This window comes from Rhinolophus sinicus, linkage group LG12 (assembly GCF_036562045.2).
Source record: "Rhinolophus sinicus isolate RSC01 linkage group LG12, ASM3656204v1, whole genome shotgun sequence".
Classification (NCBI taxonomy): domain Eukaryota; kingdom Metazoa; phylum Chordata; class Mammalia; order Chiroptera; family Rhinolophidae; genus Rhinolophus; species Rhinolophus sinicus.
In genome coordinates this window covers 37,298,812-37,587,169 of record NC_133761.1, presented here as the reverse complement: position 1 = coordinate 37,587,169, position 288,358 = coordinate 37,298,812, and the positions used below count along the sequence as shown (strand labels likewise).

At 39.2% G+C, this 288,358-nt stretch overlaps 1 protein-coding gene and 1 long non-coding RNA gene across 5 annotated transcripts; one reads left to right on the top strand and one right to left on the bottom strand.

The window, feature by feature from the left end:
* The first annotated feature begins 54,278 nt into the window (after window positions 1-54,278).
* On the top strand, window positions 54,279-60,287 carry LOC141567839 (uncharacterized). Its single transcript, XR_012490707.1, has 3 exons — window positions 54,279-54,387; window positions 55,388-55,519; window positions 58,685-60,287. It is a non-coding gene; the product is annotated as an uncharacterized LOC141567839 (long non-coding RNA).
* An 86,120-nt stretch (window positions 60,288-146,407) lies between these two features.
* On the bottom strand, window positions 146,408-270,787 carry CDH17 (cadherin 17). Of its 4 annotated transcripts, none has more exons than XM_019719225.2 (18): window positions 270,658-270,787; window positions 249,401-249,471; window positions 242,417-242,515; window positions 218,362-218,493; window positions 217,336-217,474; window positions 215,234-215,392; window positions 214,930-215,129; window positions 212,497-212,628; window positions 212,045-212,195; window positions 207,483-207,698; window positions 202,028-202,104; window positions 199,946-200,137; window positions 183,821-184,065; window positions 180,502-180,632; window positions 177,126-177,365; window positions 167,046-167,162; window positions 166,796-166,909; window positions 146,687-146,933 (listed from the first exon to the last, which is right to left on the bottom strand). In XM_019719225.2, exons 2-18 carry the CDS (start codon window positions 249,449-249,451, stop codon window positions 146,836-146,838), a joined length of 2,493 nt encoding a protein of 830 aa, XP_019574784.2. In that variant the 5' UTR covers window positions 249,452-249,471; window positions 270,658-270,787; the 3' UTR covers window positions 146,687-146,835. The 4 variants fall into 4 exon arrangements, with proteins under 4 accessions (XP_074172530.1, XP_019574784.2, XP_074172531.1 ...); XM_074316428.1 differs by lacking the exon at window positions 146,687-146,933 and adding an exon at window positions 161,360-161,621; XM_074316429.1 differs by lacking the exon at window positions 270,658-270,787 and having other exon boundaries at window positions 146,408-146,933.
* Window positions 270,788-288,358: the final 17,571 nt, after the last annotated feature.

Here is a 288,358-nt window from a genome sequence, read left to right as displayed (position 1 = left end):
TTCAGTAGAAATAAAACATGTAAAGCCTTATTGGAGTGTTGTTCTTATGAAACAGTGAGCTACACTTTTTTTTTTTTTTTTTTTGGTTTTTCTTGACATCTCTTATTACCAAAATAAATGGCTAAGAAGTCTACACTTAAACCAAATGGAAGCAACAGCTTAAACATGAAGAGATTAAATTGTTTATGACAACTTAATGGCTGGTTTAATTGACTGTGCAAAATGAGATGCCAGTTTTAACTTGACTACATTGGCATTTTTCATCTCTGTCTTTTCCAAGATAACTTATAAAAGGCTGGTTTAACCAGATTGGGTAGGTTTTGACCAGATAGGTATCAATAACATTTTGACTTTTATGTATATCTGCGTCAGTCCACAAATCAAGATTGAGGCATATAAGACGCCGTTAAGAATTTGCAGTTGGAGTTACCCTTTATTATTCTTAATAGTTTTTGATTCAGTTTAGTGTGTGGTAGATATTTGCATCATCCTCAGATCACTTGTCCTCAAGTCATTTTTAGACCGTTTCATTTTTTCCAGCTCTTTTGGCTCCTGATTCTCCTTTATGATAGTTTGTCTTTTCATGTGGATTGTGATTTTTGATCATGAGCTCATTCCTGGAAAAGGTTTTTTTCCTCCTAAGGAAGTTCTATGAACCTGGGGCTGTAATATAGAGCAGTTTGACATTTATATCTACTGAAGCCCTAAAGTTTTCAATGTTCCTTTACTACTTCTTATATTAATTTCTTAGCGCAGGGTTCTGGTACCACATACTTATGGATTCTGATGAACATGGTCACAGACCTGGATTTTCAATTTTCCTTAACCAAATTTTGCCTACTTGAAACACGAGACAGACAACAAGCCAAAACATTTTTTGGGCAACCCTGTGAATTTTCACGTTATTTTTATATGTCCTTTTGTCACCATTGAGCTACCATTGATTGAGTGCTTTTTATGTGTCAGATCTTTTGCAGACACCATTCTATAAAGGCCTACTCTATACACTGAGTCAATATCAGTGGGCTCTACCCATTTCTTGTACCTCTTCTTATCAAAACATGGAGGGCATTTTTACTTTAGGGCATTATAAGCATAAAAAAAGGATTTGAACTTATATTTTGGATTTAATATATGTAGCATAACAGCATATTTATTTACAAATGGTACATAGTATGGCCCTAATGTTAACATCCATTCATTCCCTACCAGGATGTAGGGGAAACCCATAGTCTAGAGTAACTGGAATCAAATCATGTATCATACTATTAGTGTTCAGATCATCTTTTTATTTTTTTGTCCTAGTCTATCTCTGGCCCTATTCCCATGATCAGTGCTGCTCCACCTAGATCTACTTCAGACTAATTTTAGCATCTGGGTGTAAGTATGTGATTTGCAGAGCTTTTAAAAGTTTTTCTCAAGGTAATTGCTCAAAATTTAGGTACTAAAATATGTTAAATGACATCAATTTCCAAACTTACCATTCTTCTTCATAGTCCTTGCCTTTGTATGTGGAATTCCTCTGCCTGGAATGCCACCTTAACCTTCCTGTCTGACAAATTCCTATATGTTTTTCCAGATCCAGTTCAAATTCAGAGACTCCTTTGTTATGCCCACCTTTAGCCTCCCAGTGAATCCATTCTTTCTCCATGCTTCCAAAGTACCTTCTGCATAATTGTAACTGGATCACATTTATTTGCACATATGTGTATTTTTCCCATTAAATATAAGCCACCTTGAAAGAAGGGAGTGTACTTATCATTTCTGTATCTTTAGTAAGCAAGAGTTCCTGACACATAACAGGTAATCAAGAAATGATTGGGGAGTGAATGAATGAAGCTTAAAGGCTTTTTACTTGATCAACTATATTTCTATTCTTAAGTAATTTCTCTCCTTTCTGCTATTATACAAATATGTTTGATGCAGGAAATAGTACAGAAGTATTTATTCTACCACGTCAATGCTAATGACTTTTACAAAATGTCAATGAATGCCTTCCACAAAATTATCTTCTGAAACTGTAGTGGAGAGGGTTTTATAGAATTTGTCAATCTGGATGAAGATCTCAATTTGGCTGTTTAACAGTCTAATGCTCATGACTCATAGGTAAACTCATAAAAACTCATGTGATCCCAGCCAAAGGCAGGAGCAACAGAAATCCATGACATACCTTATTAAAAGCCTCTGGGTTATACATGTTATTCCTGGAAGCACTGGACCCTAACTGCACTTCCAGCTTATAAATACCTCATCACTTTGAAAGTGTTTACAGTTCTAAGACCAAGCCATTGCACACAGCTCTCCAGCTTTCCAGGACATGTGGCACAGCTGGAAAGCTGTCAAAATAGCAGAATGATGGCCTGGAACTCTGCCACCCAAACATTCGGGTCATGCAGACGTACTCATAGAAATAGATGGCTAGACATGAAAGAAAATATTGCTTTTGACTTTTGCTTTATAAATTCAGCAAGTTGGGCAAAGCAGCAAAAGTTAGGTTCTGTCTGGATCACTCTCAGCAAACCCGGGGTTTTGCAGTTCTGCACTGCTTCCCATGGCTCTATTGCTTTTCCAAAATGATGCCATCTTTCATCCTGATCAAATAAAGGGAATAAATGCTGATTTGGCAGCAATTCTTGCCTGTAAGAATATGAATCAGGGCTCCATGTTTTTCTTACATTTATCTTTGTTTGGGATTATTGAATGCTGAATCCATGCCTTGGCCACTCATCCCTCCACTGTCCTATCTTTTCTTAATAAGAAGACAGTGAAAAGTAGATGGGTTATGAGTAATGTTGTTAATAATATGGGCCTTGCTACGTTGTTTTCTCTCTTTTTTTACAGTTTGATCTTATATACCCAGTCATTAGGTACAATTATAAACTGGTTGCTCGAAGGGGCATATGCAATTTTGCTCTCAGATTGTTCTCTCACCTCTGATGGAGTGCTTCCTGGATAGGGAACTAACTCTTGAGAAAAGTAACACAACCTATGTGATATTGTTGGTTTTGGAGGCAAGATATCTAGATATAAGTCTTGATGCTGTTATTTACTGTTTTATGTTCTCGTCCTCTCTAAAACTAAGTTATCTAATTTGTGAAAATGGGGATAATAAAGTGTTTGGTTCAGGCTGAAGATCAGCTAGGATAGCATTGATACCATGTCAGCAACAAGCAAGGTAGAGCTGGGATGCTGCCCAAACCAATCACCCCCTGAAGTGACTCAAGTAAGAAGCCAAGGGCAAACTAATATGCATGTGAGGAGCAGAGAGGTGATGGGGCTGAAATGTCCCATCAGGCTGGGAGGTGGGGCAGGGAACAAGGAGATCCCTTTCTCAGTGGCTGCTTAGGAAGCAGGAGGCAATAATGAACAGGTGTTGAGATGATGGCTCACATTTTGGACCTGCCATTTACTATTTGTGTGACTGCTGGCAAGTTATTTAATGTTTTTAAATCCCATTTTTTTCACCTGTGAATTGGAAGAATAAAACCTATTTGTGGAGTTGCTGGAAAGCTTAAAATAATGGAGTTAATGCCTGGCAAGCATTTAGCAATAGACTTGATTTTAAGCATGTAGCAAATGCTTAAAAATGGTAGCTTAAAGCAAACAAGTAGCTGGAAGGCAGCATAGCCCAGGAAAATCTGTTCATACCTGGTAGAATCCCTGTCCATAACAGGACAGATGAGAAGGGGACAGGCTCTCCCTTTGCGACAGGTATTGGTAAGAGCCAAAAAGTACAACTGTGGCACTGGAGTGCAGGATCAGGCTCTGCTCTGAAGGCAGCCATGCTATTGGATAGAATTAAGGATTGGGTATTAGGCTTCATCTGGGAATCCTGGGAGACCTGTGGCTCTCATCCTACATGAGAGGGTACCCAGGACTTTGCAAAGGACAGTATCAAGTGGGGTGGACCTATTGGAGGCTCTATTATGCATCCCCCAGCTCTCATGATGAACTTTAGGTTTAAGCCTATAGGTGGGACTACTGCTGAACGCAGCTTTCAAGAGCTGACTTAGATCTTGGGGGAAAAAGAAGATAGCTGACACTTGCCTAGTTGCTCACAGGTGCATTGACTGAAAAATACTGCCTGAGCTCCTTCACGTGGCATATAAAGCTCTTTATGACCTGGCCCCTCCTTATCTCTTTGGCTGCCCGTACTTTAAGCTTTAACAATATTCTCATTAATACAATGCTGATTTATGCCTCTGCATCATTGTTCTTCCCAAACCTTCACCCTGAAATGCTCTTCCTTCATTTCTTCATTTGGCCAACTTTCAACATTCTCCAAGGGTTAGCAAGAGGAATTGCCTCCTCCAGGATGCCTTCCCTGAGTCCCACGGGGTAAAAACAGCAATCATTTATTGAACACTTTACTGAATACCAGGCAAATGTCATATGCATTCTTATTTTATGTCATGTAATACTTCAACAACTCTGAGGAAACAGCCTCAAAAATGTTGAGTGGCTTTCTCATGGTCTACCCTAATATCTAGGATATGCTGAAGCCTTGATTTTAAAATAGATTTTCATAAACCTAGTTAATGGTCTCTAGTCAATACAATATTCTGTCTCCCTACCATGGGCCTTCTTTTAATTCTTCCACAAACCCCTTTGCAATTTCTCTCTAACCATGTGAAATGGAAATTATTTGCTTCTATGTTAGTCTCCACTAATAGATAGAAAATCTTCCAGGACAAGAGTTCTCTGTACCCAGTTCTAAGTGTCATGTCTGACACAGAGTGATCATTCAGTAAAGGCTAAAGCTATATAAAATGATTCGAAATGAGTGAAACTTATATTTAAATGGTGATGGAAAAAACAACAACATGGATTTGGAGAAGCTTCTTATTCAGCATGGAACAAGTAATCATTAATAAGCAAGGTAATTCAATGGGACAAAAGAAAATATTTAAGGTAAATGGTGCTGGAATAACTGGATAAATGTATGGAAAAAAAAAAAAAAAAGCCTTAACTCTGACCTCATACCATTCACAAAAGTTAATTCAGCATGGATCATAGATAGTCCTGAACATAAAAGCTGAAAATATAAAACATCTAGAAGGAAACCTAAGAGAATATTTTTGTTTCTATGTGTTAAGCAAAAATTTCTTAGGATAAAAACAAGCACTAAGTATAAAAGAAAAAAGTTGTATTGGACTTCATAAAAATTAGCCATTTCTGCTCATCAAAAGATACCTTTCAAAAAATGAAAAGATTAACTCCACACTGAGGGAAATATTCACAATATGCATTTACTGATAAAGGACTTGTATCCAGATAATATAAATAATTCCTATAATTCAATAATAAAAAAGACTAACAACCCCACCAAAAATGGACAAAAGACCAGAAACTTCATAAAATAATATATGTGAAAGGCTAATAAGCACAGGAAAGATGATCAAGTTCATTGAACAAATTCAAATTAAAAACATAATGACCACTTCACATCCAGGAGAATGGCTAAAATGGAAAAAAAAACACAAAACTGCTAATACAAAATGTTAGCAAGAATATGGAGCAAGGAACTGGAACTCTCATACATTGCTGACACAGCCATTTTGGAAAATTATTTGTCATTTCTTATAAATTTAAATATTTACCTACATTACGATTTAGAAATTGCACTCCTAGGTATTTCCCCAAGATAAATAAAAACAAAAGTCCATAAAACTACTTGTTTATTGAATCTTTATTTGTTATAGCCCCAACTGAAAACAACCCAAACGACCATCAACAGGAGAATGGATAAACATCCATTTAGTGGAATACTACCCAATAGCAGAAAAAAACAAGGTACCAATACATGCAACAACATGGAGAAATCTCAAAAACATTATGCTGACAGAAAGAAGCCAGTCATTAAAGAGTACATTCTATATGATTGTATATGTATGCAATTCTGGTAGAGGCAAAACTAATCATGGTTGTAGAAATTAAAATAGTGGTTGCTATTGTTGACTGGTTTGGGCTGAGAAAAGGCATGAAGAAACTTCCTGCAGTGATAGAAATGTTCTCTATCTTGATTCGGCAGAGGATACACAGGTATATGTATTTGTCAAAACTCAGAACCACATGCTTAAAATCTATTTTTAAAAAGAGTATTAGTTCAAAAGAAGAAATGGAACCACTGTGCTCTGTTCAGACCACACTTGAAATATTATGTTCAGTTTTGAATACATCTTAAAAACAGTAACTCAAACTATGTTTAGTCAGGGTTACCAGAATGAAGAAGAAGCTGGAAGCCACAATGCAGTGAGAAAGGAAAGGAATGGGGGAGATACAGGCTGCAGAGAAGACAAGGAGGGAGTATTGTCCTATTTAATCACTGGGAGGGCAGGTGTGTGGTAGAATGCCTACATTTATTTATTGAATCTAGAGGGCATAACCAGGACCAGCGGATAAAGATTACAAAAGAGGAAGATTTTTCTAGACACCAGGAAATGAAACTGCAGAGAAAAGCAAACCTTGGATAGTCATCGGGAAACTAAGGATAGAGCCTAGACAAGAAGTAGTAAAGGCCTGGACCTCACACTGCTATGAGGACTTGAAGGGAGAGTGGATTTGAGAAATGGCAGGAAGTAGAGTTGAGAAGTGCCGTGTGCGTGTTTGGGACATACAACGGACAGCAGTGAACTAAGAATGACACTCATATTTTGCCTAAGAAGACTCCATTGATTTTAGTTTGTGTCATAGGATCTTATGAATCATGAAATTGTTTTTATTTTTTTAATTTTATCTTTTTTATAAATTTTATTGGGGAACAGTGTGTTTCTCCAGTTCTTATCCAAGTCGTTGTCCTTCAATCTAGTTGTGGAGGGCGTATCTCAGCTCCACGTCCAGTCGCCTTTTTCAATCTTTAGTTGCAGGGGGCGCAGCCCATCATCCCATGCAGCAATTGAACCGGCAACCTTGTTGTTGAGAGCTCACGCTCTAACCAACTGAGCCATTAGGCCACCCCATGAAATTGTTTTTAAAATGTTAGGCCTTAAAATTGTGCAACTGTGTCTGACTAAGCAATTAAAATGGATTTTAAAGAAAATGTGACTGAGTCACAGCTATTGAAGACAAGAACCAGGAGCCACACCACTCACCTGTTTAAACTTTCAAGGTAACAAAATAAGTTGTGGCCAGTCAATCCTCCTCGTACCACTCTATTTCAGTGTCCTGAACTTATCCCCACCTGATATTTTTATCATTTCTTTTGTATTTTATAATGTCTGTTTCTGTCCACTAGAACATAATCTTGAGAGCAAGGAGTTTGTGCTCTTATTCACTGCTACGTGCCCAGCTCCTAGACTATTCTAGTCACAAGAAGGTGCTCAGTCAATAACTAAGGGAAGAATGGAGGTTTAAGGCAGAGCTTATTTGGTGATGGCTTACCAGTTGGTAGGTATGAAAAGGAATTGCAGAAACACATAATAGAATATGCCAGCCATTCACAGAACCTGTGCAAGCATTTCTGATGTTTCCTTAAGTCTGACACTTTCCTAATACCCTTGTGATAACATACACCTTGTGCAGGGCAGGTCCCCTTAGCCTAACTTCCTGCTCAAGCTGCTACTGCTCAGGCAGGTTCCAGACAGCGTTGTATGCAGATTGCCACTGCAAGAGTATTTCTCTCCTTTCCTGCCTGGGGCTTCTCTGATGCCAGTTGGTGAGACGCCCCAGGACCCTGCTGGGCTTTCACAAGTGTGCAATTCAGAAATATGATCATTACAGGACCACCTTTGATCACAGGGAGATGGGAGTTAATGGACAAATGCTTCCCCCTCAGGTAACAGGTCCAGCGGTTCTGAAATGATGAATTGCTGGAGGCTCCTCAGAAAGTACAGACAAAATCGAGCAGCAGTCACCCCATAGAAAGGGCCAAATCGATAAAGCATCCATATTATGTTGGCTTTCCTCTTCCTGGGTTTCTACGAGGTGTGATTAAACAATATGGTGAATGTTTAAATTAAAAAAAAAAAATTATTATAGTAAAAGACACATTGCCATTAATCCCCGTCAAGATACTCCCCCTTGCTTCAAATACACTTATCCCATTGTTCTTGCCACTTTCTGAGCTGTTCTAGAAGTCCTCTGTCAGGAGTGTCTTTAGTTGCACTGTCGTGGCTGCCTCAATGTCCTGAATCGATTCAAAACATTTACCTTTCATGGTCATTTTGACTTTGGGGAAGAACCAGAAGTTCCACGGTGCCGGATGCAGTGAATAAGGTGGATGAGGACACACTGTAATGTTATTATTTGACAAAAATTGCTGTACTAGAAGTGATGTGTGACATGGAGCCTTTCTGTTGTGATTACAAAATATGGTGAATGCTACTGCTGAGTGCCATCCAACAGAAAGGCAGGGATCTTCAATTTGGGAAACAGCACATCGAATCTTAGTAACATTGTGTGACAAGTTTCAGCTGTTCAGTGTAGTCAGTTGGGTGTGAGCTATGGTTGAGGGAAGGTGTGTTTTATTTATTTATTTATTTATTTATATTTTTTTATTAGTTTCAGGTATACAAAACAATGTAATAGTCAGACATTTATCACTTATATCCCATTTACAGTTATAACCACCCTCCCACCAACCACTACCCCTCTGACATCGCATATAGCCATTACATTTCCATTGTCTCTATTCCTAATACTGTACTCCATACACACACACACACACACACACACACACACACACACACACACACATATAAAATTGTAAAATTGTAGTTGACATTATTGTTCAGCGTCAGCTTCAGGTGTATGGTAAAGTGATCAGGCATCTACATCATCCCTGAGGTGGTCTCCATAATGAGACAAGTGTCCATCGGATACCCTACAAAATCTTCACAACATCATCGATTACATTCCCCAAATTGACTTTTGTATCCCCGTGGCCATATTGTGGTTACCAATTGTGCTTTATAATCAATCCCCTCACCTTCCCCCTATCCCCACCCCCCCATCTAGCAACCCGCAGTTTTTCCTCTATGTCTAGGAGACTGTTTCTGATTAGTTCATTCATTTATTCTTTTCTTTAGATTCCACATATAAGTGAGATCATATGATATTTGTCTTTCTCTGACATATTTCACTTAGCATAATGTTCTATGGGTCCATCCATATTGTTGAAGATGGTAAGATTCCATTCTTCTTTACAGCTGCGTAATATTCCATTGTATAAATGTACTACAGTTTTTTAATCTAGTCATCTACTGATGGGCATTTCAGTTGTTCCCATGTCTTGGCTATTGTGTATAGTGCTGCAATAAACGTCGAGGTGCATAAATGTTTTTGAATTAGAGTTTTGGATTTCTCTGGATAGATACCCAGGAGTGGAATTGCTGGGTCATAAGGTAGTTCCATTTTCAGTTTTTTGAGATATCTCCATACTGATTTCCATAGTGGCTGCACTAATCTGCAATCCCACCAACAGTGCACAAGGGTTCCCTTTTCTCCACATCCTCGCCAGCACTTGTTGTTTGTTGCTTTATTGATGATAGCCATTTTGACTGGGGTGAGGTGGTATCTCATGGTAGTTTTTATTTGCACTTCTCTAATGATTAGTGAAGTTGAGCATTTTTTCATATGTCTGTTTGCCATCTGTATGTCCTCTTTACAAAAATGTCTCTTCATGTCCTCTGCCCAATTTTTAATTGGATTGTCTGTTTTTTTTGGTGTTGAGTTGAGTATTTTTTATAAATTTTGGATATTAACCACTTATTGGATATATGATTGGCAAATATCTTTTCCCATTCAGCAGGATCCCTTTTTGTTTTATTGATGGTTTCCTTTGCTGTGAAAAGCTTTTTAGTTTGATGTAATCCCACATGTTTATTTTTTCTCTTACTTCCCTTGCGCGAAGGGATATATCATGTAAAAATCTTACTCTGGGTAATGTCTGTGAAGTTTCTTCCTATATTTTCTTCTAGGAATTTTATGGTTTCAGATCTTATATTTAAGTCTTTAAGCCATTTTGAATTTATTTTTGTATATGGTGTAAGGAGGTGGTCCAGCTTCATTTTTTTGCATGTGTCTGGCCAGATTTCCCAGCACCATTTATTGAATAGACTGTCTTTATCCCACTGTAAATTCTTGCTTCCATTGTTGTAGATTAAATGACCATATAGGCATGGATTTATTTCTAAGCTCTCTATTCTGTTCCATTGATCTATGTGTCTGTTTTTATGCCAGTACAAGCTGTTTTGATTACTGTAGCCTTGTAGTATAATATAATGTCAGGTATCGTTATACCTCCCACTTTGTTCTTATTTCTCAAGATTGCCGAGGCTATCTGGGGTCTTTCATGGTTCCATATAAATTTTAGGATTATATGGTCTATGTCTGAGAAAAATGTCCTTGGTAGTTTGGTAGGAATTGCATTGAAACTGTATATTGCCTTAGACATTTTAACAATATTAATATTTCCTATCCATGAACATGGTATGTGTTGCCATATATTTGCCTCTTCTTTAATTTCACTCAGCACTGTCTTATAATTTCTGAGTCAGATCTTTTACTTCTTTGGTTAAATTTATTCCTAGGTATTTTATAGACTTTGAAGCAATTGCAAATGGTATTGTTTTCTTAATTTCTCTTTCTGATATATTATTATTGATATATACAAATGCAACTGATTTCTAAATATTAATTTTGTATCCTGCTACTTTATTAAATTCATTTATCAGTTCTAATAGTTTTTTTGTGGAGTTTTTAGGGTTCTCTATATATAATATCATGTCACCTGCATATAATGACAATTTTACTTCCTCCTTGACAATTTGGATGCCTTCTGCTTCTTTTTCTTGTCTGATTGCTGTGGCTAGAACTTCCAGCACTATGTTGAATAGAAGTGGTGAAAGTGGGCAAACTTCCCTTGTTCCTGATATTAAGGGGAATGGTTTTAGCTTTTCCCCATTGAGTATGATGTTAGGTGTGGGTTTATCATATATGGCCTTTATTACGATGAGATATAGTCCCTCTATTCCCACTTTCTTAAGAGTTTTATCATAAATGGCTGCTGGATTTGTCAAATGCTTTTTCTGCATCTATTGATATGATCAATGATTTTTATTTTTCATTTTGTTAATGTGATGTATCACATTAATTGATTTGCAGATGTTGAACCACCCTTGCATACCAGGAATGAATCCTACTTGATCATGGTGTATGATCTTTTTAATGTATTGCTGAATTTCGTTTGCTAATATTTTGTTGAGGATTTTTTGCATCTGTGTTCATTAGAGATATCAGCCTGTAGTTTTCTTTTTTTGTAATGTCTTTGTCTGATTTGGGGATCAGGGTGACAGTGGCCATGTAAAAGTGTTTGGGAGCCTTCCTTCCTTCTGGATTTTTTGGAAGAGCTTGAGGAGAATAGGTGATAATTGTTTTTTGAATGTTTTGTAAAATTCCCCTGTTAAGCCATTTAGACCAGGGCATTTGTTTTTGGGAGCTTGTTGATTACTGATTCAATTTCACTGGTGGTAATGTCCATTCAGGTTTTCCGTTTCTTCTTGAGTTAGCCTTGGAAGGTTGTATGGTTCTAGAAAATTGTCCATTTCTTCCAGATTGTCTGATTTGTTGGCATATAGTTGCTCATAGTAATTTCTTAATTTTTTTTGGTATTTCTGTGGTGTCTGTTGTCACTTCTCCTCTTTGATTTCTGATTTTATTAATTTGGGTCCTCTCTTTTTCTTGATGATTCTGGCTAAAGGTTTGTCAATTTTGTTCATCTTCTCTAAAAACCAGCTCTTGGATTCATTTGTCTTTTTGTTTGTTTGTTTTTTGTCTCTATTTCATTTATTTCTGCTCTGATCTTTATTATCTCTTCCTTGTACTCCCTTGGGGCTTATTTTGCTGATCTTTCCTAGATCCCTTAAGTGTAATCATAAACGGTTGATTTGTGATTTTTCTTGTTTCTTTAGGTAGGCCTGCATTGCTATGAATTTCCATCTTAGGACTCCTTTCACTGCATCCCATAGATTTTGTGTCATCGTGTTTTCATTTTTGTTTGTTTCAAGATATCTCTTGATTTCTTCCTTGATTTCATTGTTGACCCATTCATTATTTAGTAACATGTTATTCAGCCTCCATGAATTGGTGTGTCTTCCAGTTTTTTCCCTGTAATTGATTTCTAATTTCAGAGCACTGTGGTCAGAGAAGACAATTGGTATGATTTCAATTTTCTTAAATATTTCAAGACTTGTTTTGTGGTCTAACATGTGGTCTTTCTTGGAAAATGTTCCATGTGCTCTTGAGAAGAACATATATTCTGCAGCCTTGGGGTGAAATGCTCTGAAAATATCGATTAAATCCAGCTTGTCCAATGTGTGATTAACACCGCTCTTTCCATATTTATTTTCCATCTAGAAGTCCTGCCGCTTGTTTTTGAGGTATGTTGAAGTCCCCTACTATGATAGTGTTACTGTTGATCTCTGTCTTTATGTCAGTCAATATCTGTTTTATATATTTAGGTGCTCCTATGTTGGGTGCATAGATGTTTACTAGGGTTATGTCCTCTTGTTGGATTGATCCCTTTATTATTATGTAGAGCCCACCTTTGTTTTATATATTCTTCATTTGAAAGTCTATTTTTTCAGATATGAGTATTGCTACTCCAGGATTTTTCTCATTTCCATTTGCATGAAATATCTTACTCCAACCCTTCACTTTCAGCCTGTGTGTGTCTTTTGATCTGAAGTGAGTATCTTGTATACAGAATACACAAGGGACTTGCTTTCTTACCCACTCAGCCATCCTATGTCTTTTTATTGGAGCATTTAATCCATTTACATTTAAAATGATTATTGATAGGTACATAGTTAGTGCCATTTTTTTATTTGTAGTTAGATTGTTTTCATCTTTCTTCTGCTTACAGAAGCCCTTTTAATATTTCCTGCAATGCTGGCTTCTTGGTAATAAGTTCTTTTAGCTTATTCTTTTCTGGGAAGCTCTTTATATCTCCTTCAATTTTAAACAATAACCTTGCTGGATAAAACAATCTAGGTTGTAGTCCTTTGCTTTTCATCACTTTGAGTATCTCCTGCCACTCCTTCCTGGCCTGCAACATTTCTGTAGAAAAGTCATTTGATAGTCTTATAGGAATTCCCTTGCATGTAACCCTCTGTTTTTCTCTTGCTGCTTTTAGGATTCTCTCTTTGTCTTTAACCTTTGCCATTTTAACTATAATGTGTCTTGGTGTGGACCTGTTTGGGTTTACCCTGGTTGGAACTCTCTGGACCTCTGGGCTTGTATGTCAGTTTTCCTTCAGGTTAGGGAAGTTTTCGGTATTACTACTTCAAATATGTTTATGGTTCCTTGCTGTCTCTCTTCACCTTCTGGTATTCCTATGATGCGCAAGTTGTTGCGCTTGATGTTATCCCAGAGGTCTCTTAAACCATTTTCACTGTTTTTTATTCTTTTTTCTTTTTGTTGTTCCGTTTGGGTCATCTCTACTAACTTGTCTTCTAAGTCGCTGATCCGATCCTCTGCCTCATCTAACCTGCTGGTAATTCCTTCAAGAGTGTTCTTTATTTCAGTTATTGTATTGTTTAGTTCTATCTGGTTGTTCATTATGATTTCTCTATCCTTCTTTATGTCATCACTAAGATCCTTAAACATTCTTATCATTGGTGTTCTAAACTCTGTCTCCAATACCTTGGTTACCTCTATCTCATTTTGTTCCAATTCTGGAGGTTTCTTCTCTTCTTTTATTTGGGACGTTTCTTTGTTTCCCTACTCTCGCTGACTCTCTGTGTTTGCTTCGATGTATTAGATAGATCCCTTAGGGTTCTTGTTTTTTGTTGGGTGATCTTATGTAATACGTGTCCTTTATATTTGACTTGCACCACTTCCCTGTTCTCCTGTGCGTGTGCTCCAAAGGTGACCCTTGTGTTGTGTATATTGTCCTGTTAAAGTTGAGCTTTAATTGCTTTTGGCTTGTCAGTAGGTGGGATTGACTCCTAGGCTGACTAGTTGTGAGACTTGGCTCTGCCCACAGTGGATGATCTGCTGCATGAGGGTTGACTGCTCAAATGAGGCTTGGCCCCTATGGGCTCTTGTGCCTGTAGAGAATCTCCTCTGGGTGTGTCACTTGTAGGTCAAACCCAGTAATACTCTGGTTTGGTCTGGAGCTGGCCTCTGGGTGTGTTGAATCTTGTGCCTCTTGAGCTGGGCCCTGGTGTAGGGCAATTTCAGAACAAAGCAAATCAGTAAGCACAACAACAAAGAAAAAAACAAATACACTCACATGTAAAAACAGCCGATAACCCACACTCAAGACAGGCAAAAAATACCAAAAATACAAAAACAAAACAAAACAACACAGAAAAAGCAGAACCAGTCTTGGCTTAAGCCCACCAAGTCATCTCTAGGTTGTCCTCTGGTGTACCTAAGACTCCTCTGTGTGTTGTGCAGGCAGAGCTGGCCACCTGGTGCCCAGAGTGACCGTGGGACTGCAGTTCTAGATAAGTGGGGCTATGGGGTCTGGATGGTAGTTTTTACAAAGTCAGTGCAGTTTCTGCTATTGCCTGCACACTGAGAATAACACAGTCAGCCCTGTGCCCAGGTCTCCTGAGTCTTAGGGCACTTCTTCTGTGTGTGTCTATGTGTGTGTATGGGTATGTGGATAGTGTGAGATTTCTGAGCTGCTGAAAGCCCAGAGCTGCCTCTGCCACCTGCTGCTGACTCCTGGGAGTGACTCTGCAGTTGTTATTGCCCTGCTCTAGGCAGGCCAGAAAAGGTGGGTGCTGGGGATAGAGGAGTCTTCTCTCTCCTAGTCCAGCAGTGTCATACTCTTCCCAGCCTCTTCCCTGGGTCACAGCAGCTGCAAACCAGGTCCTCCCAGATCCTGAGCACTACTGCTCCTCTGTAATCTGGCGCTACTCAGTTCAGGGGCCAGCTTGAGTCTCTGGAAGGGTGGGGGTAGGATTAGGAGAGTGGTGGGAGGGCCCAGGTATGGTGTTTGTGTCCTTTGTCCAACCTAGGGCCTAGCTGGAGGTCTCAGCTGAGGATACTGCCTCAAACGCTGGATATGCTGCTCTCTCGGCATGAGAGTTCAGCTGTGGGATGCAGGGAAAGAGCCCACCTCCTGGCTTTTGTGGTCTCTGTTCTGTCCTGGGTCCCCCTATGTCTCCGCAGCCACGGATGTGGGCCACGTGTCCACTCCATTCCCTTCCCTCTTGCCTTGCTCACCCAGTTTGCCCACCTTCAAGTAACCCTCTTATGAGTCTCTTAGCTGTTCTGTGTGATGAGCAGAGGGTCCTTGGATGGGCTACAGATGTTCAATTTGTGGTAAGTTCCAGAGGATAACTCAAGATCACCTCTCTGCCACCATTCCTATGACGTCACTGGGAAGGTGTGTTTTAAAGTGTGCCATAAATTATCCCTCATCATGACAATGTTCCGCATCACACATCACTTCAGGTATACAGCTATCTCTGTCAAATAAAAACATTACAGTGTGTCCTCTTCCACCTTATTCACCAGATCTGGCACTGCTTGACTTCTGGCTCTTCCCCAAATCAAAATGCCTCAGGATATGGAGGCAGCCACGACAGCACAACTAAAGACACTTACGAAAGGACTTCCAGAACTGCTTCAGAAAGTGGCAAGAACGATGAGATAAGTGTGTTCGAAGTGAGGGAAGGTATTTTGAGGAGGATTAATGGCAATGTGTCTTTCACTGTAATATATTTTCAATTTAAACATTCACTATATTGTTTGATCATTGTCGTGCAGGGTGTCACGCGGGGCGGCCTGCGGGGTCTCAGCTCTCACTCCCCACATAAGAATGCAGGATATGGTGAGGCCAAAACGGAACACCCATGGAGCCATAGGTAGGGAAGTTATACCACTATATTCTTGCTGGCAGCTGGGTTGGATACACAGGAAGCAGGAGCCACACTGTCCGCAACCCGCCGTCCTAACTGCAATCCGCACTTTCCAGCCACCATCTTCTTGCTAGCCCCCATTTTTCTGCTACCGTAGCCACGGCAGTTATATTAGTGGCCAATGGCTCACTGGTTACAGCTGATGGCCAACTAGCCACAGCTGATGGCCATCCAATCACAGTTGAGCACCTTTCCACGTGAGGCCGAGAGCCTGGAAATTGTACTCCTGGCTCTGTCCCCACACTCCACCCTTACAGGGTCTCGCCTCACAATCTACACGACAAGTGTCTTCTGCGAGGGGCCCTGTGCGAGGAGCCTGGAGGTGAATGCAATATCCTGGACACAGCTAGGCTCTCTGGGCACAGCCAGGGTTTCTCAGGGCACCACCAGTCCTTCTGGGCATAGCCAGACTTCCTGGGCTTCTTAGGGTACCACCAGTCTCCCCAAGCACAGCCAGGGCCTCTCAGGGCACTGCCACTCTCTCTGGGCACAGCCAGACTTCCTGGGCTCAGCCAGGGCTCTCAGGACACTGCCACTCTCTCTGGGCACAGCCAGACTTCCTGGGCTCAGCCAGGGCTCTCAGGGCACTGCCACTCTCTCTGGGCACAGCCAGACTTCCTGAACTCAGCCAGGGCTCTCAGGACACTGCCACTCTCTCTGGGCACAGTCAGACTTCCTGGACACAGCCAGGGCCTCTCAGGGCACTGCCACTCTCTCTGGGCACAGCCAGACTTCCTGGACTCAGCCAGGGCTCTCAGGGCACTGCCACTCTCTCTGGGTCTCTCAGGGTACTGTGCTGGAAGAACAGCGACTCACAGTCAACGTGCTTACATATTCTCGATGGTGGCCGGTCAAGACACAAAAGCAAACACCCGCCAGTTCCACTACATGGTGGTAATTTCCCAAACAGTCAAGCGGTCCATTAAATTAGGGATAGGAGGCAATTCCCCACAGTCCATAGTCATTCGCCAGGGCTGTCCTGGGGGTGAGGGACGACCTTGACCTCACCCTCATCTCCCACGGAGGACTCAGCAAGTGTTTCCTCCTGGGACAAGTCCCGCATCCAGGCTGCCTCAGCAAGCACTTCCCAGCCCACAGGGCCGCAACGACCTTTGCTTTCTCTGGCCTATGCTGGTTGGGGAACCGTCCACGTCTTCCCACCCCTCCACGGGGGTCCAGCTCTCCGGCAGCTGCTCCTCCTGGCCTTCTTCAGACTCACGCACAAACTGCTCCACCGCACTTCAGAGAGCTTTGGCCGGCACCGTACCCTGCTCGCTGCACCATTTGTCATGTGTGGCGGCCTGCGGGGTTTCAGCTCCCGCTCCCTGCACAAGAACGCAGGACATGGTGAGGCCAAAAAGGAACACCCATAGAGGTAATTTTCATTACCTTGAATCTGGAAGTGCTTTCTCATTCTTGAAAAATCACCTGTATACAATTTAGAAGATTCTGCCAACAAGTAGGACTCATTAAAATCCTCTCACACCCTTTAACTCTCTGGTCCCTTGAAGTTGCTGAGGCAAGCTGGATGAGCATGTGGCCCTCATAGAAAGCCAGAGTCCCAGGGACCTCACCAACTACTGACTAATGGGTAATAGCTAACCCTCCCTGAGAAGAACAGTTGAGGGCAGGAGCCATCATCAAATGTGAAGGATGAGTGCAAATCTGGTGTGGCAGCTGACTGGAAGCTAATTGATAGCTAGACAAGTCGGTGGCATGGAGATTTCTCAACTTCCAGCTCCACACACCTGTAGCAACTCAAGGAGATCTTTGGTGAGGGAGGCAGAGAGGCCCTGGGGCTAGAGATGGACAGACAGTCACCAGCAAAATTTCTTCCTCTCTGATGGGATCTGTATCTCATCCCCTGGCTATTTTTTTGTTCTTTTTATTGAGGTAAAATTCACATAACATAAAAGTAACTATTTTAAAGTTTATAATTCAGTGGCATTTAGTACATTCACATATTGTGCAACCATCACCTTTATTTAGTTCCAAAACATTTTCATGTCCGTAAAAGGAACTCTTGTACCCATTAAGCAGTCAACCCCCATTATCCCACCCTTTTCTCAGCCCCTAACTACCACTCATCTGCTTTCTGTCTCTATGGAGTTACCCATTCTGGATGTTTCATATAAAATGGAATCATATAATATGTGACCTTTTTTTCTGGCTTCTTTCACATAGCATAATGTTTTCAAGGTTCATCCATATGGTGGCATGTATAGTGCTTTATTCCTTTTTAAAGCTACATAATATCCCATTGTGTGTCTGTGTGTGTAATTTTGTTTATGTTTCAGTTGATAGACATTTGGGTTGTTTCCACCTTTTGGCTATTGTGAATGGTACTGCTATGATCGCTCATATACAAGTACGTGTTTGAGTCCCTGTGTTCAATTCTATGGGTATGTAACTAGGAGTGGAATTGTTGCCTATCCATTGTTATGTGTGCTCTTTTTACCAACATGCCTGTTTGAGCCCCAGTGACTCTATCTGCCAACTGGCTTCCAGAGAAAATCAATAACCACTTTAAGTTAAAGATCTGTAAAAGGATTTAAGATGATCACTTAAATATATCCCATTTGGCCAAAGTTAAGGAAGTTGGCTGCTGGGAATGCGAGAGGGAGCTGGCTTAAGTGCTTCCCGCCTCCCTTTTCTTTACAACAAAGATCTTGGCCATATTGTGAACTTACTCATATGGGCTAGATGAATTTGCCCGTGGGTGAGCCATGTATGTGTACAAGTATGAGCATGAATGCTGGCTTTAGGTAAATCTATGAAATGATTTCAAAAGAGCAAGCCAGCAATGTCTTTGTACCCTTATTTTTGTATTCCCTTGTGGGAAGTCTTTCAGCTGGATGACTGGTTATTTATATTGGTTGCCATGTAAGCATTATCTAGGACAAATTTTGAAAAGTACAAAAACAGGAAAAAGTAGAAATGATTTGATACTAACCAAGTTTAAGGTCAAGTCTCTGAATTAAAACACACTACCTGTACTGTAATAATCTGGTAGAAAGCTTTCTGTTTTGCTCTGTGTGCATGCCCTGTAGACTGAATTTGGAAACATCTCACTGTGGCAGTTTTAAGACATTAAGTCACCCTTGGCTTTGATTAGTACTAATTCTAAGAAATGGATACTGTTTTAAACAACAAATGTCCTAGAGTTCTCTTTTGGCAAACTGTTCTATTTTGGAAAGTTAAGCATGTGCCTGAGTATGTATGTTAGTGGAAAAAGAATCTGTGGTCAAGATCAAGACAAGAAATACTAAATCAAAGCAATATGTATAATGACATACAATATGCTGATAATGTTTGCTGGCAGTCAGGAGTCTTTGCTCACTCTTTAACCTTTTAATTCAATTTAAGAACTGTTACTTGTGATGTGTGCAAAGGTGTCCAAGTGCCTATGCAAGAGTGGTGTCTCACTTTCTTGGCTGCAGTGTGCCAGATGCTATGAACCCTCAAAACTCCCTCCCCTCCTGTCTCAGACTCAGATTCCACTGTGGAGGTCACCGACAGTGGAACAATTAAACAGAGGTGGAATCTCTGAGGTATTACGTTTCTCTCCCTAAATCTTGATGGGAACCTTGCACAGGCCCTGCTTTAGTGTTTTTTTCTTTTTTTCAGACTCGCAAGGTCAACAGGAAAAACCCTTTGGGCGCCGGCTTGCTATTTTGATTTTTAACTCCCATTTTCATCAATCTGATGAAGTGTTTTAACTGTGATGACTTTCATAAGAAAGTTGAATTTGCATCATGGGATTTCATGCATATTTTTGAAATTTATACAGAAGTAAAACTGCAAGGAGACATCTAGAATTTCAGTATTTTAGAAAAAATATTAGCAAGTGTTCCTAGAAAAACTCCAAGCTTTAAATTCCATGCTTCCAAACATAGCAACTCAACCTGAAGTGCAACCATGTTCTGTAGGGCCCAAGGAAAGGGAGCTTCAAAAGTCACTGACAAACAGCAGATGTCTAATGGTAACCAAAGCTTTTGTAGCCCTCCTGGCTTCACCCATCACCTCTGGTAAGATGAAGTGTAGGTTGAGGCCATTTCAGCAGAACAATTGACCCTGTCATATCTAGGAAAAAGTCCTCCCTTCATGCCGTTTTTCCCCCTGTCTCATTTTAAAGGAGAGAATTGGATTCAGTCTTTGTGACTCTCATCTTTTTCCCTTATAATGTCTGTTCTAGAGATATTACCCATTATCAACTTAAGAGTTTAGGAGACTGTGCTGAGACTTTTTTGGATGGGGAGAATAAATCTTAGCAAGAAGTGATATGATGGTAACACAGTAACAATGTCCAATTAATCAAATTGCCCACAGAAATCTCCCACTGGCATCAGAAAGGGATTTGTACCAAATTCTGGGAGGATGTGAGTCAATATGAGACATGGACCACATAACCTCATAGAATTCCTCAATTTGAGATCACATCACCTTATTAACAGGAAAGGTGCTTGCCTTAGGGGCTGTATTTCTCTCTTATCAGAGATTATATCCAGTTCCCAATCATCCCAGATGAAGAAATCCAGACATGGTGTAGATAATCTAAAGTGGCAAATAATTTTAAAATGTATGTGGCCTTTGCTTTCAAATGAGTCCTTTTTTGGAGGAGGAGTTGGGGCTTCTTGCTCTGTCAGAGCAAAGAGTGTTCTATACAGAGGAGATTTCTAGAGCAAATGATCTAAATAAAGAGAAGATAAATTGAACAAGTACAAGAAATAGTAACAAGGTCAGTATAGCTGCAGCAGGATGAATGAAGGAGAAAATGGATGAGGTGAGGTTATAGATGTAGGAAGGGCAAGATCCTACAGGGTAAGGAGAATGATTATAGAGGGGCAAAAAGAAAAGCAGGGAGATCAGTAGAAAGATGATGTCAGTAGTCCAAAACAAGATAAAGGGGCTTGTATTAGGGTGATGGGAGTGGAGATGGAGAGCAGGGTGAGATTTGAGGTAGGTTTTGAGATACAGTTGACAGGACAGGCTATTGATTAGATGATGGTGGCCAGGGAGGAAGGTGGGGAAGTGAAGGGGGTTGTAAAGAAAGAACAATCAGAGACAACTTCTAAAGACCAAGTCTGGGAAGCAGGCCTTTTGGGGGAGAGGAGTGGGAGAATACAAATTAAAAATCTTGTTTTGGCCATATTAAGTTTGGAATGACCATTCGACTCCTAAATGGTGATGTCCTATGGGATGCTTGGTAACTAAGTGTGGAGTTCCTGGAGGTCAAGGTTGGCAATGATGCCCAATGATTTGGGCATTATTTTCCAGAAGTCCTGAGACTAGGTGAAATCACGTTGGAGGATGATGTAGGAGCAGGGAAAGTAGGGCCTAGCACTGAGGAGTGGAGGGGTGTAGGGAAGGAGCAGGAGGAGCCAACAGAAGCAGCTGATAAGGAGAGGCCAAGGAGTAAGCAGAAGGAGGGGAGGAATGTCATGGAGGTCAAGAGACGAAAGTGTTTCAAGGAGGAGAGAGTAGCAGCTGTGTTGAGCATGGCAGACAGATCAAGGAAGATAGTTGCAGACAAGTGTCCAGTGGATTATGCCTCATGCAGATCATTGGTGATTTAGACAAAAGCAAAGGCAGCCTGTGGAGGGCTTGGCTACAGAAAACCAGCTGAAGAGGGTTGATGGGGGACAAAGAAGGTGAAAGAGACTACAGACAACTCTTTCCAAAAATATTATTATCTTGTTTAATTCCCATATCATGATAAAAAGGAGGTGCTATTCTTACCCCATTTAAAGATCAGAAAATGGAGACCTAAATTCACATAGTCACTAAGGGTTGGAGTTGGTTTGGGTGTTTGTTTGTTTTTCAGTGTTTTTATTTATTTAAGATTTGTTATTAAAATACAGCTAACATACAATATTATATTAGTTTCAAGTGTACATCATAGTTATTCAATAGAACCCACCTAGCACTATACAGTGTTATTACCACATTATGGATTTTATTCCCTATGCTAAAGAAGGGATCACCATGATAAGTCCAACAACAATCTGACACTGTACCACGCTATCACAATATTATTGGTCGTTGCCCCCCTTTTTAAAATTTTCAATTAGAGTTGACATTCAACATTATTTTGTATTAGCTTCAAGTGTATAGCATAGTGGTTAGACATTTATGTAATTTAGGGAGTGATCCCCTGACTAGTACCACCTGACACTTGTAGGGTAGATGTTGAGGAAAATTTGCCTTCATTGGTTGATGTGAGCTTTTGTCTATTAGCTTTTATCTGTTCCTGTATGTGTGATGATTTCTGTGCTGTGATCAGGGGTTGAGTAAATTCCCCCTTTGGTCTCATTCTCTCAAGCAGGGGAGACATGAGATGAGGTTGCTGTTCTGTCTGCTGTGAGGTGATGGTTAGCTTAAGGGTTAAAGAAATTCTTGACCAGGGGTTGAGAGAATTCCCTCTTTGTTCTGTCTGTTTTGCCCAGATCAGCAGATGAAGTGAAGAAGTAGCTAAGTTATATCAGGATGACGTGACAGTCACATTGCCAGGCTTTGGAAGACCTTGGGCTGATGGTCCCAAGCAAGAACAGTAGATATTGCTTGTCTGGATGACCTAGCCCATCAGCCGGATAAGTAATATATTTTCCTTTTTTATCATTGACTGCTGGACCCTCCCGGAACTGGCTATTCCTTGAGAAGGGAGGCAGGAACACAAAACTTGGCTCTGGGGTGCATCTAAAGCAATATATAAGACAGACCTCAGGTGGATTGATATTGATTGATTGCTGTTTCAAGAGATTGCTATTCAGAAGTCTTGCTATTCAGAAGATTTGCTGTTTCAGGACTGCTTTTCAGGATTGGATTGTTTCAGAGTAAGAGATCGGAACTTGCTTCAATGGACAGTAGCGACTTCTTTTGTTGGTGAATTGTCATCATTCTAGCATCTTTAGGAACTTGCTTGCAGCTTGCAGTATCAGAATACTTCCTAACTTCCAACAACAACAACAACGCCAACAGCAGCATCATTCTTGGGTACTAACAAGCAATGGTGTGGGAGATGCCTGAGTTTCTCTCAACTACAGACTTGGCAAGGTTTTGATTTATGACTTTTTGTTTTGTTTTCCCCCAGTTTGATGAGTTTTTGACATCTACTGTAATAGTTACTATCCTATAGAGTTTACTACTGCTTTTGGATACTCTTTACTGATGTTATTTTTGTATTTAGCCAAGTGATTTTTGATCAATAGTAAACATATGTTGGGATCTCTTAAACTTATACATATATGTGTACTCCTTTGACATGACATTGTTATCAATGTATATAGTTTAGTCTTAACCACCTTTACTTTCTGACATTAGCATATTCTATTAATTGCCTTTGTCTTTTGCTATTGCATATTGCTAAATAAATTGATTAGATATTAAATTAATTAATTAATTAACCCCATTCTAGCGTGTGTCCCTCCTCCCTCTTTTCTTCGCTTGTCATTTCAGCACTACAAATAATTATTACCATATTATTGATCATATTCCCTATATGTTACATCCCCATGCCTATTTGTAACAACCAATTTGTATTTCTTAATACCTTCACCTTTTTCACCCTGCCCCCAACCCCATTCCCATCTATCACCCTGATAAATCTAGTACCTATCTGGCACCATACCTAGTTATTAAAATATTGACTATATTCCTTATGCTATACCCTACATCCCCATGACTACTGTGTAGCTACCAATTTGTACTTCTTTGCCTTTTCACCATCCCTAACCCCCCTCCCATCTTAAAGAAGTCCCTCTAAGATTCCTTGTTATACTGGTTTGGTGATGATGAACTCCTTACACTTTTTTTTTGTCTGGGAAGCTCTTTATCTGTCCTTCAATTCTAAATGATAGCTTTGCTGGGTAGAGTAATCTTGGTTGTAGGCCCTTGCTTTTCATGACTTTGAATATTTCCTGCCAATCCCTTCTGGACTGCAAAGTTTCTGTTGAGAAACCAGCTGACAGACTTATGGGGGCTCACTTTTAGGCAACTAACTGATTGCTTTTCTTTTACTGCTTTTAAGATTCTCTCTTTGTCTCTAACCTTTGGCGTTTTAATTATGATGTGTCTTCGTGTTGGCCTATTTGGGTTCATCTTGTTTGGGACTCTGTGCTTCCTGAGCTTGTGTATATATTTCCTTCACCAGATTAGGGAAGTTTTCTGTCATTATTTCTTCAAATAGGTTTTCAATTCCTTGCTCTCTCTCTTCTCTTTCGGGTATCCCTTTCATGTGAATGTTTGTATGCTTGATGTTGTTCCAGAGGCCCCTTAAACACTCCTCTATTTTGGGGGTTCTTTTTTTTTTTTTGCTGTTCTGGTTGGGTGTTTTCTGCTACCTTATCTTTTACATCCCTGGTTCTATACTCTGCTTCATCTAATCTACTGTTTATTCCCTGTAATATATTCTTCATTTCTGTTATTGTATTCTTTATTTCTGACTGGTTCTTTTTCATGTTTTTGTCTCCATTTTTATCTTTCCTATCTCTTTGTTAAAGTTCACTCTTGTTGTCATGCAGCAGCCTAACCATCTGTCCCCTCATGCCTATCCCTAAAGAAAGAAGAGTCTGTGAGACTGTTCCTTTCAGGGACTTTGCTTCACCTTTGTGCTTATACTACATGTGTCTCTGCTTGGCCCCCAAAAGATGGTTGGTCAGCCAATGATGGGTAAGATTCCTCACGGGAGGAAAAACCCAAGCCAGGCAGAACTGCATGGGGACCACCAGGAGAACTCACTGGGTTGAGAGAGGTGGGCACAGCCCCCCAAGTTTTCCCAGCTATGGAGAGCTTCTGCCTATGTGGCTATATTCCTTCCCACAACTTGCTTGGGAAGTGAGTCAATGATATGGTAACATCAGTTCTCCTTCCATCCTTATCAATAAGTTTCAGCATAAAGGATTTGTCCCTGGGGAGGCACATACCGTAATTGTTAAGACATTTGGCTGTTTGCAGGCAAGGGTGATTGATTTGAGTCAGTTTTCTGGTATGATGTATGAGACTCACAGACCATGGAGAAAACAATACTACTTCCTTGTGTGTATATCAATAAAAGCCAGAAGGCGGCCCGATTCAGGGCTCTCAGTCCTTTGAGGCTGGGAGACCCTTGGCCCCCTGTTTCATAACTTTCTTGATTTCTGTTTCTTTCTTAACCCTTCGCCACCCCTTCTCGTTCTCTCACTGCCTGTGTTGCGCTGGATGCGATACACTCTGAGATCAGTAAGCATCTTTATAACCAGTGCTTGGAACTCTGCATCTGGTAGATTGCTTGTCTCCATTTTGTTTAATTCTTTTTCTGGAGCTTGGTACTACTCTTTTACTTGCTTTGTCTTCCCATTTTGGCTGCCTCCCTGTGTTTGTTTCTATGTATTAGGTAGGGCTGCTATGCCTTCTGGTCTTAATAGTAGGCCTTAGTAGTAGAGTGGCCTTATGTAGTAGGTATGCTGTGGGACTTAGTGGCACAGTTTTTCTGGTCATCTGAGCCATGCACTCCAGTTGTGTCCCTTGTGTGGGTTGTGTGTGCCCTCCTCTTGTAGTTGATAATTTCACATCAATGTGAGGGACTGACCCCCAGGCTCACTGTTTTTGAGGCCTTGACTTGACTACAGTGGAAGAGTTGTTATGCAGGGCAAGATCTGCCTCATCAGGATTCTGGTGCCTGCCCAATCCGCCACATGAATGTGTTGTTATTGGAGGTGGCTGGGTGATGTTCCAGCTTGTTATGAACCTGGCCACGGTGGGTGCCAGCTCCAGGACCACTTTGGAGGGGATCCACTGTAGGTCAAGTTCAGCCACAGCCCGTGTCCCACTCAGGGCCACCCAGCAGAAGCCACAAAGAAATCCACTGATGGTTGCCACTCGTGCCATGCTTGGAAATGCCTTGAGAAGCCAAGCCATGAATCAAGGGTGGCTGCTGCTAGTGCCAAACTTAGGGCCGCTCATCCAGAGGTATAGAACATGCTCAACCCAGATGCTGCGTACTTGAACTCCTCAAACCTTTGAGAGACCCTAGGAAAGTCTGCAGCATGAGCTAAGGCAGGCAGTTTGTATGAAAAAGCTACTGAAAATGGCTTAGGTGTGTCTGAAAGTTAGGCAGCATGGTATGTTGAATCACCAGGGTGTGGTGAACAAATGGCAGAGACTCAGATATGGTGGCCACCTGCATCCACATGCCAGGAAGTGGGAGGGCTCAACAAAGAAACAATAGCCTCTGCCAGCTCCTCCATCCAGGAGAAAGCTGCCTCTCTAGCCCCCATCCCAAGCCAGACAACTCAATTCCCCCACCATATGTCCCTGCCACCTCTCCAGCTGCTGCCCCAGTGCTGAAGCTCAGAGTGAGTGATTCTGTTGGTGGGTAAGTCTGTGCATAGTCACTTTAAGAGGAACACCTGGGAGTGCAGCCACCCTTTGTCTTACACAGTCACAATCCCTGCTGGTTTTCACAATCAGAAATTATGGGGACTTCTCTTCCCAGCACTGGAACCCTGTGCTTGGGTGGGGCTGGGACCTCTTAGTCCTCTGGGGGGTGGTTGAGAACTCCACAGCTGAAATATCCCTCCCAATCTTTATTGGTCACATGCGTGTGTGGGACCAGCCTGTTCCAAGTCTCTGCCCCTCCTACCAGTCTTGAGGTGGTTTCTTCTTTATGTCCTTATTTGTAGGACTTTGGTTCAGCAAGATTTTAGGTGATTCTCAGTGATGGTTGTTTTGTAGTTTAGTTGTAATTTTGATGTGGTTTTGAGAGAAGGTAAGCACAGCATTTGCCTACTGCACCATCTTGGTATTCTCTCTGGAGTTTTTTGACTCAGTTTGAGCTCTTAACCACTACTCTCTTCTCACTCCACTCCACTCTAATTCCACAGCTGCTTGAAGTAAGGATTAGCCATATAGGGACATTTTAGAGGTAGAAAGAAAAAAAAGAAGGGTGATTTCTCTGGAATGGCAGTGACCAGGGGCCCTTTGGAGGGACAGTTCCCTCCCCCACCCTGGCTACTCCTCACCAGGGATGACATGATCTGTACCAGTACAGGTGCAGTTGCTCCTTCAATCTTTCTTTCAGCAACTCCAAATTCAGCCTATTTGTCATCTGTTTATCTTAAACAAAATGTCCAAGAGACTGAAAAGAACAGCCACATTCCAGAGGATCAAATTCTGCCTGTGGAATACAGACCCGAGACACAGGCCTTGAAACAACCCAGCAGGGAGAAGGATTAAAACCTGCAGGCTTTCTATAAAGCCTTGAAACAAGAACATTAAATCTAAAAAAAAAAAAAAAGAACAAAAAAAAAGAACATTAAATCTTAATGTCACATTTTCCATCTAAGTTATCCCAGAAGAAAGGAAAGAGAGCCAGTCAGAGGGAGGTTCTCAAAGGGGACAAGGAGTAGGCCACAGACCAGCACTTTACACATTATTCTAATAAGAAGTGCAGCCACATTCTTTCTCTCTATAAGCAGTTTCACAGGAAATGTGAGGCTTACTCTTTGGTAAAAGTTGAGTTCAATAACCACATCAGAGAAGCTCATCTCCTTGGGCTGAGTTTTCTCCAATATAAAATGAGGAACAAAGAGTCAATACTTGGCTTAATATTGAGTTTCTCCCAGCCTCCACCTGCAAAGCTCAGAAAAGAACCTCAGAACGCCCAGAACAATTTGAGGGCAAGTTACCAGAATCCAATATCAGAACCTTGTACTCACCATTTACAGAAGAGTGACTGGGACAGTCTACAGCCACACAGTCTATAGTGAATAGCCGCAGAGTAAGGACTTGAAGAGGGTAAAAGGAGGGTCTTTTCTGGAGAGAAAGTGAGGTTGAGAGGGTGGTCACACCCAAGCATCCTCTCTTTGCAGAAAGAAGGAGTTGGAAGGGCTTTCTTTGGCAAAGTACAGAAGAACACATGAGCTAGAGCGAGGGCAGATTTGTCCTGCCTGTGCTGCCCTGAGACCTCCCTGGCCTTTTAGTGAAGAATCCCTCCACTGTGGCTCTGGCTGTTTGGCCTGGAGGAGGCATGTGAGGCAGGCTTCCCAGGGAAGGTACAGACTTTGCACCAGTTGTTCTTGGGAAGGACGCTGAAGGAACTGGTATGGCCTGGGCATCAATCCCTCTTCCCAACCCACCATATGAAATCACAAGTGATAAGATGGGGGAATGATAAGACAGGGGAGGTCACGACGGTGGCACTGAATCTTCTATTTTGACATTTGGACCTCTGGTATAATTTGATTTAACAAGTGTAATTTAGCTTGGGACTTCAAAAAAATAAAAGCTTTCAAAAAATCCCAAGCTAAATAGAAGATTTAGTGTCACAATTACAATCCTCCCCTGTCTTATCATTTCCCCTATCTTATCAAAAGGAACACCTTGCACTAATTTGTAGCAGCAAAGAAGGAGACCCACACCTGGAGAACAAGAGGAGTGGCCTGGCTGTTCCAGAATGAATTTGGGGGAACTCTGGTTGAATCACAGGTGGAGAAGCCTTGAGCTTCCCTCCTGTGGCCAAGCAGACTCTAGAACGTATACCAGCAGCAAGCAGAGGGGCAGCGTAGGAACAGTAAGGGACGTCGCTTAGTGACAGAGCATGGGCTTTGGCATCATGCTTCGAATATAAGTCTCAGCTCAGCCAATTAACTCTGTGACCTTGGACAACTTCCTTGGCTTCTCTGGGCTTCTTTCCTCACTCGTAGGAGGGGGAGAGAACTACTCCACAGGGTTGGTGAGAATTGAATCAGTTCAAACATGTACAGTGCTTAGAGTTCCTGCAGGAGTGAGTAGCCATTATGTGTTGTCTTTTACTCTCTTGCTGCATAAAAAGTGCATTGATAACTAGATTTTATGTGTGTGTTTGTGGAGTGGGGATGGGGAGCAACCTCCCCTTGAGCTGCTACTTGGCTTTACTACAGTTCCTGCCTCCCATCTTGTCTCCTCTTGGGCCTCTCAAAGAACATTTGGGAATCCCCAGAGCTCTGAAAAATGTAGTTTGGAAAAAAATACCCTGGATGATCTTTAGTGTCCCTTCCATGCTTAAGAGCCCATGTTTGGTCAAGAATTCTTCCATAATGTTGACATAAGAAATCTCCAAACCTGTAGAGAATTTCTAATTGTTTATGTGAGCCAAACTGACAATTGCCACGAAGCAAGACCTCAAATACTTCCCAGAATAGTAAATTACAGCTTCTTTTTTTTGCATTTAGAATTAAGAAGAGAAGTAAAGAAGATTACATGGAGATGGGAGAAAGCAAGGTGGGGGTGGATTACAGGATAGGTAACAAGATTACAGGATAGCTATTCTTCTGAAAAGAGGCATTTCAAAGATGTGTTAACCTAGATGCTCAGAAACAGCGGCAAGGGCTTGCTTAAGGCAAAGATAAAGTTATATGCCTGGGGTGTGACTACCTATCATAACCTGCTCAGTTAGGAATTTATGATCAGAGCATCCTGTGAGGTTACTTTCCGTAGAACCCCCTTTTCATCCACAGTAAAGTGGCTTAGTCTAAACCACCCACAAAGTCTCACAATTAAGATCGTGAACTTATCCTAGAAAAAGTGCTACATATCTCATTACTGAATATCACTAGTCACCTTTGAAGTACTCCTCTTGGGAACCTAAGCACTGATGCCAGTGCCTGGTCCACCCTTCAAAGCAATTTTGGAACTCTTTTTCTGGAATGGCCAGCAGAGCTGTCATCATATTACCCATGATGCCTGAATGTCATAAAAATGTCTTCCTTTCAATATTTTCTTTATCTTCGGGTAAAGAAAGAAGTCATTGGGGGCAGATCAGGTGAGTAGGGAGAGTGTTCCAATATAGTTGTTTGTTTATTGGCTACAAATTCCCTCACAGACAATGCCGTGTATTGTCGTGAGTTGTTGGCAAAAAGTTCAGGTCATCTTAACTTTTTCATACAGTCTTTGCAGCACTTCCAAATAATAAATTTGGTTAACTGTTTGTCCAGTTGGTACAAATTCATAATAAATAATCCCTCTGATATCAAAAAAGATTAGCAACATCGTTGCAACCAAGTTTGCGAACTTAATTATCCAACCTCATATGTTGAAGGGAAAGTGGGCCCCTCATCAAAAAATCCACATTCAACACAACGCCTAAGCCAACTGGTGTTTTCCAAATTTCCTTGGCTCCTAATTTAGTCCCCTTCTGACTTGTCCTGAGGCCCCCGTAGGTGCTACCAGCCCCCCAACCCCATGCTCCAGTCGGCCTGAGCACCCTGTTCCTCCTTTCCCAGCCTGCAGGCACACTGGGTGGGGCCAGTTCAAACTGCTACTGAACAAAATGAGGGTCCAGCCACTTGGTACATGTAATCCAAAAGAACATTCCAAGTTGATTTTGCTAGTAGGAACTTTATTGCAAGCCAGCAAGCAAGGAGCTTGTGGGGACAGCCCCAGAGAGTAGTTTACAGGCTCTTGGCCTCATGTGAAGGGGTACTGGCTCGGGTGGTGAATGGCCGTCGGCTGTGGCTGATTGGCCGTCGGCTGTGGCCAGTTAGCCAATTGGCCGCTGGTATAACTGCTGCGACTACGGAGGACTGCCGAGGATTGCTGAGGAGCCAAGCAGAGCCGAGCAGAGCTGAAGAGAGCGGAAGAGGAGAGCCGAGAGAGAGGAACAGAGGAGAGAGTGGAGAAGAGTCGTCGGTGGGTCGGTTGGCGGAAAAGCGGACGGCAGGTCGGCGTCCTGTGGGCCCAGCCTCCAGTGAGACCATGGTGGTATGGCTCCCCTACCTATGGCTCCGTGGGTGTTCCTTGTTGGCCTCACCGTATCCTGCGTTCTTATGTGGGGAGCGGGACCAGAGACCCCGCAGGCCGCCCCGCACGACAAATGGCGCAGCGAGCAGGCTCTCCCGCACGACAGAGCTCACTGGGAATTGTTCCCAAAGCAGTGCCTCCCTGAGAACAAAAGACCACATGGTATTATAGAGCTAGTTACTTACATCATAGTGTATTGAGGTATGTTTGGGGTGAAATGCACAGTAAGTGGACATGGCTATATATACATTGCATGTACAGAAAATGGTGGATAAGCCCCATCTTGGGCAGAGATTTTACTTTTATAATGAGAGTATAATGAGAAAAGTTCACACTAAGGCCACTGGAGGATTCTTGGTTAGTTCCAATGGGTTTGGAGCAGTTTCTAGCAGCTTCCTTATCTTTACCTTCTGGTCCTGAAGGAAAACATCTCAGGCAAGCACTGTTAGAATTCCATCAATCAAATAATCATAGTTAACATGTAAGTAATTATGTAGGCTTTCTCCAAATTCTTAACCCTTCTATACCAGCTAGGTAGGCTACAAGATTTTGTATCCTTTTTTGCTCAGTGTACCTCAAATGAAGCTTTCACCTTCCCAATGAAGTTATGCAGTCTACCCTATTTAAAGTGTCCACCTCTGCTCCCACTTCCAAAAGGAGGTAATAAGAAGGTCGAGGTCACAAGGGGGTTTCACTTCAAAGTGGTGAGCCAAACTGACCTTGAAAGAGGATGGTGATCCTCTTCACTTCTCTGAATATTAAATTGCCACCAAACCCCTCTAGCATTAACATAAGTGTATTTAGGGCTTCTATTTCAAAACCCACTTATTGGCGAAAAGACAAAGTAACTGCTCCTGAGGTTGTTAGCGTTTACTCTGAAGCCCACACACATTCACCTCCTTCCCCAAGAGCTATGACATCTGCTTAGTGATAAAGGTCCTGTTTTCCAGCAGCTTTCAAGCTGCAGGTTGCATGTATGATTCACCTGAGAGTTTTGAAAAGCACTGATGCCTAGGAACAGGTCTGAGGTAGGGGGAAGCCTGGGCACAAGGGTTTTTAAAACTCATAGCTAATGAAATGTGCAGCCAAGAATGAGAACCACAGATGTACAGTGACTAAAAAATGCTAATGTGACTCTGTAATGATTTATTCTGAGGTGGGCCCAGGCTGTACGTTTTTTCAAGCACTTCAGGTGCTTCTAATGTGCAGCCAAGGTTGAGAGACCATTGCTTTGACCAGTGGTTCTCAAAATGGGGTCTCCAGACCAGCATCACCTGGGAACTTGTTAAAATGCAAATTCTCAGGCTCCCCACAGGTGGACTGGATCCAACTTTGATCTGTGCATCATACAGATTTAGCAGAGAAGACACAAATTGAAATGCTTGCTTGTCTATGCTTTTCTATAAATAGAAAAAGTAGAGGACTCCATCAAGATGCTCCCTTCCCCCTTTTCTAGAACAGGGGCCACAGGGTGTTTTTTTTTTTTTTTTCATTTTCATGGAAATGTGAAACTGCCACCGGGAAAAGACATGGTTAATCACTAGTGATAGACAAAGGAATGTTTGGGAGAACACAGATTTGTTGCCCACTGTCGTGCTGGAGACCCTGCTCGCTGCGCCATTTGTCGTGCTGGGCGTCCAGTGGGGTCTCTGCTCCCGCTCCCCATACAAGAATGCAGGATATGGTGAGGCCAAAAAGGAACACACAAGGAGCCATAGATAGGGGAGTCATACTAGTATATTCTCGCTGGCGGCACTATACTCTCACTGGAGGCTGGATCCACACTGTCCGCAACCAGCCATCCTAACTGCAATCCACGCTTGCCAGCCCAGCCGCCATCTTCTTGCTAGCACCATTCTTCTCTCTCTCTTCTCTCTGCTAGCGTAGCCACAGCAGTTATATTAGTGGCCAATGGCTCACTGGTTACAGCTGACGGCCAAGTAGCCACAGCTGATGGCCATGCAATCACAATTGATGGCCATTTACTACCTGAGCCAGCACCTGTCTATGTGAGGCTGAGAGCCTGGAAACTACTTTCTGGGGCTCTGCCCCCACACTCCACCCCTACAGGCTCTCGCCTCACAATCTACGCGACAAGCGTCTTCTGTGAGGGGCCCTGTGCGAGGAGCCTGGAGGTGAATGCAATATCAAGACATAGCCAGGCTCTCTGGGCACAGCCAGGGTTTCTCAGGGCACCACCAGTGCTTCTGGGCATGGCCAGACTTCCTGGACTTCTTAGGGTACCTAGTCACTGCCACTCTCTCTGGGAACAGCCCGACTTCCTGGGCACAGCCAGGGTATCTCAGGGCTCAGCCAGACTTCCTGGACTCAACCAGGTCTCTCAGGGCACTGCCACGCTCTCTGGGAACAGCCCGACTTCCTGGGCACAGCCAGGGCATCTCAGGGCTCAGCCAGACTTCCTGGACTCAGCCAGGGCTCTCAGGGCACTGCCACTCTCTGTGGGCACAGCCACACTTCCTGGACACAGCCAGGGCTCTCAGGGCACTGCCACTCTCTCTGGGAACAGCCCGACTTCCTGGGCACAGCCAGGGCATCTCAGGGCTCAGCCAGACTTCCTGGACTCAGCCAGGGCTCTCAGGGCACTGCCACTTTCTGTGGGCACAGCCACACTTCCTGGACACAGCCAGGGCTCTCAAGGCACTGCCACTCTCTCTGGGCCTCTCAGGGTACCCTGCTGGAACAACAGCGACTCACAATCAAGGTGCTTACATATTCTCAATGGCGGCCAGTCAAGACACAAAAGCAAATATCCCCCAGTTCCACTACATGGTGGTATGTTCCCAAACAAACAGTCAAGCTGTCCATTAAATTAGGGATGGAAGGCAATTCCCCATAGTCCACAGTCATTCGCCAGGGCTGTCCTGGGGGCGAGGGACGACCTTGACCTCACCCTCATCTTCCATGGAGGACTCAGCAAGCCTTTCCTCCTGGGACAAGTCCCACATCCGGGCTGCCTGAGCAAGAACTTCCTGGCCCACAGGGCCGCAACGACCTTTGCTTTCTCCGGCCTGTGCTGGTTGGGGAACCGTCCACATCTTTCCACCTCTCCACGGGGCTCCATCTCTCCAGCAGCTGCATGGCTTTTCCTGTGCTGGTGGGAGAACCGTCCAGGTCCTCCCACCCCTCCACGGGGGTCCAGCTCTCCGGCAGCTGCTCCTCCTGGTCTTCTTCAGACTGGGTGTTCATACGCACAAACTGCTCCACCATCCTTCGGAGAGCTTTGGCCGGCACCGTACCCTGCTCGCTGCGCCATTTGTCGTGCTGGAGACCCTGCTCGCTGCGCCATTTGTCGTGCTGGGTGTCCGGTGGGGTCTCTGCTCCCGCTCCCCATACAAGAACATAGGATATGGTGAGGCCAAAAAGGAACACACAAGGAGCCATAGATAGGGGAGTCATACTAGTATATTCTCGCTGGCGGCACTATACTCTCACTGGAGGCTGGATCCACACTGTCCGCAACCAGCCATCCTAACTGCAATCCACGCTTGCCAGCCCAGCTGCCATCTTCTTGCTAGCACCATTCTTCTCTCTCTCTTCTCTCTGCTAGCGTAGCCACAGCAGTTATATTAGTGGCCAATGGCTCACTGGTTACAGCTGACGGCCAAGTAGCCACAGCTGATGGCCATGCAATCACAATTGATGGCCATTTACTACTTGAGCCAGCACCTGTCTATGTGAGGCTGAGAGCCTGGAAACTACTTTCTGGGGCTCTGCCCCCACACCCACCCACAAGTCATTAAAGGTCTTGGGGAAGAAAAAAGGAGAGAGGGAAACCATAAATACAGAGGTCTGTGGATTTTGAGTGGGTTTCATGCTTGTATCATTTTCCAATTCTGGAATGTTTCATCTGCAAACCCTGCCTAAACATTGGAGTACATCTGGCGTTTTTAAGTTTTTAGTGTCAAGCTAACTTTCTTGGAGTTCAAGCCAGACTCTAGGGGTTACTAGGTAACAATTCCAAACCACAATAACAATAGATTCAAGCCAATATATAAATCCTGTTGGGGTTTCTCTTTTGCATTATTATCTTTTGAGTAAGAGCTGGGGAGAAAAATGAGGGAAGAAAAACATATAGAAACTTCTTGGAAAAAATTCAGGTAGCTCTATAAACTAAAAGCTGGATTGACCTGGAGTCCACCTTCAAGATTGTCACAAGTAAGGGGGAGGACAGCTGGTTGCCGTGCAGGAGACCCTGCTTGCTGCGCCATTTTTCAGGTGGGGTGGCCTGTGGGGTCTCAGCTCCCGCTGTGCACATAAGAACGCAGGATGTGGCTAGGCCAAAAAGGAACACCCAGGGAGCCATAGGTAGGGGAGTCATAGCATTATAGTCTCACTGGAGACTGGAGTCACCTGACATGCGACCTGCTGTCCACTTTCTGCCAACCGACCGACTCTCCTCGACTCGACTCCCCAGCGCAGCCGCGGCAGTTATATTAGTGATCAATGGCTCAATGTTTACAGCTGACGGCCAAGTAGCCACAGCTGATGGCCATCTACTACCCGAGCCAGCACCTTTCCACATGAGGCCGAGAGCCTGGAAACTGCACTCCTGGCTCTGTCCCCACACTGGTGAAGGAGCCTGAAGCTCTGCTGATGGCCCTCTGACTTTCCCTCCTTTATATGATAACATACGTTAAGGGAACAAAACACAAGAGTAGCTTCCAGGATATTATGGAGTAAATTGTGTTAAAATGCATCCCAAATCTCATGTTTCACAAAATCATAATTAAAGCAAAAGATGGTGTTGACACCCCTTTAAGGATATGAACGTCCTCCTTGAAAGACTTTTCAAAGACATCTACAAAGCTAAGCCTCTGAAAAGGAATTGTGGTGCAAGGAGCTTGTGTTTTGATGATGGAATGCACCTGGAAAGGAATTCTGGAAGTCCTTTGGTATGTTGAGCTCCCTGACCATCAGTGAGAAGGCTGAGCCAAGAGGAGGAGGCTGAGCCCAAACCACGTAGCCCTCCTCATCAGAGGCACAGCTGTCTTCACAGGAAGCTCCTGCATCCAGATTGTGGGGAAACATGAGTCACCAAAGGAATTCATTAAAATTCAGGCTCCTGGGTCCCTGCCTCAGAGATACTGATTCAGGAGGCCTAGGGTGGACTTGATGATCCGTTTAAAGACATTTCCAGCTGATACTGATGCGAAGCCAATGGTTTGAAGGGCTCCCTTTGAGAACTGCTTCATGTGAATTCTACAGAACTAGTCCTGAATAGAGGGTTGCCTGATTTATTGGCATCTTCTTGGTGTTTCCCCAGGCCATGCCAGTGGGGTGTAAATTTGGAGAATCAACATGTACCATCATTATCTTCATCACTGTCAGTGTCTCTGGATATGGCATTTATTTCCCTCCACAGTAGGGCCTTTCCCTGAGTTTCCCAGAGCCTCAGGGTGGATGTGCTCACCTACTTGAGATGTCTGCATGTCCCCCTTGCCGTTCTGCTCCTTGCAGGGACACAGCCACCTGAAATCCTGGTGTCAGGGCCTGGGTTACCCACTGTCTCCCACACTGACGTTGATGTCGCTTTGATGTTGTACCACTGCTAAATCTTCCAGTTTTCATTGGTAACCCTGCTGTCAAGTGTTGTGGTTGCTTGCTTGTGAAAGAATTCAGAAGGCACAAAGAAATAGAAGTTAGAAAGTTTATCCAAGAAGAAAAGTACTGGCAGAGAAGCTGCCAGGGGCAGAGTCTAGATGGAGCAGACAACTGCACCGATCTGCAGGTTTGCTTTCCTTATATGAGGTCTGCTAATTAAGTTCACGAACTCATCCTAGAAAAAGTGCCACATACCTCATTGCTGAATATCTCACTACGGTCACCTTCGAAGTACTCCCTTTGGGAAGCTATGCACTGACACCAGTGCCTAACCCACCCTTCAAAGCAATTTTGGAACTCTTTTTCTGGAATGGCCATCAGAGTTGTCATCGTATTACCTTGATGTTCTGAGTGTCATCAAAATGTCTTTTTTCTTTTTGTTTTCAATATTTCCTTTATCTTTGGATAAAGAAAGAAGTCATTGTGGACCAGATCAGGTGAAATAGGGAGGGTGTTCCAATACAGTTATTTGTTTACTAGCTAAAAACTCCCTCACAGACAGTGCCGTGTGCAGCCTTTTCAGCACTTCCAAATAGTAAACTTGGTTAACTGTTTGTCCACTTGGTACAAATTCATAATGAATCAGCCCTCTGATATCAAAAAAAGTTAGCAACATTGTTTTGACTCTTGATTTGGACTGACAGAACTTTTTTTGTCCTGAAGAATTGGCTGGCTTCCATTGTGCACTTTGACGCTTTGTTTCAGGGTCATGTTGGTACAACCATGTTTCATCACCAGTGATAACATGGCCCAAACCATCATCTTCTTGCCTCTCCAAAATGTCTTGGCAAACTGCAACTCTCCTTTGCTTTTGTTCATCAGTTAGCTCCTTCAGGACCCTTTTTGCACATATATTTCTCATGCCAAGATTTTGAGTTAAGATTTTCCTAACCGTTTCTCTATCGATGTTTACTTCACCTGCTACTTCTCACAGTCAGCCAACAATTTTAACGCACAATTTGGTGAATTTTTGCAATGTTTTTGTCAGTTCTGCTTGTTACTGCCTGCCCTGACCTCTCTTCATCAGTGACACATTCTCTTCCCTGTGAAAAACATTTAATCCATTTCTACACTGCCGTTTTCTTCATAAACTTGGACTAACATGCCCCTGATTTCACTTCCCCTCTTGTCAAGTTTAACAATAAATTTAATGTTTGTTTGTTGCTCTAATTCAAGCTCAGACATTCTGGCTAAAGCACACAAAAACACGCAACAACAATAATGAACGCCACTCAGCAAGACACCACCACACATTGATGTGAACACAGCTGTGAGATACCATTATACCAAGGTTATGAAATGTTACTGAGCTGTTTGTACAGTGCTGCTAATGTAAGCACATGGTGGCAAGTTTGTGAACTTAATTGTCATACCCCATATAGGAAAGTGTAGGTAATTTTCTTACAGCAGAGGATGTGATGTATAGATTAAGGTTATTTAATTGGCATGCGCAGGTTATGTAACTGGTTTCTTTCTGCGCATGCTCTTACCCAGAATGCAAACAGAAAAACCCATGGTGGGGGGCAAGCTATAATGTTCATTTTATTCTAATTGTATTGCGATGAGGCCAGAGGGCAGGCTCCAGCAGTCTGTGCAGGCGTCAAAAACCAGATAATCGGCTGGGGTCTTATCTCCTTTTTCTAGGGGTGTTTTGACAGAAAAATTTATCTATAGGGCCTGAAACTGAGCATTCCCTGGGGAGTGGACGTGGGTAGTGCAAAGTACTGATCAAATTACCTTCTGCTAATCCCCCTCAAGCTTACTTTTTGTTGACTTTTTTTCTGCCTTATCATCAGGGTCACCATCACATGCCTGGTGTTAGGGCCTGGATTACCCCGTCTCCCACACTGATGCTGATATCCCTTTGATGTTGACCACTGCTAAATCTTCCAGTTTTCACTGGTGAGACTGCTGTGCCCAGGGCAAAATGTGGTGCTGCTTCAGAATTACCCCAGGTCTGAAGAGTGACAGCTTGGAGCTGGTAAGGCCCAGTTCTGGCTCCAGGGTGCCTTGAGGCAGGAAGAGCCCCATACTTGCCTCTTCTTTCAGCTGCCCAAGGAGTTGAGAGCAGACACATTCTAAGGAGACTTTGCTTCAGCAAAGAGAGTATATAAAGGTGAGGCCAGACCTTGATCTGGAATGTTCCAGTTGATGCAAAGAGGAGCTAACCTGCTAGAGGGATATGAGACCAGCAACACTAGAGGGATATGAGGCCAGCAACACTGAGTATTTGCTTTGTGTTGGGCACAAGGCAAAACACCCCCATTATTGTGTTTAGTTCTTGCAATGAGCTTGTGACAGAGCACTGTTATTCCACATCCTTCCCAGCACCTGAAATTAAGAGACTTTCTCAATTTTGCAGTCTGGTGAGTGTAAAATGGAGGTTGTGTTTGGTATTTCTTTGATTGCTAATGAGGTGTTTGTGCTTTTTTTGGAGGGTTTGTTTTGTTTTTTAAATATTTCCTTTTCTGAAATAATGTCATGTTTTTACTACTAGTGTGTCCTGGCTTTGATGATCACTGACTTTTGGTTTTCTCCAGACAGTCCAGGGGGAAATGGAAAGGAAGAGTAGGACTGTTTCTAGACTTCAAGGAGAGAGAAAATTGGAAATAGTCCTCTGTTCTGGGGGAACAGGCAGTATGGTGATGGGCGAGGGCCAGCAGAAGGCCTCTGCTGGGGGACTGGGTTTGGTCCTTGGGAGATAGGACTTTAGGAAAAGTGATGCCTGAGGCCCAACCTGTTCCTTATTCAATGATGGAATTCCATTATTACCAAACCTTCAGCAAATGTTACGAATATATACTGGGAAGTAGAGTGGCACAGAGAAGTAGTGGGATGGCTGGAGGTAGTATAAGAGAAAACCAGAGCAGAATTTTGGTGTAAGTGGTGAGAGGCCCCACCAAGATATGTTAGCCACCTTACTCCTTGGAATTACCAGCACTATTTAGTAGCATATGGGATTACTTACTGTTAAGGCCAAGTTGGGGTTTGATGCTCAAGGAAAGGGCGACCCAGTAAGCAAAGAAGACAAGGGGACACATGGTTACACCAGGGAAGGGTGGAGGTCAGAAACAGATTTATTCTTGAATCACCCTCCCCCATGACTTAGCTAGGCAAAAATTGCCTTCTTTCTTTTCTTAGGAGCAGGTACTTCCCCAGGCAGTGCCTCAGTCCCTCGGGCAGGCCAGGTCACAGTTTCCAGGCAGCCCTGGACATGTCTGAGTCCCAGCAATGAAACAGCTTAGACAGAATTGGATGCTAATATAGGTTTTATTTCGTTTTTAGTATATGCCCCCCTCCCCTGTTTTTTAAGTTGAGTCAGAATTCAGATAATATCAAATTAACCATTTTTGGTGGGTTTTTGTTTGTTTGTTTCTTTCTTCTTTCCTAAAATTTAGCCATTTAAAAACATGCAATTCACATATAAGTGAGATCATATGGTATTGTCTTTCTCTGTTGACTTATTTCACTTAGCATAATGTTCTCTAGATCCACCCATATTGTTGCAAATGGTAAGATTCCATTCTTCTTTTTGACCGAGTAATACTCCATTGTATAAATGTACCACCGTTTCTTAATCCAGTCATCTACCAATGGGCATTTCAGTTGTTTCCGTGTCTTGGCTACTGTGAATAGCACTGCAATAAACATAGGGCTGCATAATTTTTTTCAAATTCACGTTTTTTTATTTCTCTGGTTAGATACCTAAGAATGGAATTGCTGGGTCATTAGGTAGTTCCATTTTCAACTTTTTGAGGTACCTCCATACTGATTTCCATAGTGGCTGCACCAATCTGAAATTCCACCAACAGTGTATGAGGGTTCCCTTTTCTTCACATACTTGCAACACTTGTTTGATGATTTATTGATGATAGCATTCTGACCTGAAACTAAGAAAAAATAAATAAAATAAAATAAATTTAAAATATGCAATTCAGTAGCATTTAGTACATTCACAATATTGTGCAACCATTACCACTGTCTAGTTCTAAAAGTTTGTTTCCTTTTTAAATAGACTTTATTTTTAGGGCAGCAAAATTGAGCACAAAGTGCAGAATTCCCCATGTACCCACTGACTACACACGTGTACAGCCTCCCCCATTATTTATATCCCCTCCAGAATGGTATATTTGTTTCAATCTATGAACCTACATTAATACATACGTTACAGTTAATTCTTCATTTTGTACATTCTGTGCGTTTTAACAAATCTATAACAACATGTATCCATCATTACAGTATCGTACAGAATATTTTCACTGCCCTGTAAATCCTCTGTGCTCCAGTTATTCATTCCTTTCCCACTCCTAACCCCATTTAAAGATAAACTGAGGGACATTAACAATTTTAAGAGTTTATCTGAGCAAAAATTGATTAAATTCAGGCATTGCCAAATCTCAGGTGTTTGGTTAGGAGCACTCCTGGGATAACATCTGGGGAAACATAGAGAAGGTGCAAAGCAAAGAAAGGAAATTATTTGATTAGCTATACTTAAAGCTACATTGGTTGTTTATGTGTCCTTAGGTTTTGATTTCATAACCTTAAGACATTTGCAGGCTTGGATTTTAGTTTGCTTAGGTAGGCACACAGGGCGTTAGAGCCCCATCAGTCTAATGACTTCCTTGTTTAATTAATTTAACACCATTAGCTCCTGACAATGACTGATTATTTTTAAATTACAGTTGACATTCAATATTATTTTATATTGGTTTCAGGTGTACAGGTGGTTAGACATTTATATAATTTACAAAGTGATCCCCCCCATAAGTCTAGTACTGACCTGGCACCATACAGAGTTATTACAATATTATTGATTATATTCCTATGCTGTACTTTACAGCCTCATGTCTATTTTGTAACTACTAATTTGTACTTCTTATTGCCTTCACCTTTTTCACCTAGCTCCCCAACCCCCCTCCCATCTGGCAACCATCAGTTTGTTCTCTCTATATATGAGTCTGTTTCTGTTTTGTTTTTTCATTTATTTTGTTCTTTAGATTCTACATGTAAGTTAAAGCATATGGAATTTGTCTTTCTCAATTTGATTTATTTCACTTCACATAATACCATCTAAGTCCATCCATGTTGTCACAAACGGTAAGATTTCATTCTTTTTTATGGCTGACTAATATTCTATTGTACATATGTACCATTTCTTCTTTATTCAATTGTCTGCTGATGGGCACTTAGGTTGCTTCCATATCTTGCCTATTGTAAATAACGTAGCAATGAACATAAGAGTGCATATATCCTTTCAAATTAGTGTTTTGGATTTCTTTGGATAAATACCCAGAAATGGAATTGCTGGGTCATATGATAGTTCTATTTTTAATTTTTTGAGGAACCTCCATACTGTTTTCCATAGTGGCTGCATAAATTTACAATCCCACCAACAGTGTACAAGTGTTCCCTTTCCTCCGCATCCTTGACAACACTTGATGATAGCCATGCTGACAAATGTGAGGTGATATCTCACTGAAGTTTTAATTTGCACTTTTTTGATGATTAGTGACATAGATCATCTTTTCATGTCCCTTGGCCATATGTATGTCCTCTTTGGAGAAATGTCTATTCAGATCCTTTGCCCATTTTTTTAATTGGATTGTTTGGGTTTTTTTGTATTGAGTTTTATGAGTTCTTTATAATTTGGATATTAACCCCTTATCTGATGTATCATTGGCGAATATCTTCTCCCACTCAGTAGGTTGTCTTTTTGTTTTGTTGATGGTTTCTTTGCTGTGTGAAACCGTTATAATCTGATGTAGTCCCATTTGTTTATTTTTTCTTTTGTTTCCCTTGCCTAGAGATATATCAAGTATATATATATATATATATATATATATATATATATATATATATACACACACACACACACACATACATATACTGCCTATGTTTTCTTTTTATGGTTTTGGATGTTACATTTAAGTCTTGAATCCATTTTGAGTTTACTCTTGTATATGGTGTAAGAAGGTTGTCTAGTTTCATTTTTTTGTATGTACCTGTTCCATTTTCCCAACAACATTTAGTGAATAAACTACCTCTATCCCATTGTATATTCTTGCCTCCTTTGTCATAGATTAAATAACTATATGGGCATTGGTTTATTTCTGGGCTCTCTAATCTGTTCCATTGTTCTATATTTCTGTTTTTATGCCAGTGCCATGCTATTTTGTCTATTATAGCCTTGTAGTATAGTTTGATATCAGATAGTGCGAAGCCTCCAGTTTTGTTCTTCTTTCTCTAGATTTCTGTGGGTATTTGTGTGGGTTTTTTTTGTGTGTGTGGCTTTATATTAATTTTAGGATTATTTGTGGAAAATGCCATTGGTATTTTCATAGGGATTGCTTGAATCTATAGATTGCTTTGGGTAGTATGGCCGTTTTAGTAGAGTTAATTCTTTCTATCCATTAACACAATATATCCTTCCATTTACTCATATTCTCTTCAATTTCTTTCTTCAATGTCATAATTTTCTGAGTTCAGGTTGTTTACCTCCTTGGTTAAATTTATTCCTAATTTTTTTCATGCAATTGTAAATGGGATTGTTTTCTTCATTTCTTTTTTTGATAGGTCATTATTGGTATATAAAAATGCAACCAACTTCTGAATATTAATTTTGTATTCTGGTACTTTTCTGAATTCATTTATCAGTTCTAATAGTTTTAGGATGAGTCTTTAGTGTTCTCTATACATAGTATCATGTCATCTGCACATAATGACAGTTTTACTTCTTCCTTTTAAATTTATATGCCTTTTCTTTCTTTTTCTTGTCTGATTACTGTGGGTAAGACTTCCAGTACTGTGTTGAATAAAAATAGTAAAAACTGACATCCTTGTCTTGTTCCTGACCTTAAGGAAAATGCTTTTACCTTTTCCCTGTTGAGTATGATGTTAGCTGTGAGTTTGTCATTTATGTCCTTCATTATGTTGAGATATGTTCCCTATAGTCCCACTTTGCTGAGAGTTTTTATCACAGATGGATGCTGGATTTTCTCAAATGCTTTTCCTGCATCTACTGATACAGTCATATGATTTTTATCCTTCATGTTGTTTATGTGGTTTATCACGTTAATTAATTTGTGGATATTGAACTAACTTTGCATCCCAGGAGTAAATCCCTCTTGATCATGGTGTAGAATCTCTTTAATGTATTGCTGAATTTGGTTTGCTAATATTTTGTTGAGGAATTTCGCATATATCATCATCAAGGATATTGGCCTATCATTTTCTCTTTTTGTAATGTCTTTGTTTGGTTTTGGAATCAGGGTAATGCTGGCCTTGTGAAATGAGCTTGGGAGCCTCTCCTCCTCTTGAAATTTTCTGGAATAACTTGAGAACGACAGGTATTACTTCTTCTTTGAATGTTTGGTAAAATTCATTGGTGAAGCCATGTGGTCCAGGACGTTTTTTCATTGGGAGTTTTATTTTATTACTGATTCAATTTCGTTAGTAGTAATATGTCTGTTCATATTTTCTGTTTCTTCTTGATTCAGTCTTACTTAGAAGATTGTATGTTTCTAGGAATTTATCCATTTCTTCTAGACTGTCAAATTTATTGGCATATAATTGTTCCTAGGAATTTCTTCTAACCCTTTGTGTTTCTGTGGTGTTGGTTGTCACTTCTCTTCTTTCATTTTTTATTTTATTTATTTGGGTTTCTCTTTTTTTTTTTTTTTCTTGATGAGTCTGGTTAAAAGTTTATCAACATTGTTTATTTTTTCAAAGAACCAGCTCTTGGTTTTATTGATCTTCTGTATTGTATTTTAGAATCTAGTTTATTTCTGTTCTGATCTTTATTATCTTCCTCCTTTTACTCATTTTGGGCTTTGTTTGTAGTTCTTTTTCTAGTTCCCTTAAGTGTAAGATTAGAGTGTTTACCTGAGATTTTTCTTGTTTATTTAGGCACACCCGTATTGTTATGAATTTTCCTCTTAAGACTGCTTTCGCTGTGTCATAGATTTGGGGGTCATTGTATTTTCATTTTCATTTGTCCTGAGGTATCTTTTAATTTCTGCCTTGATCTCATTGTTAACCCATTCACTGTTCAGTAGCATGTTTATTGGCCTCTATTTTTTTTGTTTGTTTTTCTGTTTTTTTCTTGTAATTGATTTGTAGTTTCATACAATTGTTGTCAGAGAAGATGCTTGATATGATTTCAATCTTCTTAAATTTACTGAGACTTGTTTTGTGGCCTAACATCAATCACTGATTTCTTACTGTTTCCATAGATTTGCTTTTACCAGAATGTCATATTGTTGGGATCTTACAAGATGAAGCCTTTTCAGATTGGCTGCTTTCACTTAGTAATACGCTTTTAAGGTTCCTGCATGTTTTTTCATGGCTTGATAGCTCATTTCTTTTTAGTGCTGAATAATATTTAATTGTCTGGTTGTACCATAGTTTATCCATTGAGAGACTGAATGTACAAATGGACAATAGCAAGCCCATATATAAAAACAGAACTTTGACCCACAGCTTACAGTAAGTCACTCAGGAATCCTTTTTATCTACAATAAACAACCCAGGCAGCAAGCCTGCAGTGAGCCTCCTTGAGTAAGCCACACTTCCTTTCAGTGATAACCCAGGAGGCAAAACAATAACTTCTATAAAAATCTGCCCCAAATGGTCAAACTCAATTAATAACTGACAGCTTCTCTGTTTTTTGTCCCTGCTTCCAATTTAGGACACAGGCAGAAAAAGTCTAATGTGGTCCCTAACCAATCACATAGGATGCCCCAGTTCTAGTTAGCCTACCTATAACTTCTCCAGGCCAACATCCTCCAAGCATAGCACGCTGAAGCCTCCTCTTTTTTCTACTATGAAGCTTCCGCATTCCTCTGCCAGCCTTTGCGTTTCTGCAAAAATGCAAATGATGGTGGCCAACTCCCTTGCTATAGCAAGCTCAGAATAAATTGCCTTTGTTTTTCTCTTTTTGTTGGTCTTCTATTTCTACACCATTTGTTTAATGAAGGACATGTGTCCAAGTTCTAGCAATTATCCATGTGCACATTTTTGTGTGAACAGAAATGTTCAACTCTTTTAGGTAAATACAAAGAGCAAGATTGCTGGATTGTTTGGTTAAGAGTATGTTTAGTTTTGTAAGAAACCATAAAACTGTCTTCTAAAGTGGCTGTACCACTTTGCATTCCCCCAAGTATTGAACGAGAGTTCCTGTTACTCCAAATCCTCACCATTATTTGGTGTTGTCAGTATCTTAGATTTTGGATATTCTAACATGTATGTAGTAGTATCTCACAATTATTTTAATTTACATTTCCTTGATAACAAATGATGTTCAGTATCTGTTCACATGGTTATTTATCATCTGTATATCTTCTTTAGTGAGGTGTCTGTTTAGTATCAGGCTGTTTGTTTTCTTATTGATGAGTTTTAAGTGTACTTAGTATATTTTAGATAAAAGTCTTTAATCAGGTATGTCTTTTGCAAATATTTTCTCCAAGTCTATGCCTTATCCTCTTATTCTCTTGGTAGTGTCCCTCACAGAGCAGAAGTTTTCATTTTAATGATGTTCAGATTATCAAGTGTTTCTTTCATAAATTGTCCATTTGCTGTTTTAGCTAAAAAATTATCACCATACCCAAAGTCATCCAGATTTTCTCCTATCTAAGACATTTTCATGATCCCCAAAGGGCTATCTGTTCTTTATGTTTTTATATAAAAATTTAATTTGCCCACATTTGAGCAGCAACATGCAGATTTATTTTCCCTATTTGGCCAAATGTTAGTTTGAAGAGGTAATGAGCTTCCACGCTTTGTTTCATATGTTTGTTTTTTTTCTGAAGGGGAGGTTGTTTGTTTTTACAGATGTAAAAGACAGTACTAATTGCTTCCCAATTTCTGCCTAGAAAAATCTCAAAAAAGAATAGAGAGTGTTTACTAATTTTGAGTAGAACAACTATATTCCAGGGATAATTTTTTTTGCATTTTTTTCTCTGACATTTGGACCTTTACCCATCGGATCAAAAATGTGAGAGTAGAGCATTATGAAAGTGTTCTTCCTCTTTATGGGTTGAAATCTTTAAAATCTTAAGGATAGATGAGCAAAGTGAAGTGAGCAGGAGAAGCCCATCTTAGTGTCATATCATGCTGGGGGTGTTTGTTCTTTAATCAGTGGTAGAGAATCTGCCAGAAGTATTTTGTTTCTTTATGCTTCTCTTCTTGTTTTATCTATTTCTATTAGAATCTAGATTTTGGTATTCCTGTAATATGTGGCATCCATTAGAGGAAAATAAATTAAAATTGAGCAAGTAGGGCTTTATGGCAGAGGTTCCTATTGGGGATTAGGGTGACATGGAGGTTGAGGCAGGAGGTTCAGTAAAATATCTTAACATTTCTATAGAGGAGAGGGAACATATATTCTCTTGCCCAGAGGAAAGAGTTCTGTAATAACATTTCTGGTCCCTCTCTAACCTCTCAATCCTCCTCCTATGGGGAGTGTGATTTATCTGGTTGCTGAAATGACTAGTCTGACATTCATTGGTCCCTGGATGTTCGCCTTGTCTGTTGGGTGAGGTTAATGACTTAAAGGCCCTTGCACAGATGAGGTCCTCTCTTTCTACCCCATCTGTCTCTCACTCTCTTAGACTCACAAGCTGTGAGGCCAGGCCTGATATCCATACTACTTTCCCATACCAAGCCTCCCTGATTTAAGTTGGGGAATGGGGTAGGACCATTAATTTGTCTAATTCATGCTCTGCAATCAACTTTCATCAATAAAGTGGATGTTTTGTTTTTCTATATAACTCCTATCTACTTCTCAAAGGATTCAGAATCTGGAAGGCTGGAAAGAGAATGATTAATTCACACCTCAGAAATTTCGTTCAACAGACCTGGAGTGATTCTCTACTCAATCACCACCATCTCAAGCCCTCTCCCTGGTCAATGGCATATTTGTGGGCAATTCTAATTTTCAGCAAGTTATCCTTACCCTATATCTCCTTACTTCACTTCGTATCCACTCAACTCATCCCTACTGTGGGCAATCATAAGACTTCAGTTTGTTTTTTTATCAGGAAAAGGTTGGAGATTCTTGAATATATATATATATATATATATATATATATATATATATATATCACTAAGGTTGAAAAAGAGCCTCTTGGTACCTCATTTTGCTCATATGTCAGCCCCACCTTATAGGATTTTTATTAGGATTTAAATCAGATAATGCATGTAGCAGTTGCTCAGTAAATAACAGCTGCTATTAATTCTGCTACTGTTGTTGCTGCCATTATGATGATGATGATGATGATGATGATGATGATGACGATGATGATGATTCAGTGTCTTATCCACACTTCTCCCTATATGTAGCAACACTAAAAACAAAGGTCTGATAACTGTCTATGGAGACTTGGACTCCTATACTTAGATTTGGTTAGTAAGAGTAAACTCATTCTTCATGACCTATCTATTTGATTCATTAAACCCAGATGGAAGAATCTGCAGCATTTTGTTTTATCAATGATGCAGGAAGAAGTTTTCCTGTAACGTTTGAAAACTAGGCATCAGAAACTGACAAATTCCAGAACAATATGTCCTCCAGAATTCTATAAACCTTTAATGAAATTGGGGCATCTAACTTCAAAAGATTGAGATGATATCCCCCACATTTCCCCCCACAAAGGATATCAGGTATTCAAATAACTTGGAAAGATTTTTCATTTTCACCATTTTTTCCTGGGTATGCATTTGAGAACTGGAACCTATTTTGGAGTAAAAATTTCCACTTCTTAACCCATGGATTGTGAACAGTCCAAATATTGATTAAAATATTTGAAGCTTTAAAGGCAATTAATCAAGCTGACATCTTTCACTGAACAGGAAATAGAGAAATTGAAGTACAGAAGAAATGGTTTAATATAATGTAACACCACATGTGAGGTGCTATTTCTATTTGTGAGGGATGTTTTAGGGTGTTTAGAAGTAGAGCACTGTGTTATTCCACATTGTTTTTCTGGAACTCAGAGTCATTGAGCTCCCTGAAATTATCTGTGAAGTTTTCTTGGGTCTCCGTGTGTACATTTTCCTGAGAAGAAAGGCTATCTTAGGTTGAATACCCTTAAAGCAGAGCCTAAAGCAGGGATTTGGTTGCATAAGGGAATTACGTCGGAGAAAAGGGATTAAGGAAAGCAGGATACAGCAAGGTAAAGAACCAAGAGAGGATATAGTCTCAGCTGAAGTCCAGCTTTAACCTGATTCCATGGACACTCTGGAGGGCTATTTGCACCATAGAGTTGCTTGTAGTTTTGTACCTTGTGTCTGTCAGGGCTGCTGGGGGGTGGGGAGATTTGCCAAATCTTCTGGGTAGGGTGGCACCCCGAAGAAAAGTGCAACCATGAGCCATTAGAAGCCCACACTCACCACAGCTGGGGGTTTGGTGCACTGGCCTGGCAAAATACATACGGCATGGGCATCACTACAGGGACATCACTTCCACAAGATTCTCAGAGTATCTGTGACTCTTGCCCCTAAAAGGTAAAGAAACACTGATATACTTTTTAAAGTACTATGTCTACAGGTGAGAAATACTATGGGTATAAAGTTATTTATTGTACCACTATTTGTAACAGCAAAACACTGGAAACAACCTAAATGCCTATCAGTAGGGGATTCATTAAGTGAATTATGGTATATGCATAGGATAGAATACTGTGCAATGACAAAAAGAATGAGGAAGCTCTCCTGTATTGATTTTACAGTGATTATCAAGATACATTGTTAAATGGAATAATAGGGTGAAGAACAATGCATTTGGTTTGTCACCATTTGAATACAAAAGAGGTAAAATCTTTTTGCTCAATATTGTACAGAATGTCTTCCAAAAGATTCATAAGAAATTGGTAACTGGCTGCTTCTAAGGAGAACTGAGTGGCTGGGGGATGGGGTCCAAGTGAGACAGGTTAGTTAGTATGATTGTTAGGTAGCTATGTAGGTCCCTGGTAAGATAAAGAAAAGACAGCCATATCCTAAAACTTCAGGTTTTGAAATCACTCCTTTGCTCCAGGATATAATGTAACAAGACCTTGAGGTTAATTATAAAATTCATTTTGGCCTGACAAATGGAGCAGATCTGATAGATAAGAGTGGGTTACTTTGCTAATTCCTTTAGGATGGGCAAGCAGAACAAACCTGGTAGACAAATTTCATTAGAAGGCGCCAGTTCCCTTCTTCAAACAGTTCCTTTCTCCAAAATCGCTCCCCTTCCCCAAAAAGACGAAGGAAAGGTATAAAGGTAGGAGCTTTTGCCTCAGTCACGGGCACCCCCCATTCGGGACCCCCTCCCACTCAGGAGCTGCAACGTCTTTTCCTGCCTCTAATAAACTATCCTGTTTTTAAAACTTTTTGCTTCTCCCTGGTCTATGTTTCCATTCTTCGGCTTCATGAGACAGGATCCCGACCCACACCCAGAAACTGCCGGCAGATCCAACATCACCTACATCACAAGGAGAAAAATGGCTCTTTTTTCTCTCCTTTAGGATAGTGTTTTATTTTTTTAATGCCTCACTCAGAGATTCTAGAACAATATTTTATTGCTTCAGTCTCAGTAATGATATCTATTTTGCTGAGAGTAATGAAGATAAGTTTTTTGCTTACCTAAGAATTTGAGCTACTATTTTCCTTGTCTCCTTTTCTCCTTACCACCAAGATCACTATGAAGCAACTTCATAATAATAAACAATTCTGCCTATTTTTGCAGCATCCTTTGTTTTTCTCTCAAGAGCTCCTTATCTAATCTCTTGTCAGCCTATTTCAATTGATTCATTCCCTAAACCCATGTGAAGTATCTGGTGTTTAATTCTGACTTAATGTTTATTGTTTTTGTTGCTCGTGGGCAGTAATTAGGACAGGAAGTTGAAAGAACTTGTCAGGGATAGCTGCATGTGCTTAGTGTACTGAGAGCAAGAATATGTCCATCTGCAGAGTAGGACTTGCTTAATAACACATTGGTAGTATACGGCCAGATGCTACTGAAAGAAAATCGTTGCAATATACTCAATGATGATGTTACAGGAAAAGAGAGTCCTTCACTTCACACAGGAAACAATTCAAGTGTGAGCTGATACAGAGTTTAAAGTAAAAGTAAGTTTATTTAGCAGAGAGTTGTTAGGTCAGCTGCGGGGCATGGTCATAGCGGCCAGAAGCCAAAAATACCCCTCTGCCAAGTCAGACCCCTCCTCGCATGATAGAAACTGGGGCCCCTGGCGTTTCCCAGAAAAGGCAGCAGACCCTGGTGCGATAAACAACTCCGGATGCAGCCACTTGCGCCTGATCTGCGCTGCTGCGGGTGCCTTCTCATCTGCCACCTTACTCAGCCAACCCCCACCCCAAAAATCGCATATATGCCTCCCTCCCTCTACCCTGGGCGTGACTTCACCGGCCCCCTATCTGCGGACCGGTGAACCTCGCTGGGAGCGCAGAATAAAGCACTCACTTTGCTCAACCCGCTTGACTCTCTCCGTCAAGCCCCAAGCCTTACAAGAGTAAGCAAGAAAACAAAAGCCACCCCCATAGACAGAGTGGCAGTCTCTAATCGCTAGTGGAAGAGAGACCCCCTGCATCCCCCACACTAGGGTTTATAAGTGTTTTCTGCTTCCATGGAAAATTCATTGGTATGGGGTCAAAGGAGGATAGTAAAACAATGGTAAGTTTATCTTTAACTTCAATAAGATGCAAGAATAGGGGCAGGTTGTTTAACTCTTGTAAAGCACAACCTGTGTTTAATTTGCCATGGGTTTAACTACAGGGATGGTCCTAAAGGAGTCTCTAGCCTTCCAGGGAGAGATTTTTCTGTGCCATTGATTGTCTGCCTGATTTCTGTGTCTTGTAGCACGTAGGCAGCAGGCTTGGAATCCAACCTCTTAGTTCCTTCTTCTGTAAAAATAGTCCTCATGCCCCTTCCCTATATTAATAATAGCTCACATCTTTGGAGTACTTGGTGCTACACAGTGTGCCAAGAATTTTCCATGTTTATCTTATTTAATCCTCTAAACAACTTTATGGGGGAAGGGAGAGCGGCTATTATTATCCCCATATTGAACCAAAGAAATGAAAAACAAAACAGGTTAATAATATACCTGTCAGGTAGAAGTTAGAAAATGTAGGAGGAAGAGGAGGGGTGGGAGGGGGTCCATAGTGCCTACAGAAAAAGCTCATAAACAGCTTTGATTAACTGCCATGTATCTGTTTTTACAACAGATGACAAGAGGTGGTCTGGAGCAAGATAAGGATCTGAGTAAACAAACCTCCATCCATATTAGGTCACACCTTCCCATGGAAGAGCATGCACCACCTTTTCCAGCCAAATCAATGTGTAACTCCCTCACCCCACCCAGCAAACTATAAGTCCTAGAAACAAGAGCTCTCACTTTTTTTTTACACCAGCTCGCTCATCCATGCGTTCTCTCTCCCTCTTCCCCTTCCTCCCCCAAACTTGGTTAGGCCCGTTCTCTTCCCTACGAATGTATCACTAGTAAACCCTGCTTGCATATTAATCAGCTTGCTGACCTTTGATTCTTCACTGCATTGGCAAGAAGAACTGAAACTCCCATAACACCCAAAGTTACATAGCTAGTAAATGGAGGAGCTGAAATTCATACCTGGTCTGCCTGCCCTCCAAACCTGAGCCCTTTACCACTCTGCTATCACTGTCTACCTGCTTAGCTAAGAAGAAGCCATTTTTCTGTACCTTTTTTGAAGCTGGCTTCAGAGCCTTGATCTAGGCTGATCTGCTGGGTGCTGAGAAACCCAGAGACCACTCATGAGCTTGGTCCCAGTGTTTGCACTTATAAACTGCTTTCATTCTCCAGTTGTTAGGAGATACCCAAATGGCAACTTTTCTGCCTGGTAGCTCCTAAGAATGCATCAATGTATGGATTCTGTCTATGACAACAAGCTGCTGAGGAGCCAGGGTGTAGGAGGAAATCAGAAGTGGAAGTGATAATGATAATACTAATAATGAAGCAAGTTGTTGCTCAGTTAAGATCTATCTGTCATTAGGAAGAGCAAAGATAATTGTTCCTCGTTTCTAATCTACCCTAGCTGCAGAATTCTCTCTCCCTGCCCCTGTCCCCTGCTCTATTTGTCATTTTCTAAACTCCTGCTTAAAAATACAGTGCCCTAAAAACAGGAAGCATGACACACACCGGGGGATGGTAGCTACACACGGAAGCACCAGGGTTGGTCAGGAGGCAGAGGGAGTGGGGAAAATCCAAGCAAGATGCTCCATTGTGGTTTCCACAGGAAAAAATGGGTACGGCAATTTAAGCAGGTTTAGGGTTGGCTTGATTAAATAATCTCAGCAGCGGTAGAGTGTAGGGGCTGTCACTAGTTGTCTGGTACCTGGTGTTTGGAGCAGGGGGATAGTGGCCTAGCCCAGGAGAGCTGATAAAGAAGGCAGTTGGGAGTTTGGACTCTGTTTGTTTAGTTTGCATATGAAAGGCTCCAGATGTCAAAGCATCAGGATACAAAAATATTAGGTTGGTGCAAAAGCAATTGCAGTTTTTGCAATTATTTTAAACCTCAATTACTTTTGTACCAACCTAATAGAAAGACACTGTTAACAGAACCCCTCTCCCTAACCTCCTGCCAGCACTACCCATTGGCTGGACCCTCCCTGAAGCCAGAGAATAAAGGAGCCCACTGAGGTAGCTGCTACAGGTCCACCTCACAGGATGTGGCATCAGTGGAATGTAGGGAGCAGGTCTGAAGGACAGGTGGAAGCTCTGTCTTGTCTCCCTCTTGGGAGACAGGGGCTATGACTTGTATCTGGTACATAGCAGATATCCAATCAATGTTCACTCATTTATTCAATACCAAGTGCCTATGCATGCCAGGCACTGCTCTAGGCATAGAGATAATGTAGTCAACAAGACACATGTCGTCTTTGCTCTCTAAAGCTTATATTGGTTAAGAAAGACAGACAATAAACAAGTAAATTACAAACAGGATTTTGTAAATAGCACTAAGTGTTAAAAAGAACAGACAACACAGTGATGAAGAGTGAATGTGCACTCTCCTCCTCTGTTTTGAAAACCAAAATTTCCAGAGGAGCATGTGTGAAAAATGAGAGATTTTATTCAGGTGAAACAGTTTACAAAATGGGAAAATGCAGCATCTGGTGAAAACTAAAAGTGTGCTCCACCAAGACAGAGGCGAGACCACCTCTTATGGAGAAACCTCCTGCCCAGGTTCCCAATTGGTTCAACTTTATGCAGATGACATTTTCAAATTCGAACAGTTCTGATTGGTCCAACTCATGTAATTTTGGTTGGTCGGTATCATGTGTTCTGACTGGGGATGGTAAAGCAGTTCTGATTGGTTGGTGTATAGGCTAATGAGGATATAATTGTGCAGTTCTGATTGGATGGGTCAGGTCTCAGTCTATTGGTTGAAAGAGGAAACCAGGGCTTTCTTGCATGGTTGACTCAGATGTCTAAAGGAGTCGGGGAAGCCAAGAATTTGGTCTGAGGTTCTTCCCAGAATACAGAATATGAGAGAAGACTCTGTCAGCAAATGGTGTTTAGGCTCTTATTTATTATTTATAAAGTATGGGCCTTTGGTTGACCATGGGGAGTCCTTCTCAGCAGGTAAATTCCTTCTCAGGGTTCACATCAAATGAATCTTTCTTCTTGGGAGTCCACAATTCAAACCTTGCAGTGGCTTCTGGCTGCCTTCAGCATTGGGCCAGGGTCTCCACTGATTGCTCCAGCCCTGGTCTGCAACCTCATCTCTACCACTCTACCTAGACTTGCACCTTTTTCAATGAACCATTTCCCCTCAGCCTCTATTCCTTAAACTTTATTGCTCACACAGATGCTTCTGTTCATCCTTCACCTTGTCCCCATTTCTTCTCCTGGCTAAGCTGCCTCAATGTTCAGAGTTCCGGACATCACAAGGAAACACTCCCTGATACCCCTGCGATGTGCTTCCTAAGCAGTCATGCCCCCTGGTTGTATCACGGACTCTTCACCAAATATTGCATTCCTGTCCTTTCTTCTCAGGCTCACTCTAGGAACTGGGGCTGTCATCTTTGAATATACTGGGCCTGCCACTAGTGGCCATTGTTGGCTCTCAGCACCTGCAAGTGTCTTCCTTCACCTATGATTTGGAGGTAACAATGTCTTCCTTATGGACTGTTCTGAAAAGTGAATGAGATAATGCACATCAAGTGACTGGCAGGGTGTTCAACAATAGTGAATTTCAAACCCTCTTTATGTTACATTTTTTTAACTCAAAAGGAAAATTTATTTTAAAGACTTTTTAAAAAAATTCAGACATTAATGAAATCTATATAATGAAGGGTAAGGCTTCTTCCTCTTACCTTAATTTCTCCAGTTACCCTTCCCAGGGCATCAATAGTAAGCCTTTAAGTATTTAAGACCACATATGTTCATATGTGTGTGTAGATAGATTGATCCTTGTTTTATACTAATCAAAGTTATGCACACTGTTCTGTACCTTCTTTTTTTCTCATAACAACATATCTTAGAGATCACTTTATATTAGCACTTACTTTTTAATGGCTGCCTGACATTCCATGGTATGAGGAAACCATAATTTACCTAAGTGGCCTATTAGCAGTGGATAATCTTTCATTAAATAAACTGTGCTACAATATACCTCCTTAAATATGTGTCATGCCCTGTCTGGTGAAAGCATGACACAACAGATCGTTGTCCGTGTAGTGCCTAACATGGAACCTGGCTAGAAGGAAGTGCTCAGAGACTGCTGTACAAACCAGTGAGCAATGTCCCAGCCTTTGTCCCCTTTTGAGAGATGTTTCTCTCTCCAGAGCTTTTCCCTATCCAAGGATAGGCCACTAGGTCACCGAATGCCTAGTCCTTGGATTATGAAAATACCAGCAAACCAATAATGTGAACTTTTCTTTGAATCCAGATGTGTTGGAATACAGATCTCCTGTCAGAATAGAGATGTCTTTTCACTCTGCGCCTGAAAAATACAAAGGGGCAAAAAAAAAAAAAAAAAAAAAAATGTCCACTTCTATTGTCATCAGACTGTATCTAAAAGCCTCAGGACATTTTTTTTTTTTTACTTCCAGATAGCTGCATGAAGCTTTGCTTTGCTTTCTTTAATTACCTTTTCTTTTTAAGGGAGTGAATAAAAGGCCCTGAGATGCCTTAAAGGCGCTGAGCCAGAAGGCAGAATGCAACTACTCATCTCAGGAGGCAAGGCTGAAAATCTGAAATAGTGTGAAAAGTACAGAGACCAGCGTGTTCTTTGAGGTCAGTTCTCTAGCCCACCTTTTCCCCTCTACATGGACCTAGGAGGGAGTTGGGATGGCATACAGGTATTAATTAGGTTTGCACAAACTCCACCTCCAGGCTCTGGGAAGAAGAATTATTCGCTACAGGATAGGAGAAGGTGCTCAGAGCATATCTGTCCAGTGAGAATTCTTAGCTGTGTGCATGGCTTGTCCTCCCCATGAGACTAGGAGCTCCTTGTTGGAAAAGGTCATGCCATACTTAAATCTTTTTTCCAGTCATAAAACAGGTGTTCAATAAATGTTTCTAGAAGGAATTTTTCCTTGTCTTGATTATACTCTGTTCATTCCTTATTTGTGAGGTGCATGATACAGAAGTGTTGAGTAAAATTTGATTTTTGAAGTTTTTAAGTGGAATCAACATAGTAAGCTACATATCAGGTGTGGTGTTATGATCTGGGGATAGAGACAATCAGCATAGTCTCTGGTCTCAAAAAAATAGGAAAAATGATGAGTGATGAGTGCTAATGATGTAGGAATATTTCTGGTGAGTGCCGGGATCATGTCTCGTGAAACCGAAGAATGGAAGCATAGACCAAGGAGAGGGGAGGAGTTGTAAAAGAGGATAGTTTATTAAAAGTAAAGGGTTAGAGCGCCCAAGCGAGAAGGGGTTCCCGAATGGGGTGCCCAGTGACTGAGGCACAAGCTCTTTTATACCATCTCTTGCCTGTTTGGGGACGGGGAGCTGGCGCCTCCTGATGGAATTCGTCTACCAGGTCTGTCCTGTTTGCCCACCCTGAAGGGATTAAGAACCCGTTCCTATCTATCAGATCTATTCCTTTTGTCCAGCAAAAGGAATTTTACGAGACAATTTATTAACCTCAAGGTGCTGTTACATTTTGTCCTGGAGTAAAGGAGTTATTTCAGAACCTGAAGTTTCAGAATATGGCTGTCTTTGTTTATTTTACCAGGGACCTTCCTGTCTTCCTAACAACATGCTAACTAACCTGTCTCACTATTAATATGGATTGCTGGGGCAGATAGAGGAACATAGAAGAGGGGCCTAGAGGTTTAGAACTAGACTAGGATCTGTCAAAACCTGACATAAGTGGAGCTATTTTAAAATAGAACCAGAACAGCCATAACAAAAAAAAGGCTTATTTGAATTGCAAAGGCTTGTTGAAAGGCAAAATTAGCTTTGGACTGAGGCAAAGCAATACTTCTTACAAACAACCATTTGTAAAACTAACAGAAAACAGACATTGTTGTGGCTGCTCACTAGTGGGTTGTTAAAGAATTCATGAGGCAGGTAGACATATGGAAGATTTATTAAAGTTAGAGAAGGGTCAGCTGGGCAAAGCCTGCTGGAAACTACTGCCCTTAGTCTTTGTTTCACCTGAAGTTTTATATTTTCTAACCAGGATGTAAATTGCTTCAGCCTGTAATGGAATCTTCACTTGAGTTCAGCTTTGTTGGGGTGGGGGAAGGTGCGGTTAAACTGGTTATCATAACCTTTGCATATGTTATGTAGATTGAAGTTGGAGGCTGGTGTTGATCCCATACAGATACAAAACCTCTCCCAAGTCACAGGGCCAGCACTGAGCCAAAGTAAACAGAACCACTGAAACTGGTATGCATAGTGTCAGTGTAAAACATCCAGCCTAAGAGAAAGCTTATAAGAGTTTATTTGAGCCAAACTGATGACAATTGCTGGAAAGCAAAATCTCAATGGATTGAGAAAATGCTCCACAAAATGGCGGTTTGCAGTTTATTTCATACATAGAATCAAAGGAGGAGGGTTACATGAAATCCATTGGTTATAGATCAAGGGGGTGGGAGAAAGCAAAGCAGGGAAATCTCTGGGATTGGAAAAAAGTACATTGGAGAGACAGATGGAGTGCAGGATGGTTAATAGTTCACTTTCTACAGCACATACAGATGGTAACCAGGAGACAAGCATAATCATGAGGGATTTTGCAGTTTCCAGCTCTGGTCTGGAAAAAAGATTACTGACATTCCAAAGATGTCATCTTAGGTGCAAAAAGACAATAGACAGGCCCACTTAAAGGCACAGATTAACTTTATGAAGGAAGGTTTGGGCTAAAGATAGGACTTCCTGCCATGTCCCACTTAGTTATGAAATTTTTTATGCTCACGCCATTTTATGTGGTTATTTTCAGTCTCCTGAGCTTATCAAGTTTCATCTGTGGCCCCTTTTCCATCCTCGATAATAAATGCATAGTAAACAGAATCATTAAGGTTTGGCTGGAGGGGTGGGAGGCAAAGAAAGAAAAGAAAGCTTTCAAAAAGTCCCAAACTAAATTACACTTGTTAAATCAAATTATACCAGAGGTCCAAATCTCAAAATAGAAGATATAGTGCCACCATAAAATCCCCCTGTCTTATGAGACATCTGACTACAAGGACTGTTGATTATGGACACTCTTTCTGAAGATAAAATCAGTAATCAGTCATGTATAGCTAGAGAGTATCTCAGCTTGTTAGCATCAATAGAAATTTCTTTCTTCTCTTCATGTAATCATTTTGAGACAGGTTAGTTAACATGTTTTTAGATAGACAGGAAAGTCCCTGATGGAATAAACAAAAGACAGCCATATCCTGAAACTCCAAATTCTGAAGTAACTTATTTACTCCAGGACAAAATGTAATGGTGCCTTGAGGTTAATAAATTATCTCATAAATCCCTTTTAGCCAGACAAACAGAGCAGATCTGATAGATAGGAATGGGTTGTTTCGTTAATCCCTTTAGGATGGGCAAACAGAGCAAACCTGATAGACAAATTCCATTAAAAAGTGCCAGCTCCCTTCTGCTAACAGGCAAGAGAAGATATAAAAATAAGAGCTTTGGCTAAGTCACTGGGCAGCCCAGTCAAGGACCCCCTCTCATTCCGAGAGCTGCAACTCTTTACCTTTAATAAGCTATCCTCTTATAACTCCTCCCCTCTTCTTGGTCCGTGCTTCCTCCATTCTTTTGTTTCACAAGACACGATCCTGGCACTCACCGAAATTTCCTACATCAATTTCCCTTCTCTTTCTCATAATAAACCCCTGCCTTCACCCTGTACTTGAGACACAATTTGGGTTTCTGCCTGAAATTGTGCCCCTGAATTACAATTCTGTGATCTCAAATAAATTCATGTGTCTCACTTTGGTTTTCTATTTTTAGGTTAACAGATCCAAGAACCTTCCTGAAGGTGACATCTAAGCTGAGTCCTGAAGAATGTGATAGTTTGTTGAAGAATGGGTTTGGGTAAGGTTGTCACATGCATTTCAGGCCACAATAACAGTGCTCCACACCACGTGTTGGGCTGTGAACGTTGCAAAAAATTGCTTGTGGCAAAATGCGTGAAACAAAAGACTACTGAGAGGGAGAAAGGTAACATTGGACAGGTCACAAAGGATCTGTGTGCTGCCAAAGCACTTTATTTTGAGAACCATAGGGTTCTGACAGGGTTTAACAGAGAGTGACACCCCCCAACACCTTGCTGGGCACTGGGAATACAACAATACAACACAGATAGTCTTTACCTTCATGGGACCCATTTTCTATTGGAGAATTGGCAGGAAGAAGGTGGCAAAGTGACTCCCAGGTTTTGTAGTCAGGTGACAGGGTAGATAGTGGTGACTTTTATTGTTGGAGCGGAATAAAGGAGAAAGAGCAGGTTTTGAAGTGTATTTTGTAAGTATGGTCTTTTATCAAAGGGAACACATCCTAAGCTACTTTCAAAGGTGCTATGGAGGCACTGACTGCTAAGTTTCTCTTAATATCCATTTTCCCTTTCTCTCATAATAATAGAACCCTTTATTTTTAGCTGGACACATGGCTACCCCCAAAAAACTACCAAACTACATTTCCTAGCTTCCCTTAAAGCTATCTGTGGCCATAATTGAGAGGATCATGTTACTTCTGGATCTGGTCTAAATGGCTGGAATATGGCAGTGGAACCGAAGCGTTCATCTGTAAAACAAGAGGACATCACATGTTGTGGATGGCAGAGCAATGAGATGGAAGCAGCCTGGGGCCCTGACATCTTTACAAAGAAAAATTGCCCTACCAGTTTGGACTTGCACATCAAAGAGATATAAACTTCCATTTTTAAAGTTACTTTTAGGTGTACAAGACAACATTAGATATTTACATCCCTCACAAAGTGATAACCCCAAGTCTACTACCCATCTGACACCATACGTGGCTATTCCAATACCATTGACTATAATCCCTATGCTTCACTTTACATCCCGTGGAGGCGGGGGGAATGTGTGTGTGTGTGTGTGTGTGTGTGTGTGTGTGTGTGTGTGTATGTTGAGATGCAATATTATTTTATATTAGTTTCAGGTTTATAGCACAGTGGTTAGACATTTATATAATCTATGAAGTGATCCTCCTGATAAGTCTAGTACCATCTGACACCCTACGTAGTTTTTACATTATTGACTATATTCTCCATACTGTATTTCACATCCCCAGGACTATTTTGTGACTATGAATTTGTATTTTGTAATCCTTTTATCTTTCTGACCCATCCTCCCAACACCCCTCTCATCTAGCAACCATCAGTTTTTTCTCTGTATCTATGAGTCTATTTCTGTTTTGTTTGTTCATTTATTCTATTCTTTAGATTCCACATATAAATGAGATCATACGATATTTGTCTTTCTCAGTCTGACTTATTTCACTTAGCATAATATCCTCTAGGTCCATCCATGTTGCTGCAAATAGTAAGATTTCATTCTATTCTATGGCAGAGTAATACTCTATTGTATAAGTGTACCACAATTATTTTTTTAATCTAATCATCTATTGATGGGCATTTGGTTGTTTCCATATCTTGGCTATTGTGAATAGTGCTGCATTAAACATAAGGGTGCCTATTTTTTTTTAATTGGTGTTCTGGATTTCTTTGGATAAATACCCATTAATGGAATTGCTGGGTCATAAGGTAGTTCTAGTGTTTTTTTTTTTTGGTTTTTTTGGAGGAACCTTCATATTGTTTCCATAGTGGCTGCACTAAGTTGCAATCCCACGAACGGTGTTTGAAGATTCTCTTTTCTCTACATCCTTGCCAATACTTGCTGTTTGTGGGGACAGAGCCAGGAGTGCAGTTTCCAGGCTCTCGGCCTCACGTGGAAAGATGCTGGCTCAGGTAGTAAATGGCCATCAACTGTGATTGGATGGCCATCAGCTGTGGCCAGTTGGCCATCAGCTGTAACCAGTGAGCCATTGGCAAGAAATATAACTGCTGTGGCTACACTAGCAGCATATGGGGGCTAGCAAGAAGATGGTGGCTGAGCTAGCAAGTGGTACAGTGAGGGTTGCAAACAGTGTGGCTCCTGCTTCCTGTGTCTCCAACCCAGCCACCAGTGAGAATATAGTGGTGTGACTTCCCTATCTATGGCTCTGTGGGTGTTCTTTTTTGGCCTCACCATATCCTGCATTCTTATGTGGGGAGCGAGACCAGAGACACCACCTAACACCCTACATGACTCTGTTTATTGATTTATTGATGATAGCCATTCTGATAGGAGTGAGGTGAGATCTCATAGGGGTTTTTATTTGCATTTCTCTGATAATTAGTGACATTGAGCATCTTTTCATATCTTCAATACAAATGGCTCATATGGCCATCTGCATGTCCTCTTTGAAGAAGTGTTTATTCAGGTCCTCCAACCATTTTTTAAATGGATTATTTGCTTTTATGGTGTTCCCTTCCCCATGGCAGATTTAGCCCAGATAGAAGCTAAATTGTCAGCTACTCTGAGGACCCCTCCCATTTCATCAAAGAATTCCAGGGCCTTACCATAGCCTTTGATCTTACCTTACTTTAATTTTGTATTCTGCTACTTTACTAAATTCATGTATCAGCTCTAATAGTTTTTTGGTGCACTGTTTGGGTTCTCTATATATAGTATTATGTCATCTGCAAGTAATGACACTTTTACTTCTTCCCATTTAAATGCCTTTTATTTCTTTTTCTTGTCTGATTCCCGTGACTAGGACTTCCAGTACTATGTTGAATGATAGTGGTGACAGTGGGCATCCTTGTCTTGTTCCTAATCTTAAGAGGAATGCTTTTAGCTTTTCCCCATTGAGTATATCAGCTGTAGGTTTGTCATATATGGCCTTTATTATGTTGAGATATGTGCCCTCTATTCCCAGTTTGCTGAGGTATTTTATCATAAATGGATGCTGGATTTTGTCAAGTGCTTTTTCTGAATCTATTGATATAATTATGTGGTTTTTATTTTTCATTTTGTTTATGTGGTGTATCATGTTAATTGATTTGCAGATATTGAACCATCCTTGCATACCTGGAATGACTCCCACTTGACCATAGTGTATCTTTTTAATGTATTGATGAATTCAGTTTGCTAATATTTTGTTGAGGATTTTTGTGTCTATGTTTATTAGGGTTATCAATCTATAGTTTTCTTTCTTTCTTTCTTTTTCTTTTTCGTTTTTTTTTTTTTTTTTTTTTTATGTCTTTGTCTGGTTTTGGAATCAGGGTAATGTTGGCCTCATAAATGAGCTTGGGAGCCTTCCCTCCTCTTGGAATTTTTTGGACTTATTTGAGGAGAATAGGTGCTAATTCTTTGAATATTTGGTCAATGTCACGTGTGAAGCCACACGATCCAGGACTTTTGTTTGTCGGGAGCTTGTTGATTACTGATTCTATTTTATTGCTAGTAATTGGTCCTTTCAGATTTTCTGTTTCTTCTTTATTCAGCCTTGAAAGATTGTATGTTTTTTAGGAATTTATCCATCTCTTCCAGATTGTCCAATTTGTTGGTGCATAGTTGCTGATGGTATTTTCTTAATATTTTTTGTATTTCTATGGTGTCAGTTGTCACTTTTCTTCTTTCATTTTTATTTATTTGGGTCGGTCCTCTCTTTTTTTTCTTTTTTTTTAATTTTTATTTTATTAAATTTATTGGGGTGACAATTGTTAGTAAAATTACATAGATTTCAGGTGTACAATTCTGTATTACATCATCTATAAATCCCATTGTGTGTTCATCACCCAGAGTCAGTTCTCCTTCCATCACCATATATTCGATCCCCCTTACCCTCATCTCCCACCCCCCACCCCCCGCCCCCCTTACCCTCTGGCAACCACTAAACTATTGTCTGTGTCTATGAGTTTCTGTTTCTCATTTGTTTGTCTTGTTCTTTTGTTGTTTTTGGTTTATATACCACATATCAGTGAAATCACATGGTTCTCTGCTTTTTCTGTCTGACTTGTTTCACTCAGCCTTGCTGGAAAGCCTCACCGACCGTTGGCTAACGCCAAATGATTGGTTCACTTTAGCTTACGCCGCCCTGTCTGGCGGTGATTTTGTTTTATGGCGCACAGAGTATGCGGAAAACGCACGAAAAATGGCTGAACGAAATACTCAGAGCCAGTCCTCCCGCTCCTGGACTAGAGATCGCCTTCTCGGCCGACCGCCCTATAACACCAATGAGACTCAGGCCGCCTTCCCCCCAGGCTTGTTAGCTCAGGTCCAAAATGCCGGCCTCAAGGCCTGGCGTAAACTCCCACCCAAAGGGCCCGCCAGCACCTCCTTGGCCAAAATCCATCAAGGGCCTGACGAATCCTATTGCGATTTCATCAGCCGCCTAACTGAGGCTGCCGAGCGCTTAATTGGAAAAGAAGAGTCAGATAGCGCCTTTATTAAACATCTTGCATTTGAAAATACCAATGCCCATGGGCCTCTACCACCCAATACCTTCGGGCTAGTCCTTGGGTGCGGTAGTTCAGCTCTAGCGGGGATTAATATTATCCCGGGAGTAATTGACCAAGATTACACGAGGATCATTCAGGATTAGGCATAACCACAGCCATGGCCACGGGCGCTGCCGGGGTAGGAGTGTCCGTAAATACTTATCAACGGCTCTCTCTCCAACTTATTGATGATGTTACCACACTATCAGATACTATTAATGACCTTCAAGACCAGGTCGATTCCTTAGCAGAAGTAGTACTCCAAAACAGACGAGGGCTTGATCTTCTAACAGCGGAACAAGGGGGGATCTGTTTAGCTTTACAGGAACGATGCTGCTTCTATGCCAACAAATCTGGCATAGTGCGAGACAAGGTCAAGAGATTCCAAGAAGATCTTCTTCAACGCAAAAAACAACTTCTTGACAACCCCTTTCTAACCAGTTTTAATGGTCTCTTGCCTGTCCTCCTCCCCATCCTTGGCCCCATTCTAGGATTACTCCTACTTGTCTCCCTCGGACCTTGGGCATTTAATAAACTGACAGAATTCATCAAACAACAAATAGATAACATTCTGGCCAAACCTATCCATATTCATTATCAACGCCTGGCCACGATGGACCATCCGGAAGGTAATTACAACCAGTTACAAACAGGCTCCAGCTATATAAACATATAGCAGACACGGTGGCTGAAAACGTGTCGGCCCGATCTAAAGGGCTTGAGCACCAGACGGCTGCAGCGACTGGGTACTGCAAGGGAGGGTCCCGATTGACCCAATTTCAGCTCTCCTGAACTCATGTCCAGACTACATAGGGGTTGGTGCCTAAGTCAAAACAATTGCCTCACCCCTGGTCCAAAAAGACACCAGAGGCTACACCTTGCGTTATTCGGGCCGTCTGAGACCCCTGAGTTCCGTCTTGGTTAAGGCTCACTCTCTTAAAAAGATAAAGAGAGAGGAGATGTAGGAGCCTGACTCAGAGAAACTATGCTATCCGGCAGCACATGACCTAATTCCTGGAACCGTCAGTTTGCCCTTAGAAGGTCACGTCTCTGATAAGTAAAGCCCCTTCCTCATTCCGCTCTCTCCTTCCTCATTCACTCCCCGCCCAGTTTACCCTAACCCATATAATCTTGTAGCTGCAATAAAAAATTCGAGGCTTGATCAGAACTTTGTCTTGCCTCCATTTCTTCGTGCCTCCTATTTTCTCTTTTCAGGGTGTCTCCCTTCGGTCCCTGTTGAATGCCCCGCTGGTCGGGGCACACATCCCCAGGACTATTTTGTGACTATGAATTTGTATTTTGTAATCCTTTTATCTTTCTGACCCATCCTCCCAACACCCCTCTCATCTAGCAACCATCAGTTTTTTCTCTGTATCTATGAGTCTATTTCTGTTTTGTTTGTTCATTTATTCTATTCTTTAGATTCCACATATAAATGAGATCATACGATATTTGTCTTTCTCAGTCTGACTTATTTCACTTAGCATAATATCCTCTAGGTCCATCCATGTTGCTGCAAATAGTAAGATTTCATTCTATTCTATGGCAGAGTAATACTCTATTGTATAAGTGTACCACAATTATTTTTTTAATCTAATCATCTATTGATGGGCATTTGGTTGTTTCCATATCTTGGCTATTGTGAATAGTGCTGCATTAAACATAAGGGTGCCTATTTTTTTTTAATTGGTGTTCTGGATTTCTTTGGATAAATACCCATTAATGGAATTGCTGGGTCATAAGGTAGTTCTAGTGTTTTTTTTTTTTTTTTGGTTTTTTTTGGAGGAACCTTCATATTGTTTCCATAGTGGCTGCACTAAGTTGCAATCCCACGAACGGTGTTTGAAGATTCTCTTTTCTCTACATCCTTGCCAATACTTGCTGTTTGTGGGGACAGAGCCAGGAGTGCAGTTTCCAGGCTCTCGGCCTCACGTGGAAAGATGCTGGCTCAGGTAGTAAATGGCCATCAACTGTGATTGGATGGCCATCAGCTGTGGCCAGTTGGCCATCAGCTGTAACCAGTGAGCCATTGGCAAGAAATATAACTGCTGTGGCTACACTAGCAGCATATGGGGGCTAGCAAGAAGATGGTGGCTGAGCTAGCAAGTGGTACAGTGAGGGTTGCAAACAGTGTGGCTCCTGCTTCCTGTGTCTCCAACCCAGCCACCAGTGAGAATATAGTGGTGTGACTTCCCTATCTATGGCTCTGTGGGTGTTCTTTTTTGGCCTCACCATATCCTGCATTCTTATGTGGGGAGCGAGACCAGAGACACCACCTAACACCCTACATGACTCTGTTTATTGATTTATTGATGATAGCCATTCTGATAGGAGTGAGGTGAGATCTCATAGGGGTTTTTATTTGCATTTCTCTGATAATTAGTGACATTGAGCATCTTTTCATATCTTCAATACAAATGGCTCATATGGCCATCTGCATGTCCTCTTTGAAGAAGTGTTTATTCAGGTCCTCCAACCATTTTTTAAATGGATTATTTGCTTTTATGGTGTTCCCTTCCCCATGGCAGATTTAGCCCAGATAGAAGCTAAATTGTCAGCTACTCTGAGGACCCCTCCCATTTCATCAAAGAATTCCAGGGCCTTACCATAGCCTTTGATCTTACCTTACTTTAATTTTGTATTCTGCTACTTTACTAAATTCATGTATCAGCTCTAATAGTTTTTTGGTGCACTGTTTGGGTTCTCTATATATAGTATTATGTCATCTGCAAGTAATGACACTTTTACTTCTTCCCATTTAAATGCCTTTTATTTCTTTTTCTTGTCTGATTCCCGTGACTAGGACTTCCAGTACTATGTTGAATGATAGTGGTGACAGTGGGCATCCTTGTCTTGTTCCTAATCTTAAGAGGAATGCTTTTAGCTTTTCCCCATTGAGTATATCAGCTGTAGGTTTGTCATATATGGCCTTTATTATGTTGAGATATGTGCCCTCTATTCCCAGTTTGCTGAGGTATTTTATCATAAATGGATGCTGGATTTTGTCAAGTGCTTTTTCTGAATCTATTGATATAATTATGTGGTTTTTATTTTTCATTTTGTTTATGTGGTGTATCATGTTAATTGATTTGCAGATATTGAACCATCCTTGCATACCTGGAATGACTCCCACTTGACCATAGTGTATCTTTTTAATGTATTGATGAATTCAGTTTGCTAATATTTTGTTGAGGATTTTGTGTCTATGTTTATTAGGGTTATCAATCTATAGTTTTCTTTCTTTCTTTCTTTTCTTTTCGTTTTTTTTTTTTTTTTATGTCTTTGTCTGGTTTTGGAATCAGGGTAATGTTGGCCTCATAAATGAGCTTGGGAGCCTTCCTCCTCTTGGAATTTTTGGACTTATTTGAGGAGAATAGGTGCTAATTCTTTGAATATTTGGTCAATGTCACGTGTGAAGCCACACGATCCAGGACTTTTGTTTGTCGGGAGCTTGTTGATTACTGATTCTATTTTATTGCTAGTAATTGGTCCTTTCAGATTTTCTGTTTCTTCTTTATTCAGCCTTGAAAGATTGTATGTTTTTAGAATTTATCCATCTCTTCCAGATTGTCCAATTTGTTGGTGCATAGTTGCTGATGGTATTTTCTTAATATTTTTTGTATTTCTATGGTGTCAGTTGTCACTTTTCTTCTTTCATTTTTATTTATTTGGGTCGGTCCTCTCTTTTTTTTCTTTTTTTTTAATTTTTATTTTATTAAATTTATTGGGGTGACAATTGTTAGTAAAATTACATAGATTTCAGGTGTACAATTCTGTATTACATCATCTATAAATCCCATTGTGTGTTCATCACCCAGAGTCAGTTCTCCTTCCATCACCATATATTCGATCCCCCTTACCCTCATCTCCCACCCCCACCCCCCGCCCCCTTACCCTCTGGCAACCACTAAACTATTGTCTGTGTCTATGAGTTTCTGTTTCTCATTTGTTTGTCTTGTTCTTTTGTTGTTTTTGGTTTATATACCACATATCAGTGAAATCACATAGTTCTCCGCTTTTTCTGTCTGACTTGTTTCACTCAGCATTACTCTCTCAAGATCCATCCATGTTGTCACAAATGTTCCTATATCATCTTTTCTTACTGCCGAATAGTATTCCATTGTGTATATATACCACAACTTCTTTATCCATTCATCTATCGAAGGACATTTTGGTTGTTTCCATGTCTTGGCCACTGTAAACAAAGCTGCAATGAACATTGGAGCACACGTGTCTTTATCTCTAAATGTTTTCAGATTTTTTGGGTAGATACCCAGGAGAGGGATTGCTGGGTCATATGGCAATTCTATTCATAATTCTTTGAGAAACCTCCACACTGCCTTCCATAACGGCTGCACCAGTCTGCATTCCCACCAACAGTGTATGAGGGTTCCTTTTTCTCCACAGCCTCTCCAACATTTGTTACTATTTGTCTTGTTGATGATAGCCATTCTGACTGGGGTGAGGTGATATCTCATTGTGGTTTTGATTTGCATTTCTCTGATGATTAGTGATGTTGAGCATTTTTTCATATGTCTATTTGCCATTTGTATGTCCTCTTTGGAGAAATGTCTCTTCAAATCCTCTGCCCATTTTTCAATTGGGTTGTTTGTTTTTTTGTTGTTGAGTTGCATGAGTTCCTTGTATATTCTGGATACTAGCCCCTTATCGGAGGCACTGTTTGCAAAAATCTTCTCCCATTCAGTTGGTGGCCTCTTTATTTTGTCAATGGTTTCTTTTGCTGTGCAGAAGCTTTTAAGTTTGATATAGTCCCATTCGTTTATTTTAGCTTTTACTTCTATTGCCTTTGGAGTCAAGTTCATAAAATGCTCTTTGAACCCCAGGTCCATAAGTTTAGTACCTATGTTTTCTTCTATGCAGTTTATTGTGTCAGGTCTTATGCTTAAGTCTTTGATCCATTTTGAATTAACTTTGGTACATGGTGACAAATAGCAGTCCAGTTTCATTCTTTTGCACGTGGCTATCCAATTCTCCCAGCACCATTTATTGAAGAGGCTGTCTTTGCTCCATTGTATGTTTTTAGCTTCTTTGTCAAAAATTATCTGTCCATATTTATGTGGTTTTATTTCTGGGTTCTCAATTCTATTCCATTGGTCTATGTGTCTGTTTTTCTGCCAATACCATGCTGTTTTGATTATTGTAGCCCTGTAGTACAAGCCAAAGTCAGGAAGTGTGATACCTCCATTATTCTTCTTTTTCCTTAAGATTGCTTTGGCTATTCGGGGTCTTTTGTGGTTCCAAACAAATCTGATGATTTTTTGTTCTATTTCTTTAAAATATGCCATTGGGATTTTGATGGGGATTGCATTGAATCTGTATATTGCTTTGGGTACTATGGCCATTTTAACTATGTTGATTCTTCCAATCCATGAGCACGGAATGTCTTTCCATTTCTTTGTGTCTTCTTCAATTTCTTTCAAAAATGTCTTATAGTTTTCAGCATATAGGTCTTTCACATCCTTGGTTAAGTTTATTCCTAGGTATTTTATTCTTTTTGCTGCAATTGCAAAAGGAATTGTTTTTTGTATTTCTTTTTCTGAGATTTCATTGTTAGTATATAGGAAGGCAATGGACTTTTGTGTGTTGATTTTGTAGCCAGCAACTTTACTGTATTCGTTGATTGTTTCTAATAGCGTTTTGGTGGAGTCTTTAGGGTTTTCTATATATAGCATCATGTCATCTGCAAAGAGTGATAATTTAACTTCTTCATTCCCAATTTGGATGCCTTTTATTTCTTTCTCTTGCCTGATTGCTCTGGCAAGGACTTCCAACACTATGTTGAAAAGCAGAGGTGATAGGGGACATCCCTGTCGTGTTCCTGAACGTAGAGCAAAGGGCTTCAGTTTTTCTCCATTAATTATGAGATTAGCAGAGGGCTTGTCATATATGGCCTTTATTATGTTAAGGTATTTTCCTTCTATACCCATTTTATTAAGTGTTTTAATCATAAATGGATGTTGTATCTTGTCAAATGCTTTTTCTGCATCAATTGATATAATCATATGATTTTTGTCCTTTATTTTGTTTATGTGATGTATCATATTGATGGATTTGCGTATGTTGAACCATCCTTGTGCCCCGGGGATGAACCCCACTTGGTCGTGATGAATAATCTTTTTAATGCATTGTTGTATTTGATTTGCTAGAATTTTATTTAGGATTTTTGCATCGGTATTCATTAGAGATATTGGTCTGTAGTTTTCTTTTTTTGTGCTGTCCTTACCAGGTTTTGGTATCAGGGTAATGTTGGCCTCATAAAATGAGTTAGGGAGTACTGTCTCTTCTTCAATTTTTTGGAAGAGTTTGTGCAGGATTGGTATTAGATCCTCTTTGAAGGTTTGGTAGAATTCACTAGTGAAGCCATCTGGTCCCGGACTTTTGCTTTTGGGAAGGTTTTGGATGACTGATTCAATTTCATTACTGGTGATCGGTCTGTTTAGATTTTCCAGTTCTTCATGGTTCAGCCTTGGAAGGCTATATGTTTCTAAGAACTTGTCCATTTCTTCTAGGTTGTTGAATTTGGTGGCATATAGTCCTTCATAGTATTCTTGGATGATCCTTTGTATTTCTGTGGTGTCCGTGATAACTTCCCCTTTTACGTTTCTGATTTTGTTAATCAGTGTCTTCTCTCTTTTTATCTTAGTAAGTCTAGCCAAGGGTTTGTCAATTTTGTTAATCTTTTCAAAGAACCAGCTCTTTGTCACATTAATTTTTTCTATTGTCTTTTTGTTGTCTCTTTCATTTAATTCTGCTCTAATTTTTGTTATTTCCTTTCTTCTGCTGACCTTGAGTTTTACTTGTTCTTCTTTTTCTAGTTCTTTAATGTGTAACATGAGGTTATTTATTTGGGAGTTTTCTTGTTTCTTGAGATAGGCCTGTAATGAGATAAATTTTCTTTTTTTTCTTAATAGGTTTAAAGGTTTGTCAATTTTGTTTATTTTTTCAAAAAATCAACTCTTTGTTTCATTGATTCTTTGCATTGCTTTCTTTTCATTTTTTAGTCTCTATTTCAATTATTTCTATTCTGCTCTTTATTATTTCCTTCCTTGTACTCACTCTGGGCTTTGTGTGCTGTCCTTTTTCCAATTCCCTTAGGTGTAAAGTTAGACTGTTTATTTCAAAATTTTCTTGTCTCTATAGGTAGGCCTTCATTGCTATGAATTTGCATCTTAGGACTGCCTTCACTGTGTCCCATAGATTTTGGGTCCTTGTGTTTTCATTTTCTTTTGTCTCAAAGTATCTTTTGATTTTTGCCCTTGATCTTATTTTTGACCTATTCATTATTTAGTAGCAAGTTATTTAGCCTCCATGTGTTTATGTGTTTTTCAGGGTTTTTTTTTTGTAATTGATTTCTAGTTTCAGCAACCAGTTCATACCATTGTGGTCAGAGAAGACACTTGTTATGATTTTAATCTTCTTGAATTTATTGAGACTTGTTTTGTGGCCTAACATGTGGTCTACCTTGGAAAATGTTTTATGTGCACTTGAAAAGAATGTACATCCTGCTGCTTTGGGGTGAAATTGTCTAAAAATACCAATTAAATCCATCTGGTCTAGTGTGTCATTTAAGGCCACTGTTTTGTGTTGGTTTTCTGTCTGGAAGATTTGTCCATTGGTGTCAGTGGGGTGTCAAATTCCCCTACTATGATTGTGTTACTGTTAATCTCTGCCTTTATGTCAATCAATACTTGCTTTATATATTTAGGTGCTCCTATGTTGCATGCATAAATGTTTACTAGGGTGATGTCCTCTTGTTAGATTTGATCCCTTTATTATTATGTAATGTTCTTCTTTGTCTCTTATTATACTCTTTATTTTAAAGTCCATTTTTTCTAAGTTTTGCTACCCCAGCTTTTTTCTCATTTCCACTTGTCTGAAATATCTTTTTTCATCCCTTTACTTTCAGTCTATGTGTGTCTTTCCATCAAATATGGGTCTCTTGTAGACAGCATACACATGTGTCCTGTTTTCTCATCCACTCAGCTGCCCTATGTTTTTTGATTGGAGCATTTAATCCATTTACATTTAAAGTGATTATTGATAGGATAAACTTTTATCTTGATTACGCCATTGTTGAATTTGGGTTTATTTTATATTGGCTACGCTCAGGATCTTAATAACAGCAAATTCGACCCAAGCAAAATTGTGAAATAGGCAAATTATGATCTGTGTTCCCTTTTTCTCTACCGTTTTCAGTGTGATCTGCTCCACAGGTGTCCAGAATCTTCATAGCATCCCCCAGTTCCCCACCAGTTAGCCAGCTTCTTCATGCTTCCAACATCCCTTGCCCCATCTCTCTCACCCACAACCTTTTCACTTACCTATCATGTGTCTTTTATTCAGAACTTTCCTCTTTCAAACCTTCTGGGACAGGAATGACTCGTTAATCTGAAAATACAAAATACCAATACAGTAGTACCTCGGTTTTCGAATGTCTCCATTGACAAACATTTCGGTTTACGAATGCCATAAACCCGGAAATAAATGCTTCGGTTTTTGAACACACCTTGAAAGTCAAACATATCATGCGGCTTCCGCTGAGAGCAAGATCCTGAGGCCTAGCTGTCAGCTGTTTTCGAATGTTTCAGAACTCGAACAGTCTTCTGCGACGGATTACGTTCGAAAACTGAGTACCATTGTCACTAATTATAGTTTCATGTGTTACCTAAAATTGGGAAGGGAATTGTGTTCTGCTACTTTCCAGGTAGACGAGCAAGTAACCTTTGTGATCTCAGTCTCCTCATTTGTAAAATGGTCATAATATCAGCACCGACTTTATAGAATAGTTATAACAATAAAATAGGATATAATATAGTATTTGGCATCGTTTCTGAAACAGAGTAAGGGTCAAATTAATCATGACTCTTCCAGAAATGTATATTTTCATCCAAGTTCAAACCGTACAAGTTAGATGGTCATTGCTCCTGTTCTTAGAGATGATTGGGGATAGGATTCCACTGCCTCCCTTAAGTGTGCTTGCTTAATCTTCATTGCAGATTGGAAATCTTTCCTTATGTCTGCCAAGCTTCCTCTCACTGCCACTTAAGCCTCATTAACCACATAATCCTCATTGCTACTTAAGCCTCCTTGAGATTCTTTGACTTCTTTCTCTCCGGGTTAAAAATCTTTGAGTTCCTTATTGTCACATAATAAAACCCATCATCTATTTCTGGGATAGTTTAATAATTTTATTACTCTTTTTAGGAGTCACAGTGAGGTTTTGATGGGATTCATCTAGGGACCCAGGAACACCCAATTTGTAAAATAAAATAAAATACTACTTTATCATAAGCTGGGCTTGTGTCTGAAACTCCAGACCAATAATTTTCCAAATGTGCTCCGTGGACCAGCTGCATCAGCATCACCTGGGACATGTTAGAAATGCAGATTCTTAGGTCCCTCTCCAGACCTACTGAATCAGATACTCTGGCTGGGGCCCAGCAGTCTGTGCTTTAACAAGCCCTTCTGGTGATTTTAATGCTTGTTGCTTGTCATTTAATGCTTGTCGTTTAATGCAAACAATAGTGAAAAGGATTGGGACCTGAGGCATGAAGGGGAGTCCTCAGGTTCCTCCCACATACCGTGTTTCCCCGAAAATAAGACCTAGCCAAACAATCAGTTTTAATGCATCTTTTGGAGCAAAAATTAATATAAGACCCGGTCTTATTTTGCTATAATATAAGACCGGAACTTAATATAATAATAATATAACATAACATAACATAACATAACATAACATAACATAACATAACATAACATAATATAATATAATATAATATAATATAATATAATATAATACCGAGTCTTACATTAATTTTTGCTCTACAAGATGCATTAGAACTGATTGTCCAGCTAGGTCTTATTTTCTGGGAAACATGGTAAGTCCAAATCCAAATCTTGGTCTTTCATCACCCTCTAATTGGTAGTAAAGGAGAGAATCACCCCTACATGGCCCCCAGAGGAGAAAAGGGGAGAGATTGCTAGGCTCCTTCCTCAACTGGCCAAGACCTGAACTCTCGTACCAGGGTGGGTCTGTCCTGAATCAGCTTTGGCAACATGCAGAAGAGAGCCACTGACTTCTAGCACGCTTGTCCTGGTGAATGTGACCCAGTCAGTGTCCTAGAATCTGAACAACCAGTTTAGCAACTCCCAGGGAGTGAGGAAGGAAGGGAGTGAGTAGAAAAGCTTCTCCTATAGGGCAAGATGAGTAACAACTGTCCCACCCCAAGGTACAGGTCTAATGGTTTCTCCCCCTCTCAACTTCCTGTGGGAAATAAATTCCTTCTGTTGTTTTTAACTAATTAATTTATTTTTGGTACAGTGAACTGAACTGCGTTAAGTTGTGGGGGTTTTATGATGTGTGTTGGGAATTATTAAGCAATAGATGAATTATTAAAATTCATAGATGTGATATTTAAAAATTTCCTGTATCAAAAGCTTTGGCAAATTTCCAAAAGCAGAACTTTCCATACGTAGCAAAACATCATCTGTTTTCAAATTGCTGTAGAGGTCAAAGGAAATCAGTACAGAAGACAATTTGCAGGCACCAACTAGGGACCTAAATCGATTCCACAGGTCAGAGCTGGCCAGTCACCCAAGCTTTCACCAGATTGTGTTGGTCAGTGTGTGTCAGTGAGCAGTCAGGCAAGCAGCTTTTAATAAAAGTAATGAAATGACATCTCCATAGTAGAGGCCTCTCCAAGTCCCTGGCGTCACCTTTACTTGACCTACCTATAGCTTAACAATAGACCAACCCGCTGTGGCTTGACCTCAGAATGTCCCCTGTCCCACCCAGTTCCCTGTTTTAGAAAATTACCCTGAAATTTATGATTAGGCTTATTGATCACAATCTCTATAGTCTACCAGGCTAATCCCATCATTGTTCCTGGGTTCCTGACTCCACCAGAGAATCAAATGGCCAGAGTGAAGGCTCCATGCAGACCCCTGAAACTATCATGTAGCCTCTGGAGGAACGCCCAGATTTTCCTTTAAATACCCTTAGCTGGACTGAGAATGTTAAGGCAGTTTTGGGAGGTGCTAACCTGATGCTTTCTCAGACCACCAGTGCTCTGATAATAAATGCTTATTCTATGACCCAACTCCTGTGTCAGTCTTGGCTGAGCAGTGCAGGCAGTATGAGCCCTGGACTTGTTTGGCCTCCAGTTTCAGTTTGAACTCTGTATTATGAGTTTTTTCTTTTTATTACAATATGAAGATAGAAGTTCTACTTTTGCCCAGCTCTGTGTTTTTACAAATCAGTAATATTCAAAGTTTAAAGTATTTAATACGGAAAAGTCTCTGTGCCCTGGATTTCAGCAAAGAAAAAATTGAGCACATGAGAAAATTCATAGATGTCATATTTAAAAGTTTATGAATTTTATTGTCCTGCTTTATTGGGGAGAGGGCAAAATTAAGCCTTTTAAAATTCAATTCACATTAGTTACAGGCCATCTGTGACAGGTCACTGATTTCCACAATGGTAATGGGGGAAGAGGACTGCAGGGTAATTTTTTCTCCTATTTTTGTCACAGGAAATGCTCATTCCAACATGACATCCTCTCAAACTCTGTAGCAGCCTCAGTGTTTCAAAATGGATAAATTATGAGGAAGCTTTACACAAATCTGCTCTTTTCTAAATGGTACCCCATCATCCTGCCAGATTTTACACCTGCTCATTTGTGATGATTCTGTGAAGGGGGGCTAAGACACAATATATGCGAGGGTTTGAATTGGATGTCTAGTTTCTGTTTTTGAAAATGATTCAGAAGCATCAGTTCCCAAACCGGCCTGCCACTGAAGTGAAGCAATCCCCTTGACTGAGAAGCTTGGCCAGTTAGGCCAGCCCTGGGGCAAAGGCCAGAGAGCAGGAGGTCACAGCAAACAGAGGTCCTGTGTGTGCAGTTGAGACAGGTTAGTTAGTACTATGTTGCTAGGTAGACAGGGAGGTCTCTGGTGAAATAAACAAAAGACAGACATATTCTGAGACTTCAGGTTTTGAAATCACTCCTTTGCTCCAGGAAAAAATGCAACAGTGACTTGAGGTTAATCACAAAATTCCTTTTGGCCTTGATGGGGAAACTGACCTTAAAATGGTTCCCTGCCACGTGGAATTGACCTAAGATGGTGGCCCGAGCAAACAGAGAAGTCCCCAGCCTAACCCCATCCCACTTCCGCATAACCCACCTTCAAGCCACACCCTGAGCCAAACACCAGATGACACCTACCCCTTCCCCAACTCAAGGAAGTCCCCAACCCATAAAATCCTGTTCAAAACCTTGCTAGGGACGCAGTCTTTTTGGAAGGATCCCGCTGAGCCCACCAGCATAATAAAGCTGACTCTCCTAACTCTCTAAGTGCTGCTTGGGTTCTTTCCAGTCTTGGATTCTGCAACATTTGGCTCCCTGACCAGGAACCCAACCGTGCTGGCCCTTTGAGCCATGGATTTGGGCAAGGGCGGGCCGCAGGGTGGTGAGAGAGCTGAGACAGGGCTAGGCGCCCCCTGCTGGTTTCGGCAGGCCCGGGACCAGCGACCTCCCGCCGGCTCTGGCCCATGGCTCCCTGCTGGACCCCAGTAGGGAGAAAGGACAGACAGCCAACCAGGACGTCGGACATGGTAAAACCCCAGGGCCCGGACCCAGTTAGGCCTGCCTAAGGGCAGAAGGGGAGCCTGATTACCTCCCACGGAGTCTCACTTTGGACTCCAGTTAGGGCCTTTCCGGGGGTAGGGCGTCTTTCCTCCCTGAATGAATGTGTGTGTGCTTGGTCCCGAATGGGATTCTGTGTGGTTCCACAGCCTGTCGGCTACAGAACCCAAGTGAGCCCCAACCTGCGTTTCCATGGTAGCGTCATACAGCATAACGTGATTCGCACTCTCGGGATGTGACCTGCCCGGGGTTTATATGGGCACACCTTAGCCAAGACATACCCTAAGTTCCCACGAGGTAAACGGCCAGGCGGGCGCCTGATTGAAACCTTTCCCTTGTCCACGCGACACCGAACATCATGGGAGGGAGTCACGGGAAGCCCACAGTTCTAGATTGCATGTTAAAGAATTTCAAGAAAGGTTTCGGAGGTGACTACAGGGTCAAAATCACCCCCGGACATCTCTGCGCTTTATGTGAGCTGGAGTGGCCAGGTTTTGACCTGGGATGGACCGCAGAAGGCACTCTTGACCTCCCCACGATTCGCAGAGTCTATGTAGTTGTCACCGGGACCCCAGAACATCCAGACCAATTCCCTTACGTTGACTCGTGGTTGGAAATATCCTGAACCCTTCCTCCTTGGGTACAGTTCAGCTCCAATAGTAAGGGACAATCCAAGATCTACGTTGCACGGAACCCATGAGGCTGCACTGAGAAAGACATGGCTAAGGCCATTTACCAGGGGGACCCCGACAAAGAGCCTCCACCACCTCCCTGTGCACCACAGCCAACTGCTGGCACAGCCCCACCACTTCCAGACACTCCGCCTCCATCTGACCCCCCGGGCCGACACCCAATCTCCCAAGCCCTCCTCAGGGAAGTCTCAACCTCCCCATGGTCCCAACCCAACTAGCCAGGAGCCCGACTTCATAGGGTTAGCAGGAATCGAGTGGACTGAAGGGGACCGGGCTTGTTTGAACTCAGCCCCCATGTGCCATGGTCGACTTAGATGTAGGGGGCCAAATAGTGACTTTCATGGTAGATAACAGAGCAGAACATTTGGTAGTCACCAAGCCGGTGGCACCGCTTGGGGACCAAAGAGTCACCATAATTGAGGCCACTGGGGATCAAGCTAAGAGCTGGCCATTCTGCCAGGCCAGGACTTGTAAATTAGGGGGACACACCGTGTCACATGGGTTTCTCTACTTACCCGACTGTCCAATTCCGCTCCTGGGGCACGACCTCCTTACCAAATAAGGGGCCCAAATATTCGAAACATCAGGCCAAGCCACCATGCCACTGCAGTCCCCGTCAGAGGGACTTATTCTGTCTATCACCACCCCAAGGGAAGAAGAATGGAGGCTTTATGGGACCTGTAGTGTAGAACAGAACACGGAAGCATACAGGGTTGATTTCCCGGAGATTTGGGCTGAAGATAACCTGCCTGGGCTAGCAAAACATAAGGCCCCAGTTTTGGTGGAACTGAGACCTGGAGCTCAACCCCAATGGCTATGCCAATACCCCATCTCCAGGGAAGCTTGGGCAGGGATTCAAAAACACGTCACCTGTCTTGGAGCAGCAGGGATACTCGTAGAGTGCCAGTTGCCATGGAATACGCCCCTCCTGCCAGTAAGGAAGCCTAATGGAGAATACCGGCCAGTACAAGATTTAAGAGTGGTAAACCAAGCCACAGTTTCCCTACACCCCATAGTCCCAAATCCGTATACTCTCCTCAGTCAGCTGCCCCCGGAAGCTGGATGGTTCACCTGCCTGGACCTGAAAGATGCATTCTTCTGCGTTCAGTTGGCGCCCCAGAGCCAATCACTGTTCGCCTTTGAATGGACTGGACCTGATACCGGCCGGCAGCTCCAGCTGACATGGACTCTGCTCCCACAAGGCTTCAAAAACTCCCCAACCCTCTTTGGGTAAGCGCTAGCCTCACATTTAGCCACCTTCCCTCGAGAAGAATACCGCTGCACTCTATTGCAATCTGTGGATGATCTGCTCCTAGCCTGTGCCACTGAGACCAAGTGACAAACCACGACATAGGCACTCCTGTCCCACTTAGCCGAGATGGGGTATAGAGTCTCCTGGAAGAAAGCCCAGCTCTGCAGAAAACAAGTACAATACTTGGGCTTTGTCATCTCCAAAGGACAGCAGGTCCTCAGCACCGAGCGGAAAAAAGTCATCACTTCCCTCCCTCGGCCCACCAACCGGAGGGCACTCCATGAGTTCCTCGGGGCCGCCGGCTTCTGCCAGATCTGGATCCCTGGCTTTTTGGCAATAGCCCGGCCCTTATATGAGGCTCTAACTGGTCAAGAAAAAGCCCCATGCTATGGACAGAAGATCAAGAACACGCCTTCCAGCAGCTCAAGAGCTCACTCAGAGAGGCCCCAGCCTTCGGGTTACCTGTCGCTGAGAGGCCATCTACTTATTCGTTCATGAAACAGACAAAATAGCCTTAGGACTGCTGGCCCAAACAGTTAGACCATGGCTCCGTCCCACTGCCTACCTCTCAAAGAAATTAGACCCTGTAGCAGCGGGTTGGCTACCATGCCTGTGGGCTCTAGCAGCCACTGAGATTCTCATCAAAGAAGCAGACAACCTCACTTTAGGCCAAAGATTCATAGTTAAAGTACCCCACTCGGTCACCACCTTAATGAACAGTCAAGGACCCTGATGGCTGTCGAATGCACGGCTGATTCAATATCAAGGGCTACTCCTGGAAAACCCTCGGATCTCGTTAGAAACTATGCGCCTTGAACCCAGCCACTTTCCTGCCAACCGAGGACGGGAATCCAGAACATGACTGTATAGAAGTTTCAACAAGGTCTACGCCACCACACCCAACCTCCAGTACAGCCCACATCCTAACCTGGACCTTACTCTGTATACTGACTGCAGCAACTTCCTGAGGGATGGAAAACATCACTCAGGGTATGCAGTAACCACCACAGATGAGGTACTCAAGGCAGGGCACTCCCGTCGGGGTGGTCAGCCCAACGGTCAGAATTGTGGACACTAATAAGAGACCTCACTCTATCTGAGGGCCGGAAAGTCAACATCTACGCTGACTCTCAGTATGCCTTTGCAACCGTCCATATCCATGGGGCTATATACAAAGAAAGATGCCTTCTGACTGTGGAGGGAAAAACTATTAAAAATAAACAAGAAATCCTTAAACTCCTACAAGCCATTTGGCCTTCCCAGCAGGTTGCAGTTATCCATTGTCGGGGCCACCAGAGGGGCATTGAGCCCTCAGCAGTTGGGAACAGGCTCGCCGACACCACTGGCAAATCAGCGGTGATGGGACGCCCTAGTGAACTACTCTTGGTCACTAACACTACCACCACATCCCTCCCGTAGTACACAGAAGAAGAACTCAGATAAGCAAGGTCAGAAGGGGCCATCAGATTGCCACAAGGGTGGTGGCAACTGCCCAACAGAAGACTCTTCATCCCAGCCCTGCTGGGTCCTCAAGTAACCGCTGAATACCACAAGTTAACCCACTTAAAAAGAACTGCTCTCGAAGGCCTCCTAGCCCAAAACTTCTACATAAGCCAGCTGTCAGCTCTTTGCAAGTCCATCAGAGAACGCTGCCTCACTTGTGCAAAGAACAATCCAAAGACTGGTCCCAGCCCTATTCCCGGGATCCAAAGGAACGGAGCTGAGCCTTTTAAAGACCTCAAAGTTGACTTCACTGACATGACAAGATGCCGCGGCATTAAGTATTTACTGGTCCTGGTCTGTACCTACTCCGTGTGGGTTTAAGCTTTCCCCACTCAGACTGAAAAAAGCCGCGAAGTAGCTAAGGTCCTCCTCAGGGAAATTATCCCCCGTTATAGGATTCCACTTTCCATACACAATGACAATGGGCCAGCCTTCATAGCAGAGCTTCTCCAGACAGTAGCCAGAGCGATGGGCATCAACTGGAGGCTCCATACAGCTTACAGACCACAAAGCTCAGGGAAAGTTGAACGCATGAACCGTACCCTCAAGGAGACATTGGCTAAACTCCACCAGGAGACCTCCCTAGGGTGGGTGGACCTCCTACTACTAGCCGTCCTTTGGGCGTGCTGCACCCCTGGCAAATCTGGATTCTCTCCCTTCAAAATTATGTTTGGGAGGCCCCCTTCCCTGCTAACCAGTCTCCCTGGCAACATTCGCCAGCTGGGGTTCTCCAGCCTCCAAAACCAGATGGCCGCGCTAGGCAAGGTCCTCACAGATGTATGTGCTTACATTCTGGAAAGGGCCCCCATTTCCCTCGGTACCCCGGTACACCCCTTTGACATGGAGATATTTTCCTGTGACTCCCAAAATAATGTTGGATCTGCTGACAGTTTCTTAGTGCTGGCCGGGATCGTGTCTCATGAAGCCAAAGAATGGAAACACGGGCCAGGGAGAGGCAAAAGTTTTAGAAAGAGGATAGTTTATTAGAGACAGGAGAAGAGGTTGCAGCTCTTGAGCGGGAGGGGGTCCCGAATGGGGGTGCCCAGTAACTGAGGCAAAAGCTCTTACTTTTATACCTTCCCTTGCCTATTTGGGGATGGGAGCTGGAGACTTCTAATTGGATTCATCTATCAGGTTTGTCCTGTTTGTTCATCCTGAAGGGATTAATGAACCAAAGCATTTCTATCAGATCTGCTCCTTTGTCCAGCCAGAGGGGATTTGAGATTATCTATTAATCTTAAGGTGTATTCTCATATCTCTGTCCTGGAGTGAAGGAGACATTCCAGGACCTGGAGTTTCAGGATATGGCTGCTTTTTGTTTATTCTACCAGGGACCTCCCTGTCTACCTAGGGAGGTTACCATGCTAGCTAACCTGTATCACCTTTACCTCAGGAGATCAGGTCTGGGTCAAAGATTGGAAATGCAAACCCCTCTGGCCCAGGTGGACAGGCCCTCATACTGTAATACTCATTACTCACATTGCTCTTAAAGTTTCAGGCATTGTCCCGTGGATCCATCACACCCAGGTTAAAGGAGCCCAACTAGAGACCAACACCTGGACCACCCGTCCTGACCCAGCCCTTCCACTCTGCCTAACCCTCGAAAAACAGTCCGGATGAGCCTCACCATCGTCTGCCCGGCCTCCATCCTTGCTGTTATTGGACTCCTAGTATTTCTAGCCCTCACCCTGCTCATTACATCCACCCCACTGAGCTAGTCACCACTAGAGAAAGGACTATTGGGGATCTGTTTCCTGTTCAGGGTTGCTTGCCTCCTCTCCATAACCTGTCTTAGACAGCGACCATGATTTGGCTTTTTTTATACTATCTCTTCCCCAGGAAGGAGACACCACCTCCCCTTCCTGTCCCTCAGGCTTCCGGGGAAAATTCACTGGCCACCCAACCTTCTCGTACTTACATTTCATAGAAACCACCGTCACCTGTCAGGCCACCTGGATCCTTGTCCTGCGGGGTGATCGTCCTCTTAGCTAATATGATGATCTCTAAGTTGTTACTACTTACGATCATCAACAGGGGGGACATGATGGAGAAACTGACCTAAAATGGTGGCCCGAGCGAAGAGAGAAGTCCCTAGCCTAAGCCACAGCCCACTTCCGCATAACCCCCCTCCAAGCCACACCTTGAGCCAATCACCAGACGACACCTACCCTTTCCCCAACTCAAGGAAGTCCCCAACCCATAAAAACCTGCTCAAAACCTTGCTAGAGGCTTGGTCTTTTGGGAAGGATCCCGCTGAGCCCACCAGCATAATAAAGCTGACTCTCCTAACTCTCTGAGTGCCGCTTGGGTTCTTTCCAATCTTGGATTCTGCAAAAGCCTGAAAAATGGAGCAGATCTGGTAGATAAGAGTGGGCTATTTTGCTAATTCCTTCAGGGTGGGCAATCAGAACAAACCTGGTAGATGAATTTCATTAAAAGGTGCCAGCTCCCCTTCCCCAAACAGGCAAGGGAAGGTATAAAAGTAAGAGCTTTTGCCTCAGTCACTGGGCACCCCCACTCGGGATGCCCTCCCACTCAGGAGCTCTGACCCTTTGCTTTCGATAAACTATCCTCTTTTTAAAACTTTGTCTCTCCTTGGTCCATGTTTCCATTCTTCTGTCTCATAAGACACGATCCCAGCACTCAAAATTCCCCTACATCATTTGGGTACTCACAGAGAAATATTCCTACAAAACAGTTAGGCAGTCGTGTGTGCAGAACTTTGTCTCAGGCTCTTCAGGAAACACCCAAATAAAGCTGTGCCATCCCTGCAATCGGCAACTTGCACTAGATTAACAAGTCAAGATAAGCTTGTGCACATGAATCCCCCAGGCAGGCAAACGCCATAAAACAATGGGAGACTGAGTCTGAGGGGGAGTCACACATTATGAAAGGGGAGTTTTCCCCCCACATGGCGAAGAGGCCTGACCAGTGTGGGCATATGCTCTGAATGTCCTCTCTCTTGATCTTCTTTGGAGTTCCCTAGGTATTTGGGCTGATGGTATCTCTACCATACCCAGGACTCAGGTGAGTGTTGCTGCCTCTGACTCACCTTGAACAGACCTGAGAAGTCATCAAGTCCAGACTTATAGATGAGGAAACAAGCCCAGAAAGGAGGTGAATCTGCTGATTGAGCTAACTTTATTGTCAATTTTCTGGTGCTGCTAATCTTTGGCCCTTATCTTTTGGTCTCAGTATCAGATTTGTATCATCTGGGACACAGAAGTTTCATCTGTAGATAGCCAGCCATCTACCATGACTCAAACTCCTCCCTCCTGAGGATAACAAGCCATGCCAGCAGCTGCTCGACCAAGTGGCTCAGAGTTTTTTTGCCTCTTGAAGTTCCTCCATAGCCCCCTCTCCACTGTAACCGACTAGCAAAGAACTCTGGTGTCCATAGGCAGGAACTATGCCCACTTTCAGCAGGAAGTAGCAAGAGTGGTTATTGCTCCTTATTCTTATTATTGCCCCCAAATCAGCGATTAATCCTCACATACTACTTTGATTTTATAGAAATAAAATGAACATATGACAGGGGACTGTAAGGATGAAATTCAGTAGATCAATAACGTAATTAAACTTAGCTAGTTTGCAGTTTGATCCATCCTGATACTCAGCTGTTTCCTCTGCTTCTCCTCCCACTGATTAACTGAGAACTCTGTTCCCTTTTTCAAAGCTACCCATACCTCATTAATTAACAAACATTTAATCTTCAGGCAACCGGAAAATTGGGACCCAAGATCACAACACCCTAGTAGTTTTTCACAACTCCCTAGGAGTTTTTCCACAGATGGCTACAGACAGTAAGATTTAAGATAACATTGGGGCAGACCTGAGGCCTCAGAAGATCACAGGAGACAACTTCTCAACTATTAGCCTTGAGGCCTGCTTTCCTTTGTTCTTTCCCATTTACCTGTCTATAAAACCTTCTGACTGGTCTAGTAACTGAGGAGGTGGTTTTTGGGTAGGAATCTGCGATCCTCCCGGGATGCCAGCATTCTGAGTAAACCAGCTTTTCTTTCCACCAAAAACAAAAACAAAAAACAAAAACAAACAAAAAAACTCTGCTGATAGAATGGATCCACTCTGCTGATAAAGTGGATTAAGCTCACTATTAGCTCAAAAGGAGCTTAAACTAGAGCCATTGAGTCAAAAGATATGAATATCTTTTAGGAGTTTCAAATTGTCCTCTTGGATGGTTGCACCAACAATGTGTGAAACAGTTCATCTCATTCTATTAATGCCATCATTGAATTATATGAATTTTTGTTAAGATTTGCTATTTTGATAGGAAAAACAGTTCATCAATGAATTTTTTTTTTGGTTATAAATAAATTTGAACACCTTTTTCTTATTTTCATTAGTTCTTTGTATTTCTTTCCTTTTTTCCCCCCCAGTTCCAGCCATCCAGTATCCTTGACGCAAAGTGGACAGGAGCCCTAGCCCCATAACATGGTAAAGATAAATCTGTGCATTTAGTAACTGCAGCTTAGATGTTAAGCAGGAAAAATGGGAAGGGGATAATTTGGTAAGTTAACAAAGTCATGTCTGTGATGTTGTGGGCTGTACTGGATTGGGCAAACAGAAAGGCAGCACCCTGCTCATCTGCCCAGCTTTGAGGAGAGAAAGGAAATCAGCCAGCATTGATTCATTCATAAACAAATATTTACTAGCCATCTATTATGTGCCAAGCATTGTGCTAAGAATTAAAGACACAATGGTGATGAAACACAGAATAGTAACTTTGCAGTAAAAAACCTAGCAGACCACCTTAACCAAGTGATCCAAGTCAACACCACCAGTAATTAGATATATGGATATTGTACACTCCTGATGGGATGTACTAATGAGCTATGACATCACTTCTGTAGGATTCTTGCCAACAAGGTAACTATGATCATGAGAAAACACCATACAAATTCAAATGGAGGGAATATTGAAGATGGGTACCCTTAAAAAGTGTCAAGTTCATGAAAGACAAAGGATGACTGAGGAACTGTCACAAATTGAAAAAGACTAAGGAGACATGTCAACTGAAAGAAATGTTGGATCCTGGAATGGATCCTGAACTATAAAAAAGGCATAAGAGGGGGTGGCTGGTTAGAGCATGGTGCTGGTAACACCAAGGTTGCCAGTTGAATCCCCGCATGAGCCATTGGGAGCTCTGCCCTCTTTAAAAAAAAAAAAAAAAAAAAAAAAGGCGTAAGTGGGGAAACTGTCAACATTCAAGTAAGGTTAGATGGTCATCAAAATGGCGGCATGAGGTGAGCCTTTGGAAATTACCTGGAATTTACAACAAACTGAACAACAATAACTCCACAAAGGACTCCCTACACAGCAGACAGGCAAGACGAAGAGTATCACTACTGAATTCACCTAAAGGTGGGCAAATTGCACGAGCAGGGGAAGAGGGAAGGGAGAAGTTCGGAGATGGAGCCACATGGATGCAGGATGCAGACCTAGCTCAGTGCTCCGAGCTCGCTGCATTCCGAAACTTCTGCAGCTACAGAAGAGAGAAGAACTCGGACTCCTAGGGCTCCATTTATGGCCCACAGGGCTGAGTGGACAACATATAATACGACTGAACCCAATGTTCATGGCAGAGACCTCGGAGCAAGGACTGAGGGAAGAAGGCTGAAAATGGTGGTTTAAGCCCTCACTGCTGCAGAGAACGGAAGCCTTAGGCACTGAGACTAGCCACCCTCTCCAGACCCTCCCAGAGCTCGCCCTGCCCCCATCTGCCCAGTGCTAGAAGCAGAACAGTAGCAGTGTCAGATCAAAAGAACAGAATATTTGAAGTTCTGAGAACTGTGGTCCGCAGACACAGATTCGCAGCCCTACTAGTTCCGGCAAAGGTGAGGTAACTGTGGAAGCAGGACTGGCTGTGGTTGTGGTCGCCGCCATTGCTTGGGGCCACCTCTCACAGATAAACATGCCCTTGTCCCCACCCATCTGGGCGGGATCCCTGCAGGAGTAAAGAGAACTGCTAAAATACTCAGGCTCTGAATCTGGTGCAGGAAGAGCTTTGGAACTTCAAAAGCTCTCCACATACCCGCAGTGACACAGCGCCCTATGACCCAGGTGAACTGTTAACAGAGGAGAAGCCCGCCTTCCAGGGAATCCCCCCATTGTGTGAGAAGCCAGAATAGTGCAGAGAAAATATAACCCTACAGTGTGAGAGAGAAAAAAAGGCTGCAGACGGAGAGAAAATAAAACATTCTACCAACATGTACTGGAAAACAAAAGAAAGACTTCTTCCTATCAAACCATTGCAGAAATCACTCCTGTAGGTGTCTAGGAAGAGAAATAATAAATCATTAATTGCCATGAATAACCAAGGAAACAAGACAGCTCAGAAAAAAGTGAAAAGACTCCAGAAAATGAACTCAAAGATATGGAAATATGTGACTTAAATGACAGAGAATTCAAGATTGCGGTTCTGAAAAAACTCAATGAGATGCAAGAAAACACAAAAAGGCAGTGTAATGAACTCAGAAACGCAATCAAAGAACAACATGAACATTTTACCAAAGAGATTGAAATTTTAATAAAGAACCAAATAGAATTTCTGGAGATTACGAACTAATAGAAGAAATTAAGAATGAAATAACCAGCTTAGGTAGTAGAGTTGACCAGATGGAGGAAAGAATCACTGACATCAAAGATAGAAAACTGGAAATGACATGGATGAAAGAAGATAGAGACTTCAGACTTAAAAGAAATGAAAGAACTCTACAAGAACTTTCTGACTCCATCAGAAAGAGCAATATAAGAATAATGGGCATACTAGAAGGAGAAGAAAGATAGAAGGAAACACAGAGTATATTTAAAGAAATAGTCGATGAGGACTTCCCAATCATGTGGGAAGAACTGGATCCTCGAATCCAAGAAGCAAATAGAACACCTAATTACCTCAATCTCAACAGGCCTTCTCTAAGGCACATTATATTGAAGCTGTCAAAAATCAACAACAAAGAAAGAATCCTCAAGGCAGCCAGGGAAAAGAAGACGGTAACCTACAAAGGAAAGCCCATTACATTATCAACAGATTTCTCAGCAGAAACTCTACAAGCCAGGAGGGAGTGGAATCAAATATTCAAACTATTTAAAGAGAGAAATTCTGAGCCAAGAATAATATACCCAGCAAAGATATCCTTTAGATATGAAGGAAGACTGAAGCTGAGGTACAGAAGCTGAGGTAATTTTCTAACACATGACCTGCACTACAAGAAATACTAAAGGAGGCTATTCGACCACCATCAACAGGGACAATTTGTGGCAACCAAAACTCAAAAAGGGGGAGAGTAAGGCCTGAACCGGAATACGGGAATGGAGAAAGTAAGCGTGCTGAAGAAAATGGAATACTCTAAATAACAAACTTCTTTTTACATAAACTTAAGGGTAATCACTCAAAAAAATCCAGAACTGAAATATATACTGTAATAAAAGAAGAAACAGAGGGAAATATCATAGAATACCACCACACAGAAATAATAGACAACAACAAAAAGGCAAAGAAACAATGGAGACACAGCCTTACCAGAAAACTAAAGATAGAATGACAGGAAATCCTCACATATCAATAATCACCCTAAATGCAAATGGACTGAACTCACCAATAAAAAGGCACAGAGTAGCAGATTGGATCAAAAAACTAAACCCAACCAAATACTGTCTCCAAGAGACACATCTCAGCTACAAGGACAAGCATAGACTCAAAGTGAAAGGGTGGAAATTGACACTCCAAGCAAATGGTTAACAGAGAAAATCAGGTGTAGCCATAATGATATCAGATGAAACAGACTTCAGGGTGAAAAAGGGAACAAGAGACAAAGATGGACATTTCATAATGGTAAAGGGGAATATACAACAAGAAGACATAACAGTGATCAATATTTATGCCCCCAATCAGGGAGCACCAAAATATACCAAGCAACTACTAACAGAACTAAAGGAAGAAATGGACCAAAACTCAATTATACCAGGGGATCTAAATACATCATTGACAGCTATGGATAGATCATCCAAAGAGAAAATAAATAATGAAATAGCAGCCCTAAATGACACATTAGATGAAATGGACCTAATTGACATTTATAGAGCACTTCATCCTAAAACATTACACTATCATTTTTTTCTAGTGTATGTGGAACATTCTTAAGGCTAGACTATATATTGGGACATAAAACTAACCTCATCAAATTTAAGAAGATTGAAATCATACCATGCATATTCTCTGATTACAAGTCTTTGAAATTGGATATCAACTGCAAAAGGAAAGCAAGAAAAACCAGAAATACATGGCATTAAACAACATACTTTTAAAGAACAACCAGGTCAAAGAAGAAATTAGAGGAGAGATAAAAAGATACATAGAAACAAATGACAATGAAAATGCATCCTACCAAAATTTTTGGTATGTAGCGAAGCAGTTTTAAGAGGGAAATTTATATCATTACAGGCCTATCTCAAGAAACAAGAAAAATCCCAAATAAATAACCTCATGTTACACCTTAAAGAACTAGAAAAAGAAAACAAGTGAAACCCAGGGTCAGCAGAAGAAAGAAAATAATAAAAATCAGAGCAGAACTAAATGAAATAGAGAACAAAACAACATAGAAAAAATTAATGTGACAAAGAGCTGGTTTTTTGACAAGATTAACAAAATTGACAAATCCTTGGCTAGGCTCACCAAGCTAAAAGAGAGAAGACACTGATAAACAAAACCAGAAATGAAAAAGGGGAAGTTATCACGGATGCCACAGAAACACAAAGGATCATCCAAGAATAATATGAAGGACTATATGTCACCAAAATCAATAACCTAGAAGAAATGGACAAGTTCTTAGAAACATATAGCCTTCCTAGGCTGAACCATGAAGAACTGGAAAATCTAAACTGACTGATCACCAGTAACAAAATTGAGTCAGTCATCCAAAACCTTCCCAAAAGCAAAAGTCCTGGACCAGATGGCTTCACTAGTGAATTAGAGCAAACCTTCAAAGAGGATCTAATACCAATCCTGCTCAAACTCTTCCAAAAAACTGAAGAAGAGACAGTACTCCCTAACTCATCTTATGAGGCCAACGTTACCCTGTTACCAAAACCTGGTAAGGACAACACAAAAAAAGAGAACTACAGACCCAAATCTCTGATGAATACAGATTCAAAATCCTAAACAAAATTCTAGCAAATGGAATATAACAAAGCATTAAAAAGATTATCTATCACGACCAAGTGGGTTCATCCCAGGGGTACAAGGATGGTTCAACATATGCAAATCGATCAATGTGATACATCACATAAACAAAATAAAGGACAAAAATCATATGATTATATCAATTGATGCAGACAAAGCATTTGACAAGATACAACATTCATTTATGATTGAAACACTTAATAAAATAGGTACAGAAGGAAAATACCTTAACATAATAAAGGCCATATATGACAAACCCTCAGCTAATCTCATAATTTACCGTGAAAAACTGAAGCCCTTTACTCTTCGTTCAGGAACACTACAGGGCTGTCCCCTGTCACCTATGCTTTTCAACATAGTGTTGGAAGGCCTCGCTAGAGCAATCAGGCAAGAAAAAGAAATAAATGGTAGCCAAATTGGGAATGAAGAAGTTAAATTGTCACTCTTCGCAGATGACATGATGCTATAAAAGAAAACCCTAAAGACTCCACTAAAAAGCTATTAGAAACAATCAACAAATACAGTAAAGTTGCTGGCTACAAAATCAACGTACAAAAGTCCATTGCTATATACTAACAATGAAATAGTAACAATGTACAAAAGTCCATTCCTATATACTAACAATTAAATCTCAGAAAAAGAAATTAAAAAAAAAAAACAATTCCCTTTGCAATTGCAGCAAAAAGAATAAAATACCTAAGAATAAACTTAACCAAGGATGGGAAAGACCTATATGCAGAAAGTTATAAGACATTCTTGAACGAAATTGAAGAAGACACAAAGAAATGGAAAGACATTCTGTGCTCATGAATTGAAAGAATCAACATAGTTATCATGGACATATTACCCAAAGCTATATACAGATTTAATGCAATCCCCGTCAAAATCCCAAAGGCAGTTTTTAAAGAAATAGAACAAAAAATCATCAGATTTGTTTGGAACCACAAAAGACCCCGAATAGCCTAAGCAATCTTAAGATAAAAGAGCAATGCTGGAGATGTCACACTCCCTGACTTTAGCTTGTGCTACAGGGCTACAATAATCAAAACAGCATGGTATTGGCAGAAAAACAGACATGTAGACCAATGGAATAGAATTGAGAACTCAGAAATAAAACCACATAAATATGGACAGATAATTTTTGAGAAAGAAGCAAAAAACATACAATGGAGAAAAGGTAGCCTCTTCAATAAATGGTGCTGGCAGAATTGGAAAGCCACGTGCAAAATAATGAAATTTGACTTCTATCTGTCACCATGTACCGAAATTAATTCAAAATGCATCAAAGCCTTAAGCATAAGACCTGAAACAATAAACTGCGTAGAAGGAAACATAGGTACTAAACTTATGGACCTGGGTTCAAAGGGCATTTTATGAATTTGACTCCAAAGGCAAGGGAAGTAAAGCTGAAATAAATGAATGGGACTATATGCAATTTAAAAGCTTCTGCACAACAGAAGAAACCATCGACAAAATAAAGAGGCAACCAATTGAATGGGAGAAGATTTTTGGAAACAGTGCCTCCGATAAGGGGCTAATATCGAAAATATACAAGGAACTCATGCAACTCAACAATGAAAAAACAAACTACCCAATTGAAAAATGGGCAGAGGACCTGAAGAGACATTTCTCCAAAGAGGACATACAAATGGCAAATAGACATATGAAAAAATGCTCAACATCACTAATCATCAGAGAAATGCAAATCAAAACCACAATGAGATATCACCTCACCCCAGGTAGAATGGCTATCATCAACAAGACAAATAGTAACAAGTGTTGGAGAGGCTGTGGAGAAAAAGGAACCCTCATACACTGTTGGTGGGAATACAGACTGGTGCAGCTGCTATGGAAGGCAGTGTGGAGGTTCCTCAAAAAATTACAAATAGAATTACCATGTGACCCAGCAATTCCCTCTCCTGGGTATCTATCCCAAAAATCTGAAAACATTTATCCATAAAGACATGTGTGCTCCAATGTTCATTGCAGCTTTATTTACAGTGGCCAAGACATGGAATCAACCAAAATGTCCCTTGATAGATGAATGGATAAAGAAGTTGTGGTATATATACACAATGGAATACTATTTGGCAGTAAGAAAAGATGAAATAGGACCATTTGTGACAACATGGATGGATCTTGAGAATATAATGCTAAGTGAAATAAGTCAGACCAAAAAAGCAGAGAACCATATGATTTCACTGATATATGGTATATAAACCAAAAACAACAAAAGAACAAGACAAACAAATGACAATGAAAAACTCATAGACACGGACAATTGTTTAGTCGTTACCAGAGAGTAAGGGGGAAGGGGGGTGGGAGATGAGGGTAAGGGGGATCAAATATATGGTGATGGAAGGGGAACCGACTCTGGGTGGTGAACACACAATGGGATTTATAGATGATGTAATACAGAATTGTACACCTGAAATCTGCGTAACTTTACTAACAATTGTCACCCCAATAAACTTTAATTTAAAAAAATAAAAATAGAAATAAAAATAAAATAAATTTAACATAAAAAAATTCAAGTAAGGTTTATGGTTCAGTTAAAAGTATTGTTTATTGGTGTTAAGTTTTTGGTTTTGATTATTGCACTATGCTTCTATAAGATGTTAACATTAGAGGAAACTGGGAGAAGACTATATAAGAATTTCTGTGCAATTTTTGCAACATTTCTGGAACTCTAAAATTATTTCAAAAAAATCTTTAAAAACCGCTAAAGTAAAATAGGTGTAGCCCCTGCCTTTATGGGAGTTTGCACTCTAATGGGGAAGATATTCAATCAATTCATCACACAAGAATATATGATCACAAAGATATATAAGTGCTTTCAAGGAGAGACACTCTATGAGAGTATAATGACAGTAATTTAAGAGAAAACGTTTATTTAGTGCATACTATATGTATGAAACTCTTTTACATATTGTACATATAGTAGTCAGTTAATTCTCACCTTCATGTGTACCACTATCATCTCAGTGCTGATGAAGTCAATATTTCAAAGGTTTTCCTGGAATTCATTCACTTGTACAATCAACCATCGCTGTTTAGCAAATATTCCAAGGATACTTCAAACTCCCCAGATCTAAGGTGAACCATTATTCTCCTCTAAAACCTGCTCCTCTCCTGCCTGTGACCTCAAATGACATCTCTGCTCACCATCACTCCAGTTAGAAATATTTCTAACATATTTTCCTTCCTCTCATTAAGTCCCTGAGAAAGTTACCTTGCTCTGCAGAACTCTTCCTAATGGGTAAGTCTGATACAGTTTTGTGTTTGTTTTTCTTCTGCCAAGTATTTCTATTACCTATGAAATGCATTTTAAGCAAATAATGTCCTCCATTGTCTGACCTTTGCATACACACCACAGCCTCTCTTCTTCGCTCTTCCTCAAGGACCTAAATAATGTAATTGCTTTATTTACTGGTAGGCAATTTTCTATTTCTATCTGTGGTATGACTTTTTCCAAGTGTGTGGCTACCACTCACGGTCTGGAAACTCCTAAAGAATTTTCTTTTTTTAACACGTGTGCATGCCTTTGCCTTACCAGATTCTGGTTTCTAAGTAGGTATGCACCATAAATAGCTTCATAGAAAAAAGCAACCACCACTGTGGAGTTTTCCCAACCTAGTCAGGTTAATAGAACCATGTCTCATTTTTGAGATTTCCACCTGCTTGTGTCTGAACTGAAATCTGACCTTAAAATATTCAGACCAGAGATGAGACAATGGTGCTTCTTTGAGCCACATCCCTGAAAATCCAGACCCATTTAATCATTAATAGCTGATAGGTTGGCCAGTAAAGGAAAGCGCAGGGTCAGGCAAGTTAGGAAAGTTTTTACTGTAAGAGAGAAAAGTATATCGGACTGTGCAAAGACCTCTACTGTCTGGGCTGCATGCCTAAAGGAGACTTGCAGCCCTGAAGGAGGGGATGAGGAGGGTTTTATAGAGACTGTGCGGACAAGGTAGCATTGTTTGAACAGAAAATGCTGACTGCCTGCAAGCCAGTAGCTGTTTAGTGGTGTTTTCTGTTGTCGCAAGTTTGGCCCTGTCTCCAGGTGCAGGCCAGAAGACATTTTGTTGTTTTCTTGCAGACGTGGCTCTGTCTGTAAGTCAAGGTCTCTGAGATCTAACATTCAGAGACCTAACATGAAGTCAAGGTCTCTAACATTCAGAGACCTAACCATAGCCAAGCAGCATTTAGTAAGAATTTCACACCTTTCATCTTGGTAGGAAACTTTTGCAGCTGTCTGCTTCCCTACACTGCCTGCTTTCTCTAAATAAAGCACTGGCAGTGGAGGGGGTAACTCTGAGTCAGAAACACTCCATTATTATAACATGCCAAATTTGTCCAAAAGAAACATTTTTATGTCTCTGATTCTTTTGTCATTAGTTTAAGAAGGTTTGTAAAGCTCCCAGGAAAGCCAAGAGAAAGGGTGATGTATATACACATTCGATGAGACATTTGAACATGCTGAGAAAAATAAGGGATACCTTTTTGTATTTCTTTCTTGAATCAAAACCTTGAACCATTTTTCCATTAAAATCTTAGTGTTTACTGATGTCCTTGAATGAATTTGTTTAATTTAATGTTTCCTTTTTCTGGGTAATATAGAAACATAATTTAACATTTAATTATAATATGCACTAGTAGTCCCTGCCCCATTCCTCCCCATCACCAGTGATTACCTCTTTAAAGAGGTGTTTCTTCTAGTATTTTCTCTAAGCAGCATGTTTGTTTGCCCTTACAAATTAAGGTATAATTTACATGCAATAAAATGTACATGTTTTAACTGTACAGTTCAACGAGTTTTTTTTTTTAAAACTGGGTAAAAAACATAACAAAAAATTTACCCCTTAAGAATTTTTAAATGTGCAGTTTTGTGGTGTTAACTATATTTATATTGTTGTGCAACAGATCTCCAGAACTTTTTCATCTTTTAAAACTAAAACACTGGAGTACTTGAGGCTGCAGTCCCTTGGCCCCGCTTGCACGCTACTCTCATCTACTGTCTTTTCTTAAGCCCGCGCTGCCCTCCTCGCTCCCCACAACCCACGTGGCTCGGGACTGGACACTAAGTATCTCTCCAACATGAGGAAAGAAGCATAACATTTCGAGGCAAAGCAACCAGTTGCAGTACCACAGAGAACAGATGCCAATGACGTAAAATCAAGAATAACCCATGTGTGGTGACGTCATAGGAATGGTGGCAGCGGGGCGCACTTTTTGAGTTCTCCTCCAGATCTTATCAGAAATGGGACATTTATAACCCATCAAAGGACTCTCTGCTCATTACGCAGAACAGCTAAGAGACTCGTGCAAGGATTACTCGTGCAGGTGGGAAAATTGGGCTAGCAGGGGAAGAGGGAAGGGAGTGGAGTGGAGACGCGATCCGTATCTGCAGCTGTGGAGGTGCTGCCCACATCTGTGGCTGTGGAGGTACTGCCGGCATCTGTGGCAGCAGAGATGCAGGGGATCCCAGGATGGAACAGAGAACACAAAAGCCAGGAGGTGGGCTCTTTCCCTGCGTCCCACAGCTGATCCCTCCCACCAAGGAGGCAGCATTTCCAGCATTTGAGGCAATAACCTCAGCTGATACCTCCAGTTAAGGCCTAGGCCAGACAAAGGACACAGACTCCATATCTGGGCCCCTCCCTCCCTCCCCCCCCCCACCCCGCTCTTCCAATCCTACCCCCGCCCTTCCAGAGACTTGAACTGGCCCATGAACTGAGGAGTGGTGTCAGATTGCAGAGGAGCCTTGGTGCTCGGGCTCTGGGAAGACTGGAAGATGGCTCTGGCCCAGGGAGGAGGCTGGGAGGAGTGGGGTTTTTGCTGGACTAGGAGAGAGGGGTCTCCTCCGCCTCCAGCCACCACCTTTTCTGGCCTGCGGGAAGACTGTGACACGGCTGGGCTGGGAGAGAAAAGATACCTCAATCCCCAGCCACCACCCTTTCTGGCCTACCTAGGGCAGGGCAAATACATCTTCGGAGGAACTCCCAGGCATCAGCAGTAAGCAGCAGACGCAGCTCCCAGCTTTCAGCAGCTCAGAAATCTCCCGCCCGCCACACACACACACACACACACACACACACACACACACACACATGGAAGAAGTGCCCTAAGACTCAGGAGAACTGGACACAGGGCTAGTGGTGCTACTCTCAGTGTGCATATGTGCAGGCAAAGGCAGAAACTGCACTGGCTTTGTAAAAACTACCATCCAGACCCCTCAGCCCCACGCATCTAAATCTGCAGTCCCAACGTCATTCTGGGCACCAGGTGACCAGCTCTGCCTGTTTGGTACAGCAGAGGACAACCTGCAGATTACTTGGCGGGCTTAAGCAAAGACTGGTGCTGCTTTTTGTTTTGTTTTGTTTTGTTTTGTCTTTATATCTGTGATATCTTTCCCTGTGTTGAGTGGGGGTTGTTGGTTGTTTTTACAGGTGAGGGTATTTGTTTTTTTTGTTGTTGTTGTTTTTGTTGTTGCGCTTGAAGATTTGCTTTGTTCTAAAATTGCCCTACCAGGGCCCAGCTTAAGAGGCACAAGATTCAACATACCCAGAGGCCAACTGCAGACCAAAGCAGAGTACTACCGGGTTTGACCTACAAGAGACACACCGAGAGGGAATTCTCTACAGGCACAAGAGCCATAGAGGCCAAACCACATTTAAGTGGTCAACCCTCACGCTGCAGAACACCCTGCAGTGGGCAAAGCCAAGTCTCATAACTAGTCAGCGTAGGAGTTAACCCCACCTACTCACAAGTGAAAAGCAATTAAAGATCTCCTTTAACAGGACAATATACACAACACAAGAGTCACCTTTGGAGCACATGCAGAGGAGAAGGAGGAAGTAGTGCAAGTCAAATATAAAGGACACACACTACATAAGATAACCCAGCAAGAACTAAGAACTTTAGGGGATCTACCTAATACATCGAAGCAAACACAGAGAGTCAGCCAGAATGGGGAAAGAAAGAAACATGTCCCAAATTAAAGAACAGAAGAAACCTTCAGAAATGGAACAAAATGAAACAGAGGTAACCACCTATCAGAGATAGAGTTCAGAACACTGATGATAAGAATGTTTAAGGAGCTTAGAGACAACATCAAGAAGGATGTAGAAATCATAACAAATAACCAGTTAGAATTAAAGAACACAATTACCGAAATAAAGAAGGAATTAACAGCAGGTTAGATGAAGCAGAGGATCGACTCAGCGACTTAGAAGACAAGTTAGCAGAGATAACCCAAACAGAACAACAGAAAGAAAAAAGAATAAAAAACAATGAAGATGGTTTAAGAGACCTATGGGATAACATCAAGTGCAAAAACATGCGCATCATAGGAATACCAGAAGGTGAAGAGAGAAAGCAAGGGATTGAGAACATATTTGAAGCAATAATGTCAGAAAACTTCTCTAACCTGACGAAGGAAACCAACATATAAGCCCAGGAATTGAAGAGAGTTCCAACCAGGATAAACCCAAACAGGTCCACACCAAGACACATTATAGTTAAAATGGCAAAGGTTAAAGACAAAGAGAGAATCCTAAAAGCAGCAAGAGAAAGACAGAGGGTTACATACAAGGGAACTCCCATAAGACTATCAAATGACTTTTCTACAGAAACATTGAAGGCCAGGAGGGAGTGGCAGGAGATACTGAAAGTGATGGAAAATAAAGGTCTACAACCTAGATTGCTTTATCCAGCAAGGCTATCATTTAAAGTTGATGGGAGATAAAGAGCTTCCCAGAAAAGAAAAACTAAAGGAATTTATTACCACCAAGCCAGCATTGCAAGAAATACTAAAAGGACTTCTGTAAATAGAAGAAAGATGAAAACAATCTAACTACAAATTTAAAAATGGCAATAACTATGTACCTATCAATAATCACTTTAAATGTAAATGGATTAAATGCTCCAATCAAGAGACATAGGGTGGCTGAGTGGATAAGAAAGCAAGACCCTTGTATATGCTGTATACCAGAGACTCCCCTCAGATCAAAAGACACACACAGGCTGAAAGAGAAGGGTTGCAGTAAGATATTTCATGCAAATGGAAATGAGGAAAAAGCTGGAGTTGCAATACTTATATCTGACAAAATAGACTTTAAAATGAAGAAAATATTAAAAGACAAAGATAGGCACTATATAATAATAAAGGAATCGATCCGACAAGAGGACATAACCCTAGTAAACATCTATGCACCCAACATAGGAGCACCTAAATATATAAAACAGATATTGACTGACATAAAGACAGAGATCAACAGTAACACTATCATAGTAGGGGACTTCAACACACCTCTGACAACAAGGGACAGGTCTTCCAGACAGAAAATCAATATGGAAACGACAGCCTTAAATGATACATTAGACCACTTGGATTTAATCAATATTTTTGGAGCATTTCACCCCAATGCTTTAGAATACATGTTCTTCTCAATCACACATGGAACGTTTTCCAAGATAGACCATATGTTAGGCCACAAAACAAGTCTTGATAAATTTAATAAAATTGAAATCATACCAATTGTCTTCTCTGACCACAGTGCTATGACATTAGAAATGAACTACAGGAAAAAAAAAACTGGAAGACACACAATTTCATGGAGGCTGAATAACATGTTACTAAATAATGAATGGATCAAGGAGGAGATCAAGAAATCAAAAGGTATCTGGAGAAAAATGAAAATGAAAACACAACAACCCAAAATCTATGGGATGCCACGAAAGCAGTACTAAGAGGGAAATTCATAGCATTGCAGGCCTACCTAAAGAAACAACAAAAATCACTAATCAACAGTTTATCTACACACTTAAGGGATCTGGAGAAAAACAGCAAACTAAGCCGAAAGGGAGTACAAGGAAGGAGAAAATAAAGATCAGAGCGGAAGTAAATGAAATAGAAACCAGAAAGACAATACAAAAGATCAATGAATCCAAGAGATGGTTCTTAGAGAAGATAAACAAAATTGACAAACCTTTAGCCAGACTCATTGAAAAAAGAGAGAGAGAACCCAAATTAATAAAATGAGAAAAGAAAGAGGAGAAGTGACAACAGACACCGCAGAGATACAAAAAATTTTAAGAAATTACTATGAGCAACTATATGCCAACAAATTTGACAATATGGAAGAAATTTTCTAGAGGTGTACAACCTTCCAAGGCAAACTCAAGAAGAAACAGAAAGCCTGAATAGACTGATTACCACCAGGGAAATTGAATCAGTAATCAACAATCTCCCAACAAACAAAAGCCCTGGGTCAGATGGCTTTACAGGTGAATTTTACAAAACATTAAAAAATGAATTATCACCTATTCTCCTCAAGCTCTTCCAGAAAATCCAGAAGGAGGGAAGACTCCCAAACACTTTTTACGAAGCCACTATCACCCTGATCCCAAAAATCAGACAAAGATACCACAAAAAACAAAACAAAAAACTACCGGCCGATACAGATGCAAAAATCCTCAACAAAATATAACCGTACAGAATTCAGCAATACACTAAAAAGATCATACACCATGATCAAGTGGGATTCATCCCTGGTATGCAAGGGTGGTTCAACATCTGCAAATCAATTAATGTGATACACCACATTAACAAAATGAAAAATAAAAATCACATGATCATATCAATAGATGCAGAAAAAGCATTTGATAAAATCCAGCAGCCATTTATGATAAAAACCCTTAAGAAAGTGGGAATAGAGGGATCATATCTCAACATAATAAAGGCCATATATGATAAACCCACAGCTAACATCATACTCAATGGGGAAAAGCTAAAACCATTCCCCTTAAGATCAGGAACAAGGCAAGGTTGCCCACTTTCTCCACTTCTATTCAACATAGTGCTGGAAGTTCTAGCCACAGCAATCAGACAAGAAAAAGAAATAAAAGGCATCCAAATTGGTAAGGAGGAAGTAAAATTGTCATTATATGTAGATGATATGATACCATATATAGAGAACCCTAAAGACTCCACCAAGAAACTATTAGAGCTGATAGGTGAATTTAGTAAAGTAGCAGGATACAAAATTAATATTCAGAAATCAGTTGCATTTGTATATACCAATAATATAACATCAGAAGGAGAAATTAAAAAAAACAATCCCATTTACAATTGTTCCAAAGGCTACAAAATACCTGGGAATAAATTTAACCAAAGAAGCAAAAGATCTGTACTCAGAAAATTATAAGACACTGAAGAAAGAAATGAAAGAAGATACAAATAGATGGAAACACATACCATGTTCATGGATAGGAAGAATTAATATAGTTAAAATGTCCATACTGCCTAAGGCAATATACAGATTCAACACAATTCCTATCAAACTACCAACGACGTTTTTCACAGAAATAGAACTTATAATCCTAAAATTTATATGCGACCATAAAAGACCCCGGATAGTCTCAGCGATCTTGAGAAATAAGAACAAAGTGGGAGGTATAACAATACCTGACATCAAATTATACTACAAGACTACAGTAATCAAAACAGCAATGTACTGGCATAAAAACAGACACATAGATCAATGGAACAGAATAGAGAGCCCAGAAATAAATCCATGCCTATATGGCCATTTAATCTATGACAATGGAAGCAAGAATGTACGGTGCAGTAAAGACAGGTTATTCAATAAATGGTGCTGGGAAACCTGGATAGACACATGCAAAAAAATGAAGCTGGATCACCTCCTTACACCATATACAAAAATAAATTCAAAATGGCTTAAAGGCTTAAATGTAAGATCTGAAACCATAAAATTCCTAGAAGAAAATCTAGGAAGAAACTTCACAGACATTACCCGGAGTAAGATTTTTACTGATATATCCCCTCGCGCAAGGGAAGTAAGAGAAAAAATAAACATGTGGTATTACATCAAACTAAAAAGTTTTTTCACAGCAAAGGAAACCACCAATAAAAGAAAAAGGGATCCTACTGAATGGGAAAAGATATTTGCCAATGACATATCTGATAAGGGGTTAATATCACAAATTTATAAAAAACTCACTCAACTCAACTCCCAAAAAACAAACAACCCAATTGAAAAATGGGCAGAGGACATGAAGAGACATTTTTCTAAAAAGGACATACAGATGGCAAACAGACATATGAAGAAATGCTCAACCTCACTAACCATCAGAGAAATGCAAATAAAAACCACAATGAGATACCACCTCACTCCAGTCAAGATGGCTATCATCAATAAATCAACAAACAAGTGCTGGCACGGATGTGGAGAAAAGGGAACGCTTTTGCACTGTTGGTAGGAATGCAGATTGGTGCAGCCACTATGGAAAACAGTATGGAGACATCTCAAAAATCTGAAAATGGAACTACCTTATGATCCCGCAATCCCACTCCTAGGTATCTATCCGGAGAAATTCAAAACTCCAATTCAAATATCCTTATGCACTCCTATGTTTACTGCAGCACTATACACAATAGCCAAGACATGGAAACAACCGAAATGCCCATCGGTAGACGACTGGATTAAGAAACTGTGGTACATTTATACAATGGAGTATTACGTAGCCATAGAGAAGAAAGAAATCTTACCATTTGCAACAACATGGATGGACCTAGAGAACATTATGTTAAGTGAAATAAGTCAGACAGAGAAAGACAAATACCATATGATCTCACTTATATGCGGAATCTAAAACAAAGAATAAGTGAATGAACTAATCAGAAACAGTTTGGAGACATAGAGGAAAAACTGAGTGTTGCTAGTTGGGTGGGTGGGTGGGGATAAGGGGGAAGGTAGGGGTAACCTACTGACTATTTAGAAAATAGTCGGTAACCACAAGATGGCCACAGGGTTTTGAAAATTAATTTGGGGAACGTAATCAATAATGTAAAGATTTTGTAGGGTATCCGATGGACACGTGTCCCATTTGGGAGACCACCTCAGGGATGATGTAGATGCCTGATCTCTGCACTGTACACCTGAAGCTGAACAATAATGAATGCCAACTATAATTATATATATATATATATATGTGTATGTATGTATGTATGTATGTATATGTATGTATATGGTTACAGGAAGCAGAGTACAGCATTAGGAATAGAGACAGTGGAAATGTAATGGCTCTGTGCGATGTCAGAGGGATTGTGGATGGGAGGAGGGGGGCTCACACAGTGTGAGGGATATAAATGATAAACGTCTAAGTATTGCTTTGTCTTGTGCACCTGAAACTAATTTAAAATAATAAAAATAAAAATAAAACACTGTACCCACTGAACAACTGTCCATTTCCCCCTCTATCTTCCTGCCTCTGGCAACCAAAATTCGACTTTTTCTCTGTCTGCCTGTCAGTCTTTCTTTCCCTTTCTCTCTCTCTCTTTCTTTCTTAATAAACCTTTGTTGTTGTAAGCCACTGAGTTTGTTTTAGTTCTTTGTTACTGCAGTGTAACCTAGCTAGCTTAAACTGACTAATACAGCCCTGATATTAGCTAACTGTGGAAGTAAACCAAGAGCTGGTCTACAAAGATGATTAAAAAACAAACCAAATTCTGATCCATGTTGTAGGGGAAGAATCTCAAGAAGGCAGATGTGATTGTAATTTAATAAAAAGAAGCTTAATCAATCTTGTCATCCAATAGTTCTGTATCCTGTTTGGAGAGAAATTCCATGGACCAAAGGACTTAATTAGCTGATAGCCCCCAAAAAGGCAGACACAGAGGCAAGCATTATCTAGCATTGCCCCTCTAAGAAAACCCTGTGTCAGTCAATCTGACCTGAGCATTAGGATTTCCTTGTTCATGTCATCCCCATAATAAGTGAGACTATTTCAAGCTGCTTCAGCTAAGAAATGCTTTAATGTGCTTTCCTTGTGTGATTCTACTCTCACTTGACAAATGTCTTGCCTCTAGGGGCAGAATTTAATGATGTGCCACCTAGAGAATCCAGTTTTATTTTTTTCCAAAACTTAAAAAAAAAAAAATCTGAGTAAACAAAACAAAGCAAAATAAATGCCATTCACTCACCCCCCCCCCAAATACATTAGATCTCAAAAGCGTTACATAGAAAAGTAATTCTTTGCTCTCTCTCTCTCTCTCTCTCTCTCTCTCTCTCTCTCTCTCTTTCTCTGATAAGTGATGTTGAGCAAATTTCCATATGTCTACTGGCCATCTGTATGTCTTCTTTGGAGAAATGTCTATTCAGGTCCTGTGCCCATTTTCTAACTAGTTTGTTTTTTTAGTGTTGAGTTGTATGAATTCTTTATAAGTTTTGGATATTAACCCCTTAACAGATGTATTATGGGTGAATATCTTCTCCCATTCAGCAGGGTGTCTTTTCAGTTGGTTGGTGGTTTCCTTTGCTGTGCAAAAACTTTTTAGTTTGATGTAATCCCATTTCCTTTTTTTTCTTTTATTTCTCCTGCCCAAAGAGACATATCCAAAAAGATATTCCTAAGAGTGATGTCAGAGTTTATTTGCCTATATTTTCTTCTAGGAGTTTTATGGTTTAAGATCTTACATTTAAATCTTTAATCCATTTTAAATTTATTTTTATATATGGTGTTATAAAGTGGTCCAATTTCATTTTTTGCATGTAGCTGTCCAGCTTTCCAAACACCACTTATTGAAGAGACTTTTTCCCCATTGTATATTCTCACCTGCCTCCATTGTCATAGATTAATTGATTGTATAAGTGAGGATTTATTTCTGGGCTTTCTATTCTATTCCATTGATCTATATATCTGTTTTTATGCCAGTACCATATTGCTTTGATTATTGTAGCTTTGTAGTATAGTTTGAAATCAGGGCGTGTGATACCTCCCACTTCCTCCTTTGTCAAGGTTTCTTTGGCTATCCAGAGTCTTTTGCAGTTCTCCATAAATTTTAGAATTAGTTGTTCTAATTCTGAGAAGAATGCCATTGGTATTTTAATGGGGATTGCATTGCGTCAGCATATTGCTTTAGTTAGTAAGGACATTTTAACGATAGTAATCATTCTAACCCATGACTATGGTATATCCTTTCATTTATTTGTATCCTCTCCAGTTTTTTTCTCCAGTGTCTTATGGTTTTTAAAGTACGGGTTTTTTACCTCCTTAGTTAAACTTATTCCTAAGTATTTTATATTTTTCTATGCAATTGTAAATGGGATTGTTTTCTTAATTTCTGCTTCTGATCATTATTGGTGTATATAAATACAACAGATTTCTGTATATTGATTTTACATCCTGCAACTTTACTGAATTCATTTATTAGGTCTAATAGCTTTTTGGTGAATTCTTTAGCGTTTTCTATATAAAGTATCATGTCATCTGCAAATAGTGACAGTTTTACTTCTTCGTTTCCAATTTGATGCCTTTTATTTCTTTTTCTTGTCTGATTGCTATGGCTACTTCCAGTACAATTAATATGTTGAATAGAAGTGAAGATAGTTGACATTCTTATCTTGTTTCTGACCTTAGAGGAAAAGATTTCAGCCTTCAACACTGAGTATGTTATTAGTTGTGGGTTTTTGTAGTTCTCCACTGTTCCTTTCTTCTTCTCTTGATCGCTTCCCTTGTGGTTGCTGATTTTCTTTAGTCTTTTGTTTAGGTTCCTTTCTCTTAATTCATTGCATATTTTTTGTAGGTTTTTGGTTTGTGATTACTATGTGGTTTATGTATATCATTCTATACCTATAGCAAGTTATTTTAAGCTGATAGGCATTTAAGTTCAAATGTATTCTAAAAGGACTACATTTTTACTTCCCCCTCCACACTTTATGTTTTTGATATCACACTTTAGATATTTTTGCTTTGTGTATCTCCTGACTACTTATTGTAGCTTGAGTTGAGTTTGGTACTTTTGTCTTTTGACTTTTGTAGTAGCTTTTTAAATGTCTGATTCACTGTTTATTAAATATTTGGCTTTACCTGTAATGTATTTTTCCTTTTTAATATTTCCTTATTTCTGATTATGGCCTTTCGTTTTTCTACTTAAAAGAACACCCTTTAACATTTCTTGTAATGCTGGCTTAATGGTGGTGAACTCCTTTAGTTTTTGCTTGTCTTGGAAACTCTCTGTCTATCCTTCAATTCTGAATGATAACCTTGCCCAGTAAATTATTCTAGGTTGTAGGTTCCTTTCTTTCAGCACTTTAAAGATGTCCTGCCATTCACTGCTGGCCTGTAAATTTGCTGCTGAAAAATCAATTGATAGGCTTATGGAGTTCCCTTTGTATGTAACTTGCTGCCCTGAAAACTGTCTCTTTATTTTTTACTTTTACCATTTTAATTACAATATGTCTTGGTGTGGGTCTCTTTGGGTTCATCTCGTTTGGAACTCTCTGTGCTCCCTGTACCTAGATGTCTATTTCCTCTCACAGGTTAGGAAACTTTTCAGCCATTATTTCTTCAAATAAACTTACTACTCCTTTTTCTTCTCCTTCTGAGATCCTTATTATGCAAATGTTTGTGTGTTTGATGTTGTCCTAGAGATGTCTTACACTATCCTCATTTTTTAACATTCTTTTTTCTTTTTGCTTTTCTGATTGGTTGATTTCCACAGTCTGTCTTGCAAGTCACAGATCCACTCTCCTGTATTAGCTAATCTGCTGTTGATTCCTTCTAGTGTATTTTTCATTTCAATTATTGTATTCTTCAGCTCTGCTTGGTTCTTTATTATACTTTTAAAACTATTTTTTGGTGTTTTTCCTAAGTTCCTCTATTCCACTTTCAAGTTTGGTGAGCATCTTTATGAGAGTTTCTTTACCAGGCAAATTGTCGCCATTTCATTAGCATTTTTATCCCCTGGGGATTTTTCTTGTTCCTTCATTTGAGAGATATTCTTCTGTCTTTTCATTTTGTGTGACTTTCTATATTTGTTTTTATGAATTAGACAAAATAGCAATCTCTCCCTGTCTTGAAAAAGTGGCTTTGTATAGAAGCAATCTCAATGTAGGCCATGTGTATCAGGTGGTTTGGGCAAGCTGGTTGGAGCTGAGCAGGTGCTGACACTGTCCCAGGCACTGGCCTACCAACCTGTAGTGGCTGTGGGTGGGGAGGCCAGGTGTATGTAGGAATTCTCTGTTGGTCTTCCTTGTTCCCTTTGTCAAAGCCAAAATGGGCTCAGGCCATGTGTTTGGGAACATGCTGTGGTGAACTTGCAGGTCGAACAACGCACCTGGATAGAGCTCCTGCTCATTCGATAGAAGTGGAGAGGGACCTCCAATGCAATGGTGCTCACTGGCATCTCTGTACCCAGACAATTCCCACAGTTCCTGGAGAGCTCCCACAGTTTTCCAAGTCTTCTCTATATGGTCTCTCTCATTTGCTGTGCAGAAAGCGATCTTGTCTATACAAGAGGTAACCTCTGTGTGCTAGGTAGTTTTGGCAGGCCAGCGAGAGTCAGGCAGGCTCTTACAGTGCCTGAGCCACCAGTTTTCCAGACTGGAACAGCTCTGGGCAGGGTGGGTAAGTGCATTTATTGATCCTGCTTTCTCCCTTTTTACAGAACTGAAATGGGCTCCAGGCAGTGTGGCTGGAAACATGTGGTGGTGATCTTGCAGGTAGGCCAGAGCACCTGAATAGAGCTCCTGCTCACCCTACTAGGGTGGAAGGAGATATAAACAATGGCATTTTCCAGCACTTCCTATACCGGAGAGATCCCACAGATGATGGAAGACTCCAGTGGTTTCCCAGTCTTCTGTGTTTGGTCTCTTTTGATAATTTGTTGTTTAGAAGTGGTTCAATCAGTCCTAGTTGTCTCTCAGGAGTAATTGCTCTATATACAGGTGATTATTTCAGTGTGTTTGTGGGAGAGGGTGAGTTTAGCATCCTCCTACACTGCCGTCATCTTGGATCCACCCCCTACTTTCTGTTTCTATGAATTTGACTAGTTAGCTCATACAAGTGGAATCATACAGTATTTGTCTTTTTGTAGTTAACATTCAACTGATTTATTTCACTTCGCAGAATGTCCTCCAGGTCCTCCCATGTTGACACAAATGGCAGAATTTCCTTTTCTTAAAAAATGCTGCATAATATTCCATTGTATGTACATACCACATTTTCTTTATCCATTCATTTGTTGATTAACATTTGGGTTGCTTCCACCTCTTGGCTATTGTGACTAATGCTGCAGTGAACATAGATGTGCAAATATCTCTTTAAGATTCTGCTTTCAATTCTTTGCATATACAGAGGGTGCTAAAAAAATGTGTACATGTTTTAAGAAAGGAAAAATCTGTATTAAAATTGTAATAATCAATATATACTGATAACAGAAGATGCATACAAGTTACGTTTGACTTCTGCAATTACAAAAGGTACTCAAAGTGGTTACCATCATTGTAATTTTAATAGTTTTTTCCTTTCTTAAAATGTGTATACATTTTTTGACACTCTCTGTATGCCCAGAAGTGGGATTACTGGATTGTATGGTAATTCTTTTTTCAATTTTTTGAGGAATCCCCATACTGTCTAATTAATATTCTTTTACAGTTGTTTCTTCATTTTCCTTTTCTTTCAATTGTATAGACATTATCTATTGGCTTTATACTCTGGAAGATAAGCTTCTCTCTCATCTTAATTTCTCTTCACTATGTCTTTCAAGTATATTTATATCCCAAGTTTGGGTTAAATTACTATTTTGTGTTTACATTTTATGACTATACAAATCATTGTTTATTTAATTTGCTTTCCTGTAGAACTTCTTGTTTTTCCTGTATTTAAGAATTGTGCTATATTCAGTCACTTATTTTTTGTATATTTATCATTAATTTATAGCCAGATTTACTTACAAAGCTATAAAGTTCCCCTCAATATGGTCAAATACATCAGGTAACCTATTAATTACACTTTTTCCTTGGAGACATTCTGTGTTCTTTTGGTCCATCTCCTCTGGTTTCTTTCTAGACCTGTGTCAGAACTTACTTCCACCATCATCCTGGTTTTCTCTTCATTTCTTTCCTGTGTTGGGTTCCCTATTTTTTGGATTCTATGACTTAGCTTTTCTCAAGTCTGGTGATTCTTGGCTACCTGTTTATATTTAAGAGTGAATGCTATATGTTTATAAAGACATTCACAGTGAAAAGACTGATCACATATTATATCCCAGAAACTACTGAGTCCATGGACTTGAAAGAGAAATAAAACTCAAAAGAAAATACATATAAACACACAATTATGATCTACAACTATAAATGTGGCTACAGTGTACAAACAAGGGGTAACAGTGGCACAAATGAAGGAGTAATCAATTCCTCAGGCATCCTTCCCTTCTATAATATAATAATATGATAATAATAGTGGCAGTAACGCTATTTAACATTTGGTAAATGCCTACTCTGTTCAAGTACAATTAAATATCTATTTAAGACCAAAGTTTTCCTTTGGTTTTAAAATGACCTTTCTGAATTTTCTGAACAGAATTGTATTACTTTGGGAAGAATGAGTCATACATCAATAATGTTGAAGAATGATCACAGGTTGACAAGTGTTATTTTGAATGTCTTTGTTTCTCCTTCAGTCTATTCATCTTTTAAAATTAAACAAAGTTACAGCTCCATGGAAAGAAGTGCCCTTGTGCAGGGAAATATGTATATCATTTGTGTAGAAAGAGATGTGTAATACATATTGTTGCATAAATTGCATATGTGGCAAATATTTTTCTTGAAGTACACACAATAGTGTGCACACCCCCAGAAGGGGATGGGATATGCAAGCATATGTAAGTTGGAGGAGAGCTTTGGAATAACTTTCCTATGCATCTGATCAGTTTGAACTTTTAAATCATGTATTTCTATTGCTTTTATAATTAAAAACTAATTTAAAATAAAAAAATCTAATCATGTAAAAATGTAATCATAACATGATATTAGAAGAATGATTAGAATGGGAAACACTCCAGTGCTCTTCAGTGCTGTTTTCAGGACGGAAGGGCTCAAGTCAAGAGTGAGGTGAATGCTGCCCAGATAAGGGAGGGGAATGAGAAAAAATGTGATGAAATGCCACAAGGGCAGATTTTTGAAGAATCTGACAGTATTGATCTGCCTGTCAGCTCACTGACTTCCAACCTGTAGATGGCGGTGTCTCCATGTCAGAGTTAGGTCTGTCCAATTCTACCTTGTTGTCACCTCTTTCTCCCTTTCCTCTGGAGCAGTGGTCACAACCTGGACTAGAGCCAAGGCTAGCGATGTCCACATTAGCTTTAGGGCTGGATCAAGGGTTGAAGAGGAGAAATCATGGACTTACCAGGCAAAAATCAAGAAATCAGACAGCAAAACCAGTGGGTCAAAACGAGAAGTCAGGAGCAGTTAAAGTTGAGGTCCCAGCTGCATCTGTGAAATCAGAAATCCAAGCAAGTGTCAACATCAAGGAGAAGCAGCAGCATGAGCACCTAAGGAGATATTCGCTCACTTAATTGCCCCAATAATTCTATGACATTGACACCATTCTAATCCTCATTTTATAGACATAGAAACTCAGGCTTAGGGAGATGTAGTAATTTTCCCATGTCATAAAACTGGTAGGTGTTGGAGATAGGATTTTAGTCCTAGCAGTTCAGCTCTTGAGCTAGGAACTGTGCTAATAGAGATAAAACACTCAGTACATTAACTACTTAATTAACCACTAATAAACATGTGATTACAAACTGAGGTAAGAGGTTTGAAGAGAAGAAAAGTAACTCATAACTAAGATACTTGACATACACTGGAGGATTAGGTTAGGATTTCCCAATAAAGGGAAGCTTAAATTGAAACCTACATATTGAATTATCAAGATGAAAAGATGGAGGGAGGGGAGTCACAAGAAGAAGAGAGTTCCCAATAAAGCAAACAGCATGTGCAAAAGTCCTATGGGAAACAAAAGACAGAATGCTGAGTTTGAGGAAAGCCAACAATAAGCACTGACTGGTCTTGGGGACAACATGAAGCAGTGACAGAACCTCTGGGAGTTTTGTGGAGATCAACTAAGACCTGGTAATTGCCTTTACACCTAAGATTTGGGGTAGAGAAGTGCTCTGGCATGAAGGACCCAGGCTTTTTGTGGGAATTTAATGTGATCGTGTATATCAGCATCTAGCACTATGCTTGCCCATGCACTTATGTGTGTTGGTTTTGTTCTTCATCTCCCCAGCCCCCATTTTGTTTTCCTTCCACTACACTCCTTATTCTGTGGCTTAGACATAAGTGAGAAACAATGCCCAGTTTGCACAAAGAACTAGGATGTGGTGGCCCCAGTTTCTCTGCACTCTTTGTAAAGAGGTCTCCTTCCCTTAGCCCTCCTCCCCCATCTAGAATGACTCACCACAATGGAGCAGCAGACAGCAGAAGTGCATTTGGCCAAAGCCAATAGCACATTGTGTTGCAGTTTGCTGGCTTTCCCTATCCTGGTTTTCCAAAAGCAATTCAAATAAAAGATGGACTATGTGCCAGGGTCCGTTGATCAACGTCTGTTAGAATTGAGGTGGATGTCAGCTGTGTCCCCATTTGGCACTTCCCTTCCAGGCTGTGCCAGGAAAGCACTGGAGAATGCCTACCAAATGTGTGATGGAAAGCTGGTTGCCTAGCTTTCACTCACTTTGTCTATCTGAGTCTCTGAACAGTGACATGGCCTCCATCTACTGTAGAGCTGCCAAGCTCAGATTGTTCGACTTTGGCATTTTAACTTGTTTTTCATTTCTATTAGTAAAAGAAGATTTTCACTTAATAATCAGAAGGCAATTGGTTATTCAAGAACATCCTGTAAGGTAGGTAGAGGCCATCATAGAAATGGCGGCAGCGAGGTGGTCTTCTTGAGTTCTCCTTCGGAACTTACCACAAGTTGAACATCTATAACCCATCAAAGGACTCTCAGCTCATCACACAGAACAGCTAAGAGACTTGAAGGAGGGCAAACTGGGGGAGCAGGGGTCAGGGAAAGGACAGAAGTGGAGACGTGGCCCACATCCATGAGTGCAGAGATGCAGGAGGCCCCAGGACAGAACAGAGACCACAAGAGCCAGGAGGTGGGCTATTGCCCTGTTTCCCACACTGATCTCTCCTGCCGAGAGAGCCGCATATCCAGGCACTGAGGCAGTAACCTCAGCTGAGACCTCCAGCTGGGCCCTAGGTTGGACAAAGGAAGTAAACACCATACCTGGACCCCTCCCCCCACTCTCCTAATCACACCCCCGCCCTTCCAAAGACTTAACCTGGTCCCTGAACTGAGGCATAATGTCGGATTACAAAGGAGCAGTAGGGCTTAGGATCTGGGAGGACCAAGTTTGCAGCTGTGACCCAGGGAAGAGTCTGGGAAGAGTGTGACACTGCTGGGCTGGGGGAGAGAGGACTACTCCATCCCCAGTCCCCACCTTTTCTGGCCTGCCTAGGGCAGGGCAATTACAACTGTGGAGACACTCCCAGGGCTCAGCAGCAAGTGGCTGAGGAAGCTCTGGGCATTCAGCAGCTCAGAAATCTCACACCCTACACACACACACACACACACACACACACACACACACACGCAGGAAGTGCCCTAAGACTCAGGAAACCTGGGCACAGGGCTGGCTGTGGTACTCTCAGTGTGCATATGTGCAGGCAGGAGCAGAAACTGCACTGACTTTGAAAAAATCTACCATCCAGACTCCATAGCCTCACTCATCTAGAACTGAAGTGCCAGGGTCACTCTGGGCACCAGGTGGCTGGCTCTGCCTGCACAAGACACAGAGGACTCTTTGGTACAGCAGAGGACAACCTGGGGATTACTTGGTGGGCTTAAGCCAAGACTACTGCTGCCTCCCCCTTTTTTTTCTTATTTTGGACTTTTCATATTTTTGCCTGTGTTGAGTGTGGGTTATTGGTTGTTTTTACATGTGAGTATATTTGGTTTTTTCTTTGTTTTTGTTTTTGTTGTTCTGCTTGGTAATTTTCTTTGTTCAGAAATTGCCCTACACCAGGACCCAGCTCAAGAGGCACAAGATTCAACACATCAGAGGCCAACTCCAGACCAAACTAGAGTATTATTGGGTTTGACCTACAAGTGACACAACCAGAGGGAATTCTCTATTGGCACAAGATCCCATAGGGCCCAAGCCTCATTTGAGCAGTCAACCCTCACGCAGCATATCATCCACTGTGGGCAGAGCCAAGTCTCACAACTAGTCAGCCTGAGAGTCAATCCCACCTACTGACAAGCCAAAAGCAATTAAACCTCAACTTTAACGGAACAATACACACAACACAAGGGTCACGTTTGGAGCACACACACAGGAGAATAAGGAAGTAGTACAAGTCAAATATAAAGGACACATACTACATAAGACCACCCAGCAAAAACCAAGAACCCTAGGGGATCTACCTAATACATCGAAGCAAACACAGAGAGTCAGCCAGAATGGGGAAACAAAGGAACATGTTCCAAATGAAAAAAGAGAAGAAACCTCCAGAATTGGAAGAAAATGAAATAGAGATAACCAACTTATCAGAGACAGAGTTCAGAACAGTGATGATAAGAATGTTCAAGGAGCTCAGTAATGATAAAGAAGGAGAGAGAAATTGTAATGAACAACCAGTTAGAACTAAAGAATACAATAATTGAAATAAAGAACAATACTTGAAGGAATTACCAGCAGGTTAGATGATGCAGAGGATCGAATCAGCGACTTAGAAGACAAGTTAGCAGAGATCACCTAAGCAGAACAACAAAAAGAAAAAAGAATTGAAAAAAGGAAATGGTTTAAGAGACCTCTGGGATAACATCAAACGCAAAAACATGTGCATCATAGGAATACCAGAAGGTGAAGACACAGAGCAAGGGATCGAAAACATATTTGAAGTAATATGAGCAAACACTTCCAAAACCTGGTAAAGGAAACTGACATACAAGCCCAGAGGTCCAGAGAGTTCCAACCAAAATGCACCAGTTCCAAACAGGTCCACACCAAGGCACATTATAGTTAAAATGGCAAACATTAAAGACAAAGAGAGAATCCTAAAAGCAGCAAGAGAAAGACAGCAAGTTATATACAAGGGAACTCCTATAAGACTATCAAATGACTTTTCTACAGAAACTTTGAAGGCCAGAAGGGAGTGGAAGGAGGTAATCAAAGTGATGAAAAACAAAGGACTACAACCTAGATTACTTTATCCAGCAAGGCTATCATTTAAAATTGAAGGAGAGATAAAGAGCTTCCCAGAAAAGAATAAGCTAAAGGAATTAATTACCACCAAGCCAGCATTGCAGGAAATAGTAAAAGGGCTTCTGTAAGCAGAAGAAAGATGAAAACAATCTAACTACAAATTTAAAAATGGCAATAACTATGTACCTATCAATAATCACTTGAAATGTAAATTAATTAAATGCTCCAATCAAAAGACATGGGGTGGCTGAGTGGATAAGAAAGCAAGACCCTTGCATACGCTATATACAAGAGACTCACCTCAGATCAAAAGGCACACACAGGCTGAAAGTGAAGGGTTGGAGTAAGATATTTCATGAAAATGGAAATGAGAAAAATGCTGGAGTAACAATACTTATAGCTAAAAAAATAGACTTTCAGATGAAGAATATATTAAACAACAAAGATGGGCTCTACATAATAATAAAGGGATCAATCCAACAAGAGGACATAACCCTAGTAAACATCTATGCACCCAACATAGGAGCACCTAAATATATAAAACAGATATTGACTGACATAAAGACAGAGATCAACAGTAACACTATCATAGCAGGGGACTTCAACACACCTCTGACAACAAGGGGCAGGACTTCTGGATGGAAAATAAATATGGAAAGAGTGGTCTTACGTGACACATTGGACAAGTTGGATTTAATCGATATTTTCAGAGCATTTCACCCCAAAGTTGCAGTACACGTTCTTCTCAAGCTTACATGGAACATTTTTCAGATAGACCACAAAATAAGCCTTGATAAATTTAAGAAAATTGAAATCATATCAATTGTCTTCTCTGACCACAGTGTTCTGAAATTAGAAATGAACTACAGGAAATAAAATGAAAGACACACAAATACATGGAGGCTGAATAAAATGTTTCTAAATAATGAATGGGTCAACAATGAAATCAAGGAAGAAATCAAAAGATATCTCCAGACAAATGAAAATGAAAACACAACAACCCAAAATCATGGTATGCAGTGAAAGCAGTCCTACAAGGGAAATTCATAGCAATGCAGGCCTACCTAAAGAAAGAAGAAAAATCACGAATCAACAGTTTATGCTTACACCTAAGGTATCTGGAAAAAGAACAGCAAAATAAGCCCAAATGGAGTACAAGGAAGAGATAATAAAGATCAGAGCGGAAATAAATGAAAGAGAGACCAAATAAATAAATAAATAAATGCATCCAAGAGCTGGTATTTAGAGAAGATGAACAAAATCGACAAACCTTTAGCCAGACTCATCAAGAAAAAGAGAGAGGGGACCCACATTAATAAAATCAGAAATGAAAGAGGAGAAGTGACAACAGACACCACAGAAATACACCAAAAAATTTTTTAAGAAATTACTATGAGCAACTATATGCCAACAAATTTGACAATATGGAAGAAATGGACAATTTTCTAGAACCATACAACCTTCCAAGGCTAATTCAAGAAGAAGCGGAAAACCTAAATAGACTGATTACTATCAGGGAAATTGAATCAGTAATAAACAAGCTCCCAACAAACAAAAGCCCTGGGCCAGATGGCTTTACAGCGGAATTTTACAAAACATTCAAAAAAGAATTATCACCTATTCTTCTCAAACTATTCCAAAAAATCCAGAAGGAGGGAAGGCTCCCAAACACTTTTACGTGGCCAATATCACCCTGATCCACAAATCAGACAAAGACATTACAAGCAAAGAAAACTACAGGCTGATATCCCTAATGAACACAGATGCAAAAATCCTCAACAAAATATTAGCAAACAGAATTCAGCAATACATTAAAAAGATTATACACCATGATCAAGTGGGATTCATTCCTGGTATGCTGGGTAGGTTCAATGTCTGCAAATCAATTAATGTGATGGACCACAATAACAAAATGAAAAATAAAAATCACATGACCATATAAATAGATGCAGAAGAAGCATTTGACAAAATCCAGCAGCTATCTATGATAAAAACTCTCAAAAAATGGGCATACAGGGACCTATCTCAACATAGTAAATACCATATATGATAAACCCACAGCTAACATCATTCTCAATGGGGAAAAGCTAAAAGCATTCCCCTTAAGATCAGGAACAAAGCAAGGTTGCCCACTTTCTCCACTTCTGTTCAGCGTAGTGCTGGAAGGTCTAGCCATAGCAATTAGACAAGAGAAAGAAATAAAAGGCATCCAAATTTGTAAAGAGGAAGTAAACTTGTCATTATATGCAGATGACATGATACTATATATACAAAACCCTAAAGACTCCACCAAATAATTATTAGAACTGATAAATGAATTTAGTAAAGTAGCAGGATACAAAATTAATATTCAGAAATCAGTTGCATTTGTATATACCAATAGTAAAATATCAGGAGAAATTAAGAAAAAAATCCCATTTACAATTGCTTCAAAGACTTAAAATACTAGGAATAAATTTAATCAAGAAGTAAAAGATCTGTACTCAGAAAATTATAAGACACTGAAGAGAGAAATTAAAGACGATACAGATAGACGGAATCACATACCATGCTCATGAATAGAAAGAATCAATATAGTTAAAATGTCCATACTGCCTAAGGCAATATACATATTCAACGCAATTCCTATCAAACAACCAAGGACATTTTTCATAGAAATAGAACATATAATCCTAAAATTTATATGGAACCATAAAAGACCCCGGATAGCCTCGGCAATCTTGAGAAATAAGAACAAAGTGGGAGGTGTTACAATACCTGATATCAAATTATACTATAAGGCTACGGTAATCAAAACACATGGTACTGGCATAAAAACAGACACATAGATTAATGGAACAGAATAGAGTCCAGAAATAAATCCATGCCTATGTGGTCATTTAATCTATGACAATGGAAGCAAGAATTTACAGTGGGGTAAAGACAGGTAATTCAATAAATGGTGCTGGGAAACCTGGACAGACACATGCAAAAAAATGAAGCTGGACCACCTCCTTACATATACAAGAATAAATTCAAAATGGCTTAAAGACTTAAATGTAAGATCTGAAACCATAAAACTCCTAGAAGAAAATATAGGAAGAACCTTTACAGACATTACCCGGAGTAAGATTTTTACTGATATATCCCCTCAGGCAAGGGAAGTAAGAGATAAAGTAAACATGTGGTATTACGTCAAACTAAAAAGCTTTTTCACAGGAAAGGAAACCATCAATAAAATAAAAAGGGATCCTACTGAATGGGAGAAGATATTTGCCAATAATATATCCAATAGGGGGTTAATATCCAAAATTTATAAAAAAACTCACTGAACTCAACTCCAAAAAAACAAACAACCCAATTAAAAAATGGGCAGAGGACATGAAGAGACATTTTTCTAAAAAGGACATATAGATGGCTAACAGACATATGAAAAAATGCTCAACTGCACTAATCATTAGAGAAATGCAAATAAAAACCACAATGAGATACCACCTCACCCCAATCAAAATGGCTATCATCAATAAATCTACAAACAACAAGTGCTGGCGAGGATGTGGTGAAAAGGGAACTCTTGTGCACTGTTTGTGGGATTGCAGATTTGTGCAGCCACTATGAAAAATAGTAGGAGGTATCTCAAAAAACTGAAAATGGAACTACATTATGACCCAGCAATTCCACTCCTAAGTATCTATCTGGAGAAATCTGAAACTCTAATTCGTAAAAATTTATTCACACTTTTGTTTATTGAGGCACTATACACAATAGCCAAGACATGGAAACAACCAAACATAAACAATTGGATTAAGAAAATGTGGTACATTTATACAATGGAGTATAATGCAGTCATAAAGAGGAATGAAATCTTACCATTTGCAACAATATGGATGGACCTAGAGAACATTATGCTAAGTGAAATAAGTCAGACAGAGAAAGACAAATACCATATGATCTCACTTATAGGTGGAATCTAAAGAAAAGAATAAATGAACGCACTAATCAGAAACAGCCTCAGAGATATAGAGGAAAACCTGAGGGTTTTGAGATAAGAAAGGGGATGGGAATGAGGGAGAAGGTGAGGGGATTAGAAAGCACAATCGGTTACCACAAGATTGTCATAGGGATATGAAAGTCAGTTTGGGGTATATAATCAATAATGTTGTAAAGATTTTGTTGGGTATCACATGGAAACTTGTGTTATTAGGGAGACCCCTTCAGGGATGGTGTAGATGCCTGATCACTACACTGTACACCTGAAGCTGAAGCTGAACAAGAATGAATGTCAACTATAATTTTATATATGTATATATAGTTACAAGAAGCTGAGTACAGCATTAGGAATAGATAGTGGAAATGTAATAGCTGTATGTGATGTCAGAGGGGTAGTAGATTGGGGGAGGGGGGTTATCACTCTGTGAGGGATATAAATGATAAAGGTCTATTACATTGTTTTGTACACTAAAAAAAAAAAAAAAGAACATCTTCTAAGAATTAGAAGGATCAGTCAGTCTTTGACCCTTAGAAAGAAAGGAAACAGACATTCAGAGAATGGTGAAAATCCAGCTTAGAAACTGCAGTGAAAAGGAAACGAATGTTAATAGCATTTTTGAAGGGTCCTTCTAAAATACCCTCAAAACTGGATTGGCTTTATAATGCTCAGGTCTGTTACAGGAGGGCTATTGCTTTACCTATATGGAATCCTAAATACTGAACAACATACAAAAGCACTTACTAATTATCTAATATGAGCCCAGCCCGATTTGGGGTCCTGGAATCCCATGAGGAGGGGCTCCCAATGGAGTGGAGACAGAAGTTGATCATCACTTAATTGCTTCAGGGGGACCTCCAAAGACCCGAACAGAGGTTTGCACAAGGCATGAGAGCAGAGCAAAAGCCAGACATGTTTGCCTGGGGAGGGCAGAGAAAGCCTCAGAAGGCTCTCTGATTCTTACAACCCTCTTCACAATTGCCTTGTGTAAGTCTCCCACTTGAAAGAGAATTTGTTTACAACATATGGTTTAAGATGCTCTTTCTTTACTTCTATAGCTGTCACACTGCTATGTGTCCTCAACAGAGAGAGGCTTCTGATTGGTCTCCTGGCTTAATGGAAACAGTTAACATTTACTGAGTCTTTAACCGGAGCCAGCCACTGCTCTAAGTAAGCCCTGTCTCATTTAATCTTAGAACAATCCTGTAACACAACTTTTATTCCCAGCCTGATTTATACATACGAAATCTAAGAATGTGAGTGATTCAATTGATTGCCCAAATTCCCACAGTGAGAGGCAAAAGACTGTAAAATGGGCAGTCTAATGGCAGAGAGCTTGCACTAAACCAAGAGTCAGCAAACTATGGCTGGTGGCCCATTTATGACCCCCTGATTGTTTTTGTAAATAAAGTTTTATTGGAACATAGCCTTACCCATTTGTTTACTATTTTCTATGGTTGTTGTCATGCTGCAAAAGCAGAGTTGAGTATGTGTGACAGAGACCCTATGGCCCACAAAGCCTAAATATCTGAGTCTTTTCAGAAAAAGTTTGTCAAGCCCTGCTCTCAATTACTACACTAAACAACCTCCCTTCTAATTAAATCAAAGTTTCCCAGCCGGCACAGCTTGCCTCAGTCATCCCTCCTAGCCCCTCAGCCTCCATTATTGATTGTTATACTTCAGTGGACCTTAAAACGTTTGCTCAACTAAATTAATATGTATTTAAACAATCCTAAACTTCTTTCTAAAATTGCAAAAATTTAGGCAAAAATCATATTTGCTGCAAGCTTTATTAGATGAGACAAATCTTGGAGTTTAAGACTAGTGGCTTTTACAGTGTAACAAGGACAACCTTAAATTAAAGTGCATGCTACATCTGTTGCAATCTCTTTTTAAGATGTGTTATTCTGTGAATAGCTCTGCAGTGAGAGAGAGAGAGAGAGAGAGAGAGAGAGAGAGAGAGAGAGAATATCATTCAGCACTTTGGAAACTGGAATACATAAATAAAACCTCAAGGAGACAAGAATAAATAAAAGCCTACATTAAATCCCTGGTGTCTTGCAGGCAGCCAAGGAAGGAGAAGCAAAGGATGAGGGATGAAGTGGGTGTCCCTTTCCAGCACTGGGGAAAGGATGTGGCCAGTTAGCACTCAGTCAGGAAAGGGTTGCCCAATTTTGGGTGGTGCCTCAGAACCAGGTGAGACCACACACCCCAATCCCACTAGGTCTTTCCCATGGGGTTTGCCCAATTTGGAGTCACAAGAGTTCCAGTGGTATGGGTGGAAGAACATTGGGGTAGTATGGGAAATCTGGGGTCAAGTTTCAGCTGTTTTGTCCCCTGGTGACTTCCTAGCTGTGCTACTTGGCCCATAACCTGACACTAAGTAAGTCAATGAAGGTGTGTTGGGCATGTTGAGATGAACACAAATACTGAAGCCAGATTATTCTGTATTTAAATCCCAGCTCAACCTTTACTTTGAATGTCTTGTCCAAGTGACTTTGCTCTGAAGGCAGGATTACATTTTACTCATCCTTGTATTCCCAGTACCTAGAAAATAATAGGTGCTCAGTGTTGAATGAATGAATCTCTCTAAACCTCAGAATTAATGTGAACATTAAATGAGTAAATAAAGTTAAGCCTAAGCACTTAGCAAGTCCTCAATGAGCGAAGATGACAATGGGAATAATGACAATGATGTAAAAAAATCAGCTTTCTTATGCTTCAATTTCCTTGACTATAAAAATAATAATTGCTTGACAGGGTTATGTTCGTAAGAAATTAAGACAGGATGAATGCAAAAGCATTTTTTCCTCTCACAGAACTTTTTACCTATGTCTCTTATAGCACTACATGACAATTACCTGTTTGCAATTGCTTTCTCACCCAGCACAGTAGATGGAAAAATAGTAGGTGCTTAATAAATGTAGCTAAGTTAACAGCTCTTGTAATACATAGAGAGTAGCATAATAATAGAAAATGACATTATACAAATAACTTTCAATTTTAAATGTAGTAAACATCCCATTAGTGCTTTAAAGAATCTTTAGAAACAGGAAGCAAATGGCTTACAAATTAAATATTTTATGATAGTGCATAAATTTATGAATAATATTCTGTAATTGCCTATTTCTGGGGGTTTTCCATCTACATCAGCATTTCAGATCGATGTGCCTTCCAGGTATTGATTCATATCTTTCCTGAAGTAGAAAATAATTTTTGTTTTTTGTCTAGGATTCTTTCATTTTCAATCATTTGAATCATTTCATCTATGTCACTAATATATTCCAAATTTGGTTAATGTCATAAATTATATCACTGCACTGGTCTTCTAGGTCATAAATAAAGAAGCCTACTAAGCATCTCAAGGCAGTTAAGACATTACCTACCCTCTTTCACCATCACCTTCTCCCCCTTCCAGCTAGTCATCGGGTTGCACTATGTATTTTTAGCAGAACCAATTTTATGAGCAAGCATTTCAAGAATTTGTATGGAACTCAAGATACTGCTAACTTACTTTACTGCATTTATAAATTCTGCTAAAAAACAAAACAGCTAAGGTCCTCCCACCTATAGTATAAGTGGACATTTTGAAAGAATAAGACTAGTAGAAAATGATGAACTAGTAGAAAAGGGCAAACATGCTCAGGAGCACCAATGCAAAGCTTCTTGCCTCATTGTTGGTTGACCAATCTCATTGATTGGTAGATGGCAGTTAGATCAGACCAAAGTTCTTTTTTTTTCTTTTTTAATTTATTGGGGTGACAATTGTTAGTAAAATTACATAGATTTCAGGTGTACAATTCTGTATTACATCATCTATAAATCCCATTGTGTGTTCACCACCCAGAGTCAGTTCTCCTTCCATCACCATATATTCGATCCCCCTTACCCTCATCTCCCACCCCCCACCCAGTTACCCTCTGGTAACCACTAAACTATTGTCTGTGTCTATGAGTTTCTGTTTCTCATTTGTTTGTCTTGTTCTTTTGTTGTTTTTGGTTTATATACCACATATCAGTGAAATCACATGGTTCTCTGCTTTTTCTGTCTGACTTATTTCGCTCAGCATTACACTCTCAAGATCCATCCATGTTGTCACAAATGTTCCTATATCATCTTTTCTTATCACCGAATAGTATTCCATTGTGTATATATACCACAACTTCTTTTTTTTTAAAATTAGTTTCAGGTGCACAAGACAAAGCAAAACTTAGACGTTTATCATTTATATCCCTCACACTGTGTGAACCCCCTTCCCCCCATCCACTATCCCTCTGTACGTTCCCCAAATTAATTTTCAAAACCCAGTGGTCATCTTGTGGTTACCGACTATTTTCTAAACCTCTCACCTTCCCCTTATCCCCACCCCCCCGCCCCTCTAGCAACCCTCAGTTATTCCTCCATGTTTCCAAAACTGTCTCTGATTAGTTCATTCACTTATTCTTTTCTTTAGATTCCGCATATACGTGAGATCATATGGTATTTGTCTTTCTCTTTCTGATTTATTTCACTTAACATAATGTTCTCTAGGTCCATCCATGTTGTTGCAAATGGTAAGATTTCTTTCTTCTTTATGGCTGCGTAATACTCCATTGTATAAATGTACCACAGTTTCTTAATCCAGTCATTTACCGATGGGCATTTCGGTTGTTTCCAGGTCTTGGCTATTGTGTATAGTGCTGCAATAAACATAGGAGTGCATGAAGATTTTTGAATTGGAGTTTTGGATTTCTCCGGATAGATACCTAGGAGTGGGATTGCTGGATCATAAGGTAGTTCCATTTTCAGATTTTTGAGATACCTCCAAACTGTTTTCCATAGTGGCTGCACCAATCTGCATTCCCACCAACAGTGCACCAGTGTTCCCTTTTCTCCACATCCATGCCAGCACTTGTTGTTTGTTGATTTATTGATGATAGCCATCTTGACTGGAGTGAGGTGGTATCTCATTGTGGTTTTTATTTCCATTTCTCTGATGGTTAGTGAGGTTGAACACTTCTTCATATGTCTGTTTGCCATCTGTATGTCCTTTTTAGAAAAATGTCTCTTCATGTCCTCTGCCCATTTTTTAATTGGGTTGTTTGTTTTTTTGGAGTTGAGTTGAGTGAGTTTTTTATGAATTTGTGAAATTAACCCCTTATCAGATATATCATTAGCAAAGATCTTTTCCCATTCAGTAGGATCCCCTTTTGGTTTCTTGATGGTTTCCTTTGCTGTGAAAAAGATTTTTAGTTTGATATAATCCCACATGTTTATTTTTTCTCTTACTTCCCTCGCGCGAGGGGATATATCAGTAAAAATCTTACTCCGGGTAATATCTGTGAAGTTTCTTCCTATATTTTCTTCTAGGAATTTTATGGTTTCAGAGCTTACATTTAAATATTTAAGCCATTTTGAATTTATTTTTCTATGTTATAGCACAACTTCTTTATCCATTCATCTATCAAAGGTCATTTTGGTTTTTTCCATGTCTTGGCCACTGTAAACAAAGCTGCAATGAACATTGGAGCACATGTGTCTTTATGTACAAATGTTTTCAGATTTTTTGGGTAGATACCCAGGAGAGGGATTGCTGGGTCATATGGCAATTCTATTCGTAATTTTTTGAGGAACCTCCACACTGCCTTCCATAACGGCTGCACCAGTCTGCATTCCCACCAACAGTGTATGAGGGTTCCTTTTTCTCCACAGCCTCTCCAACACTTGTTACTATTTGTCTTGTTGATGATAGCCATTCTGACTGGGGTGAGGTGATATCTCATTGTGGTTTTGATTTGCATTTCTCTGATGATTAGTGATGTTGAGCATTTTTTCATATGTCTATTTGCCATTTGTATGTCCTCTTTGGAGAAATGTCTCTTCAAGTCCTTTGTCCATTTTTCAATTGGGTTGTTTGTTTTTGTGTTGTTGAGTTGCATGAGTTCCTTGTATATTCTGGATATTAGCCCCTTATCGGAGGCACTGTTTCCAAAAATCTTCTCCCATTCAATTGGTTGCCTCTTTATTTTGTCGATGGTTTCTTTTGCTGTGCAGAAGATTTTAAGTTCCATATAGTCCCATTCGTTTATTTTAGCTTTTACTTCCCTTGCCTTTGGAGTCAAATTCATAAAATGCTCTTTGAACCCAAAGCCCATAAGTTTAGTACCTATGTTTTCTTCTATGCAGTTTATTGTGTCAGGTCTTATGCTTAAGTCTTTGATCCATTTTGAATTAACTTTGATACATGATGACAAATAGCAGTCCATTTTCATTCTTTTGCACGTGGCTGTCCAATTCTCCCAGAACCATTTATTGAAGAGGCTGCCTTTCCTCCATTGTATGTTTTTAGCTTCTTTGTCAAAAATTATCTGTCCATATTTATGTGGTTTTATTTCTGGTTCTCAATTCTATTCCATTGGTCTATGTGTCTGTTTTTCTGCCAATACCATGCTGTTTTGATTATTGTAGCCCTGTAGTACAAGCCAAAGTCAGGAAGTGTGATACCTCCATTATTGTTCTTTTTTCTTAAGGTTGTTTTGGTTATTCAGGGTCTTTTGTGGTTCCAAACAAATCTGATGATTTTTTGTTCTATTTCTTTAAAAACTGCCTTTGGGATTTTGATGGAGAGTGCATTGAATCTGTATATTGCTTTGGGTAATATGGCCATTTTAACTATGTTGATTCTTCCAATCCATGAGCACAGAATGTGTTTCCATTTCTTTGTGTCTTCTTCAATTTCTACAAAAATGTCTTATAGTTTTCAGCTTATAGGTCTTTCACATCCTTAGTTAAGTTTATTCCTAGGTATTTTATTCTTTTTGCTGCAATTGCAAAAGGAATTGTTTTTTGTATTTCTTTTTCTGAGATTTCATTGTTAGTATATAGGAAAGCAATGGACTTTTGTACGTTGATTTTGTAGCCAGCAACATTACTGTATTCGTTGATTGTTTCTAATAGCTTTTTGGTGGAGTCTTTAGGGTTTTCTATATATAGCATCATGTCATCTGCAAAGAGTGATAATTTAACTTCTTCATTCCCAATTTGGAGGCCTTTTATTTCTTTCTCTTGCCTGATTGCTCTGGCAAGGACTTCCAACACTATGTTGAAAAGCAGAGGTGATAGGGGACAGCCCTGTCGTGTTCTTGAACGTAGAGCAAAGGGCTTCAGTTTTTCTCCATTAATTATGAGATTAGCAGAGGGCTTGTCATATATGGCCTTTATTATGTTAAGTGTATTTTCTTTGTATACCTATTTTATTAAGTGTTTTAATCATAAATGAATGTTGTATCTTGTCAAATGCTTTTTCTGCATCAATTGATATAATCATATGGTTTTTGTCAATTTCCACCCTTTCACTTTGAGTTTATGCTTGTCCTTGTAGCTGAGATGTGTCTCTTGGAGACAGCATATGATTGGGTTTAGTTTTTTGATCCAATCTGCTACTCTGTGCCTTTTTTATTGGTGAGTTCAGTCCATTTTCATTTAGGGTGATTATTGATATGTGAGGCTATCCTGTCATTCTATCTTTAGTTTTCTTGTAAGGCTGTGTCTCCATTGTTTCTTTGCCTTTTTGTTGTTGTCTATTATTTCTGTGTGGTGGTATTCTATGATGTTTCCCTCTGTTTCTTCTTTTATTATAGTATATATTTCAGTTCTGGATTCTTTTTGAGTGGTTACCCTTAAGTTTATGTTAAAGAAAGTTTGATATTTAGAGTATTCCATTTTCTTTAGCACGCTTACTTTCTCCATTCCCGTATTCCAGTTCAGGCCTTTACTCTTCCCCTTTTTGAGTTTTGGTTGCCACAAATTGTCCCCGTTGATGGTGGTCGAATAGCCTCCTTTAGTATTTCTTGTAGTGCAGGTCATGTATTAGACAATTCCCTCAGCTTCTGTATGTCTGGAAAGGTCTTTATTCCTCCTTCATATCTAAAGGATATCTTTGCTGGATATATTATTCTTGGCTCATGGTTTCTCTCTTTCAATAGTTTGAATATTTGGTTCCACTCGCTCCTGGCTTGTATAGTTTCTGCTGAAAAATCTGGTGATAATCTAATGGGCTTTCCTTTGTAAGTTACCGTCTTCTTTTCCCTGGCTGCCTTGAGGATACTTTCTTTTTCGTTGATTTTAGACAGCTTCAATACAATGTGCCTTGGAGAAAGCCTCTTGGGATTGAGGAAATTATGTGTTCTATTTGCTTCTTGGATTCAAGATTCCAGTTCTGTCCACAAGTTTGGGAAGTTCTCATCGACAATTTGTTTGAATATATTCTCTGTTCCCTTCTCTCTTTCTTCTCCTTCTGGTATGCCCATTATTCTTATATTGCTCTTTCTGATGGAGTCAGAAAGTTCTTGTAGAGTTCTTTCATTTCTTTTAAGTCTCAAGTTTCTTTCTTCTTCCATATGTGTAATTTCCAGGTTTCTATCTTTGATGTCACTGATTCTTTCCTCCATCTGGTCAACTCTATTACCTAAGCTGCTTATTTCATTCTTAATTTCTTCTATTGAGTTCTTAATCTCCAGAAATTCTATTTGGTTCTTTTTTAAAAGTTCAATCTCTTTCGTAAAATGCTCATGCTGTTCTTTGATTGTGTTTCTGAGTTCATTTAACTGCCTATCTGTGTTTTCTTGCATCTCATTGAGTTTTTTCAGAACTGCAATCTTGAATTCTCTGTCATTTAAGTCACATATTTCTGTATCTTTATGTGCCTTTTTTGGAGACTTTTCACTTTCTTTTGAGCTATCTTGTTGCCTTGGTTATTCATGGCGATTACTGATTTACTATTTCTCTTCCTAGACATCTACAGGAGTGGCTTCTGCAACAGGTTGATAGGAAGAGGTGTTTCTTTTGTTTTCCAGTATTGTTGGTAGAATGTTTTATTTTTTCTCCAACTGCAGCTTATTTTTCTTCTCCCACACGGTAGTGCTATGTTTTCTCTGCACTATTCCAGCTTCTCACACAATGGGGGGATTCCCTGGGCGACGGGCTTCTCCTCTGTTAATAGTTCGTCTAGGTCACAGGTCGCAGTGTCCATGTGGGTATGCGGAGAGCTTTTGATGTTCCAAAGCTCTTCCAGCTCCAGATTCAGAGCCCGTATGTTTCAGCAGTTCTGTTTACTCCTGCAGGGATCTGCCCAGATAGGTAGGGCCAGGAGCGGGGTGAGTTGTGAGAGGTGGCCCAAAGCAATGGCGGCGACCACCACCACAGCCAGTCCTGCTTCCACAGCTCCCTCCCCTTTACCAGAACTATTTGGGCTGTGAATCTGTGTCTGCGGTCCACAGTTCTCAGAACAGCAAATAATCTGTTATTTTGCTCTGACACTGCTACTGTTCCGCTTCTAGCACCGGGCAGGTGGGGGTAGGGCGAGCTCTGGGAGGGCAGGGAGGGGGCGGCTAGTCTCAGTGCCTAAGGCTCCATTCTCTGCTCGGCAGTGAGGGCTTAAACCACTGTTTTCAGCCTTTTTCCCTGTCTTTTCTCCGAGGTCTCTGCCATGAGAGTTGGGTTCAGCCATGTTATATGCTGTCCCCTCAGCCCTGTGGGCCATAAGCGGAGCCCTAGCAGTCGAGTTCTTCCATCTCCCACAGCTGCGGTAGTTCCGTGAAGCAGCGAGCTCGGAGCACTGAGCTAGGTCTGCGTCCTGCACCAGCGCGGCTCTGTCTCCGCACTTCTCCCTTCCCTCCTCCTCCCCGCTCGCGCGATTCGCCCACCTGTAGGTGATTTCGGTAGTGGGCCTCTTCGTCTTGCCTGTCTGCTGTGCAGGGAGTCCTTTGTGGAGTTTTTGTTGTTCGATTCATTGTAAATTCCAGGAGAGCTTTACAGAGGCTCACTTCACGCCACCATTTTTCCGGAAACTTTCTTTTTTTTTTTTTAAGGTAAAAGTTTAGATCATTGATTTTAGGCCCTCCTCTTTTCTAATATAAGATTGAAGAGTTATAAAATTCCCTCTAGAAACTGTTTTAACTGCATCCAAGACATTTTAATATATTTTCATTTTTGTTTAATTCAAAACATTTTCTAAATTTTTTTTGTAGTGGTGTCTCATTGTTGTAATTTGAAGTTCCCTAATGACATAGGATGTTGAACATCTTTTCATATGCTTATTTGTCTTTTGTATATCTTTTGTGGTGGGTGTCTATTTAGGTCTTTTGCCCATTTTATAATCAGGTTGTTCATTTTCTTATTTGACTTTTAAGAGCTCTTTGTGCATTTTGTATAACAATTCCTTATCAGATATGTCATTTACAAATATTTGCCTGTCTATCATTTGTCTTTTCATTCTCTTGAACTGCTCATTTTTCTCTGTGCTTCAGTTTGGGTAGATTCTATTGTTATGTGCTAAAGTTTACTAATCTTTTCTTCTGTAGTGACTAAGTGGCTACTAATACCATTTATTGAACTTCTAAAAATTTCATATGTCTGGTTTTTCATCTCCAGAATTTCTGTTTGGGTTCTTACTTATATCTTCTGTTGATCTCCTCACTGTATATTTTTCCATCTAAATACTCTGATATAGTTATGATAGCTGTCTTAACATCCTTGTTTACTAATTCCTTTATCAATGTCATTTCCAGATCTATTTTTATTGACTCCTACTGATGCATCATGTTTTTCTCCTTAGCATGCCTAGCAATCTTTCAGCAGGTGTTGGACATTATGAATGTTTCCTTGTTGAGTATCTAGATTTTCTTGTATTTCTTTACAGAGTTTTGGGCTTTATGTTGCAACCAGTTATTTGCTAATCCCTTTGAAGCTAGTTTTTAAGCTTTGCTAAGGTGGGTCTAGAGTATTCTTTATTCTGAAAATGGTAAAGCCCTATTTTTATGGTGTGACTCTTTTGTGTTCTCCACTGTATGTTGTGGGTGATCAAAAATGATTCATCAGTTTGATTGGTCAAAGCTAAAATCTCTCCCCTCCCTGTGTGAGCTCTGAGAATTATTCAGCTTATAACTCCTTGGTCATTCTGTTGTCAGCCTCCTGAAATTTCACACTTTATGTACACACAGCATAGTACTCAGAAAAGACTCAAGGCAAGCCCTACATAAATTTTTGTAGTTCTTTTTCTTTATTACTCCCCAGTTTTTGAAAGTCTGTCCAACAATTACAGCCACCTCTGCCTCCCCAAATTCTTATCTCCATCTTTTCAGTTCAGCAAATCTGCCAGCCTCTTGCTGTCAGTGGTCCATAACTGACTTTGGGCAGAAGACTGGGACATTCACAGGATTCACAGGTTCACCTTTCTCTTTCCCTTTTCTCAAGAATAACAGTCATATGCTGCCTATTGTCCAATGTATGAAAACAATTGTTTCATCTATTTTATCAAATTTTCTAGTTGTTTGTAGCCTGAAGTTAAGTCCAGACCACCTTACTCCATCTTCACAGGAAGGTAAAGTTTCTCCAGATGATTTTTCTTTCTTTCTTTTTTCTTTTTTAAGGAGAGTGCAGCTCACAGTGGCCCATACAGGGATCAAACCAGCAACCTTGGTATTATCAGACCACGCTCTAAGCAACTGAGATAACCGGCCACCCCTGTCCAAATGATTTTTAATATGCAGCCTTGTTTGGGAACTACTGGTATTAACAACTTTGCCATAATTCTCGCTTACATTTTATCAACATTATGTTATTAATGGAATCACCTTTCCAGGTCCAATTTAAATATCTGTTTCTGATAACAGGGCTAATAATGTATAATATATTGTACCAGGTAGTCTGGTAAGGGTGTCATTTATATCATTTCATTTAATCTACACAAATATTATTATTAAACCTATTCTCCAAAAGAAAAACCTAAGGTTCAAGACATTAAATGATTTTTCCCTGTTTCATATTGCTAGTAGATGGCATTTTAACAGCATATCCTGTACTCCTTTTAATTAAATTTATTAGGGTGACAATGTTAGTAAAACCACATAGGTTTCAAGTGTTCAATTCCATAATATATCATCTATATATCATATTGTGTGTTCACCACCTAGAGTCAGTTCTCCTTCCATCACCATATATTTGACCCTCTTTACCTTATTCTACCATCCTCCCTCCTCCCTTACCCTCTGATAACCACTAAACTGTTGTCTGTGTTTGTGAATTTTTGTTTCTTTGTTTGTCTTGTTCCTTTGTTGCTTTCAGTTTTATATCCTACATATGAGTGAAGTCATATGGTTCTTGACTTTTTCTTTCTGATATCCCTCCAAATACTTGACATTTCAAAATTGCCATGTTGATAATCAGCTTAATTTAATGTCGCGAAAAATTATCCCACTAAAATTTTACATTTTGGGACTTCTGGAAAAATGGCGGCGTGAGGTGAGCCTCTGTAAAGCTCCCCTGGAATTTACAAAGAATCAAACAACCAAAACTCCACAAAGGACTCCCTGCACAGCAGACAGGCAAGACGAAGAGGCCCACTACCGACTGAAATCACCTACAGGTGGGAGATCCGCGCGAGTGGAGGGAGGAGGAAAGGGAGAAGTGTGCGGAGACGGAGCCTCGCGGGCGCAGGACGCAGACCTAGCTCAGTGCGCCGAGCTCGCTGCTTCCCGGAACTACCGCAGCAGCTGGAGAGGGAAGAACTCGGATTGCTAGGGCTCCGCCAGGGCTCCACAGGGCTGAGGGGGAAGCATATAACACGGCTGAACCCAACGCTCACGGCAGAGACCTCGGAGAAAAGACTGAGGGAAAAAGGCTGAAAACGGTGGTTTAAGCCCGCACTGCCGAGCAGAGAACGGAGCCTTAGGCACTGAGACTAGCCGCCCCCTCCCTCCCCTCCCAGAGCTCGCCCCACCCTCACCTGCCTGGTGCTAGAAGCGAAACAGTAGCAGTGTCAGATCAACACAACAGAAAATTTGCTGTTTTGAGAACTGTGGACCGCAAAAACAAATTCACAGCCCAACTAGTTCCAGCAAAGGGGAGAGATCTGTGGAAGCAGGACCGGCTGTGGTGGTGGTCGCCGCCATTGCTCTGGGCCACCTCTCACAACTCACCCCACCCCTGACCCCACCTATCTGGGCGGATCCCTGCAGGAGTAAACAGAACTGCTGAAATATACGGTCTCTGAATCAGGAGCTGGAAGAGCTTTGGAACATCAAAAGCTCTCCGCATACTCACCGGGACACTGCGCCCTGTGACCTAGATGAACTATTAACAGAGGAGAAGCCCGTCTCCCAGGGAATCCCCCCATTTTGTGAGAAGTTGGAATAGTGCAGAGAAAACATAGCACTACCGTGTGGGAGAAGAAAAATAAGTTGCAGTTGGAGAAATAATAAAACATTCTACCAACAAGTACTGGCAAACAAAAGAAAGATGCTTTCTATCAACCTGTTGCAGAAGTCACTCCTGTAGATGTCTAGGAAGAGAAATAGTAAACCAGTAATCGCCATGAATAACGAAGGCAACAAGATAGCTCAGAAAGAAAGTGAAAAATCTCCAGAGAAGGCACTTAAAAATACAGAAATATGTGACTTAAATGACAGAGAATTCAAGATTGCAGTTCTGAAAAAACTCAACGAGATACAAGAAAACACAGATAGGCAGTTAAATGAACTCAGAAACTCAATCAAAGAACAGCATGAGCATTTTACGAAAGAGATTGAAATCTTAAAAAAGAACCAAAGAGAATTTCTGGAGATTAAGAACTCAATAGAAGAAATTAAGAATGAAATAACCAGCTTAGGTAGTAGAGTTGACCAGATGGAGCAAAGAATCAGTAACATCGAAGATAGAAACCTGGAAATGACACAAATAGAAGAAGAAAGAGACTTGAGACTTAAAAGAAATGGAAGAACTTTCTGACTCCATCAGAAAGAGCAATATAAGAATAATGGGCATACCAGAAGGAGAAGAAAGAGAGAAGGGAACAGAGAATATATTCAAACAAATTATCGATGAGAACTTCCCAAATTTGTGGACAGAACTGGACCCTCGAATCCAAAAAGCAAATAGAACACCTAGTTACCTCAATCCCAACAGACCTTCTCCAAGGCACATTGTATTGAAGCTGTCTAAAATCAACGACAAAGAAAGAATCCTCAAGGCAGCCAGGGAAAAGAAGACGGTAACTTACAAAGGAAAGCCCATTAGATTATCATCAGATTTTTCAGCAGAAACCCTACAAGCCAGGAGGGAATGGAACCAAATATTCAAACTACTGAAAGAGAGAAACCATGAGCCAAGAATAATATATCCAGCAAAGATATCCTTTAGATATGAAGGAGGAATAAAGACCTTTCCAGACATACAGAAGCTGAGGGAATTTTCTAATACACGACCTGCACTACAAGAAATACTAAAGGAGGCTATTCGACCACCATCAACAGGGACAATTTGTGGCAACCACAACTCAAAAAGGGGAGAGTAAAGGCCTGAACCGGAATATGGGAATGGAGAAAGTAAGCGTGCTGAAGAAAATGGAATACTCTAAATATCAAACTTTCTTTTACATAAACTTAAGGGTAACCACTCAAAATAAATCCAGAATTGAAATATATACTGAAATAAAAGAAGAAACAGAGGGAAACATCATAGAATACCACCACACAGAAATAATAGACAACAACAAAAGGCAAAGAAACAATGGAGACACAGCCTTACCAGAAAACTAAAGATAGAATGACAGGAAATCCTCACATATCAATAATCACCCTAAATGTAAATGGACTGAACTCACCAATAAAAAGGCACAGAGTAGCAGATTGGATCAAAAACTAAACCCAACCATATGCTGTCTCCAAGAGACACATCTCAGCTACAAGGACAAGCATAGACTCAAAGTGAAAGGGTGGAAATTGACACTCCAAGCAAATGGTACCCAGAGAAAATCAGGTGTAGCCATAATGATATCAGATGAAACAGACTTCAAGGTGAAAAAGATAACAAGAGACAAAGATGGACATTTCATAATGGTGAAGGGACTGTACAACAAGAAGACATAACAGTCATCAATATTTATGCCCCAATCAGGGAGCACCGAAATACACCAAGCAACTACTAACAGAACTAAAGGGAGAAATTGACCAAAACACAATTATACTAGGGGACTTAAATACATCATTGACAGCTATGGATAGATCATCCAAACAGAAAATAAATAACGAAATAGTAGCCCTAAATGACACATTAGATGAAATGGACATAATTGACATTTATAGAGCACTTCATCCTAAAACATCAGACTATACATTCTTTTCTAGTGTACATGGAACATTCTCAAGGATAGACCATATATTGGGACATAAAATCAGTCTCAACAAATTTAAGAAGATTGAAATCATACCATGCATATTCTCTGATCACAAGGCTTTGAAATTGGATATCAACTGTAAAAAGAAAGCGGAAAAACACAAATACATGGAGATTAAACAACATACTTTTAAAGAAGGACTGGGTCAAAGAAGAAATCAGAGGAGAGATCAAAAGATACATAGAAACAAATGACAATGAAAATACATCCTACCAAAATTTTTGGGATGCAGCGAAAGCAGTTTTAAGAGGGAAATTTATCTCATTACAGGCCTATCTCAAGAAACAAGAAAACTCCCAAATAAATAACCTCATGTTACACCTTAAAGAACTAGAAAAAGAAGAACAAGTAAAACCCAAGGTCAGCAGAAGAAAGGAAATAACAAAAATTAGAGCAGAACTAAATGAAATAGAGAACAAAAGGACAATAGAAAAAATTAATGTGACAAAGAGCTGGTTCTTTGAAAAGATTAACAAAATTGACAAACCCTTGGCTAGACTTACTAAGATAAAAAGAGAAGACACTGATTAACAAAATCAGAAACGTAAAAGGGAAGTTATCACGGACACCACAGAAATACAAAGGATCATCCAAGAATACTATGAAGGACTATATGCCACCAAATTCAACAACCTAGAAGAAATGGACAAGTTCTTAGAAACATATAGCCTTCCAAGGCTGAACCATGAAGAACTGGAAAATCTAAACAGACCGATCACCAGTAACGAAATTGAATCAGTCATCCAAAACCTTCCCAAAAGCAAAAGTCCGGGACCAGATGGCTTCACTAGTGAATTCTACCAAACCTTCAAAGAGGATCTAATACCAATTCTGCACAAACTCTTCCAAAAATTGAAGAAGAGACAGTACTCCCTAACTCATTTTATGAGGCCAACATTACCCTGATACCAAAACCTGGTAAGGACAGCACAAAAAAGAAAACTACAGACCAATATCTCTGATGAATACCGATGCAAAAATCCTAAATAAAATTCTAGCAAATCGAATACAACAATGCATTAAAAGATTATTCATCACGACCAAGTGGGGTTCATCCCGGGGCACAAGGATGGTTCAACATCCATAAATCCATCAATGTGATACATCACATAAACAAAATAAAGGACAAAAATCATATGATTATATCAATTGATGCAGAAAAGCATTTGACAAGATACAACATCCATTTATGATTAAAACACTTAATAAAATGGGTATAGAAGGAAAATACCTTAACATAATAAAGGCCATATATGACAAGCCCTCTGCTAATCTCATAATTAATGGAGAAAACTGAAGCCCTTTGCTCTACGTTCAGGAACACGACAGGGATGTCCCTATCACCTCTGCTTTTCAACATAGTGTTGGAAGTCCTTGCCAGAGCAATCAGGCAAGAGAAAGAAATAAAAGGCATCCAAATTGGGAATGAAGAAGTTAAATTATCACTCTTTGCAGATGACATGATGCTATATATAGAAAACCCTAAAGACTCCACCAAAAAGCTATTAGAAACAATCAACGAATACAGTAAAGTTGCTGGCTACAAAATCAACACACAAAAGTCCATTGCCTTCCTATATACTAACAATGAAATCTCAGAAAAGAAATACAAAAAACAATTCCTTTTGCAATTGCAGCAAAAAGAATAAAATACCTAGGAATAAACTTAACCAAGGATGTGAAAGACCTATATGCTGAAAACTATAAGACATTTTTGAAAGAAATTGAAGAAGACACAAAGAAATGGAAAGACATTCCGTGCTCATGGATTGGAAGAATCAACATAGTTAAAATGGCCATATTACCCAAAGCAATATACAGATTCAATGCAATCCCCATCAAAATCCCAATGGCATATTTTAAAGAAATAGAACAAAAATCATCAGATTTGTTTGGAACCACAAAAGACCCCGAATAGCCAAAGCAATCTTAAGAAAAAGAACAATAATGGAGGTATCACACTTCCTGACTTTGGCTTGTACTACAGGGCTACAATAATCAAAACAGCATGGTATTGGCAGAAAAACAGACACATAGACCAATGGAATAGAATTGAGAACCCAGAAATAAAACCACATAAATATGGACAGATAATTTTTGACAAAGAAGCTAAAACATACAATGGAGCAAAGACAGCCTCTTCAATAAATGGTGCTGGGAGAATTGGATAGCCACGTGCAAAAGAATGAAACTGGACTGCTATTTGTCACCATGTACCAAAGTTAATTCAAAATGGATCAAAGACTTAAGCATAAGACCTGACACAATAAACTGCATAGAAGAAAACATAGGTACTAAACTTATGGACCTTGGGTTCAAAGAGCATTTTATGAACTTGACTCCAAAGGCAATGGAAGTAAAAGCTAAAATAAACGAATGGGACTATATGAAACTTAAAATCTTCTGCACAGCAAAAGAAACCATTGACAAAATAAAGAGGCCACCAACAGAATGGGAGAAGATTTTTGCAAACACTGCCTCCGATAAGGGGCTAGTATCCAGAATATACAAGGAACTCATGCAACTCAACAACACAAAAACAAACAACCCAATTGAAAAATGGGCAGAGGACTTGAAGAGACATTTCTCCAAAGAGGACATACAAATGGCAAATAGACATATGAAAAAAAAAAAAAATGCTGAACATCACTAATCATGAGAGAAATGGAAATAAAAACCACAATGAGATATCACCTCACCCCAGTCAGAATGGCTATCATCAACAAGATAAATAGTAACAAATGTTGGAGAGGCTGTGGAGAAAAAGGAACCCTCATATACTGTTGGTGGGAATGCAGCCTGGTGCAGCCGTTATGGAAGGCAGTGTGGAGGTTCCTCAAAGAATTACGAATAGAATTGCCATATGACCCAGCAATCCCTCTCCTGGGTATCTACCCAAAAATCTGAAAACATTTAGAGATAAAGACACGTGTGCTCCAATGTTCATTGCAGCTTTGTTTACGGTGGCCAAGACATGGAAACAACCAAAATGTCCTTCGATAGATGAATGGATAAAGAAGTTGTGGTATATATACACAATGGAATACTATTCGCAGTAAGAAAAGATGATATAGGAACATTTGTGACAACATGGATGGATCTTGAGAGAGTAATGCTGAGCGAAACAAGTCAGACAGAAAAAGCAGAGAACCATGTGATTTCACTGATATGTGGTATATAAACCAAAAACAACAAAAGAACAAGACAAACAAATGAGAAACAGAAACTCATAGACACAGACAATAGTTTAGTGGTTGCCAGAGGGTAAGGGGGGCGGGGGGTGGGGGGTGGGAGATGAGGGTAAGGGGGATCGAATATATGGTGATGGAAGGAGAACTGACTCTGGGTGATGAACACACAATGGGATTTATAGATGATGTAATACAGAATTGTACACCTGAAATCTATGTAATTTTACTAACAATTGTCACCGCAATAAATTTAATTAAAAAAAAATTTACATTTTAAAAATAACTCCACAATACTGTGCAGTTGTTATATTTACCTCATCCTGAAATTCCATCCTATCTTCAACTCCTACCTGGAAATTAGAATCAAAATAGTGTAGGATGCGGGAGAAGCAGGATAGAGAGATCCTCTAATCTTTTGGTTACATCCCCAAATAATTTTTAAATAAACAGTAATTTTTCATTTTGATGAAGCATCAGAACAGTGGGGCAAAACAGTCACATCAAATATTTCTTAATTCAAAATAACCACATCAAGATTGTTGTGTTAGTCAATCTTTTTAAAATGTTTTTCTTTAGGTATTTTTCTTAAAATAGAAAGTGACTTTAAAACAAATTCATTTTAAAAGATCACAATTTCTGGGCTATTTTGTTTTGGCTCTTAGTTAAATATTTTGTCTCTTTAGTCAAATCTGATTGGAATTTTCTAAACAGACCTTGAAGAAACAGCAAAGAATGAGTAAGGAGACCAAAGAGTAAATTGAATGTGAGACAACATCTATCTTCTCAGGTCAGTCATTTAGGAAGGATGTCTTTTGTGTCCATCCTTAAGTGCATAGGACCACCACTTTTGGTCTTAGGTGAGAGACTGGCTACAATGTGATCTTCAGCAATAACATAGCAGTACTTCTTGAGATAAGTGAAAGACATCCATGTTTAATTTATACATTTTCCTAACATTGTAAATTATTGCAGAAATGTACTTGAATACACATGGCTGGTAGCAGGCCTCAGATCCATGTTGACTATTGGCCAAAATCATCAGGATTTTTTTGTCTTGTGACTCTCTCCATAAGGCAGCTTTGTGGGGCAGCTGGCTTCCTCCAAAACAAGCAAATGAGAAAGTGAAAATGAGAAAGCAGCCCAAGAGAGAAGGCGCAGTCCTTTTTTTACCTAATGTCAGAATTCACATTCATCATCACTTCTACCAGTTTCTCTTCACTAGGGTTGTGTCACTAAATCCAGGCCACATTTACAGTAGGGGATTACACAAGGGCATAAATGCCAGGAATTTGGAGTAATCTTAAAGGCTGCCCACTGAATTAGTATTGTATGCAAATTTTAACTATTATCATCCAAATTACCACTTTGTTGTTAAATCCACTTAACACTTATCAGTTCTAATTTTGAGGCATTTTACTTCATTTGACCTTATCAACTACTCATTCCTTTTCATAATATTCTTCTCTAATTTTTGTCAACACTTTGGTCTGCAAGTTTTTGTATTACTTTTTTTGGTCACTGTTTTTATTCTATTTCATAGGACCATCTTCCTCTGCCAAACTTTAAGAGTTTTCACTTTACATAGACCCCCTTATTCATGGGGAATATGTCCCCCCCCCCCATTGGATGCCTGAAATCACAGATTGTACCAAACCTTATTTATACCATTTTTTTCTATACATATATACACCTATGATAAAGTTTAATTTGTAAATTAGACACAGTAAGAGATTAACAATAATGGCTAACAATAAAATAGAATAATTGTAACAATATACTGTAATAAAAGTCATGTGAATGTGTCCTCTCTCTTTCTCTCTCTCTCTCTCTTTCCCCCACCCCACCATAACTGACTTGATAACTCAGATGGCTACTAAGTGAATAACAGGCAGGTAGCATACACAGTGAGGATACATTGGACAAAGGGATGATTCACATCCTAGGCAGATGGAGTGGGACGGATGGCATGAGATTTTACTGAACTATTAAGAATGGTGCACAATTTAAAATGCATGAAATTTTTATTTTTGAAATCTTCCATTTAATAATTTCAGACCATTGTTGAGCACAGGTAACTGATACCATGGAAAGAGAAACCACAGATCTAAGTGGTCTACTGTATTCTCTTCATCAGATGTCATTTATACATGTATTTGTGTATCAATTAAATTAGCATTTACTGAGCATCTACCATGAATTAGATGTCCCAACATTAACCACTGTAATTGATAGAACCACTTAAAGATTAAACTCTTTTGAATCAATGGTCTAAGATTTCTATATTCACATTATTGGCTCTGAGCACAGACATACTGGAGATTTCTTTGGACTCCACTTTCCTTGTATTAAATCTGAATCACCTGCATAAGCAGGTGGGTTAAGAACAGACCATTCTGCTTTATTGTTTTCTGTTTTGGTTTCAGAACATATGATATAGTTTAAAAAGTTGGTAATGTCTGCCCTAAATTTGTCCATCTGAAAGTAATTTCAATTGAGTAATTTAACGATTATAACATTTCGGAGCTTTTTCTAAGGCACCAAAACTATTAACGTGGTTTATAAATTCTGCATCACTCTCTGGCTGACTGTTCCCAGCTGTTGGGAAGCCTTTGTTAAGTCTCTCTGTAGCTCCACAGACATTACAAAAAGTTTTTATACCTTTCATTTCCTTAAAATGTTTTCCAGTTGATCAGGCTCTGACTGTGGTAAAATACCAGGGACAGGAATGGTTCATGGTGGGTAAATATTACTGTAAACATTTACTTAATAATCATTTGGTGGAAGATTCTTTAATGTGGAGTCTGGAAACATCCAAAATTCCTTCTGAAGTCCTGACAGGGTTCTGTTGAGTGAGAAGATTAATGGAAAGGAAATTGCATGAATAAATGCTGTAGTGGTAGTTACCACAACTTCTTAGCTGCTAATTAGGAATAAAAAAGTAATTGATAATAATTTGTGGATTAAGTGTATAATGCATGAATCCAAAAAGTCGATCCTAAGTCCAGAGTTTCCTAATTCAGGGAACAAATATCCGTCAACCATTGAGATGCCTTTGTGACTATGGCTGCCATTGGCAGAGCAGGCTTCATGGGCGCTATCGGGGTGAAGGCTCACTCACTCTCAACAAATGCTTTATTCCTTACTTTCCTTTCCTTCACTCAGAGAATTTTTCCATGCTCCCTTTATATTCTAAACATGATTTTATAAAAAGACTATAAGCATTACTAATGTTAAGCTGTATTAAAGGGCAAGGCATAACGTCAAGAAAAAAACTATTCAGGGCAGAATTCCAGAAAACACATACTCAAATGACTTCTTTCCTACCTCCATTGCATGGTGCTATCCTTTGCCAAAATGTGACAGTTAATATTCCTTTCAAATTTTAAAGTACCTAGAAGCTTCTGAAAGGGTTGAGATTTGTGGTGAAGTGTTTTGCTTAGATTTTTAAAAATTGTTGGTTGGTTATAGCAGAAAGTTATTTTTAGTTCACTCTTCTGTATTCTTGTTCAATCCTGTCTAATCTTGGGTAAGGAGAGGCTTCCCAAATTAAGTCACAGATCAATTAAGGCTAAAACGAGATTTCTGTTCTTTAATAGTCTTTGACAAGGAGGGCACTGATTTTGGTTTATGTGGTTAACAAGCAATAACCTTGGGCTCAATTGAATTGAGGCAACTTGCTCTGCTAAAAAGAGCAAAGAACCGAACTTCTGGAAGGTATTGGAACTCAGCATTTACCAAGAAGCTGTTTTGAAGATTATTTGCTGGCAGCAGAGTTACAATGATAATAAAACTTGGTCTCCTGCCCTCAAGGAGCTCAGAGGATATGCTTGATGGGGGTGGAATGGGAGGAAGTGAATGCATGAACAATTAATAAAAATAAGACTTCGTACTCTATAAAGAGACAAGTAACAAATGTCCTTTTAGACAAGTAAGATAAATAAATTCCTATTAAACCACAGGCAAAACATGTATAAAATGGTAACAAGTCTTGACCTTCAAAATATATGGTATGGAAATCCATGAAATTCAAAGTTATGCAAATACATAATTCAGTGAATGAGTCAAATGATGTGCTCTATTATATTTCTGTGTGGGGGGAAAACAGGAACAGCTGACTGAAAACAGTATCATTGGTGAGATATATCTCTATTTCTAAAATCTTTGAAGGGATTCTAAAATATGGCCACCTGAGGTGCTTTCTGAACATTGGGCGTTGCTTTGTCTGTGATGCACAATAAAAGTGAGGTCAGCATCCATAACGGTTTCCTCAAAACATCCTCATTCTTAGGCTGAAGAGCCATATAAGAGATCACTCTCAATATTGTGTTCAGTACCTCAAGAGAGCCCACCAGAGTACTCTGTGGAGAGAAGGCTAAACAACTGGCCATTATGGCCTTAGCCCACTTTCCAATAAATAGAGAGAAAACCCAAGAGGCAAGGAAAGCTAAGGTGATTCCAGATAATGAAAATGAAGGTGCTTCAAACCAGAAAGGAAGAGAAAACTATATTTTGTCCTCGCACTGACTGGGTTTTCTCCCCCAGCTGGTTTTTCCTCCCTGATCATCCCTAAGGCCCTGAGTTCTGCCCACCCTGTTCAATTCTTACGTCTCTTTGACAGTTTCTACACACATCAATCTTTCCATTCTTTGATCAGTTGAGCAGCTATTTTTTATGTCATAGATGTACATCTTGGTTCCACAATGAGATTTAAGCTAAGTCATTTGTCCATTTGAATATGGAGTGTCTGCTATATTTCAGGTACCGTGCATAGTGCTAGGACACAACAGTGAACAAGGGCTCTGCCCCTAGAGATGTAAATTAATAAAGGACATAATTACACACTATAAAAAGTGCTAGGAACAAAATTAACAGGTGCTATGATGGAAAATAACAGGCAGGACATCTTTGAGGAGAAAGCCTTTACACTGAGACCTAAAGGAGGAGAAAAGACCAGTCACACGAAAGGGGTTGGGGTAGAAGGATGTCCCAGGCATAGGCATGTGTAAAGGAACACAAGTGGAAGGAATACAGCCTCCTCAAGGAAGTGGCAGATAGTCAATGTGACTAAAGCATAGTGAGCAATGTGGAGGAGGCAGGAGACTAGGTCAGATAAAACAGGGACCAGACAAGGCAGGCCTGCAAAGGGACACAACATTGTACTTCATTCAGTCAACATTTGGTGCTAAGCCCAAGACTTCCTTCAGTAGTTCCCTTGATGCCCAGCACAGACTTACAGACTTTTGCTCAGGGTAAACTTTCAGCAAATATTCAACAGTTGAAACAATTGAGAGGACCCAGTCGTGCACCAACATTTCTAGAACCTCCCACTAGCAGTCATCAAGTTCAGAGTTGAGACTCCCAAACGTGTTGCCTCAATTCTTGTGTTTGACAATGGTCAGCCCTCAATTCATGCTTCTCCCAGAAGATGAAGAGCTCAATGGATGAGAATGATTTTGGTAAGTATATCTCATAACTAATTCGCTTCTTCTTTTTTTTTCAGCTTTATTGAAGTATGATTGACATATAAAATGGTTAGATATTTAAAGTGTACAACGTGATTTGATAGACATGTGCTTTTGGAAAGGATTCCCCCCATCAAGTTAATTAACACATCCATCATCTCATATATTTACCCCCAACTTTTTTGGTGAGAACATGTAAGTTCTACTCTCTTAGCAAATTTCAATTATGCAACACAGAGTTATCAAACTAATTCACTTCTAAAAGGTGGTACAGCAGTGTGGGTAAAATCTGAAAGTTGGGAGCCAGGCTGCCAGAGATTCTTATCCTGGCTCATTATCTACTAGCTGTGCACTGAAGGGTAAGTCAACTCACCTCCTTAGCCTTGGGTTCCTTTCCTGTAAAATGGTCCTAGTAAGAGTACTTTCTCATAGGGTTTCTCTGAGTATTAAATATGAGGTCTGACAACTAAGTTTGAGAACTCACCCTAGAAAAAATGCTACACACCTCATTGCTGAATATCACTACGGTCACCTTTGAAGTACTCCCCTTAGGAAGCTATGCACCAGTGCCAGCGCCTAGTCTACCCTTCAAAGCAATTTTGGAACTCTTTTTCTGGAATGGCAATCAGAGCTGTTGTCGTATTACTCTTGATGTCCTGAGTGTCATCAAAATGTCTTCCTTCCAATATTTCCTTTATCTTTGGGTAAAGAAAGAAGTCATTGTGGGCCAGATCAAGGGAGGGTATTCCAATACAGTGATTTGTTTACTGGCTGAAAAGAGCACTGTCCCCCACAGACAGTGCCGTGTGAGCTGGTGCATTGTCATGAAGCAAGAGCCATGAATTGTTGGTGAAAAGTTCAGGTCATCTAGCCTTTTCAGTACTTCCAAATAGTAAACTTGGTTAACTATTTGTCCAGTTGGTACAAATTCTTAATGAATAATCCCTCTGATATCAAAAAAGTTTAGCAACATCATTGCAACAAGTTCACGAACTTAACTGTCAGACCTCGTAGGATGAGGCATGAAAAGCTCATAACACAACACCTGGCACATAGTGAGCACTTAATACATGATTAGCTATTGTTATATTATTATTAGCATTATCAACAATGGCTCTTAAAATACTTAAAATTTCCCATTTCCACCCTTCCTTTCTCTATTTGGGGAAACCCTAAGGTGCAGCTGGGTGCCACTCCCTCTGTGGGGGGTTTGCAGACACCTCAGGAAGCAGTGCTGATTCACTCCTCTTTTTGTCACTACAGCAGTGCCTGTGCTCCACTTTGGTGATTCTTGATACTGCGTTGCATAACAAGTGTTCAGGTCTGTCTCCTCTATGGGATTGTGAAGTCCATGGGAACATTTTAACATCTCTGAAATTGAGGATGCATCTAACTAATAATGGAATGGTGAAGTTAATTGACCTAATTGACAGTGCTCTTCTTTTTTATTAATGTCACATAAAATAATGATATGTCTTATAATAGATGGTGTCTTAGATTAGATGAAAAATGGTAGCTTTGGGCAAGGACTTTAGAGTTACATTGCTTGGGTCACTTATTGGGTATGCAACTTTGAGCAAGTCACACACTTAACCTTTCTCTATGCAGTTTCTGATCTGTACAACAGACATAATAATTGTATCTCCCTTATACAGTTGTTGCAAGGATTCAATGATAATATATTGTAAAGCATTTAGAATAGTGCCTGAAACATTGTAAATCTTTAGAATTATTAGCTACTCTTACCTGTGTTCTCAGTCCAACTCAATATCTGGCCATAGTGGGGCTCAATAAATATCTGACAAGTACTTTAAAGAGTAAAAGAGCAAACTATGACAGCCATGGAAGTGCAGGTTCAGATTTGGCTTCACGGGGCCCCTGCCAAAGAAGCTAGCTGATTGCCTTCTGCCTTCCAGATCACACCCCCAGCCAGCTACCAGGTACAATTGGGGTTCTAAAGTCAAGTGGTTTCTGCCCAACATGGGCTCCTCCAATGAAAATCTTCACTTTGGAGGTTGACATTGGCCCAACCCAGACTTTCTCAGAGCTGTGCAATGGCCTGAGACTCTTCCTATCAATCCTCCTTTCTTCCTTCTCTTCTTTACTAGCTACCAAACTTCCATCATGGTCCAGGGCTCCCTTTGCCTTCTGTTCCTCCCCTTTATCCTTCACAGGCTTTTGCTCTCATAAATCTCTTTTTTGTCTAATTCTGTCTTGGCCTCCACTTCTTGAGGGGTTCCTAGAAAACACACTAGCATCTATGTGGAATCAGGCAACACTTCCGTATTTCCTGCCTGGACAAGTGTGGTGCTACCAGAGGAGAAGATTCAGAACAGCTCAGGTAAAACCTCAACCCCATGGGAGCTTTATCCCAGTGCCCATGTTTGGCATAGACTGTGCCAGTGAGGCAGGATATGAAGCCGAGGAAATCGACCACCCCCTCCAGGACACCTGAGGAGCCTCACTGGTGACACAAGTAACAAGTGACTGCATCCAGCACCTGAAGCCAGAGAAGAACAAGAAGCAGTTTCATCCAGCGAGGCTGATCCCCTTGACCGGGACTTAACCTTTAGCTAATTATAATGTCATAATCTCATTTACATTATGGTTTATACAATGGGATGTTACAAAATCCTGCCCCTGGGAGGTATAAATACCTATGGTCAGGACTTCCTTGATGAAAACCCCACCTCTGAGTTCACCTGTATTTCTCTCTCAAGTGTGTACTTTCGTTTCCATAAATTTCCTGTGCTTTCCTGCATCTGTCTTGCTCTTGAATCCTTTCCTCTTCAAAGATAAGAATCTGGTCACTGCTGCTCCTGGTTGAGTCCTCTCTTGGACAGCCTTATGAACCTTTGACGACACCAGGATTTTAGGGAGCATGCATCAAGCTACCCTTGCTTACTCAAGGAAATCACTTCCTCTTTGCACGCCCCAAGAAGGCTAAGATCCCACTGCAAAAAGCAAAATTTAGTGGGGAACCTCAGGCAAGGCTTCTCCCCTCCTGCCCCACAGTGGACCTGACCACTTCAAGAACATTTCCCTGGTTCTTTGTACCCACCACCAACCAAGGCCATGCCTTATTTTGGTTGTGCCTGAGCACAGCCACAGGAAATTCTGCTCTTGGGATCTTTTCTTGGCCAGAAGCCAAAGGGGCCCAGTTTTATTTTTTGTTACCAACAATATATTGTGTTTCCTCCTAGTCCTATGCTTAATTCAAGAGAGTGACTAAAAATGCTGGGTAAACCCACATGCTGTTTTTATTCCCACATCCCATGTCATACCCTCCTTCTCTTGTAAATGTAGCCTTTCAAATCCTGGACCCACTGTTGCAGTGGAAAAAAATGAAATGTTCTCTCTCAATCAGATAAATAGCTGTTTCTACCGCCTCCCCTTCTTCACTTGCCTTCCTGTCTCACCGCTCACTCAGCTGCCCCCCAGGATGAGGATCACATGGAAAAGGAGGGTTTTTCTGTCCAAAGAAACCAATGATTGTTTCTTTGGAGGTCTCATATATATGCCTTGTGCTTCAGCCATGGACATTATTAGACCTGGATGCCAGCGCAGTCCCTTAGCCTTTAGAATTATCTACCATCTCAGGAAGTCACCCTCCTTGTTTTAAAAGCACGGATGGCTTACAAAGGTGTAACACATAGCTCATACTGAGGAAATTGTTTTGAAATGTCAAATGGAGCTTGTATCATGTGCTAGTATGTGAGAATAGAAAAACAATAAAACGTGAAGTAATGGTTTGTATTATAAAATATTCTTTATTTTCTTTTACATTGTCAATAATGTTCCTTTAAATAGCCAACTCTCCAAGCACAAGTCAGGTATTGTGCTTTACACAAACATGTATTTTACATGTATTTTTAAAGGATCACTTTACACAAACATGTATTTTCTAATTTTGAGAGATGCACCTGTAGTAAAAAGTGAAGCTTTGCTGCTCATTGCTCTCAGCTTGTCGCGTCCAGCGCAACACGGGCAGTGAGGGTGCGAGAAATGGCGGTTTGGGTTAAGTTTTTTAGAAAGAAACAAACAGAGACTTCATGCAGTTAAATCTCTCCGAAGGCCAGGGGTCTCTCAGTCTCAGAGGACTGGAGCCCAGAATATGGCCGACTGGGGGTTTTTATTGAATAGGTATGCAAAAACAAGAGAAAGCAACATTGTTTCGTACACAGTCTCTGAAACTCACACATCATAACAGAAAAATATTTATCTCAATCACCCTTTGTCAGTCAACAGCTGAAGCACAAGGTCCCACAATGTCCTAATTAAGGTATGTACCTTCTCAGGGTCAGAAGGGTCAAGTCTCTTATTTTGTAAGTTCCCTTGAGCTAAGTGGAGAGAACTGATCTTTGTTGTTTTTGTAACTTCTCTCACAAACAGGTGCCAGGGAAAAGGCAGAGCCAGCAACAGTTTTTCCCAGGCAGGGGGAAGGGGAGGCAAGGCCCCTTCCCATATTTTTCTAAGGCAGCCTATTGGGGTCCCCACTCGGTTCAGCCTGGCTTAGGTTGTATCTCCTGTGAGATATCTTACCCGTCTTTGGCTGCAAACCATCTTTTGGGGACTAGACAGAGAGACATAAGGTGTAAACATAAGGATGGAACAAAGACCCAGAAAGGCACAGTCTCACAGACTCTTCTTTCCTTAAGGAAGACATGGGGGGACAGTTGGCTAGGCTGTTGTGTGACTACATCAGCTCTGGCATAAAAGAGGGCTGCTTTCCTGCAGGTAAAACTTGCTTCTTTTTTCTCAGCCTCATAGCTGGGATTCATAGGTTCCAATGTCGTGGCAGAGGGAACTGGGTCTGAACCCAGCAGGCTGCTCTTAGTTGAAGGCTCTCTGTGGGCAGAAGAATGGCTCCTGACAGTGGCCCCTGAGCTCTGGGCTGTGGTCCATCTTTGTATCTGGGCAATGGTCTGAGCAGGACTGGTTAGGGTGAAAGGTGCCCAGAAAGTTGAAAGGATTGGGGAGTCAATGTTCTGAGGAAGGATGTTAATTCAGACCCTAAAAAGGATCGTATTCCACAGCAGCCTGGTACTAACTTGGTCCTCTGGGGATTCTTCTGGAACAAGAGTTCTCAGCTGTGGTTGCACATTAGAATCATTTGGAGAGATTTTTAAAAAATACTAAGCTAGGGCCCCCTACCCAAAAATGCTAATTTAGTTGTAGATAGGGTTCCTGGAATGAGTATTTTTTAAAAACTCCTTCAGCAGATTCTAACATGCATCCACTGAGGACAGCTGGCCATTCAACACCTCACCACACTTCTTGGCGCTAAGCCAGAATGAGACAGGCTTTTGTCAGGAGAAATGTGACAACAATGCCAGTATGTGTGGTGTTTGGGTAACATATGTGCATTGTGTATATATTGTGTAGATATCTTGACGTGTATAAAATGTACATTTAAGTGCATACAATGTGTATGATACATGAACGCACGAAAAATAAAAAATAGCATTAGCCTTGCAATAGTTTTCTCTTGAGGTAACTTCTAAATTTGAATCCTACTTTCTCTTTTTTCTCTCTCAGCTACTATTTTAAAGTGTACTTTTTGGACAAAAATTGTATGATTCCATTTATATGAGGTGCTTAGAATAGTCAAATTCATAGACACAGTACATTAGAATAGTGCTTACCAGGGGCTGGGGAGGAAGAAGGGAATGGGGAGTTAATAGGTAGAGTTTCATTTGGGAAGGTGAAAAAGTTCTGGATATGGATGGCAGTGATGGTTGCAGAACAGTGTGAATCTACTTACTGCCACTGAACTGCACACTTAAAAATAGTTTAAATGATATTTTTAAGTTGAATTATAACCACAATGTGGAAGTTTAGGTGGGGCATGGGTCTGGTCTCCTGCAGGAAATCTGAGAAGGCATCCCAGAGGGACCAGTATTTAAACTGGTCTTTATGGCCTTAAGAAAGGGTAGGATCTGGTCATGGAAGGACAAAAAGTTTGAGAAGAACCAGCACAAGAAGTATGAATATTAATCACTGATTTTAGATGAGAAGGTTCTATGTGTTCAGCCTATTATTAGGTGATATAAATTGGTCCGGAGAGGACAACGTTAAATTAAGAGAGATCTCCCGAGCCTACCTCAGCAAACCTGCTTTCAGACTCTCTTGGTCTTTCAGTAATGATAATATGATTCTTGAAAATAAGCAGGGCAAGCAATAATGCAATTATAAGCGAACTAAATGTCAAGTCACAGTAAAATACCTATAGAAGCTGCTAATAAAGTTAGACTATTCCTTAGGTTAGGGTATAATTTGTGAAGTAAATTTGCTTTTGGTGCTCTTGGATTTTGTTTTCTTTTGTTTTATCTTTTAATGTGTGGTAATACAAGAAAGAACCTTACCCAGTCTGAGACTTCCAATGGCCTTGTGTAAAAAAACAAACAAACAAACAAACAAAAATAGGTAAAAGAGTTTGAAGCACAGGATCATATAAAAGAAAGCAATAATACTGAAGTCTTAGAAACAGAGTTGAATATTTTCTTTTGTTTTCTGTTTTTGACTTAAAATATAATAGAAGCTCACAAAGAGATTATTTATGAGAAATAGAATTCTGTGGCCTGCTTCAGCCATAATTGTAAGAGCACCTTTTCAGATATGAGTTATTTTCCAGAATATTCTAGAAAATTTTGAGAGGTTGTGTAATGTTGAGTGCTTTCAAAGCTTAAACCAGGAGTTGTACAATAGCTCTGAGCCTAGAAATGCTTCCACATCTCTAAAGTCCTCTTATTTAAAATTTAAAAATTCCTAGCATATCTGCCTTGAACCCCTCAATCCATGGTATGAGTGGTGAACTTTCATTTCATTGTAGACCCTCTGCTTGTACTTACTGCATGGAAGGCAATTTTGATAAACAATAGTTAACCGCTGTTACCCAGCCCTTTTCTCAACAAGTGCGAAGAATCAGGAAGCAGAGCCAAAGAAATTTGGGAAACAAAAATAACTACAGCCAACATTTTTATTCTTGATTTTTGTCACCACTTCTTTCATACTTCCTTATTTTCTTCCTCATATTAAATATACAATAACCAAAATTTTATTAATATACACATAAAGAAAACATGTGCAGCATGTAAGCATGGTGGGTAGTGAGTAAATTTTGTCAGTGGTTGGTTTCTGCAGCAGGCCTATTTGTGGCCTGTGGGGGGTTTGTGCCATTTCCAAGTGGAAAAATCTCAAATGAAAAGCAACATAAGCCACACTGAGTTAAAGAAGGCTAATAACACCAAAGAGTTTCTGTTCAAAATAAGGGACAAGCCTAATCTTTTAACTTTTAATGAAACTTCTCTTTGTTCTTTTCTCCAAAATGTCTTTAAAGTAATGAAATACCAAAGGAGACATTCCTTTTCAAATTCAGTTTCTCAGAGGTTTGACTTCAGACGCCTGAGCATTTTCGACATTATCTCTGCCTTTATTCTTCATTTGAATAAACACAACTGCTAAAATAATACCTGAAAGAGAAAACTCAGGGTCAAATAGCTAGAATCTTAAAACATACTATTACATTCATTTATAAACTTTTGTACTCTGGTAGGAAAAAATGACTCATACAACTTCATTTTTGTTTGTGGTTCAACAAAGTTTCATTGTCCTGGTGAAGAAGGGATTCTTGGATAAGAAAACATCACTTATCTCATTGTCAATAAATATACACCAAGTTCCAAATCATATCTAAGCTGGTGGCTATTGCTGGGTCTATAAAGGAATACAGAACCTAAGCATCTGACAGAGTTCCTGAACTTTGTACATACTCACTAAATGTTGATTCCAGTCTTTTCCCTTCCCTAGAATAAATAGTCCAATCAGGACAACAAGAAAGCTGTTCCCAGACTTGTTCACCTACCTAAAGCCTACTTTCATTGTCTCTACACCAAATATCACATTTTCTTGGCACCTTCCTCCTGGTTCCAGTTTGAGTAGACCTCCCTAACCTTTAGATTTCTCCCATCTCTGAACTCTTACAAAATTACATTAGTCATTTTAGCACTAAATGTGCATTATAAACCAGAGACCAATATGGAAAAGGGAGTCGTTTTAAGGAAATTAACCTGGCAGTAAGTTCACAGGAGGAATCATGGCAAGGATCCTGGTCAAGATGGTAGAGTGGGGAGATCCTGGGTTCACCTCCTCCCATGGACATACAAATAATAGTGTGAACTATACCTGAGAACTAGTAGAACAGATTACCTACAACTGAGAATGTAAAGAAAAAAACATGTTGAGATGATTAGCAGGGGCAAAGATGCAGTCTAGTTAGGACTCACACCCTTGGAGTGATGTCCTACAAGCAGGATGGATATCATGGACACAGAGGTCCCCCTGCAGAGCAATGGGTCCAAGACCCATGTTGGGCTCCCCAACCTAGGTGGCATGCAATAGTAAAATGAGTCCCCATAACATCTAATTTTGAGGACCAGTGAAACTTATGTCTGGGAGATCTAAGAGGCTGTGGGAAACCAAGACTTTGCTTTTAAACGGCCTCGCCTGCCCACAAACTTAATCACTCCAAGTCCCAGAACAGAGGTAACAGTTTCAAAAGTGCCTGGGTCATACGTGAAACACATACACCAACTAATTTTGAGACATTTGCCAGAGAAGTAGGAATCTGTTGGAACTTTCTCTGGGGATGGAGGCATTGACAGGAGCCATTTTTTTCTTGATTGGTTTTGTTTTACTATACTTACATCTAGCTTGTCTCCACCACTGGTGGGCATCATTTCTGACACTTCGTTAACCTGTTAATGGTTCACCATGCCCCAGAGTTCCCCTGACAACCCACTCAGCCCAACCCTCATGTCCCACCCAGAACACACCAAAGCCACTCCAAGTGGTGCCCTACACTCCAATACAATAGAAGTCTCAGAACAACCCGTAAGCCCCTCGAAGGTGACACCCCACCCCCAGCACCCAGTATGCTCTTCTGGAGCCCCATCCAAGGGAGCAACCCTGTCTCCAGTACCCAGCAGGTAGACCCTGGTGGCTTCAGAGCCCCTTGAAGGCAGCAGACCACCCTCAAGCACCTGGAAGCTGGTTCCTGGAGGACCCAGATCCCCTCCAAAGCAGTGCCCCAATCTGGGGGGCCAGCCCCCATATACTAATGCACTCAGAACAGTAGAGACTGGGTCTCGCAGCCACCCACACCAGAGCACTTCATGGCACACCAGCACATCAGCAGCAGTCATGGCTGAACACAGCAGCCAGCTGAGGCAGGGGTCTGCCCCACATACCAATGCACCCACAACAGCTGTGGACAGGCCTTGTAGCCAGAAAGGCCAGTGAGCAGCCCTGGACAACAGCATGCCCAGAACAGTTGTGGCACAACCACAATAGAGGGTGCATGCAGCCTACATGGGACACCCCTGGAGCACCTGGCTCTGGTTACCACCAGTGATTTTGCCACTGGGCCCCATAGGATAGCTTCTACATAAGGGCACTCTCAAAACTGCAAGACATAGCTGATCTACCTAATACATAAAGATACATAGAGACTTAGGCAAAATGAGGAGACAGAGTAATATATTTCAAATGAAAGTACAAAACAAATTCCAGAAAAAAATAAAACTAAAATAAAATAGAGATAAGTACTCTACCAGACAAAAAGTTCAAAGTAATGATTATAAGGATGCTCACTGAACTCAAGAGAAGTATGGGTTGGGGTGGCAGATGGCTCAGTTTGTTAGAGCGTGACCTCTGAACAACATGGTTGCCGGTTCAATTCCTGCATGGGATGGTGGGCTGCACCCCCTTCAACTAAGACTGAAAAAACAGTGACTGGACCTGGAGCTGAGCTGAGCCCTCCACAACTAGACTGAAGGACAACAACTTGGAATTGATGGGCTCTGGAAAAACACTGTTCCCAATAGCCTTCAATATAAATAAATAAATAAATAAATAAATAAATAAATAAATAAATAAATAAAATAAAGAGTACTTGACCTTTTTTAAGAAAAAAAGAGAGAAGTATGGATGAACGCAGAGAGAATTTCAACAAAAACATAAAAAATATTAAACAGAACCAACCAGAACTGAAGACTACAACAACTGCAATGAAAAATACATTAGAGGGAATCAACAGCAGATTAGCTAATGCAAAAGAACAGATAAGTGATTTGGAAGACAAAGCAGTGAAAATTACCCAATCAAAAAAGAAAAGGAAATCAGAAAAATGTGGAGGGTATAAGAGACATTTGGGACAGCATCAAGTTTACTAATATTTGCATTATAGGGGTCCCAGAAGGAGAAGAAAGAGAGAAAGGACAGAAAAACCTATGTGAAGAAATGATTTCCCTGACCTGGAGATGGAAACAAATATCTAAGTTCAGGAAGCACAGAGAGTCCCAAACATTATGAACCCAAAGAAATCCACACCAAGACACATCATAATTAAAATGTCAAAACTTAAAGACAAAGAGAAAAATCTTAAAAGCAGAAAGAGAAAAACAAAGTTACATACAAGGTAACCCTCATATGATAACCAGCTGATATTTCAGCAGAATCTTTGCAGGCCAGAAGGCAAGATATATACAAAGTGATAAAAGGAAAAAAACCTATAACCAAGAATACTCTACCAGGCAAGGTTTCATTCAGAATTGAAGAACAGAGAATGAGTTTCTCAGACAAGCAAGCTAAAAGAGTACATCACCACTAAATGGGCATTGCAAGAAATATTAAAGGAGCTTTTTTGAACAGTAAAGCAAAAGGCAAAATTATATGTAAGAAAATATATGAAAGGAAAAAATCACTGGCAAAGGCAAAAATGTAGCAAAGGTAGTGGATCAACCATTTATAAAGCTAACATGGAGGTAAAAGACAAAAGTAGTAAAATAATTTATATTAACAATAATTAGTTAAGGGAGATACACAAACACACGTAAAAGATGATGTCAAAAACATAGAACATGGGGTGTAGAAATGTAGTGCTTTAAGAATGCATTTGAACTTAATCAGCCATCAATTTAAAATAGACTGTTATATACAAAGGTTGTTATACATACATATATATATATATATATATATATATATATATATATATGATGGTAATCACAAACCAAAAACTTATAATAGATACACAAAAAATAAAGAGAAAGGAATCTAAATACTAAAGAAACTCATCAAATCACAAGAGAGAAAGAGAAGAAGAAAGGAATGGAGAAGAGTTACAAATACAACCAGGAAACAATTAACAAAATGGAAATAAACATATACCTATCAATAATTACTCCAATCAAAAAACTTAGAGTGGCTAAAGGTATTGAAGAAAACAAGACCTATACATATGATGCCTAAAAGAGACTCACTTCAACCTAAACACAAACACTGATTGAAAGTGAAGGGATGGAAAAACACATATCATGCAAATGAAAATGAAAAGAAAGCTGGGATAGCAATACCTAGACAAAATAGACTTGAAACAAAGACTTTAAACAGAGACAAGCAATGGCATTACATAATGATAAAAGAATCACTCCAACAAGAGGATATAACACTTGCAAACATCTATGCACCCAACGTAGGAGCACCTAAATTTGTAAACAAATACTAACTGACATAAATGGAGAGAATGACAGAAATACAATAATTGTAGGGACTTTAACATCCCACTTTCATCCAGATCATCCAGAGATAATCAACTCGGAAACTTTGGCTTTAAATGAAACATAAAACCACATGACTGTATTAGATATATACAGAACATTCCATCCAAAGATAGCAGAATACATATTCTTTTCAAGTGTACATGAAACATTCCCCAGGACAGATTACATGTTAGGTCACAGAATAAGTCTCAATAAATTTAAGAAGACTGAAATCATACTAAGCATCTTTTCTGACCAAAATGACATGAAATTAGAAATGAACTATAGGAAGAAAACTGGAAACAAAACACAAATACATGGAGACTAAACAACATGCTACTAAACTACCAATGAATGAGAAAATCAGAAACTACCTTTAAACAAATGAAAATTAAAACACAACTTTTCAAAATGTATGGGATGCAGGAAAAGCAGTTCTAAGAGGGAAGTTCATAGCTATACAGGCTACCTCAAAAAACAAGAAAAAATCCCAAGTAAATAAACTAACTCTACACCTAAAGGAACTAGAAAAAGAACAAACCCAATGAAAACAGAAGAAAGAAAATAATTAAGATCAGAGCAGAAATAAATGAAATAGAAATTTTAAAAAACAATAGAAAAGATCAATGAGACTAAGAGCTTCTTCTTTGAAAAGAAAAAAAACTGATAAAACTTTACCCAGACTCAAGGAAAACAGAGAGATAGCCCAAATAAATAAAATAAGAAATGAAAGAGAAGTTATATCTAAAACCACAGAAATACAAAGGATCATAAAATAATACTATAGATAATAATTATACACCAACAAATTGGAAAATCTGGAAGAAATAGATAACTTCCCAGAAACATACACGCTTCCAAGAGTGATTCAGTAAGAATCATAAAATCTAAACAAACATATTACTAGTAATTAAATTGAATCAGTAATCACCTCCTCCCCCCCAAAAAAAAGAGCCCAGAACCAGAATGCTTCACAGGTGAATTAAACCAAACATTCAAAAAAAAAAAAAAAAAAAAAAAAAGAGTTAGCATCTATCCTTCTCAAGATATTACAAAAGAATTGAAGAAGAAACACTTCCAAACTCATTCAATGAGGTCAGTATTATGCTGATACTAAAACCAGACAAAGACACTACAAAAGGAAAAAAAAAGAAAAGAAAAAGAAAATTACAGGCCAATATCCCTGATAAACAAAAATCTTCAACAGAATATTTGGAAGTAGAATTCAACAATACATTAAAAGGATCATACACCATGATCAAGTGGGATTTGTCCCAGCAATGTAAGGATAGTTCAATATCCACAAATCAATAATGTGATACCAGAACAAAGCAAAGAATAAAATTTGTATGATCCTCTCAATAGATGTAGAGAAAACATTTGACAAGATTCAACATTCATTTATGATCAAAACTCTCAACAAAGTAGGTATAGAAGAAACATACCTCAACAGAATAAAGGCCATATATAACAAATCCAAAACAAACATCATAATCAATGGTAAAAAGCTTAAAGCTTTTCCTGTAAGATCAAGAACAGGACAAGGAATCCCACTCTCAACAGTTTTATTCAACATAGTGTAAAAAATTCTAGCCACAGCAATGAGACAAGAAAAACAACTAAAAGGCATTCAAATTGGGATAGAGGAAGCAAAACTCTCACTATTTATAGAAGACATGATACTATATACAGAAAACTCTGAAAAACTCCTCCAAAAACTGTTAAAACTAATACATGAATTCAGTAAAGTTGCAGGGTACAAAATTTATATATAAGAAACAGTTGTGTATCTATGAACTTATAACAGACTATCAGAAAGAGAAATCAAGAAAACAACTTAATTTACAATTGCATAAAAAGAATAAAATACCTAGGCAAATTTTTAACAAAGGAGATGACGTCATAGAAATGGTGCCAGTGAGGTGGGCTTCTTGAGTTCTCCCCTGGAAGTTACTACAAATTGAACATCTATAACTCATCAAAGGATTCTCTGTTCATCACACAGAACAGCTAAAAGACATGCACAAGGATTACTTGAAGGTGGGCAAACAGGGCAACTGGGGGAAGAGGGGAGGGAGAGATGTGGAGATGCGAGCCACATCTGCAGCTGTGGAGACACAGGGCCCCAGGACGCAGACCACAGATCGCAGCAGCCAGGCTGTGGGCTCTTTCCCTACACCCCATTGTCCTGCCAAGGGATCAGCATATAGGACAGCAGTGCCCAGCATCCCAGGCAGAGACCTCAACTGAGAACTGCAGTTGGGCTCTCTTGGTCAGACAGAAAGCAAAGAAAACAACATACCTAGACCCCTCCTCCCCATTCTCCCACAACTCTCCTTAACCCCGCCATTCCAGACATTTAAGCTAGTCCCAGAATGGGAAGAAGGAGTAGTGTCAGATTACAGAGGAGTTGCAGCCCTCAAGAACTGGAAAGAGTTCATTTGTAGCTGTGACCTAGGGAAGAGGCTGGGATGAGTGTGACACTGGTAGGCTAGCCAGGGAGACAAAGGCGACTGCCTACCCAGCCCCCACCTTTTCTGGATGGCTCCTGGCAGGACAACTAGAGCTGTGGAGACACATACAGATGTCAGCAGCAGGTGGCAGAGGCAGCCCTGGGCTTTCAGAAGCTCAGAAATCTCATGCCCTCCACACCCCCTGATGGAAAAAGTGCCTTAAGACCCAGTAGATCTGCGCACAGGGAAGAACACCCTTCCTGGTTGCTGGCTGTGGTACTTTCAGTGTGCATTTGTGCAGGCAAGAGCAGAAACTGCACTGACTTTGTAAAGCTTTGCAACCACACCCCATAGCCCCACCCATCAAGAACTGCATTGCCAGTGTCACCCTGGATGCCAGGTTGCCAGCTCTGCCTCCATAAAACACAGGGGAGTTTTTGTACAGCACAGAATATCCTGGAGATAGCTTGGTAGACTTAAGCCAAGACTGGCGCTGTTGATTTTTTATTTTTTAATTATTATCGTATATATATATATATATACGTGTGTGTGTGTCTATGTATATCTAAGAAACAATAATATATATGTGTGTATATATGTATATATATACATATATATGTGTATGTATATACATATACATATACATATACATATACATATACATATACATATACATATACATATACATATACATATATATTTTTCCCCCCTTATTTTCTTCTTTTCTTTTTTCTTTTCCTTGCTGTAATTTTCCTCCTTCTTTCCATTTTTCTGCATTGACTATTTCTTTTTGGTGTTGCTATTTTATGTGGGGTTTTTTTTGCTGTTGTGTTTGTATTTTTGATATTTTTGTGTGTGTTGAGTGCTGGTTGTTGGTTGTTTTCATATGTGAGCATACTTGTTTTTTGTTGTCATTGTTGTTGTTGTCGTTGTTGCACTTGTTGGTTTGTTTTGTTCTGAAATTGCCAGGCATGAGGGCCCAGCCCAAGAGTCATAAGAGTCAACACGCCCAGAGGCCAACTCCAGACCATATCAGAGCATTGCCAGGTTTAACCTACAAGTGACACACCCAAAGGGATTTCTCTACAGGCGCAAGAGCCCACAGGGGCCAAGCCTCATCTGAGGTGTGAACCCTCATACAGCAGCTCATACACTGTGGGCATAGCCAATTCTCACATCTAGTAAGCCTGGGAGTCAATCCCACCTACTGACAAGCCAAAAGTAATTAAAGCTCAACTTCAACAGGAGAATATACACAACACAAGGGACACCTCAGGAACACACGCATGGGAGAATAGTGAGACTGTGCAACTCAAATATAAAGGACACATACTACATAAGTCCACCCAGGAAAGACTGAGAGACCTAGGGGATCTACCTAATACATCAAAGCAAACACAGTCAGCCTGAATGAGGAAATAAAGAAACATGTCTTGAATAAAAGAACAAAAGAAACCTCCAGAGTTGCAACTAAATGAAATAGAGGTAACCAACCTATCAGAGACAAAGTTTAGAATACTGATTATAAGAATGTTTAAGGAACTTAGTGAGAACATAAAGAAGGATACAGAAATCATAAAAAAAAAAACCCAACCAGTGAGAACTAAAAAATATAATAACTGAAATAAAGAACACACTCGAAGGAGTTGCCAGCAGATTTGATGAAACAGAGGATCAAATCACTGATTTAGAAGGCAAGGTAGCAGAAATCACCCAATCAGAACAACGAAAAGGAAAAAGAATTTAAAAAATGAAAATAGTTTAAGAGACCTGTGGGATAACATCAAACACAACATTTGCATCATAGGAATACCAGAAGGTAAAGAGAGGGAGCAAGGGATCGAGAACATATTTGAAGTAATAATGACCAAAAACTTCCCTAACCTGGTGAAGGAAATCGACATACAAGCCCAGGATGTGCAGAGAGTTCTAACCAAGATGAACCCAAACAGGCCACACCAAGACATATTATAGTTAAAATGGCAAAGGTTAAAGACAAGGAGAGAATCCTAAATGCAGCAAGAGACAGACAGTGAGTTCCTTACAAGGATGCTCCCATTAGACTATCAGCGGACTTTTCTACAGAAACTTTGCAGGCCATAAAGGAGTGTTTTCAAAGTGATTAAAAACAAAGTCCTACAACCCAGATTGCTTTATCCACCAAGGCTATCATTTAAAATTGGAGAGATAAAGAGCTTCCCAGAAAAGAATAAGCTAAGGGAATTCATTACCACCAAGCCAACATTGCAGGATATGTTAAAAGGGCTTCTTTAAGCAGAGGAAAGATGAAAACAACCTAACTAATGAAGACCAGAAATACAAATAACAAAATGGCAATAACTACATACCTATCAATAATGACTTTAAAGGTAAATGGATTAAATGCTCCAACCAAAAGACATAGGGTGGCTGAGTAAATAAGAAAACAAGATCCTTGCATATGCTGTATACAAGAGACTCACCTCAATCAAAAGACACACACAGGCTGAAAGTAAAGGGATGGACTAAGATATTTCATGCAAATGGAAGTAAGATAAAGCTGGAGTTGCAATACTTATGTTTGACAAAATAGACTTTAAAATGAAGAATATATTAAAAGACAAAGATGGGCACTATATAATAATAAAGGAATCGATCCGACAAGAAGACATAACCCTAGTAAACATCTATGCACCCAACATAGGAGCACATAAATATATAAAACAGATATTGACTGACATAAAGACAGAGATCATCAACAACACTCTCATAATAGCAGACATCAATACACCTCTGACAACAAGGGACAGATCCTCCAGTCAGAAAATCAATATGGAAACAGTGGCCTTACATGACACATTAGACCAGTTGGATTTAATCGAAATTTTTAGAGTGTTTCACTCCAAAGCTGCAAAATATACATTCTTCTTAAGTGCACATGGAACATCTTCCAAGGTAGACCACATGTTAGGCCACAAAAATCAGTCTCAATAAATTTAAGAAAATTTAAATCATTTCAAGCATCTTCACTGACCACTGTGCCATGAAATTAGAAATCAATTACAAGAAAAGAACTGGAAAACACACAAATACATGGGGGCTGAATAACATGTTACTAAATAATGAATGGGTCAACAATTAAAGTAAGGAGGAAATCAAAAGATGCCTAGAGACAAATAAAAATGAAAACACAATGATCCAAAATCTATGGAATGCAGCAAAAGCAGTCCTAAGAGGAAAATTCATGGCAATGCAGGCTACCTAAGAAAAACCTCAAATCAACAATTTGTCTTTACACCTAAGGGAACTGGAAAAAGAACAGCAAAATAAACCCAAACAGAGTACAAGGAAGGAAATAATAAAGATTAGAGCGAAAATAAACAAAATAGATACAAAAAAATACAAAAGATAAATGAAACGAAGAGCTGGTTTTTGAGAAGATAAACAAAATGGACAAACCTTTAGCCAGACTCATCAAGAAAAAGACAGGACCCAAATTAATAAAATCAGAAATGAAAGAAGAGATGTGACAACAGAAACCACAGAAATACAAAAAAATTAAAGAAAATACTACCAGTGCCTATATGCCAACAAGTTAGGCAACCTGGAAGAAATGGATAATTTTCTAGAAGCATACAACCTTCCAAGACTAACTCAAGAAGAAACGGAAAACCTGAATAGACTGATTACTACCAGGGAAATGAATCAGTAATCAACAAGATCCCAAAAACAAAAGCCCTGGACCAGATGGCTTTACTCTGAATTTTACAAAACATTCAAAAAAGAATTATCACCTATTCTCATCAAACTATTCCAAAAAATCCAGAAGGAGGGAAGGCTCCCAAACACTTTCACATGCTGACTATCACCCTGATCCACAAATCAGAAAAAGACATTACAAGGAAAGAAAACTACAGGCTGATATCTCTAATGAACACAGATGCAAAAATCCTCAACAAAATATTTGCAAACAGAATTCAATAATATATTAAGAAGATCATACATCATGACGAAGTGGGATTCATTCCTGGTATGCAAGTTTGGCTCAACATCTGCAAATCAATTAATGTGAAACACCACATTAATAAAATGAAAAATAAAAATCTCATGATCATATCAATAGATGTAGAAAAGGCATTTGACAAAATCCAGCAAAGACTTATGATAAAAACTCTTAAGAAAGTGGGAATAGAGGGATCGTATCTCAACATAATAAAGGTCATATATGATAAACCCACAGCTAACATCATACTCAATGGGGAAAAGCTAAAACCATTCTCCTTAAGATCAGGAACAAGGCAAGGTTGCCCACTTTCTCCACTTCTATTCAACATAGTTCTGGAAGTTCTAGCCACAGCAATCAGACAAGAAAAAGAAATAAAAGGCATCCAAATTGGTAAGGAGGAAGTAAAATTGTCATTATATGCAGATTACAAGATGCAATATAGAGAGAAACCTAAATCTACCCCCAAAACTATTAGAACTGATAAATGAATTTAGTAAAGTAGCAGGATACAAAATTAATATTCAGAAATCAGTTGTATTTGTATACACCAATAACAAACTATCAGAAGGAGCAATTAAGAAAACAGTCCCATTTACAATTGTTTCAGAAATTATAAAATACTTAGGAATAAATTTAATCAAAGAAGTAAAAGATCTGTACTCCGAAAATTAGAAGACACTGAAGAAAGAAATGAAAGAAGATACAAATAGATGGAAACACATACTATGCTCATGGCTAGGAAGAATTAACATTGTTAAAATGTCCATAATACCTAAGGCAATATACAGATTCAATGCAATTCCTATCAAGCTACCAAGGTCATTTTTCACAGAAATAGAAAATATAATCCTAAAATTTATATGGAACAATAAAAGACCCCAGACAGCCTCAGCAATCTTGAGAAATAAGTACAAAGTGGGAGGTATCATGATACCTGACATCAAATCATACTACAAGGCTATAGTAATCAAAACACCATGGCACTGGCATAAAAACAGACACATAGATCAATGGAACAGAATAGAGAGCCCAGAAATAAATCCGTACCTATATGGTCATTCAATCTATGACAATGGAAACGAAAATTTACGTTGGGGTAAAGACAGTCTATTCAATAAGTGGTGCTGGGAAATCTGGACAGACACATGCAAAAAAATGAAGTTGGACCACCTCCTTATGCCCTATACAAGAATAAATTCAAAGTGGATTAAAGACATAAATGTAAGATCTGAAACCATAAAACTCCTTGAAGAAAATATAGAAAGTAAATTTGCAGACATTACCCTTAGCAATATATTAACTGATATATCCTCTCTGGCAAGGAAAGTAAGAGAAAAAATATATACATATGGGATTACATCAAACTAAAAAGTTTTTTTCACAGCAAAAGAAACCATCAATAAAAGAAAAAGGCATCCTACTGAATGGGAGAAGATATTTGTCAATGATACATCTGATAAAGACTTAATATCTAAAATTTATAAAAAACTCATTCAACTCAACACCAAACAAACAACCCAATTAAAAAATGGGCAGAGGACATGAAGAGATACTTTTCTAAAGAGGACATAAAAGTGGCCAACAGACATATGAAAAAATGTTCAACCTTGCTAATCATTAGAGAAATTCAAATAAAAACCACAATGAGATATTACCTCACTCTGGTCAGAATGGCTATCATCAATAAAGCAACAAACAACAAGTGCTGGCAAGGATATGACAAAATGGGAACCCTCATGCACTGTTGGTGGGATTGCAGATTGGTGAAGCCACTATGGAAATCAGTATGGAGATATCTCAAAAAACTGGAAATGGAACTACCTTTGACCCAGCAATTCCACTCTTAGGTATATATCCAGAGAAATCCAAAATGCTAATTCAAAAAATTTATGCATCCCTATTCAATGTGGCAGTGCTATTCACAATAGCCAATCGTGGAAACAACCGAAATGCACCTCGGTAGATGACTGGATTAAGAAACTGGTACATTCATACAGTGGGGTATTACTCAGCCATAAAGAAAAATGAAATCTTACCATTTGCAATGACATGGATGGACCTCAAGAACATTATGCTAAGTGAAATAAGTCAGACAGAGTAAGACAAATACCATATCATTTCACTTATATGTGGAATCTAAAGAATAGAATAAATGAACAAACTTATCAGAAACTGTTTCAGAGATATAGAGAAAAACTGAGTGTTGCTAGATGGGAGAGTGGTGGGGATGAGGGAGAAGGTGAGGGGATTAGAAAGCACAAATTTGCAACCATGAGATTGCCACAGGGATATGAAAGACAGTTTAGGGAACATACTCAATAATGTTGTACAGATTTTGTATGGTATCTGACGGACCCTTGTCTTATTAGGGAGATCACTTCAGGGACGGTGTAGATGCCTGATCACTGCACTGTACACCTGAAGCTGAAGCTGAATAACAATGAATGCCAACTATAATTATATATATAGAGAGAGAGTCAATGGAATTGTAACAGCTACACGATGTCAGAGGGGTAGTAGATTGGGGGAGGTGGTTATCATTTTGTGAGGGGTTTAAAGGTCTAACTATTACATTGTTTTATACACCTGAAACTAATTTAAAAAGAAAAAAATTTAACCAAGGAGGTGAAATACATTCTCTGAACACTACAGAACATTGATGGAAGAAATTGAAGAAGACACAAATAAATGGAAAGATATACCATGTTCATAGATTGGAAATAATATCATTAAAATGTCCATACTACTCAAAACAATTTACAGACTCAATACAATCCTTATCAAAATATGAGGTGTGACCCAAAAAACGGTGAATGTTTAAATTTAATAAAATTTATTACAGTAAGATACATTGCCATTAATTCCCCTCAAAATACTTCCCTTCACTTCAAACACACTTATCTCATCATTATTGCCACTTTTTGAAGCAGTTCTGGAAGTCCTCTGTCATGAGTGTCTTTAGTTGCACTGTCGTGGCTGCCTCAGTGTTCTGAATTGATTCGAAACATTTACCTTTCATGGTCATTTTTGGAGAAAAGACACACTTTGGAGAAGAGCCAGAAGTTGCATGGTGCCAGATCACATGGTGAATAAGGTGGATGAGGACACACTGTAATGTTTTTATTTGACAAAAATTGCCGTACCAGAAGCAATGTGTGACATGGAGCATTGTCATCATGGAGGATGATACTGTTTGCCCATTTCTCAGGCTGTTTTCTATGCACATCATTTCTTAAAAGCTCTAGTAAGCCCTTATAATATTCAGAATTCACCACAGTGTTCCTGGGTACAAACTTCGTTCACACAATTTCATCAAGGTCAAAAACACAATTAACATCACCTTGATGTTAGCTCTTGATTGATGTGCTTTTTTCCCACAAGGAGAACTGGGTGATTTCCACTGAGAACTCTGTACCTCGTCCTCAGGATCATAACCATATGAGTAGACCCAAGCTTCATTTCCCATGATGACATATCTTAAAGCGCTGGAATCTGAAGTGGCATGATCACACAACTCCAACGAAATGGAAAAAAGTTGTGGCTTTTATTAGACAGTCAAAATGCATGGAATAAATTTCACACTCACTCGCCTCATGTTTAAATCTGTTGTTAAAATGATTTGAACAGAACCATAAAAGATGATCAGATCCTCAGAAATTTTCTTAATAGTCAATCACCTGTTTGATCAAATCATTTTGCTTACTCTTTCAACATTCTCTTGGGTTTTTTGATGTTGAAAGACGTCTCAATCTCTCCTCATCTTCAATCGATTCACAACCGTTATGAAATCACTCGAACCATTTGTAAACCATCTTCGTGGTTACTGCAGCATCACCATAAACTAATTTTAACATTTCGTGTGTTTCTTTAGCATTTTTTTGCAGTTTGAAGTAAAATTTCATGTTAATGCATTGTTCATGATCCATGATTTATGGCACACTTTAAAATACACCTTATCTCAACCATAGCTCACACCTGACTAATGGCACTGAAAAAGTTGAAACTTGTCACACACTGTTACTAAAGTTCGATGCTCTACTTCCCCTATTGAAGATCCCTCCTTTCCGTTGGATGGCACCTGGCAGCAGCATTCACCGTATTTTTTTTTCCAACCATACCTTGTACCTATGACATTTTCCACAGAAATAGCAAAATAATCCTAAAATTTGTATGGAACCACACAAAACCCCAAATAGCTAAAGCAATCTTGAGAAACGAAAACAAAGTTGGAGGTATCCTGCTCCCTGATTTCAAACTACACTGCAAAGCTCTATAGTAATCAAAACAGTATGATAATAGCACAAAAACAGGCATATAGGTCAATGGAACAGCATAGAGAGCCCAGAAATAAACCCATGCTTATGTGGCCAATTGATGTATGACAAAGGAGGCAAAAATATACAATGGAGAAAAGACAGTCTCTTCAATAAATGATGTTGGGAAAACTGGACAGCTACATGCAAAAAAAATGAAACTGGACCACCTTCTTACACCATTTACAAAATTAAGTTAAAAATGGATAAAGAGTTAAATGTAACACCAGGAACTATAAAACTCCTGGAAGAAAACATAGGCAATAAATGTTTTGACATCAGGCTAATAAATATTTTTTGGATAGTCTCCCCAGGCAAAGACAAAACAAAAAAGTGGGACTACATCAAATTAAAAAGCTTTTGTACAGCAAAGAAAACCATTAACAAAATGAAAAGGGAGAAGATATTTACAAATGATATATCTAATAAGGGATTAATATCTAAAATGTATAAAGAAATCATACAACTCAACAACAAAAACACCTCAATTAAAAAATGGACAGAGGACATGAATAGACATTTTTCCAAAAAAGAAATAGAGATGAACAACAGACAAATAAAAAAATACTCAACATCACTAGTCATCAGGGAAATGAATATCAAAATCACAATGAGATATTACTTCACATTTATCAAACAGACTACTATCAAATAGCATATGTTGGACAGGATGTGGAGAACAGGGAACCCTTATACACTGTTGGTGGGATTGTAAATTGGTGTAGCCACTATAAAAAAACAGTATGGAGCTTCCTCAAAAAACTGAAAATAGAACTACCATATGACCCAGCATTTCCATTTCTGGCTTTCTATCCAAAGAAAACAAACCAAAAGCAACAAAAGAACAAGACAAACAAATGAGAAACAGAAACTCATAGACACAGACAATGGTTTGGTGGTTGCCAGAGGGTAAGGGGGGTGGGGGGTGGGGGGTGGGAGATGAGGGTAAGGGGGATCGAATATATGGTGATGGAAGGAGAACTGACTCTGGGTGATGAACACACAATGGAATTTATAGATGATGTAATACAGAATTGTACACCTGAAATCTATGTAATTTTACTAACAATTGTCACCCCAATAAATTTAATAAAAAAAAAAAAAGAAAACAAAAACACTAATTCAAAAAGATATATGTACCCCTATGTTCATTGAAACATTATTCAGAACAGCCAAGATATGACAGCAACCTAGGCATCCATTGATAAATGAATGGGTAAAGAAGATTATATATATATATATATATATATATATATATATATATATATATAAAATAGAATATATATATAATTAATAAAACAATAAAATCTTTCCATTTGTGACAACATAGATGAACTAGAGGGTATTATGCTAAATGAAATAAGTCAGGCAGAGAAGGGCAATACTATATGATTTCACTTATATGTTGACTCTAAAAAACAAAAAATGAACAAATAAAACAGAAACAGACTCATAGATAAAGAGAAAAAAACTGATGGCTGCCAAAGGGTAGCGGAATCAGTGGATGGGCAAAAATGTTGAGTAAGAATAAGAGGTAAAAACTTCTAGTTATAAAATAAATAAATCACAGGGATATAATGTACAGCACATGGAACATAGTCAATAGTATCATAATAAATTTGCATGGTGACAGATGGTTACTAGATTTATCATAGTGATCACTTTGTAAGATATATAAATGTTGAATAACTATATTGTATACCTGCAACTCACATAAGTTAAGCCCCTCTAACATTCCTTGTAATACTGATTTGTTGGTGATGAACTCCTTTAGCTTTTTCTTATCTGGGAAGCTCTTTATCTGTCCTTCAATTTTAAATGATACCCTTGCTGGGTAAACTACCCTTGGTTGTAGATCCTTGCTTTTCATCACGTTAAATATTTCTTGCCAATCACTTCTGGTCTGCAAAGATTCTGTTGAGACATCAGCTGACAATCCTATGGGAGCTCCCATATAAGTTACTGTCTGCCTGTCTCTTGCTGCTTTTAGGATTCTCTCTTTGTCTTTAATCTTTGCCGTTTTAATTATAATGTGTCTTGGAGTGGGCCTGTTTGGATTCATCTTGCTTGGGACTCTCTGTGCTTCCTGGACTTATATGTCTATTTCTTTCACCAGGTTAGGGAAGTTTTCAGTCATTATTTCTTCAGATAGTTCTCAATCCCTTGCTTTTTCTCTTCTCTTCTGGTATCGCTATGATGCAAATATTGTTACACTTGATGTTGTTCCAGAGATTTCTTAAACTATCCTCATTTTTCTTGTTGTTGTTGTTGTCCTGAAAGGGTGTTTTCTGCTACTTTGTCTTCCTAATCACTGATTCAATCCTCTGCTTCTTCTAGTCTGCTGGTGATTCCTTCTAGTGATTCATTTCCGTTATTGTAGTCTTCATTTCTGACTGGTTCTTTTTTATAGTTTTTGTGTCATTTTTTAATGCTTGCAATTTCTTTGTTGAAATCCTCACTAAGTTCCTTAATCATTCTGATAACAATTGTTTTGAACTCTGTATCTGGTAGATTGCTTGCCTCCAGGTTATTTAGTTCTTTTTCTGGAGTTTTCTCCTATTTTTTCATTTGGGACACATTTTTTTTTGCTTCCTCATTTTGGCTGCCTCTCTGTGTTTGTTTTTAGATATTAAGTAGATGTGATATATATCCCAGTCTTGGCCAGGTGGTCTTATGTAGTAGGTGCCTTGTGGGGCCCTGGCACAGTCTCCCTGATCACCTCTCAATGTTCCAGGTGTGTACCTTGTGTGGATAGTGTGTGCCCTCCTGTTATAGTTGAGCCTTGATTGTTATTTACACATCAGTGGGTGAGATTGATTGTCAACCTGATTGGCTGTGGGGTTTGGCCACATCCACAGCTTATGAGCTATTGTATAGGGGGCTTGCCACTAAACAGGATTCACCCCAGCAGCCTCTGGTTCCTATTGAGACCACCTTTTGTGTGTGCCACTATTCGGCCTAATTGGGTGGTAATCTGCTATGGTCTGAGGCCAACCTCCAAGTATATTGGTTCTGGGGCCTTTTGGGAGGGGCTCCAGTGCAGGCCCAGGTCAGCCACTGCCTGTGACCAGTCAGGGACTACCTGGTAGGAGATACAAAGTGATCCACAGTTGTTTGCTGCCTGTGCTAAACCTGGAGGTATGTGGAAGAGGCCACACAGCGAACCAAGTACAGGTGCCACGAGTACTGGGCCTGGGGTAGCTCCGCAAAATGCCAAAACACCCTGAGCCCTGCTGCCACCTGCTGGCTCCCTTAAGGTTCAGCTGCTGATAAAGACTCATGCGGTATGCAAGTTGTGTAAGACAGGGTCTCATGGAGTCATGAGAATGGGAAGAGTTGTAGTCACCAAGTTAATGTAGACACTGGTTTGGTGCCAGTGGTGAGCCTGGAGCTACTCAGCAAAAGTCTCAGAGCACACTGAGGTCAGTGGTTGCCTGCCTGACACCTGGAGACTCTGATAGTTTTCCAAGAAAGAGTGTAAAGCAGGAAGGGCTGGCTGCTCACCAAGCAAGTTCCTCCAGTGTTGGGGCAGTTGGGTGGAGAGGGGACCCAGTGGAGCTTATCCAGATCAATTTAGATTTAGATTTTGCCATGGGCATCGGGAGGGAGGGCTCAACACCGGAAAGATGGTGCCCTCCTGCTGGCTGCATGGAAGGAGGACTCCACACAGAAAAAATGGTGACTGTCCTACAGTCTTTGCCCCAAAGCCACATATGTCAGTCTGCCCCCCATATGTCTCCCACATCCCCCAAATCACCATCCCTCCACCAGAGCCCAGGGTGAGTGCTTGCGAGTGAGTCTGTGTACAGTCCCTTTAAGAGGACACCTGATATTTCCACAGCCTTTCATTCCACCTGGAAGTTCGGAATCCCCACTGTTTTTCACAGCCAGGTGTTGTGGGGTCTCCTCTTCCAGCACTAGTACACTGGGCTGGGGAGTCTGGTGTGGGGTTGGGATCTCTCTCTCCTCTGGGGAGAACCTCTGCAACCAAGATAGCCCTCCTAATTCTCAACTGCCACCCAGAGGTTTGGGGTCAGCCCGTTTCATGTCTTTGCTCCTCCTACCAGTTTCGATATGGCTTCTTCCCTGTATCCTTAATTATAAAACTTCTGTTCAGCTAGACTTCAGATGGTTCTCCAGGTTGATTGTTCTATAATTTTTTTGTAATTTTAATGTATTCATAGAAGAAAGCAGGCACAGTGTTTATGTGCTCTGCCCTCTTGGATCTCTCCTCCCCAGCCCTTCTTTTAAAAGAGAAAGGATGTGAAACTGTAAACTTCTACACTCACTGCATGTAAACTGATGAAGTATCTATTTCTAATACTTAACTTGTGGTGAGTACAACAGTTGAAAAAGTAATTGCTATAGTAGGCACTGAGCTGTTCACAAAAATGTAGACAGCTAGAATGGGGACTCTGATATCTAGCCAGTCCAGGAGCCAAGGCAGAATGAGGCCTCAAATGCAGTGGAATTATTTGGGGGTAGTAAAGATTCATGGTCCACAGTCATGGAAATATGCAAACGGAAGTTCTGCAACATTTCAGGTATGTCAGTATCTCCACTGGAATCCTAACTTCTACCTCTTCCGACAATGGTAGACTAGATCATAAGCTCTGTGAGTGTAAGTTCCTTTATGTCCTGCCCATCACTATATCCCCATACCAAGCAGAGTGACTGTCTAACACATAGTAAGGACTCCAGGTACTGTATTTCTTTGTCCATCAAGAATACTTGGCAATTAGGCATAAAATATAACAATTTATGCTTTAAAGCCTCTTATGTTATATTTCTCAAACTAACCAACAAGGCAAGAATAGGTAGAGGGTGGTACTAAAGCAATGTCTTCCAAGCAAGTTATCTGTATTCTTGACTATTGTCTAGGTTGACATTTGAACAGCCACCAGAATAGCCCATGAAGCAGATCCTCAGGTGAGCTCATGTTTCTGAGCACCAGGACATAAATCCTAGAATCTGAGATATACTCACCAATGACCAAAAAGGTAGTGAGGAGTATGCCAACTGCCATGCCCACAGTGGGCATCCCAGGCTGGTGATCTGTTGGCTGGAAACAGCTTCCTTCCACACATGTGCAGAAAGTAACTGGGAAGCAGAACAGTATTTGGTATTATAAATTTTTAAGAGAACAATTGCAGAATCCCACATCAAATACCAGAATTCTTTCAAACTACCCATGTTAACAGACATTATCCCAAGTTCCCTGTAACAAAATACGTACCTGGTAAAGAAACAGTCCCTTCTAAGGGTGGTCGACCACCATCATTGATGAGGATTGGGATGTTATAAACTCTCTCCTCAAAACCTGTGTGCTTGGTGGAGAGTTTTGCATGAGTTCCTGTCAAAAAAAGGGTAAAATGAATGATGTGGAAGACAACTTCAGACCCCTGGATTGGCAGAAATAAAGCTCATTTTTGTATCATATACTAAGGTTGACTGGGATATGGTTAGATATAAGTATGAGTTAAACTACCTAAAGTATCAGCATTCCACATTACCTTTCATAATGTGAAAAGGGGCTAAAACATTCTTTAAGACCTCAATTCATGATTTTTCTGTAGAAATGAATACTAAATACAGTTGGTTATCATTATTTCTAGTAGTTACGTTCTACAAAGTAGCCATGAACACTGAATTAGGAAGAAAAAATATTTGAAGAAATAATTGCTAATTTTCCCTCAAATTTAATGAAAACTAAATCTTCAATCCAAGAAGATCAGCAAATCTCAGGGAAAAGAAAAAGGAACAAAACTATGACAGAGACATAAAAATCAAATTGTTTAAACTAATAATAAAGAGAAAATCTTAAAATCATCTAGAGAAAAAAACACACTGCATTCAAGGGAACAAAGAAGAAGCAACACAGTATAGACATATTGGAGAAATATCTTTAAAGCTCTGAAAAATAAAAAAGCCTTTGTAAATTGAAAAATATTCCAGATTACATCATAAAAATGGTGTCATAAGGTGAGCCTCTTGAAATCTTGGCAACTAGGCATAAAATATAACAACTTATGCTTTACAACAAATTGAACAACTATAATCCCACAAAGGACTCCCTGTGGGCAGACAGGCAAGACTAAGAGATGCATAATTGGAATCATCTAAAGGTGGGCAAATTGGGTAAGTGGGGAAGGAGGGGAGGAGGAAGTGCGGAGACACAGGCCGCAGAGCGCAGATGGAGTTCGGAGCTCTAAGCTCCCTGTATTACGGAGCTATTGCAGTCATGGGAGAGGGAAGAATTCTGACCGCTAGTGCTCTGTTTATGGCCCATAGTCCTGCCTGAGGGATCAACATATAACACTGCTGAATCCAATGCTCACAGCAGAAACCTAGGAACAAAAACTGAGGGAAGAAGGGTGAAAATGGTGGTTTAAGCCCTCACTACCAAGCAGAGGATGGAAGGCATAGGCGTGGAGCCTAGCCAACCCCTGCCTACCCTCCCAGAGCTTGCCCCACCCCCATACTTCCAGTGCTAGAAGAGGAACCATACCAGTGTCAGATCAAAAGAACAGAATAATTGCAGTTCTGAGAATGTGGCCCACAGCCATGGACTTGCAGCCCAACTACTGGTACTTCTGGTGAAAGGGAGGGAGTCCTGGGTGCAGGATGGGCTGTGCTGGGGGTCACAGCCATTGCTCATAGTCACAACTCACAACCCACTCCGCTCCTGTCCCCACATATCTGGACAGATCCCTACAGGAGTAAACAGAGCTGCTGAAACACACAGGCCCTGAAACTGGTACAGGAAGAGCTTTGGCTCCTCAGAAGCTCTCCACATCCCCCCATGGAGGCAGTGCTTGTGACCCAGGTGACCTGTTCACAGAGGAGAAGCCCACCTTCCAGGGAATCCCCCATTGTGTGAGAAGCTGGAATAGTGCAGAGAAAATATTATATTACAGTGTGAGAGAGAATAAAAGGCTGCAGTCGGAGAGAAAATAAAACATTCAATCAACACCTACTTGAAAACAAAAGAAAGACCTCTTTCTGTCTACCTGTTGCAGAACCCATTCCTGTAGATGTCTAGGAAGAGAAATAATAATTCATTGTCATGAATAACCAAGGTAACAAAACAGATCAGAAAGAAAATGAAAAGTCTCCAGAAAATGAAATTAAAGATGTGAAAATATGTGACTTAAATGACACAGAATTCAAGATTGCTGTTCTTAAAAAGCTCAATGAGATGAAAGAAAACACAAACAGGCAGTGTAATGAACTCAGAAACACAATAAAAGAACAAAATGAACATTTTACCAAAGAGATTGAAATTTTATAAAAGAACCAAATAGAATTTCTGGAGATTAAGAACTCAATAAAAGAAATGAAGAACGAAATAGCCAACTTAGGTAATAGAATTGACCAGATAGAGGAAAGAATCAGTGACATTGAAGATAGAAATCTGGAAATGACACAGTTCGAAGAAGAGAGAGATTTGAGAGTTAAAAGAAATGAAAGAACTCTACAAAAACTTTCTGACTCCTACAGAAAGAGCACTATAAGAATAATGGGCATACCAGAAGGAGAAGAAAGGGAGAAGGGAACAGAGAGTGTATTCAAACAAATAGTCAACGAGAACTTCCCAAACTTGTGGAAAGAACTGGATCTTCAAATCCAAGAAGCAAATAGAACACCTAATTACCTCAATCCCAACAAGCCTTCTCAAAGACACCTTGTATTGAAGCTGTCAAAAATTAACGACAAAGAAAGAATCCTCAAGGCATCCAGGGAAAAGAAACCAGTAACCTACAAAAGAAAGCCCATTAGATTATCATCAGATTTTTCAGCAGAAACTCTACAAGCCAGGAGGGAGTGGAACCAAATATTCAAACTATTGAAAGAGAGAAATTATGAGCCAAGAATAATATGTCCAGCAAAGATATCCTTTAGATATGAAGGAGGAAAAAAGACCGTTCCAGACATACAGAAGCTGAGGTAATTTTCTAACACATGACCTTCACTACAAGAAATACTGAAGGAGGCTATTGAACCTGACACAAAAAAGCAAAAGTATGCAAAACCACGAGTAGTATTACGAAAGACAGACGCAGGAAATGGTAACTCCTACACCAAATAGGACACGATACACTTAAACATAACGTACAGGGTAAAGAATGGGAAAAAAACCACTTAAACAAAGAGGAAAAAGACAACTTGCTACTGCAGCGCAGAAATCAAGTCACAGGATAAATACAGATAATTTGTGACAACAAAAACATAAAAGGGGAAGAGTAAAGGCCTGAACCATAACATGGGAATGGAGAAAGTAAGCGTGCTGAAGAAAATGGAATACTCTAAATATCAAATTTTCTTTTACATTAACTTTGGTAACCACTCCAAAAAAAAAAAAAAAATCCAGAACTGAAACATATAACATAAAAAAATAAGAAACAGAGGGAAAAATCATAGAATACCACTACACTGAAATAATAGACAGCAACAAAAAGGCAAAGAAACAATGGAGACACTGTCCTACCTGAACACCAGATAGGACGTAGGATAGGATAGAATGATAGGAAATTCTCATATATCAATAATCACCCTAAATGTAATGGACTGAACTCACCAATAAAAAGGCACAGAGTAGCAGATTGGATCAAAAAATTAAATCCAACTATATACTGCCTCCAAGAGACACATCTCAGACACCACAACAAATACAGAATCAAAGTGAAAGGGTGGAAGCTGACAGTCCAAGCAAATGATATTCAGAGAAAAGCAGGCGTAGCCATACTGATATAAAATGAAACAGACTTCAGGATAAAAAAAGGTAACAAGAGACAAAGATGGACATTTCATAATGATAAAGGGAACTATACAAGAAGACATAACAGTCATCGATATTTATGTCCCCAATCAGGGAGCACAGAAATATACAGAGCAAATACAACAGAACTAAAGGGAGAAATTGACCAAGACACAATTATAGTAGGGGACCTAAATACGTCATTGACAGTTATGGATAGATCATCCAAACAGAAAATAAATAAAGAAATATCAGCCCTAAATGACACACTAGATGAAACGGACATAACTGACATTTATAGAGCACTTCATCTTAGAACATCAGACTGTACATTGGGACATAAAACTAACCTCAGCAAATTTAAGAAGATTGAAAGCATAGTCTCTGATCACAAGGCTCTGAAATTGGATATTGGATATCAACTGCAAAAAGGAAGCAGGAAAAACCACAAATATGTGAAGGTTAAATGATGACTGGACAAAGAAGATTAAACAATGACTTTTAAAGAATGACTGGACAAAGGAGAAATAAGCAGAGAAATCAAAAGATACATAGAAACAAATAACAATGAAAACATATTTACCAAAATTTTGGGGATGCAGCAAAAGCAGTTTTAAGAGAAAAATTTGTATCATTACAGGCCTATCGCAAGGTACAAGAAAAATCCCAGTAAACAACCTCACTTTACACCTTAAAGAACTAGAAAAGGAAGAACAAATAAAACCCAAAGTCAGCAGAAAGAATAATAAAAATCAGAGCAGAACTAAATTAAATAGAAAACAAAAAGACAATAGGAAAAAATTAATGCAACAATGAGCTCATTCTTTGAAAGATTAACAAAATTGACAAACCCTTGGCTACACTCACCAGGCTAAAAAGAGAAAAGACACAAATAAACAAAATCAGATATGAAACAGGGGAAGTGACCACAGAAAGATGCCTCAGAAATACAAAGGATCATCCACGAATACCATGGAGGACTATATGCCACCAAATTCAATAACCTAGAAGAAATGGCCAAGTTCTTAGAAACATATAACCTTCCTAGTCTGAATCACGAAGAATTGGAAGATCTAAATAGAATGTTTACCAGCAAGGGAATTGAGTCAGTCATCCAAAACCTTCCCAAAAGCAAAAGTCCAGGACCAGATGGCTTCACTAGTGAATTTTACTAAATCTTCAAAGAGGATCTTTCCTACTCAAACTCTTCCAAAAAACTAAAGAAGAGACAATACTTCCTAATTCATTTTATGAGGCTAACGTTACCCTCATACCAAAACCTGGTAAAGGTAACACATAAAAAGAAAATTACAGATCAATATCTCTGATGAATACAGATGCAAAATTCCTAAATAAATTTAATGGAACAATGCATTAAAAAGATTATACATCATGACCAAGTGGGGTTCATACCAGGGGCACAAGGATGTTTCAACATATGCAAACCAATCAATGTGATACATCATATAAACAAAATAAAGGACAAAAATCATATGATTATATCAATTGATGCAGAAAAAGCATTTGACAAGATACAACATCCATTTATGATTAAAACACTTAATAAAATGTGTAAAGAAGGAAAACACCTTAACATAATAAAGGCCCCTCAGCTAATATCATAATTAATGGTGAAAAACTGAAGTCCTTTGCTCTACATTCAGGAACACAACAGGGCTGTCCCCTATCACCTCTGCTTTTCAATATAGTGTTGGAAGTCCTTGCCAGAGCAATCAAGCAAGAGAAAGAAATAAAAGGTACAGAAATTGGAAATGAAGAAGTTAAATCATCACTTTTTGCAGATGACATGATTCTATATATAGAAAACCCTAAACACTAAACCAAAACGTTATTAGAAACAGTAAACAAATATAGTAAAGTTACCAGCTACAAAATCAATGTACAAAAGTCCATTGCTTTCCTGTATACTAACAATAAAATCTCAGAAAAAGAAAAAAAAGAAAAAGAAAACAATTCCTTTTACAATTGCAACAAAAAGAATAAAATACCTAGGAATAAACTTAACCAAGGATGTGAAAGACTTATATACTGAAAGCTATAAGACATTTTTAAAAGAATTTGAAGAAGACACATAGAAATGGAAAGACATTCCATGCTCATGGATTGAAAGAATCAATATAGTTAAAATGGCCATAGTCCCCAAAGCAATATACAGATTTAATGCAATCCCCATCAAAATCCCAATGGCATTTTTTAAAGGAATAGAGCAAAAAATTATCAGATTGTATGGAACCCCCAAAAAAACGGAATAGCCAAAGGAATCCTAAGAAAACAGAACAATGCTGGAGGTATCACACTCCCTGACTTCAGCTTGTACTACAGGGTAACAATAATCAAAACAGTATGATAGTGGCAGAAAAACAGACATACAGATCAGTAGAATAGAACTGAGAACTCAGAAATAAACTCACTTAAATATGGACAGATAATTTTTGACAAAGAAGCCAAAAATATACGGTGGAGAAAAAATAACCTCTTCAATAAATGGTGCTGGGAGAATTGATAAGCCACACGCAGAAGAATGAAACTAGACTGCCATCTGTCACCATGTACTAAAATTAATTCAAAATGGATCAAAGACCTAAACATAAGACCTGAAACAATAAACTGCATAGAAGAAAATATAGGTACTAAAGTTATGAACCTTGGGTTCAAAGAGCATTTTATGAATTTGACTCCAAAGGCAAGGGAAGTAAAAGCTGACATAAATGAATGGGACTATATTAAACTAAAAAGCTTCTGCACAGCAAAAGAAACCATCGACAAAATGAAGAGACAACCAACCCAATGGGAGAAGATCATTACAAACAATGCCTCCAATACGGGGCTAATATCCAAAATGTATAAGGAACTCATATAACTCAACAACAACAAAAAACAAGCAATCCAACTTAAAAATGGGCAGAGGACCTGAATAGACATTTCTCCAAAGACGACATACAAGTGGCCAATAGACATATGAAAAAATGTTCAACATCACTAATCATCAGAGAAATGCAAATAAAAACCACAATGAGATATCACCTCACCCCAGTCAGAATGGCTATCATCAGCAAGACAAATAGTAACAAGTGTTGGAGAGGCTGTGGAGAAAAAGGAACCCTCATACACTGTTGGTGGGAATGCAGGTTGGTGCAGCTGCTATGGAAGACAGTATGGAAGTTCCTCAAAAAATTAAGAATAGAATTATCATATGACACAGCAATTCCTCTCCTGGGTATCTACCCAAAAATTCTGAAAACATTTATCCGTAAAGGTATATGTGCTCCAATGTTCATTGCAGCTTTATTTACGGTGGCCAAGACATGGAAACAACCAAAGTGTGCTTGGATAGATGAATGGATAAAGAAGTTGTGGTATATATACACAATGGAATACTATTCTGCCATAAGAAAAGATGAAATAGTACCATTTGCGACAACATGGATGGATCTTGAGATTCTTATGCTGAGCAAAATAAATCAGACAGAAAAAGTCGAGAACCATATGATTTCACTGATATGTGGTAAATAAAACTGAAAACAACAAAAGAACAAGACAAGCAAATGAAGAAACAAAAACTCATAGACATAGACAATAGTTTAGTGGTTGCCAGAGGGTAACGGGGGCGGGGGGTGGGGGGGTGGGAGATGAGGGTAAGGGGGATCGAATATATGGTGATGGAAGGAGAACTGACTCTGGGTGATGAACACACAATGGGATATATAGATGATGTAATACAGAATTGTACACCTGAAATCTATGTAATTTTACTAACAATTGTCACCCCAATAAATTTAATAAAATAAAAAAAAGAAAAGAAAAATATAGACTAAGATGCCTTATGAATACATATGGAAAAAAATTCTTAAACTTTTATCAAATTAATTACAATATAAAAAAAAATGCTAACATTTCACAATCAAGCAGGCTTTATTCCAGGAACAGAAGACTGGTTTCAGATCCAAAAGCTGATTGATATTAATATAATTCACCAATTAACAAACAAAATAACCCCCGAAAAACCCAAAACCAAATCAACCATGTAATCATCTCAATAGATGCAGAGAAAACTCTTGAAAATTTTAGTACCCAGTCCTAATTTTACAAAGGAAACAAATCTCTCAGCAAGTTAGGAATAGAAGATAAAGTCTCAACCTGATATAGGGTATCTACAAAATCCTACAGCTGACTTTATTCTTTATAGTGAAAGATGAATGCTTTCTCCCTAAGATCAGGAACAAGTCAAGTTATTTCTGCTCTCACTACCTTTATCAACACTGTACTGAAGGGTTTAGCCAGTAACAAAGCAAGATAAAAAAAAATTAAAAGGCATTCAGATTGGAAAGGAAATAAAATTGTTATTATTCACGGACAACATGATTGTCTATAGACAATTTATGGAATCTGAAAAAAAGAGAACTGATAATGAGGTCATCAATGTTATAGGATACAAGATCAATACACAAAAACCATCAATTATATTCATATATCCTAAACTAAAAATTTTGAAATACCATTTCAAAAATATGAAATGCTTAGGGGAAATATTGCAAGAATTATACACTTAAAATTAAAACACATTGCTCAGAGAAATTAAGGAAGACTTAAACATTCATCACGTTCATGGGTTAGAAGATTCAGTTTTGTTAAGATGTCAGTTCTCTCCCAAGCTCAAGTATAGATTCACACAATCTCAACCACTAACTCCACAGACCTTTTTTTTTTTTTTTTTTTTGGTAAGAATGGATAATCTAAATTCTAAAATGTATATAGAAATGTAAAAGACCTACAATAGATCAAATGATCTTAAAAAAGAACAAAGAACAAAGTTGGAATAAATTATACTACCTGCTTTCAAGTCTTATTATAGCTACAGTAATCAAAACAATGTATTATTGGTATAAAGATAGGCAAAGAGATCAATGAAACAGAAACAAAAATCCAGAATTGGATCCATATATATGTGGTCACTTGATTTTTGACAAACCCGCCAAGACAATTCAGTGTGAAAAGGATATTTTCAATAAGTAATTAGAATACTTAGATAGCCATATTAAAAACAATGAACCCTGACCTTTATCACACACCATATACAAAAATTAACGAGAAATGTATCATAGAACTAAATGTAAAAGGTAAAACTTTAAAACCCTTGGGGGAAAACAATTGGAAAATTTTAGTGACCTTGAGTTTGGCAAAAATTTCTTAAACATCACACAAAAAAAGTCAAAAGTTATACAAGAAAAAATAAGTAAGTCAGATATCATCAACAATTTAAAATTTGCTCTTCAAAAGAAACTGTTACAAAATGAAAATGCAAGCCACAGCCTGGAAGAAAATATTTATAAACATGTGTCTGACAGAGAACTTGTATCTAGACTAGACAAAGAATGCTTATGACTCAACAGTAGAAGCCAAACAGCAATTTTTTTTAAACGGGTACAATATTTGACCAAACATTTCACCAGTGAAGATGTATGAATGGCAAATAAGCACATGAAAAGATGCTCAATACCATTAGTTATTAGGGAAATATAAATTAAAACTATAATGAAATAGAATGGCTAAAATTAAAAAGATTGAACACAGCAAGTATTGGGGAGGCTGTTGAGCAACTAAAACTCTCATACATTGGTGGTAATAAAAAATGTTACAAACTATTTGAAAAGCAATCTGACAAATTCTTAAAAAATTTAACCATACAACTACCATATGATCCAGCCATTTCACTTCTAGATACTTAACCAAGAAAATGAAAGCATATGCTCCAACAAAATATTTGTTCACAAATGTTCACAGGGCCTTATTTGTAGTAGCAAAAATTGTAAGCAACCTAAATGACAATAAACAAGTGATTGGATAACAAATTGTGATATAGTTAGCTATATAATGAAATGCTACTGCACAATAAAAAGAAGTGAAGTATTGATACATAAACAGCATAGATAAAACCCAAAATAAGTATGCTAAATGAAATTGGAGTACATATAATATTATTTTATTTTGATAAAATTCTTGAAAATGCAAACTATAGTAGACAGAAAGCACGTAAGTGGTTACTTTGGGATGAGGGATGGGCAGAGTAGGCTGAAAACAGGGATTGCAACAGATTGTGCAAAACTTTTCGGGTGGTGGAAATATTCTTATCTTGATTGTGCTGATGGCTTCAATGGTGTATAAATATTTCAATTTTTATAAAAGTGTATGCTTTAATATGTGCTGTTTATTGTATGTCAATTATATTCCAATAAAGCTTCTTTTAAAAATAATTATGAAATCTGTTTCTCAGCTGCCATTGGAAATTTTGCAATTGCTGCTGATTGTACAACTATCCATCTACACTAAGTGGGGTCCTGTGTGTTAACAATCTTTACTCCCTCAAAACCTGGGGCTTTCTCCCCTCTGGAGAGCTTCCCTGTGCAAGTTTCAAAAGCATGAAATTTTTTCCTGGAGCATAGAAGAAAGCTCTGTGTTGAGTCCTGCAAGCACACCAAGATAAATAACAACTAATTTCACCATCCATCAGTTTTTCTTGATGTACTTTTGACAACTCACCATTGATTTTGGAAACTTCCCAGTCGTTTTGTAAGCTTTCACTGCCAAGGGAAAATGTAAAGTGTGGACCCCGAGATGACTGCTGATCATCATCAGTGGCCTCGAAAATGAGACTTCCAGCTTCTCTGAGGGGATAGCAGAAGAGCAAACCTGTGTACTCCTTGACTAGCCGTGGGGGGTTGTCGTTCACATCCATAAGAGTCAGGTGAAAACTTGCTATGGAGCTCAAGGAGGATCCACCTAAGGAATTGAGTGATTGAAACATGGTATCAGCTCTTTCATTTCCTCTTAATAAGAAAGAATATTTTCTTTAAAAATAATTTACAATTCAAGCAACTGGGTATACTGAGATAGTAGAAAGATAATAAGCTTTTAGAATCAGCCTGGTTTCATTTCCTGGTTAAAAAGTCTTTTTCCCCCCCTTTCTTCTGCCTCCGCCCCCCCACTCCAGTTCAAGCCATTGTTTCTCAGTCTGGTTGTGTAGGACACAGCTCCCTGGCCAATGCTGGTATTATGAGCCTTGCGCTCCCCCAGGCTGAGGCAGTCGGTCACCAGTCATTGGTCGGCCACTCACACCAGCACACGGTAGCCCATAGCAGCAGCACACAGCAGCCCACGGCAGGCCATGATGGTTGCCAGCCACTCATGCTTGCCACCGGCTGCTCATGGTGGCACACGGTAACTCATGGCAGCACTCAGCAGCCCACAGCAGCTCATGCCAACCTCCAGCTGCTCTTGGCAGCCCAGCTCCAGGGAGAGCTGTTGTTCACAATCTTAGCTGTAGAGGGCACAGCTTACTGGCCCATGTGGGAATCGAACAGGCGAACTTGGCGTTAGGAGCACAGCACTCCAACCACCTGAGCCACTGGGCTGGCCCTTAAAAAATCTTAATGATAATGATAATAATAATAACTAAGATTTATGTGCTAATATTTTATATACATTACTTCAAAACAACTCTGATTTACATTTACAGATGAGAAGACTGAGGCTCAAAGAAGTTTTATGACTTACCCAAGGTCATAGAGGAAGAGAGGCTTCCAACCCATGTTAGAGCCCACACCCTCAATTGCTCCTTAACAGTGACTTAGTCATGTACGTTAAGTTTTCTAAGCCTCATTTCTTCAGCTGTAAAACATGTGGCTTTATAAGGATCCCACATGCAGTGTTCTTAGAAAATAGTAAAGGACTACACAATAGTTATTTACTATGGTATAATGATGAAAAATTTGGACTCTGTAGCCTGAACAACTAGCAATTGCTATGTGATTGTGGGCAACTGAACTGCTCAGTGCCTTGGTTTCCTCATTCATAAAATATGGTCAATAATAATACCTACCCTGTAGTGTTGTATGAGGACTAAGTTCTTACACTGGGTGCTTAAAACAGGGTTGTCAGTGCAATCTAAAAACACTGACTGTTGTCATTCTCTCTGATGTCAATCACAGATATTGTTTCTATAATTTCTGCCTCCAACAGGCTTCAATTCCAGTAAACTCTGTTTTCTTGCTTTTCTTTTCAACTGTCTTCTCTGTTCCTGACTACACTTAACCAAAGGAGGAAAAGCCACTGTGCTCTTAAGATTATTTCATCTGTTTGTATCATTTCAGGGCTGACAACTGCAAATGGAGCAGGGTTTTGGACCCTGGTTTTGATTCATGAAACTGCTAAATGTGAGACGCCTTTAGGACACATCCAAAGTGAAGTGTTGACCCCCACAGTATGTTGTAGTGGAATGCACAGCATGCAGGCCCACCCAGCCAGAAGCTTCTTCCTCATTCATCTGGAGCTTTTATATCAAGAGCATTAGGAATAGAATCAGTGGAAATGTAATGGCTGTATGTCATGTCAGAGGGGTAGTAGATTGGGGAGAGAGGTTATCACTGTGTTATGGATATAAATAATAAATATCTAACTATTACATTGTTTTGTACACCTGAAACTAATTTTAAAAAAAAAAGAGTTAAATGGGGGCTGCCAATTAGCTCAGTTGGTTTGAGCACGGTGCTCTTAACAAGGTTGCTGGTTCCATCCCCACATGGACCACTGTGAGCTACACCCTCCACAACTAGATTGAAACAACTACTTGACTTGGAGCTGATGAGTCCTGGAAAAACACACTTAAATAAATAAAAGTTTAAAAAAAAGAGTTAAATGTATACAATGTGATAATGAAACGTGCTTAACTAGAAGCAAACAGTGGGGAGAGCCAGCGCCTGATCCGCCTCAGCAAGGGCCGTCCACTGACATCCATTCTACATTCGGCACACACTTCTGCATTTCTACCCTCACTAGTTTCACTTGACTGCAGTACTTTTGTTTTTATTAATCCTTTCACACACAGGGAACATTTTTATGATTCTCACCTACTGGAATATTCCCCATTCCAGCTCCCAATTCAGTCTCACATTTTGAAAGTTTATCTTTCGGTCTAAAACTATATTTCTTTAGTCATGATTTGTTCAACTCTCATTTTTTGGTAAACCACACAGATATATTTATTAGAGGCTCTAATCAGCATAAGATCAACAGAATTCCTACTCTAAGTTGAAAAATTTAAATGCAAAGAAACTCAATGTTTTAATCACCAGCCTTGTCACTGGTAAGCATACTATTTCCATGAGTTTAGTTTTATTTTATTTTTTAAATTCCCTGGAACTCCACTTTCAGAACCAGTCAGTGATATATATTATCACAACTGAATTAAATGGGATACAAAGATTACATAAGTGTGATTCAAATATTCTTGGCTTATCTAAATAATAAGACTTTCTTTTCCAAAGCTGACCCTATTTCATCAAAACACAGATACTCAGGGCCACCCAAACCCACTGAATCTGAATCTTCCGGAATGAACTCCTAGTGTTTGTACTGAATAAGCTCCCCAGGTGATTCTGGCACATATCAAAGTTGAGAACACTGCATACAACATTTTGTTTCAAAAGAGATGAAACATGAGGTATTGCAATTTGAGGTTCAAGGAGCAAGTAATGATCTAGGTCAGCAAGGCAGTGGTCTGACCTGCACCCAGGAGAAACCCTCCACCACTTTAGAGAAGGTGGGTAGTTCGGTGGGCACATGGGAACCTTCCTAGAGCTGTGGCCCCTACAGGAAACCACAGAATGAGCAGCATCCATGAAGCCTAGCCAGACTGCAGGTACAACTCTACCTGAAAGAGCCCTGCTCAGGGCACAAGTGGTTCTCATCTTAAAAACAAAACCAGGAAGCACTTCCCTTCACTTTTGTACCATTCTCGTCCTTCCGTTATACGATGTTCTGACAATTTGACCCAGTGAATTTTTCCACCTTCCTTCCCCTCCCTCCCATGTTTAATGATGTATCCCCTAATAATTTACGATACTTTATTTTTCCTCACCTACTTCGGTTGCCACCACTTGTACCCGATACAGACTTTCAGCTTCTCTGTCCAGCGGAGCCACACTAAAGATCTCACCAGTGACAGGGTCAATTTTAAGCCAACCTCTCATGTCGCCTCTCAGCGAATAACTTTATAAGGTGAAAAGAGCAAAAGAAAGTCCACATTATTCTGTGTGAAAACATGAATTTAGTTTATGCATCACTATGCTATTGTATCAGCACCATCCCTTGCATATTATTTACAGCATATTTAAAGGATCATTATTTAGTATTATTACTGCTCTGTTTACATAACATCTATCTTCAAAAGGAGGATTTGTTCGTCTTTACAAAGTTGTACTTGTTCTGTTAAAAAGGGTATAGATGATGTAATACAGAATTGTACACCGGAAATCTATGTAATTTTACTAACAATTGTCACCCCAATAAACTTTAATTGAAAAAAATACACAACAAAAACTCTTATATTCAGCAAATAAAAAAAAAAAAAAAAAAGGTATAGCCACAAACTCTAGGGGAAAAAGTTGAATTTTTCTGGCAAACAAAGAATTCCAAAGAAAACCTGGAAGTGTCTTTTAAAACTGATTAGCAACCCACCCCTCTAAGAAAACTTGAACACCCAGTGCTAAAGACTTTGTGTGAATGTGTAAATGGGTGGATACTCAGAGGCTGCAGTTAGCCCAGTGAATTCTTTCATTCAACAAACATCTATTGAGTGCTTAGCAAATACCAGGCAGTGGTTCAAGAGAGGAGATTACAAAAGGGGGCCAGTGGAGGAGAAAATACAGAAATAGGTAATTCCAATAAAATGTGGTAAATGCAATGGAAAGTGTCCTATGGAATCCCAGAGACGTTCATAGGAATCAGAGCAGTCTTTCTGAAAAAGTAGATATTAACTAAGATCAGAAAAAGGAGTCTGCTTCAAGCAGAAGCATTGCCCAAGCTAACACAGAAAGGCTGAGGAATAGTTTGCAGGTGTGGGGGAATCAGACATTCGGCAGTGTTGGGATAAAAATGGGAAGCAGTGGATGGAAAAGATGAAGCCAGAGAGACTGGAAAAATCCAGTTCATGGGAAGCAGTGGGCAGCCACAGGATGGTATTACACAGGAAGATGATTTAGTCATGTTTGTGTTTTCAGTGGAACTCAATGGTAGGTGTGTGAAAGATGAATTTGAGAGAGACAAGACTAGAACCACAGAAAAACCAATTGGTACAGCCCTTTGTGAAGCAATACAGCATAGCCATAAGGATGTCCATATCTTTAGACTGAAGAATCTCACCTCTGGAAATTTTCCCCAAATAAAAAACAATTTAATAGAAGTTGTAAAAGAATTATATGCATGTATAGTCAAAACATTTTAAATAATAAAAAAATACTGGAAACAACCTACATGTCCATGAAAAAGGTAATGATTAAAAAGTTATGATGTATTAGTTCATCAAATTAATCTTTTTTCCCAATGTTAGTATATTCTATATGCCAAGTAATGTGTTGGGCTGCATGTACAGGTGATGAACAAGAAATCCTATGTAATCAGGATTTCATCCTGAGTGAGATAGACACTCTTTGGAGAGTTTCCAGAGGAGTCATATGATCTGATTTACTTTTTTAATGGACCACTCTAATTATATCAAATAGATTTAGGGTAGGGTGGAGGAGTGGCAGGGGCAAAGAGAATCCAGAAAAGAGATGATGGTGGCCTAAACCTTGGCAGAAGTGGTGAGAAGCACTTGCATTCTGAATAGATTTCAATGAAAAAACTCTCTAATAGTTGCTGGTGTGTTGGATTACGATCCATTGGGTACTAATGGACTAAGTTTATGGAACTGAGAGAAAGAGAAGAATTAACTTACTCAGACCAAAACCTTCAGTCATCTTAATGTTTAACTGTCTTATTATTAGCATTTGAACTACTGATTATTCCTCATTCTCAAAACAGTTTTGTCATTTGTCTTCCAGGACTGTGTTTTACAGAACACTCCCCTTCTTGGTCTTCTTCCTCATCTCCTAATCTCAATTTAATAGTATATACATTATATCTTTTCTTTGATCTGAGAAATTTTCTTAAATGCCTTTGTTTTCCCCACTCATAAGTTCAAATTTTTATTCACTTATTTTTAACTAATGATTTTTATAGCATTTTCATGAAGGAAGCAGAGCATTTATTAAACAATAAATGGTTGTAAAATTATAAACATTTGTTCCCCATCATAATTTGTGACTGATGTATACACTAAAGCATACAGTATAGTCTTCAATGGTCTTTCCTCTCTTATGTTTGTCTTTATGTAACTAGAGAAGGGGTAAACTAGAAGAGTAAAACAGTAGGTGAGAACTTTACTCCTTGACAGAGAGTTAGAAAAAGGTCTTAAAAAACTGATTCCAAGTACCTAAATGATGGCTCACAGGAAAGCAAGGCTCCCCTCAACTGTTTAGAGAAAGTTAAGGAATTCGTGACCACATGCATTGGTTTAAGTCATGCTGAAATATTTGTTATGCCTTAGACAGTAGGGCTCATATTATACAACAGAAGCAAAAGATCTGGGTTCAAGTCCTATCTATGTGCTAATTAACTATGTGATCTTAAAGAGGTTAGAGATATTGACACAGATATAGATATATATACAGATACATATATTTCTTGGGCAAATTAATTATCATTGTACTTTTTAAGGAAAATCTATGTGGATCCTATTACACTGGGGGAAAAATGGTTGAAAATTGCTAAGGTGGAAAGATTTATACGCTTTGTTTAACCACCTCACCCTGAGCACTAGCCTCCCCTGGGGTGGGCTCTGGAATAAGTCTTGTTGCTCCAGACCTGCTCTCTGAAGAGCTAAAGAACCTATACACTCTACATTCAGAAGATTCCCTTAACCCTGGCTGAGTCTGTCCAGTTGAACTTTTGCTTTATTCTCTCTGTTTAGAACTCTAGTCCACCTTAGGGGCTTGGCTGGAACTCTTCCTCAAACCCTGGCCTGTAGGACTAGTTCAGACACAGAGCTGTCTCTAGACCCCCTCTCTTGAACTCACCAGTTCTCAGCGGGACCGACAGTGAGTGTGCAGGGAGGGAACCTGACATGTTTCCCACTTGTCTGAACCTGAATCTCCACACTCCCAGCCCCCAGCCCTCAGTGTACTGATACCTATAGAAACCAAGTTCAAGTGCACCAAGCACACTGGGATATGGCTTCCGATCACTGGCTGCTCCCTTAGGAGAGAGCCCTGCAGTCAGGCCAACTCCCCAGCCCTCCCTCCTCCTCACTGGCCTTTGTCATAGCATCTCTAGGCCTGTCCAGCCCTGATCTCCTCTACCTTATGTCCAGACCTTCCGGATCCTTGGCAGTCACATTGCCCACTTTAGTGCCTACAGCCACATCCTCACTGACTTTTGCTTGGAATACTTGTTGGGAAAATCGGGGTGCTTCATTCACATCCGTCACAAAAAGATTGAACGTGGCAAAAGAGCTGGCGTTGTACTCTACACCAGGCACCAGAGGCTCAGGATTTTCCGCTTGGAACACAATGTTGTGAATGGCTGCTGTTTCAAAATCAAGAGGCTGTTTAGGGCAAAAAGAGAGAAAATTAATTTGGGGATGACTAGTTCCCTTAAAAGATTATTTTCCCTAGATTTCTTTGAAAATTATCTTACAGAGCAGCAGTTCTCAATTCAGTGTCAGCAAAAACCTACCTCTAATGCTAAGAAAAAAAAGCAGGTTACACACATATGTAAACAATGATGCAAATACAACCACATCTTTTATTATGTATGTTATATTTGTTATGTATATTAGATATGTCATATCTAATATGTAATATATACATATATATAATATCAAAAGATATATCAAAATATATAAAAAGATATTAATTAATGTTATCTCTGGTTGGTGAGATTAATAGATATTTGTATTATTTCTTCAAATATTTCAAAGTTGTTTTATAATTTTATGTAATGAATGTACATTATTTTTGTAAGCAACAAAATGATATTGTTATTTCTATACATTTAAAAGATGTTCTATTAAATAGAAAAAGACTTTAAAAAAACCTAATTTTTTAATTACTACTCCGGTATTTATTTCATGAAAGTAGATGAGAAAACATCTAATATTTAAATATTGTCACCAGCATGCATATATATATGAAACTGGCAGTGCTATTTGATTCTTTTTACTCCAAAGCAAAGAGGAATAGAGACACATTATGTACCGTTTTTTGCCTATTTTTAAGTCATAATTATGTATTGCTTTGTGTCACTTTATTATGTGTGATAATCTCCCCAAATGAATCACAATATATTTGAAAAAAAAACCAAAAACCTACTTCTCAGAATGATAATAGAGCCATGTAAAAATCTGTGCTGCAGGATTTATCAGAGTTTTTAATACGCTAATATGCATTATGACTCTCCTAGAAGCAGAAATCAATGCAGTACTCCTCAAATTTATTTAACTCTGGAGTAGTTCATTCATTCAGCAGAAAGTTGTTGATTCTTTCAAGAGAGTTCTCAAAAGACAGCAAGGGAAATGCTTTCATATAGATTTCCACATTGTGTGGAGAATGAGTTCCCAGGAACCTCAGGATCAAACCCCAAAATAAACTCAGGGAGGGAAGAGATGATTGAAAGATAGATTATCTGCTCTTATTCCAGGTCATTCCAGACAGGGCCAAAAATGAAAAATCAAGAAAACAATTTTGGTTTAGTATGAGGAAGATTTTAACAGTTAGAGCTACCCAAGACAGAAACAGTTGTTTCAAAAACAATAAGTTCCCAACTCTGGAAGCTTTCAAGAATGGGCTTAAACAACATGTGACAGGCTAGTATAGCAAGAACTTAAATATCATTTAAGCAATTAGTTCTATGGGACTTTGAGGGTCTCTCTCAAGGCACAGTGTCCATAATTCAATGAGAAAAACTTCCTAATCCAAGAGACCTGCTGAAAAATAGAACAACCCCTTAAGTCGGGCTTCCTAACTGAGATTAGAGGACTTCTGGGGATCTGTGAACCCCTAGAAACCAAAATCTAAATATTGTGTGTATGTGCATATATGAAGTTTGTTCTAGGAAGAGGATGTGTTTCTTTGTCAAAGTCTCAATGGTACCCAGGACCTCAAAAATGATGAAGGAACCAAAGCAAAGGTACATTATGGATTATAGCAACTGCACTATTTTATTCACTCTTCCATGCCTGGAGGACCGAGGACCTCTTGGTGAACTTTCCTTTAATTTTTATTTCCATTTATATCAGTGGTTAAACAAAAATGATAATATCCATTGTAAAGAGAAAAACTCATTAAGGTTTTGACACATGATTGCATTAGCTCAGCCTGCCCTTCCCAAAATCTGAAAAAATTCTCCCCCTTAGTCAGGGGTTCGCTTAATGCTGTCCTCTCCAGATAGGCTTCCCTGACCCCCCATCCTCTTTCCCCACATCCTCTACAATCTCATACTACCTGATAAAGTGTCCTAATTGTTTCAGTATCTATTTTAAATCCTTACTGAACATAAGCTCTCTGAGAGGAGGAATTGTGTTACATTCATCTTTGCTTCTCATCTCCTCTTTGACATGCAGTACCCATTGTATGTCAGTCAGGAAACATAAAGACGAGAAGGCCTTGGTCCTTCTTGAGCCCTTGTGGGCTCTAGTGGAAAAGAGTCTGGAGAAGATCCCCACTTTCCAGAAACCCCTCTCCTCCGTGAACACACAAACACACATAACATCATAACCCAATTTTAGTTCAATAGAAAGTACAATAGAAAGATTGCTCATGTGGGAAAGAAACAATTATATGTGGAGATGCAAAGTCTTTTGAGATAGAAAATAAGAAGCAATTGACAGGAGATAATATACAGGACATAAAATGTTGTATACCAGCTGAGATGTAAAAACAGAGGTTGTTCACACAGAGATAAGCCCCCAATGTCTGCAGGGCATGGCCACACAATGACCTCTTTGTTACTACCTTGTGGTCTGGTAGGGCTCTACACCTGGGGGTAGAGTCATGCAAGATAGAGATTCTGACTCCCAAAGACCCATTCTTCATTTCAGGGGATAAAGTCAGCGGTGTCAAATTGAGAAATTCTGGTAGATGGAGCAGAAAGGCAGCAGCCCTCAGAACAAGCCTTCAATGAGGACAAAGGATGCATTCTCTATTCTTGCTGGTCAAGCCACACCCAGGCTCTGGCAGACAGCACAGCATCTATGTGCTCAGGCAGAGGAGGTGCACACTATCCTTGCCACCAAACAGGTCCTAAGTCCCCTCTCTGGCTTTCCCATCCCATCACTGTGGCACCCAGAGGTGAGGGGTAACGAAATGAAATGGCATGTCTGCAAATGAGAAGCAGCTTGTGTTACCAGAATAGAACACGTGAGGCTGAGAGTAGAAACAGGTGGTGTTTCTGTGTGCATCAAGCTAAAGGGTTGGGACTTTATCCTTGAGGAGCAGAGAGAGGTGTTAAGCACCAGACTGACAAGGTCAGATTAGTGTTTTAGAAAGATAACTCTGGGAGCAGCCACATGAGGATGGATTTGAGGTGATCCAGACCCAGATAGGGAGACCAGCTAGGAAAGGTGACAGTGCTTCTTAAACACTTATTGAATGGTAAGAACAAATGAGAAAAAAAAGCAGCCTGCCATTTATCAGTCTGCTTAACTTACACACCAGCATAAACACTGAACAAAATCTTCCAGGGAAAAAATTAGAAACAAAAGATACCAAATTAGCAAATGATAATCAGCAGAGCTTAATCAAGTACAATCCTTGTCAAGCCATGTGTATCATCTTTCATAATATGGGGGTGTGCCTGAAAAGCCAAGTCAAGAAATCTATCACCACCTCTTGGAATTGCCTCAGGTCCTGTCTGGGAGACACAGTCATCAAATAAGCTGAAAAAATATGCTCATGCCACAGTTCCTCTTCTGCACAGAACTGCCTGAAAGGTCAAACCCAGTGATTTAGAATCAACCTGAAGGCAGAGATAAAAGTATTGAGGGAGATAAATTGCAACAGGGGATATTTAACATTTTCACCAGTGATTATTGATGAGAAAAAAGTGTATGCATTAGTTTTCAAGATAACACTTGGGCTGATTAAAAATAGGTCATGTACTGAGAATTCAAAAGGACCAGACATAATGGAGAAGAGACAAACTTTGCATTAAAAAAATTAAAGCTAAAACAAAACTCTGAAGTCTCAGAAGAGTTATTGGTGAGCTGGCAGGCCTCAAAGAAATAGCCTTCCTGCTCCTGACCCCACTTCGCCTGGAGAGTGTCATGATCTACCCCACATGACAGGTCAGAGTTTTGGGTGGCAGTCAGTACTGAGTAAGACAGCATTTCTAAAGCTTGTTTAATCCTAAGCATCACTTGGCGTATTTGAAATCATAGAAAACAAGTATATTGGTCTCTACCTCCAGTTCCTGGCACAGAAGCTCCTAAAACCCTTGTAATTTCCTAAGTGATAAGAACACTAAGAGCATCTTTTGTAATATTTGGTCTTTTTGACCCCATTTCATAACACTGAGCTCCTAAATCCCTTGGAATTTCCTGAGTAATAGTACTGCATTTTCTTCTAATAAGGTAACTCTTGGTGGGCTCCTGGATAGTTTCAAGAAGGGGGCTAGATCACCAGAAAGACCAGCCATGATTAGAAGCTTGGAACTTTTAGCCTCACCCCACCATCCCCTTCAGGGAAGAGAAGCTAGAGATTGAGTTAATGATCAACTTTGTCTACATGATGAAGCCTCCATAAAAATCCCACAAGTACAGGGTTCAGAGCGCTTCCAGGTTGGTGGACACATACATGTGCTGGAAGAGTGGCACACCACAACTCCATGGGCACTCAGGACCATTCCAGGCCTTGCCCTATGTATTTCCTTACCAGGCTATTTACCTGTATCCTTTATCATATACTGTAATGTATAATAAGCTAACAAATATTAGTGTTTCTCTGAGTTCTGTGAGGTGTTCTAGCAAATAATTGAACCTGAGGAGGGAGTCATGGGAACATCCGTTTTATAACTAGTTGGTCAGATGTATAGGTGACAACCTGGGATTTTCAATTGACTTCTGAAGTAGGGGCACTCTTGTGGAGTTGAGCCTTTAAACTGTGGGGTCTATGCTATCTCCAAGTAGGTAGTGTCAGAATTGAGTTGAGTTGTTGGACATCAGGCTGACGTTGGAGAATTGTCTCATGTGTGGAAAAATTGCACATCTGGTGTCAGAAGTGGAGTATGGGAGTAGTATAAGAGTATAGGAGAAAAACAAGTGTTTTTTCCCCTTTTCAGGGCTCTTGTTAAAATTACTGATTTCCAGGCCCTCCATGGAGGAAACTGACTCAACAGTCACCGGTGGGAAACGTTTAACTCTTGGATCAAGCAAATTTGGCCTCCTTGAAAAGAGGGGAAAGCACATCTCTCCACAGGCAGAATCCTGGCTTCTGTATTAGTTCTAATTAAGCAGAATTAAGATAATGCTGAACATTTAAGTTTACTATCTGCTGAATTCTATGTTAAGAGTGATATATGTATTTTCACAATTAATACTCTAAGATCCTTATGAAGAAGGTGCTACAATTTCACTCATTTTTTACAGATCAGAAACCTTAGGCCTGAGGGGTTACTTCATGCGGTCAAGGTTACAGAACTAGTAAGGCCAACACCAGGCTTCAAGAAATTATTTCCTGAGAGAAGCCAGAGCCTTGGGTCAAGTTTTCAGCTCGGCCATCACTGGTAGACCTGACTATATCTTGCTGTGGGCCTGAACCTCATCTGTACAGTGGGACTTATTCCTGCCTCCCCCAGAATCAGTGTGAAAAGCAAAGGAAAGAGTATACAGAAGTGCTTCATAAAATGAAATAGGCTATAGTTGTGGGGTATGGGTTTCTCAGTGAATATTACCTACAATTAGCACATTTGTAATTCAGATGAACAGTTGCTGATAGAATTGTGATTAAGAGACTTAGTTCCTAGTTGTGAGCCCAAAGGCACAGGCAACAAAAGCAAAAATACACCAGTGAGACTATATCAAACTGAAAAGCTTCTGCACAACAAAGGAAAGAATCAGCAATGTGAAAAGGCAACCAACTGAATGGGAAAAACTATTTGCAAACCATATGTCTGATAAGGGGTTAATATGCAAAATATATAAGAAACTCCTACAATTTAATGGCAAAAAACAAATAACCTAATTTAAAAAAGGACAAAACACTTGCATAGACTATTTTCCAAAGCATATATACAACTAGGCTACAGGTACATTAAAAGATGTTCAACATCACTAATCATCAGGGAAATGCAAAACAAAACCACACCTGTTAAAATGGACATTATAAATTTAAAAAACAACAACAACAAAAAAGAAAAGAAAATAAGTCAGACTGAAAAAGTTGAGAACCATATGATTTCTTCACTGATATATGGTACATAAAACTGAAAACAATAAAGGAACAAGACAAACAAATGAAGAAATAAAAACTTATAGACACAGACAATAGTTTAGTGGTTACCAGAAGGTAAGGGGGGAGAGGGGTAGTAAATGAGGGTAGAAGGGATCAAATATAGGGTGATGGAAGGAGAACTGACTCTGGGTGGTGAACACACAATGTGATATATAGATGATGTATTACAGAAATGTACACCTGAAACCTATGTAACTTTACTAACAATTGTCACCCCCAATAAACTTCAATTTAAAAAAGAAAGAAAGAAAAAAAGAAAGAAAGAAAGAAAGAAAGAAAGAAAGAAAGAAAGAAAGAAAGAAAGAAAGAAAATAACAAGTGTTGGTGAGGATACGGAGAAATTGGAACCCTTGTGCACTGTTGGTGGGAAGGTAAAATGGTGCAATAGCTATGGAAAACAGCATGGAGTTTTCTCAAAAACTTAAAACTAGAATTACTCTACAATCCAGCAATACCACTTCTGGATATTTATCAAAAAGAACTGAAAACGGTATAATTTTACTCTCATGTGCATTGCAGCATTATTCACAATAGGCAAGAAATGGACACACTCAAAATGCCCACTGACAGATGAATAAAGAAAATGTTAGAGCAGAGGTGGAAACACGGTCCGCATCTGTGGCTGAGGAAATGCGGTTCACACCTGTGGCTGTGGGGACGTGGCCCACATCTGCGGTGGTGGAAACCCAGCCAACATCCGCAGCTGCAGAGACGCAGGAGATCCCAGGATGGAACAGAGAACACAAAAGCCAGGAGGTGGGCTCTTTCCCTGCGTCCCACAGCTGATCTCTCTCACAGAGGGGGCAGCATATCCAGCATTTGAGGCAATAACCTCAACTGATACCTCCAGTTAAGGCCTAGGCCGGACACAGGACACAAACTCAATACCTGGGCCCTTCCCCAACTCTTCCAATCCTACCCCCGCCCTTCCAGAGACTTGAACTGGACCCTGAACTGAGGAGTGGTGTCAGATTGCAGAGGAGCCTTGGTGCTCGGGCTCTGGGAAGACTGGAAGATGGCTCTGGCCCAGGGAGGAGGCTGGGAGGAGTGTGGTTTTTGCTGGGCTAGGAGAGAGAGAGGACTCCTCCACCCCCAGTCACCATCTTTACTGGCCTGCGGGAAGAATGTGACACAGCTGGGCTGAGAAAAAGAAGACCCCTCCATACCCAGCCCCCACCCTTTCTGGCCTGCCGCAGATGCAGCTCCCAGCTTTCAGCAGCTCAGAAATCTCCCGCCCGCCACACACACACACACACACACACACACACACACACACACACGGAAGAAGTGCCCTAAGACTCAGGAGAACTGGACACAGGGCTAGTGGTGCTACTCTCAGTGTGCATATGTGCAGGCAAGGGCAGAAACTGCACTGGCTTTGTAAAAACTACCATCCAGACCCCTCAGCCCCACGCATCTAAATCGGCAGTCCCAAAGTCACTCTGGGCACCAGGTGACTGGCTCTGCCTGCACAATACGCAGGGGACTCTTTGGTACAGCAGAGGACAACCTGGAGATTACTTGGTGGCCTTAAGCCAAGACTGGTGCTGCTTTCTGTTTTGTTTTGTTTTGTCTTTATATCTCTGATATCTTTGCCTGTGTTGAGTGGGGTTGTCGGTCGTTTTCACATGTGAATGTATTTGATTTTTTCTTTGCTGTTGTTGTTGTTGTGCTTGGTGATTTGCTTTGTTCTGAAATTGCCCTACCAGGACCAGCTAAGGAGGCACAAGATTCAACATACCCAGAGGCCAACTCCAGACCAAACCACAGTATTACCGGGTTTGACCTATAAGTGACAAACCCAGAGGGAATTCCTTACAGTCACAAGAGCCCAGAGAGGCCAAAACCACATTTAAGCGGTCTATCCTCATGCAGCAGAACACTCTGCAGTGGGCAGAGCCAAGCCTCACAACTAGTCAGCCTAGGAGTTAACCCCACCTACTCACAAGCGAAAAGCAATTAAAGATCTTCTTTAACAGGACGATATACACAACACAAGAGTCACCTTTGGAGCACACGCAGAGGAGAAGAAGGAAGTAGTGCAAGTCAAATATAAAGGACACACACTACATAAGATAAATCAGCAAGAACTAAGAACTCTAGGGGATCTACCTAATACATCGAAGCAAACACAGAGAGTCAGCCAGAATGGGGAAAGAAAGAAACATGTCCCAAATAAAAGAACAGAAGAAACCTTCAGAAATGGAACAAAATGAAACAGAGGTAACCACCTATCAGAGACAGAGTTCAGAACACTGATGATAAGACTGTTTAAGGCGCTTAGAGAGGACATCAAGAAGGATGTAGAAATCATAATGAACAACCAGTTAGAACTAAAGAACACAATTACCGAAATAAAGAACTCACTTGAAGGAACTAACAGCAGGTTAGATGAAGTAGAGGATCGAATCAGCGACTTAGAAGACAAGTTAGCAGAGATCACCCAAACAGAACAACAGAGAGTAAAAAGAATAAAAAACAATGAAGATGGTTTAAGAGAACTATGGGATGACATCAAGTGCAACAACATGTGCATCATAGGAATACCAGAAGGTGAAGAGAGGAAGCAAGGGATTGAGAAAGTATTTGAAGTAATAATGTCAGAAAACTTCCCTAACCTGACGAAGGAAAACAACATACAAGCCCAAGAAGTGCAGAGAGTTCCAACCAGGATAAACCCAAACAGGTCCACACCAAGATACATTATAGTTAAAATGGCAAAGGTTAAAGACAAAGAGACAATCCTAAAAGCAGCAAGAGAAAGACAAAGGGTTACATACAAGGGAACTCCCATAAGACTATCAAATGACTTTTCTGCAGAAACATTGAAGGCCAGGAGGGAGTGGCAGGAGATACTCAAAGTGATGGAAAACAAAGGCCTACAACCTAGATTGCTTTATCCAGCAAGGCTATCATTTAAAGTTGATGGAGAGATAAAGAGCTTCCCAGAAAAGAATAAGCTAAAGGAATTTATTACCACCAAGCCAGCATTGCAAGAAATACTAAAAGGACTTCTGTAAATAGAAGAAAGATGAAAACAATCTAACTACAAATTTAAAAATGGCAATAACTATGTACCTATCAATAATCACTTTAAATGTAAATGGATTAAATGCTCCAATCAAGAGACATAGGGTGGCTGAGTGGATAAGAAAGCAAGACCCTTGTATATGCTGTATACAAGAGACTCACCTCACATCAAAAGACACACACAGGCTGAAAGTGAAGGGTTGGAGTGAGGTATTTCATGCAAATGGAAATGAGAAAAAAGCTGGAGTTGCAATACTTATATCTGACAAAATAGACTTTAAAATGAAGAACATATTAAAAGACAAAGATGGGCACTATATAATAATAAAGGGATCGATCCGACAAGAGGACATAACCTTAGTAAACATCTATGCACCCAACATAGGAGCACCTAAATATATAAAACAGATATTGACTGACATAAAGACAGAGATCAACAGTAACACTATCATAGTAGGGGACTTCAATACACCTCTGACAACAAGGGATAGGTCTTCCAGACAGAAAATCAATATGGAAAAAACAGCCTTAAATGATACATTAGACCACTTGGATTTAATTGATATTTTCAGAGCATTACACCCCAATGCTGCAGAATACAGGTTCTTCTCAAGCGCACATGGAACATTTTCCAAGAAAGACTGTATGTTAGGCCACAAAACAAATCTTGATACATTTAAGAAAATTGAAATCATACCAATTGTCTTCTCTGACCACAGTGCTATGAAATTAGAAATGAACTACAGGAAAAAACTGGAAGACACACAAATCCATGGAGGCTGAATAACATGTTACTAAATAATGAATGGGTCAAGCAGGAGATCAAGGAAGAAATCAAAAGACATCTCGAGACAAACGAAAAGGAAAACACGATGACCCAAAATCTATGGGATGCCACGAAAGCAATCCTAAGAAGGAAGTTCATAGCATTGCAGGCCTATCTAAAGAAACAAGAAAAATCACTAATCAACAGTTTATCTTCACACTTAAGTGATCTGGAAAAAGAAAAACAAAATACGCCCAAAGGGAGTACAAGGAAGGAGATCATAAAGATCAGAGTAGAAATAAATGAAATAGAAACCAGAAAAACAATACAAAAGATCAATGAATCCAAGAGTTGATTCTTAGAGAAGATGAACAAAATTGACAAAACTTTAGCCAGACTCATTAAAAAAAAAGAGAGAGAGGACCAAAATTAATAAAATCAGAAATGAAAGAGGAGAAGTGACAACAGACATCACAGAAATACAAAAAATTTTAAGAAATTTTTATGAGCAACCATATGCCAACATATTTGACAATCTGGAAGAAATGGACAATTTTCTAGAGGTGTACAACCTTCCAAGGCTAACTCAAGAAGAAACAGAAAAGCTAAATAGACTGATTACCACCAGGGAAATTGAATCAGTAATCAACAATCTCCCAACAAACCAAAGCCCTGGACCAGATGGCTTTACAGGTGAATTTTACAAAATGTTCAAAAAAGAATTATCACCTATTCTCCTCAAGCTCTTCCAAAACATCCAGAAGGAGGGAAGACTCCCAAACATTTTTCACCAAGCCACTATCACCCTGATCCCAAAATCAGACAAAGACACCACAAAAAAAGAAAACTACAGGCCGATATCGCTAATGAACATAGATGCAAAAATCCTCAAAAAAATATTAGCGAACAGAAGTCAGCAATACACTAAAAAGATCATACACCATGATCAAGTGGGATTCATCCCTGGTATGCAAGGGATGATACACCACATTAATAAAATGAAAAATAAAAATCACATGATCATATCAATAGATGCAGAAAAGGCGTTTGATAAAATCCAGCAGCCATTTATGATAAAAACCCTTAAGAAAGTGGGAATAGAGGGATCATACCTCAACATAATAAAGGCCATATATGATAAACCCACAGCTAACATCATATTCAATGGGGAAAAGCTAAAACCATTCCCCTTAAGATCAAGAACAAGGCAAGGTTGCCCACTTCCTCCACTTCTATTCAACATAGTGCTGGAAGTTCTAGCCACAGCAATCAGACAAGAAAAAGAAATAAAAGCCATCCAAATCGGTAAAGAGGAAGTAAAATTGTCATTATATGCAGATTATATGATACTATATATAGAGAACCCTAAAGACTCCACCAAGAAACTATTAGAGCTGATAGATGAATTTAGTAAAGTAGCAGGATACAAAATTAATATTCAGAAATCAGTTGCATTTGTATATACCAATAATAAAACATCAGAAGGAGAAATTAAAAAAGCAATCCCATTTACAATTGCTCCAAAGACTATAAAATACCTGGGAATAAATTTAACCAAAGAAGTAAAAGATCTGTACTCAGAAAATTATAAGACACTGAAGAAAGAAATGAAAGAAGATACAAATAGATGGAAACACATACCATGTTCATGGATAGGAAGAATTAATATAGTTAAAATGTCCATACTGCCTAAGGCAATATACATATTCAACACAATTCCTATCAAACTACCAACGACGTTTTTCACAGAAATAGAACATATAATCCTAAAATTTATATGGGACCATAAAAGACCCCGGATAGCCTCAGCAATCTTGAGAAATAAGAACAAAGTGGGAGGTATAACAATACCTGACATCAAATTATACTACAAGGCTACAGTAATCAAAACAGCTTGTACTGGCATAAAAACAGACCCATAGATCAATGGAACAGAATAGAGAACCCAGAAATAAATCCATGCCTATATAGCCATTTAATCTACAACAATGGAAGCAAGAATGTTTAGTGGGGTAAAGACAGTCTATTCAATAAATGGTGCTGGGAAACCTGGACAGACACATGCAAAAAAATGAAGCTGGACCACCTCCTTACACCATATACAAAAATAAATTCAAAATGGCTTAAAGACTTAAATGTAAGATCTGAAACCATAAAATTCCTAGAAGAAAATATAGGAAGAAACTTCACAGACATTACCCGGAGTAAGATTTTTACTGATATATCCCCTCGCATGAGGGAAGTAAGAGAAAAAATAAACATGTGGGATTACATCAAACTAAAAAGTTTTTTCACAGCAAAGGAAACCATCAATAAAACAAAAAGGGATCCTACTGAATGGGAAAAGATATTTGCCAATGATATATCTGATAAGGGGTTAATATCACAAATTTATAAAAAACTCACTCAACTCAACTCCAAAAAAAGCAAACAACCCAATTAAAAAATGGGCAGAGGACATGAAGAGACATTTTTCTAAAAAGGACATACAGATGGCAAACAGACATATGAAGAAATACTCAACCTCGCTAACCATCAGAGAAATGCAAATAAAAACCACAATGAGATACCTCCTCACCCCAGTCAAAAAGGCTGTCATCAATAAATCAACAAACAACAAATGCTGGCGCCGATGTGGAGAAAAGGGAACGCTTGTGCACTGTTGGTGGGAATGCAGATTGGTGCAGCCACTATGGAAAACAGTATGGAGGTATCTCAAAAATCTGAAAATAGAACTACCTTATGATCCAGCAATCCCACTCGTAGGTATCTATCCGGAGAAATCCAAAACTCCAATTCAAAAATCTTTATGCACTCCTATGTTTATTGCAGCACTATGCACAATAGCCAAGACATGGAAACAACTGAAATGCCCATCAGTAAGTAACTGGGTTAAGAAACTGTGGTACATTTATACAATGGAGTATTACGCAGCCATAAAGAAGAAAGAAATCTTACCATTTGCAACATCATGGATGGACCTAGAGAACATTATGTTAAGTGAAATAAGTCAGACAGAGAAAGACAAATACCATATGATCTCACTTATATGCAGAATCTAAAGCAAAGAATAAGTGAGTGAACTAATAAGAAACTGTTTTGGAGACATAGAGGAAAAACTGAGGGTTGCCAGATGGACGGGGGGTGGGGATAAGGGGGAAGGTGAGGGGTTTAGAAAATAGTCGTTAACCACAAGATGGCCACGCGGTTTTGAAAATTAATTTGGGGAACGTAATCAATAATGTAAAGATTTTGTAGGGTATCCGATGGACACGTGTCCCATTTGGGAGACCACCTCAGGGATGATGTAGATGCCTGATCTCTGCACTGTACACCTGAAGCTGAACAATAATGAATGCCAACTATAATTTTATATATATATATATATATATATATATATATATATATATATATATATATATATGTATGTATATGGTTACAGGAAGCGGAGTACAGCATTAGGAATAGAGACAGTGGAAATGTAATTGCTCTGTGCGATGTCAGAGTGATAGTGGATGGGGGAGGGGGGTTCACACAGTATGAGGGATATAAATGATAAACGTCTAAGTATTGCTTTGTCTTGTGCACCTGAAACTAATAAAATTTAAAAAAAAAAAAACAGAAATAAAGTAAAGGCTAAATATACAGACAATGGAAAACTTTGCAGCCTTAAAAAAATTAAGGAAATCTTGTCATATGCTACAACATGGAAAAACCTTGAGGACATTATGCTAAGTGAAATAAGCTAGTCATAGAAAGATAAATATTGTGTGACTCCACTTATATTAGGTAACTAGAGCAGTCAAACATATAGAAGTGGAAAGTAGAATGGTGGTTGCCAGGAGCTGGAGGTGGGGGGAAATGGGCAGTTGCTTGTTCAAAGGACATAGAGTTTTATTCATGCAAGATGGAAGAGTTCTAGAGATCTGCTGTACAACAACACTCATATAGTTAACTGTACACTATAACATTTAAGAACGTATATTTCATACAACGTTTTTTACCACAATATTTTTTTTAAAGCCTTAGTTTAAACACTTAAAAATGATTAACATGGTTCAGAAGAACCATGAGAGCTCCTGAGAGCTTAATGGACCGAGAATTAGGTAAGTCTAAGTCATACACAAGAAACCACATTATAGAGTTTAATCTCTTTAAAACACCAAAAACAATACAAATATATATACATGCACAGTAAATACATATACATCATATACATCCTAGGGGCAGTTGGCTAATATTTGGTGTATCCTAATGAAGAATCTACACCTCAGGGGTGATTGTTGCTTAGCATCTGAAAGACTCTAAACAGAGATCTGTACTCCAGAAGCAGTTACTACAGGCCTTGAGCTAGCACTGTCTCAAGCAGCACTAGAAAGTTTGTTAATTGGCAAAGTGATCTCACAAAGAAATTTCGTCACATTAGTGGTATTCAAGACATGTAGTTTGGTTAAATATACAGTATGTCTTTCAGTCATCACATGGACAAGAGTGTAAGCATCTAGCTAGCCCAGCAGCTTATTCCCTTCCAGGACTCCAGTTTTCTTCAGTCCAGGATCACCTTTCTGTGGATCGTCAGACAATCCTCTCGCTAGAGAGCTATTATCACAATGCTAAGGGATAGAAAGCTGGAACTTCACAGGCCTAAAGCAAAGTTGGATGATCATTTTTGTGCCTGCTTGTTAACTATTGTATATGGGAGAGAATTCAATTATTTATTTAGTCAACCAATATTTATTAAACCTCTACTATGTGTCAGACAGTATTCCAGACACTTGGAAAACAACCATAAACAAAATAAGGATATGACAGATTTTAGTCAGAGGCCTGCTCTATTGTAACATACCTTCTCAAGGTTGTATGGGAGGATACTTGCAGCTCTCACATACCACTAAATCATCAGGGTTACCAACACCTCCCTAACGGTGCCCATTAGCCATAAATGGTCAAATTAAGTTCGTTCACAACAAGCCACCATGAAAAAAATGCTGACGTGGAATCATTTGTACTGAGATGCATAGGTCTCCATCCATCTTCTCATAGATTTCTAAAGAGCTCTGGTCCTGGAGGAGGATGGGAGATATGCTGCCTGGAACACCCACTGCAAACTCTGAAAAATGCCCTTTCCCTTACCCTGTCCTTCTGCAGTTCTTTTTCTCCATGTAGACCACATGAACGGAAGGTGAATTTGTAACAGCACCTATTCCAAACATCACACTGACACAGAATGCTAATGGTTTGAGTTGGTCCACACACAAACCTCACTGATAAAATCCAGTGAGGCCCTTTGTCAGAGGCAGAGTATATGGTAATAATGAGATCAGAATTTTGACACTGCCCTAGGGCTTGCTTCACCACTAGCATTCTTCTCCTGGTCAGTCTATCCATTTCCTGTAAAATTATTCTGTTTTGTCCTCAAAAGCATCTGCTTCAGCTTTCCTTTATTCTGTTTCAAAACTTTCCTCCAGAGCCTTTTTTTTTTCTTTCTGCAGCTTCCATGCACACTACAAACCTTCAGCATTCAACTATGTTTGCCAAGTCTCTTTTGCTGTACTGTGACTCATTTTAATTCTAAATACATTGAATGACATTGAATGTTGCTTCCTATTGAGTCACCTGGTAAACCAGCTACATCCTTTGAATCATAGATGAGGCAGCCACAGAGAAAAAGGTCAAAAATTAGATGTACATGTATGGGAGTAGATTAGGGAGGGATAGGAAGATCCTGCACAAAGAAGCAGGTACTATGGTAATCAAGATTTTGGCTCCAGTCTGCCTAGTCCTTCTAGAGGGAGGGACAAAGTAAGAGCCAGTGGGCTTAGCAATACCATAAAAGATGAAAGTAAGGAATGGGTATGGAAGAAGAGATGAAAGCATAAACTTGTCTACCAAACCTTAAAAAGATATCTACTAATTTCCAGTCATTTTTAAAGAGGAGTCTGTGGCTGGCACATTAGAATAAAGGGTCCGTAGCGTAAAGGGCTCATAGGGCTCATCCCATCTAACACCCCACATTTGCAAAGTGTCAAGAAAAGCCCTGAGCACAGCCTCCCACCCAGATTTAGCAAATAAAAATATAGAACATCTAGCTAAATTTGAATTTCAGGTTAACAACAAATTTTTAAGTATAAGTATGTCCCAAATATTGCATGGGACATATATTTAAAAAAAGTGCTATTTACCTTTTTAATCATGACATATCCAGTGTTGTTTTGGGGGTCTGTGTCAATCCCCAATCGCCCCTCACTGTCTCCCTGTGTAATACGATACAGGATTTTAGAACTCCCAGTAAATGGCTCATCAGCATCGGTGGCCTGGATGACTAAGATGATGGACCCAACAGCTGTGTCTTCAGCGAGAGTTAGGTTTCCATACTAAGAAGGAAGCAAAGGAAGGAAATGATGAAAATGTTCATTGTCATCAAGCATAATTGCCAAAACGCTAACATGTCTCTGGTTTCAGAATGGGCACAAGTCATATATTGCATCAATACTTACCAAGCATGTTTTTCCTATTGATGAATAGGTAGCTGTTGATTTTGACATCAGTCCTACTCATAAACTGATGTCTATTGAACCAAGAAATACGTCTCAGAGATCTACTGGTAAAATTCTAAAACAGATTAACCCTCTGACATCCAATACATTTAACTGTAATTATTATACTAGTGATTATATAAATAAATACTATGTATTGAGTACTTATAATGTGACAGGTACTTTACATATATTATTTTAATTAATCCATAATCAACCAAGGAGTAGTAGCTAAGAGCCTGAACGTTGGAGTCAAATGGCCTGGGTATGAATCCTAGGCTTGCCACTTATTAGCTAGATAACTTGAAGCAAGTTACCTAACATCTTTAAGTCTCAGTTTCATCATCTGTCTAATGGAGATAACAAAAATAGAACTACTTCATATATGCTGTGGAGATTGAGAAATAAAGCATGTAAAGACCCAGAATGCCTGGCCAATAGTAAGTACTCCATAAAGATAAGCAACAAGCCTATTGAGTAGCTATATTATCATCTCCATTTGATAGAGAAGCAAAGGATTGAAGAGGTAAAACCCACCCAAGACCACACCGAATTGGGATTCAAAACCATGTTTGTCCAATTCCAGAGCCTGTACTCTTAATCACTGGCCTAGGCTATCTCCCACTCCTCCAATGAAAAGCCCCCAGATCATCTCTCTGGGCATCATGATTGTATAGATGGAAATAGGTAGGGTCCAGGAGAAGACCACAGCAGTGAAGCAGCAGACTCACTCTGTAGAGCCCAGTTTGCATTTCCAAGCTCTGAGACTTCAGAGCAGGATTTTCATCCTCAATCTAAAACTACTGTTGAGATCTAGTGCAGGAAATCACAACACAAGGAAGGGATCATGGAGGCTGAGAAGAAAATGACTATATCCCATGCTTGCTTAGCCTCAGCGCCTGTTACATAAGTTACATTCAGTCACTCACTTCTTACTGCTCTGAACCCTCTCATAAATTGATTCCCCTTCTTTGTCACAACTGTGTCTTTTTTGTGATTTATGAACATCATCACGGGGCTCTGGGCTGCCTCATAACTGACTTCAACTAAGACATAACAATCTAGTCAAATGGGCTTCTCTCTGCTCCAGAATAAATAAATGGAGACATCCCTTCTAAAGGGAGCAATGATAAAACTACCCCCAAGTTTAAAGACCACATCAACAACAAGTAAACATTCTTTTTCATGTCCTCAACTGATCTTTTTGCTCCTGCTTTTTCTGCCCAATATTTCTAATTCTTACAAATGTCTTGAGAGTCAGAGATTAGTTTTTTCTTCTCCTTTTCTCTTAACCCAGTTATTACAAAATAAGTTTAGATTGCCAATATTCCAAATATTAAATTTTTTACTAAAAATGCTTGTTGGAGAACTAGCAGTAATCTATTTATTAACCTATTACACACAAAATATGTAATGACAAATTGAAACTAGCCGTTCAACTCTTTTCAATTTGACAAAGATTGTGGTTGAGCTTTCAAGCAGCCCTTGGAACAAATGAGCCATGGGCAGAACCTTATAAACAGATGTTCCCAGATACTATAACAGTGAATGTTATTGTTCCCTGAAGATTTCTACTGGAGAAAGTGTCTGTGTTTGTTACCAGTGGATTGACAAAGGCCACCTGTAAAGTTTGGCTTTTTTCCTAACTACTCTCCAGAAGTAGGGGTCAAATAATATGAACAAAATGAAAAAAACAAAACAAACAAAAAACAGGTGAAAATTACTCACATCTGGTTTTTCAAAGATGGGGATCTGATCATTGATATCAATAACATTGATCTGCACATGACAGAGGGTCTTGAAATCTGAAAATCAAAGTCATGTCATAAAAATTCTCAATGAAAAATTATGCACTAAAATCAGAAACCTGCAAGACAAAAATTGTCAAGTAAAGTGACAGCCATAGTCCCAATTATACTATTGACATGTAACTTATGTGGAAACAGGAGTCTCTGCTCCCCACCTGCACCCACAATCAGGTCACCACAGGGAAGCTAAAGAAAGTCCTGAATGAAGTTCCCCTGGGATTCCCAAACCTACTCCCTCCTGAGTAAGGTTTGTTCCTGAGCAAGAATGTTCCTTTTCTGTGAAGCAGTCTCTTTTTTCTAACTAGTGAAACATGTTGTCTTCAAATCCCAGTGCAAAACTTTCCTCCCTGAAAGCCTTTCCTGAGCATCCCAGAACTTAATGTCCTACATCTCCTGTGCTCCCTATTGTGGGAAGGTTTGGGGTGTCTGCTCCCTCCCCTCTAAGTGAGGGAGGAAGTGGTACAATTAGTTCCCTTCAAAGGGCCTGACTGTCCAGCCTGCTAGAGGCAAGAGAGAGGCAGAGATGGCTCATGGAACCCTGGGGAAATGACACAGGCTTTGAGGAGTGGGTTTGACAATTCAAAGACCTAGTCAGAGACAGCAGGTTTAATCTAGGTCCATGATGAGCATAGAGTATGGGTAGGAATGGTGTGCCTGAGGAAACATCCATAACAAGAAACAACAGGTTCTCTCTTGGGGTCGCTATTGCTCTAATAACTGTGGCATACTATAGCATAAAGATTAAGAATCTGGGTTCTGTGAGGTGACATCTCATCGTTGTTCATTTCTCTGATGATTAGTGACGTTGAACATCTTTTCATATGTTTATTGGCCATCTGTATGTTCTTATGGAGAAATATCTATTCAGGTCCTCTGCCCATTTTTTAATTGGATTGTTTGTTTTTTTGTTGTTGAGTTGTACGAGTTCTTTACACATTTTTATGTTAACCCCTTATTGGATATATCATTTGTTAATAGCTTCTCCCATTCAATAAGTTGTCTTTTTGTTTTGTCAATGGTTTCCTTTGCTGTGCAAAAACTTTTTAGTTTAGTGGTTACCAGAGGGTAAGGGGGGTGGGAGGTGGGAGATGAGGGTAAGGGGGATCAAATATATGGTGATGGAAGGAGAATTGACTCTGGGTGGTGAACACACAATGAGATTTATAGATGATGTAATACAGAATTGTGCACCTGAAATCTATGTAATTTTACTAACAATTGTCACCCCAATAAATTTAAAAAATAAATTAAAAAAAAAACTTTTTAGTTTGATGCAGTCCCATTTGCTTATTTTTTCTTTTGTTTCCCTTGGCTGAGGAGATATATCAGAAAAAGTATCACTAAGAGCAATGTCAGAGAGTTTATTGCCTGTGTTTTATTCTAGGAGTTTTATGGTTTTGGGTCTTACATTTAAGTCTTTAATCTATTTTGAGCTTATTCTTGTATATTATCTAAGAAGGTGGTCTTTTTTCTTTTTTTTTTTTTTTTTTTTGCTTGTATCTGACCAGTTTTCCCAATACCATCTATTGAATAGAGTGTCTTTACCCCACTGCATGTTCTTGCCTCCTTTGTCACAGATTAATTGACGGTATAGGTTTATTTCTGGGCTCTCTTCTCTCAGAATGGCTGTCATCAATGAATCAGCAAGTGACAAGTATTGGTGAGGATGTGGAAAAAGGGAACCCTTGTGCACTGTTGGTGGGATTGAAAATTGCTGCAGTCATTTTGGTAAACAGTTTGGAAGTTTCTCAAAAAATTGAAAACAGAACTACTTTATGACACAGGAATTCCACTTCTGGGTATTTATCCAAAAATAATCCAAAACACTAACTCAAAAAGTTATGTATCCCTATGTTCGTTGCAGCATTATTTACAACAGCCAAGATATGGAAGCAACCTAAGTGCCCATCAATAGATGATTGGATAAAGAAGAAGTGGTTCATATATACAATGGAATATTATTTGGCCATTAAAAAGAAAGAAATTTTAGCATTTGCAACAACATGGATGGATCTAGAGGGTATTATGCTAAGTAAAATAAGTCAGACTGAGAAAGACAAATACCATATGATCTCACTTATGTGTGGAATCTAAAGAACAAAATAAATGAACAAAGAAAACAGAAACAAACTCATGGATATAGAGAACAAACTGATGGTTTCCACATGGGAGGGTTTGGGGGACAGGGTGAAAAAGGTGAAGGGATTAACAAGTACAAATTGATAGTAACAAAATAGTCATGGGAATGTAAAGTAGAGCATAGGGAATATAGTCAATAATATTGTAATAACTATGTATAGTGCCAGATGGCTACCAGACTAATTGGGGGGAATCACTTTGTAAATTATATAAATTTCTTACCACTAGGCTGTACACCTGAAACTAATATAATATTGAAAGACAACTGTAAGTAGAAAATTAAAATTAAAAAAAGAACTAAAGTTCTTGACATAAAACAAATTGTTAGCACTTTCTATTTACTAGGCACTGTATTAAGTGCTTTACTGCATTACTCATTTCATTTTCATACTAACTTCATGATGTAGGTGCTATTATCATTCTCATTTAGTTCACAAATGAGGAAGCCAAAGGATAGAGAAGTTAGGTAACATGACCAAGGTCACACAACTAACTAGTGATTGAGCCAGAATTGAAATCCATGTACTTCCTTTGTCCTCTTCATCCACTCTTCACCCCCTACCCTGCTGTGTCCAGGAGGCCCACCTTATGAACTGCATCAGTGGGCATTCTGGCCCTCTGGGTAACAGTTGGGTTGTGCCAGTGGGGGCACTGGCAGGAGATGGGAGGAGGGGCAGGAGAAGAGAGGTCTGGTATAGTTCCCCATTGCCAGCAGTCTTGTCTACAGCCACAGGCATAGGTCTTGCTACTTCGGGAAATGCTCCCTTTCTTCAATGCTTCATTCCTTTGGGTAGGAAAGACTGTGCATTTTGCTTCACACCTCCTGTTGGTTTCCCTTCACCTGGTCTACATCCTTTACAAATAATCCCTTCTTAAACCTCTTTTTGGTTACTCCTTTTGAGGTGGGGGGTAGGGGTCTCTATTTCCTGCTGGGATTCTAACAGATATACTCAGACAGTCTTATTCCAAAGTTTGTGCTCAATGCCCTGGACATGAGGCCAGACATGTAATCTAATGATAATCAAAGTATAAATAAGTGAACATTGATTAAACATTTGTAGACAACAAGAATGGCAAGATTAGGGGACCCCATGACCTACACACATTGGCTCCCTTATCTGTACGAACCTCATCTGGGTTAGCAGGGGGTCCTCCTGGGTAACAAGCCCTCCCTGATCGCATATAAAACTATGTTAATTACAGCTTAGTCTATAAGTTTCTGTAGTGCACACTTGAATGTTTCATTCCATCAACACACATACAAACACATATATTTATGTGTAAATATATTTTATAATCTGGCCCATATTTTCTATACATGTATTCCTATACATAGACAATTTGTAATCTGATTTCCATTTTATGCTCTTACAGCCTTAAATTGCTTCAAGTCCCCATGCATTTGCACATAGTGTAGGGCTTCTCTGTAAGCCCTACACTATTTTGTAAGTTGCTATATCCATCCTTCAAAACTCAGTTCAACATCATCTCTTCTGGAAAGCCTTACCCATTCTCTCCCTCCACTGAGTCACTTGTTTCCTTCTCAGGCAACCTTATATATGTTTCTTGCAATTTACTTATTTACATGTCCATCTCCTCTATCATGAGAGTTCCCTGAGGACAGACATTGGGTTTTATTCACAGGTGTAGCCTCAATACCTTGAATGGTAGCCTCAAACAAGGTAAATGCTCAAGAACTGTTTGCCAAAAGAATGGATGGCTAATGGTATAAGATTGTTAATTCATCATGGTTTATTATACTCATTATCACTTTTGTTGTACCTCTTAACATAATGCTAGATAAATGTTAGGCTTTCAATATTGCCAAATTACTAAATTTCAAACATTATGCCTTGGGGGCCCGTTAAACGCCAGTTCTCTCCAGTACACCAACATCTGCATAAAGGAAAAAATGTGAAACAGTATGAAATGATGCCCTTTTCTTCTCCATACCTATATATCTGTGCCTCCTAGCATAACCCTTACCGAACTATTTGTTAGTCTAAGATTCAGTGAAAATTAATTCAAAGAAAGGTTCTTAACCAAGGAGTGTGCCTGCCCGTAAAAAAAGTCTGTCACTAAATAGATGCATTTTCTGTGTTTGTGCACATTTGTCTGACAACATGGGCATTTGTTTGAGAATGAATAGTTTTCATCAGATTCTCAGTCTTGTGACCCAACAAAAATCAAGAACCACTTGCTTTGAAATTATATAAGGAGTAGGGAAAAATGTTTCCTGGTATGTCGAATGGCCAACTAGAAGCTAATAGGAAAAGACAAAATTTCCCGAAAGATATATTTTTCCTCCACTTCCATACAGTTGAATCCTTTGAGTCCAAAAGGAATAATTGGGAAATACAATTAATTTTCTTGTTCATGATTATGGCGGCCATGACGGAGTGCCTTGCTGACATCTAAAAACAGGGATCTTACTTGACAATGGCCCCACTACTGCATTCTGAAGTTTATCACCACATTTCCACTGAGTACTTGCTTCCCATGGCTGCCCCCAGCCAGTGACTGGAGAAGACAGGACCATTCTTAAAGATCATGGACTCTTTCAAAGTCCAATTTTGGACACCCCAGTGACCTTGCCAAACTTTTATTTGACTGCTCAGTGGTCTATAATACTCCCATCAACCTTCCTTCCCTACTTCTTTCACTCAGTGTCAGGCTTGTATTGTAGTCTGATGGTTCTCCTAGCCTTCTCTGTATCTCTCCCGCTTTATTCCCATAGGCATTTTCCCTTAAAAGAAGATCCTTTTTTCATTTAATCCCCTCTATGCATCTGTTTCTTGGAAGACCAAGACCAATACAATAGTGTTGCCTGAGCTGTAACTTGGACCAGCTACCTCTGTGCTGCATGTGTGTTTTACATACCGTGTTTCCCCCAAAATAAGACTGGGTCTTATACTAATTTTTGCTACAAAAGACACATTAGGACATATTCTCAGGGGATGTCTTCTTTTCTCATGTACAACAATCTATGTTTATTCAAACACAGTCATATCATCTTCTGGAACATCGTCATAATGTACTAAATGCATCCATCTGGCCGAGGATCTTAACTGGAGCTTATTTTCGGGGTAGGTCTTATTTTCAGGGAAACACGGTAGGAAGTAATAACACTTAAACAGCATCCTTCCATAATATACCCAGGCATTAGAGCAGTCTAACAAATCACAACTAAAAGGTAAACAAATATTTTCACTCTTGACAGTGAATGTGATACTAACCTTTGTCAGACACCTCTACTGTCAAGTGGTACTGAGGAGTGTCTTGTTTCTTCAAGGACTGCAAGGCTAACTGGAACACCCCTGTATAGGTTTGGACCAGGAAGAGTTCTTCTCTGGGAGACTTCGGAGTTTGATCCACAATTCTGTATTCTAAAACACTGTTGATAGTGTTTGCTTCATCCATGTCATGGGCAGCAAGAGTTCCAATATTGCTTCCTATGGAGAAGGAACGAAGGAAATCCATTCATTACAGGCTCTATTTAATCTATTAAAAAATGGTTTCATTGGATAAGCAGGTTCCTAGAAATCACTGTAAATAACTTTGAGTAGCTGACTAAAGTTCTTAGATGTATTTTGGTTCTTCTAACCCTCTCCATAGTGTAGTGTGTTGAGTAGTATATTAATAATTTGATAGGGTCGCCATCACAAAATACCACAGACTGGGTAGCTTTAACAACAGAAATTTATTTTTTCACAGTTTCTAGAAGCTAGAGCTCTGAGATCAAGGGTTGGTTTCTTTTGAGACCTCTCTCCTTGTCTTGTAGATAGCTGTCATCTCCACATGTCTTCACATGGTCCTTCCTCTGTATGCGTCTGTGTCTAGATTTTCTCTTCTTAGAACACCATATTGGAGATGGATTCAGAATGTTGGGTTAAAATTGAGTCTATTCTATATATGTAGGGTAAAAGAGGTACAAAACAATGCCCCTGACCTTTGAGGGGCTTATAGTCTAGATCAATAAAATACTAAATTATTCCTTAGTATGTGTATATTCTCTTGTTTAGAGTCTTATATTAGTCATAATCTTGTGGGACTCAATTTCCCAAGTCTTAGCAATACCAACATTAATTCATATTGGATTATGACATTATAATGACATCATTTTAACTTTATTTCTTTAAAGACCCTGTTTTTAAATGACAGCCACACTTTGAGGTACAGGGGGTTAGAACTTCACCATATGGATTTGGGGGGACAGAATTCAATCCATAACAAATAGTGTCCTACAAAAAATTTAGGTTCACTCAAAACCTCAAAAGTGACCTTATTTGGAAATAGGGTCTTTGCAATGTAATTTGTTAAGGATCTTGACATGAAATCACCCTGGATTTAGAGTGGGTCCTAAATCTAGTGATTGGTGTTCTTATAAGAAGAAGAGAAGACACAAAAACACACAGAGAGGATGAGGCCATGTGAATAAGGAGCAGAGACTAGAGTTATGCTGCCACGAGCCACCAGAAGCCAGAAAAGGCAAGGAAGAATTCTCCCCTAGCTGGAACTTTGATTCCAGACTTCTAGCCTCCAGAACTGTGAGAGAATAATTTTTTGTTTTTTAGGCCACCAATTTTGTGGTAATATTTTATAGCCTCCCTTGGACATTAATACACAAGGCAAATGGTATAACTAAAGAAGGCAAGCCAACTGTGGGTCCCTTCTAAGCAATTTTTTGGAACAATTGCAGAAACTGATTCCACCCCAGAGATAACACGGGATCAAAGAACAGGCATGAATCCTCTCTGCCTTGTTGCAGCTTATGGCCTTAAGTATTTTATTCCTGTGAGTGTTTTAGTCCAGGAAATTTCAGAAGTCAGAAGTCAGTTTTCCGCTCGGCTCTAGCTGAGGTCTGATAGGTTCTGGATCACCTTACTCTGTGAAATGAGAATTGTGGGTTTCTCTACATGCAGCAAGAACTGCACTGTGGTACTAAAACTTGAATACATCCAATTTGTGGAGATGGTTTAACTCCCTCTCCTATATCATTTGGCATCAATTTACTTATATGAAAATCTGGTGCATTTTTATTGTGGAGGGTAGGAAAGTACTTATGTTACATTTATAATGGAGCTGGAACCATGTAGGCATGTCTTATGGGCCAAGGAAGGGGGGCATCGTGAGCAATAGAGCAGAAGAAAATATATACCTAGTATATTAGCAGTTGCTATTTCTGAATCCATCACAACCAAGTCACCTTTCTGGTATGCATCTGCCCTTGTAAGAAAAGTATCTGTATGTTGGAATGGAAGAGTGTCTTACTAAATTGTGATCCTTTGGTATCTGAGCAGCCCTGCTTTGGACCTTCCCCTCAACAAGTGAGCATAACACAGAGGACACTGTTCTTCTCTCACTCTACAGGAAACTTCCAGCTGTCAGAGGCACCATGAGGCTGTTGACATAAGTGACCAGGGAAATTTCAGTAGAGGAGACCACTCATTATGAGCACAGAACTTTGTGGAGAGGAGTACCATGTCTCTAAGTGACAAAAGCCCGGAAAAAGTAGTAGCCCAGATTGGTTCAGAGGTGTATATAGCATCTCTTGGGGCATTCAGAAATACTTTAGAGAGGTGGTGGTTTTATGAAACACTAAATTTCCTGCTTGAACACGTAGAACTTGGTAGCAAGTGGGATTTCAAAATTAATGTTGGCATTGCTAAAACTTGAATTCATGAGTCTCACAAGCTTCTGGCTAATAGAAAACACCAAACAAGAGAATATAACATACTAAGGAATAATTTAGTGTTTTAATGAGCTAAACAGAGCCCTGCAAAGGGCAGGGACATTGTTTTATACTTCTTTTAGCCTATATATATAGAGAGAGAGAGAATAAACTCAATCTTTGTTGATTTATAAGAATTCCTTGTCCATTAAGTCCACTATTCAAAACTTTGAAATATTGTTACAAAATAAATTCTCACTTTTAGAGAGGCAAAGAGCATTAACAATTGATTCTACCTAAACAATTTATTCTACCAACAATGACTTTCTCACCAGTGTCAGAAAACTAGTACTGTCCTCTTCCCAAATAAGCCTCTAAAATGGCTCCTAACAAACCTCCACATACTGACATTGGTGTCTCATGTAATCCCCTCCTGTTAAGTGTAGGCTGGGTCTAGTGACTTGCTTCTGATGAATAGAATATGAAAAACATGATGGGATGCTACTTCCAATATTAGGTTATAAAAAGACTGACTTCCATCTTGCCCAACACTTTTTGAGCACTCTCTCTCTCTTAACTCTCAAAGGCACCCAGCTGAGCTGCACCCAGATTCCTGGGTTGTTTTAATCTGCTACATTTTGGGGCAATTTGCTATGCAGCAATAGACAACTAATACACTAAATGTTAGGCTATATGCAGACTTGAAGTATCATCTACAAAAGTCTTCAAATGTCTTCTGCCTTCATTCAGCATCACAGACCATCCCAGATTTCCAAAAAAAGGTAATGCTACAAGTGTTTCTTGGTTATTGTCACACATTCCATTGTCACACAACTGTTGCTATTAGAAGACTCTTATAATTAACTAAAATCCTTCAAGTCATTTAACACATCTTGTTGCAGCAAGAATTGAAATAAATGAAAGTGAGAGGACCTAAGAGAAACACACTGACAATGGGTAGCCTATGTATAACTTCTGACAGAAAGAAGAAAAAAATAAGCATTGAGCAAGCAAGCCACACAACCAGTGTCTACTAAGCTGCCAGGACAGTACCCACTGTGTCAAAAGTGTGTGGCAAGAAGAATAGTTATAAAAAAACATTTAAAAATGTAAATACAAACAGAAATTGTGGACTTCGTAGAGAGGAAAAAACCAATAAAGATGTATCCAAAAAAAAAAAAAAAAAGAATAGAGAGATCAAAAGAAAATGATGAGAAAATCCACAGGCATGTGAGGATCTGCCAGGAGGGCAGCAAAGCCCTAGAAATGGTAATCATAAAAGGCTGCTAAGCTTTAAAGCCTCTGAAACTTACATGAAACAAGAGACAAAAACATTTCAAGAAGTGCCAACCTGCTCAGCCAATGAGCTTAATATCAAGGAGTAATAGAAAGAATTTTCCTAAATCCAAGGAAGTCATAAAACTCTGAAACATAATGTTCCCATAATAGTAGTCCCTGTATAAAACTAAGGCTATTATGAGATGAAGTAAAAGAAATAAAGCAAGTCAAGAACAAAAGGACAAAAACAGATAGGACTTGACCTTCATCTACCAACCTCCTGAACTATTATCACCTTCCTAGAGAGGGAGCATGAAGGATCAAAAGTCAATTTCCATTTGTTGTGCTTATTTACTGCAGGATATCTGACATTGGGTATAAATGGTGATTTAAATTATTTAGAAAATTTGGTTAGATTTTATCTGTGACTGAGTTTGTTAGAGGGCAAACAAGAATCTATGGAAAAACCTTGCAAATGAGATAACCTTATATATGTACACAGGATACAGTGGAAGTGGTTATGGTGCTAATGATAGTGGTAAGGGTGGTAGTAGCAGTAATAGTAATAGTGGTAACAGTAATAGTAGTGGCAGTAATAGTGGTAGTAGTGGTGATGGTAGTTATAAAAGCTCCAGTTTAAGAACACTACCCAGATACTGAGTGAGCCAAAATACTATCTATACCTGTGTGAGTCTCAAGGTATATTCAACCTCTATGCTGTGCTAGACATGGACAATTGATCCCTGATCAGGTACCTGCCCACCTTTTCCAGGACAGAAAGGAGAAAGGGATTACAGAGTTAACACAGGAAGGACAGCTACACAGCTTTGAACAGATCTTCTTTCTTACCAATTTTTTCATTCTCCTGGACCTCAAATATAGTCATTGTAGATGGACACGTAGGTGGATTATCATTAATGTCGTTAACTTTCACATGAATTTGTAGTGGGAATGCAAGTGGTTTTCCAAGCTCATCCTTTGCAACTGCATAAAAAACATACTAAAACAGAAAGATCAGTTAAGATATGACTCTTTCTTCACAGCCTTTAAAAGGCAGAGAAAACAGCTGTTTCGATTCTATTTCGATTCTATTTACCACCTTATTTTCAATTACTTAGAACTGGGAACTGAGAAAAAAATGTGGGGATATTACCATGTCTTTGAGAGCAATAATGTACTGGGGTTCAGAATAGTTTGGGGTTTTTGTTATTGTTTTTAAGTAAAATCTTTTCTGCTTTCAGCTGTCCATGGGCACAGGACGTGGTCTTGTCGCCTATGAGACTCCTCCAAGTTCTACTCACTGAATCTTTTTCTTCTCGGTCCAAGGGCTGATTCACATAAATATCTCCTTCCTGGTCAATTGAAAATGGGAATCTTGGCAGCTTCTCCTTTTCAACTAAGGAATATTGTGCACCTGGTTCATTCCACCGCACCTACAGGGCCCAAAGTGAATTGTGAGGAAAAATACATCTGGACCAAGAGAACTGGAAAGGAAATAAACAATTTCCTGGTTCTTAATTTGAAATTTCTGAAAACCTTGCTGTCTGTTGTTTCTTATAACTATTGAATTACATTTTTCATTTTCAAGATTAAATAAGCTTTTTTATTTTTCCAAGTTACGTTGCTCAAAACATATTGCTTCTCTAAAGCAATTTTGTGAAACTTCTAAAGAATTTGTGGGTTTTTCTTTTGGAAATCTGATTGTGGAAGCTTCATATTCATAAAATATTAATTTAAGAAACAAAATGTACTTTGTAGCTGCCGTTATCTGAGGACTAAGCCATGATGTACAACGGGTTTCAAAAACTCACCAGTGAAGATAGGAGCAAAGGAGACACTTTAAACTATTCTCTGTGTGATTATTTAAGTAAGACAAATGATATATAAATAACATTTAGTCTTAAAGACTTCAGGATAAGAATAATTTCCAATTCCTAGCATTGTTTTGTAAATAACTTGGCAAAAATCAATGAAGTTAATAGTAAGAACAGTGTATTTCCTAGAGACAGAGCATGGCATCTCTGATGTTCTGTACTAATAATACACTTATTGAGGGCTCACTACATTCCAGACACAATTTGAAACATTTTTATGCATTATGTCATATATCCTCAAAAGCACTATGATGTAGAAACTATTGTTATCCCCATTCTATAAATGAGGAAACTAGGGCACAAAAAGTTTAAGGGATTTGTCCAAGTTCCTATGGCTATTTGAAATTTCCACACTTAACTATTCTCTCAAACCAGCTTGGTAAGTGTATCAAGGAAGCATCATTGTCTCTTGCCAGCTATTTAAGCATCATCATCTGTCCAAGCCAAACACCATGTTTCTAGTTCTAAGTGAGTGCCCCTTCTGCCCTGAAAATTCAGTATGAGTTCTCCTCTCTTGAGTTGTTCCCCTCCATTCTTCTTCCTGGGTTTTAAGACACACAAAACACTTTTCCCAGGCCTGGGTATTGGGTGTAGCACTCCAGAATTTCTTTTCTTTGACAGCCCTGAGAGCAAACAAGCACATGCATTCTTTTTAGCATTTGTAAATTCTTATGGGGATAACCTAAATAATAAATAGGAAGACTTTAGTAAAGGCCTTAAATCTGCAATTCTCATGGTAGTGAGTCCTGACATAACTTCTTAGCTGGCAAAGCAGAATACTGCTTGTTTTCATTCTTTTTTTCCTGACAATAAAGTTCATTAATTCAGCATTTAATAAATAAAATTATTTTAGGGTATGCAATAGATATGATGGGATAGGCCATTCCAGGGCCCCTTACCAACAACAGTGTCATTTTAAAACAATCTTAAAGGAACCACAGATTGGGACTCCTTCACAATATTAATCCTGTTATTCACTTTCACAGACACTACCCCTCAGTTAATCTTCACAACAACCCAGAGAGGTATTATTATCTCCATTTTACTGATGAGAATTTGGGACTCAGAATAGTTAAATGACTTATTCATGATCAATCATTAAAGTAACAGAGCAGGGACATGGTTTGGGTCATCTGCTTCCAAATCCAGTGCTCTTTCACTAACCCACAGCTTTCATGTTAAGGAAGCTCCTGATCTTCCAGCAAAGATCAGATCTCAGTGGAGACCAGAGTGGATTTCCAGGAGCCAAGGTAGGAGGGGACTCAGGGTGAGAGCACCAGTCATGGAGGTGGGAAGGGGGAGCACATGTGAACAGAGAGAAGAGGCAAACAGAGGAGAAGGAGTTGGGAGAGGGTGGTCTCCAAGGGTAAAGGTTGCCTACTCAACTCTTACTCTAGGCCAGTCCTATCTCTGTCCCTCAGCCTATGGTGGGATGAGTCCACTGGATAGAGGTTTCTACCACAAGAAGAAGAAGCAGCCTTTCAAAATTCAAATCATATACATGTACATGTGCACCATATACAACCCACTCTAGTACAACCATATCCTAGACTAGTGACAGGGAATAAATATCAGTGGTGTCTACTTGTAAAATGAAGGTGAACAAATTTATCTTAAATATATATATATATATATTCTCTAATTTGGTGAAGTCCAGAGTTTACCCATGGTAAGATAACACATAAAAGTGTCTAGTTTACTCCAGAGACTTGGGTTCAGAAACATTGTCTATTTAGTTTGCTTTATAATTGCATAATGTAAAAATGTACCTAGTAAATGTATCAGTGAAGACCATGAAGATGGACTTCTACAAAGTGAGGCCATTTACCTAGTAGGCTCTAGGCATTCATGGGGCACTACCTGAGTGATTTTGATGGGGTGAGGGCTTGTTGAGTTTTCTACAATCTCCACAGGTTCTGGTGCTTTCCAAATATTTTCCTTCACTGTAATATCCACAGATGTGCTGTCACTGAAGGAATTCTCATTCTGGCCTCCCATGTCCTTCACTGAGACCACCAGATTATACGAAGGATTCTTAATGGGATCCAATTCCCGAGATCCTATGGAAAGTAGGAAAATAGAAAAAGAAATGTCTCTAAAGGTGACACAGATCTAAGACCCTTTTTCTGACTCAGTTGTCCTATGAGGGCATCACTTGACTTACCTTCTGAGGTAAGTGAAATTGCCCCTGTTTTGTTGTTGATCTGAAAGTACATGACATTGTTGATCTTGGGAAGCTGGATAACAATTTGATAAATAAGCTGGCCATTGGGAGTGGCTGGATCATCCAGGTCTGTAGCATTGACATACATGAAGGGCTTTCCTATTTAACAAAATGTACCCAGAAAAAAAGAGATATTAATTGAAATCCAAACCAACCATAGCCACTTTTACCTTCTAAGTGGCAGATATAGACTGGGGAAAGATGCCATAATTCATATCAGTGGGGAAATAAATCTTTATTCTGCTCCCTTCCCCTAGGATGGGGTTTCTTGAAGCATAGTCCAGGGAACTCTAGGGGTCTCTGAGAGTCTAAATTTATGCATGTGTAAAAGATCCACTCAAAGCACAAATTAATGCAATGGTTTTTAGAGTAAAGGAGTGAAAAGAAAAGAAAAGAAAAGAAAAAGGCATTGATATGGTTTCAACTTCCACATTGTAACCAGCCTTTAAGAGACCACCATTTGTGGAGTTTTGGTACAGTATCAAAAAATATCCATAATCATCTGAAGATGCTATTACAATACTCTTCCCTTTTCCAACTACATATCTGTGTGAGGCAAGTTTTTCCTCATATGTTTCAACCAAAACAGCATATAGCAACAAAATTAATACAGAAACAGACATGAGAATCCAATTGTTTTTGATTAATTTAAATATCAAAGACATTTGCAAAAATTAAAACAATGCCATTCTTCTTAATAACTCTTTTTGTATTTGAAAATATGGTTATTTTTCATTAAAGTGTGTTTATTCTTTTAAATGAATTAATAAATATTTTGAAGTTTCTCAGTTTTAATTTCTAATCTGATAAATATTGGTAGATATAACCGTGATGTACTGGAGCCAGCTTGTGAGACCCAATTGTTGAATTTCCAGCTTTGTGAACCAATTATTAACACCATTGGTAACTTAAAATAGTCCATGGTGGGAGTATTTTTACCACAGAAATTGGTAAATGCTACAAGCAGGACTTTTTGCCCCAGAGAGACCGCACTCCCTTATATATATAACCCATATATAACAACACTGTATACATCAAAAAGGTCTTTGGAGTCCTTAATAAGTTTTAAGAGAATACAGGAGCACTGAGACCAAGAGGTTTGAGAACCACTAATCTAGAAGATCCTATTAATGAAGACACAAAGGGGAAGACCTGAAAGATTCTTATTTAGCAGAGCTTATTTGTGAATTTTGGTATGTAATTTCAGGGACAGAGAGTGAAATTGTTCAACATAATAAAAAATATATTTTTCCTGAGTTATTGGAAGTGGGCATTAAAGAATGAGAGACTGAGAAGATAAAGCAGCATAGAGAAAAACTCAACAGTGAGTTGATGGAAACGGTTAAGACTCTTTCTGAGAATGCAGAAGCCTAATATTCATGTTTATTTTGTGCACTGTTATGATGTAATACTCCATCTCCTCAAATCTTCACTAAAGCCTGTGGCATGCATCTATGCCTTGATGAGGGGCTTTTGTGGAAATGAAGGTTAGAAGACTAGTGAATGGATGAGTCACAGGTTGGAAGAGAAAAAGAACTGGGAGCTAGCAGTGCCCATGAGAATGTAGTTTCCTGAGAGGGTGAAGGAGAGTGAGTTAATCTTTCCAAAGTGTTCTAAAGTGTTATAGAGCTCTACAGTGTTCTAAAGCTCACCCTAAAATAGTGGTTCTCAAATGGGGGTGATTTTGCCCACCAGGGGATTTGTGGCAATGTCCAAAAACATGTTTGTTGTCACAACTTGGGGTTGCTACTGGCATCTGGTGAGTAGATGTCAGAAATGCCACTAAATATCCTACAATGCACAGAATAGCACCTGACGAAAAAAAGAATTATCAGGCCCAAAATGTCGATGGTACAAAGGTTGAGAAACCATGCCCTGGAGTAATAGGGATAATAAAATAACTCCCAGATGATTGCTATGAAATTTGAATAAGATAGTAAGTGCTTAATAAGTGATAGCTACGGCTGTTAGCCACTCAAATATGACCTTTTGCTTGACATCCTTCCATTTCTTCATAAATATTTCCAGGCTCCTGCTGTTACCTGGGCGAGAATTCTGTCTTACTGAGCCTTCATACTTTGACTGGAGAAACACGGGTCGATTGTCATTGATGTCCTTCACTTCTATGGTGATGGGGACTGGGCCCTCCACTGTAGCTCCATGAGCATCCAGGGCTGAGACCTAATGTTGAAATGAAAAGGCAACCACCTTGGTGAGTCTGGACTTCACATCACACAACAAAAGTGACTTGAGAGAAATTAGAACTCAAAGAACAAATAACCTGGTGACTATAGGGGAGAAAGACACCCACAGAATCACAATTTGGGAGATGCTAAAATAGGGGCCCTCTAAGTTAAACCTGGCTAATCATGACTGTGTTTTTCCAGCAGTAGGGTATGCTGGACACTGTACATGCTTCTTTTGTACATAGCGGGAGTCTGAGAAATAAGAACACTTTGACCCTTGAGGCTATGGAAGAGTTATGTCTTCTTACCAGGCATTTTAGTGGTCAACCTGAAGCAGACAAAAAGCTTTTGCCTTATTCTTTTTCCCCACAATTAGCTCTGTACTATTCCTGCATATTCAGACACCAACCATGAAAACTAAGAGGGAAAGACAGAGAGAAGGGTCTCTCTAGTTAGCCTCTGACCATTGGTTATTCCTGCCTTTTGCAAGTTCCAAAGGAGCTCCATCCCAGCACTGATGTTACCTTCTTTGTGTGTCCAGAACCCACACAACAGATATAGGCAGATATCAGGAAAGTGCTGGCTTGGTTTTGATCCAGGTGCCTGAACATGGCCATACTTGGACAAGTAATGCCATCTGTAGGCCTTGGCAGTGTAAGTTGGGTTACTCTTGTGAAAAAGCCTAAAGAAGAAGGGACCTCTGCTATACCCCTCTGTAGTTGGTAAAAATAGACAAATGAAGTTTACAAAGTATTATTCCATTAATGTAAGGAGAGCCCTAACAGGATACAATGCAAGAGGTAAAAATGCCAGTGTTAACTTCCAGGACAAAGGGTTCTCAGAAATGTTTGAGTTAGGTTCCTTTTTCTGGTCTGAACTCACCTGGAGTTTATGAACAGCTCTTGTTTCCCTGTCCAGAGCTCTGCTGTGATACAAAAGTCCATCTTGTATATGAAATATTCCATCTGTTTCCCCACTTAGTTTAAAAGTCACAGCAGGAGGACTGGATTTAAACTGGGGAAAAGAAAAAATTAGATGAGGTTGTAAGAAAAAAACAATGTTATAGAATTTGTAGAAAGTCACCAATTTTAGGTAATGATTTCATCTGTACAATCATAAAATATGAACTTCTGAGCTTTTAAAGTGATACATTCAAAAAGTATGCTTGAACATTAACTATTTAACATTCAAAACACATTTCCCTGAAGAAAAAATATGTATGGTACAATTTAATATACTGACAAAAGTCTATTGATGCTATAAATTGTAATTGAAGGTAGATGAGATTTTTCTGGGAATATCTGAAAGCTATAACATTACTAGCTTCTAAGAAATATTTAGGTTAACTTTATTGCCAGGATAAAAGGATTTCATTTAGCATTTCTAAAAACTGTGACAAAGATTAAAAGATATTTTAATATTAAGGAATATAATTTAAAAATAGCTTTAACTTGATAAGATTCTAAATTGTCATATAGAATCTTGATAAGATTCTAAATTGTCATACAGAATCTGTCATATAGATTCTATATGACAATTGCTTTTTTTAAAATTAAAGTTCATTGGGGTGACAATGGTTAGTAAAGTTATATAGGTTTCAGGTGTACAAAAAAAATTCTGTAATACATCATCTATATATCACATTGTGTGTTCATCACCCAGAGTCAGTTCTCTTTCCATCACCATATATTTGATCTGGTTTCCCCTCATCTAGCACCCCCTTACCCTCAACCTCTGGTAACCACTAACCTATTGTCTGTGTCTATGAGTTTTTGTTTTTATTTGTTTGTCTTGTTCCTTTGTTGTTTTCAGTTTTATATACCATATATCAGTGTAATTATATGGTTCTCTACTGTTCTCTCTGACTTATCTCACTTAGCATTATAATTTCAAGATCCATTCATGTTGTCACAAATAGTACTATTTCATCTTTTTTTACGGCAGAATAGTATTCCATTGTGTATATATACCACCACTTCTTTATCCATTCATCTATCGAAGGACACTTTGGTTGTTTCCATGTCTTGGCCATGGTAAATAAAGTTGCAATTAACATCAGAGTACATATATCTTTATGCATAAATGTTTTCAGATTTTTTGGGGGTAGAGACCCAGGAAAGGGATTTCTGGGTCATATGGTAATTCTATTCTTAATTTTTTTGAGGAACCTCCACACTGCCTTCCATAACGGCTGCACCAGTCTGCATTCCCACCAACAGTGTATGAGGGTTCCTTTTTCTCCACAGCCTCTCCAACACTTGTTACTATTTGTCTTGTTGATGATAGCCATTCTAACTGGTGTGAGGTGATATCTCATTGTGGTTTTTATTTGCATTTCTCTGATGATTAGTGATGTTGAGCATCTTTTCATATGTCTATTGGCCATCTATATATCCTTTGGGAGAAATGTCTATTCAGGTCTTCTGCCCATTTTCTAAATTAGAAACCATTGACAAAATAAAGAGAGAACCAACTGAATGGGAAATTTTTGCAAACAACTCCTCTGATAAGGGGCTAATATCCAAAATATATAAAGAACTCATACAACTCAACAACAACAAAAACAAACAATCTTAATTACTTTGTCAAAAGTGAAGAAAATATCAACTACACACAAAGCTATATACTTTTAAGACCACGAGAATATAAAATTTACATAAAATGAAGCAGACATAAAAGTTTGACCTCATTAATAATTTTTAGTATAGTTTGCTTTTTATTAACAAATGAAAAATCAATAACAGCCAATGTTTCAGGATGCTGTAAAGGCTGTAAAGAAACATATTATTGATGGAAATGTAAATTAGCACAATACTTTTGGAAATAACTGAGGCATAAAATGTTTGTAGCCTTTGATAGTAAACATTACTAAACATAATTTAGTCTAAGGAAATATTTTTTAAACAGTAAACTACACACATGTAGTATAATTAGCCTTAATACTGGTAAAGTTGAAAATGCCTAAATGGTCAAAAAGAAAGATGATGAAACTATAGCACATAAATTTGATATAATTTTAATCATTAAAATTATGAAGCAGCATAAGAAAAATGTTATGATGTAAAGTAGCAAAAGGAGAATAAAAGAGTGAATCTAGACTGTGATTGTTACAGTACCATAAGTATTCATATCAGTGGGTAAGAAATAGAATTTTTTTTAAAAGTTGATGTGTTAAGTGGTTAGGAAAGTGGGTTAAGAGTTTTTTGTGATTGTTTGCTTATTGGTATTATTTTGTTTATATAATACATGAAAGTGTTATTATTTTATGTTTTAAATAAAAGTCCTGTATACAGTGGGAAAGGATTTACCAAAAAAATGCCCTATATAAAAGCAATGAGAAATTGGCAAAAATTGTAAATATCAACTTTTTCTGAATTGAATACTGATAAAATCCAAAGAGTGTTTATCTAAGAAAAAGACTACAACAAGAAGAACTAAGCTTTGTGGTTATTTTGCCTTGCCCTAATTTCATTGTCCTTTCTCAAGATATGCAGTAGTCTTGAAAACCAACAACCTCACAACCACTGTACTATGGAGGGAATAAAGTGGTTTGGAGTTTCCTAAATATCTCATCCTCAGAAAACTGTTATTATCTGCCTATGTCAAAGTTCCCTGGAAACATTTATTCACACGGCTTGTCTTTTTTTACATAACTCAGAGTTCACTCACTGCAAACAATGTTTCTCCTGGGGAACTTGTCAAAAATAATCACCAGCAATTGTTTAACATTGCAGCTGCCTGAGGCAATTGATGTAAACAAGAAGCTGACCAAAAAACTTAAAAGGCAAAGATAGGGAATGAGATGTCCCTAGAGGGCATTAAAAATCTCCAGTATATTCCTGAGAGTCTAGAAAACCACATTCATGAGTAGGGTTATGCATATGCCCAGGGAAGACTTGAGAAGGCCCTAATCTCTCACCTCTGTCCTTGAGGCTTTGCACAGCAGGAAGTGAAGGCTAAGGAGAAATTGTAAACTGCTTGTCACATTCTTGAAGGTGTGCCCAACATACACACACACACCCCCTTGGCAAAGGCTGGAAGACTTATTGGTTCAAGAATTTTAAGGAAATCTCAGTTCAATCATTAGCTGAACACTAAGCTAACTGAGCAGAGATTTCAATGGCCACACATGACAAAGAATACAGACTTTACAGTATTAGTTCAAGAAAGTCATTAAACATACAAATTGCAACGATACACCCTGGGAAGAGGAGGGGTTATGATTTCTAGAGTTGCCACATCATATTATTTAAAATGTCCAGTTTTCAACAAATGATTATGAGACATGCAACTGAAAAGAAAGGCCCATATACAGAAAAAGAAGCTGTCAGTAAAAACTGCCCCTGAAGAAACCCAGATGGTAAACTTACTAGATAAAAACTTCAAATTACCTACTTTAAATGGTTTCAAAAACTAAAGACACCATCTCTAAAGAACTATGAGAAAGTATGAGAACATTGTCTCACCAAATAGAGACTATCAAACACATATAAATGTCTGACTTATTTCACTCATATTTGGGATACAAAACTAAAAGCAACAAAGGAACAAGACAAACAAATAAAGAAGTGAAAACTCATAAACACAGGCAACAGTTTAGTGGTTACCAGAGGGTAAGAGGGGAGGGAGGATGAGGGTAAAGGGAGTCAAATACTTGGTGATAGAAGGAGAACTGACTCTGGGTGGTAAACACATAATGCAATATATAGATGATGTATTATAGAATTGTACACTTGAAACCTATGTTGTTTTGTTGACCACTGTCACCCCAATAAATTTTAATTTAAAAAGACAGAAATGATTTATAAAAAGATAAAAAAGAAATACTAGAGTTGACAAGTATAATAACTGAAATGAAAAATTGATTAGAAAGCTCTCAATGATAGACCTGTGCTAGCAGAAGAAAGAACCAATGAAATTAAAATAGATCAATTGAGCTTACCTACCCTGATGAAAATTTGTAAAAATGAAGAAATATTAAAAGAATTCTACAGACAATGGAATATCATCAAGCAAACATATGCATAACAGGAGTCATAGAAGGAAAGGAAAGAGTGAAAAGGGTAGAAAGATTATTTGGAGAAAGAATAAGTAAAAACCCCCCAAATTTGGGGAAAACATTAATCTACATATTCAAGAAGTTTGATAAACTCCAAATACAATTAACTTAGAGAGAACTGAACTTAGATACATCATAATCAAACACTTGAAAGACAAAGAGAGAACCTTGAAAATGCAAAGATTCATCATACACAATAAAATGAACAGATTATTTCTCATGGAAGCCAGAAAGCAGTGAAATGGCATATTCAAAGTGCTGAAAGAAAATGACTGCAAACTGAGAACTGTATATCAAACAAAAGTATCCTTCAAAATAAGGATGAAATTAATCTCTATTACTATTAGAAAAGAAAGACTTTAAAACAATGTGAATTTAAAACAAAAATTCTTACTAGAGACAAAAAAAATGACATTCTATAATCATACAAGGGTCAATTCATGAAGAAACTATAACAATTATAAACATGTATGTACCTACCAAGAGACTCCAAAATACATAAAGCAAAAACTGAAAATTGAAGGGAAAATATACAATTCAACAATAATCGTTGGTGACTTCAAAACTTCACTTTCAATAATGGATATAAGAGACAGAAAATCAACAAAGAAGTAGAAGGCTTGAACAGCACCATAAACCAACTAAAAGCTAACAGACATCTATAGAACACTCCATACAACAAAAGCGTAATACACGTTCTTTTCAAATATACATAGAACATTCTCCTGGATAGATCATATGTTAAGCCATAAAACAAGTCTCAATAAATTTTAAAGCACTGAAATTACATAAAATATGTTCTTTGACAACAATGTAATAAAATTAGAAACCAGTAGCAGTAGGATATATGGGTAAATCACAAATATGTGGAAATAACACACTCTAACAACCAACGCATCAAAGAGGAAATCAAAAAGGAAACTAGAAATTACATTTAGATAAATGAAAATAAAAACACAGCACACCAAACGTTATGGAATTCAGATTAAGCAGTAGTTTACCTCATTTTATTGTGTTTAACTTTGTTATGCATTACAGATATTGTGTTTTTTTACAAATTGAAGGTTTGTGGCAACCCTGTGTCAAGCAAGTCCATCATCGCCATTTTTCCAAACAGTGTTTGCTCACTTTGTCTTACAAAGTTACATTTTGGTAATTCTCTCAATATTTCAACTTTTTCATTATTATTATATTTGTTATGGTGATCTGTTATCAATCATCTTTGATGTTACTATTGTAACTGTTTTGGGACACCATGAACTGCCCCCATATAAGATGACAAACTGAATTAAATGTGTGTCTTCTGACTGCTCCACTGACTGGCCATTCCCTCACCTATTTCCCTCTCCTTGAGCCTCTCTGTTCTCTGAGACATAACAATATTAAAATGAGGCCAATTAGCAATGCTACAATAAGCTTTAAATCTTCAAGAGAAAAAAAGTAAATCTATGCAGAAAATTTCATTGTTGTCTTATTTTAAGAAATTGCTACAGCCATCCCTACCTTTAGCAACAATTACCCCGATCAGGGAGCAGCCATCAACATTGAGACAAGACCCTCCATCAGCAAAAGATTATGGCTCACTAAAGGCTCAGATTATTGTGAGTATTTTTTAGCAATAAAATATTTTTAAATTAAGGTATGTACATTTTTTTAGACATAATGCTATTGCACACTTAATAGACTACAATATAGTGTGAACCTAACTTTTATATGCACTGGGAAACCAAAAAATTCATGTAACTTGCTTTGTTGTGATAGTTGCTTTAATTATTATGGTTTGGATCCTAACCTGCAATATCTCCAAGCTGTAGCTGTAAATGCTTATTTAAAAAAAAGTTCTAGAATCAATAATCTTGCATCTTATTACTAAAATAAAAGGGGGAAATAAACAAACCCCAAAGCAAGCAGAAGGAAATAAAGATTAGCGTGGAATTAATAAAATGGAAAATGCAAAAACAAAGGAGAAAATCATCAAAACCAGAAGTTGATTTTTTGGAAAGGTCAACAAAATTAACAAATCATCTGGACTTACCAAGAAAAAAGAAACATACAAGATTCAAATAAGTAAAATCAGGAATGTAAGAAGGGACATCTTACCAAACTTATACAGAGATTTTATACATACCTATATATTTAAAGGAAATACTATACACATTTGTTTTCCCACAAATTAAAAAACTTAGGTGAAATGTATGAATCGATTTTCTATTTATTTTTAAAGATTTTTATTAAAAATATAGTTAACATACAATATATTAGCTTCAGGGGTCCATAGCTATTCAACATTTCTATACCCAAAGAAGGGATCACCATGGTAAGTCCATCAACCATCTGACACCATTTTCTGCTATCATAATATTATTGATTATATTCCCTATGCTGTATATTACATCCCCATGACTTATTTGTTTTATACTTGGAAATTTGGCCCTCTTATTTCCCTTCACCTTGCCCCCCTTTTAAATATTCAATCACAGTTGACATTCAATATTATTTTATATTAATTTCAGCATAGTGGTTAGACATTTATACAATTTAAGATGTTAAAGTTCCCACCTGGCACCATGCTAAGTTATTACATATCATTGACTATATTCCCTATGTTTTACTTTACATCCCCATGACTATTTTGTAATTACCAATTTGTACTTCTTAATCCCTTCACCTTCACCCTGCCCCCAGTGCTCTCACATCTATCACCCCAACAAATCTAATTCCCATCTTACACCATATATAGTTCATCAATATTATTCATGATATTCCTTGTGCTATACCCTACATCCCCCTAACTACTTTGTAACAACCAATTTGTACTTCTTAATCCCTTCCCATTTTTTCACCTAAACCCCAAAACCCCCTTTCATCTGGCAACCATCAAAATGTTCTCTGTATTTATGAGATTCTTCCTGTTTTATTTGTTTATTTTCTTCTTTAGATTTCACATATAAGCAAAATCATATTGCATCTGTCTTTCTATGTCTGACATACTCCACGAAGCACAAACCCTTCCAGATCCATCCATGCTGCCGCAGATGGCAAGAATCCATTCCATTCCATGGCCAAGCAACATTCCATTGTATATGTGTACCTCCTTCTCTTTATCCATTCTTCCATTGGTGAACACCCAGGCTGCCTCCACATCTTGACCATTATAAACAATGCTGCAATGAACATATGGATGCACATGTCCCCTTGAAGTAGCTTTCTGGGTTTCTTCAGGTAAATATCCAGAAGTAGGACTACTGGATCTTTCTTTGTTTATTGTGATAGCCTTTCTTTTAAACTCTATTTTGTCTTGTATAAGTATTGTTACCCCAGCATTTTTTTCCCATTTTCATAAAATATCTTTTTAATCCCTTTACTTGAAGTCTCTGTGTGTCTTTCAATCTGAAGTGTTTCTTGTACATAGCATATGTAAGGGTTTTGTTTCCTTATCCATTTAGACACACTATCTTTTGATTGGAGTATTTAATCCATTTATACTGACAGTGATTGTTGATAGGCATGTAGTTATTGCCATTTTATTGTTCATATTTTTATCCTTTTTCATCTCAAAGAAGTCCCTCTAACATTCCTTCTAATAACATTTTGGTGATGAACTCCTTTAGCTTTTTGGTGATGAACTCCTTTAGCTTTTTCTTGTTTGGGAAGCTCTTTATCTGTCCTTTGAATCAATGATAGCTTTTCTGGTGGTAGGTCCTAGCTTTTCATCACTTTTAATATTTCATGCAAACTTTCTGGCATGCAAAGTTTCTGTTGAGAAATCAGTTGACAGTCTTATGGGAGCTCCCTTGTAACTTATTAGCTGCCTTTCTGTTGCTGCTTTTAGGATTCTTTCATTGTCCTTAACCTTTGCCATGTCAATTATAATGTGTCTTAGTATGGGCCTGTTTGGGTTCATCTTGTTTGGGAATCTGCACTTCCAGGGCTTGTATGTCTATTTCCTTTACCAGGTTACAAAGGTTTTCTAATGAATCTAATCTGAAATGTCTGAATTCTTGTACAGACAAAAACTACCAAGACTGGAGAGATCCAAGATGGTCGAGTAGATAAATGCTATGTCTGCTTCCATTCCTTCTTTTTTTTTTTTTTTTTAATTTTTATTTTATTAAATTTATTGGGGTGACAATTGTTAGTAAAATTACATAGATTTCAGGTGTACAATTCTGTATTACATCATCTATAAATCCCATTGTGTGTTCATCACCCAGAGTCAGTTCTCCTTCCATCACCATATATTCGATCCCCCTTACCCTCATCTCCCACCCCCCACCCCCCGCCCCCCTTACCCTCTGGCAACCACTAAACTATTGTCTGTGTCTATGAGTTTCTGTTTCTCATTTGTTTGTCTTGTTCTTTTGTTGTTTTTGGTTTATATACCACATATCAGTGAAATCACATGGTTCTCTGCTTTTTCTGTCTGACTTGTTTCGCTCAGCATTACTCTCTCAAGATCCATCCATGTTGTCACAAATGTTCCTATATCATCTTTTCTTACTGCGAATAGTATTCCATTGTGTATATATACCACAACTTCTTTATCCATTCATCTATCGAAGGACATTTTGGTTGTTTCCATGTCTTGGCCACCGTAAACAAAGCTGCAATGAACATTGGAGCACACGTGTCTTTATCTCTAAATGTTTTCAGATTTTTTGGGTAGATACCCAGGAGAGGGATTGCTGGGTCATATGGCAATTCTATTCGTAATTCTTTGAGGAACCTCCACACTGCCTTCCATAACGGCTGCACCAGTCTGCATTCCCACCAACAGTGTATGAGGGTTCCTTTTTCTCCACAGCCTCTCCAACATTTGTTACTATTTGTCTTCTTGATGATCGCCATTCTGACTGGGGTGAGGTGATATCTCATTGTGGTTTTGATTTGCATTTCTCTAATGATTAGTGATGTTGTGCATTTTTAATATGTCTATTTGCCATTTGTATATCCTCTTGGAGAAATGTCTCTTCAAGTCCTCTGCCCATTTTTCTATTGTTTGGTTGTTTTATTGTTGTTGAGTTGCATGAGTTCCTTGTATATTCTGGATACTAGCCCCTTATCAGAGGTACTGTTTGCGAAAATCTTCTCGCTGTCAGTTGGTGGCCTCTTTATTTTGTCAATGGTTTCTTTCTCTGTGCAGAAGCTTTTAAGTTTCATATAGTCCCATTCGTTTATTTTAGCTTTTACTTCCATTGCCTTTGGAGTCAAGTTCATAAAATGCTCTTTGAACCCAAGGTCCATAAGTTTAGTACCTATGTTTTCTTCTATGCAGTTTATTGTGTCAGGTCTTATGCTTAAGTCTTTGATCCATTTTGAATTAACTTTGGTACATGGTGACAAATAGCAGTCCAGTTTCATTCTTTTGCACGTGGCTATCCAATTCTCCCAGCACCATTTATTGAAGAGGCTGTCTTTGCTCCATTGTATGTTTTTAGCTTCTTTGTCAAAAATTATCTGTCCATATTTATGTGGTTTTATTTCTGGGTTCTCAATTCTATTCCATTGGTCTATGTGTCTGTTTTTCTGCCAATACCATGCTGTTTTGATTATTGTAGCCCTGTAGTACAAGCCAAAGTCAGGAAGTGTGATACCTCCATTATTGTTCTTTTTTCTTAAGATTGCTTTGGCTATTCGGGGTCTTTTGTGGTTCCAAACAAATCTGATGATTTTTTGTTCTATTTCTTTAAAATATGCCAGTGGGATTTTGATGGGGATTGCATTGAATCTTTATATTGCTTTGGGTAATATGGCCATTTTAACTATGTTGATTCTTCTAATCCATGAGCACAGAATATCTTTCCATTTCTTTGTGTCTTCTTCAATTTCTTTCAAAAATGTCTTATAGTTTTCAGCATGTAGGTCTTTCACATCCTTGGTTAAGTTTATTCCTAGGTATTTTATTCTTTTTGTTGCCATTGCAAAAGGAATTGTTTTTTATTTCTTTTTCTGAGATTTCATTGTTAGTATATAGGAATGCAATGGACTTTTGTGCGTTGATTTTGTAGTAGGCAAGTTTACTATATTCGTTGATTGTTTCTAATAGTTTTTTTGGTGGAGTCTTTAGGGTTTTCTATATATAGCATCATGTCATCTGCAAAGAGTGATAATTTAACTTCTTCATTCCCAATTTGGATGCCTTTTATTTCTTTCTCTTGCCTGATTGCTCTGGCAAGGACTTCCAACACTATGTTGAAAAGCAGAGGTGATAGGGGACATCCCTGTCGTGTTCCTGAACGTAGAGCAAAGGGCTTCAGTTTTTCTCCATTAATTATGAGATTAGCAGAGGGCTTGTCATATATGGCCTTTATTATGTTAAGGTATTTTCCTTCTATACCCATTTTATTAAGTGTTTTAATCATAAATGGATGTTGTATCTTGTCAAATGCTTTTTCTGCATCAATTGATATAATCATATGATTTTTGTCCTTTATTTTGTTTATGTGATGTATCACATTGATGGATTTGCGGATGTTGAACCATCCTTGTGCCCGGGGATGAACCCCACTTGGTCGTGATGAATAATCTTTTTAACGCATTGTTGTATTCGATTTGCTAGAATTTTATTTAGGATTTTTGCATCGGTATTCATCAGAGATATTGGTCTGTAGTTTTCTTTTTTTGTGCTGTCCTTACCAGGTTTTGGTATCAGGGTAATGTTGGCCTCATAAAATGAGTTAGGGAGTACTGTCTCTTCTTCAATTTTTGGAAGAGTTTGTGCAGAATTGGTATTAGATCCTCTTTGAAGGTTTGGTAGAATTCACTAGTGAAGCCATCTGGTCCCGGACTTTTGCTTTTGGGAAGGTTTTGGATGACTGATTCAATTTCGTTACTGGTGATCGGTCTGTTTAGATTTTCCAGTTCTTCATGGTTCAGCCTTGGAAGGCTATATGTTTCTAAGAACTTGTCCATTTCTTCTAGGTTGTTGAATTTGGTGGCATATAGTCCTTCATAGTATTCTTGGATGATCCTTTGTATTTCTGTGGTGACCGTGATAACTTCCCCTTTTACGTTTCTGATTTTGTTAATCAGTGTCTTCTCTCTTTTATCTTAGTAAGTCTAGCCAAGGGTTTGTCAATTTTGTTAATCTTTTCAAAGAACCAGCTCTTTGTCACATTAATTTTTTCTATTGTCTTTTTGTTCTCTATTTCATTTAGTTCTGCTCTAATTTTTGTTATTTCCTTTCTTCTGCTGACCTTGGGTTTTACTTGTTCTTCTTTTTCTAGTTCTTTAAGGTGTAACATGAGGTTATTTATTTGGGAGTTTTCTTGTTTCTTGAGATAGGCCTGTAATGAGATAAATTTCCCTCTTAAAACTGCTTTCGCTGCATCCCAAAAATTTTGGTAGGATGTATTTTCATTGTCATTTGTTTCTATGTATCTTTTGATCTCTCCTCTAATTTCTTCTTTGACCCAGTCCTTCTTTAAAAGTATGTTGTTTAATCTCCATGTATTTGTGTTTTTCCGCTTTCTTTTTACAGTTGATATCCAATTTCAAAGCCTTGTGATCAGAGAATATGCATGGTATGATTTCAATCTTCTTAAATTTGTTGAGACTGATTTTATGTCCCAATATATGGTCTATCCTTGAGAATGTTCCATGTACACTAGAAAAGAATGTATAGTCTGATGTTTTAGGATGAAGTGCTCTATAAATGTCAATTATGTCCATTTCATCTAATGTGTCATTTAGGGCTACTATTTCGTTATTTATTTTCTGTTTGGATGATCTATCCATAGCTGTCAATGATGTATTTAAGTCCCCTAGTATAATTGTGTTTTGGTCAATTTCTCCCTTTAGTTCTGTTAGTAGTTGCTTGGTGTATTTCGGTGCTCCCTGATTGGGGGCATAAATATTGATGACTGTTATGTCTTCTTGTTGTACAGTCCCTTCACCATTATGAAATGTCCATCTTTGTCTCTTGTTATCTTTTTCACCTTGAAGTCTGTTTCATCTGATATCATTATGGCTACACCTGATTTTCTCTGGGTACCATTTGCTTGGAGTGTCAATTTCCACCCTTTCACTTTGAGTCTATGCTTGTCCTTGTAGCTGAGATGTGTCTCTTGGAGACAGCATATGGTTGGGTTTAGTTTTTGATCCAATCTGCTACTCTGTGCCTTTTTATTGGTGAGTTCAGTCCATTTACATTTAGGGTGATTATTGATATGTGAGGATTTCCTGTCATTCTATCTTTAGTTTTCTGGTAAGGCTGTGTCTCCATTGTTTCTTTGCCTTTTTGTTGTTGTCTATTATTTCTGTGTGGTGGTATTCTATGATGTTTCCCTCTGTTTCTTCTTTTATTTCAGTATATATTTCAATTCTGGATTTATTTTGAGTGGTTACCCTTAAGTTTATGTACAAGAAAGTTTGATATTTAGAGTATTCCATTTTCTTCAGCACGCTTACTTTCTCCATTCCCATATTCTGGTTCAGGCCTTTACTCTCCCCCTTTTTGAGTTGTGGTTGCCACAAATTGTCCCTGTTGATGGTGGTCGAATAGCCTCCTTTAGTATTTCTTGTAGTGCAGGTCGTGTATATAGAAAATTCCCTCAGCACTGTATGTCTGGAAAGGTCTTTATTCCTCCTTCATATCTAAAGGATATCTTTGCTGGATTTATTATTCTTGGCTCATGGTTTCTCTCTTTCAATAGTTTGAATATTTGGTTCCACTCCCTCCTGGCTTGTAGAGTTTCTGCTGAAAAATCTGATGATAATCTAATGGGCTTTCCTTTGTAAGTTACCGTCTTCTTTTTTCTGGCTGCCTTGAGGATTCTTTCTTTGTCGTTGATTTTAGACAGCTTCAATACAATGTGCCTTGGAGAAGGTCTGTTGGGATTGAGGTAACTAGGTGTTCTATTTGCTTTTTGGATTCGAGGGTCCAGTTCTGTCCACAAATTTGGGAAGTTCTCATTGACAATTTGTTTGAATATATTCTCTGTTCCCTTCTCTCTTTCTTCTCCTTCTGGTATGCCCATTATTCTTATATTGCTCTTTCTGATGGAGTCAGAAAGTTCTTGTAGAGTTCTTTCATTTCTTTTAAGTCTCAAGTCTCTTTCTTCTTCAATTTGTGTCATTTCCAGGTTTCTATCTTCGATGTCACTGATTCTTTCCTCCATCTGGTCAACTCTACTACCTAAGCTGGTTATTTCATTCTTAATTTCTTCTATTGAGTTCTTAATCTCCAGAAATTCTATTTGGTTCTTTTTTAAGATTTCAATCTCTTTCGTAAAATGCTCATGCTGTTCTTTGATTGAGTTTCTGAGTTCATTTAACTGCCTATCTGTGTTTTCTTGTATCTCGTTGAGTTTTTTCAGAACTGCAATCTTGAATTCTCTGTCATTTAAGTCACATATTTCTGTATCTTTAAGTGCCTTCTCTGGAGATTTTTCACTTTCTTTCTGAGCTATCTTGTTGCCTTGGTTATTCATGGCGATTACTGGTTTACTATTTCTCTTCCTAGACATCTACAGGAGTGACTTCTGCAACAGGTTGATAGGAAGCGGTTTTTCTTTTGTTTGCCAGTACTTGTTGGTAGAATGTTTTATTATTTCTCCAACTGCAACTTATTTTTCTTCTCCCACACGGTAGTGCTATGTTTTCTCTGCACTATTCCCACTTCTCACACAGTGGGGGGATTCCCTGGGAGACGGGCTTCTCCTCAGTTAATAGTTCGTCTAGGTCACAGGGCGCAGTGTCCCGGTGGGTATGCGGAGAGCTTTTGATGTTTCAAAGCTCTTCCAGCTCCTGATTCAGAGCCCGTATATTTCAGCAGTTCTGTTTACTCCTGCAGGGATCCACCCAGATAGGTGGGGTCAGGGGTGGGGTGAGTTGTGAGAGGTGGCCCAGAGCAATGGCGGCGACCACCACCACAGCCGGTCCTGCTTCCACAGATCTCTCCCCTTTGCTGGAACTAGTTGGGCTGTGAATTTGTTTTTGCGGTCCACAGTTCTCAAAACAGCAAATTTTCTGTTGTTTTGATCTGACACTGCTACTGTTTCGCTTCTAGCACCGGGCAGGTGGGGCGGGGCGAGCTCTGGGAGGGGAGGGAGGGGGCGGCTAGTCTCAGTGCCTAAGGCTCCGTTCTCTGCTCGGCAGTGCGGGCTTAAACCACCGTTTCAGCCTTTTTCCCTCAGTCTTTTCTCCGAGGTCTCTGCCGTGAGCGTTGGGTTCAGCCGTGTTATATGCTGTCCCCTCAGCCCTGTGGAGCCCTGGCGGAGCCCTAGCATTCCGATCTCCCACAGCTGCGGTAGTTCCAGGAAGCAGCGAGATCGGCGCACTGAGCTAGGTCTGTGTCCTGCGCCCACGCGGCTCGGTCTCCGTGCACTTCTCCCTTTCCTCCTCCCTCCACTCGCGCGAATCTCCCACCTGTAGGTGATTTCAGTCGGTGGTGGGCCTCTTCGTCTTGCCTGTCTGCTGTGCAGGGAGTCCTTTGTGGAGTTTTTGTTGTTCGATTCTTTGTAAATTCCAGGGGAGCTTTACAGAGGCTCACCTCACGCCGCCATTTTTCCGGAAGTCCTATGTCTGCTACCTTTCATGAGCACATTAAAATTGCAACTAAATTATAGAAAAATCAACCTGAAGACCTACCTGAAGACTGGCTGAACAACAGTTTTATAACTAAGGATGCAAAGAAAAAGCTACGTCAAGACTGGAAGAAGCAGAACAGGCCCGCCCCACACCTCCATGTGGCCGTTGAGAATTGGGAGGGATATCACAGCTACAGAGGTCCCCCCAAGAGGAACAAGGGAACCCAGCCCCACATCAGGCTCCCCAGCTCAAAGTACTGGTTCAGGGAAAAGTAGCACTGCAATATCTGGTTGTGAAAAACAGTGGGGATTGCAACCAGCTAGGTGGAATGGAAAGCTGCGGGGAAACCCTGCCATCCCCTTAAAGGGCCCACACACAGCCTCTCTTACTCGCAGACACTCACCCTGGGCTCCAGTGGAGGAACAGTGACTCAGGGTACATCAGAGATATATGGGGACAGACTGAGTTCTGTCGCTTTAGGGCAAGGACTGGAGGGACAGTCACCATTTTCCCTGTGTTGGGACCTTCTCCTGTGCAGCTGGCAAAGGGGTGCCATCTTCCCTGTATTGAGCCCTGCTCCCACGCCCATGGCCAAATCTGAATCTGAGTTAGTCTGGAGAACTGTGCTGCTCCACCCTGCTGACTTCCTGGGACTCCACCCTACATAACTTCCCCAACATCAGAGGCACTTTCTCTGTAACAAGCCAGTCCTGCCCACATTACAGTGTTTCTTAGACAACAATTGGGTCTGCAGTCACCATGTGGTGGTGATTGGCCTTGGTGGCTCTGAGACATTTGCTGAGTAGAACCAGGCTCACCACTGACACCAAACCAGAATCTACATAGACCTGATGAACACCACTTGTCCCACCCTGGTGACTCCCTGAGGCCTTTTCCTCACCCAACTCACATATCACACAAGGTTCTATCAGTGGCTGAGACTTACAGGAGCCAGCAGGTGGCAGCAGGCCTCAGAAGGCCTTGGACTTTTTGCAGGTCTACCCCAGGCCCAGTACTGGTGGGAGCCATTCTGAGATCACAGCGTGGCCTCTCCACATGCTTCCAAGTTGAGAACAGGAAGTAAACAACTGCAGGTCACTTTGTAGCATTTACCAGGCAGTCCCCAGTCAGTCACAGGCAGAGAGTGACCTGAACCTGCGTTGGAGCCCCTCCCAAAAAACCCCAGAACCAACATACTTGGAGGCTGGCTTCAGACAACAGCAGAGCACCACCCAATTGTCTCTACAAGCAGCACACACAAAGGGTAGTCTCAACAGGAACTAGAGCCTGCTGGGATAAATTACTCAAAGTGGGGAAAGCCCACACACAGCATCCCCTAAGCTGTGGACATGGCCAAACCCCACAGCCAGTCAGCCTGAGTGTCAATCCCATCCACTGATGTGGCAATAGAAAGGCTCAAATACAAGATCTGACAATTAAGTTCATGAATTTGTTACAACGATATTGCTAACCTTTTTTCTTATCAGAGGGATTATTCATTATGAATTTGTACCAACTGGATAGTTAACCAAGTTTACTATTTGGAAGTGCTGAAAAGGCTGCGTGGAAAAGTTAGACAAAAATGATCTGAGCTTTTTGCCAATAATTCATGGCTCTTGCATCACGACAATGTACTAACTCACATGGCACACTGTCTGTGAGGGAGTTTTAGCCAGTAAACAAATAACAATGTTGGAACACCCTCCCTACTCACCTGATCTGGCCCCCAATGATTTCTTTCTTTACCCAAAGATAAAGGAAATATTGAAAGGAAGACATTTTGATGACATTCAGGACATCAAGGGTAATACGACAACAGCTCTGAGGCCATTCCAGAAAAAGAGTTCCAGGATTGCTTTGAAGTGTGGACTAGGTACTGGCATTGGTGCATAGCTTCCCAAGGGGAGTACTTCAAAGGTGACCATACAGATATTCAGAGATGAAGTATGTAGCACATTTTCTAGGATGAGTTCGCAAACATACTTGTCAGATATTGTATAATAGGAGTGCGCACACAACCCACTCCTGGAGCATCTGGCACTGGTGGCCAGGGCGCCTGTTCCAGAACCCCACAAGGCATCTACTACCTAAAGCCAGCCAGTTAAAACTGGGAGATGTAACCAATCTACCTAACACATGGAAACAAACAGAGAGGCAACCAAAATGAGGAAACAAAGAAACACATCCCAAATGAAAGAACAAGAGAAAACTCCAGAAAAAGAACTAAACAACATGGAGGCAAGCAACCTACCAGATACAGTGTTTAAAATGATGGTTATCAGGATGCTCAAGGAACTTAGTCAGAACTTTGAGAAAGAGATAGCAAGCATAAAAAAGGACATAGAAACTATAAAAAAGAACCAGTCAGAAGTGAAGAATACAATAACTGAAATGAAGAATGCACTAGAAGGAATCACCAGCCAAAAAGATGAAGTAGGGGATCAAATCAATGATTTGGAAGATAAGATAGCAGAAAACGTCCAATCAGAAAAACAAAAAGAAAAATGAATCCAAAAATTGAGGATAATTGAAGGGGCCTCTGAGCCAATATCAAGCATAACAACATTCCCATCATAGGGGTACCACAAGGACAAGAGAAAGAGCAATAGATTGAGAACCTATTTGAAGAAATAATGACTGAAAACTTTCTTAACCTGGTGAAGGAAATAGACATACAAGTCCCAGAAGTGCAGAGAGTCCCATACAAGATGAACCCAAACAAGCACATACCAATACACGTTATAATTAAAATGGCAAAGGTTAAGGACAAAGAGAGAATCATAAAAACAGCAACAGAAAAGCAACTAGTAACTTAGGAGTTCTCATAAGACTGTCTAGGATTTCCAGGCAGAAATTCCCACACGTTCTCAGGAATTTTTTTCACTTTCCCATTCCTGAACCCTGAGATACAAACTGTTTTCTGTTCTCCACGATGAATCATTTCTACAAAGTGATGGCCAATGCTACCAACCACTTGGGTTCAAGGAGCCAATTTTCCCGATCTCCCGACCAACTTTTCTCAGGATTCGGGAACAGGAAAGCGAAAAAATTTTCCAAGAACAGGCGGGAATTCCCACCCAGAAACCCTAAGGCTGTCAACTTTCTCAAAAGAAATTTTGCAGGCCAGAAGGAATTTGCACAAAATAGTCAAAGTGATAAAAAGAAAGGATCTACAACCAAGAGTACTCTAGTCAGCAAAGCTATCATTTAGAATTGAAAGACTGATAAAGAGCTTCCTAGATAAGAAAATGCTAAAGGAGTCTATCATCACCAAACCAGCATTACAAGGAATATTAGAGGGACATTTCTAAGATTTAAAAAAAAAAGTAAAAAAATATGAATAGTAAAATGGCAATAGCTACATATCTCTCAACAATTACTTTCAATGTAAATGGCTTAAGTGCTCCAATGAGAAAATAGCACATCTGAATGGATAAAGAAACAATATCCTTACATATGCTGCCTAGAAGAGATTCACCTCAGCTTGAAAGATACACACAGACTGAAAGTAAAGGGATACACAAAGATATTTTATGAAAATGGAAATTAAAAAAAAAAAGCTGGGTAACAATACTTATACCAGACAAAATAGAGTTCAAAAGAGGGGCTATCATAAGAAACAAAGAAGAATCCAGTAATCCCACTTCTGGGTATTCATCTGAAGAAACCCAGAAGGCTACTTCGAGGGGATGTGCAATTCATATGTTCATTGCAGCGTTGTTTATAATGGTCAAAATGTGGAGGTAGCCTGGGTTTCTATTGATGGGTGAATTGATAAAGAGTAGGTGGTACATATATATAGTGGAATATTGTTCGGCCATAGAGTGGAATGGATTCTTGCCATGTGTAGCTGTATGGATGGATCTGGAGGGTATTGTGCTGAGTGGAGTATGTCATACAGAGAAAGACAGATGCACTGTAATTTTGCTTATATGTGAAATCTAAAGAAAAAATAAACAAACAAAACAGAAACAAACTCATAGATACAGAAAATATATTGATGGTTACCAGATGAAAGGGGGTGGGGGTGAGTAAAAAAGAGGAAGGGATTAAGGACAAACTGGTTGTTACACAGTAGTAATGGGAATGTAGGGTATACCGTAAGGAATATCATCAATAATATTATAATAACTAGGTATGGTGTCAGATGGGTACTAGATTTATCAGGGTGATAGATGGGAGGATATTGGGGAGCAGGGTGAAAAAAGTGAAGGGATTAAGAAATACAAATTAGTAGTTACAAAATAGTCAGGGAATGTAAAGTGAAGCATAGGAAATATAGTCAATGATATGGTAATAACCATGCACAGTGCCAGATGGCTACCAAACTAGTCAGGGTAATCACATCATAAATTATATAAATGTTTAACTACTATGCTGTACACCTGAAATTAATATAAAATAATATTGAATGTCAAGTCTAATTGATATTTTTTTTAAATGGGGCAGGTGAAATGGTGAAGGGGAATAAGAGATCCAAATTTCCAGGTATAAAACAAATAAGTTATGGGGATATAATATACAGCACAGGGAATATAATCAATAATATTGTGATAGCATGGTACAGTGTCAGATGGTTGCTGGACTTGTTATGGTGATCACTTCTTTAGGTATATAAATATTTATAACTATGGTATACACCTGAAACTAATATAGTGTTATATGTTAGCTATATTTTTAATAAAAATCTTTAAAAACAACTACCAAGACTGACTCAAGAATAAATAGAAAACCTGAATAGCACTATAACTCGTAAAGAGATTGAATTAATAATCAAAAAAGTTCCCACAAAGGAAAGCCTAGGACCAGTGGCTTCACTTTTGAATTCTACCTAATGTATAATGAAGAATTAACACCAAACCTTCACAAATGCTTCAAAGAAGTAGAAAAATAATTAACGTTTCTCCCCTCATTCTATGAGGCCAGTATCATCCTGATATGCAAACTCAAAAAGACAATATAATAAAACTATAGACCAATATCTCTTATGAATAAAGATGCAAAAGTCTTAAAAAAAATACTAGAAACATGAATCCAGCAACATATAAAAAGATTATATACCACAACCAAGTGGAATTTATCCCAGAATACTAGGCTGGTTCACCATCTAAATATTAATTAATTTAATGCTGCAAAACCAAATGAGTATCTCAATAAAGGCAGAAAAACATTTGACAAAAATACAACATCATTTCATGGTAAAAATATTCAGCAAACTAGGAATAGATGGTAACTTCATTAACCTAATAAAAGCCTTCTAAGAAAAACCCACAGTTAACGTTATACTTAATGGTGAGACACTGAAAGTTCTCCCCATACGATCAGAAAGAAGAAAAAGAAGCCCAATCTTGTCACTTCTAAATAACATTGCACTTCAGGTCCTAGGGAAGAAAAAGAAATAAAAGGCATCCACATTGAAAATAAAGAAGCAAAACTACCTCTATAGGCAGATTACATAACCTTACATATGGAGAATCCTAAAGAATCTAAAAATTTTTATTACAGCTAATTAATGAATCCAGTAAGTTTTCAGGATAAAAGACCTATATACAAAAATCAATTGTATTTCTGTACACTAACAAAGAACAATCTGAATATGATATTAAGAGAACAATTCCATTTACAATAAGATCAAAAAAAATAACATACTTCAGAATAAATTTAATAAAAGACATAGAAGATTTGTAAACTGAAAACTATGAAGTATTGTTGAACTAAATTAAAGATGATCTAAATAAATGGAAAATATCTCATGTTCAAGGATTTTAAAACATATTAAAGAATAAAAAATAAGTATTAATATTATTAAGATGAGACAATGCTGAGCACAATCCTTATTAAAATTACAGTTGTCTTGTATGTAGAACTGACAAGATGATCCTAAAACTTGTATGAATAGCCAATAATAAAAAAGCAGAAAAAATTGGAGGATGTAGCACTGCCCTATTTCAAAATTTACTACAAACCTACAGTATTCAAAAGAGTGTGGTAGCATAAAGATAGTTATATGGATCGATGGAATCAAATCCCTAGTCCAGAAATAAACTTTTACATTTATGGTCAATTAATTTCTGATGAAGGTGTTAATATAATTCAAAGGGGAAAGACAGTGTTTTCAACAAATGGTGCTGGAACAACTGGAGATCAACATGGAGAAGAATAAAGTTGGACCCCTATCTGACACCATACACAAAAATTAACTAAAAGTAGATCAAAGGTCTAAATGTAAAAAGTAAAACTATAAAACTCTGGGAAGAATTTACAGGCATAAATCTTCATGATTCTGGATGAGGCAACAGTTTCTTAGATGTGACATCAAAGAAAACAAACAACAGAAGAAGAAAAAATAAGTTGAACATCAAAATTAAAAGGTTTTGTGTTTCAAATGACACTATTAAGAAACTGAAAAGATAACCTAAAGAATGTGAGAAAATATTTGTAAATCATATATCTAATAAGGAACTTATATGGAGAATATATAAAGGGCTCTTACAACAGTAAAAAGACAAATAGCTCAATTGAAAATTAGGAAAAGGATTTGATTAGACATTTCTCCAAAGAAGATATACAAATAGCCAATAAGCATACGAAAAGATACTCAATAGCATTAGTCACTAGGGAAACACAAACACAAACCACAAAGAAATACCACTTCACTCCCATTAGGATAGCTATAATAATGAAAAAAAAACACACACATAGATAATAATGAGTGTTAGCAAGGATATGGAGAAGTTAGAACCCTTATACAATGCTGATGGGAATATAAAATAACTTAGTTGCTTTGGAGAACAGTTTCCTAGTTTCTCAAAAAGTTAAACATTGAATTAAATATGTATGACTCAGCAATTTCACTCTTAGGTATATATCCAAGAGAACCGAAAACATATCTTCTCAAAAAGTTGTACATGAATGTCCATAATAGCATTTATTATTCATAACAGCCGTAAATGTCCATCAATTGATAAATGGATATTCAAAATGCGCTATAGCTATACAATGGAATATTATTCTGCACTCCTTGTTTGACCCCTTCAGTGGCATCTTGCAGCCTACCACAGGATAAAGGCCAGTCCAGCCCCTGCTGACCTCAGCAGCCTCACCTTTGACTGCATAGCACCTCCCACCCTAAACCATGGACCACCTGTCATCTTTCACTTTTTTGCTAAATGCACACCCTCATGCTTTTTACCATGCTACACTCAGGGCCTGCTTTCTGTTTGTGAGCACCTGCTCATCTTTGAATACTCAGTTCAGGGGTCAATGAAACCTTTTCTGTTCACCCACGACCATCCTCCTTTAAAACCCATCACCCTTCTTTCACCTGCATTTTGTCCCACCAGACTGCAACCACAATCCTTCATTATATGTGTTGGCATACTTGTTAGTTTTTTTTCTCCTACCCTGTGAGTTCAGTAGGGGTAGGAACGTTGTCAGAGTCATCTCATATCCCCATACTTACCATAGGGCCTTGTACACAGCAGGTACTTCATACATGGTAAATAAAAGAAAATGAATGTGTGCCTAGCCCACAAAGTTCTTATCAGCTTATGAAGCATAAAATACATAAATGAAAGGAATAAAAAATGTAAAAGAGAGTCTACAACTAAGCGCCCACTGGCAAGACAAAGTAAGTAAACAACATCATCTTATTTTTCCCCCCTTCATCCGCCTTCCCCCACCACTCGGTTCAAACTGTTGTTTCTCATTCTAGTTGTAGGACACAGCTCCCTGGCCCATGCTGGTATTATGAGCCTTGCGCTCTCCTACCTGCCCCCAGCTGAGGCAGTTGGTCACCAGTCGTTGGTTGGCTACTCATGCCAGCAAACGGTAGCCCACAGCAGCAGCACACAGCAGCCCATGGCAGCTTACACCAAGCTCTGGCTGCTCATGGCAGCCCAGTTCCAGGTACAGCCATTGTTCATAATCTTACCTGTAGAGGGTGCAATTCACTGGCCCATGGGGGAATTGAACCAGCGACCTCAGCATTAGAAGCACAGAGCTCCAACCACCTGAGCCACCAGGCCAGCCCAACAAGATCATCTCTTAGGTGAGGCCCTACCATAGACTCCTAAAAGTGCCCTACATCCTCTCTTTCTCTCCCCAGTTTGTAGCCAAAGCAGTATTTCGCAAATGGAAACTTGATTCAGACCCATTGTTTTTGGGAGAAAACCTAAGAACGTTAGAAGTCAGGACCCTTCCTCCTCTCCCACCTTCTTGTTTTTGCTCCCCAGGCACACTGGCCTTCTGCCAGCCCTTGGCCCTGCCCTCTCCCAGAACAGGGCAGGTGTCTATGCTGTGCCATTGCTGGGACACTCTTCTCTCCCTTCCTCTCCAGGTGAATTCCTACCAGCCTCCAACTCACAAAGCATTTGCGTCTCCCTCCCTGCCAGACTTCCTGGACTGAAGAGGTCAAGGCTTCTATAACACCCCTCACAACCAGGCTGGAGAGAGACACTCCTGCTAGCCAAACTCTGGGGCCCTTTGCGCTAATCTGCACTAATACCAAATGAGAGAAGAAGCATGAGGCAGCTTTCAATCTCTTCTCTATGGACAGAGCTGTCCAACAAAACAACGGAAGGAATCTACCTTAGAAGGTAGTTTAGCAACCCTCTGTAGCTCTCCAGGTGTGTGGGGGAGTGGGAGTCATAGGTACCCCCCAGAGGATCATCAAAGCACCCTCAATACTCCAAGGCTAAGTGGGCTTCCCCATGGGATTTCTGGTAAATGCATGTTTTTCTCCCTCTCCAATACATTTCAGGATTATTTCAGAGCCCTTTATAGATGAAGTCTCTCACTCCTACCTGCAGGACACCCCTCAATCCAATGCTTTTCTCAGTTACCTAAGTAAAGGAAATGATTGCCTCCCAGTGAGCCATAAGCAAGAGCCCAGGCCTAGGCTCAGAGGCAGTGGTGATGAAAAGCAAGTCTTTGGCCAGACAAAGAGGCCATTCCAGCACGACTCCAGAGAACCCACATCTTCAAACACTTCAAGCAACAAACACATCAAACCTACAGTCCAATTATCAGATGGCCATATCTCTCCAGAAACTGGTTCCCATCCCATCCTTGAGGAGATGTAGAGTCTATAGGCAACAAGATCCCCGCTCCCAGAATGGGAGAACTCTCCCCAGACACAGCTGAGTGAGTCCAAATGAGGATGCCAGGTTCAACACCTTACACAATTGAGGCCACCCGTCTCCCTGATTAACTTATATTCTGAAATCATGCTTGATAATGAGAACTGACATGGCTCTATTTTATTTTCTGCTGCATAATAGATAAGATTAAAAGTCCACTGAGAAAGCATGAGAAATAAAGATAACAGTGATGAAGAGTAGTCATTACCTGGAATATGATTTGACTCTCTTCTTGGCCTTCAAAAATAGAAAATGTCATGGGTTTCAGAGGTCCACTAAACTTCCCTTCTTGGCCATATCCAGTTGTCTGTTAAAAAAGAAATTAAAATTAGCATCATCATTTATTATGAATGCATATGTGTCACTTGCTGATTTCATTATGGCTTCCAGAACTGATATATGAAACGTAAGATTTTAACCTAGCTCAAAACAATGTGAAATCCAGCCAAAAATGGCAGAACAAAGTCTAGTATTTGTTGAGGCTCTACTATGCGAGTTTCAGGATGGCATGCTATGAGCCTTGCATTGCTTTTCTCATTTAACCATTCAGGTAATAGCACTGTAGGGAGAATAGTAACTCCCATGGTACAGATGAGGCTCAGAGAGATTAAGCTACTTGCTCAGAGTAAAATTCGGAAGTGGCTGACACAGCATATACATGTGGATCTAACTGAACAAAAGCTCATGACCTTACCATAGTGCCATTCTGCCTTCTAAATTCTAGATGGTTTTATACCAACTTCTTAAAACACCACCCTTCACTTCTATTAGCTTATAAGGAAATTCATGGAAGATTCCCAGAACTCCTGGAGAGATTCACAGTCTCTCCATGGACAATTGAATTTATAAGGAAAAAAAAGAAATATGCAGATGTGTTTAGTGGAATGCTTGCTTGGCACATAGTTACATGGTAAATTTTTAAAAGATTACTATTTTTACCCAAAGCAATATACAGATTTAAAGCAATCCCAATCAAAATCCCAATGGCATTTTTTTTTAAGAAATAGAACAAAAAATCATCAGATTTCTATGAAAACACAAAAGACCCTGAATAGCCAAAGCAATCCTAAAAAAAAAGAACAATACTGGAGGTATCACACTCCCTGATTTCAACTTGTACTACAGGGCAACAATAATCAAATTTGTATGTTACTGGCAGAAAAACAGACACACAGACCAATGGAATAGAATTGATTGAGAACCCAGAAATAAACCCACATAAATATGGACAGATAATTTTTGACAAAGAAGCAAGAAATATACAATGGATAAAAGACAGCCTCTTCAATAAATGGTGCTGGGGGAATTGGAAAGCCACGTGCAGAAGAACAAAACTAGACTGCTATCTGTCACTATGTACAAAAATTAATTCGAGATGGATCAAAGACCTAAACATAAAACCTGAAACAATAAACTGCATAGAAGAAAACATGGGTACTAAACTTATGAACCTTGGGTTCCAAAAGCATTTTATGAATTTGACTCCTAAAGGCAAGGGAAGTAAAAACTGAAATAAAAGAATGGACCTATATCAAACTATAAAGCTTCTGCACAGCAAAAGAAACCATCGACAAAATTAAGAGGCAACCAATTGAATGGGAGAAGATTTTTGCAAATGCCTCTGATAAGGGGCTAATATCCAAAATATACAAGGAATTCGTACAACTCAACAACAACAAAAACAAACAAACCAATTGAAAAATGGGCAGAGGACCTAAAGAGACATTTCTCCAAAGAGGACATACAAATGGCAAATAGACATATGAAAAAATGCTCAACATCACTAATCGTCAGAGAAATGCAAAAAAAACTACAATGAGATATCACCTCACACTAGTTAGAATGGCTATCATCAACAAGACAAATAGTAACAAGTGTTGGAGAGGCTGTGGAGAGAAAGTAACCCTCATACACTGTTGGTGGGAATGCAGACTGGTGCAGCCGTTGTGGAAGGCAGTGTGGAGGTTCCTCAAAAAATTAAGAATAGAGTTACCATATGACCCCACAGTCCCTCTGGGTATCTACCTGAAAAATCTGAAAACATTTATATGTAAAAACATATGTGCTCCAATGTTCATTGCAGCTTTATAGTTTGATATAGTTTGATATTGTTGCCAAGACATGGAAACAACTAAAGTGTCCTTTGATAGATGAATGGGTGAAGAAGTTGTGGTATATATACACAATGGAATACTATTCGGCCATAAGAAAAAATGAAATAATGCCATTTGCGACAACATGGATGGATCTTGAAATTATAATGCTAAGTGAAATGAGTCAGACATAAAAAGTAGAGAAACATGTGATTTCACTGATATATGGTATATAGAACTAAACAACGAAAGAACAAGACAACCAAATGAAGAAACAAATACTCATAGACATCAACAATAGTTTAGTGGTTGCAAGAGGGTAAGGGGGGTGGAGGTTCTAGAAGAGGTAAATGGGTTCAAATATGTGGTGATGGAAGGAGAACTGACTCTGGGTGGTGAACACGTAATGTGAGATATAGATGATGTATTGTAGAATTGTATACCTGAAATCCATGTAACTTTGCTAACAACTGTCACCCCAATAAACTTAGTTTTAAAAAATTACTGTTTTAACACTTGATTAGAAATGCATCATCATTTAGAAAAACAAAATTAAAACACAAAATGTTTACTTCAAGCAGTAGCCTCACAGTGGTTCTAAAATCCAAGACCCTGAACTTGAAAGGCAAGCAGCCCTCTGCAGATGTCCAAATCCAGGCTGGAATGGTAGTAAATTGTGGCTGGACAGTAAGCAGAGCTCAAACCTGCTAAGTTAGTAATGTGCTGAGCTCTGTCCTAAGCAAAGTTAATTTACCTATCATATGGAGGAAAATTATTATTGTTAGCTCCATTTTATGGGAGAGGAGACTGAGATGCAGAGAAATCAAGTATTTTGCCCAGGTAGTGGCAAGAAGCAGGATTCAAACCTGAGACTCGGAAACCAGCCCTTTCAGTCACTGCATGCCCACTACACCCCCACCCCCAGAGGAGGCAAAAGCAGCAGAGACAACCTGGCAGGAAGCCAACTGCATCAGGCATGTGTGGGAGGATTAGGGTGGGACTCTTACCATTCCCAACCAGGGAGAATGGGGAGCATTCAGCAGCAGCAGCCACTACTATCCCCAAATTCCAAGGACTACTGCACATCTCAAGGGAAACACAAGGCAGAGTGGAGCAGGTGGCATTCAGGAAAGGACAGCCAGACAAAAACCCGTACAATGGAGAGGCCTCCTCTGGGAGGAAGAATTTAGCCCCTACACCCAACGCTAGTCTCCCCTCCTTCCTGAATGGTTCTTCAGACCTGCTTGTGGTGGAAATTAGGGGTGGGATAGGTTAAAATCAGTTGCATATGGCAAGTCAGCGGTTTTTGACTAGACAAGTAAAACCAAAAAAGTAAGAAGTGGGGAGTGGGGAAGAGAAAGAATTTGTTTTCCACTTCTTTAGGGAGAGCAAGTATATTCTTGCCATGGAAATACTGGGAATAACCCAAAAACAAGTAGTATGAGAGTGATGGGAAAAAAATGATCTTACAATAGATCTTTCGGTTCGTTGAATCTTAAATTGATATTGGTTGTCTGGTAAGGGAACAATAACAAATAAGAAAGCAGAGGGATTTATTATTTGGTCTCTTTTCCTTCAGAATTGTGCCAGGCCCTTGGGTTAGCTGCCCCAGCCATCGTCAACCTCTCTCCCTTGGGAAGCCAAGTGGTCTCTTCCCCAGACTCCCCTGCAGCTAGGAGGGTAGCCAGTGAACCAGTTCTGGTTCATGAAACCAAAGGAAAGTCTGTTGGGGGGTTCTAGTAAAGTTTTTAGAACTTTTTTTGTTTTCCTTGTTGAAAAACAAAACAAAACAAAACCCAGATGTGGTACTGCCCTTCAACCTTCCCTGTTGTTATTCAGATAATGGATCTTGTGTGTATAGCTGTGGCAGCCATCATGAAAACATGAGGGGACAAACCTGCTCAGAAAATGGTAAAAAGAAAGAAGCCCAAGTCTCTGATAATGTCACAGACCTGTTTAACCTGCCCTGGACGGACCACTTCAGACTTCTTGTTATCTGAGGAAAATAAACCCACATTGAAGACCTCTAAAGTTGAGCTTCCTTTTACTTATAACTTAAAGTATTCTGTACCAACACAGTAATTCTATAGACTTCTAGCTCACATCTCTTCCTTTCTAAGTTTATCTTCCTCTGAGAGCTTTTTCTCCCTTCCACTCCTTTTCTACATCTTTTTGAGTTTCATTGGCTCCTCTGGAAGGTGGGGCACAGGAACTGGGTGAAGGTGGCCAGGTGCTACCATGGTTAGTCCCAGACAAGGGCAGTAATTTCTGTAGGGCTACTGCTTAACAGAAAAATGCCTTCATCAACTTTCCACTCACATCAGCAAGCTGTCAGCCTTTCAATAGATCACACCAGCGATGGCCTTTGGAGGAAAACTACATTAGTCAGGCAAATCTCACAAACCAACCTGCATTTTTCCTACATGGACAAGCTGGCTCACCTATCAGGGAAGGAGGATATGTCTCAGTTGCAAGGTTCAAAGTTCGGTTCTTATATCAGGGCAACAAATCTTTCTTCCATCACTATAGCTATCTGGGCTATAAAGATTTCAAAACTCATGTGCACACCATGAGTCATCAGGTCATGCTGCCAGAACTGAAAAGGACAGTGTGGTGGAAATGTGTGAAAGGACCAGAGGATTTATGAAGGAGTTGGAGGGAATAACATCTACCATCTTGCACAAAGGTGAAAGGAAGGAAAGAGAATGGAACTGACATTTTTGAGTGTTTCTTGTGTGGCAGATATGGGACTAGACCCTCTACACACATCACTTCTTCTGGTTCTCAGTAATATCAGGAAAGCATCTTCAGAGAAGTCCCACAGCAGAGACACAGATACTTGGTGCTACAGTGGGACAGAGCCAGCTCTATTGGACCATCAAGCCCCAACTCTAAACCATGCTGCTATACTGCCTTCCAGGCCATCAAAGGACATGTGCAATTGCCAGAACTGCCTGTCTAGTAGCTGTCTTCATTGCACTTTCCAGCAAGAGTTCTCTGTGTTGATTACATAGTATTTATGACAAATTATTCTTCCTTCTAGAAGCATAGTCCCAGGCAAAACTCTAATATAGGTGGTTTATCCTTGATTTCCCTGAATCTCTATTTAGCACTCTTTCCCAAATTCTGAATTTCTTATTTGCTCTCTCTTCATTGCCCTTGCAATATATTCATGCAGTTTTTCTAACCCCCTTATAAAGGCCAGTTCTCAGAAAATAACAGGAGAGCCATTTGCAGTATGGAATAAACGACTGGCAATCATTTTAAATTACTACCTCTGTGAAGAAAGCCTATGTTAAAGGCAAGAAGCTCCAACTAAACTTTCATTCTTTATAGAAGAGGGTTTGGGAGTAAAGGTGGTGGAGGTAGGAGAGAGAAGTGGCTCTATCCCAACACCCCTGAAATCCCACCACACAGGCAGCAATCTCCCTCCTTCAGCCAGAGACAGCTGTGCTTGCAGCTATCTCCTGGGCAAGGTTCTTGCTGTCAGCAGTGTTTGGGCAGTATTGCTTACTATAGGCAGAAATCTCACCAGGATGAGAGTAGAGAGAAGGAAAACTTATATTCAACTGTTTTCCAGGAAGAAGAATGCATGTCTCCTTTTTAGACTAAAGGCAGATGAGCCTGCTAAGATCAACTTATTATTATAGAATCTTCTCTCTCTCTCTTAGATCTCATTGTTTCTAAATATAAGCCCATAATTATGTGTTTATTTTCTGCCTTATTCCTGGCACTGTGCTATGTGCTTAAGTTTCAAAGATAACTAAAACACAGGCCCTTTTTCATAGAGGCCAGGGACCATATAAGTATGGACACTGAATTTTAAAAATGCTGTAGTAGTGATAATAGCTAATATTTATTGAGTGCTTAGACTGTGCCAGTCACTGATCCAAGGGCTTTAAAATGCATTGTCTCATTTAATTGCCACAATATCATATAAGGCAAGTACTCTTATCAGACCCATTTAACAGGGCAGAAAACTGAGGTTCAGTGCTTAAGTAACGCATCCAAGTTCCAGTGATAACTGGTAAATCACAGTGCCAAGTTTGAATCTAAGGCTGACTTCACCACAACGCTATGATAACACAGATAGCAAAGGATGTTTCAGAGAGTAGAAGAGGAGAGAAGTCAAGTGGGAATGTTTGACCCAATCCTTAAGCAGTCCTAGTGACAGCAGTCCCTGGTCTTTGAGGATACACATTGCTCATAAAGTTTGAACTGCAGGTTACCTGCTCTCCCCCACCCCCAACCCTGTGGGGAAGGCTCTGAGTGTTTCACAAACTTGGTTCTGTTTCACTTTGTAGATGTTTTGAACTGTGTGGGCTCTAGAGACCTCTTGAGGATTTGAAATTTGATATGCTATTTTTGGGTCCCAGAAGAAAGGAACCAAGATTTGAGGTGTTAGCAATCTAGAAGCTAACACCTAAGGAGAAAGCAAGTGCTTCTCTATAAACTTGCTTCATAATACAACAAAGTGGCAAATATATGACTTTTATGAATCTCATGAGTAAAATCAGGATGGCATCTCACTACTGACCTGAGGGTGAGGGTTGGATTTCTCCAGGTTCCATCCAGCTCCAACCTCTAGAAGCCTATCAGTCAATAGAGTTAGCTCAATGGCTAAAGACAAATATAAGTACAAGACTCCGAAACACATATGGAAAGAAAAGTACAGAGCAGAGCAGAGTTGAAAATAGAGAAAATGCTTTTCTTAGTGTTTCAGCGGGAATTTTTCATGGTCGAAGTTAGATAAATAACGTCAAGATTAAAGGACTACACTAATACATGTGTCAGTATGCTTTTATTTCCAGGTTCCCTGAAATATACATGAAGGTATAAACCTGAGTAAACAGATATTTTTAAAACCTTTCCCATTAACTGCTTTTGGCTTTTAAGAGCTGAGAAGAAAGTACAGACATGTGACTTGTAGCAATTTCATCAAAAATATAATATTGGGGCAAACTATGTGTCCTTCGTATACAATAATTTAATTTTGATAGACTATTTTTTTAAGCGGTAACCATTATTTCCCTGGTATGGGGTAGAAGAATGGTAGAAAATATTTCAGTAAATAAACAAAGAACATTTTCTTCTCTTACCAAATAAAGTGTAAAGAGACACAAGCAGTGCAGTTGGGCTTGCACCATCATAGTTTTCTTTATTCAATCTCCTGTGAATAAACCAGAGATAAAAGCAATTAGTTACCAGTCTGTTAAAATCATATCCTTCCAACTAGAAAGGATCGTTGGGTGATATCCAATTACAAACACGGGATCCGCAAAGGTCAGTCTCTCTTCTGTATGGAGCTATCCAATGTTCCAGAAGCTTCATGATACTTTATCCATAACAACACACAAGTCAACATCCCAAATCAAGCTCATGCTTCCTCCATTTCTTTAGCCACTTGACTGTATTATAATCTTCATTTAAGGGTCTTAAATTATAGGCAATAAGTATAATTTTCACCTTTATTATATGGATGAGGAAGCTATGTTTTAGCAAAGGCAGGATAACTAGATACTAAAATTTTAGTGGTTCTGATTCAAAGTTACAAATATATGAGATTCCTCAAGCAGAAATAATCCAAGAATGTTCACAATCCTTCATTCAAATACCTCACCATCCACCTCTTTGGCCTTCTAAACATTGTTGTTAACTATGCAATAAACTTAAGGAAAACATGTACTTCTTATTACTCCAAAAACAACTAAATAAGAATCCAAATTCTGCCCTTATTCTCTGCTGCTCAATATCATTTTTTCTTTTTTTCTTATGACTTCACATTTCAAAAAAATTATACCTCACCCTGAGACACATCATGACTAACAAATTTTAAGATCTGAGATAAATTTTCCACATGGCCTATAAAGCAGGGTTGTTGCCTATCATATTGGACAAAACAAAACAAAAACCAAGGAAATTAAAAAATGCATTCAGAGTACCTCCCAAAAATAAGTTCATACACTTGTCCCCAATTTTTGTAACTGCCACCAAGAGGAATCCTCTAGATCCACTGGTCTGAAGGCCAGTAGTGTTCACAATTGTGGTCCCACAGGACTGTATAAACTTGCAAACTTTAAAAACTATTGCCTGAGGGTCTAGCTTCCACTCAACCTGAAAGTAAGTGCTGTTTGAGATCTCACCCTTTGGAATACTCGTAGGTCCTTGTGCACCCTCAAAAACTGGGACCTAACAAGAATAAATTAGGCTCCTTAGACAGTCACAAAGGTTGGAGAGACAACCAAGAGATTGGGCAACGTTAAACAATAAGGTTCATCTCCTACGCATGGCTATTCTTTCAAATTAAGAGAGATAATTCTTCCACCTAATACATAGAAACAAACACAGAGAGACAAAATTCAGAAATAGAGGAATATGTTTCAAATGAAAGAACAAGAAAAAACCATAATGAAACAGATGTAAGTAATTTACCTCTTAGAGTTCAAAGTAATGGTCTTAAACATGCTAACTGAACTCAGGACAAGAATAGATGGACACAGTGAGAACTTCAACAAAGATAAAATATAAGGAAGTACAAAATAGAAATCACAGACCTAAAGAACACAACAACTAAACTAAAAAATACACTAAAGGGTTTCAACAGCAGTTTGGATAAACAGATCAGCAATGTGGAAGACATGGTAGTCAAAATCACCCAAACAAACAGATGAAATAGAGAGAGAGAGAGAGACAGAGAGACAGAGAGAGACAGAGACAGAGAGACAGAGAGAGAGAGAGAGAGAAGCAAGGGAGGGAGGAAGGAACAAAGCTTAAGGGACCATGGGACAACATCAAGCAGAATAACATTTATATTATAGGGGTACCAGAAGGAGAAGAGGCAAAAAACTTATTTGAAGAAATAATGGCAGAAAACCTCCCTAACCTGGGGAAGGAAACAGACATCCAAGTCCAAGAAGTACAGTTTCACAGATGAGCCCAAAGAGATCCACACCAAGACACATTATAATTAAAATGTCCAAAGTGAAAGATAAAGAGAGAATCTTAAAAGGAAGCAAGAGAAAAGCAACGTGTTATGTACAAAGGAGCCCCCATAGGACTCTGAGCTGATTTTTTTTTTTTTAGCAGAAATTTTATAGGTCAGGAGTGGCATGATATATTTAAAGTGCTTAAAGGAAAGAACTTCCAAACAAGAATACTCTTTTTGGCATGGTTATCATTCAAAACTGAAGGATAGAGTTTTCTATAAAAGCATAAGCTAAAGGAGTTCATTACATCTAAACTGGCCTTACAAGAAACGATAAAGGGATTTTTTTAAGCTGAAAAGAAAAGGCACAGGCAAGTAACAGATAATATATGGAAGTTAAAATCTCGTAAGTAACAGCAAATATATATTAAAGGTAGTAGATTAAGCACTTGTGAAGATAGTATGAAGGTTAAAAGAAAAAAGTAGTAAAATTAACTATAACTACAATAATTAGTTAAGATTTAAACAAAATAAAAAGAAGTAAAATGTGACATTAAAAACAAAACAGAGAGGGTTGGTAAATGTAGAGTTTGAAGAATGCATTCAACCTTAAGTTGCTATCAATTTAAAATAGATGTTATATATATTATTATATGTGAACCTCACAGTAACCACAAATCAAAAACCTAAGTAGATACACAAAAGATAATGAGAAAGAATAGAAAGCCATCAAAATCACAAGGGAAGAGAGCAAGAGAAGAAGAAAAGAACAAAGACAAACTACAAAAAAATCCAGACACAATTAACAAAATGACAATAAGGACATAACTATCAATAATTACTTTAACCAGAGGGTAAGGGGGGAGGGGGTTGTTAGATGAGGGTAAATGGGATCAAATATATGGTGATGGAAGGAGAACTGACTCTGGGTGGTGAACACACAGTGGGATTTATAGATGATGTAATAAAGAATTGTACACCTGAAATCTATGTAACTTTACTAACAATTGTCACCCCAATAAACTTTAATTAAAATTTAAAAAAATAATTACTTTAAATGTAAGTGGACTAAATTCCTCAGTCAAAAGACATAGAGTAAATAAATGGATAAAAACAACAAGAATCATCCATATGCTGCATATAAGAGACTTACTTCAGATCTCAGAACACGCACAGATTGCAAGGGAAGGGAAGGAATAAGATATTACATACAAATGGAATTTTTTTTAAAAGTTGGGATAGCTGTACTTACCTCAGACAAAATAGACTTTAAAACAAAGATTGTAATAAAAGAAAGAAGGGCATTACATAATAATAAAGGAATCATTCAACAAGAGGGTATAACATTTGTAAATGTTCATGCATGCAACATATGAGTACCTAAATATGTAAAACAAATATTAACAGACCTAAAGGGAGAAATTGACATCAACACAATAATTATAGGGGACTTTAATATGCCACTTATATAATGGATGGATCATCCAGACAGAAAGTCAATAAGAAAATAGTGACCTAAGATAACACATTAAATCTAAAATGACACATTAAACCATATGGACTTAATAGATATATACAGAACATTCCATCTAAAAGCAGCAAAATATTCCAGCAAAAGCAGTTCTAAAAGGGAAGTTCATAGCAATACAGACCTTCTTCAAGAAACAAGAAAAAATCTCAAATCAACAATCTAACTTTAGACCTAAAGAAATTAGAAAAAGAAGATCCAGTGAGGCCCAAGGCTAGTAGAAGAAAGGAAATAATAAAGATCAGAGCAAAATTAAGTAAAATAGAAGCTAAAAACAATAGAAAAGACCAACAAACTAACAGCTTGTTCTTTAAAAAGATTTTTAAAAATTGACAAACCTTTAGCAAAATTCTTCAAGAAAAAAGAGAGAGCGATCAATACACAAATAAAATTTAAAAAATGAAAGAGTATTTGGTTGAGGATTTTTGCATCTATGTTAATTGGAGATATTAGTCTGTAAGAGTTTTCATACGAAAAGTTTTTCATAAGAAAAACTGTGAACAATTACAGGCCAACAAATTGAACAACCTAGAAAAAAATTGATAAATTTCTAGAAATATATAATCATCCAAGACTGCAGGAAGAAATAGAAAATCTGAATAGACCAGTTATTATTGAAAAGGTTGAATCAGAAATCAATAACCTCTCAATACACAAAAGTCCAGGACCAGAAAGCTTCATTGGTGAATTCTACCAAACATTCAAAGAACATATAATACATATTCTTCCCAAAATCTTCCCCCCAAAATTGAAGAGGGAATGCTTCCAAATTCGTCTTATGATGCCAACACTACCCTGATACCAAAACTATGCAAAGACACCAAAAAAATAAAAAATAAAAAATAAAATAAATGCAAAAATCCTTAATAAAATGTTAGCAAACAAAATTCAACTATATATTAAAAGGATCATACACTATGATCAAATAGGATATATTTCAGTGATTAAAGAATTGTTCAATATCCTCAAACTAATCAACGTGATACACCACATTAACAAAGAGAAGTATGCAATTATATGATCATCTCAAAAAAGTAGAAAAAGCATTTGACAAAATTCAATATCCATTTATGATAAAAACTCTCAACAATGTGGGTATAAAAAGAGTGTATCTCAACATAATAAAGTCCATATATGACAAACCCACAGCTAACATCATAATCAATGCTGAAAAGTTAAAATCTTTTCCTCTAAAATCAGGAAAAAGACAAGGTTGCCCACTATCACCGCATTTATTCCACAGTGTTGGAAGTCCTAGCCATAGAAATTAAGCAAGGAAAAAAACAAACATATATATATGAAGTAAAACTCACTATTTGCAGATGACATGATACTATGTAAAAAAAAAAAAAAAACCAATGACTCCACAAAAAAAAACACATTAGAACTAATAAATGAATTCAGTAAAGCTGCAAGATACAAAATCAATATAGAGAAATCTGTTGAGTTTCTATACAAATTATCAGAAAAAGAAATTAAGAAAACAATCCCATTTACAATTGCATCAGAAAGAATAAAATACTTAAGAATAAATTTAGCCAACGAGGTGAAAGACCTATGCCCTGAAAAGTATAAGACATTCATAAAAGAAGTTGAAGAAGACACAAATAAATAGAAAGATATTCTATGCTCCTGGACTGGAAGAATTAACATTGTTAAAATTTCCATGCTACACAAAGCAAACTATAAATTCAGTGAAATCCCTATCAAAATTCCAATGGCATTTTTCACAGAACTAAAACAAATAATTCTAAATTTCTATGAAACCACAAAAGACCCCGACTGGCCAAAGCAACCTTGAGAAAGAAGAGCATAGCGGAAGGTATCACACTGCCTGATTTCAAACTACACCACAAAGATATGGTAATCAAAAAAGTATGTTATTGACATGAACACAGACACATAGGTAAATAGAACAGAATACAGAGCCCAGAAATAAACCTGCTCATATGTAGTCAATTAATTTATGACAAAGTAGCTAAGAATATACACTGGCCAAAGGATAGTCTCTTCAATAAATAGTGTTGGGGATACTAAATAGCCACGTGGAAAAGAATGAAAGTAGACTACTACCTGACATCAGACACAAAAATTAACTCAAAATGGATTAAAGACTGGAATATAAGACCTGAAAAGATAAAACTCCTTGAAGAAAACGTAGGTAGCAAACCCTTGACATCAATTTTGGTGTTGAATTTATGGATCTGACTCCAAAGGCAAGGGCAACAAAAGCAAAAATAAACTAGTGGGACCACAGCAAATTGAAAAGTTTCTGTACAGCAAAGAAAATAATCATCAAAATGAAAACGCAACCTACTCAATGGGAGAAAATATGTGCAAATCATATATCTGATAAGGGGTTAATATTCAAAATATACAAAAGGCTCAAACAACTCAATAGCAAGAAAACAAACAATCCGATTAAAAATGGGCAGAGGATCTGAACAGACATTTTTCCAAAGGGGACATACAGATGGCCAACAGACACATGAAAAGATACTCAACCACTAATCATCAGAGAAGTACAAATCCAAAAACCACAATAAGATAATCACTTAATACCTGCTAGACTGGCTATTATTAAAAAAGACTAGAAATAACAAGTGTTGGTGAGGATTTGTAGAAAAGATAACCCTCATACACTGTTGGTGGGAATGTAAATTGTACAGCCACAATGGGAAAACGTATGGAGGTTCCTCAACAAATTAAAGATAGAACTACTATATAACCCAGCTTTTCCACTTCTAGGTATTTATCCACAAAAAACAAAGTTCAAAAAGATGTATGCTTCCCAATCACCTCTCCTCTTAAACCTTTGGAGAGTTGTTCTTTGTCCTCTGCTGGACACATATTAGGAATCTTAATACATTCTCTGAGTTCACTTTCCAGAGAGACGTAAAATTAGACTGCAGTGTATTATCAGACTCATCTGTTATATTCATTGAAGCATTATTCACAATAGCCAAGATATGGATACAATCTAAATGTCCACTGATGGATGAATAAAAAAACTGTGACACACACACACACACACACACACACACACACACACACACACACACACACAGGAATACTACTCAGCCATAAAAAAGAAGGAAATCTTGCCATTTACAACAACATGGATGGATCTTAAGGGTATTATGCTAAGTGAAATAAGCCAGAGAAAGACAGGTATTGTACGATTTCACTTACATGTGGAATCTAAGAAAACAAAATGAAAACAAAATTCATAGACACAGAGACCAAATTGATGGTTATAAGAGAGGAAGGGGGTTGAGGGTGGGCTAAATAGGTGAAGGGGAATAATTGAATGGTGACAGAAGTAACTAGACTTATTTTGGTGATCACAATGTAGTATATACAAGGGGGGTGGGGGGTGGGGGGTGGGGGATGAAGGTAAGGGGGATCAAATATATGGTGATGGAAGGAGAACTGACTCTGGGTGGTGAACACACAACGGGATTTATAGATGATATAATACAGAATTGTACACCTGAAATCTATGTAATTTTACTGACAATTGTCACCCCAATAAATTTAATTCAAAAAAAAGACCAAAAAAAAAAAGAAATATGTTGTACACCAGAAACTAATATAATGTTATTTACAAATTTATCTCAATTTTTAAAAAATGTATTCATTTCACTAAAATTTTAATCACTTTATTATGTCTAGGGATTATCGATAGTTTTGGCTGAATTCATCTTTTTTTAAATTTTTTTACATTGAACATATACCACTAATATACGCAGCATGGGGAAGTGGTTATTAAAATACTAATCAATAAAAATTTAGGCCCTTAAATTTTTAAGTGCCTTACATCTGGATAGCTTATATCTGAACTTTTAAAAGGTAAAAGTACTACCCCATTTTAGCCTCCCAGATGCCATGGGAAATAAAGAAAGAAATAAGCATTAATTTAGCATCATCTGTGTGATAGATGATGGAGGGTTCTTTATTAATAGAATAACAGTGATGTAGAAAATGGACTCTGCATCAGAAAGCCTGGGCTAGAAATCCAGCTCTGCCTTTTACTAGCTGTGCAGCCATGAGTATACAACTTAATCTCTCCATGCCTCAGTTTCCTCAAATGGAAAATACATTGCAATTACTTAACAATAAATGTGAGCTTTTATAAGTCTCTCACAGGCATAATGAATTAGGAATTGCTGTTCTCATTTTATTTGTTTTTTTTTAATTTAAACTTTATTGGGTTGACAATTGTTAGTAAAGTTACACAGATTTCAGGTGTACAATTCTGTAATACATTATCTATATCTCACATTGTGTGTTCACCACCCAGAGTCAGTTCTTTTTCCATCACCATATATTAGACCCCATTTACCCTCTTATAGAACCCACCCACCCGCCTTACCATCTGGTAACCCCCAAACTATTGCCTATGTCTATGAGTTTTTGTTCCTTCATGTGTTTGTCTTATTCTTTTGTTGTTTTAAGTTTCATATACCACACATCAGTGAAATCATATGGTTCTCGACTTTTTCTGTCGGACTTATTTCGCTCAGCATTACAATCTCAAGATCCATTCATGTTGTTACAAATGGTACTATTCATCTTTTCTTACTGTTGAATAGTATTCCATTGTGTACATATACCACAACTTCTTTATCCATTCATTTATTAAAGGACATTTTGGTTGTTCCCTTGTCTTGGCAACCGTAAATAAAGCTGCAATGAACATTGCACTACACATGTCTTTATGGATAATGTTTTCAGAATTTTTGCCTAGATACCCAGCAGAGGGAATGCTAGGTCATATGGTAATTCTATTCTTAGTACTTGAGGAACCTCCACACTGCCTTCCATAGCAGCTGCACCAATCTGCATTCCCACCAACAGTGTATTGAGGATTCCTTTTTCTCCACAGCCTCTCCAACACTTGTTACTATTTGTCTTGTTGATGATAGCCATTCTGACTGGGGTGAGGTGATATCTCATTGTGGTTTTTCTTTGCATTTCTCTGATGATTAGTGATATTGAGCATTTCTTCATATGTCTATTTGCCATTTGTATGTCCTCTTTGGAGAAATGACTCTTCGGGTCTTCTGCCCATTTTTCAGTTCGGTTGTTTGTTTTTCTGTTGTTGAGTTGCATAAGTTCCTTGTATATTCTGGATACTAGCCTCTTATTGGAGGCACTGTTTGCAAAAATCTTCTCCCATTCAGTTGGTGGCCTCTTTATTTTGTCGATGGTTCTTTTGCTGTACAGAAGCTTTTACGTTTGATATAGATAGTCCCATTCATTTATTTTAGCTTTTACTTCCCTTGCCTTTGGAGTCAGATTCATAAAACGCTCTTTGACCCAAGGTCCATAAGTTTGGTACCTATGTGTTCTTCTACGCAGTTTCTTGTTTCAAGTCTTATGCTTAGGTCTTCGATCCATTTTGAATTAATTTTGGTACATCGTGACAAATAGCAGTCCAGTTTCATTCTTTTGCACGTGCCTTTCCAATTCTGCCAGCACCATTTATTGAAGAGGCTGTCTTTTCTCCATTGTATGTTTTTTGCTTCTTTGTCAAAAACTATCTGTCCATATTTATGTGGTTTTATTTCTGGGTTCTCAATTCCATTCCATTGCTCTGTGTGTCTGTTTTTCTGACAATACCATGCTGTTTTGATTATTGTTGCCCTGTAGTACAAGCTAAAGTCAGGGAGTGGGTTACGTCCAGCATTGTTCCTTTATCTTAGGATTGTTTTGGCTATTCAGGGGTTTTTTGTGGTTCCATACAAATCTGATGATTTTTTGTTCTATTTCTTTAAAAAATGTTATTGGGATTTTGATGGGGATTGCATTAAATCTGTATATTGCTTTGGGTAGTATGGCCATTTTAACTATGTTGATTCTTCCAATCCATGAGTACGGAATGTCTTTCCATTTCTTTGTGTCTTCTTCAATTTCTTTCAAAAATGTCTTATAGTTTTCAGCATATTGGTATATCACTTCCTTGGTTAAGTTTATTCCTAGGTATTTTATTCTTTTTGTTGCAATTGCAAAAGAAATTGTTCTTTTTATTTCTTTTTCTGAAATTTCATTGTTAGTATAGGAATGCAATGGACTTTTTCTATGTTGATTTTGTAGCCAGCAACTTTACTGTATTCGTTTATTGTTTCTAATAGCTTTTTGGTGGAGTCTTTAGGGTTTTCCTTTTTTTTTATTAAATTTATTGGGGTGACAATTGTTAGTAAAATCACATAGATTTCAGGTGTACAATTCTGTATTACATCATCTATAAATCCCATTGTGTGTTCATCACCCAGAGTTAGTTCTCCTTCCATCACCATATATTTGACCCCCCTTACCTTCATCTCCCACCCCCACCCCCCACCCCCCGTACCCTCTGGTAACCACTAAACTATTGTCTGTGTCTATGAGTTTCTGTTTCTCATTTGTTTGTCTTGTTCTTTTGTTGTTTTTGGTTTATATACCACATATCAGTGAGATCACATGGTTCTCTTCTTTTTCTGTCTGACTTATTTCGCTCAGCATTACTCTCTCAAGATCCATCCATGTTGTCACAAATGTTCCTATATCATCTTTTCTTACCGCCGAATAGTATTCCATTGTGTATATATACCACAACTTCTTTATCCATTCATCTATCAAAGGACATTTTGGTTGTTTCTATGTCTTGGCCACCGTAAACAAAGCTGCAATGAACATTGGAGCACACGTGTCTTTATCTCTAAATGTTTTCAGATTTTTTGGGTAGATACCCAGGAGAGGGATTGCTGGGTCATATGGCAGTTGATATCTAATTTCAAAACCTTGTGATCAGAGAATATGCTTGGTATGATGTCAATCTTCTTAAATGTGCTAAGGCTAGTTTTATGTCCCAATATATGGTCTATCCTAGAAAATGTTCCGTGTATACTAGAAAGGAATATACAGACTGATGTTCTAGGATGAAGTGCTCTATAAATGTCAGTTATGTCCATTGCATCTAATGTATCATTTAGGGCTGCAATTTCTGTATTTATTTTCTGTTTGGATGATCTATCCATAGCTGTCAATGATGTATTTAGGTCCCCTAGTATAATTGTGCTTTGGTCAATTTCTCCCATCAGTTCTGTTAGTAGTTGCTTGGTATATTGCAGTGCTCCCTGACTGGTGGCATAAATATTGATGACTGTTATGTCTTCTTTTGTGTAGTCCCCTCATCATTATGAAATGTCCATTTTTGTCTCTTGTGACCTATTTTTTCATGAAGTCTGTTTCATCTGATATCAGTATGACTACACCTGCTTTGCTCTGGATATCATTTGCTTGGACTGTCAACTTCCACCCTTTCACTTTGATTCTATTTTTGTCCTTGTAGCTGAGATGTGTCTCTTGGAGGCAGCATATTGTTGGGTTTAGTCTTTTGATCCAATCTTCTACTCTGTGTCTTTTCATTGGTGAGCTCAGTCCATTTAATTTAGGGTGATTATTGATATGTGAGGATTTCCTATCATTCTGTCTTTGGTTTTCTGGTAGGACTGTGTCTCCATTGTTTCTTTGCCTTTTTGTTGTTGTCTATTATTTCTGTGTGGTGGTATTCTATGATGTTTCCCTCTGTTTCTTCTTTTATTACATTATATTTCAGTTCTGAATATTTTTGAGTGGTTACCCTTAAGTTTTTGTAAAAGAAAGTTTGATATTTAGAGTATTGCATTTTCTTCACCATGCTTACTTTCTCCCTTCCCATATTCCAGTGCAGGCCTTTACTCTCTCCCCTTTTATATTTTTGTTGTCACAAATTATTCCTATTTATGGTGGTCGAAGAGCCTCCTTCAGTATTTCTTGTAGTGCAGGTCATGTATTAGAAAATTCCCTCAGCTTCTGTATGTCTGGGAAGGTCTTTATTCCTCCTTCATATCTAAAGGATATCTTTGTTGGATATATTATTCTTGGCTGATAATTTCTCTCTTTCAATAGTTTGAATATTTGAGACCAATCCTCCTGGCTAGTAGAGTTTCTGCTGAAAAATCTGATGATAATCTAATGGACCTTCCTTTGTAGGTTACTGGTTTCTTTTCCCTGGCTGCCTTGAGGATTCTTTCTTTGTTGTAATTTTTGACAGCCTCAATACAATGTGCCTTGGAGAAGGCCTGTTGGGATTGAGGTAATTAGGTATTCTATTTGCTTCTTGGATTTGAGGATCCAGTTCTTTCCACAAGTTTATAAAGTTCTTGTAGACTATTTGTTTGATTATACTCTCTGTTCCCTTCTCTCTTTCTTCTCCTTCTGGTATGCCCATTATTCTTATATTATTCTTTTTGATGGAGTTCAAAAGTTCTTGTAGAGTTCTTTCATTTCTTTTAACTCTCAAGTCTCTTTCTTCTTCCATCCATGTCATTTCCAGATTTCTATCTTCAATGTCACTGATTCTTTCCTCCATCTGGTCAACTCTACTAACTAAGCTGTCTATTTTATTCTTCTTTTCTTTTATTGAGTTCTTAATCTCCAGAAATTCTATTTGGTTCCTTTTAAAAATTTCAATCTCTTTAGTAAAATGTTAATTTTGTTCTTTGATTGTGTTTCTGCGTCATTAAACTGCTTGTCTGTGTTTTCTTACATCTCACTGAGCTTTTAAAAAACTGCTGTCTTGAATTCTCTGTCATTTAAGTCACATATTTCCATATCTTTAAGTTCATTTTCTGGAGACTTTTCATTTTCTTTCTGAGCTGTCTTGTTACCTTGGTTATTCATGGCAATGATTGATTTATTATTTCTCTTCCTAGACATCTACAGGAGTGGGTTCTGGAACAGGTAGACAGAAAGAGGTCTTTCTTTGTTTTCCAAGAGGTGTTGGTAGAATGTTTTATTTTCTCTCTGACTGCAGCCTTTTATTGTTTCTCACACTGTAATGTTATATTTTCTCTGCACTATTCTGGCTTCTTACACAATGAGGGGATTCCCTGGAAGGCAGGCTTTTCCTCTGTGAACAGTTCACCTGGGTCATAAGGCGCCGCCTCCCCGGGGGAATTGGAGAGCCTCTGAAGTTCCAAAGCTCTCCCTGTACCAGATTCAGAGCCCGTGTGTTTCAACAGCTCTGTTTACTCCTGTAGGGAGCGGCCCCGATGGGTGGGGACAGGGGCAGGGTGGGTTGTGAGAGGTGGCCCAGAGCAATGGTGGCGACCACCACCACAGCCAGTCCTGCTTCTACGGCTCCCTCCCTTTTGCCAGAACTAGTTGAGCTTCAAGTCCATGTCTACGGACCACAGTTCTCAGAACAGCAAATATTCTATACTTTTGATCTGACAGTGCTACTGTTCCACTTCTAGCACCAGGCAGGTGGTGGCGGGGCGAGCTCTGGGATGAGAAGGAGAGTGAGGCTAGGCTCAGTGCCTAAGGCTTCTATTCTCTGCTTGGCAGTGAGGGCTTAAACCACCATTTTCAGTCTTCTTCCCTCAGTCTTTCCTCCAAGGTCTCTGTAGTGAGAGCTGGGTTCAGCCCTGTTACATGCTGTCCTCTCAGCCCTGTGGGCCATAAGTGGAGCCCTAGCAGTCCAGTTTCTTCTTTCTCCTGCAGCTACAGTAGTTCCAAAATGCAGCGACCTCAGAGCACCGATCTAGGTCTGCGAACTGCACCCGTGCAGCCCTGTCCCACTTCTCTCTTCCCTCTTTGCCCGCTCGCACAATTTGCCCACCTTATATGTTTTCAGTAGTGCGCCTCTTAGTCTTGCCTGTGTGTTGTACAGGGAGTCCTTTGTGGAGTTATAGTTGTTCAATTTGTTGTGAATTGCAGGGGAGATTTCAAGAGGCTCACCTCACACTGCTATTTTTATGATGTTATTAGCCTGTCAATGATTATTCTCATTTTATATATGAGGAAATTGAGGCTGAAAGTTAAACAATTCACCTAATAACACATAGCTAGTAAGTGACATTGCCATGCTTCAAATCAGATCTGTCCAATTCCAAAATCCAAAACCTCTTTTGACTCTTTCTTTAGTACCTTATATAGTGCGATAGCTGCAAAGAAGTAGATACAGGCATGTAGAGGTAGAGATATATACCTGCTATATAAATTAAGTAGCCCCAAGGTTCTACAGCTATTTTAAATAGCCTATAGTAAAACCCTTGAGGACAAATTCTGTGAATGTTTAAAAATTAGCTGTTGCCTCAGAATTAATTTGGTTGGTGTGTCCAAATATCATTTTAGAATTCACTCACTATGTTAAACACAAACGAGACTTTTTTTTTCTTTTTTTTTTTTCTGCTGCTGCTGCTGCTGCTGCTTTAGACTGCTTATGTGGTTTAAAAACACATAGAAACGAATAATCCCAGGTTCTAGCATACTGCAATATAAAATGCATGTAAATGAATACATTGGTATTGTTAAGCCTAATTTTTTTTATATTAGCAAAACGAACATTATCAACAATCACCAATATTTACTTTAAAAAAGTAAAAATATAGACAAATAGTGACACAGGTGGGGATCTTTCTCCTCAAACTCCTCAGTATAAAATCTTTACAGTGCTGGTCCCAAAGCCTTTTCCAGTCTTATCTCCCACTCCCTTTCCACACCCAGTTAACACTGTGCACCCAGATGGACTTTGCACCTGAACTTTCCTATCTCCATGCTTTGGCACTTGCTGTCCTCCCCACCTAGAACAAGGCCCCACCTGGAGTCAATGGACAATTGATATTTGCTCATGAAGATGAATTGACACCATTTTCCTCACCTCTACTTCTACTTCTCTTGTCTTACCATCTAGGTCCAAAGTATTCATTTATTTTAAAAGCACTGAATTGTTATAAAAAGCTTCTATAATGTTCTAGAACCTGTGTTAAGAACTAGGATACCAAAATAAGGAGTATAGGGTCTGCCTTCAAGGAGCTAGAACTGAAACCTTACTCCCTTCATGAACTTATCCCTGATTTCCAGAGGAAATACTTTCCTCTCAAATCATTTCCTGCCCACATCTTATTTTTCATTGTTTACTTATATGTTTGTGCTATTGCCTCTACTAAAAAATAAAATCCTTCAAGGCAGAGGACTGATTTTAAAAATTCTTATTTCTTAACCTCTTACAGCTTTTTACACTATGTCTTGTATATACTAAGCCCTCGACAGATGTCTGTTAATTTCTAAAACATTTGTGATTGTCTAGTATTGATATCCTACTAATTTTTCCAATCTATAAGAGAATAGATTTTGAAACAACATAAAATGTTAAAAGAAACTAACAAGATTTAAAGATTTATTTTGATGCAAAGTAGTGAATTTTTAATGTTGATGAAAGGGTTGTTTCCTTTTTAAATAAAGTAACAAATATTGCTTATTAAGTAGGTTAAGAACTGGTTGATCTATATTATCTCTCCTGAACACATTTTCTTTTTAGCACTTTTAATCTTCCAAATACATATAAATTGAATAAAAGAAAAGCAAATAAAAATAAAATAAATGCCTTATTTTAGTCAGATGTTCAGATGGGTTGCTGGCTGGGGTGTTTTGATGAAATCTAAAAAGTAAAAGTAGCAATGCACTTATCCTCTATTTTGTCACTCACATCTAGTCTTATCCCTCACAGAAGGGTTTCCAGCAAAAAATAGAAGTCATTGCTCTCCACTCCCATGCCTAGGGTTCCATGATTTATTTGCAGACAAATCTCCCACACAGTGATATGATTGTTAGGAGTGCGGACCCTGGCATTAGATGGCTGGTTTGGATCCTGGCTCCTCTGCTGACTCATGTCTATTCATCTGTAAAGCAGGGATAATAATAGTATCTACTTTTGAGAGTTATGGGATTCAGTGAATTAATATTTCTAATAGTGTTTGCCAAATAAAAATTCATTCTGCCACCCAAGTTTGCTTAGTCACAACCTTGCACATTGTCTACAGATGTCTTCTTTCTCAGTTACCAGCTTGCAGTGGCCCTGACAACGAGAATACTCAAGAAGCAGCCTTCACAGCAATATCCCCACTGCCAAACAAAGTGGCAAGGCAAAGCCTTTATGTGAATGATCTAAGGTCAACTACGTTAATGCTAGGATTATGCCAGAAGAGGACTTTGGCCTCTCAAACAATGTTGCCTATATTTCCTCTTCGCATGGACATAATTCCACTAATAAATATCACATCCTGGATCACAACAATGCTGGCAGGAAACCATAATTTATACTAAAATTGCCTAAAACCACCAAGTCATACATACTTGACAGATTTCCTCAAAAAGACTACTTGGAAAAGAACTGAAGAATTCAGTGACATTTTCTCTCAACGACCTGAAATAACTGATCCAATCATCTCCTTGGAATTTTTGGTATTTGTCAGGGTTTCCCTCAGATTCAAAGACTAAATTCAGACAGTTTCTAAGGCAGTTATCTGAGAGGCCAAGCACATCGTTAGCAACACAGGTCAAAGGGTTTTTTTTTTGTTTGGTTTTTAAAGGGAGTTTTGAAAAGCCACCACCACTTACAAATATGGAGTCAAGGCTACTGGTCTTGCTGCTTATGGCTGATGCTTTCATTTAATTCACCACATCCCACAAAACACTGAAATTTCTCCATGTCCAGAATCTGTGTTCAGCAAGAATGACAACAAAAAGGCAGCTAACATTTACTGAAAACAATTTGCCACACACATGCTGAGACTTCTATATGAATTACCTTACTGATTTCTCATAAGAACCCTATGAAGCATGTGCTATTAAAATTTACCTCTTAAAGATCAAAAATCAAAAGGTGAGGGTCAAAGAAGTCAAAAGACTTGCCCAAGATCACATTGCCTGGCTAATTCCACACCTATGCTCTTATTCATGTATTATTCTCCCTCTGGAGGCACAAATATCCTCATAGTAACATCTAGTATCACTTCATTTGTTACATATCTTTCCAAAAATTCAAAAAAGTTATTATTTTTCATTTAATGGCTATTTTTCCTCTTCATGCTGACATAAGTCCCCTTTCTCAGAGGAACATCACCCAGAAGGTTTTTTTTTTCCTACAGTACATATATTTCTGTGTTGTACCATCCTCATTTCCCCTCTGACTTTCACCTCAGCAGTCTCCCATTTTTTCAATCAAGCCAAATGTTATGCATTGAATAGTGCCCCCCCCCCACAAAAAAATTCATATGTCCTAACTCCCAAGGAACTCAGAATATGATCTTATTTGCAAATAGGATCTTTACAGAGGTAATGAGTTTCAAATGAGGTCATTAGGGTGGGCCCTAGTCCAATATGACTGGTGTCCTCATAAAAAGGGAAAAGTTTAATACAGAAACAGGTATAGAGGGAAGACAATGTGAAGAGACATGGGGAAATATGGCTAACTACAAACCTAGGAAAGAGGCCTGAAAAAGACCCTTATGGCCTCAAAAGCAACCAACCCTGCTGATACCTTGATTTTGGACTTCCAGCCTCCAGATCCTTAATTTCTGTTGTTTAAGCCACTCCATCTGTGGTACTTTGTTGCGGCAGCCCTAACAAACTAATACACCAGGAAACTCTAGTTTTCACTGAGAAAGGTGCTACCATCCCAGGACAGAGGTGGCCTCGACGGAGCTTTATTCAGTTATTACACATGCAGCCCCACGGCATCCCAGGGGTGCACTTGAAGCTTGGTTGATTCTCCTGCTGGGCTCCAATGTTCCCAAAAGGCATTTTTAGACACTCCTGTCATTTCCCCATTTATCTGAGTAAGGACAGGGAATTTTTAGGGCTCAGGTCTCAAAACTTGCAAGTAATTCAATACATAAGCATTGATCCCCGCCCCCATGCCTTACAAAAGCTAAGTGATAGGCCAGCCTTAGAGTCGATAATCTTTTATCCTCTTTTTTAATACCATTAAGGGCTTTTAACTAAATTAATCCACCTGTTCTAAAGTTGATCTATGCATTTCCAAAGAACAAAGAAGGTGTAGAAAGAGAGGACTGGAAAATTTGTTTTCAAATATCATGGGTAATGTGGGCAGGAAGGAATATGACTGGAATTCATAACACCAGCAGGGCCAAACAGGACCAAATAGGCTGTGTGCCATTCATTTCACCTCTGCATTGTATATAGCTAAGAGCAGCATACATTATAAAGCAAGACCAGATATGAATAAAGATCAGGTTAAAAGTTCACTCACACCCTTGTTCATCAAGTAATGTTCAAACTAATCATGCCCCTTTTTGGTCTCACTCACAAATCTCTGGCACCAATTTCATCATTTAAGGTTTAGAAAAATCACAGAAGATCAGAGCAATTGGCACTCTTGACAAATTAGGGGCCCAATTAAACTAGCCATTAATAAGCTAGATATAGGCAAGCATAAAATCAGGGCTGCTGCCTCACGCTTCAGACTGATTAGGAGGGAGAAAGGAAGGAAGAAAAATGAGGGGTGGGTGTCCCCCTGCCCTGCACACACACACATAAATGTGAATACTTTTTTCTCTCACTGAACTTTGCAATATATGCCAATCTTTCAGTATATGAAAATCCAGATTTACAAATATGTAAGATTGGGGGTGATTATTTGTTATATCAATAGGTTCATGGTCAAGTAAATGGGCTCATGGGAGACTAGATGGCTCCCCTACAGGACTTAAAATTTTTTTAATTTATGTGATCAATTTAAATAAAAATTCTTGGCATAATTATTATTATTAAAAGAAAGAATAATGAATTCTAAGGAATATTTATTCCTCACTGGCTTTCATTCCACCCTGCACTCCCACAGAGGGAGAAAGAGAAGGGGTAGCTGGGGTAAGGAGTTCTCTCTTCAGTCACACAAGATGCCCCAATCTTGAGTGGAAGGGTCAAAGGAAAAGGAAGCACCCCCATGGAGACAATAGATGGCTATTCTGACATGGTGCTTCCCTGAAATCTTAAGCAGGTTGGCAGTAAGGATATCAGTGTTGAATTCCCTAAGGTGTGCAGGTTGATACCTCAGAAACCCTAGGTGGCAGGCAGGCAAAGGACTTTCTTCCATATCTAGCAGAACATCACAAGGGCTTCCCTGGCCTAAAGAGGAAGATAGGAATCATTGTTTCTCATAAAAGGTGGCTTAATTATTTTTGACAAAGTATTTCTTCATGTATTATGCAACATTTCTTACTGTATCATAAAGTGTACAGATGAACATTTTGTCAAGATAATAAAGTCACACAATCTAGCCTTAGAAATTCAGTATGAGGTAAGTTCAAATTAGATCCCATCCCATAGGGTTTAGATACTGAGATTTAAAGAATAATAATAACTTTCTGTAATACTAGTTCCTTTATAAGGTGACCTTGAGACAAGATTCTGATAACAAAATGTACAGTCATGCTCAAGTATGGCAGGTTAGCGTTCTGATTTCTGTAATTCAATTACAGAAACTAGACAACTAGAATGGGCAAGAGTGTAAGAAAACATAAATTTAATTCTGGCTTATTAAGGGATACCATACCACTATGAAATCTCATTCATGAGTTCATTTTTTTATAATTAAAACAAAAAATATAGCTAGCATTTATTAAATTAAGCACTGTGGACAACTTATTCATTTAACTGTCACAACAATTCCATAAAGTAGGTCCTGTTGTCATTCTGTAAAGCAAAAAACTAAGCTGAGAGAGGTGAGGAAGGGGGTCAATCTGACTGCTGAGACCAAGCACAGAATCCTCTCTGTGAGGAAGATATGTTCATCTTTAATTTACACGTTGTTTAAGAATACAAACCTACCATTTTGATTTCTCTTTGTTTCTTAATCAAGAACTACAAGTCCTAATGTTTCTAAATAATTAAAATATGGAAAGAAACTATTGATTCAGAATATCATGGGTGAGAAAATTCAACGTCAGTTTTACAGAATATTTTCAGAGAAATTACGTTTTATTTATGCCACATACGTAATAACCAAGTATAGCTTGGTCTATTACATATACTTAAGTGAAATATCAACTTTGGTATAATTAATACCTCAATCACTGGGTGACTAACTGCTTGTACTAGTATTTCTTGTACCCAAGTTAATGTTCCTGTTTGTTCTCACAAGTAACAAATAGGTAGATATCCCTCTAACAAACTTTAGTACCTCTTTCCTTACTTAATCAATGAATAGGCTATAGAATAACTAGCCCATTCTAAATTTGACACCAGGGATTTCTGAACAAATGCAATTTTATGCCAGTGAATAAACCTTTATGTTTCTACCCATGTAAACTACCACCACAAAAGCACGTATTTATGGACCTTTGGAGAAAGGAGCATGATGATGCTCAGCTTTCTGTCTCAGAGTGATCTCTTTTGACATGGAAAAAAAGTATGGGCACACTCTCCTTTCCAGAGAGCACTGTTTACAATGGAACAAAAGTTGAATTGCTGCCAGGATATATTTTGCCTTTTGTAAAACAATGGAGGAGGTACTGGAAATGCAACCTTCACCTTAAACAATGATGACTTTTCCCAGGGGTCATCTTAGCAAATTTTAAAGGATGCCACACCCACACCTCACCATAAGACTTACATATGAAACATCAGAGGGGCTTTTAAACACCTCTTATTCTAAAAAGTAAAAACTGATTTTTCCATCAGTCTCTTTTATTGATGGACCCCATTTCCTTACCATAAAATCAGTTGCTCTCTTGCACTATGGAAGAAATAATTATTGCAAAATTATTGTTTTGTGTTTTTTTTCCTACTGAATAACACAGCAACTTCTTGATTTGGCCTGAGTCACCTACTTGAACTTTCTCATAGAAAGGAGAGCTAACATTTATTGAACATCCATCAAGTGCCAAACAGTGTTCTGAGTTCTTTACATGTTTACCTAATTTACTCTCACAACTACTTAGTTAAACAATTGCTTCCATTTTATAAATGAGAAAATTAAGGTTCAGAGAGTTCAAACAATCTGCTCAGTGCCGCTGGCTGGTAAATGATGAAACTGGCCTAACCCACTGCCTAACCTTGAAGACTCAAACCATATACCCTCTAATCCATGATAAACCCTTATTCAGTGAAAGATTTATTTAATTTCCTGATGGGAGCTGAATGTCATCCATTTCCCTTGCCATCTAAACATGTACTTTCTTCTTCTTTCAAACTATTCCTCACTTACTACATAAGTTTTTGAAGAAAAATAAAGACCAGAAAATGCATTGCCCGTCCAATCTCCTACTTCACATCTCCCATCACAGAGGGCATCTGTCTTTACAAAGTCACCGTAATAAAGAAAAAAATGAAACAGAGGCAGGAACTGGATCTTTGAAGACACTAATAGGCTGTCCATGACTTGACATCTCAAAATAATCACTCGTTAGCAGATGGCACATCCACCAGTGAGGCTGAAGGAAGTACCAGAAGCCAATAAACACACACACACATCAAGCCTTGCTTTCCCAATTGTGAAGGCAGTCCTGTCTCTCTGTTTTCAATTCTTATTCTAGTACTTTTAAGAAAGACTTCTTTTCTTTAATGCATTTCCCCTCCTCCACTGTGTCCCAGAGAGTCCTAAGAATTCTAAATTGAATTTCATTCTCTGAGAAGTAGTTAGAATGCTCAGTTTTTGAAGACCACATCTGAGAGAAGACCCTGAGAATAATCCACCCCCAATTTCTAGTATACAAGAGCCAGAGCATCTTAAGGCTAGGCACTTTGTATTTTAATAACAAAGAATGGGTACAGTACTTACTCATTTAGACATCCAAAAACTCAATCTTTTCTTAATTCTACCTCCAAGTTTGATTCAACCAAAGCCACTTCATCAAATGAATTTATGAAAGATAGGCGAATTAAAAGAAGCCACATAAGAAATTATGTTTCATAAGCAAAACTTGTCATACCAGGAATAAACTTCCCTTCCCAGCAATGCTACATAGCACCTTTCAAGGAATAAATTTATCCAGAAACTTCTATTTATCCCCCTCCACCATCTATTTTGTAATTCTTAAAGAAATACATATTTCAGATGTGTTGACCCTTACCTTTCTGTAAGTCAGACAAAATGGTTGTTAAAAGTTATTCCATTCAACTGTTGAGACTCTTGCTGGGACTTGAGTATCTCCCCAGAGGACACTCCCTCTGCACTGCTCTGCTTCCTCAGAAGCCTCTCCCTTCACCTTTAGTCAAACATTAACCATCAACTAGTTTTATTGATTTTACATGTCATAAAAGGTATTATTACCTTCAGGAAAGATATGGGTTTGTACCAAAAGAAGTTAATCACATCTCAAACAGGTTTCTGAATTTTTGAATGTAAATAAGTAAATTAGAAGACAAGGAAAAGTTAAACTAGAAAAACTTTCTGTGTATTCAACTATCTCTAGAAAGTGTGAGCTCCGTGACATCAAAGACAGAGTTTCATCCATATTCTGCATCTCCCCACCAACGCTTAGCATAGTGTCATCACAGAAAAGTCAATTGACAAATATTTGTCCATTTCAGACACAGAGTGCAGGGTGCCATGTCTGAGCAATTACTCAGTTCATTGATAAACAGCCACAAGAGACAGGAAATGCCTTAGACAGTACAACAAAAGACACAATCTGGCTGCACTGTTTCTGAGATCCTACCATTCCCAACATCTGCACAAAACAGACAGCAGTAGCCTTAACCCAAAACACAAACCAAGTCTTCTGTGGAGGAGAGACTGTTTCATGACATGACCTCTGTCTATCCTGTAAGCTAGACCCAGGCCAGAACAGTGGCTGCTTTCAGCAAACCCCCACTTAGAGAAGGTCTGATTATAATAGATGTTCATTCTGACATATATCAGCTCTCCTTTCCTGCCTCCCTGCTATGCACTAGTTTCTGGAACCTGTTGTTGTCCTGACCTGGTCAAGCATTTAAAGTAATTTCCCGTACCTGGTAGCATTCACATACTAGTACTTATGACTATCCTCTCTCCCCTTTGCCTTATATAATTCTTTGGCACTTGCCAAGCTGTACAGGGATCCACTTCATCTTGAAGCTGCCCAAGACATGCCTTGTATATAGGTTTCCCTTTATAAACTCTATTAATTATCAGACTGGAATGGACAGCCTCTTTCTTGTCATTCCCTGCACTCCACTTTCAGGATAGACTTTCAGTCTCGGAGCTTTTCCCTGGGTCGGTGTGTACAAACATTCGTTTTCTTGAAATTCTGAGAATGGATTTACCTAAAAGCAAGTTACTTTCTTCACTCAAAATGCAACTTCTGATTAAACAATAAAAGCCAATAGCTCCAGATATCTTAAGTCAAGGCCTCTTTTAGACTGATTTCTGTTTCCCACCCCTCAGTCACTCTGGGAATCCACACTGAAGATGAGAACCAAAGTTATTTTTGTGTCAAATGTGTTGCACTTTACTGTTTCTGTTGACCTTCTGTTATTTATTTCTGGGCTTCTCCTGAGCTGTGTTGTGTTTTCCATTTGTCTCTAGGTGTGTATCTAGTACAATGAGAGCACAAGAACATCCCACTGTCTAGATAGGCTTCCTCTTTCCCAGATCCTTTGAGAAGACTTTATGATTGCTCTAAACCTCATTTACCTTGGGGACCCTGAAAGTGAAACCATCTAGTTTCATGCCAGTGGTTAGCACCCTTGGCAGACCAGCAGGTTCAGAAAAGATCCTTCCTCCTTTGTCACTCTGCCAACATAACTTTGCGTAGGGAAATAAGGTCAGTGAGGCTAAGCAATTCTCAAATTCTTAACACCTCTCCCTTCCCATTAGCTTAATAAAATTATCTTTTCTATAAAATCAAACAGCCAATATCACTTGAGTGTTTCACTTCCTGGAATCATTGGCAAGCATCCTGTGGCATTGCTCTGAAAGGAGTTTGTTTCTTCTTTGGAAACTTTTTAATAATGTATGTAAAAATAAGAACAAGGAAATTTTAATTGATAAAATTACTGGTACCTTTTATCAGAGCAAAGAAAATATAATTTATGTGATGGAAACAAGTGAACGATTGAAAGGATTTGGGCAAATACTTCTGACTAGCAGCTTCATGGTGTTAAATACACTTTTGCACTTTTGTCTATAGTAATGTTTTAACCATTGCTCCAACATTATCCCTAGAAAAATCTGTAAATAGTGTTTAATTTATGGACAGTGCTAGTTAGCAAGGAATAAAGTTTAGATAGCCTCCCAGAAAACAAAACAAAGCAAAACAAAAAAAAAAGCCTTATGAAAATTTGAAATTATTCTTAAATTTCAAAGTATGTTACATTTCTAATATTTTTATTCTTTAAAACTCAAAGTAAATAAAATCTATGAACACTAAACTTTTCCATTTTTTACACATTTGCAAATTAATATGTACTTTGTGTGTTATATATTATGTATTTTGAAAACATTTATGATGAGTCTATCAATACTCAAACCTCACCTAACAGAAGTGTATAATAATATTTTTGATAACTCATTTAATGTCTGTCTTGATCTTAACTTAATAATGGCAGAAACTGTGTCTTCCATTGGCACTTGGTAAATACTTTTTAGAGTTGCACTACTTTCAGTTATTTAATTCACTAATTTTAAATAGTGAGTATTATATGCAGGCTCAACCAAGGCTGATGGAAACCCAAACAAGTGAATGATTTTGCCCTCATCTCCTCAAATCAATATTTTACATCTTTTGATCCACATATATTTAGTGGAATAAGTGAAACTAGGTTTCTGTGAGCAAACATTTTAGACTACAGCAGAATTTTCCCCAATTACTTTCACTGTTCAGGACCCTGTCCATTTTCGGTTACATTTAAGCAAAACAGCTCCCACTTTTATGGAGCTCTTATCCTTGTCCCTGGGTTTGTTTGAGTTTGTGTTTTCACATTGTTGTTGTTTGGGGTTGGGGGGGGTGGGGTGGAGGGGAGGAATTTTCCAAACCAGAACTCTTTAAAGATTAAATGATTTAAGATTAAATAACAAATCACTAGTTCCAAAAAACACTCAACCTTACATAATGCTATTGCAATATCATAGCTAACAGCCACCTAAAAATATTCCCAAAAAACCGTTTGAGCTAATAAAGGCTTTTCCCCCTCTACTATCTATTTTGACAGATGTGGACCCAGTTTCCAGTTACTTAGTCCAGTTGTGCAACCATCACTGCAATCAATTTTAGAACATTTCATCATCCCAAAAAGAAAAACCATAGGTTGAGAAGGATATATCCTTTAACTATCACCTCTCAACCACACTTCCTGATCCCAGGCAGCCATTAATCTACTTTCTATCTCTATGAACTTGCTTATTCCTAACATTTCATATGAATAGAATCATACAGTATTTGGCCTTTTATGTCTGGCTTGTTTTACTTAGCATAATGTTTTCAATGTTCATCCACATTGTAGCCTATGTCAGTACTTCATTCCTTTTATAGTTGAATAATATTCTATTGTATATTCATTCATCAGTTGATGGACATTTGGGTTGTTTTTATTTTTGGCTACTATGAATAATGCTGCCATGAACATTCATGTACAAGTTTTTGTGTGGAACTATGGTTTCATTTTTCTTGGATGTATACTTAGGAGTGAAATTGCTGAATCAAATCGTAATTCTATGTTTAAGTTTTTGAGGAAACTTTCAGACAATTTTCCAAAGTGGCTGAATCATTGTGCATTCCCACCAAAAGTGTCTGAAGATTCTGATTTCTTGATATCCTCTCCAATACATGTTACTATTTTTATTATAGCTATCCTAATGAGTGTGAACTCTCATTGCAGTTTTGATTTGCATTTTGCTTATGCCTAATGATGTTGGGCATCTTTTTATGTGTTTCTTGGCTATTTATATATCTTCTTTTTAAAAAAATGTTTATTCAGATCCTTCATCAACTTTTGATTGGGTCTATTTATTACTGAATTGTAAGAGTTCTTCATATATTCTAGAAACAATTCCCTCCTCAACTATGTGAATATGCAATATTTTCTCCCATTCTGTGTATGTAAAAAGAACTTTTAAACATAAAGTTTAAATGGGCTCACTCAGAAGGTTCTCTTCCTATGGATTTTTTTATTACTCGCATGGAGCTGGAAGGAAAATAATCCAGCAGATTCTACAGTTATCAATAGCAGGTTGGGCTTTGAATCAAACAGACCAGATTCTATAATCAGGCTATGTGTCTTGGGCAAGAATTAAAACATCTCTGAACAGGAGGAGGAAAAATGGCGGTGTGAGGTGAGCCTCTGTAAAGCTCCACTGGAATTTACAATGAATTGAACAACAAAAACTCCACAAAGGACTCCCTGCACAGCAGAAAGGCAAGATGAAGAGGCCGACTACCGACTACCGAAGTCACCTACAGGTGGGAGAATCACCCAGTGGGAGAGGAGGAAAGGGAGAAGTACAGAGCCAGAGCCGCGGGGGCACAGGACGCAGACCTAGCTCAGTGCTACAAGCTCGCTGCATCCCGGAACCACCGCAGCTGCAGGAGAGGGAAGAGTCTGACTGCTAGGGCTCCGCTTATGGCCCACAGGGCTGAAGGGGACAGCATATAACACAGCTGAACCCAACGCTCAAGGCACAGACCTCAGAGAAAAGACTGAGGGAAGAAGGCTGAAAACGGTGGTTTAAGCCCGCACTATTGAGCACAGAACAGAAGCCTTAGGCAATGAGACTAGCCGCCCCATCCCTACCCTCCCAGAGCTCACCCCGCCCCCACTTGCCCGGTGCTAGAAACAGAACAGTAGCAGTGTCAGATCAAAAGAACAGAATGTTTGTTCTTCTAAGAACTGTGGACCGCACACACAGATTCGCAGCCTAACTAGTTCCGGCAAAGGGGAGGGAGCTGTGGAAGGAGGACCGGCTGTGGTGGTGGTCGCAGCCATTTCTCTGCACCACCTTTCACAACTCACCCCGTCCCTGACCCCACCTATCAGGGCGGATCCCTGCAGGAGTAAACAGAACTGCTGAAACATATGGGCTCTGAATATGGAACTGCAAGAGCTTTGGAACATCTAAAGCTCTCCGCATACCCACCGGGACACTGCACCCTGTGACCTACATGAACTATTAACAGAGGAGAAGCCCGTCTCCAAGGGAATCCCCCCATTGTGTGAGAAGCTGGAATAATTCAGAGAAAACACAGCACTACCATGTGGGAGAAGAAAAATAAGCTGCAGTTGGAGAAATAATAAAACATTCTACCAACAAGTACTGGAAAACAAAAGAAAGACCACTTCCTATCAACCTGTTGCATAAGCCACTCCTATAGATGTCTAGGAAGAGAAATAGTAAACCGGTGATTGCCATGAATAACCAAGGCAACAAGATAGCTCAGAAAGAAAGTGAAAAACTCCAGAAAAGGCACTTAAAGATACAGAAATATGTGACTTAAATGACAGAGAATTCAAGATGGCAGTTCTGAAAAAACTCAACGAGATGCAAGAAAACACAGATAGGCAGTTAAATGAACTCAGGAACACAATCAAAGAACAGCATGAGCATTTTACGAAAGAGATTGAAATTTTAAAAAAGAACCAAAGAGAATTTCTGGAGATTAAGAACTCAATAGAAGAAATTAAGAATGAAATAACCAGCTTAGGTAGTAGAGTTGACCAGATGGAGGAAAGAATCAGTGACATCGAAGATAGAAACCTGGAAATGACACAGATAGAAAAAGAAAGAGACTTGAGACTTAAAAGAAATGAAAGAACTCTACAAGAACTTTCTGACTCCATCAGAAAGAGCAATATAAGAATAATGGGCATACCAGAAGGAGAAGAAAGAGAGAAGGAACAGAGAATATATTCAAACCAATTGTCGATGAGAACTTCCCAAATTTGTGCACAGAACGGGACCCTCGAATCCAATAGCAAATAGAATACCTAATTACCTCAATCCCAACAGGCCTTCTCCAAGGCACATTGTATTGAAGCTGTCTAAAATCAACGAAAAAGAAAGTATCCTCAAGGAAGCCAGGGAAAAGAAGACGGTAACTTACAAAGGAAAGCCCATTAGATTACCATCAGATTTTTCAGCAGAAACTCTACAAGCCAGAGGGAGTCGAACCAAATATTCAAACTATTGAAAGAGAGAAACCATGAGCCAAGGATAATATATCCAGCAAAGACATCCTTTAGATATGAAGGAGGAATAAAGACTTTTCCAGACATACAGAAGCTGAGGTTATTTTCTAATACACAACATGCACTACAAGAAATACTAAAGGAGGCTATTCGACCACCATCAACAGGGACAATTTGTGGCAACCAAAACTCAAAAAGAAGGAGAGTAAAGGCCTGAACCGGAATACGGGAATAGAGAAAGTAAGCGTGCTGAAGAAAGTGGAATACTCTAAATATCAAACTTTCTTTTACATAAACTTAAGGGTAACCACTCAAAAGAAATCCAGAACTGAAATATGTACTGTAATAAAAGAAGAAACAGAGGGAAACATAGAATACCACCACACAGAAATAATAGACAACAACAAAAAGGTAAAGAAACAATGGAGAAACGGCCTTACAGAAAACTAAAGATAGAATGACAGGAAATCCTCACATATCAATAATCACCCTAAATGTAAATGGACTGAACTCACCAATAGAAAGGCACAGAGTAGCAGATTGGATCAAAAAACTAAACCCAACCATATGCTGTCTCCAAGAGACACATCTCAGCTACAAGGACAAGCATAGACTCAAAGTGAAAGGGTGGAAATTGACACTCCAAGTAAATGGTACCCACAGAAAATCAGGTGCAGCCTTAATGATATCAGATGAAACAGACTTCAAGGTGAAAAAGATAACAAGAGACAAAGAAGGACATTTCATAATGGTGAAGGGGACTGTATAACAAGAAGACATAACAGTCATCAATATTTATGCCTCCAATCAGGGAGCACCGAAATATACCAAGCAACTACTAACAGAACGAAAGGGAGAAATTGACCAAAACATAATTATACTAGGGGACTTAAATACATCATTGACAGCTATGGATAGATCATCCAAACAGAAAATAAATAATGAAATAAATAAAAATGAAAAAAATAAATAATGAAATAATGACACATTAGATGAAATGGATATAATTGACATTTGTAGAGCACTTCATCCTAAAACATCAGACTATACATTCTCTTCTAGTATACATGAAACATTCTCAAGGATAGACCATATATTGGGACATAAAACCAGTCTCAGCAAATTTAAGAAGATTGAAATCATACCATGCATATTCTCTGATCACAAGGCTTTGAAATTGGATATCAACTGCAAAAAGAAAGCAGGAAAAACCACAAATACATGGAGATTAAACAACATACTTTTAAAGAAGGACTGGGTCAAAGAAGAAGTTAGAGGAGAGATCAAAAGATACATAGAAACAAATGACAATGAAAATACATCCTACCGAAATTTTTGGAATGCAACGAAAGCAGTTTTAAGAGGGAAATTTATCTCATTACAGGCCTATCTCAAGAAACAAGAAAACTCCCAAATAAATAACCTCATGTTACACCTCAAAGAACTAGAAAAAGAAGAACAAGTAAAACCCAAGGTCAGCAGAAGAAAGGAAATAACAAAAATTAGAGCAGAACTAAATGAAATAGAGAACAAAAAGACAATAGAAAAAATTAATGTGACAAAGAGCTGGTTCTTTGAAAAGATTAACAAAATTGACAAACCCTTGGTTAGACTCACTACGGTAAAAAGAGAGAAGACACTAATTAACAAAATCAGAAATGAAAAAGGGGAAGTTGTCACGGACACCACAGAAATTCAAAGTGTAATCCAAGAATACTACGAAGGAATATATGCCACAAAATTCAACAACCTAGAAAAATGGACAAGTACTTAGAAACATATAGCCTTCCAAGGCTGAACCATGAAGAACTGGAAAATCTAAACAGACCGATCACCAGTAAATAAATTGAATCAGTCATCCAAAACCTTCCCAAAAGCAAAAGTCGGCGACTAGATGGCTTCACTAGTGAATTTAACCAAACCTTCAAAGAGGGTCTAATACCAATCCTGCTCAAACTCTTCCAAAATAATGAAAGAGAGATAGTACTCCCTAACTCATTTTATGAAGCCAACATTACCCTGATACCAAAACCTGGTAAGGACAGCACAAAAAAAGAAAACTACAGACCAATATCTCTGATGAATACCGATGCAAAAATCCTAAATAAAATTCTAGCAAATCGAATACAACAATGCATTAAAAAGATTATTCATCACGACCAAGTGGGGTTCATCCCCGGGGCACAAGGATGGTTCAACATAAGCAAATCCATCAATGTGATACATCACATAAACAAAATAAAGGACAAAAATCATATGATTATATCAATTGATGCAGAAAAAGCATTTGACAAGATACAACATACATTTATGATTAAAACATTTAATAAAATAGGTATACAAGGAAAATACCTTAACATAATAAAGGCCATATATGACAAGCCCTCTGCTAATCTCATAATTAATGGTGAAAAACTGAAGCCCTTTGCTCTACGTTCAGGAACACGACAGGGCTGTTTCCTATCACCTCTGCTTTTCAACATAGTGTTGGAAGTCCTTGCCAGAGCAATCAGGCAAGAGAAAGAAATAAAAGGCATCCAAATGGGATGAAGAAGTTAAATTATCACTCTTTGCAGATGACATGATGCTAAATATAGAAAACCCTAAAGACTCCACCAAAAAGCTATTAGAAACAATCAACGAACACAGTAAAGTTGCTGGCTACAAAATCAACGTACTAAAGTCCATTTCTTTCCTATATACTAACAATGAAATCTCAGGAAGAGGAATACAAAAAACAATTCCTTTTGCAATTGCAGCAAAAAGAATAAAATACCTAGGAATAAACTTAACCAAGGACGTGAAAGACCTATATGCTGAAAACTATAAGACATTTTTGAAAGAAATTGAAGAAGACACAAAGAAATGGAAAGACATTCCGTGCTCATAAATTGGAAGAATCAACATAGTTAAAATGGCCATATTACCCAAAGCAATATGCAGATTTAATGCAATCTCCATCAAAATCCCAATGGCAATTTTTAAAGAAATAGAAGAAAAATCATCAGATTTGTTTGGAACCACAAAAGACCCCGAATAGCCAAAGCAATCTTAAGAAAAAGAACAATAATGGAGGTATCACACTTCCTGACTTTGGCTTGTACTACAGGGCTACAATAATCAAAACAGCATGGTATTGGCAGAAAAACAGACACATAGACCAATGGCATAGAATTTGGAACCCAGAAATAAAACCACATAAATATGGACAGATAAGTTTTGACAAAGAAGCTAAAAACATACAATGGAGGAAAGACAGCCTCTTCAATAAATGGTGCTGGGAGAATTGGATAGCCACATGCAAAAGAATGAAACTGGACTGCTATTTGTCACCATGTACCAAAGTTAATTCAAAATGGATCAAAGACTTAAGCATAAGACCTGACACAATAAACTGCATAGAAGAAAACATAGGTACTAAACTTATGGACCTTGGGTTCAAAGAGCATTTTATGAATTTGACTCCAAAGGCAATGGAAGTAAAAGCTAAAATAAACGAATGGGACTATATGAAACTTAAAAGCTTCTGCACAGCAAAAGAAACCATTGACAAAATAAAGAGGCCACCAACTGAATGGGAGAAGATTTTTGCAAATAGTGCCTCTGATAAGGGGCTAATATCCAAAATATACAAGGAACTCATGCAACTCAACAACAAGAAAACAAACAACCCAACTGAAAAATGGGCAGAGGACCTCCAAAGAGAACATACAAATGGCAAATAGACATATGAAAAAATGCTCAACATCACTAATCATCAGAGAAATGCAAATCAAAACCACAATGAGATATCACCTCATCCCAGTCAGAATGGCTATCATCAACAAGACAAATAGTAACAAGTGTTGGAGAAAGCTGTGGAGAAAAAGGAACCCTCATACACTTTTGGTGGGAATGCAGACTGGTGCAGCCATTATGGAAGGCAGTGTGGAGGTTCCTCAAAAAATTATGAATAGAATTACCATATGACCCAGCAATCCCTCTCCTGGGTATCTACCCAAAAAATCTGACACCATTTATACATAAAGACACGTGTGCTCCAATGTTCACTGCAGCTTTGTTTATGGTGGCCAAGAGATGGAAACAACCAAAATGTTCTTCGATAGATGAATGGATAAAGAAGTGGTGGTATATATACACAATGGAATACTATTTGGCGGTAAGAAAAGATGATATAGGAACATTTGTGACAACATGGATGGATCTTGAGAGTGTAATACTGAGCGAAAATATCAGACAGAAAAGCAGGGAACCATGTGATTTCACTGATATGTGGTATATAAACCAAAAACAACAAAAGAACAAGACAAACAAATGACAACCAGAAACTCATAGACGCAGACAATAGTTTAGTGGTTACCAGAGGGTAAGAGGGGTGGGGGGTGGGAGTTGAGGGTAAGGGGGTTCAAATATATGGTGATGGAAGGAGAACTGACTCTGCGTGGTGAACACACAATGGGATAATCATAGATGATGTAATACAGAATTGTACACCTGAAATCTATGTAATTTTACTAACAATTGTTACCCCAATAAATTTAAAAAATAAATTTAAAAAAAAGAAACATCTCTGTGCCTCTGTTGTCTATCTGCTTCATGAATATGTTATAAAGGTTAAATGAGAAAACGTTTTTTAACTGATATTCCAACATGCCATGAACATAGTTGCATAATATTACTGAAAAAGAATGACTAAAATTGATATATCTATGTGTACTTAAAAAAACTTTTGTCTTCTTGAGAGTGTTTTTTGCCTTCTTAAGAGTGTTCTTTGAAGCACAAAGCTTCTTTTCTTTAAGATTTTTATTACATATGGCTAACATACAATATTATATTAGTTTCAAGTGTACACCACAGTTATTCAGCATTTATATATGTAAAGAAGTGATCACCATAAGTCCAGCAACCATCTGAAACCATACCACACCATCACAATGTTATTGACTATATTCCCTATACTGTACATTACATCCCCATAACTTATTTGTTTTATACCTGCAAATTTGAACATCTTATTCCCCTTCTCCTTTGTCTCCCCTTTTAATACACTTTCCAGGTTTAGAAGGCATTTGTGGATTCATAGGATTCTCCAGCAGTTTCATGACATGAGTAACTAGAGCCATGGGTAATGACTGCCCAGTTGGCAAAGTCCTTAATCTGGCTCAGTTTCTGTTTTGTTTGTTCATTTATTTTGTTCTCTCGATTTCACTTATAAGTGAGATCATATGATATTTCTCTCTTTGTCTGACTTATTTTACTTAGCATGCGACCTTCCAGGTCAGTTCATGTTGTCGCAAATGGTAAGATTTCATTCTTTTTTTGTGACCTTGCATCCCAAGAATAAATACCACTGTATCATGGTATATGATATTTTTCATATGTTGCTGAATTCGGTTTGTTAATATTTTGTTGAGGATTTTTGCATTCTATGTTCATCAGGGATATTAGCCTGGAGATAATTTTCTTTTTTTGTATTGTCTCTGTCTGGTTTTGGAATCAGGGTAATTGTGGCCTTGTAAAATGAGCTTGAAATTTTTTGAATTTTTTGGAATAGTTTCAGAAGGACAGGTGATAATTCTTCTGTGAATGTTTGGTAAAATTCACCTGTGAAGCCTTCTGGTGCAGGACTTAATGTTTGTTGGGAGCTTGTTGATTACTGATTCAATTTCATTGGTAGTAATTGACCTGTTCAGATTTTCTGTTTCTTGATTCAGTATTGGAAGATAGTATGTTTCTAGAAATTTATCCATTTCTTCCAGATTGTCTAACTTGTGGGCATATAGTTGCTCGTAGTATTTTCTTAAAAGTTTTTTGTGTTTCTGTGGTATCTGTTGTCATTTCTCCTCTTCCATTTCTGATTTTATTAACACGTTGCGTACGGCAGGGTTTAAATCCCTCATACCCCTCTGTTCCGGCAGGTTTTTAAAAGAAACTACTTTAAAATGCACTCTTCTCTTTAAAGCGTAAATGCTTCTATGTCATTTATTATTTTTCTATGGAATTTTTTAGGATTTACTCACCTATGATGTTAGTAATCCCTCCTGCTGTGATACTGCAGAAAGCAGCTTCCTTTGTGCAGTGGGACACGGAAAAAAACAAAGATTCTCGTGATCCGTACGCAACGTGTTAACTGGGGTCCTCTCTCTCTCTTTTTCTAGGTGAATCTGGCTAAATGTTTGTCGATTTTGTTTATCTTTTTTAAAAAACAGCTCTTGATTTCATTGATCTTATGTATTGTTGTTTTGACCTCTATTTCATTTATTTCTGCTCTGAGCTTTATGATTTTCTTCCTTATAGTCACTTTGGGTTTTATTTGCTGTTGTTTTTCCAATTCCCTTAGGTGTAAAGTTAGACTGTTGATTTGAGATTTTCTTGTTTCTTTAAGTAGGCCTGCATTGCTACAAATTTCCCTCTTAGGACTGCTTTCGCTGCATCGCATAGATTTTGGGTCATTGTGTTTTCATTTTCATTTGTCTCAAGGCATCTTTTGAGTTCATTCTTGATCTCATTGTTGACACACTCACTATTTAGTAACATGTTATTCAACCTCCATGTATTTGTGTGTTTTCCAGATTTCTTCTTATAATTGATATCTGGTTTCATAGCACTGTGGTCAGAGAAGATGCTTGATATAATTTGAATCTTCTTAAATTTATTGAGACTTGTTTTATGGCCTAGCATGTGGTTTATCTTGGAAAACGTTCCGTGTGCACTCAAGAAGAATATATATTCTGCTGCTTTGGGATGAAATGCTCTAAAAATATGAATTAAATCTAAATGGTCTAATGTATCATTTAAGGCCACTGTTTCTGTGTTTATTTTCTGTCTGGAGGATCTGTCCTTTGGTGTCAACAGGGTGTTAAAATTCCCTACTATGATAGTGTTACTGTTGATCTCTGTCTTTATGTTGGTCAAAATCTGTTTTATATATTTATGTGCACCTATATTGGGTGCATAGATGTTTACTAGGGTTATGTTCTCTTGTTGGATCGATCCCTTTATTATTGTGTAGTGTCCTTCTTTATCTTTTATTATAGTCTCTATTTTAAAGTCTATTTTGTCTGAAATAAGTATTGCTACACCAGATTTTTTCTCATTTCCATTTGCATGAAATCCCTTATTCCATCCCTTTACTTTCAGTCTGTGTGCATCTTGATCTGAGGTGAGTCTCTGGTAAACAGCATATACATGGGTCTTGTTTTCTTATCCACTCAGCCACCCTGTGCTTTTTTATTGGAGCATTTAGTACATTCACACTTAAGGTGATTACTGATAGGTACTTATTTATTGCCATTTTGTTATTTGTATTTCTGGTCTTCCTTTGTTAGTTTGTTTTCTCCTTTCTTCGCTTAAAGAAGTCCTTTTAATGTTTCCTACAATGCTGACTTGGTGGTAATGAATTCCTTTAGCTTAGTCTTTTCTGGAAGGCTCTTTATCTCTCCTTCAATTTTAATGATAACCTTGCTGGGTAGAGCAATCTTGGTTGTAGGCATTTGTTTTTCATCACTTTGAATATTTCCTGCCACTCCCTTCTGGCCTGCAAAGTTTCTGTAAAAAAGCCAGCTGATACTCTTATGGGAGTTCCCTTGTTTGTAACCCACTCTCTTTCTCTTGTTGCTTTTAGGATTCTCTCTTTGTTCTTAACCTTTGCCATTTTAACTATGATGTGTCTTGGTGTGGACATGTTTGTGTTCATCTTATTTGGGATTCTCTGTGCTTCCTGGGTTTGTATGTTATTTTCCTTCACCGAGTTAGGGAAATTTCAGTCATTATTTTTTCAAATAGGTTCTTGATCCCTTAATCCCTCTCTTTTCCTTCTGGTATTCTTATGATGCAAATGTTGTTGCACTTGACGTTATCCCACAGGTCTCTTAAACTGTTTTCATTGTTTTTTATTCTTTTTTTCTTTTTGTTGTTCCAATTGGGTGATTTCTGCTATCTTGTCTGCTAAATCACTGATTTGATCCTTGATTCATCTGATCTGCTGGTGATTCCTTCGAGTGTATTCTTGATTTCAGTTACTGTATTCTTTAATTCTGACTGGTTATTTTTTCACGATTTCTGTATCCTTCTTTATGTTTTCTATCTCTTTGTTGAGATTTTCACTAAGTTCCTTAAACATTCTTATAATCAGTGTTTTAAACTCTGTCTCTGATAAGTTGGTTGCCTCTGTTTCATTTAGTACCATTTTTGGAGGTTTCTTCTGTTCTTTTATTTGGGACATGTTTCTTTGTTTCCTCATTCTGGCTGTTGCTCTGTGTTTGCTTTGAAGTATTAGGTAGCTCACCTATGTCTCTCAGTCTTTGCTGGGTTGTCTTATGTAGTATGTGTCCTTTATACGTGAATTGTACAGTCTCCCTATTTTCCTGTGTGTGTGTGTGTTCCAGAGGTGTCCCTTGTGTTGTATGTATTCTCCTGTTGAAGTTGAACTTCAATTGTTTTTGGCTTGTCAGTGGGTAGGATTAACTCCCAAGCTGAATAGCTGTGAGAATTGGCTATGCCCATAGGGTATGAGGTGCTGTGTGAGAATTGACCCCTCAGATGAGGCTTGACCCCTGTGGGCTCTTGTGCCTGTAGATAACTTCCTTTGGGTGTGCCACTTGTAGATCCAACTGAGTAGTGCTCTGGTTTGGTCTGAAGCTGGCCTCTGTGTGTATTGTTTCTGGTTTCTCTTGGGCAGGGCTCCTGCTCAGGGCAGTTTCAGCCTTGTCTGTTACCGGCCTGTGGCTACCTGGTAGGTGCCTCAAACCTGTATGCAGTTGGCTCCTACCTGTGCTGGGCTTGGAGATATGTGAGGGTGGCCTCTCTGTGAACTGAGGCTGGCTGCCAATATTGGTCCTGAGGTAGCTTAGCAAAAGGCCCAGAGCCCCTTAAGCCTGTTGCCACCTGTTAGTTGCGCACAAGGCCCACCTGTTGAAAGAGGCTCCTCAGGAGCATGTATCTGGCTGGTTGACCCAGTGTTGAGGGTTCCTTCAGCAATGTGGCACTAGGTGGGCAGGATGGCGTTCAAGTGAGTCATGAAATGAGACCAGTGGTTTTTACAATGTAAATGCAGATTCAAATCTTATGCCAATACCTGGTGACCCCCTTATACAGCACCCCAAGGGCACTACAGCCAGCCTCCACTTCAAGCTTGCAAATTCCTGAGAACTGTTTCTGAGTGGCTGTGGTGCAGATTTGGGGTCACTGTTCACCACCAAGATCTCCCCAGGGCTCTGCAGACCATCTGCTGCTGTAGAAAACCTTTTCCACCATTTGTGGGAGTGGGGCCAGTCACCCAGGCACTCAGAGTGCCCCAGGCAATGCAGCTGTAGGTGGGCGGGGTTGTGGTATGGGGGTGTAAATGCTGTGGTGTGTGGTTTCTACAAATTCAGTGTAGTCTCAGCTCCTGGACCAGTGCTGGGCCCACACCTACCTCGAAAAACAAAACAAAACAAACCACCACCACCAAAAAACAAATACACCCACACAAAAAAACAACTAACAATGAACAGATAAGACAAACAAAAATACAAAAATAAAACTAAAACAATATAACAAAACAAAAAGATCATAACTAAAAACAACAACAAGAGAAACAACAACAAAAGAAGAAAACCAAAAAAAGAAAAAGAAGAAAAAGGAACAAAAAGATGAAAAAAGAAAAAAAGGGGTGGAGGGGAAGAAAAAAGAAAAGAAGGGAAAAAAAGGACCCTATGCCCGCTTCAGTCTGCAGACAGCTTGTGGGGCAGAGTCAGCCTCATAGCAGTAGAGAATCTCTGGGCAACTCAGCACCAGCTGTGTGGAGGATAAGGACCCTGCATGGTGTGCGCGGGCCTCCACCTCATCCTGTCAGGCTCCTGAGAGCTGCATGAGATTAGCTGCAGCCAGCTCTGGGGCAGTGCTCACCATCAAAAATCTCCACAGGTAGTTGCAGGTTGCCCGCAGCTACTTAAAATTTCTGTGGCCTGCAGAGGTGGGGCTGGGCACCAGGCACCTATGGTGCCCCTGGCAATGCAGTGCTAGGTGGGCGGGGCAGGTCCCCAGGGCAACATGGGGTGTGGTCAGTGGCCCCCACAAAGTCAGAGCAGCATTGGCTTTTGCACCGGCAAGCAACCCACACAAACGCTCCAAGAACGCCTTGGCCAGATCGTGCCGCTGCACAGCTCCCAGCTCAGTGCCCTCTGGCAAATGCTCTGCCCCTGTCACAGTCTCTGACTGTCTCAATCAGCAGCCTGTGGCACAGGGAGAGTGGCCTGACAGTCAGGCGTTTCCCAGGCAATACCGCACAACAGTGTGAAGGACAGGGACCCAAGGCAGCATGTGTGCACGCCGGTGCGTATTCCACCAGACCAATGTAGTCCTGAACCTGATCCTTTGGGGGAGGGCTTAACCCTGAAAAGATGGTGCCTTCCTGTAACCCACTCTGTGTGCAAGCTCTGCACAGAGGGAACAATGGCCCCAGAACCTCCAACTCCTGCCCGAAGGCGCTCAGTTCAATCCTTCCCCACAGGTTTCTGGGACCCCGGAGCTGCTACTCCCTCTGCCAGAGACCGGGTGACTGCTTGCCAGTGAGTGAGTGCTGGCTCCACAAGAGGGCAACTGAGCCCTCTTGCCCTCTGCCCCACCTGTTGAGCAGAGAGAGTCCTTGCTGATTTCCATTACCAACTGTCATGGGACTCCCCTTCCCAGCACAGGACCCCTGGGGCGGGTAGGGGGCCTCGCTCTATAGGGGAGGCTTCTGCCACTGAGGTGTCTGTAAGGACAATAAAGTTTGTCAGGCTTCCCCCATGCCTGGCCATCTGCTGACCCTGACCCAGTAACCCACCAGGTACATGAGATAAAATGTTGCCCAAGCATCATCCATCCTGAAGATGTTGTTGTTTATTTATGCTTAAGTAAGCACCTTGGCTGCATACCACTTTTGTCTCTATGGTATAAAAAGGTCCAGCCATTTTATGAGGGGGGGCTATGTGGTCCATGACCAAACGGGTTAATGAGAAATGGGACCTTGCCCAAAGGCTATGTGTTCCATGTGGGCCATGCCCAAAGTGTGTGAGGGCTGCTGAGAAATAGGGCTGTGGGGGCCGTACCCAAGGGCTGTTGCTATGGGCTGCTGAGACATGAGGCTGCTGCTGGCTGCACGTTGTAATCTGAGAATGTACAGCTGTGTGCAGCAGTGAGAAACCCTGGCCATGTCTAGGAAGCCTGGGGGTACCCTGAGAAACCCTGGCTGTACCCTGGAAGTCTGTGAATAAAGTATGTCTGCTCTACCTTCAGCTTCATGCATCTTCTTCCAGCTCTCAGAGTCATAGACACCTTACCCCCAGGATACCATCCACTCAGACATCGACATGACAGTGTTCCTCCCAACGTGCGCCCTCTCTCTGTGGGCCTGGAGTCAACTACCTCACATCTCGGCCCCTCCTACCAAACTCGACATGGACTCTTCTTTAAGTCCTTAGTTTTAGTGGTTCTGTTCAGCTAGCAATCAGATGAATCACAAGGTTGATGATTATATAGTTTATTTGTAATTTTGGTGTGATCGTGGGAGGCAGTTGGTATAGCACCTGCCTATTCTGCCATCTTAGCTCTTCTCTGTATTGTTTTTATAGACTCTATTTTATTTATTTCTGCTCTGACCTTTATTATTTCCTTCTTTCTACTCACTTTGGGCTTTGTTCGCTGTTC

Bases quoted from the DNA above. Each gene is read 5' to 3' on its own strand.
- CDH17 (XM_074316428.1), bottom strand. From the start codon at position 249,451: ATGATGGTGCAAGCCCAACTGCACTGCTTGTGTCTCTTTACACTTTAT. The intron at 217,475-218,361 runs GTGAGTTCAGAC...TTTCAACATTAG, and splicing joins GAGCTGTTCATAAACTCCAG to GTCTCAGCCCTGGATGCTCA. The intron at 161,622-166,795 runs GTGAGTATATCT...AAAATGTCATAG, and splicing joins CACTACCTTTTTGGTCATTG to GTACAAGGTATGGTTGGAAA.